General features: G+C 47.5%; 2 protein-coding genes across 3 annotated transcripts; one reads left to right on the forward strand and one right to left on the reverse strand.

The window, feature by feature from the left end:
* The first annotated feature begins 16,021 nt into the window (after window positions 1–16,021).
* upb1 (ureidopropionase, beta) lies at window positions 16,022–203,774 on the forward strand. Of its 2 annotated transcripts, XM_072242792.1 has the most exons (10): window positions 16,022–16,235; window positions 44,733–44,904; window positions 60,008–60,095; window positions 68,229–68,323; window positions 118,468–118,629; window positions 138,531–138,700; window positions 149,398–149,479; window positions 197,658–197,700; window positions 198,219–198,373; window positions 203,366–203,774. In XM_072242792.1, the coding sequence occupies exons 1-10, from the start codon at window positions 16,129–16,131 to the stop codon at window positions 203,450–203,452; spliced, it is 1,161 nt and encodes a 386-aa protein (XP_072098893.1). In that variant the 5' UTR covers window positions 16,022–16,128; the 3' UTR covers window positions 203,453–203,774. The 2 variants fall into 2 exon arrangements, with proteins under 2 accessions (XP_072098893.1, XP_072098894.1); XM_072242793.1 differs by lacking the exon at window positions 198,219–198,373.
* Window positions 203,775–231,706: 27,932 nt separating this feature from the next.
* On the reverse strand, window positions 231,707–252,936 carry gucd1 (guanylyl cyclase domain containing 1). Its single transcript, XM_072242794.1, has 6 exons — window positions 252,638–252,936; window positions 247,674–247,758; window positions 241,124–241,289; window positions 234,586–234,677; window positions 233,688–233,929; window positions 231,707–232,892 (listed from the first exon to the last, which is right to left on the reverse strand). Exons 1-6 carry the CDS (start codon window positions 252,927–252,929, stop codon window positions 232,801–232,803), a joined length of 969 nt encoding a protein of 322 aa, XP_072098895.1. The 5' UTR covers window positions 252,930–252,936; the 3' UTR covers window positions 231,707–232,800.
* Window positions 252,937–288,358: the final 35,422 nt, after the last annotated feature.

Genomic DNA, 288,358 nt, shown 5'->3' on the forward strand with positions numbered 1-288,358 from the left:
CTCACAATCTGAGCTGCATCCGTCACTAAGGACTCTGACAATCTGAGCTGCGTCCATCACTAAGGACCCTCACAATCTGAGCTGCATCCAAACCTAAGGACCCTCAGTATCTGAGCTGCATCCATCACTAAGGACTCTGACAATCTGAGCTTCATCCATCACTAAGGACTCTGACAATCTGAGCTGCGTCCATCACTAAGGACTCTCACAATCTGAGCTGCATCCGTCACTAAGGACCCTCACAATCTGAGCTGCATCCGTCACTAAGGACTCTGACAATCTGAGCTGCATCCATCACTAAGGACCCTCACAATCTGAGCTGCGTCCATCACTAAGGACTCTGACAATCTGAGCTGCGTCCATCTCTAAGGACCCTCACAATCTGAGCTGCGTCCATCACTAAGGACCCTCACAATCTGAGCTGCGTCCATCACTAAGGACCCTCACAATCTGAGCTGCGTCAATCACTAAGGACCCTCACAATCTGAGCTGCGTCGATCACAAAGGACCCTCACAATCTGAGCTGATTCCATCACTAAGGACCCTCACAATCTGAGCTGCGTCCATCACTAAGCTCTCTGACAATCTGAGCTTCGTCCATCACTATGGACCCTCACAATCTGAGCTGCGTCCATCACTAAGTACCCTCACAATCTGAGCTGCATCCGTCACTAAGGACTCTGACAATCTGAGCTGCGTCCATTACTAAGCTCTCTGACAATCTGAGCTGCGTCCATTACTAAGGACTCTCACAATCTGAGCTGCATTAATCACTAAGGACCCTCACAATCTGAGCTGCATCCATCACTAAGGACCCTCACAATCTGAGCTGCGTCCATCACTAAGAACCCTCACAATCTGAGCTGCTTCCATCACTAAGGACTCTGACAATCTGAGCTGCGTCCATCACTAAGCTCTCTGACAATCTGAGCTGCGTCCATCACTATGGACCCTCACGATCTGAGCTGCAGCCGTCACTAAGGACTCTCACAATCTGAGCTGCGTCCATCAGTAAGGACCCTCACAATCTGAGCTGCTTCCATCACTAAGGACCCTCACAATCTGAGCTGCTTCCATCACTAAGGACCCTCACAATCTGAGCTGTGTCCATCACTAAGGACCCTCACAATCTGAGCTGCGTCCATCACTAAGGACTCTCACAATCTGAGCTGCATGTGTCACTAAGGACCCTCACAATCTGAGCTGCATCCGTCACTAAGGACTCTGACAATCTGAGCTGCGTCCATCACTAAGGAACCTCACAATCTGAGCTGCATCCGTCACTAAGGACCCTCAGAATCTGGACTTGCCCTCTTCTTCTTAATACTATCAGAGTGGAGGTACACGAGTCTGAAGACCGACAATTCAGTGCTTCAGGAACAGCTGCTTCCTCTCCGTCATTAGATGTCTGAATGGTCCACGGGCACTACCTTTATTCCTTTATTGTTGCACTATTTATTTATTTTGTAATACATATTGGTCTGATGGCACAAAACAACAACATTTATCATCTGAGAAAAAGATTCTGATGTTGAAGGAAGAGCAGCCCTGTGACTGTTAGCCAAGTCTTCTCTCAGGCCTGGGAGTTCCCACTTCTGCTGGCAGTGCTGGGAAGGATACTGTGGACATCACTAGATGTACAGCACTTTCAGAGGGCAGATGTCCGCTCGACTTGAAATTTTCAGCTTTTGTAAGTCAGCCTGGACCTAGTGAAACAGTCCGAGCCCATGATGCAGTTTCTAGGCGCTTGTTTCTCTTGGACGTGCTGACCATAAGAGACTGGATAGGACTGAGGAGTCTCTCTCTGCACAAGAAATGAGAGTCTGGGTCAGGTGTGTCTGCCCTGGCCCTTTGATGGAGCTGTCCCATCCGTTCCATTCCCCAAAACCAGGTAAATTTAAGTGCACAACATTTCCAATCTCCTTTCAGAAGTTCCTGCCGCATTTGCTCCTCTCCTTGAGGGAGAGAACTCCAGGTATGAACAACTCACTGGGATAGAAATATATCTTCATGTGACTGCTGATTATTCTGGCCAGCACCCATCTCTGTGTCTGGTGACTGACCTTTTTGCAGCTTACCAACTCTCTCAACACCCATTTATGATTTTAAGCTCCTCTGTTAAACTCTGCCCTGAGGAGAATAACTCTTACTTCTCTCATGTCTCCATAACGGAAGACCTGTAACTCCTTTTGCCCTCTATAAATCTTTCAGTGTCTGCTTCTGGAAGTTGGTGCCTTGCTGAGATGCTGACAGTACTGAATAGGGTGCTCTAGCTGAGGTCAAACTTACTTTATAAGCCTTCAACCACTTAGTCAATGATGGGAAATAGAGAAGGCAGCACAGGTTCACAGTGTTCTTGACCCGAAATGTCGACTATCCATTTCACTCCATAAATGCTGCCTGACCTGCTGAGTTCCTCCGTCACTTTGTGTGTGTTTTGCACCAAATTACACTGGAACCTTCCTCCTCTACCTTTCAAAATGTTCAATATTTGCTCAAACCATTGCCTGCTGCTTATTTTTGCCAAAATTACCTCCTGATTAACAAATTTAATGCACGCCTTTGGCCCCTGTCCATAAGAGATGCGTATGGTTTACCCCGTCCTCACATCCCTGTTTACAGACCTGCAGCCCTGTCAGTCTGCAGTCCTTACCACTCCTCCGTCTGATCTCCACTGGCTCAAGGCTCCTTGGCCTTTCTCTCCATGGGTTTCCCACGTCAGCAGAGTTGACACACCCAGAAAGGAAATTCTAGAACAACAGGAATTCTGCAGATGCTGGAAATTCAAGCAACACACATCAAAGTTGCTGGTGAACGCAGCAGGCCAGGCAGCATCTCTAGGAAGAGGTACAGTCGACGTTTCAGGCCGAGACCCTTCGTCAGGACTCACTGAAGGAAGAGTTAGTAAGAGATTTGAAAGTGGGAGGGGGAGGGGGAGATCCAAAATGATAGGAGAAGACAGGAGGGGGAGGGATGGAGCCAAGAGCTGGACAGGTGATTGGCAAAAGGGGATACGAGAGGATCATGGGACAGGAGGTCCAGGGAGAAAGATGGGGGTGGGGGGGAAAGATGGGCAAGGGGTATAGTCAGAGGGACAGAGGGAGAAAAAGGAGAGTGAGAGAAAGAATGTGTGTATAAAAATAAATAACGGATGGGGTACGAGGGGGAGGTGGGGCTTTAGCGGAAGTTAGAGAAGTCGATGTTCATGCCATCAGGTTGGAGGCTACCCAGACGGAATATAAGGTGTTGTTCCTCCAACCTGAGTGTGGCTTCATCTTTACAGTAGAGGAGGCTGTGGACAGACATGTCAGAATGGGAATGGGATGTGGAATTAAAGTGTGTGGCCACTGGGAGATACTGCTTCTCCCAGTGGAAATTCTAGACATTGTTGGAGGTTATTGGAGAGCAGGTTGGGTAAGGTGCAAAATCAAACTGACTCTGCCCGTTTTCCACTAGGCACCATGACTGCTTTAAGAGCACCAGGAAACCTTTCCCACGTGTTTTTGATCCTGACTCTTGGCTGAGCACAATAGCCCTTCTCACTGAGCAGCCCAATGAAAACAAGATATATATTTTTAAAGGTTACATTTATGAGATTAGGCCAAAATAGATAACACATGTGGATTAGATGAGCAAAACAGGAAAAAAGCTGTGTTTAAAAATATAAAGGCTCTTGGGAAGATAGCTGAGATACCAGTTGGCACATCTGTTTAATTATTCTGACAATTGCAGAAATAGAATTATTTGAATTTAATATAATTTTTACTGTCTCAGCGGGTCCTGACGAACTCTGCACCCTGCAGAGTTGTTGTCACATTGAGGAGAAAAGCTGCCCTGAAAATTAACTGTAGCGAACAACTAACCTCTCCTAAAATTCCACCTGGTGCTCTGAATACCTTCAAAATCATGAGGAAGCCAATGGGCTCTCAGAAAGCTGGGGGACCAGGAACGTTAGGATTCACTTTCTTGGCAAAAGCCTTGCAAGTAGACAATGTTCTTACAGTGGGGTCCAAAGCGCACAACTATTCTTGGATCTGAGATACTGACACTACATGTGAAATTAGGTTATCATCTGTTTGATTATCTGTGAAATTGGCAACAGTAGCATCAAAGCGGCATATGATGGCATCACCATTTCCAAGACAGGAGGAGGATGGGAGTGGGGCATTAAATCATAAACAGGAGAAACTCTGCAGAGGCTGGAAATCCAAAGCAACAAACACAAGGTGCTGGAGGAACTCAGCAGGTCAGACAGCATCTATTCAAATGAATAAAAATTTCCACAGATGGGAATGGGATTTCAGCAATGTCAAACCTCTCTCCTTTCTCTAACAATCTCTCAGGAAGCAGCTGTGTCTGTCCAGTACATCAAACAGACACCACTGTCGGGGGGGGGTCACATCAAACACACACCGCTGTCGCGGGGGGGGGGTCACATCAAACACACACCGCTGTCAGCGGGGGGCCACATCACACAGACACCACTGTCAGGGGGGGGGTCACATCAAACAGACACCACTGTCGGGGGGGTCACATCAAACACACACCGCTGTCGGGGGGGGGTCACATCAAACACACACCGCTGTCAGCGGGGGGCCACATCACACAGACACCACTGTCGGGGGGGGGTCACATCATACAGATGCCACTGTCAGCGGGGGGGGGGTCAAATCAGACAGACACCACTGTCAAGGGGGGGCCACATCACACAGACACCACTGTCGGGGGGGGGTCACATCAAATGGATGCCACTGTCAGGGGGGTCACATCATACAGACACCACTGTCAAGGGGGGGCCACATCACACAGACACCACTGTCGGGGGGGGTCACATCAAACCGACGCCACTGTCAGGGGGGGTCACATCAGACAGACACCACTGTCGGGGGGGGGGGTCACATCAGACAGACACCACTGTCAGGGGGGGGGTCACATCAGACAGACACCACTGTCGGGGGGGGGGGTCACATCAGACAGACACCACTGTCGGGGGGGGGTCACATCAGACAGACGCCACTGTCAGGGGGAGGTCACATCAGACAGACACCACTGTCGGGGGGGGTCACATCAGACAGACGCCACTGTCAGGGGTGGTCACATCAGACAGACACCACTGTCAGGGGTGGTCACATCAAACAGATGCCACTGTCGGGGGGGGGTCACATCAGACAGACACCACTGTCAGGGGTGGTCACATCAAACAGATGCCACTGTCGGGGGGGGGTCACATCAGACAGACACCACTGTCAGGGGTGGTCACATCAGACAGACACCACTGTCAGGGGTGGTCACATCAAACAGATGCCACTGACGGGGGCGGGGTCACATCAGACATACACCACTGTCAGGGGGGGGTCACATCAGACAGACGCCACTGTCAGGGGGGGTCACATCAGACAGACACCACTGTCAGGGGTGGTCACATCAGACAGACACCACTGTTGGGGGGGGTCACATCAAACAGACGCCACTGTCGGGGGGGGGTCACATCAGACAGACGCCACTGTCAGGGGGAGGTCACATCAAACAGACACCACTGGCGGGGGGGAGTCACATCAGACGGATACCACTGTCAGCGGGGGGGGGTCACATCAGACAGACGCCACTATCAGGGGGGTCACATCAGACAGACACCACTGTCGGGGGGGGGGTCACATCAGATGGATACCACTGTCAGCTGGGGGGGGGGTCACATCAAACAGACACCACTGTCAGGGGGGTCACATCAAACAGACATTTATTCTATCTATACTCCTGATAATGTTGTATTCCTTTATCAAATCTCTTCTCGTTCTCCTGCACTCCAGGGAATAAAGTCCGAACCTGTTTAACCTTCCCTGTAACTCAGGTCTCAAGTCCTGACAACTTTGATTTTTGAAGGACACTGGTGCCCAAAAGCCCTCTTTATGACCCATCTACTTGTGACATCACTTTCAAAGGATTATGGATCTGTGTTACCAAATCACCCTGTTCTACATTTGCCCTCAATCTTGGGGTTCTCTGCAAATTTTCTGACCCAGTTTACTACGTTATCATCCAGGTCCTTGAAAAGCAACAACGGAGCCAGCACAGATCCCTGCGGCATATCATTGGTCATTGGCCTCCAGTCAGAGAGGGAATCATTTACTACCTGTTACCAGGTTCGGATGTGGCCCAAGTGTGGAGTGAGAGACACTGAAGAGGTCCATAGTTCACAAACTTTAACGCAAACAGTGTTAAAGAGAAAAGAAAACAATAAACGCTAGGCCAAACAGAGCCGTTAACTAAAACTCTCAAATGGAAAATGAAGCCTACACCTGCAGCTGAAAAGAACAACTAAGAATAAAACGAATTCCGCAAGTCTTCAGAGTCAGTTGACTTGACAGTCCAATTTCTCAAGAAATGCGTAATGCAAACAGGCAGCAAAGCATTGCTGTGTCCAAGTCTCAACAAATACTATGAAGGAATGAATGGAGTTAAATACTATCAAAATGAAATAAACTGACACATGCATATTGACGAGCACAGTTGCCGTATCTGCCACGCTACCGAATCTGTGGTTGTGACAGGGCCCCCCTCTGTAGGTGCCACGGACCTGTGTCCAAATGAGGGACTTGTCCAAGATGTCCTTCAGTGATGCTGGTAGACAAGTGCCATGGTGTACACTGCCAATAACGGAGCCAAAGACTTCCATGTAGAGACAGAAACAAGGGTTTTTACAGAGGTACCTCGACCAAGTGAAACCATGAGACGGATCATTCTCAAAATGAGGACTCTCCGATTGGAGCTAATCGGGCATCTGTTTCAACAATAAAACTAACACAGAATCCCTGAGCCTAACAAAATAAACTTAACCAACTTAAACAGAAAGCACCAGGAAACCGCATTAGAAAGAGTGAATCGCTCGAGAACAGCACAAGGAACTCTTAAACCATTAATACCTTTTGTTAAGTACCAATTAAACAATTCAGGTGCTTTAAAAACTTCAGCGCCCAGTGCTCTCTGATGCCCTGCACAGGCTTGAGGAAGTCACTACAGGACCCATCTCCCTTTAGCTGGCCCCTGATGGCCCAGGAAGGCCTGAAAACTCAAGGTCCAGGGACAACTCGAGAGACCTGGGGAACTCGAGAAGCAGGGAGATTGGGGGATCCAGAGAGACTGAGAGTCCTGGGAACCCCAACAGACTGAGAGACCAGGGAAACTTGAGTGAGATCAAGGCACCTTGGGCGGGGCCGAGAGGGAGGCTTGGGAGTCCTCGAGATGGGGAGGACATTGAAAAACCCTAAACCCTCTCTCACTGCTCCCCCTCTGTGATCTCCGCCTCTCTCTGGCTCTTCGACCACAACCTGACTCAGACCCGCTACCACAGCCACATCTCCTTCCTGGGAACGTGTCTCCACCACCATCTTGTACTGCAGGGATTCCAGCTCCGGTTCCAGGCCTCCCGGTTCAGGCCCAGCGAGGGTCCCAGGTACCTCCGTTTTATTGACGGCTGCTCCCTCCGCTGCTCCCTCTGGATTTTCCGCGCCACGCTCGCTGCTATGCGGAGATACCTACGGGCCCTGTCCCTCTGTCTGCCACCACTCCGTGCCTCGCTCTCCACTGTCTGCCATAGACCTCTCCTACACTTCATTCTCCACCCGATTCACGCCTCCAACCATCGTTTCTTCTTCTTCCTTGCATCCAAGAAGGACCACAAGCTCTCCTGCCCGGAACCAATGATGACAACAGCCTCCAGCCCAGACCTCGACCTCTCAGGCCTTCTGCAGGCCGAAGACCCATTTGCCTCTGACTCTGACCCCGACTGGAACCCAGGTCTCCTGGACATGGACACCAGCCCCCGGCGGGCCATGGACTCACTCGTCTCCGACTTGGACCTCAGTTCTGGAGCCCTGCAGGCCACAGGCTCCGCCACCCCCAGCTCCAGGTCCAGCTCGGACCATGGTCCCGACCCTCTCTAGACTGGGACCGCTCTAACTGCTGCTGGGTCCTACCACCCGTCTTATTCTCCCACTACCCTCTTCCCTCCCTGCGACTCCCAACCTTCCCTCTACCCCTCATCCCCCTTCCATTCCTCTGATCCCTCATCTTCCCCTAACCCTACTCTCCCTGAACATCCCTGCCCCCTTGCCCTCCTAAGACCTCCCTCTCTTCACCCTCCTCCGACCCCAGCCCCAACCCTTGCCGTGTCTTCACCATCCCCTCTGAGGCAGAACGCTTTGTCCTTAGCAAGGGCCTCACTTTTGTCCCCCTCCGTCCACACCTCAGTGAGTTCCGTGCCCGCCATGACGCTGAACTCTTCTTCCGTCGCCTATGTCTCCGAGCCTACTTCTTTGGCAAGGATTCCCCTCCCCCTACTGATGACCCCTTCTCCCGTCTTCAACCCCCCTCCTCCTCCTGGACACCCCGCCCGGGCCTTCTACCTGCACTCCATCTTTTCATCTTCAACTGTCGCCGAGACATCAATCGTCTCAGCTTCACCACTCCTCTCTCCTGTTCCAACCTCACTCCCTCTGAACGCACTACCCTCCACTCTCTCCGCACTAATCCCAACCTCACCATCAAACCCGCTGACAAAGGTGGTGCCGTAGTAGTCTGGCGGATGGACCTCTACCTCACTGAGGCCAAAGGCAGCCCTCTGACACCTCCTCTTACTTACCCCTGGAACAGAACCCCACCAAGAAACATCAAACCATTGTCTCCCGTACCATCACCGCCCTTATCAGCTCCAGAGACCTTCCATCCTCAGCCACTAAACTCATTATTCCCACACCCCGTACCGCTCGGTTTTACCTCCTCCCGAAGATCCACAAGCCTGACTGTCCCGGTGGACCCATAGTTTCTGCCTGCTCCTGTCCCACCGAACTTTTATCTGCCTACCTGGACTCCATTTTGTCACCCATAGTTCAGTCCCGCCCCACCTACATCGGGATACATCCCATGCCCTCCACCTCTTCAATAACTTCCAGTTCCCCCGTCCCGAGTGCTTCCAGTTTTACTATGGATGTCCAATCCTTATACACCTCCATTCCCCATCAAGAAGGCCTCAAAGCCCTCTGCTACTTTCTGGATAATAGACCTCACCAGTTCCCCACCACCACTACCCTCCTCCGGTTGGTGGAACTGGTTCTCACACTTAATAACTTCTCTTTTGGCTCTTCCCACTTTTTTCAGACCAAAGGTATAGCTATGGGCACTCATATGGGCCCCAGCTATGCCTGCCTCTTTGTTGGTTATGTGGAACAGTCTGTGCTCCAAACCTATTCTGGTACTGCTCCCCAACTTTTCCTTCGGTACATTGACGACTACATTGGTGCTGCTTCCTGCACCCATGCTGAGCTCGTCAATTTCATCGACTTTACTTCAAACTTCCACCCAGCCCTCAAATTCACTTGGTCCATTTCGGACACTTCTCTCCCCTTTCTCGATCTCTTGGTCTCCATCTCTGGAGACAGACTGTCCACTGACATCTTCTACAAGCCCACTGACTCTCATAACTACCTCGACTATACCCTTCCCACCCCGACACATGCAAAAATGCCATTCCCTATTTCCAGTTCCTCCGTCGTCGCCGCATCTGCTCCCAGGATGAGGCTTTCTGTTCCAGGACATCTCAAATGTCCTCTTTCTTTAAGGATCATGGTTTCCCTTCTGCTGTCATCAATGATGCCCTCACCCGCATCTCCTCCATTTCCCACACTTCGGCCCTCACCCCATCCTCCCCTCACCACAACAGGGACAGAGTTCCCCTCGTCCTCACCTACCACCCCACCAGCCTCCGGATCCAGCACATTATCATTCCCTCTGCGACTCCCTGATCCACACGTCCCTCCCCACGGATCTATCACCCGGCACTTATCCCTGTAAGCGTAAGTGCTACACCTGTCCCTACATCTCCTCTCTTGCTGCCATTCAGGGCCCCAAACAGTCCTTCCAGGTGAGGCAACATAGAACCATAGAACCATAGAAACTACAGCACAGAAACAGGCCCTTTGGCCCTTCTTGGCTGTGTCGAACCATTTTCTGCCTTGTCCCACTGACCTGCACATGGACCATATCCCTCCATACACCTCCCATCCATGTATCTGTCCAATTTATTCTTAAATGTTAAAAAAGAACCCGCATTTACCACCTCGTCTGGCAGCTCATTCCATACTCCCACCACTCTCTGTGTGAAGAAGCCCCCCCTAATGTTCCCTTTAAACTTTTCCCCCCTCACCCTTAACCCATGTCCTCTGTTTTTTTTTTCTCCCCTTGCCTCAGTGGAAAAAGCCTGCTTGCATTCACTCTATCTATACCCATCATAATTTTATATACCTCTATCAAATCTCTCCTCATTCTTCTACACTTCACTTGTGAGTCTGTTGGGGTCATCTATTGCATCAGGTGCTCCCGGTGTGGCCTCTACATCAGTGAAACCCGACGCAGATTGGGGGACAGGATCTCCCGGTTGCCACCCACTTCAACTCTGCTTCACATTCCCATTCGGATATGTCCGTACATGGCCTCCTCTACTGCCATGATGAGGCTAAACTCAGGTTGGAGGAGCAACACCTCATATACCGTCTGGGTAGTCTCCAGCCCCTTGGTAAGAACATTGAATTCTCCAACTTCCAGTAATTCCTTCCCCCTCCCTTCCCCCATCCCAGTTTCACTCTGCCCCCTCCCCCAGCTGCCTATCACCTCCCTCATGGTTCCGCCTCCTTCTACTACCCATGGTGTTTTCCCCTATTCCTTCTTCACCTTTCCTGCCTATCCCCTCCCTGCTTCCCCTCCCCCACCCCTTTATCTTTCCCCTTACTGGTTTTTCACCTGGAACCTACCAGCCTTCTCCTTCCCACCCTCCCCCCACGTTCTTTATAGGGCCTCTGCCCCTTCCCTCTTCAGTCCTGACGAAGGGTTCCGGCCCGAAACGTCGACTGATCATTTCCACGGATGCTGCCCGACCTGCTGAGTTCCTCCAGCGTGTTGTGAGTGTTGCTTTGACCCCAGCATCTGCAGAGTATTTTGTGTTTCCGAAACACATTGAATAAGCCTTGGAAACCATCAGAAAAATAAAAAAACCTTAGGAACATAGAGAAAAGTCCTTGAGAAACCTTGAAAACATGAAACTTGAAACCTAGAGAAGGAACCTTTTCAAATCTTGCTCACAGTTTTATCTTCCACATTTTTTCCAGAGGCATTTAGGATATAGTCTCAATTTTACATATAAAGACAGCATAAACAGGTTTCTTTCATCACTAAGCTAGTTGGTTTTCTGTAGATCTGTTTAATTTGCTACATGAAAGTTCAATTTTCCCAGCCTGCACTATGACTTTCGTCAAGAGGTTAAAAATATTCTTGATAGGGTTACTTTACTTGTGTACTTGTACACTCCAGCCAGGGATCAGCTTTTGGAGTAGGGCTCTACCAGAATTTACACTATTGACTTGAATGATGATTTGTTGAATCAATTGATAAGCTTGCTTGAAGCGCTCATTTGTTGTGCAGACCTGAGTCACGGGACCACAAAGCTGGGAGCCTGGGTACTTGCGACTTGAAAAGCGTGGAATGGATACCGGAGAAACTCAATGTAGACTAGAGAATCTCAGTATGTCGACTGAGGATTCTCGGAATGTAGAGTCAGGACATGCACTGAGAATAAAGGCACCCTCTCCTCAAGCCACCAATGTCAAAACATCACTGTTCAAACTTTGCTGGGTCCATTACTTGGCAAGATTCTTCTGTCACGCTGGAGACAGAAACAAGAGTTCATACATCGGAATTTCAACGGAACATTGTTGCCTGGACGAATCACTCTGACCGATGAATCGCGTGGCCAAGGTCAGCTGCTCTCTCTCTCTCTCCGCTGGATCCATCTTTGTGTGGTCGAGACTTGCTGTCACTAGATTTGGACATGGCCCAAGTGTGGAGTGAGAGACACTGAAGCAGGTCGATAGTTCACAGACTTTCATGTGAACAGTATTAAAGGGAAAAGAAAACAATAGATGCTAGGCCAAACAGGGCCATTAACTAAAAATGGAAAATGAAGCCTACACTGTGGCTGAAAAGAACAACTAAGAATAAAATGAATACCACTAGTCTTCAGAGACAGTTGACTCGACAGGCCAATTTCTCAGGCAAGGCAGAATTCAAGCAGGCAGCGAAGCGTTGGTGTGTCCAAGTCTCAACAAGTACTACGATGGAATGAATGGAGTTAAGTACTATCAAAATGAAATAATAATTAGCAGATATGTGCATATTCATGAGCGCAATTGCCGTATCTGCTGCGCTACTGAATCCATGGTTGTGACACTTCCACATTCTAGCTTCTCCCATGAAGTCAATGAGAAGGAGGGAGGAGAAGATGGCGGCGTGACGCAGCGTGCGCAGCCATTCCGAATTGATATCGATATGTGTTAACAAGGGGGCTGTGCACAATCCAGATTTGATGGAGACAGCCGTGAGAAGCACGGAGGAACATCTGGAGTAACTTCTGAAATGCCCGCTTTGCTGCCGCTGCTACTGCGCGATCGAGAATCTCCGGAGGTGAAGGCCCCAAATCCTCAGCTTTGCATATCGCCTGTTGCTGGGGTCGGAGTTGAAACGCTTGGCAGAGATGGCGCTCAGTGCTCGGTGTCGAAGAGGTGGTCGGAGGCTCGGAGTTTTCGGACGGACTCAGAGTCGGACTGTGGTCGGGTGCTTCCAGGATGCTGCATCGGCAAGTTGGCGGCGCTGGAGGTTCACCGTCTGCGTGAGATGATGGGACTTTCGAGAGACTTTGAGACTTTTACTGTGCCATGGTCTGTTCTTATCAAATTATGGTATTGCTTTGCACTGTTGTAACTATATGTTATAATTATGTGGTTTTTGTTAGTTTTTAAGTCGGTTTGTCATGTGTTTTCGTGATATCGTTCTGGAAAAACATTTTATCATTTCTTAATGCATGCATTACTAAATGACAATAAAAAGGGGACTGCGTGTCCTCATAATCATAATCATAATCCAATTTACTGCCTTATCTTGAATGCCAAGCGACTGAACCTTCCTGACCAACCTCCCATGCAAGACTTTGTCAAAGGACTTGCTAAAGTCCATGTTGACAACATCCACTACCTTCATTAAATTTCCTGGTAATTTCCCTGGAAAACCCAACAAGATTGGTCCAATCTACCACAACCTAGCAGTCACAAGGCCATGTTGACTATCCCTAATCAGTTCCTGTCTATCCAAATACTTATATATCTGGTCCCTTAGAAAACCTTCCAATAACTTACACACTACTGATGTTAGGCTCACAGGCCTATAACTCCCTGGCTTATTCCTACGGCTTTTCTTAAACAGTGGACAACATCAGCTATGCTCAAATCCTTCGGCACCTCACCTGTGACTAAGGACGTCTTATACATCTCTGCTAGGGCCTCTCTGCGCTAGCATCCCACAAGTTCGAGGGAACACCTTGTCAGGTCCTGGGGATTTATGTACCCTAATTTGCCTCAAGACAAGAAGCACCTCCTCATCTCTAAGCTGTAAATGGCCCATGACCTATCTGCTTTCTGGCCTCAGTTGTGTTGATGCTATGCTGTTTCCTAAGCCAATACACATGCAAAAATATACTTTTATGATCTCCCCCATTTCTTTCAACTCCTGGCATAGATGACCACTCTGATTTTCAAGTTGTCCCTTGCAATCATTTGCTTTTAGTGTATCTGTAGAAGCCCTTGGGATTCTCCTTCACCTTGTCTGCTAGAGCAACCTCATTCCTTCTTTTAGCCTTCCTGATTTCTTTCTTAAGTATTCTCTCGCATTTGTTTTATTCATCAAGTACCTCACACAACTGATCGACAGACCACATACCATCCTTATACATCTAGAAAAGAGGGATGCTTCTGTGAGAATGCTGTTCTTGGACTACAGTTCAGCATTCAACACCATAATTCCCTCCAGGCTTGACAAGAAGCTCAGAGCCCTCGGCCTTGACCCTACCTTGTGTATCTGGATCCTAGACTTCCCGTCAGATTGCCGGCAGGTGGTAAGAGTGGGCTTCCTCACCTCTGCCCCTCTGACTCTCAACACAGGTGTCCCTTAGGGCTGTGTCGTAAGCCCCCTCCTTTACTCTCTGTATATCAGATCTTGTCAAAATATGGCTGCTATGGTGCCTTCTTTGTAATTGTATCAATATGTTGGGCCCAGGGTAGATCTACAGAGATGTTGACACTTAGGAACTTGAACTTTTGAAGGCTTCCCACTTACCAAGCACACCTTTGCTCCTCAATTACCTATGATTCTTTGCCCTCCCACTTAACGAAACCAACTCTAAATACATAGTGCAAAAGGTGAATAATGAGGTCCATGGACTGTTCAGAAATCTGATGACAATGGGGAAGAAGTTGTTCTTAAAACATTGATTGAGGGTCTTCAGGGTCCTGTAGCTCCTCTCTAAATGCAGTAATGAGAAAAGGGCATACTCCAAATGGTAACCGTCTTTAATGATGGATGCTGCATTTTTGAGGCACTGCCTTTTGAAGATGTCCTCCGGTGCGGAGGGCTCTGCCTGTGAGGGAACCGGCTGAGGCCACAGCCCTCTGCAGCCTCTTGCAGCTAATGCATTGGAGGCTCTACACCAGGCTGTGATGCAACCAGTCAGAACGCTCGTCACCACTTTGGTGACATACCAAGTCTTGCCAAACTCTTAATAAAGTAGAACCATTTATGTGCCTTCTTCATGATTGCATCAATGTGTTGGACCCAGAGACTCGAAGTTGCTCACCCCTAGAGACATAGGAAAGTACAGCACAGAAACAGGTCTTTTGGACCATCTCCTCCAGTTTAACCATTTAAATTTCCTACTCCCATCTAGCTGCACCAGGATCATAACCCTCTATACCCCTACCATCCATGTACCTATCCAAACTTCTCTTAAATGTTGAAATTGAGGTTGCATGCACCACTTACACTTGCAGTTCTTTCCACACTCTCATGACCCTCGGAGTCAAGAAATTTCCACTCATGTTCCCCTTAAACTTTTCTCCTTCACTCTTAATCCATGACCTCCAGTTATAGTCCCACCCAACCTCAGTGGAAAATGCCCTGTTTGCATTTACCCTATTTATACCCCTCATAATTTAGTATACCTCTATCACTATTGTGGTCACTATTCCTACTTCTGCTCATATATCTTATGGTCTTATCCTGTCTCTTCTGGTGTTGAATTCTGAGGTTGTGATGTATCCATTTGGAATATGAGTTATTGTTCCTCATGAACAATATAGGGTCTTATTGGACTAGCACACAAGGCCACAGAAAGAGCATGGAATAGGGAATTAAAGTGGTGGGCGAACAGAATCCCATGGTCACTGCATATTGCAGATCTGTGAGCTAGGTCCGTCTGTGTTGTGCTAAGAGTCATAAAGAGAAACAACACAGAAACAGGCAACACACACACAAATGCTGGAGGAATTCAGCAGTCCAGGTAGCATCTATGGAAAAGAGTAAACAGTCAACGTTTCCGTACGGTGGGGTGTCTCAGTCCGAAATGTCAATGGTTCACTCTTTTCCATAGATTCTGCCTGGCCTGCTGAGTTCCTCCAACATTTGTGTATGTTGCTTGGATTTCCAGCATCTGCAGATTTTCTACAGCACAGACAACGGCTACTGAGTCCTTCCTGACCATCAACCTTTCATGCACACTAATTCTCCACCCATCCTCAATTCCACCCAGATTTGGGGGAATTTACTGTGGCCAGTTAACCCAACACCTCACACGTTGGAGAAAACCAGAGAATTCAAAGACAACCTATGGAGTCACACGGACGAGGTGTCACATCCAGAGAGGTGGTAATGGAGGTCAGGACTGAGCTTTGAGTTGTGCGGCAATGTTTTATCAATTTCATACTGTGGATGGAGAGATCACATGGTGAATACTGGATGCAGGAGCTATGATTGTGAGAATCCTGGATGACGGGAAGAATTGATGGGAAACGATGCTAAATCCGGCAGATCAAGGCCTCAGCCTGCTGGGGGCTCCGGTGGCCTCGCCCCCCTCTACCCACCTCCATTCCTGCACCAATCAGGAGCAGGAGGCAGGGCTGCCGGTGCCGGTTCCAGCGGAGCCCGGACCGGAGAGGAGTGGGCGCCGCCAGGGAGTGAGTGAGGGGCAGCTGCTGTGAAATGTCAGCGGAGAAGCCGAGTCAAGCGGCCGCCGGCCCAGATCTGGGCCCCGACTGCGGCCTCAGCGCCGAGCAGCTTTGCAGGCTCCTCTATGGCAAGGAGATCAGGTGAGCCGAGCGGCGCCGCCGGCTGCTGCTGGGAAATGTAGTTCCTTTCGGAACGGAACGCCGGAAGGGCAAGGTCGAACGACGCCAGCGGACTGCGCCGTCTGGGGGTGGGCCGGCTAGCCTTGAGGCCATTCCCCGGTGTAGGGTGAAGGGGTTACCTGACGTCGCCCCCATCCACTCCCGGGGGTCACCTCACGGACCTATCCCCCTCAAACCCGCGTGGCTCTTATCTTCTTGCCGAGCTCCTGAGGGTCACCCCCTCCCCTCTTGATGGCCGCCCACCCTCCACGTGTTCCACCCACCCCTTTTCTGCGGAATTTAGTGACCGGGGTGATCTGTGGACAGCGAGTGTCACAGGGGGATGTGCCAGATTGCAGTGCCTGGACAGGCTGAATGTTGACTCCAAAGGACCCTAACGTGACGAAAACAGGAGGAGTGGGGTGGCTTCCCGAGCAGATGCATGGTTTTATTGAAAGATTGTCGGATGCCAGAGAGGTTGAATGAAAGTTAAAGCAATGGCCAACTAGTAGGTCGGTCTGGATCACCACGACAGACTGAACTCCAGTGCTGCAAGCTGGCCATCCACTATATTTAGATCAGAAGAGTACTGCCACAGTTTGGCTCACAATTATGTGCTAAACTAATTAAGGTAATGATGACATACCCTTGTCACTCCTGTCTGCACATGGTCCTATATTCCTCAACGCAAACACGAGGAAATCTGCAGATGCTGGAAATGCAAGCAACACACATAAAAGTTGCTGCCTGGCCTGCTGCGTTCACCAGCAACTTTTGTGTGTCCTATATCCCTTATGTTTCTGCATATTCATGTGCCTATTTAAGAGCTTCATAAACAGCTTTATCATACCTACCTCCATCACCACCCCAAGCAGTGCACTCCAGGCACCCATCTCTCTGTCTGGTGTGTGTATATGTGAAGTAAAAACAACAGCCTTACTGTAATCATCTCCTTTGAACCTTATTCCCTCTCCTTAGATGTGTGTCCTGTAGTAATAGACATTTTGACCTGGAGAAATAGTATTGGATGTATCATTACTTTATGAAATTCTCTTGGAGAGGAAACATTTCTAGCTTGTCCAGTGTTTCCTTATAGCACATGACCTCTAGTCCAGGCAATCTAGTAAACTTCTCCAAGGTCTTGACATCCTTCCTTTAGTGGAGCAACTAGAATTGAATGCAGTACCCTAGTTGTGGCCTAACCAGAGTTTTATAAAGCTACAACATAATTTTCTGATTACTGAATTCAATGCCCTGAAAAGTGATAAGGGATTTCTTAGAGAAGCACACAGGAGATTCTTTGAACATGAAAGGTACACCAGGGTATATGCTGTCCTCGAGGTGCCAGTGTCGGAAACACCGAAGAGAAACTGTGGCAGTACTTTTCTGAAGCAAATATAGAGTGGATAGCTTGCTTGCAGAACACCCAAAACAGGGTCCAAAAATTCTAAAGAGGGAGAGTGAACAGCTGGAGTTAGTGGTATATATAGAGAAAATATAGAGAATTAGGTAGAAAAGCTGAAAAGCTGGGCCTCAAAGGCAGTAATCTCTGGATTGCCGTCCTTGCCACATGCCAGTGAAGGTAAGAATAGGATGATTTGGTACATGAATGCATGGCGAGGAATTGGTGCAGGGGGCAGGGCAGGGTTTCAAATTTCTAGATCAATGGGATCTCTTCTGGGCAAGATATGACATGTACAAAAAGGACGGGTTACACCTGAACTCGAGGGGGACCAATATCCTTGTGTGCAGATTTGCTAGAGCTTTCGGGGAGAGTTTTAACTAATTTGGCAGAGGATGGGAACTGGAGTAATGGGGCTGAGGAGGGGGCAGTTGTTATACAAGTAGATGCAGTGTGTAGTGAGTCTGTGAGGAAGGACAGGTAGATGATAGAGCAAAATTGCTGTCAGTGGGACGAGTTGAAGTGTAACAGGGCAAAATCGAAAAGGATGATGAAAACATGATTGAAGGTGTTTCATATGAATGTTCATCTTGTACGGAGTAATTTAGATGATCTTTTAGCACAATTAGAGATTGGCAGGTATGACATTGTGGGCATCACTGAGTCATGGCCAGAAAAGAAAGATCTTAGTTGGGATCTTCACATCCAACTGTACACATTGTATCAAAAGGGGAGTAGGGTGGTTCTGTTGGTAAAAAATAAAATCATCCTTAGAAAGAGGTGACGTAAGATCAGAAGATGTAGAATCTTTGTGGGTGAAAAGACCCTGATGGGAGTTACATACGAGCCTGTGAACAGTAGCCCAGGATATGGGGAAAAAGGCAAATAAAAAGAGCAATGTTATGATAATCCTGGGGGATTTCAATATGGCAAAAATCAGATTGGGAAAATCGGGTCGGTGCTGGATCCCAAGGAAGGAATTTGTAGAATGCTTACGAGATGGCTTTTTAGAGCAGCTGGTGGGTGAGCCCACGAGTGATAAGGAAATTCTGGATTGGGTGTTGTGTAATGAACCAGATTTTATTAGGGAGTGTAAGGAACCCTTAGGAGGCAGTGATCATAATAAGGCAGAATTCGCCCTGCAATTTGAGAGGGAGAAGTTGACCGGAACTGTACCTAATACACCAAATTTAGCCTCAACTAATTCAGCATAACATCTGAACTTCTGTACTCAGTACTCTGATTTATGAAGATCAATATGTCAAAAGCTCCCTTTTCGACTGTACCTGTGATGCCACTTTCAAGGAATTATGGGTCTGTATTCCCACTTCCCTTTGTCTAACTGCACCCCTCAGTGCCCTACCATTCACTGTGTAAGACCTACCCTGCTTTGTCCTCCCAAAGTGCAATACTTGTCTATATTAAATACCATTTGCCATTTTTTCAGGTGGTTCAGATCTTTGACAGCCTTCCTCGATGTCTGATACTCAGTCCCGTGTCTGCAAATTTACTGAACCAATTTACCATATCAGAATCAGAATCAGGTTTATTATCACTGGCATGTGACGTGAAATTTGTTAACTTAGCAGCAGCAGTTCAATGCAATACATAATCTAGCAGAGAGAAAAAAATAATAAATAAAATAAAAATAATAATAATAAATAAACAAGTCATCGCTGTCGTGTCTATCCCTCAAGGTCGAGGATGATGGTCTTCGTTCTGTTGATCTACTTATGGGCTCTCAAGTGGCTTATGAGTCCAATCTTGGCTTTGAAAGTTCTTCCACATTCAGGACAGGTAGTTCCAGATGGCAGATCGGACTTTGGTTGTTGCTGCCTCTCTTTCCGTTTTCTTCTCTTTTCTTCTAATTCTGCACATCTGTTGGCTTTGAAAGTTGCTGTTCCTTCTCGGATGATGGCTTGCCAGAGTTTCCTGTCCTTGGCATTGGTTTCCCAATTGTTGATGTCGATGTTACATTTCTTCATGTTGGCTTTTAAGTCGTCTTTGAATCTCTTCTGTTGTCCGCCTCTTTTACGTTTGCCTTCTTTAAGCTGGGAGTAGAAGATTTGTTTCAGCAGATGTTCATCTTTCATCCGAACAACATGACCACTCCATCTTAGTTGGTTCTTGATGACGTAGGCTTCAATGCTTATTGTTTTTGCTTCATTGAGCACACTGATGAAATAAACAAGTAAATCAATTATCTATATTGAATAGATTTTAAAAAGTGCAAAAACAGAAATACTGTATATTATCATCCAAGTCATTGATGTGCTGTACAAGAGTCTTAAGCCTAATTTACACTTCTGCGTCGAATCTATGCCGTAGGTACCGGGTCCCCACGCCGTAGGGTGACGTGCACCTCCCCAAAAAAGTAACTCGCGCGTCGCGGCCACGCAGACCACAACAACTGTGATTGGTCTGCTTGGTAGCATCGCATTTCCGGTTGCTTCTTCTCTGCCATGTCTGTAGGCATACTGTGCGTACACCGATGAGAAATTAATGGTTGGAGATGATGAACCAAATCGTCAAATCTACCTACCGACATCGGAAAATATTTGAAATGCATTTCCTCATCCATGTCTCTCATGAAGAAACTCAACACAGTGGCATAGAAACCCCACCGCCAACTAACGTATTGGCGGTGAATTGCAGATCGACGCAGACACACTCACACATGCTCGCTAGGGCGTAGGCTACGGCGTAGAGCCTACACAGATGTATAAATCAGCCCTAGGGCGTAGCCTGTACACAGAAGTAAAATCAGCCTTTAGGCACTCTAGATTTTTATTGTTTTCTGTATTACTGTGTCAGTAGAAAAGAGCAAATTTTAGATTTTCAAACATTAATTTTCCAAACAATTAAATGTTACAGAGACATTTTTGTTTGTCATTGAAGTAAATTAATTAATAGACCACTTTTCAAATAAAAGCATTTTTACTTTGTAGGTATATAGCCCAGTGCATGATTAAACAAAGATAACAGGTTGCTAATAATGATCATAAGAAATAGGAGCAGGAGTCGGCCATCTGGCCCATCAAGCCTGCTCCGCTGTTCAATAATATCATGGCTGATCTGGCCATGGACTCATCTCCACCTACCTGCCTTTTCACCATAACCCTTAATTCCCCTACTATGCAAAAATCTATCCAACCTTTTCTTAAATATATTTACTGAGGTTGTTTCCACTGCTTCATTGGGTATTCCACAGATTCACCAGGCTCTCAGAAAAGCAGTTCCTCCTCATCTCCGTCCTAAATCTACTCCCCCGAATCTTGAGGCTACTTTCCCTAGTTCTAGTCTCACCTACCAGTGGAAACAACTTTCCTGCCTCGATCTTATCTATCCCCTTCATAATTTTATATGTTTCTATAAGATCTCTTCTCATTCTTCTGAATTCCAGCGAGTACAGTCCCAGGTGACTCAATCTCACCTCATAGTCTATCCCCCTCGTCTCCGGAATCAACTTGGTGAACTTCCTCTGCACTGCTTCCAAAGCCAGTATATCTTTCCTCAAGTAAGGAGACCAGAATTGCACACAGTACTCCAGGTGCAGTCTCACCAATACCCTGTACAGTTGCAACATAACCTTCCTGCTCTTAAATTCAATCCCTCTAGCAATGAAGGCCACCATTCCATTTGCCTTCTTGATAGCCTGCTGCACCTGCAAACTAACCTTTTGTGATTCATGCACAAGCACTCCCAAGTCCCTCTGCACAGCAGCATGCTGCAATTATTTTTACCATTTAAGTAATAAATCTGCTTTTCTATTTTTTCTTCTAAAGTGGATGACCTTGAATTTACCAACATTTTATTCCATCTGCCAGACCCTTGCCCACTCACTTAACCTATTTATATCTCTCTGCAGACTCTCCAATCTTTTGCACAATTTGCTTTTCCACTCAATTTAGTATCATCAACAAACTTGGATACACTACGCTCGGACCCCTCTTCCGTATTGTTAATATATATTGTGAACATTTGCAGGCCCAGCACTGACCCCTGCGGCACACCGCTCACCACTGTTTGCCAACCAAAGTAACACCAATGTACCCCAACTCTCGGCTTTCTATTAATTAACCAATCCTCTATCCATGCTAATACATCACCATATGCATCATTATCTTACGGATAAGTCTTTTACGTGGCACCTTAATGAATGCCTTCTGGAAATCCAACTAAATAACGTCCATCTGTTCCCCTCTATCCACTGCACTCATTATATCCTCAAAGGACTCTAGTAAATTTGTCAAACAGGACCTGCCTTTACTGAATCCATGCTGCATCTGCCTGATGAATCCATTTCTTTCCAGATGCCTCGCAATTTCTTCTTTCATGATAGCTTCAAACATTTTCCCAAATACAGATGTTAAACTAATTGGCCTACAGTTACCTGCCTTTTGCCTACATCCTTTTTTGTACAGTGGCGTGACATTCACCGTCTTCCAATCTGCCAGGACCTGCCCAGAGTCCAGAGAACTTTGGTAAATTATCACCAAAGCCACTACTGTAACTTCAGCCATTTCTTTCAGTACCCTGGGATGCATTCCATCAAGACTAGGAGACTTATCTATCTTCAGTCCCACAGGTTTGCTCAGCACTACCTCTTTAGTGATAGCTATTGTATCGAGGTCCTCACCTCCCATCACATCCATAACATCTCTCTGGCACGTTAGACGTGTCCTCCACTGTGAAGGCTGACGCAAAATAGTCATTCAAAACTTCTGACATTTCCTCATTACCCAATATCAATTCCTCTTTACGTCCTCCAAGGGATCTACGTTCACTTTAGCCAAGCTTTTCCACTTTATGTAATCTTAAAATCTTTTACTATCTGTTTTTATATTTTGTGCTGGTTTATTTTCATAATCTAGCTTCCCTTCCTTTATTGCTTTGTTGCTTTTGAAAGTTTTCTCAATTGTCCAGTTTCCCATTATTCTTGGTGACTTTGTATGCACGAGCTTTTAGTTTGATACATTCTTTTATTTCCTTAGTTATCCAAGGCTGGCTCTCCCCACCCTTACTGTCCTTGCTTTTAACTGGAATATATTGGAGCACCGCGAAAAATCTCTTTGAAAGTCTTCCACTGTTCCTCAACCATCCCACCATATGGCCTGTGTTCCCAATCTACACTAGCCAAATCCTCCCTCATCCCATTGTAGTCTCCATTGTTTAGGCATAATACACTGGTTTTAGATTGAACTACTGCACCCTCCATTTGTATCAGAAACTCAATCATATTGTGATCACTCTTTCCAAGAGGATCCCTAACTACTAGATCACTAATTTTACGTGTCTCATTACACAGGACCAGATCTAAGGTAGCACATTCCCATGTAGGTTCAGTAACATGCTGTTCAAGAAAGCCATCATGGATGCATTCTATGAAGTCCTCCTGAAGACAGCCTCGACCAACATGATTCTGCGAATCTATGTGCAAGTTAAAGTTCCCCGTGATAACTGCCTTTCCATTCTTACATGCCTCTGATAATTCTCTGTTTATTGCCTGTACCACTGTAGTGTTAATATTCGATGGCCGATAGACAACTCCCACCATTGATTTTTTTCCCTTTACTATTCCTAATCTCTACCCAGATGGATTCAATATTCTGCTCCTTAGATCTTATATCATCTCTCACTATTGCCCTGATCTCAACTTTAATTAAGAGCACTACCCCACCTCCCTTACCTTCCTGCCTGTCTTTCTGTATTACCTGATATCTGGATATTTAATTCCCAATCCTCTCCACCCTGCAACCGTACTTTTTTTAATGGCCACTAAATGATACCCCTTTTTGCTGATTTGTGCCACAAGTTTGAATACTATGGGCATTCAAATAAAGTGCTCTTACACTCATTGTGCTCTTAAAATCTTGTAATCTTTGTACACTTGACTTTTCTTCACTCCACTATTACTTTTCTCTTTTTTTATCTTTTGCTTTTTCTTTATCTTTATCCACACTTTTTTTTTACTTCTCCAATCTGTTGAAGCCACCCCCCTACTATTTAGTTTGAAGCCCTATCCACAGCCCTAGTTGTGCGATTTGCTGGGATCCAGGTTCCATCACGGTCCAGGTGAAGCCTGTCCCATTGGAACAGCTGCCCCCTTCCCCAATACTGGTGCCAATTTCCTATGAAATCAAACCCACTTCACCCACAGCAGGACTTGAACCATGCGTTTAAATCTAATCTTGACCCTATGCCAATTTGCACATGGCTCAAGTAGTAATCCAGAGATGACCTTTTTGGTTCTGCTTTTCAGTTTAGTCCCTAGCAGCTCAAATTCCCTCAGCAGAACCTCTTACCTGTTCTACCTATGTTGTTGGTACCCACATGGACCACAGCAACTGGATTTTTCCCCTCCCACTGCAAATTCCTTGGAGGGTCAGATAAGATGTCCCGAATCCAGACATCAGGCAGGCACCACAGCCTTTGGGATGTTCTATCCCTGCGACAGAGTACTCTGTCTATTCCCCTGACTATACTATCCCTAATTACCACTACATTTCTCTTCTTTCCCCCCTCTTGAATAGCTCCCTGAACTACAGTGCCAGAGTTAGCTTTCTCATTCTTCCTGCAGCCCCCATAATGAGTTGAATATACTAATCTGATTGACTGAAACAGAAAGGGATGGAGAAAGAATCAGACTGGGTGAGGGACAACCAAACCAAAAGTAAGTGAAGCTGACCAGAGTAACAACTGAGTGACCAGTGCAAACTGACATACCTTTTAAATCAGAAAAAGTCTCGCACTGCAGTCAACTCTGAACACGTAGAAACCACTGAAACCCAAGTATCCCTGTCTACAGTCTGGAGAAGTCTTGGCAGAAGTGGTCTTCATGGAAGAGTTGAGCCAAAAAGCCATTCCTCCTAAGTGGAAACAAACTACACACAAACACAAGGACTGGGGTGCTGAACAATGACAGTAAGTGCTCTGATGTCAACATTCAAAGTTCTTGGCTCAAACAGGAGTCAGTTTGTCTATAAACGAATATCAGAATCTGGTTTAATATCACTGGCATATGTCATGAAGTTTATTGTTTTGTGGCAGCAGTACTTTGCAATTCATAATGAAAGCTGTAAATTACAATTAGAAGTATATATATAAAAAAAATTATAAATTGAATAAGTAAAGCAAAAAGAGAGGACAAAAACATGCGTAGTGTTCATGGGTTCATTGACCATTCAGAAATCTGATGGCGGAGGGAAAGAAGCTGTTCTGGGAACGTTGAGTGTGTGCCCTCAGGCTCCTGTACCACCACCTTGTTGGTAGTAATGAAAAGAGAACACGTCCTGGGTGATGGGTGTCAAAAGTTTTCCTGAACACATTTGACAAACTCTATTCCATCCAGTCTTTTAACACTATGGAGTCCCAGTCAATAAGTGCAATGTTAACATCACCTACTATCACAACCTTATTTTTATTGCAACTATCTGCTTTCTCTCTGAACTTGCTCCTCTAAATCCCACTGTCTGTTGGGAGTTCTATAATATTAATATAGTCATTCCTTACTTAATCCTCAGTTCCAGCCATGTAGCCTCAATATATGAACCCTCTAATTTGTCCTGTCTGAGCACTACTATGACATTTTCCTTGGTGACTAATGCCACCTTTTCCTCTTTAAGACCTGCATGTCTTAAACAGTGGATTCGCTGAATACTGAGCTGTCAGTCCCACCCCTCCTGTAACCCAGTCCCACCCCTCCTGTAAACCAGTCCCACCCCTCCTGTAACCCAGTCTCACCCCTCCTGTAACCCAGTCTCACCCCTCCTGTAAACCAGTCCCACCCCTCCTGTAACCCAGTCCCACCCCTCCTGTAACCCAGTCTCACCCCTCCTGTAAACCAATCCCACCCCTCCTGTAACCCAGTCCCACCCCTCCTGTAAGCCAGTCTCACCCCTCCTGTAAGCCAGTCTCACCCCTCCTGTAAACCAGTCCCACCCCTCCTGTAACCCAGTCCCACCCCTCCTGTAAACCAGTCCCACCCCTCCTGTAACCCAGTCTCACCCTTCCTGTAACCCAGTCCCACCCCTCCTGTAACCCAGTCCCACCCCTCCTGTAACCCAGTCTCACCCCTCCTGTAACCCAGTCTCACCCCTCCTGTAAACCAGTCCCACCCCTCCTGTAAACCAGTCTCACCCCTCCTGTAAACCAGTCTCACCCCTCCTGTAAGCCAGTCTCACTGATGGCTACAATATCATAATTGCATTGGCTGTTTCATGCTCTAAGCTCATCTACTTGACCTCCAGTGCTCATTGTACTGAATATATACAACACAGAACATGTTCAACCTTTCAGTTCCTATCCTTATAGATAGATTTAACATTTACTTTTCCCACAATTCCTCCCCCAGCTGCACCCGGCACTGGCAGTTTAAAAACCCCAGAGCAGCATTAACAAACCTTCCTGTAAGGATATTGGTCCCCTCCAGTTCAGGTGCAAGCTGCCCCTTTTGTATAGGTCCCACCTTCCTTGGAAGCGAGCCCAATGATCCAAAAATCTGAAGTCGTCCCTCCTGCACACCTTCTAATTTTTAGCCTCACTAGCACGTGGCATGGGTAGCAATCCTGAGATCACAACACGGGAGGTCCTGTCTTTAAGTTAGCCCCTAACTCCCTGGATTCAGTTTGCAAAACCTCGTTACCGTTCCTAGCTAAATCATTGATACCAATGTGGACTATGGCTGCTCATCCTTCCCCTTATCAAGCAATTAAAATCCCTGTTGACAACATCCTCAGTTCTAGAAAGATAGATAGATACGTTATTGATTTCAAAGGAAAATACAGTGTCACAGTAGAATTACAGATATACAAATATTAACAGAGAAGTAAGAAAGAATAAAAACCAAGTTAACTCAAACAGTCTAACAGGAAAGGAGGAACACACATCAAAGTTGCTGGTGAACGCAGCAGTCCAGGCAGCATCTCTAGGAAGAGGTACAGTTTACGTTTCAGGCCGAGACCCTTCGTCAGGACTAACTGAAAGAAGAACTAGTAAGAGTTAGTCCTGATGAAGGGTCTCGGCCTGAAACGTCGACTGTACCTCTTCCTAGAGATGCTGCCTGGCCTGCTGCATTCACCAGCAACTTTGATGTGTGTTGCTTGAATTTCCAGCATCTGCAGAATTCCTGTTGTTAACAGGAGAGGAGTCATCATTTCCCTGGCTATAGGTTGACTCATTATAGAGCCTAATGGCTGAGGGTAATCTACCTTCCATCACCCCCTTAAGTAATATAAGCTGAATCGAGTTAGTAACGCATGATCTGCCCAAACACAAAACTTTGGTGACAAGTGTGAGGTGTTGACCTTTGGGAGGACAAATCAGGGTCGGACTTGCACAGTGAACTGTGGGCGACTGAGGAGTGTGGTAGAACAAAGGGGTCTGGGAATACAGATCCATTCCTGAAAGTGGCATCATAGGTGGATCAGGCTGTACTTAACTCAAAGCACTGAGCACTGGAGTTAGGATGTTATGTTGAAGTTGTATAAGATGATGGTGAGGCCAAATTTAGAATATCGTATGTAGTCCTACCTACAAATATCAGTAAGATTGATATCTGTGATCAATAAGATAGCAATACAATTGTAAGAGTATAAAGAAAATGTACAAGGATGTTGCTGGAACTTGAAAACCTGAATTGTAGGGAAAGGCTGAACAGGTTCGGACTTTATTCCCTGGAGTGTACGAGAATGAGAGGAGATCTGATAAAGATATACAACATTCTGAGGGCTATAAATAGGGTTAATGTAATCCTAATGCAGGACTTTTTCATTGTGGTTGGGTAAGACTAGAACTTGAGTTTATAGCTTATGGGTGAAAAGTGAACTATTTAAGGGCAATCTGTGGGAGATTTAGAGGGTGGTGAGGGTATGGAACAAGCCGCCAGCGTAAGTGATGGATATGAGTTCAATTTCAACATTTAAGAGAAGTTTGGATAAATACATGGATGGCAGGGGTATGGAGAGCTATGGAGCAGGTCAGATGGACTAGGGAAAGTAAATTATGAAGGGTCTGTTCCTGTGTTGTAGCACTCAATGACTCTTAAATCCTAATCCTAAGAATCTTGTCCATTCCACAGTGTAGAGAAACACAAAATGCTAGAGGATCTCAGCAGGTCAGGCCGCGTTTATGGAGGGGAATAAGTACTCAACGTTTTGGCAGACTGGAAAGGAAGGGCACATAAGTCAGAATTAAAACCTGGGGGAAGGGGAAGAAGTGCAAGCTGGCAGGTGAAACAAAGTGTGAGGGGGAAGGCAAGAAGCCAGGAGGTGATAGGTGGAAGAGATTTCGAGTATCTGTAGTATGTCTTGTTTCTCTACATTGAGGTACAAGAGATTCATCTGCAGACTCGTGTCCCACTGTAGAGAAAACCACATTGTGAATACTGAATGCAGGTCAGCAGATTGGAAGAAATACAAGTGAATTGTTGACTCTCCCTGAATAATGAGAGGAGACTTATTTGAGTGTAACATCTCCTATAATTGCATGGGGAAGTGCCATGAGATGGGGAGTTGATAGTGGAGATGCAGAAGTGAACCAGCACAGACACAGCCTTTGGCCCACCATGTGGACACTGGTTATGAAGTACCTGTCTATACTAATCCAATTTACTAATGTTTGGTGTGTCATCGTCTATACCTTGGTGATTCAAATGTTTGATACTTGTGTGCTGTGAGCGTCTCTGCCTTCACCAGCCTGTGCATGAAATTATTCCTTTAAACCCCCTACCTCTTATTCAAACCACATGCCTCTTGTTTGAGACCCCTCTGGTACAGGGATAAGTTCCATACTCTAAATTTGGCTGTGAGGGTGCCTCTGGAAGGCAGAGGGTGGTTGTAAATGGAGTGTATTCTGCCTGGAGATCAGTGACCAGTGGTGTTCTCCAAGGATCTGTTTATTTATTGTGATTCAGTGTGGAAAGGCCCTTCTGGCCCTCTGAACTGTGCTGCCAAACAGCCTACTGATTTTAACCCTGGCATAATGGGCCATTTTACAATGACCAAACCTCTCACTGCTATGAGCAGAAGTTCCCACTTGCTTCAAAAAGGCAACAGTTATACTAGTGCCTAAGAAGAATAATGTGGGCTGCCTTAATGACTCAGCACTCACATCGACAGTGATGAAGTGCTTTGAGAGGTTGGTCATGACTAGACTGAGCTCCTGCCTCAGCAAGGACCTGGACCCATTGCATTTTGCCTATCATCACAATAGGTCAATGGCAGACACAATCTCAATGGCTCTTCACATGGCCTTAGACAACCTGGACAACACAAACACCTATGTCAGGATGCTGTTCACCGCCTATAGCTCAGCATTTAACACACATCATTCCCACCATCTTGATTGAGAAGTTGCAGAACCTGGGCCTCTGTACCTCCCTCTGCAATTGGATCCTCAACTTCCTAACCGGAAGACCACAATCTGTGTGGATTGGTGATAATATATCCTCCTCACTGACGATCAACACTGGCGCACCTCAGGGGTGTATGCTTAGCCCACTGCTCTACTGTCTATATACACATGACTGTGTGGCTAGGCATAGCTCAAATACCATCTGTAAATTTGCTGACGATACAACCATTGTTGGTAGAATCTCAGGTGGTGACGAGAGGGCATACTGGAGCAAGATATGCCAACTAGTGGAGTGGTGTCGCAGCAATAACCTGGCACTCAACGTCAGTAAGACAAAAGAGCTGATTGTGGACTTCAGGAAGGGTAAGATGAACGAACACATACCAATCCTCATAGAGGGATCAGAAGTGGAGAGAGTGAGCAGCTTCAAGTTCCTGGGTGTCAAGGACTCTGAGGACCTAACCTGGTTCCAACATATTGATGTAGTTATAAAGAAGGCAAGACAGCGCTCTACTTTATTAGGAGTTTGACGAGATTTGGTATGTCAACAAATGCACTCAAAAACTTCTATAGTTGTACCGTGGAGAGCATTCTGACAGGCTGCATCACTGTCTGGTATGGAGGGGCTGCTACACAGCACCGAAAGAAGCTGCAGAAGGTTGTAAATCTAGTCAGCTCCATCTTGGGTACTAGCCTACAAAGTACCCAGGACATCTTTAGGGAGCGGTGTCTCAGAAAGGCAGCGTCCATTATTAAAGACCTCCAGCACCCAGGGCATGCCCTTTTCTCACTGTTACCATCAGGTAGGAGGTACAGAAGCCTGAAGGCACACACTCAGCGATTCAGAAACAGCTTCTTCCCCTCTGCCATCCAATTCCTAAACGGACATTGAATCTGTGAACACTACCTCACTTTTTTAATATATATTCTGCATTTTGCATGATTTTTAATCTATTCAATATATATATCCTGTAACTGATTTACTACTTATTATTATTATTTTCTTCTATATTATGGATTGCATTGAATTGCTGCTGCTAAGTTAACAAATTTCACGACACATGCCAGTGATAATGAACCTGATTCTGATTCCAATTCTGACCTACGAACTGTGGGAGTAAACTGGAGCTCCCGGAGAGAACCCATGCATTCCATGGGGAGGATGTATTGAATCCTTATAGATGATATCGGAATTGAACTCTGAATCCCGACATTCCAAGTAGCGTCGTGTTAACTGTTGTGCTACTGTGATGCCCCAATTGTAGCACTCCTGCTCTTTGTGATTTTTGTAAATGACTTGGTGAGGAAGTGGAAGGCTGAGTTAGTAAGTCTGCAGATGAGTCAAAAGTTGGTGGAGTTGTGGATAGTGTGGAGGGTTGTCATAGGTTGCAACAGGATATTAACAGATGAAAAGTTGGGCTGAGTAGTGGCAGTTGGAGTTCAGCCTGGAGAAGTGTGAAGTGATGCACTTTAGAAGGTGAAACAAAGGCAGAATACAGAGTTAATGGCAGGATTGGTAAAAGTGTCGAGGAACAGAGGGATCTTGGGGTTCACATCTAGAGTTGCAGTACAAGTTGACAGGATTGTTAAGAAGCCATAAGGTGTGTTGGCCTTCATTAGTTACGAGACTTAGGTCAAGAGGTGTGAGGTAATGTTGGAGCTCTATAAAACCCCAGGTAGACCATACTTGGAATGTTCTGTTCAATTCTAGTCACAAGGAAAAATCATCCTGTGGGAGGCTGCAGAGGAGACTTGCCAGGATGCTGCCTGGATTCGAGAGTAAATCATATGAAGATAGGTTGAGCTTTTCTCTTTGGAGAGAAGGAAGATGAGAGGTGACTTGTTAGAGGTGTACGAGATGGAAGCATAGAAACCTAGAAAACCTACACCACAATACAGGCCCTTTGGCCCACAAAGCTGTGCTGAACATGTCCTTGCCTTAGAAATTACCTAGAGTTACCCATAGCCCTCTATTTTTCTGAGCTCCATGTACCTGTCCAGGAGTCTCGTAAAAGACCCTATCGTATCCACCTCCACCACTATCGCTGGCAGCCCATTCCACACACTCACCACTCTCTGCGTAAAAAAACTTACCCCTGACATCTCCTCTGTACCTACTTCCAAACACCTTGAAACTGTGTTCTCTCGTGCTGGCCATTTCAGCCCTGGGAAAAAGTCTCTGACTATCCACGCGATCAGTGCCTCTCATCATCTTGTACACCTCCATCAGGTGTATAAGATGATGAGGTATATACTGAGTGACCTGTACAGCTTGTTGATGCAAATATTTAATCAGCCCATCATGTGGCAGCAGCTCAGTGCATTACAGACATGGTCAAGGGGTTCAGTTGTTTCTCAGATCAGATGTCAGAATGGGGAAGAAATGTGATCTCAGTGACTTCGACTGTGGAATGATTGATGGTGCCAGATGGGGCGCTTTGAATATCTCAGGAACCGCTGATGTTCTGGGATTTTCAGACAGAACATTCTCTGGAGCTTACAAAGAATGGTGCGAGAAACAAAAATCATCCAATAAGCGGCAGCTCTGTGGGCAAGAACGCTTTGTTTCTGAGAGAGGACAGACGAGAATGACCAGACTGATTCAAGCTGACAGGAAGGCAACATTAATTCAGGTAATCATATGTTACAACAGTGGTGTGCAGAAGAGAATTTCTGAAGGCACACCAGGCCAGACCTTAAAGTGGATGGGCAACAGCAGCAGAAGACTATGAACATACATCCAATTGCTTTTTATTAGGGAGCTCCGGTAGGTGAAGTGGAGACTGAGAGACTTTTTCCCAGGGCGAAAGTGGCTAATACGAGGGGCATAATTTTTATGTGATTGGAGGAGAGTATAGGGGAATGCTAAAGGTGTTGTTTTACACAGAGTGGATTGGATGCAATGCCTGGGGTGGTGGTAGAGGCAGATACATAAGGGACATTTAAGAAACTCTTAGGTAGGTACATGAGTGATAGAAACATGAAGGGAAATGTTAGATTGACTTAGAGTTGCTCAGGCCTTTCAATCTTCAAAAAGTTTCATCCTTCTAAATTCCAGTGAGTACAGACCCAGAGCTATCAAACATACCTTGTATGATAACCCTCAACGACAAACTGCTCTAAAAAGCTGTCTCGTAGGCCTTTAAACAAACACTCTCTTGAGATCCATTTCCAACCTGATTTTCCCAATCAACATTTATGTTGAAAACTCTCATGGCTATCATAACGTTGCCCTTTTGACACGCCTTTTCATTTCCTGTTGTAATCTGTGGTTCACATCCCAGCTACTGTTGGGTGGACTGTATATAACTGTCATCAGGGTCCATTTACCTTTGCAGTTTCTTAACTTAACCCACAAGGATTCAACATCTTCTGATCCTTTCTAATGATCTGATGTCATTCTTTACCAGCAGAGCCACCCCACCCCATCTGCCAACCTTCCTATCCCGCTGAAACAAGTGTAACCTTGGACATTCAGCTCCCAACTACAACCATCCTTCAGCCATGATCCAGTGATGGCTGCAGCATCATACCTGATAATCTGTAAAAGTACAACAGGATCCTCCATGTATTGAGATATAACACTTTGAGTACTGTATTTGCTACCGTTTTTGATTCTGCATCCCGAATGCACTAATACTTACCCTGCTGACTGCAATTATTTCCTATCATCTGCCTGCCCTTCCTGACAATCTGACAGTCCTGAGTCCCTCACTCCAGTTCCCAATCTATCTGGTCCAGGTCATTTATCTACCTTCAGACCTTTCGGTTTCCCAAGAACATTCTCCCTAGTAATGGCAACTTCACTCACCTCTGCCCACTGACACTCTTGATCTTCCACCATACTGCTAGTGTCTTCCATAGTGAAGACTGATGGAAAGTACTTACTCAATTTATTCGCCATTTCCTTTTTCCCCCAGTACTACTTATCCAGCTGCATTTTCCAGCGGTCTGATGTCTTTTACTCTTTATATATCTGAAGAAATGTTTGGTACCCTCTTTAATATTATTGGCTAGCTTAACTTCGTATGCCATCTTCTCTGTCTTTATTATTTTTCTTTAGTTGCCTTCTGTCAGTTTTTAAAAGCTTCCCAATCCTCTAACTTCCCGCTAATTTTTGCTCTATTATATGCCATCTCTTTGCCCTTTATGTTTGCTTTGACTTCCCTCGTCAGCCACATTACATCATCCTGCCTTTAGAATACTTCGTCATCTTTGGGACTTATCTATCCTGCACCTTCCAAATTGCTCCCAGAAACACCATCTATTGCTGCTGTGCCATCAACCCTGCTAGTGTTCTCTTCCAATCAACTTTGGCCTGCTACACTCTCATGCCTGTGTAATGCCCTTTCCTCTACAGTAAAACTGATACATCTGACTTTAGCTTCTCCCTCTCAAATTGCAGGGTAAATTTAATCATATGATCACTGGCCCCTACAGGTTCCTTTGCCGTAAGTACTCATATCAATTCCAGTTCATTGTACAGCACCCAGTCCAGGATAGCTGTTCCCCTAGTGTGCTCAACCACAAGTTGCTCTAAAAAGCCATCTTGTAGGTGAAACCCCTTTTTCTGAGTGTCTCTGGAAATGTGGCTCATTAGCCTCTCACTAACGGCCACTGGACTCTGCGGCGAGAAACCCACCTTTCTTGGGCTTTGTACATCTAGGTGTTTATGACTTTGATCCTGCGAAATCCAAGAGGTTGGGATGTCTCGCCCACCCAAACTATGGTTTGTGTGAACGCAGTGTGATTTACTGCCCCCTGCAATCACCCATTGGCAAGAAGTAACAGATTGTACACTGATAAAGCAGTATATTTTAGAATGTTAACTTAAGCAAACAGTTAGATTAGATGAGATTATGAGGACATGCAGTCCTCTTTTATTAAAGGAAAGAAAGAAAAAAGGAAAAGGAGTCGCCGTTAGGCACTGTAGTCTCTGTATCTCAGCTCAAACCCATACAGGCTGAAAGCAGAACAGATTTCTCTTACAGAACTGTTAAAATTCAATAACTACAACATAGCAGTAAAAATCTTAACCAGAGCATTATGTAGGCATTCTACAAATTACCCCTCTTTGGATCCAGCACCAACTTGATTTTCCCAATCTGCCTGCGTATTGAAATCCCTCATGACCATCATAATTTTTCCCTTTTGACAAGTTTTCTATGTCACTTTGTAATTTGTAGCCCACATCCTGGCTACTGTCCAAGGCCTGTATATAACTCCCTTGCAGTTTCTTAGCCGAACTCACAAGGATTCTATACCTTCTGATCCTATGTCACCTCTTTGAAAGGATTCAATTTCATTTTTTACCAACAGAGCCACACCACTCCCTCTGTAACCTTGGTTGTTAAGCTCACAGCTATAATCTTCCCTTAGCCACGACTCAGTGATGCCTACAATGTTATACCAGCCAATCTCTAACCGTGCTACAAGTTCATCTACCTTATTCCATATATTGTGTGCATTCAAGTATAACATCTTCAGTCCTGTATTCATCACCCTTTTTGATTTTGTCTCCCTTTTACATTGCAATTCATCCTGCTGATTGCAATTTTGCCGTATCATCAGCCTGTTCCTGCTGGCAGTCTCAGTACACACTGCCAACCAACTGTCCCATCCTCAACCCTATCACTCCAGTTCCCATCCCCTTGCCAAGTTGTTTAAACCCTTCCGAACAGTGCCAGCAAACCTGCCTGTGAGGATATTGATCCCCTTCGGCTTTGAGATTGAACTGCGGCAGTCATTGAATGGGAGGATGAGAAGAAGAGGCGTCTTCACACGGGTCTGTGATTGAAGATTTTAAAAGGAGCACTTCGCGGCAGTTTTCGGAGTTTGATTGGGATTCATCAGTAAGGGTGAATTAAAATCAGACAGGGGCAAGCGGAGCAGCCATTGTTGGAGTGGTGAGGTAAGTAACTGGTGAGTTTCTGCTTTTCCTTTCTGTTAGGGCATAGTTAGAGCAGTTAGAATGATTCCAGGTTTCAGTGTTACTTTCTTTGTGTAAGGTGTGGGAAGTCTGGGAGACCTGCAGCCTCACAGATAGATGGATGCTGCCTTTTTGAGATATCTTCTTTTGACAATGTCCTCGATGGTGGCAAAGCTGATGCCCATGATGAAACGGGCTGAGTTTACAATGCTCTGCAGCTTTCTCTGAACGTGTGCAGTGGCCCCTCCATACCGGGTGATGTTGCAACCAGTCTGAATACTCTCTACTGTAGAAACATTTTTTAGAGTCTTTGGTGACATACCAATTTTCCTCAAACTTCCAATGAAGTACAGCTGCCAGTTTGCCTTCTTTGTAATTGCATCAATACGTTGGGCCTCGGATAGATCTTCAGAGATGTTCATAGCAAGGAACTTGAAACTGCTGGCTGTTTTCACTGTTGATCCCTTAATGAGGCCCTTTGTGTGCTCCCTCAACTTCCTCTTCCTGAATGCTTTCAAACAAAGTCCACGTGGCTTCAAGAAAGGAAAATTGTTTGAATATTTTTGAGAGTTTAAGACTGTAAGATATAGGAGCAGAATTAGGCCATTTGGCCCATCAAGTCTGCTCCGCTTTTTCATCATGGCTAATCCAGTTTTCCTCACAGTCCCAATCTTGCCTTCTCCCCATGTCCCTTCATGCCCTGACCAATCAAGAATCTATCAACCTCTGCCTTAAGTATACATAAAGATTTGGCCTCCACAGCTGCCTGTGGGAAATAATTCTACAGATTCATCACTCTCTGGCTAAAGAAAATCCTCCTCATCTTTGTTTTGGAGGATTGGAGAGCGGCTAATGTAACCCCTCTTTTTAAAAAAGGAGGGAGAGAGAAACCGGGGAATTATAGACCGGTTAGGCTAACGTCGGTGGTGGGGAAACTGCTGGAGTCAGTTATCAAAGATGTGATAACAGCACATTTGGAAAGCAGTGAAATCATCGGACAAAGTCAGCATGGATTTGTGAAAGGAAAATCATGTCTGACGAATCTCATAGAATTTTTTGAGGATGTAACTAGTAGAGTGGATAGGGGAGAACCAGTGGATGTGGTATATTTGGATTTTCAAAAGGCTTTTGACAAGGTCCCACACAGGAGATTAGTGTGCAAACTTAAAGCACACGGTATTCGGGGTAAGGTATTGATGTGGATAGAGAATTGGTTAGCAGACAGGAAGCAAAGAGTGGGAATAAATGGGACCTTTTCAGAATGGCAGGCAGTGACTAGTGGGGTACCGCAAGGCTCAGTGCTGGGACCCCAGTTGTTTACAATATATATTAATGACTTGGATGAGGAAATTAAATGCAGCATCTCCAAGTTTGCGGATGACACGAAGCTGGGTGGCAGTGTTAGCTGTGAGGAGGATGCTAAGAGGATGCAGGGTGACTTGGATAGGTTGGATGAGTGGGCAAATTCATAGTAGATGCAATTTAATGTGGATAAATGTGAAGTTACCCACTTTGGTGGCAAAAATAGATAAACAGATTATTATCTGAATGGTGGCCGATTAGGAAAAGGGGAGGTGCAACGAGACCTGGGTGTCATTATACACCAGTCATTGAAAGTGGGCATGCAGGTACAGCAGGTGGTGAAAAAGGCGAATGGTATGCTGGCATTTATAGCGAGAGGATTGGAGTACAGGAGCAGGGAGGTACTACTGCAGTTGTACAAGGCCTTGGTGAGGCCACACCTGGAGTATTGTGTGCAGTTTTGGTCCCCTAATCTGAGGAAAGACATCCTTGCCATAGAGGGAGTACAAAGAAGGTTCACCAGATTGATTCCTGGGATGGCAGGACTTTCATATGAAGAAAGACTGGATGAACTAGGCTTGTACTCGTTGGAATTTAGAAGATTGAGGGGGGATCTGATTGAAACGTATAAAATCCTAAAGGGATTGGACAGGCTAGATGCAGGAAGATTGTTCCCGATGTTGGGGAAGTCCAGAACGAGGGGTCACAGTTTGAGGATAAGGGGGAAGCCTTTTAGGACTGAGATTAGGAAAAACTTCTTCACACAGAGAGTGGTGAATCTGTGGAATTCTCTGCCACAGGATACAGTTGAGGCCAGTTTATTGGCTATATTTAAGAGGGAGTTAGATATGGCCCTTGTGGCTAAAGGGATCAGGGGGTATGGAGGGAAGGCTGGTGCAGGGTTCTGAGTTGGATGATCAGCCATGATCATAATAAATGGCGGTGCAGGCTCGAAGGGCCGAATGGCCTACTCCTGCACCTATTTTCTATGTTTCTATGATGCCATCTGTTCTGAGGCTGTGAACTCTGAACTTGGACTATCCCACCTTAGGAAACATCCTCCCCACATCCAGTCTATCAAGGCCTTTCACCATTTGTTAGGTTTCAAAGAGGTCACCCCTTCTTCTTCTGAATTCAAATGCTGGCTGTTGTAAATCTAGTCAAGAAGAAAAGAAGAGCTTACGAAAGGTTCAATAAACTTGGTAATGATAGAGATCTAGAAGATTATATAGCTAGCGGGAAGGAGTTTAAGAATGAAATTAGGAGAGCCGGAAGTGGCCATGAGAAGGCCTTGGTGGACAGGATTAAGGAAGACCCCAAGGCATTCTACAAGTATGTGAAGAGCAAGAGGATAAGACGTGAGAGAATAGGACCAATCAAGTGTGACAGTGGAAAAGTGTATATGGAACCTGAGGAGATAGCAGAGGTACTTAATGAATACTTTGCTTCAGTATTCACTATGGAAAAGGATCTTGGCAATTGTAAAGATGACTTGCAGCAGACTGGAAAGCTTGAGCATGTAGATATTAAGAAAGAGGATGTGCAGGAGATTTTGGAAAGCATCAAGTTGGATAAGTCACTGGGACCAAATGGGATGTACCCCAGGCTACTGTGGGAAGCGAGGGAGGAGATTACTGAGCCTCTGGTGATGATCTTTGCATCATCAATGAGGACGGGAGCGGTTCCGGAGGATTGGAGGGTTGCAGTTGTTGTTCCCTTAATCAAGAAAGGGAGTAGAGATAGCCCAGGAAATTATAGGCCAGTGAGTCTTAATTCACTGGTTGTTAAGTTGATGGAGAAGATCCTGAGAGGCAAGATTTGTGAACATTTGGAGAGGCATAATATGATTAGGAATAGTCAGCAGGGCTTTGTCAAAGGCAGGTCGTGCCTTACAAGCCTGAGTGAATTTTATGAGGATGCGACTAAACACATTGATGAAGGGTAGGGCTGTAGATGTGGCGATGTAGCATTGGATTTCAGCAAGGCATTTGATAAGGTACCCCATGCAAGGCTTATTGAGAAAGTAAGGAGGCATGGGATCCAAGGGGACATTGCTTTGTGGATCCAGGACTGGCATGACCACAGAAGGCAAAGGGATCTGTTCTGGGACCCCTACTCTTTGTGATTTTTATAAATGACCTGGATGAGGAGGTGGAGGGATGGGTTAGTACATTTGCTGATGATGCAAAGGTTGGGTGTGTTGTGGATAGTGGGGAGGGCTGTCAGAGGTTACAGTAGAACATTGATAGGGTGCAAAACTGGGCTGAGAAGTGGCAGATGGAGTTCAACTCAGATAAGTGTGAGGTAGTTCATTTTGGTAGGTCAAATATGATGGAAGAATATAGCATTAATGGTAAGACTCTTGGCAGTGTGAAGGATCAGAGGGATCTTGGGGTCCGAGTCCATAGGACACTCAAAGCTGCTGTGCAGGTTGACTCTGTGGTTAAGAAGGCATACGGTGCATTGGCCTTCATCAATCGTGGGATGGAGTTTAAGAGCTGAGAGGTAATGTTGCAGCTATATAGGACCCTGGTCAGACCCCACTTGGAGTATTATGCTCAATTCTGGTCACCTCACTACAGGAAGGACGTGGAAACCATAGAAAGGGTGCAGAGGAGATTTACCAGGATTTTGCCTGGATTGGGGAGCATGCCTTATGGGAATAGGTAGAGTGAATACACCCTTTTCTCCTTGGAGCGACGGAGGATGAGAGATGACCTGATAGAGGTGTATAAGATGATGAGAGGCATTGATCATGTGGATAGTCAGAGGCTTTTTCCCAGGGCTGAAATGGCTAGCACGAGAGGGCACAGTTTTAAGGTACTTGGAAGTAGGTACAGTGGAGAAGTTTTTTACGCAGAGAGTGATGAGTGCATGGAATAGGCTGCCAGTGGCAGTGGTGGAGGCGGAAACGACAGGGTCTTTTAAGAGACTCCTGGATATGTACATGGAGCTTCGAAATATAGAGGGCTATGGGTAAGCCGAGGTAGTTCGAAGGTATGGACATGTTCGGCACAGCTTTGTGGGCTGAAGGGCCTGTATTGTGCTGGAGGTTTTTTATGAAATGTTTCTATGAATACAGCCCAGAACCATCAAACGCTCTTCATATGACAAGCCACTCAATCCCGGAATCAGTTTTGTGAGTCTCCTTTGAACTGTCTCTAGTTTCAGTGCACCCTTTCTAAGATAAGGAGCACAAAGCTGCTCACAATACTCCAAGTGAGTCCTCACCAGTGCTTTATAAAGTCTCAACATTACATCCTTACTTTATATTCTTGTCCTCTTGAAATGAATGCTAACATTGCATTTGCCTTCCTCACCACAGATTCAACCTGCAAATCAGCCTTCAGGGAACCCTGCACAAGGATTCCCAAATCCCTTTGCATCTCAGTTTTTTGTATTTTTTTCTCCATTTAGAAAATAGTCAATCCTTTCATTTTTTTCTACCAAAGTACATGACCACGTACTTCCCAACACTGTAGTCCATCTGCCACTTCTTTGTCTATTTTCCTAATCTGTCAAAGTCCTTCTGTAGCCTCTATTTTTCCTCAGAAGTACATGCCCCTCCATCTATCGTCATATTGTCTGCAAACTTTGTAACAAAGACATCAATTGCCTCATCCAAATCATTGACATATAATGTAAAAAAAATCTGTCCTAACACAGACCTCTGTGGAACACCACTATTCACTGGCAGCCAGTCAGAAAAGGCTCCCTGTATTCTTACTCTTTGCCTCCTGCCAATTACCCACTGCTTTATCCACGCTTGAATCTTTCTTGTAATACCATGGGCTCGTAGCTTGTTAATCAGCCTCATGTGTGGCACCTTGTCAAAGGCCTTCTGAAAATCCAATACACATCAGCTGATTCTCCTTTGTCTATCCTGTTGTTATTTTTTCAAAGAATTCCAATAGATTTGTCAAGCAAGATTTTCCCTTGAGGAAACTCAGGCCTATTTTATCATGTGCCTCCAAGTACCATGAGGCCGCATCCTTAATAATCAACTCCAACATCTTCCCAACTACTAAAGTCACATTAACTGGTCTATAGTTTCCTTTCTTCTGCCTCTTTGCCTTTTTGAAGAGAGGAGTGACATTTGCAATTTTCCAGTCTTGCGGAACCAGTCAAGGCTCCAGTGATTCTTCAAGATCATTACTAATTTCCCCACAATGTCTTCAGCCATCTCTTTCAGAACTCTGGGGTGTACACCATCTGGTTCAGGTGATTTATCTATCTTAAGACTTTTCAGTTTCCCAAGAATCTTCTCTCTAGTTACAGTAACTTCGCACACCTGGAACTTCCACCATACTGCTAGTGTTTTCCACAGTGAAGATTGATGCAAAATACTTATTCAGTTCATCCACTATGTCCCTCATTACTATCTCTCCAGCATCATTTTCCAGCAGTCCAATATCCACACTCACCTCTCTTTTACACTTTATGTATCTGAAGAAACTTTCGGTATCCTCTTTAATATTATTGGCTAGTTTACTTTCGTATTCCATCATTACCTTTTTAATAACTTTTATGGTTGCCCTCTGTTGGTTTTGAAAAGCTTCCCAAACCTCTAACTTCCCATATGCCCTCTCTTTGGTTTTATGTTGGCTTTGACTTCTCTTGTCAGCCACCTTTCCCTTAGAATACTTGTTCCTCTTTGGGATGTACATATCCTGTGCCTTTCAAATTGCTCCCAGAAACTCCAGCTATTGCTCTCTGTGTCATCCCTGCCAATGTTCTTTTCCAATCAATTCTGACCAACTCCTCTCTTATGCCTCTGTAATTCCCTTTATTCCACTGTAATACTGATACATCTGACTTTAGCTTCTCTTTCTCAAATTTCAGGGTGAATTTGATCATATTATGATCACTTGCTCCTAAGGTTTCTTCTACCTTAAGCTCTCTAATCAATTTTGGTTCATTGCACAACACCCAATCCAGAATAGCAGATCCTCTGGTGAGCTCAACTCTGAGCTTCTTCAAAAAGACACCTCAAAGGCACTCTAGAATTCTCCCTCCTGTAAGCCAGCACCAACCTGATTTTCCCAGTGTTCCTGCATATTAAAGTCCCCCATGACTATTGTAACATTGCCATTTTGATATCTATTTTCTATCTTCCATTGTAGTTTGTAGGTCATATCCTTACTACTGTTTGAGGGTGTGTATACAAATCCCATCAGGGTCTTTTTACCCTTGCAGTTCCTTAACATTCCCTAATTGGGGATAAAGGGTGCCTTTTCTGGTTGCCTGCCAGTGACTAGTGGTGTTCCTCAGGGGTCAGTATGAGGACCGCTACTTTTCACATTGTTTGTCAATGATTTAGATAATGGAATTGATGGCTTTGTGGCAAAGTTTGTGGATGATACAAAGATAAGTGGAGGGATAGGTCGTGCTGAGGCAATGCAATTGCAGTTGGACTTAGAAGAATGGGCAAAAAAATGGCAGAAGGAATCCAATGTTAGGAAATGTATGATGATGTATTTTGGTAAAAGGAACAATGGTGCAGACTATTATCTAAATGAGGTCAAAGTACAAACACCAGAAGAGCAGAGGAACTTGGGAGTCCTTGTGCAAGACTCCTGGAAGGTTAATTTACAGGTTGAGTCTGTGGTAAAGAAGGCAAGTACAATGTTGGCATTTATTTCAAGGGGAATAGAATATAAAAGCAAGGAGATAAGATACTGGTCAGTTCGCTTTTGGAGTAGTGTCAACAGTTTTGGGCTCCATATCTCAGAAGGAAAGTGTTGCCATTGGAGAGAGTCCAGAGGAGGTTCGTGAGTATGATTCTAGGAATGAAGGGGTTAACATATGAGGAGCATTTGGCAGCTTTGGGCCTGTACTCACTGGAATTTAGAAGAATGCGGTGGAGGGGGGATCTCATTGAAACCTATGGATGTTGAAAGGACTAGATAGGGTGGATGAGGAGAGGATGTTTCCTATGGTGGGGGTATCCAGAACTAGAGGGCACAGCCTCAAAATTGATGCAAGAGGAATTTTTTTAGCCAAAGAGTAGTAAATCTGTGGAATGCTGTGCCACAGACTGTGGTGGAGGCCGAGTTCGTGGGTGTATTTAAAGTGGATGTTGATGGTTTCCTGATCGGTCAGGGCATCAAAGGATATGGTGAGAAGGCAGGTGTGTGGGGTTGAGTGGGATCTGGGATCAGCCAGGATGGAATGGCACAGCAGACTCGATGGGCCTAATGGCCTAGTCCTGCTCCTACGTCTTAGTTCTTATGGTCTTAGTTCTATCCACAGTGGTTGAACACCTTCCCACCCTATGTCACCTCTTTCTAATGATTTGACTACAGAGCAACGTTGTCTGCTCTGCCTTCCTTCCTATTCTTTCGATACAGTGTGTATCCTTGGACATTAAGCTTCCAACTATAATCCATCAGCCATGATTCAGTGATGCCTACACCATCATACCTGCCAGTCTGCAACTGTGCTCCAAGTACATCTACCTTGTATACTGTGCGCATTCAGATACAACACCTTCTGTCCTGTATCTTTTCAATTTTGTCCCCCTTTTACATTGCAACTTATTGTATTGACTGCAGTTTTGCCCTATCAGCAGAGTGCCTCTGCTTGTAAACCAGCTCTCTCATCTCCAGCACTATTAACCACCTTTCCTACAAATCTTCTTGCATTGAAATATAGGCAGCTCAGGTCACTCGTTGCACCATGCTCAATCTTTTCATTCCTGACTTTGAGGTCTTAGCAACATCTGCCTCCACAACCTCTCCACGAACTGTTCTGGCACTCTGGTTCCCATCCCCCTGAAAATCTAATTTAAACCCCACTGTGCAGCATTAACAGACCTCCCGCTAGGGTATTAGTCCGCCTCCAGTTCAGGTGCATTCCACCCCTTCTGTACAGGTCCCACCTTCCTTGGAAGAGAGCCCAGTGATCCAGAAATCTTATGCCCTCCCTCCTACACCAACCCCTTTGCCACATCTCCTGCCTCTCTATAATCTTCCTAGTTCTGGTGTCACTAGCATGTGGCAAGGGTAGCAATCCTGAGATCACAACCCTAGAGGTCCTGCTCTTTAAATTAGCACCTAACTCCCTGACTCCCTAAGTGGAACTTTGTCACTCGTCCTGCCCATGTCATTGGTACCCACGTGGATCACGACCTCTGGCTGTTCACCCTCCCACTGAAGAATTCTGAGGACTCGATCCAAGATATTCTGGACCCTGGCACCTGGGAGGCAACATACCATTCAGGAGTCCACAGATGCACTTGCCTGTTCTCCTAACTAATGAATCCCCCATCATCACAGTGTGCCTCCTCTCCCCCATCTTCCCTTCTGAGTCACAGAGCCAGGCTCAGTAGCAGAGACACAATCACTGTGACTTTCTTCTGTTAGGTCATCCCCCTGACAGTATCCAAAGTGATATACCTCTTGTTGAAGGGGATGACCACAGGGGTGCTCTGCAATGGCTCCTTCATTCCTTTCCCCTTCCGGGCTGTCATCCACTTTCCTGTGTATTGCACCTTGGGTGTAACTATCTCTCTATCAACCCTTCAGCCTCCTGAATGTTCCAGATTTTATCCAGTTTCAGCTCCAACTCCTTAATGCAGTTCGTTAGAAGCTGCAGCTGGATGCACTTCTCACAATTGTAGTAGTCAGGGACACCAGAAGATCTCCCTGCCTTCCCAAATCTCGCAAGAGGAGCATTCAACTACCCTGCCTGGCATCTCTACTGTCCTAGCTGTGCAGATAAAAAGACCAGTTTTTCTTTCCTTTGCTTTCTCCGAGTGAAGCCTCTCTTTACTGAAGCCTTGAAGAGCTAAAGCCTTATGATTACCACTCTGACGATGGTCGCTGCGCTTGCCCCATCTTCCTTTAGTTTGCTGTTACTAATGAATCCTAAACACTGACTGGTGGCATGTCAAAGCTCCTTCTCGCTGCCGCCACCCACTGCTGCCTTTCATCTTCAATCAGTGGACCTCCCCTGCTCTTCAAACTCCCAATGTCCAGATTGGCCTTCGGTCAAACTCTTAAGGAAGTAAGAAGCAGAGGTGATAGAGAGGACAAACTGTGAATGCAGTATGTTTAGATTTCCAAAAGGATGCCACAAAATATAAACTAAAACTTAAGGGGAGTGTGAGGTATCATGGATAGAAGATGGATTATCACATAGAGGACAGAAAGTTGGAATGAATGATTCTTTGTTTCAGGCTGTAAAGATGTAACTAGTACAGTGCTCGAAGGATTAGTTCTTGGCTCTGAATTATCTACAGTTGATATTAATGACTTGGAAGAGAGGGTTCGGTTGCTGATGTCACAGAGGTAGCTGGGAAGGCATGCTGCCCTGACGATATTCATACAGGGAAGGACAAGGTGCTGGGGGGAGAGGTATCTGAAATGTGATTAAATCATTTGATCAAAGTAATGCAGGAAATGAAGCTGAAGCAAGATATTCTTCTACATCTTCATTAAATAAATCTCGAGCTTTTGGCATTTGATAAACGTTTGCTTTGGGTTTCTTTCAGGAAGCTGGATTTGCTGGAGCAAGCTGTGGCAGCATCCCGGGAGAGGGATGCTGAACTGCAGGGTTTCCGGTTTGACGCGGCCGCAGAGCAACTCCGACAGCCACGCACTGTGAGAGTGGGACTTGTTCAGAACAAGATCGTCCTTCCCACTGACTCACCAGTGTCTGAGCAGGTGTGCCTGTTAACATTTAAACTGAGCCAACTGGTGCCCCATTTGTGATAAAGGGTGTGGTATTTCCAACTCTGTTGATATCAAGTTAGGCAGCACATCAGTCTTCTCCCATCATAACACGTTTCACCCGATTAGCCCAACCTATGCTTCTTTAATGACACTCACAGCACGCTGGAGGAACTCAGCAGGTCGGGCAGCATCCGTGGAAAAGATCGGTCAACGTTTCGGGCCGGAACCCTTCGTCAGGACTGTAGAGGGAGGGGGCAGAGGCCCCATAAAGAAGGTGGGGGGAGGGTGGGAAGGAGAAGGCTGGTAGGTGCCAGGGGAAAGATAAAGGGGTGGGGGAAGGGGAGCAGGGAGGTGATAGGCAGGAAAGGTGAAGAAGGAATAGGGGAAAACACAATGGGTAGTAGAAGGAGGCGGAACCATGAGGGAGGTGATACGCAGCTGGGGAGGGGGCAGAGTGGGATAGGGGAAGGGAGGGGGAGGGAATTACCGGAAGTTCGAGAATTCAATGTTCACACCAAGGGGCTGGAGACTACCTAGACGGTATATGAGGTGTTGCTCCTCCAACCTGAGTTTAGCCTCATCGTGGCAGTAGAGGAGGGCCATGTATGGACATATCTGAATGGAAATGTGAAGCAGAGTTGAAGTGGGTGGCAACCGGGAGATCCTGTATGTTGTGGCGGACAGAGTAGAGGTGCTCGACAAAGCGGTCCCCCAATCTGCGTCGGGTCTCACCAATGTAGAGGAGGCCGCACTGGATGCAACAGATGACCCCAACAGACTCACAGGTGAGGTGTTGCCTCACCTGGAAGGTCTGTTTGGGGCCCCGAATGGTGGTGAGAGAGGAGGTGTAGGGACAGGTGTAGCACTTACGCTTGCAGGGATAAGTGCCGGGTGGGAGATCCGTGGGGAGGGACATGTGGACCAGGGAGTCGCAGAGGGACCGATGCCTGCGGAAAGCGGAGAGGGAAAGATGTGCTTAGTGATGGGGTCCTGTTGAAGGTGGTGGAAGTTGCGGAGGATAATGTGCTGGATCCGGAGGCTGGTGAGGTGGCAGGTGAGGACAAGGGGAACTCTGTCCCTGTTGTGGTGACGGGAGCATTTCTTTCCTTGTGTCATAGTCGGTCTTGTTTAGGGGCCTTGAATGTCTTTGAGATCCATCTGTGGAGAGGAGCTTGATGATGGTTTTAACTTCTCCGTTCTGCAATCAACCTTGTAAACCTCTTCCCTGGTGCTGCTTTCCCAGTGTGGAGACCAGACCTTGTGCAGTATTTCCAATGTAGACAAACTAAAGTTTATCACAAACTTGATGAAATATACGTCTGTTTCTCAATGAATACCACTACCCGCTTTCTGTGTTTTATACGCCTGTTAGTCTGTGTCCTAATGATTTGTAAATCTATTATGTACACTGACAAAACACTGTGAGATCATCTTAGGTGATTTCCTCCCTTTGTTCAACAAATGGGGAAGTTATAATTATTTTCATTTTATCTGATGGTTGAGTTTATGGAGCTGCAGGCACAGCTGTTGGTAATCAGCAGAGGAGCTCCGAGGAGAAGATAAATTGTTGGGTAGAAATTCAAGTGGTTGATTAGTACCAGAGAATATGTTATAGCATTATCAGTGGAAATGAGGAATAGGAAAGGTATGACCACTCAACAGTCTGCAGGATTTAGAGGAGCAAATCTATTGAGAGCCCAGACTATTACAAGAAACAAAGTTGTGATAACAGACGATTTTAACTTTCCACATATTGACTGGAACTCCCATACTGTAAAAGGGCTTGATGGGATAGAGTTTGTCAAATATGTTCAGGAAAGTTTCCTTAATCAGTACATAAAGTCCCGACGAGAGAGTGCAATACTTGATCTCCTAGTAGGTCATAATGTCATTAGTTTCAAGGTAATTATGGGAAGTTATAGGTCTGGTCCACAGGTTGAGGAACTAAATTGGAGAAAGGCCAATTTTGATGGTATCAGAAAGGATCTGGCAAGTATGGATAGGGACAGGCTGTTTTCTGGCAAAAGTATACTTGGTAAGTGGGAGGCCTTCTAAGGTGAACCTTGGAGAGTACAAAACATGTATATTCCAGTCAGAATGAAAGGCAAGGATAACAGGTTTAGTTTTTGAGAGATATCGAGGTCCTGGTTAAGAAAAAGAAGGTGGTGCGTAACAGCATTAGGCAGGTAGGAATAAATGAGGTGCTTGAGGAATATAAGAAATGCAAGGGAACACTTAAGAAAGAAATCAGGAGGGATGTGGTGAGGAGCTTTAAGTACCTGGGTGCACTTGGGTGACAGACGAGTGGAGCACCAACACAGAGGCTCTGTACAAGAAGGGATAGAGTTGTCTCTACTTCCTGAGGAGACCGAGGTCCTTTAGAGTATGCAGGCCTCCCCTTCACACGTCCTACCAGTCTGTTGTCGCCAGTACAATCGTCTATGCGGTGGTGTTCTGGGGAAATGGCATCAACTTGGGTGATGCCAACAGGCTCAATAAACTGATTAGAACGGCTGGCTCTGTTATAGGAGTCAAACTGGGCACATTGGAGGCTGTGGTAGAACAAAGGACCCTTCTAAAAATCCTACTAATTCCTTACAGTGTTTCTCACACTCTACATGCCTCCTTAGCTGAACTGACTAAGACAACTGCACTGCTCCAAAGAGCTCTACATGAGGACATTCTTACCCTCGGCTATTAGACTCTATAATGAGTCAACTTATAGCTGGGGAAGTGATGCCTTCTTCTGTTAGACTGTTTTTGACTTATTTTTCATTCTTTCTTACTTATCTTCCTGTGTTTGTATATCTGTGTACTTGTAATGCTGCCATGACACTGTAATTTCCTTTGGGATCAGTAAAGCATCTATCTATCTAAAAGCAGGTGTGAGGTTGCTCTAGTAGACAAGGTGAAGGAGAATCCCAAGGGCTTCTACAGATACAGTAAAAACAAAAGGGACAAAGTTGGACTTCTGGAAGATTGAGAATGGTCATCTGCGTGTGGAGCCAAAAGAGATGGGGGAGATCTTAATTGGCATTTTTGCATCTGTATTTGCTCGGGAGACGGACGGAGAGTATAGAAGTGAGGCAAAGCAGCAGCAAGGTCATGGGCCCTATCCAGATTGCAGAGCAGGAGATGCTTGCTGTCTTGAGGCAAATTAGGGTGGACAAATCTCCAGGGACTGACAAGGTGTTCCCCCGGACCCTATGGGGGGGGGGGCACTTGTACAAATTGCAGAGGCCCTAGCAGAGCTATTTAAATCATTCTTAGTGACAGGTGAGGTACCAGAGGACTGGAGGATAGCTAATGTTGTTCCGCTGTTTAAAATAAACCAGGATTTTTTGCTCTAAAAATAAACCAGGATTTTTTTGGCTAGTGAGCCTGACATCAGTAGTAGCAAATTTATTGGAAAGTATATGGATGTGTCGCAGGTTTACTTATTTAACGATATAGGACGGAGTTGGCCCTTCTGACTCTTTAAGACACACCACCCTATTAACCCCCAATTAACCTAATCTAATCATGGGATAAGAGTATTTGGTGAGACAGTGACTGATTAGGGATAGTCAGCATGGCTTTGATGTGGTAAGTCATGTCTAACCAATCTTAAAGAGTTTTTCAAGGAAGTTACCAGGAAGGTGGATGAAGGCAAGGCAGTGGATGTTGTCTACATAGACTTTAGCAAGGCACTTGACACGGTCCCACATGAGGGGTTGGTCAAGAAGTTTCAGTTGCTTAGAATTTAAGTTAGGGTAGTAAATTGGAGTAGACATTGGCTTTATGGGAGAAGCCAGAGAGTGGTAGTAGATGGTTGCCTATCTGACTGGAGACCTGTGACTAGTGGTGTGCCACAGGGATCGTTGCTGGGTCCATTGTTGTTTGTCATCTATATCAATGATCTGGATGATAACATGGTTGGATGGATCAGCAAATTTGCAGATGACACCAAGATTGGGGGTGTAGTGGACAGTGAGGGAGGCTATCATGGCTTGCAGAGGGAACTGGATCAGCTGGACAAATAGGCTGAAAGATGGCTGTCGGAATTTGATGCAGACAAGTGTGAGGTGTTGCACTTTGAGGACAGGCCAGGGTAGGACTTGCATGTTGAGTGGTAGGGCACTCCATTGTGGTGGTAGTACAGTGGGACCAAAGTTGCTGGTTTATTTATTTTGCGGTACAAGATGGAGTACCTTTGAGCCACACTGCCCCAGCAACCACGATTAATCCTAACCCAATCATAGGACAGTTTACAGTGACCAACTAAACCACCCAGTTCACTTTGGATTGTGGGAGAAAACCAGAGGACCCAGGGAAACCCACATGTTTCATGGGGAGGATGTACAGAGACTCCATGCAGAACAGCACTGGAATTGAACTCCAAGCTCCAGAATGCTCTGAGCTGTAGTAACGTTGCATTAACTGCTACACTACCATGGCTTAAGGTCAATGGGTTGTAAAGAGGGCTTTTGCCATGTTGGCTTTCATAAATCAAAGTACAGAAGGTGGGATGTTGTGTTGAAGTTTTGAAAGATGTTAATGAGATCATAATATTGTTCTGTAATCCTTGAAGGATATTGCTGGGACTGGAGGACCTGAGATATAAGGAAAGATTGAATAAGTAAATAACATTGTTCCCCAGAACTTAGAAGATTGAGGGGAGATTTGATAGAGGTATACAAAATCATGAGAGGTATAGATAGAGTTAATGCAAGTAAGCTTTTTCCATTTAGGTTGGCTAAGACTACAACTAGAGATAATGGGTTAAGTGTGAAAGGTGAAATGTTTAAGGGGAAACAAGGGAGAATTCTTCACTCAGACAGTGGAACAAGTAGCCAACGCAAGTGGTAGATGCGATTTTGATTTCAATGTTTAAGAGCAGTTTGGATAGATACATGGATAGGTTGGGTATGGAAGGCGATGGTCCCAGTGCAGGTCAATGGAACAAGGAAATTAAATGGTTCAGCATGGGCTAGATGGGCCGAATGGCATGTTTCTGTGACTCTATGATTGACTAAATCACTGAGCATTTGTTTAAAATGTAATAAAAATGGTTATAAACACAAGATACTGGATATGATGGATAGAATGTTTATGCTTGGCTTCTGTGAGAGTCAATTTATTAGATTAATGAGTTTGATTCTGTGTGTGTGTGTGTGTGTGTGCGCGTGCGCTTGTGTGAGAGAGAGAGAGAGGGGGGGGGAGAGAGAGAAGTCAGTCTTGAAGCGATGAACTTGTTATGTTTTGTAACTCCAAAACATAAAACTAATTGGAAGAACCAGAAAGGAGATGAGAGATAACTTGTGTATGTTTGATAATTTTTTTTAAGCCAGGCACGCATGTATCACCTGGTTGCATGATGACATATGCCTTTTGCATGCTTTTACATATAACATGCAATGCATTATGTAAACAACAAAGAATGCCTAAACGAAATAGAAACATAGAAAACCTAGAGCACAGTACAGGCCCTTCAGTCCACAATACTGTGCCGAACATGTACTTACTTAGAAATTACCTAGGGTTACCCATAGCCCTCTATTTTTCTAAGCTCCATGTACCTATCCAGGAGTCTCTTAGAAGACCCTAACATATCCGCCTCCACCACCGTCACCGGCAGCCCATTCTACTCTCTGCAGTTACAAAAAAAACTTATCCCTGACACCTCCTCTGTACCTGCTTCCACGCACCTTAAATCTGCCCTCTCGTGTTAGCCATTTCAGCCCGGGGGAAAAAGCCTCTGACTATCCACATGATCAATGCCTCTCATTATCTTATACACCTCAATCAGGTCACCTCTCATCCTTCGTTGCTCCAAGGAGAAAAGGCTGAGTTCACTCCACCTATTCTCATAAGGCATGCTCCCCAATCCAGGCAACATCCATATCCTTGTAAATCTCCTCTGCACCCTTTCTATGGTTACCACATCCTTCCTGTAGTGAGGTGACCAGAACTGGGCACTATCCTCCAAGTGGGGTTTGACCGGGGTCCTATAAAGCTGTAACGTTACCTCTCGGCTCTTGAACTCAATCCCACGGTTGATGAAGGCCAATGCACCATATGCTTTGTTAACCACAGAGTCAACCTGCACAGCTGCTTTGAGTGTCCTATGGACTCAGACCCCAAGATCCCTCTGATCCTCCACAATACCAAGAGTCTTACCATTAATACTATATTCTGCCATCTGTTTGACCTACCAAAATGAACCACCTCACACTTACCTGGGTTGAACTCCATCTGCCACTTCTCAGCCCAGTTGTGCATCCCGTCAATGTCCCACTGTAACCTCTGACAGCCCTCCACACTATCCACAACACCCCCAACCTTTGTGTCATCAGCAAATTTAATAACCACTTCCTCATCCAGGTCATTTATAAAAATCACAAAGAGAAGGGGTCCCACAACATATCCCTGAGGCACACCACTGGTCACCGACCTCAATGCAGAATATGACCCATCTACAACCATTCTTTACCTTCTCTGGGCAAGCCAGTTCTGGATCCAAAAAACAATGTCCCCTTGGATCCCATGCCTCCTTACTTTCTCAATAAGCCTGGCATGGGGTACCTTATCAAATGCCTTGCTGAAATCCATATACACTACATCTATGGCTCTACCTTCATCAATGTGTTTAGTCATATCCTCAAAAAGTTCAATCAGGCTCGTAAGGCATGACCTGCCCTTGACAAAGCCATGCTGACTATTCCTAATCATATTATTTACAAATATTTACAATATTACTGAAATATTAAATACACAACAGAACTGTTCTCGGAAGTTGAAGTCTAGAGAATGTCACTGGTGAGGCTGATTTATTGATTGATTGATTGAGATACAGTGCAGAATAGGCTCTATGGCCTTACAAGCCACGCTGCTGAGCAATCCCCTGATTTAATCCTAGCGTAATCACAGGATAATTTACAGTGACCAATTAACCTATCAACCAGAATGTCATTGGATTGTGGAAGGAAAATGGAGCACCCGGAGGAAACCTACACGGTCATGGGGGACGTGCAGACTCCAGACGGCGGTGGGTGATGAAATGTAGGTGGCGTGATGGTCTGAAGAGTGGATGTTTGCTGACTGCACAATGTTCAGTTCCATTTACTGTCCCAGCAAATGAAGCAGCCAGAACCCAGACAACAGATGAGTAATCGCTAATGAGTAGAAAGTCACATTTGTGTCACAGACGTTAATCAGAATTAGGTTTATTATTGCTGACATACAGCTATGTCATGAAATTTGTTTGGTGGCAGCAATACAGTGCAATACATATACTATAAATGATCATAAGAAATATATATAAAATAAAATTAAGGAGGTAGTGCAAAAATAGTGAGGTAGTATTCATAGGTTCACCATCTGTTCAGAAATCTGATGGTGGAGGGGAAGAGGCTGTTTCTAAAATGTTGAGTGTGTGTCTTTAGGCTCCTGTACCACCTCCCTGATGGTAGCAATGAGAAGAGGGCATGTCCTGGATGGTGGATATCATTAATGATTGATGGCACCTTTTTGAGACATTGCCTTTTGAAGATGTCCTCAGTGAAAGAGAGGTTAGTGCTCATGGAGTGCCAAGCAGCTACCATGTTCAACAGAGTATAAACATGGTATTCAAGAGTCGCCACAGTAGCGTAGTGATTAGTGCAACACTATTATGGCGAGGGGCATTGGAGTTCAGAGTTCAATTCTGGTGCCGTCTGTAAGGAGTCTGTACATACTCCCTGTGATCAAGTGGTTTCTTTCCAGACGTACTGGTTAGTATGTTAATTGGTCATTGTAAATTGACCTGTGATAAGGCTCGGGTTAAAGCAGTGGCTTGCTGGGTGGTGTGGCTCGTTGGACTGGAAGGACCTGTTCCACTAAATAAATAAAAATAAACACCAGCCAGTCTCCATGTTCTGTATTATTATCTTCACCAAGTCCCCCATCATCATTGCTGACCAGGACCTAACTGGTGGCCACATAAATACTCTGGTTACAAGAGCAGGTTTGCTGTCCTGTGGTGAATGATTCATCTCCTGATATCTCCAGGGCCTTTCTGCCATCTACGTGGTACAAAATAGGACTGTGCTGGAGTAATCCTGGTTAAGTACAGCAGTAACAAATCTGAAGAATTCCAAACCACCCAGGGTAAAACAGAGCAGTGACACAGTGAGCAGAGTTGTTGTCTTGTAGCACTAAAGGTCCCGATCATTCCTGACCTTGGCGGAATTTGCCCATTGTCTATGTGACCAAGTGAGCTTCCCCCCAGGTACTCTTGTTTTAGTCATAGTTATAGTTATAGTCATACTTTATTGATCCCGGGGGAAATTGGTTTTCGTTACAGTTGCACCATAAATAATAAATAGTAATAAAACCATAAATAGTTAAATAGTAATATGTAAATTATGCCAGGAAATAAGTCCAGGACCAGCCTATCAGCTCAGGATGTCTGACCCTCCAAGGGAGGAGTTGTAAAGTTTGATGGCCGCAGGCAGGAATGACTTCCTATGACGCTCTGTGTTGCATCTCGGTGGAATGAGTCTCTGGCTGAAAGTACTCCTGTGCCCACCCAGTACATTATGTAGTGGACGGGAGACATTGTCCAAGATGGCGTGCAACTTGGACAGCATCCTCTTTTCAGACACCACCGTCAGAGAGTCCAGTTCCATCCCCACAACATCACTGGCCTTACGAATGAGTTTGTTGACTCTGTTGGTGTCTGCAACCCTCAGCCTGCTGCCCCAGCACACCACAGCAAACATGATAGCACTGGCCACCACAGACTCATAGAACATCCTCAGCATCGTCCGGCAGATGTTAAAGGACCTCAGTCTCCTCAGGAAATAGAGACGACTCTGACCTTTCTTGTAGACAGCCTCAGTGTTCTTTGACCAGTCCAGTTTATTGTCAATTCGTATCCCCAGGTATTTGTAACCCTCCACCATGTCCACACTGACCCCCTGGATGGAAATAGGGGTCACCAGGCTTTTCTCCCACATCACAAAGGTGTGCAGGTAGCTAAGTGAATTGGTGGCTGTAAATTGCCTCAGGTGTGTGGGTAATTGGTAAGATCTTGGGGGGAGTTGACTGAGGAATCTGTCTCCATGTTGTGTGACTGACTCAAAGCAGCTTGTTGGCAATCCAACCATTTTAACCATTCATTCCCCACACAACCAGCACACAGTGGCTGCAATATGTCACAGGCTTCTGCACCTCCTGCCTGATAGAAGAAGTGAGAAGAGGTTATGGCCTGGATGGTGGGGAGGGGTGAGTGGTGCCTCTTTGATAATGGACGGTGCTTGCTTGTGGCGCCTCCACACTTAAATGTGCTCAGTGGTGCGGAGAGCTTTGCCTGTGATGGATCCACTACTCCCTGTAGCCTTTTCTGTTCTGGCCATTGGTTTTTCTGCACTCTTATTATTTTACCTTGCTGATATTTCTAGGAGTTAGTATAGCCCTCAGTGTGTACATGTCAAGGTGAGTGTGGGACAATCAGTCTAATGGGAAGATTCAAGATAGTTTGATGTTGTTTTCAGTACACAAGTGAAAAGGAGAATGAAATAATTGTTCCTGTGGACCTGATACGTACAGCACAAAAAACACAAAAGGTAAATAACCCAATAATAATAAAAAACATTGTAAATTTAAATACATATGATAGTTTATATACAAGGTTTGATTGTTTGTCCATTGAGTGACGCCAGACTGTACGTAAGGTGAGTGACAGGAAATAATAAAGTGGTGGTTGAGTTTGTGAGTGAAGGTGTATTCAGGCTTCCTGCTTGGGCACAATTGGTTTTGAATTTGGTGCTTCTGATATGGACGCTACGTAGCTTCTTCCCTGATGGGAGTGTGACAAGCAGTCCCTGAGCCGAGTGGGTGGGATCCTTCATCCAGCAGCCTTCTGTGCATATCTCTTTGATAGTGGGTTGACTGATGCCTGTGATACTTTGGGCAAGTTTGTCTGCCCATCGTAGAGCCTTTCTGTCTGCTGCAGTGGAGTTTCTGTACCAAGCAGTGATGCAGCTTGTCAGGATACTCTGTACTATACAATGACCTGAGCAAAGCTTCTAATTGTTCAGCTTCTATGTAACACTCGCATGTTCATCCTTCAACTAATTTCTGCCTTCTCCTGTATTTCTAAACGTCTGAGCTGCCTCTGACACCATGAAACCAACAGTGAGAAAGAACATAGAACAGGGGAACATTGCTGAGTCAGCTGGTATCTGCAGGAGGCATGTGTTCTTTCTGCAGGGTGCCAAGGATAAGTCCTCACCCGGACTGTAGCAAGCTGCCCTAACGTGAAACTGCCAGAGAGATTTCTAAGAACATGAGTGCTGGTACTTTAGTAAAGTCCAAAGTCGAGGCAAGTGTTTGCAGGCACTCAGTCTGCTGTGTGGAGATGAAGTCTCCTTGAGAATAGAACATAGAACAGTACAGGCCCTTCGGCCCACAATGTTGTGCCGACCCTCAAACCCTGTCTCCCATATAAGCCCCCACCTTAGATTCCTCCATATACCTGTCTAGTAGTCTCTTAAACTTCACGAGTGTATCTGCCTCCACCATTGACTCAGGCAGTGCATTCCACGCACCAACCACTCTCTGAGTAAAAAACCTTCCTCTAATATCCCCCTTGAACTTCCCACCCCTTACCTTAAAGCTATGTCCTCTTGTATTGAGCAGTTGTGCCCTGGGGAAGAGGTGCTGGCTATCCACTCTATCTATTCCTCTTATTATCTTGTACACCTCTATCATGTCTCCTCTCATCCTCCTTCTCTCCAAAGAGTAAAGCCCTAGCTCCCTTAATCTCTGATCATAATGCATACTCTCTAAACCAGGCAGCATCCTGGTAAATCTCCTCTGTACCCTTTCCAATGCTTCCACATCCTTCCTATAGTGAGGTGACCAGAACCGGACACAGTACTCCAAGTGTGGCCTAACCAGAGTTTTATAGAGCTGCATCATTACATCGCGACTCTTAAACTCTATCCCTCGACTTATGAAAGCTAATACCCCATAAGCTTTCTTAACTACCCTATCCACCTGTGAGGCAACTTTCAGGGATCTATGGACATGTACCCTGAGATCCCTCTGCTCCTCCACACTACCAAGTATCCTGCCATTTACTTTGTACTCTGCCTTGGAGTTTGTCCTTCCAAAGTGTACCACCTCACACTTCTCTGGATTGAACTCCATCTGCCACTTCTCAGCCCACTTCTGCATCCTATCAATGTCTCTCTGCAATCTTTGACAATCCTCTACACTATCTACAACACCACCAACCTTTGTGTCGTCTGCAAACTTGCCAACCCACCCTTCTACCCCCACATCCAGGTCGTTAATAAAAATCACGAGAAATAGAGGTCCCAGAACAGATCCTTGTGGGACACCACTAGTCACAATCCTCCAATCTGAATATACTCCCACCACCACCACCCTCTGCCTTCTGCAGGCAAGCCAATTCTGAATCCACCTGGCCAAACTTCCCTGGATCCCATGCCTTCTAACTTTCTGAATAAGCCTACTGTGTGGAACCTTGTCAAATGTCTTACTAAAATCCATATAGATCACATCCACTGCACTACCATCATCCATATGCCTGGTCACCTCCTCAAAGAACTCTATCAGGCTTGTTAGACACGATCTGCCCTTCACAAAGCCATGCTGACTGTCCCTGATCAGACCATGATTCTCTACATGCCTATAGATCCTATCTCTAAGAATCTTTTCCAACAGCTTTCCCACCACAGACGTAAGACTCACTGGTCTATAATTACCCGGACTATCCCTACTACCTTTTTTGAACAAGGGGACAACATTCGCCTCCCTCCAATCCTCCGGTACCATTCCCGTGGACAACGAGGACGTAAAGATCCTAGCCAGAGGCTCAGCAATCTCTTCTCTCGCCTCGTGGAGCAGCCTGGGGAATATTCCGTCAGGCCCCGGGGACTTATCTGTCCTAATGTATTTTAACAACTCCAAGAGCTGCTCTCCCTTAATATCAACATGCCCCAGAACATCAACCTCACTCATATTGTCCTCACCATTATCAAGTTCCCTCTCATTGGTGAATACCGAAGAGAAGTATTCGTTGAGGACCTCGCTCACTTCCACAGCCTCCAGGCACATCTTCCCACCTTTATCTCTAATCGGTCCTACCTTCACTCCTGTCATCCTTTTTTTCTTTACATAATTGAAGAATGCCGTGGGGTTTTCCTTTACCCTACTCGCCAAGGCCTTCTCATGCCCCCTTCTTGCTCTTCTCAGCCCCTTCTTAAGCTCCTTTCTTGCTTCCCTATATTCCTCAATAGACCCATCTGATCCTTGCTTCCTAAACCTCACGTATGCTGCCTTCTTCCACCTGACTAGATTTTCCACCTCACTTGTTACCCATGGTTCCTTCACCCTACCATTCTTTATCTTCCTCACCGGGACAAATTTATCCCTAACATCCCGCAAGAGATCTCTAAACATCGACCACACGTCCATAGTACATTTCCCTGCAAAAACATCATCCCAATTCACCCCCACAAGTTCTAGCCTTATAGCCTCATAATTTGCCCTTCCCCAATTAAAAATTTTCCTGTGCTCTCTGATTCTATCCTTTTCCATGATAATGCTAAAGGCCAGGGAGCGGTGGTCACTGTCCCCCAGATGCTCACCCACTGAGAGATCTGTGACCTGACCGGGTTCATTACCTAGTACTGGATCTAGAAGAAAGTGATTTTAAACAGCACTAACAGTCTGCCTATTCATTTATACTGTGTGCCCAAGGAGTTGGGGCTGAACGGACCAAACTGAAATACTGAGTCACTATGACACAGGGAAGGCTTTCAGTCTTGGAGATAATGAAGCAGAGCATATTCATGTCATTGCGAATTTCTTTCTCTTATGCCTCAAAATCTGTCTCCAGTTAATGTTACTGAACCATAAAGAACCTGAAGGCACATTGCTGTGACTTGAGGAGCTGAGAAAGCTTCAACTTTGTTCCGTGAAGTGTAGCAGAAAGAGGGGAGGTTTGATAGAGGAGTATAGATTGGGTAGTAGATGGTTGGCGCTCGGCCTGGAGGCATGCGGCTAGCGGTGTGCTGCTGGGTCCATTGCTGTTCATCATCTGGATGGCAGTGTGGTCAACTGCATCAGCACGTTTGAAGATGACACCAAGATCGAGGGTGTAGTGGACAGCGAGGAAAGCTATCATAACCTGCAGGGGGAGCTTGACCAGCTGGAAAAATTGGTAGAAAAGTGGTAGATGGAATTTAATACAGACAAGTTTTGCACTTTGTTGACAAGTGCTGAGGAGTTGCACATTGTGAGGACAAACCAGGGTAGAACTTGCGCGGTGAGCAGTCGGGCACCAAGGAGTGTGGTGGAGCAGACTCGATGGGCCAACTTCTGCTCCTTTGTCTTATGGTCTTATGGAACAGAGGGATCCGGGAATACAGGTCCATCATTCCTTGAATGTGGTGTCACAGGTAGATTGGGTTGTAAAGGAATGATTTGGCACATTGGCCTTAATAAATCAAAGTGTTGAGTTGAGATTTGGACTATTGTGTGTGCAGTTTTGGTCGCCTACCTGCAAGAAAGATGTCAATAAAGTTGAAGGAATACAGAGAAAATTTACAAAGATGTTGCTGAGACTTGTGAACCTGAATTGTAGGGAATGTGTAAAGAGGTTAGGACTTTATCGCCTAAAGCACAGGACAATGAGGGGAGATTTGATAGGAGTGTACAAAGTTATGAGGGGTATAGAAAGGGTAAATACAAGCAGGCTTCTTCAGTGAGACCTCACCTGACTGAGACTAGAACTAAAGGTCATGGGTAAAGGGTGAAAGGTGAACTGCCTAAGGGGAGCACGAGGGTGAATTTACTCACTCAGAGTAGTGAAAGTATGCAACAAGCTGCTAGTGCAGATGGTGGATGTAGGGTCGATTTTAACATTTAAGAGAAATTTGGATCGTATATGATGGGAGGGATATAGAGTTTGGGTGCAGGTCGATGGGAATAAGCAGAATAATATTTCAGCACGGACTAGATGGATCTAAAGTCTCCACTGTGGATTTCCATGACTGTGACAAAAAGAGACGAGGTAAAGTTTTAAAGATGAGGCTGTTGAGGTTTAAGGATGGAATCCAGGTTTGTGACTGAGGCATCTGAAGGCCTGTCCAGCAGTGGTGGGATGATTCACATTGGAGCTTTCCAAAAGCTGCATTTGGATACCTGACTACATGCTAGCTTTTGTTTATAACCAGCTCATTATCTCTGTCCTCCTCGCTGACTTCCATCTGCATCTTGTGCTGTCCTCGATTTTTGATTGCAAGCAAGAGAAAATCTGTAGATGTTGGAAATCCTCAGGTTGGAGGAACAACACCTTATATTGCGTCTGGGTAGCCTCCAACCTGATGGCATGAACATCGACTTCTCTAACTTCTGGTAATGCCCCCTCCCCCAACATTCCCCATCCCCCTTTTCCTCTCTGACCTTATCTCCTTGTTTGCCCATCGCCTTCCCTTGATGCTCCTCCCCCCTTTTCTTTCTTCCATGTTCTTCTGTCTTTTCCAGTTGGATTCCACCTTCTCCAGCCCTGTATCTCTTTCACCAATCAACTTCCCAGCTCTACTTCACCTCACCGCGCCCCCCCCCCCCCCCCGGTTTCACCCATCACCTTGTGTTTCTCTCCCCACCCCCACCTTTTAACTCTACTCATCTTTTTTTCTCTGGTCCTGCCGAAGGGTTTCAGCCCAATGCGTTGAATGTGCTCTTTTCTATAGATGCTGCCTGGCCTGCTAAGTTCCTCCAGCATTTTGTGTGTTTTGCTCAACCTTTGATGCCGGAGCTTTAGTCTATTAAGAAAGGAACAGAGAGATTACCTTGTGTGGAGGAATTATGCTTCTATTTGTCGATAGACATTTGTCAAGTGTGCATGTGCAGGTTTGAGGTGGTACCGTAGCGAATGTAGACAGGAATGAGATGGAGACAGGCCCTCTGTTGTAAAAGTGAGAGGCATAACAGTCCAGAAAAGTTACTGAGGCCACCACTCCAGATTTGCTCAAAGTGGAAATGTGTTTCGTGCAAACCAGCTTCTGTGCTTACATTGTAACATTCTTTTCCCCAGGTTGCAGCTCTCCATAAGCGAATTGGAGACCTTGTGGAAGTGGCTGCCATGTGTGGAGTTAACATAATCTGCTTCCAGGAAGCTTGGAGTAAGTGACCACATCATTGGAAATGCCGTGTAACGTTACTGGCAAAGCCCGTACCTGGTTAGCCAGCACAACAACTCCTTCCCCACTTGCTTAACATTCAGCCTTATGCCCAAACGTGGATAGGAGGTGAATGTGGAAACCAGAAACCCTAGTAAAACCGATGTCCACGGGCATCAAAGGAAAAACTCTTCTCTGACTAGAATGAAACGTAGCAAAGTCATGACAATGTTATTATTGTCCACAGGACTTCACTACAGGAGTTCCACCAACTAGTGTCCTGAGCCCAAACCCTTAGAAACATAGAAAACCTACAGCACAATACAGGCCCTTTGGCCCACAATACTGTGCTGAACATGTACTTACTTAGAAATTACCTAGGGTTACCCATAGCCCTCAATATTTTTCTAAGCTCCTTGTTCCTATCCAGAAGTCTATTAAAAGACCCTATCGTATCCACCTCCACCACTGTCGCCGGCAGCCTATTCCACACACTCACCACTCTCTGCATAAAAAAATTTACCTCTGACATCCCCTGTGTACCTACTTCCAAGCACCTTAAAACTGTGCCCTCTCGTGCTAGCCATTTCAGCCCTGGGAAAATGCCTCTGACTATCCACATGATCAATGCCTCTCATCATCTTGTACACCTCTATCAGGTCACCCCTCATCGTCCGCTGTTCCAAGGAGAAAAGGCCGAGTTCACTCCACCTATTCTCATCCAGGCAACATTCTTGTAAATCCCCTCTACACCCTTTCTGTAGTTTCCATATTCTTCCTGTAGTGAGGTGACCAGAACTGAGCACAGTACTGACCAAGGTCCTATATAGCTGTAACATTACCTCTTGGCTGTTAAACTCAATCTCACAGTTGATGAAAGCCAATGCATATGCCTTCTTAACCACACAGTCAACCTGCGCTGCAGCTTTGAGTGTCCCAAGATCTCTCTGATCCTCCACACTGCCAAGAGTCTTACCATTAATACCATATTCTGCCATCATAGTTGACCTACCAAAATGAACCACCTCACACTTATCTGGGTTTAACTCCATCTGCCACTTCTCAGCCCAGTTTTGCATCCTATCAATGTCCCACTGTAACCTCTGAGCAGCCCTCTACACTATCCACAACACCCCTAACCTTTGTGTCATCAGCAAATTTAATAACCCATCCCTCCACTTCCTCATCCAGGTCGTTTATAAAAATCACGAAGAGTAGGAGTTCCAGGACAGATCCCTGAGGCACATCACTGGTCACTGACCTCCATGCAGAATATGACCCATCTACAACCACTCTTTGTCTTCTGTGGATAATCCAATTCTGGATCCACAAAGCAAGGTCCCCTTGGATCCCATGCCTCCTTACTTTCTCAATAAACCTTGCATGGGGTACCTTATCAAATGCCTTGCTGAAATCCATATACTGCTGTATTGTCTACAGCCTTCCTCAGTTACTTCCATCATGAGCTTTCCCTCCATTCAGAAGGCCATTAGTGGAGATGTTTATTGTTCTCGTCCATTTGTGTTGTCTCGTAACAAATCAGGCCAAGCAGTAGGATACAGACAATATTTAGGCTCGGGCAATTCATATTTGCACCAGAAAATTAACTTTTGTTTTTCTCTCTCCACAGATTCTTTCTGACCTGCTGAGTGTTTCCTACAGTTGTTTCAGATCTCCAGCATCTGCAGTGCTTTGGTTTTTAATTTTTGAAATTTTTGATTTCTAAATGACAATAAAAGAGGACTGAGTGTTCTCATAATCTAATCTAATCTAATTACTGTGGATACTCAGCAAATCAGGCAGTATCTGTAGAAGAAGAAACATCTGACATTTCACAGTCATGAATTTTGTTAGTCTTTCTACAAATGTTGCCCGAATTTATGAACGTTTCCATCATTTCCTGTTTTCATTTCTGCTGTTATATTCCTGCTATTTCACTGGGAGATGGTGTTGATTCAGTAATTGACTAAAGCTATTGATATCACCCACCCAATATAGGACCAGTATGTCTTCTCTTGCACTTCCAGGTGATGGGGCGAGGGGATCTGCAGCTCCTTTTCTTGGGAAAGCATTTCATTCACCTTGTGGATTTTTGAGCCGCTCCTATCGTTTCTAGCCTGGCATCAGTTCTGCAGCATTTTTGCAATACTCAGAAACCGTCGGCCATTGTACATTTAACTGAGCTTGTTATTCTGTTTGTCTCCCGCAAACCCAGCACTTGAAATGTTTGGTTGATTGTTCTAATTATCTTTGCAACCCATTCATAATCCTGCCTTTTGCAATAGCAGGTGGTTTAAAGGCGTGGGCAGCTGGATGATAAATATCTTCTTCTTGTCCATGTGTATCTTACTTATCACATCACTCTAAGATAAGTGTTTATTTTTTGATGCCTGTAACTTTGAAAGCTATTATTGCTTGTGGTGTTTCCAGAATTCGTACGTTCTCCCTTGTGACTGTATGGATTTTGTCTGAGTGCTCCGATTTCCTTTCACAGTCCAAGGATATACTGGCTAGTTGGTTACCTGGTCATTGTAAATTGTCCTATGATTCAGCTAGGGTTAAATAAGTGGGTTGCTGGGATTGCTTTGAGTTGGTGGACTGGGACGTGTTCAAGAACTCATCAGAGGATCTGAACAACTACACCACGGTTGTCATGGACTTTAGTAGTCCTCACAAAGTCATTCAGTCTTTCCCGATCAGAAGCCCTGGATGAACCAGATCACTGGCATTCAAGTCTGGCAATGAAGTAAGGTACAGGAGGTCCAGGTATGACCTCCGGAAAGCCATTCCATGTGCGATGTAGCAATTCTGTGCCAAGCCTGAATCACTGAAGGGCACTCGATAGCTGTGACAGGGCTTGCATACATACCGTCACCTCCTACAAACTGAAATAGGTGACAACAAGGCTTTGCTCCCGGATGAGTTTTGACCATCAAAACATGGAGGAACCCTCATGAATTCCCACAGCCCCCAACGACCCTGTAATTTCAGTCTCTGAGGTTGACGTGAGAGCATCGTACGGAAGGGTGAACCCACAGAAACAATAGACAATAGGTGCAGGAGTAGGCCATTTGGCCCTTCGAGCCAGCACCACCATTCACTGTGTTCATGGCTGATCATCCACAATCAGTACCCTTTTCCTGCCTTCTCCCCATATCCCTTCACTCCGCTATCTTTAAGAGCTCTATCTAACTCTTTCTTGAAAGAATCCAGAGAATTGACCTCCACTGCCTTCTGAGGCAGAGCATTCCAGAGAACCACAACCCTCTCTGTGAAAAAGTTTTTCCTCAACTCCGTTCTAAATTGTCTACCCCTTATTAAACTGTGGCCTCTGGTTCTGGACTCCCCCAACATGTTTCCTGCCTCTAGTGTGTCCAATCCCTTAATAATCTTATGTGTTTCAATCAGGTCCCCTCTCATCCTTCTAAATTCCAGTGTATACGACCCCAGTCGCTCCAATCTTTCAACATATGACAGTCCTGCCATCCCGGGAATTAACCTCGTGAACCTACGCTGCACTCCCTCAATAGCTAGAATGTCCTTCCTCAAATTTGGAGATGAAAACTGTACAGAATATTCCAGGCGTGGTCTCACCAGGGCCCTGTACAACTGCAGAAGGACCTCTTTGCTCCTATACTCAATTCCCCTTGTTATGAAGGCCAGCATGCCATTAGCTTTCCTCACTGCCTGCTGTACCTGCATGCTTACTTTCAGTGACTGATGAACAAGGACACCTAGATCTCGTTGTACTTCCCCTTTTCCTAACTTGACACCATTCAGATAGTAATCTGCCTTCCTGTTCTTGCTATCAAAGTGGATAACCTCACATTTATCTACATTAAAGTGCATCTGCCATGCATCTGCCTACTCACCCAACCTGTCCAAACCATCCGGCCCAGATGAGGTAAGTGGCTCAGTATTAAGACCTGTGCTGGAGTGTTCACCAATAACTTTAACCTGTCATTTCGGCAGTCTGAGGTACCCTCCTGCTTCAAGCAGGCTTCAATTATACCGGTGCCTAAGAAGATTATGGTAACCTGCCTCAATTACTATTGCCAGTAGCACTTGTGTCCACTGTGATGAAATATTTCGAGAGGTTGGTGATGAAACATATCAAATCTTGCCTGGGAAACTACTTGGATCCACTGCAATTTGCCTACGGTCACAACAGGTCAACAGCAGGTGCCATTTAATTGGCTGCTCACTCATCGCTGGAACATCTGGCCAATGAAGAGGTATATAGCACGTGTTTGGGCTGAAACATTGACTGTACTTTTTTCCATAGATGCTGTCTGGCCTGCTGACTTCCTCCAGCATTTTGTGTGTGTTGCTCAGATTTCCAGCATCTCCAGATTTTCTCTTGTTTGTGTACTGAAAATGCATATGTCAGGATGCTCTTCACTGACTCAAGCTTGGCATTCAGTACTATTACCCCTCAAAACTAATCAATGAGCTTCAAGACATTGGCCTCAGTACTTCCTTGTGTGATTGGATCCTCGATTTCCTCACTTGCAGACCCCAGTCAGTTCAGATTGGCAACAGCATCTTCTCCACAATCTCCATTAGCACAGGTGCGCATCAAGGCTATGTGCTTAGCCCAGTGTTTTACTTGCTTTATACTGATGTCTGTGAGGCTAAGCACAACTCCAATGCTATATTGAAGTTTGCTGATAACGTCACTGTAAAGGAGGGAGATTGAAAATCTGGCTGAGTGGTGCCACAGCAACAACTTGTTACTTAATGTCAGTGAGACCAAGGAGCTGATTATTGACTTCAAGGGGAGGAAAACAGATACTGTAAGCCAGTGGTCCCCAACCACCGGGCCACGAGCATGTGCCACCGGGCCATAAGGAAACGGTATAATTTGGCGATATGAACCGATATGAGTCAGCTGCACCTTTCCTCATTCCCTGTCACGCCCACTGCTGAACTTGAACGCACGCGAGGTCCGCAAGAATATTGTCAATAATACACGGGTCCGCGGTGCGCAGAAGGTTGGGGACCCCTACCACAAGCCAGTCATCATCGGGGATCAGTTACAGAGAGGACCAGCAACTTTAAATTCCTGGGTGTTATTTCAGAGGATCTACCCTGGGTCCAGCACGTAAGTGCGACTATGGAGAAATCCCGACAGCACCTTTACTTTCTTCGAAGCTTGCGAAGATTCAGCATGACATCTTAAACTTTGAAAAACTTCTGTGGGTGCGCGGTAGAGAGTATATCGACAGGTTACACCACAGTCTGGTATGGGAACAGTAAAGCCCTTGAATGGAAAAGCCTACAAAATGTCGTGAATACAGCCCAGCCCATCACAAGTAAAGCCCTTCCCGACATTGAGCACATCTAAGTGGAGCACTGTTGAAGGAAAGCAGCATCCATCATCAAAGACCCCCACCACCCAGGCCATGTTCTCTTCTCACTGCTACGATCAGGAAGGTGGTGAAGGAGCCTCAGCACCAGATTCAGAAACAGTTATTACCCCTCAACCATCAGGCTCTTCAACGAGAGGGGATATCTTCACTCAACTTCACGTACCCCAGTACTGAACCGTTCCCACAGCCTATGGGCTCTCTTTCATCTCATGTTCTCGATATTTATTGTTCATTTGTTTTTTTTTGTATTTGCAGTTTGTTGTCATTGTTTGTTTGTGTGTCCCATTGGGTATGGGCTATTATGTTTCTTGTAATTACTATGAATGCCGCAAAAAAAAACAGATCTCCCCATTTGTATATGATGACACGTATGTACTTTGATACTAAGTTTACTTTGAACTTTGAGCTTACTTTATTGTCCATTCCCTATTGCCCCTGAACCCATCTGGAGTTGCAAAAGAAAGGCAGGAGAATGGGGTTGAGAGGGAAGAAGGAATCATCCGTGATCGAATGGCAGAACAAACTCAACAGGCTGAATGACCTCATCCCAATAACTTGTGCGCATTTCAGATGGAATGGACAATGCATTCCATTCATCAGTCACTCGTGGCTTTGTTTAGCAGCTCTCTAGTTACGGATTGTAACTGAGACTGGCTTGTTTGTAAGATTCTGCTTTTAATCTAAAATCACCAGCTGTTGTTGGAGTGAAACTTGTGTCTCTGTATCGTTGTTCAGGAACTCTGATTATACTGGTTTGATGACATTTTCACTATCCCACTGTCCCACAGGTAGATTGGAGGCATTTTTTTGCTTGTGACAACCAGATTCAAAGATGAAATAACCAGATCAGGTGGCACAACACTTCAAAGAAGTTGTTTCTTTTAAATGTATTTATTTTTACATTCCATTTCCCACAAGGGTGCTGGCCTGTGCTAAGGCTGAGAACTGGAGCACATCAAATCGATTCTTAAATTTAAACTTCCCTTGGGTGCTGACAAAGTACTGTATGGTTGCATGTGCTGCCTTTTTTTAATGGGTTATTAATCTGTCCTACAATTACTGAACAAGATATTGCAATGTTTCCTGCAGCAGAACAAGTTGCCAGAAATGCCAAGGTGCAAGTTTTCCATTACCTTGCTGAGTGTACTCAGTGTACACTGCTTTGAAATGTGCTGTAAGTAGCTATTGGGTGGCTGTGTCGTCATGTGTACACTTGGGAGGTAATGGTTGGCTGAGCTCATTCTGTTCCTTTCCCCGTCCATTTTGGTTGCTGCCACTTGGAGTGTGACTTGGAAACACAAAATACTCTGCAGATGCTGGGGTCAAAGCAACCCTGCTCTACTGCCATGATGAGGCTAAACTCAGGTTGGAGGAGCAACACCTCATATACCGTCTAGATAGTCTCCAGCCCCTTGGTATGAACATAGAATTCTCCAACTTCCGGTAATTCCCTCCCCCTCCCTTCCCCTATCCCTATGTCACTCTGCCCCCTCCCCCAGCTGCCTATCACCTCCCTCATGGTTCCGTCTCCTTCTACTACCCATTGTGTTTTCCCCTATTCCTTCTTCACCTTTCCTGCCTATCCCCTCCCTGCTTCCCCTCCCCCACCCCTTGATCTTTCCCCTTACTGGTTTTTCACCTGGAACCTACCAGCCTTGTCCTTCCCACCCTCCCCCCACCTTCTTTATAGGGTCTCTGCCCCCTCCCTCTTCAGTCCTGATGAAGGGTTCCGGCCCGAAACGTTGACCGATCGTTTCCACGGATGCTGCCTGACCTGCTGAGTTCCTGCAGCGAGTTAGGAGTGTGACTTGGGGCAGGTGTGACCAGAGATCCAAAGTGACAGCTGGGGAAATGGGCAGAGACCCTCTCGGTTTGTGTTGGGCTTCTCAATTGATTTCAGTGAGGTTGGCCACCCTGATACTCTCATTTGGTTGTACTTGAAGATCAGAATGCTCCTATTTTTGTACTGGCACCGAAGCCAACTCCTTCAAAGGCAAGGTTCACAAATGCTTGCTGAGGTGAGGAACTTATAACATAGAGTAGCATTTGGTCCCATCGAGTCTGCTCTGCCATTCCATCATGTCTGATTTACTGTATTACCCTTCTGAACCCCATTCTCCTGTCTTCCTCCTGTAATCTTTGACGCCCTTATTAATCAAAACCTATCAACCTCTGCTTTAAAGATACCCAATGACTTGGCCTCCACGGGCCAATTAACTCTTTAGATTCTCCACCCTCTGATGAAGAAATGTCTTCCTTATCTCTTGTAAAGGGGCATCCTTGTATTCTGAGTCCTTCTGGTCCTAGACTCTCCCAGTATTGGAAAGGTCTTCTCCATGTCTTCTCTATCCAGGCCTTTCAGTCTGATAACGGTAGGATAGAAGCCGTCCTTAAGTCTGGTGACACATTTTCTCAAGCTTCTGTATCTTCTGCCCAGTGGGAGGGGAGAAAATAAAAACCCACCCTCGTGGGGGGTGTTGGCTGCTTTGCCGAGACAGTGAGAGGTGTAGAGAGTCGATGGAGGGGGGGCTGGTTTCTGTGATATGAGTGGAATTGTGAGCCAGCTTCCGGTACTGCTCCAGAGCGGCCCTTGCACTCTTCCCAAGAATGTGTGTGACGGAGGCCAGCTTTGCATTCACTGGCTTTCCTTCTGAGTCTCGACTCACTGAAATCCCCAGGAACACACCAACTCTTGTTTCTGAGCGTACCTGGGAATGGTGTTCTGTTTCAGTGCTAGAGCTCAACACAGTGTTTTCTTTTGTAGCTATGCCCTTTGCGTTTTGCACCAGAGAGAAGATGCCATGGACAGAGTTCGCTGAATCTGCAGAGGAAGGGCCAACAACTAGGTTTTGTCAGGAGGTGAGTCATCATCTGAACCAGATTACCAGTGGGTCAGCGAGTGAATTTATCAGCTTTTTATGGTAAATAGTGTGTCTACAAGCAGATTAAAGGTTATGTATCCTGTTACGAGTGACTTGGCTGCTAACCCCACTAAGCCTTTTCACCATCTATAATTACTGGGAGTGTGAGGGAAGCCATTCCACTTACTTGGGTGAGTGTTGTTACAATATCACACAGCCTTGCACAATTCAGAGCCGAGCAGCTCTGGGATAAGCAACCCTTAAATTTCCCTGAATGTTCATTCTCTCCACCACTAGTGTAAGGTGGCTGCAGGGTGACCCACTTACACTGCAATTTCTCACTCCGTTTACACCGCTTCCACCATGGGTTATGAGGGCAGCAGATTCAGGGGCACGTCATCACCTGGAGGTTCCCCTCTGTTGTAGCCCAGTGCAAAGGCATAAAATTACTATGAATTAGTGCAGAAAAAGTGGATATTGAGGTTCATCGTTCATAGTTCAGAAAACTGATGAAGTGGGAGAACCTGTTCTTGAATCATTGAATGTGGGTCTTCCAGCTCCTGTAATTCCTCCCTAATGGTAGTAACGAGAAGATTGCATGTCATGGATGGGGAGAGTCCTTCATGATGGGCACTGCCTCCTGAAGATTCCTCGATGATTGGGCTGATTGAACTTACAAATCTCTGCCGCCTCTTGTCATCATGTGCATTAAAATCTCTGTAACGCAGCTAGTCGGAGTGCTGTCCACTGTGGGTGACATAGCTTGCACGCTCAGCTCTGGACTCTGCAAGCAGTATCTCTACTCTGAGTGTCTTGCGAAGGAAGTCCCAGGAACGACAGAGCAAAGGATTCATGGTTCAATCTCCACATAGCCTTTGGTGGGTTAGGTAGGAGACTAACTCTCTTTCCAGTTAAGGCGTGAAATTTGTTGTTTTCCAGCAGCAGTACAGTTCAATACATAAAATACACTATAATTAGCGCAGTATGTACGATGTGACATAGTATGTCAGAATGCTCTCAATTGTGCCCCTACAGAAAGTTCTTAGGATTTGGGGACTCATTCTTCAACTATCTGCAATGAAAGAGGCACTGTTGTGCCTTTTTCACAACACAGCCGGTAAGTGAATGCTCTCCAAGGTACATCTTGCGGCAGAAATTTGTGAGAATCTTTGGTCACTTACCAGCTCTCCTGAAAATATGTTGGGCCCAGGGTAGATCTACAGAGATGTTGACACTCAGGAACTTGAAACCACAGCCCCCCCCCCACCCCAGGTTTGTGTCCTAAGCCTCCACCTTTACCCGCTGCAAACCCATGACTGTGTCGCCACCCACAGCTCCAATCTGATAATTAAATTTGCAGACGAGACTACATTGATTGGCCTTATCTCAAATGATAACAAGGCAGCCTACAGGGAAGAAGACATCTCTCTGACACAGTGGTGTCAAGAAAACAACCTTTCCCTCAATGTCGCAAAAACAAAGGAGCTAGTTGTGGACTACAGGAGGAATGGAGACGGGCTAACCCCTATTGACATCAGTGGATCCGGGGTTGAGAGGGTGAACAGCTTTACAAACCTCTGCAGCCTCAGCATACATATCACCGAGGATCTCGTGGTTTGTACATACCGGCTGTGTTGTGAAAAAGGCACAACAGTGCCTCTTTCATTGCAGATAGTTGAAGAATGAGTCCCCAGATCCTAAGAACTTTCTGCAGGGGCACAATTGAGAGCATTCTGACTGCCTGTATAGCTGCCTGGTACGGGAACTCCTCTTCCCCTAATCACAGGACTCTGCAGAGAGTGATGTGGACAGCCTAGCGCATCTGTAGATGTGAACTTCCCACTATTCAGGACATTTGCGGTGACAGGTATGTAAAAAGGGCCCAGAGGATCATTGGGGACCTGAGTCACCCCAACCACAAACTGTTCCAGCTGCTACCATCCGGGAAACAGTACCACAGTATAAAAGCCAGGACCAACAGGCTCCGGGACAGCTTCTTCCACCAGGCCATCAGACTGATTAATTCATGCTGGCACAATCAGTTCCGTGGTCTTATTGACATTGGGTCTGTGGCGTTTGCATGTTCTCCCAGTGACTCTGGTTTCCCTTGTTTGATCTGGTTTCCTTCCATGTCCCAAGGATATGTTGGTTGTCACATTGCATTCTATACTCATAAGTTCACTAGTGTAGGTGTGTGACAGGGAAATTATGACGAATTGTTATAGTTGAGAAAGTGCAGTCATTAAGTCTCTCTTTCCTGTCGTATCACGTCCCTGGAGTTTCCTGTTTCTGCATGCTGATATTTAAAGCTGAATGTGGACCACCTTCTGTCGTACACTGCAACTGCTTCCTGGTGGCCAAGTTAATTCTTCAGTAAGCATCACACTTACTCGCCTTTGCACCCAGAACATTTTGTGAGCTTTGCTCTGTGAATATCAGCCCAAAAAGATTCATGAGCTACAGCATGTTGAGAATGTCTTTTTTTTAATCCAATCAAATGTGAGTCCTTTTAAAAATATATCTAAACTATAAGGAGCATGTAATGCCTTGTTAAGATTTTACTGCTAAGCATTTACTGATAATGCTGTGGAATATTTGATTTAATAGTTTTCTGTAGAAGCAGTGTGCTCCACTGGTTGTGTTTGGGTTTCAGTTAAAGATAAGGGGTTGTGATGCTCAGCTTAGGAATGTTAGGTCAGCCAATCAGGTTGGTGGAGATGGGAGAAGCTTCTAGAGAAAGCTCGGTGGAGAGGTTTTGTGATGGACATTGAAGGGGTTGAGGCCCTTTTTCAGTGGGAGATGGAGAGAGAAGATCGAGAGAACCGGTAGTAGGATTCGGTCCAACTGGATTGTGCGATTCGATGGAGTCCAAGGTGGAAAGTTCTGTCGGTGTTTGGGGAATAGAAGTTGGTGCTGTGAGTACATGGACACCTCCAGCTTTCGGAAGATCTGAGCTCCACCTTTGTGTACACTTGACTGTTTCAATTATAATTGTCTCTTTTATTTTTTCCTTTTTCCTTTTCTGCTTTAATAACTTTGAATAAGTGACATTGATAACTATACCTCTTGTAATTGTATGCAGTGTATGATCTGTTATTTCTTGTCGAGGGGTAATTGCAAATGGGTAGCATTTACACAGTGTCCTGCTTTCCCATCTGGTGGGACCCAAGTCATATCGACCCTAGACGTATGGAGTTCGAGAAAGGTGGTTTTCTCACTGCTGAGCCCATTGGCTTATTCGTGAGGGGCTAACTAGCCATGTTTCTAGAGACGCTTGGTAATACGTGATCTGATTTGCTAATTTGTGTATTTGCTGTAAAAATTTATGAAGTGGGCTGTGAAGTGGTTGTGAGTTTAAGCCTGTGTTTAATCGTGCCCGGGAAAGGATTAGATACTTGATTATAGGCGCTGCAGAAATTGAATTTTGGGCGATTCAAAGGGATTACCCACAATAAACGCTTGTGTTTTGAGTGTGTTGGATATCCGCAGTCCAGTTGTTGATCAGGGTTTTAAGTACCGTTAAGGTATTAGGGTAAGTTACTGTGTTTTGATCAGTTGGCTGGTAAAGATGTTGTGTTAGTCCAGACTAGCAAGTACATGACAGAAGTAAATCTGCCTGGTACGACTGGGGCACCTGGAGAAGCGGGGCCATGGGCTGTCCATACTTCTCGAGTGTAGCCGAGGGTGAAGAATTTGGAGACAAATTTCCCACAGCTGAGGGTGGGCGGAGACTTTGAAGACAAGTTGTTCTCGTTTCTGCAGAAGGAGAGGAAGGATGATATGGAAGGTCTAGTGGGTCCTTCAGTGGGTGATGGAAATTCTGAGTTGGTATCGGCAATTACGTCCCTGGTGGATTATTGGCAAAGTGCCCCGGCAGAGAGTCCAAGTTATCAGAGGCTGAGAATGTTCTGGGGAGTGAAGCCCACCCCCCGAGGGGGAGGGGGAATGTGAGACTTGGGCAGAATGAACACCTCAGTTACTGGGTGAGTGGCTGTGCTCAGATAGTATGAAAAGACAGCGGCGGGTAGAGAGTCTAAGGCTGCTGAGGTGGTGGGGTCCTTAAAGGCAGAGAACTCATTGGTTACATCTGTGGACTGCATGGAAGCACTGGAAAGTGTTTTTGGCACGACAGGAAGCTCAGCGGAGCGTATGACATGGTTTAGGCGCCTGTTTCAGGCGGAAGGGGAAAAACTTTCTGCCTACATTTTTCCACTGGAGACACGGCTGCTTTGCTTGCGCTGTAAAGGGGCCATTCAGCTGGCTGATGTGAATCAATTAAGGATGGATCAAGTGGCAAAGGGCGCACAGTCACATGACATGATTGCTTTAAGCCTCCCAATGTCTCGTAAGTTGCATCCTCCTCCCTCGTTTGTCAAGCTGATCAGGGAAGCCAGAGAGGAGGAAAACACGATGGAGGAGCGAAAGGCCTCCGTCAGTAAGGCACAGTCCTCGGCAGTAGCCCCTGTTGCTGGAGCGACCCCTGATGTCACACAGGCAGGGGTTTTGCAGGATGCAGTGAAAGATTTGAAAGCTCAGTTGAGATTGGCTGGTGCTGGCACCAAGCACGACAAAGCCGATAGGGAGCCGGACCCATTGATGGGATGCACTAAGCAGAGGGCTGCTACTGAGCGGGGTCCCTTGACCAGGGAGCGACTGGTATTTTCTGTTACAACTGTGGTAGGGATGGACATTCCAAGTAGGAATATGAAGGATGGGAAAACCTTTGGAAACCAACACTTACCTAAACAGAAGGGGAAGTCGGGACCCCTCGGAGAGACCCAGTGAGGGAATGGCCTGGCGACTCAGGAGAAGCACACTTCAATCAGTGTGACAAGGGGCACGCCCAAGTACAAAACCCTATTCCTGAAGGCTTAGCAGGGCCAAGCTCTGGTGTATCCGTACAGATTGAGGTATTTATACAGATGAATTGAACACACTGATGAGGGAGAGGGAGAAGTGGAGAGTCCGTCATCATGCCGACGCTGGCCCCCTAGGCCTGAGTCGACCTAGTAGTAGTAGTAGCATACTCGACACAGGTTCTCAGGTTACTCTGCAGTACAGATAGATAGATAGATAGATTGATAGATATACTTTATTGATCCCAAGGGAAACTGGGTTTCGTTACAGCCGCACCAACCAAGATTAGAGCGTAAATATAGCAATACAAAAACCACAAACAATCAAACAACAAAATGCAAACCATGCCAGATGGAAATAAGTCCAGGACCAGCCTATTGGCTCAGGGTGTCTGACCCTCCACGGGAGGAGCTGCAAAGTTCGATGGCCACAGGCAGGCACAACTTCCCATTACGCCCAGTGTTGTATCTCGGTGGAATATGGCCGGAGTCCAACAGCAAAAAAGTTCAATATCCGGTCTACAAACACGTTCCTCGATCGTAATATGACCAGGATTGTACCATCTGTTGTCAACCGGAACAGCAAGCCCCCACCTCCTTTACGCTTACTGCTCTCAGTGCAGTTCCAGTCAGCCCGAACGGTCTGGAAGCCGTCCATGGAAAAGATTTGATCGAGTATGTCCTCGTGCAGCCCTGTTCCAGTAAAACACATAACACTGCACTCCCGGAATGTTCTCTGACGCCTGGCTAGCACCGTCAACGCGTCCATTTTATTACCCACCGAACTCCTCTTCTCCATAAGTCTCTGTTGTCTTGACCCGGTCCTCTTTCCTCGACTTTGTGATCCCCCTCTGCATCCTCTGTGTGTTTTCCTCCAGATTTCAGCAGGGGTGTCCGCCACTCTGTTCGCTAAACCGGCCGGCATAAAATCCTTCTACAACTGGTATTTGACACATTTACCATTGACTCCACTGTGTGCCCTAGTGCCCTGTCGTTGAAGCTGGAGTTTTCGGAGGCCGATGTTGGAGTAGCTGAGACCCTTGATATGTTTGTGTTGGTCTGGTTGGACGCGGTTGAGAAGAGTGAAACCTCCATTCTTGTGGGAACAAATGCTCCTACTGTGGGAAGGCTAGTGAGAGCCTGTAAGGAGAGAATTGGAGAGAGCTTCCTGAAAACCTGGTCTATTCACCTGGTGTTCAGAGCCGTGTGAAACTGCAAGCCCATCCTAGGCCACACTGCAAGTCAAGTCAAGTCACTTTTTATTGTCATTTCGACCATAACTGCTGGTACAGTACACAGTAAAAATGAGACAACGTTTTTCAGGACCATGGTGCTACATGAAACAATACAAAAACTACACTGAACTGTGTAAAACAACACAAAACTACACTAGACTACAGACCTACCCAGGACTGCATAAAGTACACAAAACAGTGCAGGCATTACAATAAATAATAAACAAGACAATAGGCACAGTAGAGGGCAGTAGGTTGGTGTCAGTCCAGGCTCTGGGTATTGAGGAGTCTGATGACTTGGGGGAAGAAACTGTTACACAGTCTGGTCGTGAGAGCCCGAATACTTCGGTGCCTTTTGCCAGATGGCAGGAGGGAGAAGAGTTTGTATGAGGGGTGCGTGGGGTCCTTCACAATGCTGTTTGCTTTACGGATGCAGCGTGTAGTGTAAGCGTCTGTAATGGCGGGAAGAGAGACCCTGATGATCTTCTCAGCTGACCTCACTATCCGCTGCAGGGTCTTGTGATCCGAGATGGTGCAAATGATGAGTGCAAATGAGGAACTATGTGGTACACCCAGTCCAAATCTGCCCTGTTACAGCCTGGGGAAGTAGCTAGTGTTTCAGCAAACCCCAAATTTCCAGGAATGCCTGATGCCTATGTCCTCCTGGTGGATGCACTGGAAAATGATTTTTCTCGGCGGTTGATCAGGACAGGACTGTGCAAGTGCGTGTGCATCGGTCCGTGAGGCAGCGGGAGTATTTAAAAGAGAGCAGTCTGACGGAGTAGAGGGAGACAGAGTAGAAAGCCTTTGTCTCGAGAGGCTTCAGCGAGCAAAGGCTGAGGACGAACTTCACTCCAAGGTAAGGCCGGGTAAGTTCCTTCAAAAGGAGAACGGTCGGCAGCGGTATTTTATTTGAAGCAAGGAAGGCAGCGAGGCTGTAGTGTATTGGATAGGTCATGACAGCTGTGATCAGCCCCGTGGTTTGTTCCTCCTGCAGCATGTGGGAAATCAGGGATACTTCCAGTGTGTGTGCAGGAAATGTGTCCAGCTGCAGCTTCTAACAGTCCGCATTGAGCGCTGGAGCTGCGACTGGATTCATACTGGAGCATCCGCGATGCTGAGAAAGCGGTGAATAGCACGTTCAGTGAGTTGGCCACACCGCAGGTAAAGGCTACACACGCAGAAAGGGAATGGGTGGCTACTAAACAGCGTAGCAGTAGGCAGGTAGTGCAGGAGTCCCCTGAGGTCATCTCCCTCCTAAACAGATATACTGTTTTGGATACTGTTGGGGGAGATGTCTCATCAGGGGAAGGCAGCAGCAGCCGAGTTCATGGCACCATGAGTGGCTCTGCGACACAGGAGGGAAGGAAAAGGAGTGGGAGAGCTATAGTGATAGGGGATTCGATTCTAAGGGGAATAGATAGGCGTTTCTGCGGCCGCAAATGAGACTCCAGGAGGGTACGTTGCCTCCCTGGTGCAAGGGTCAAGGATGTCTCTGAGCAGCTGCAGGACATTCTGGAGTGGGAGGGTGAACAGCCAGTGGTCGTGGTGCACATAGGTACCAACGATATAGGTACAAAACGGGATGAGGTCCCACAAGGTGAATTTAGGGAGTTAGGAGATAAACTAAAAAGTAGGACCACAAAGGCGATAATCTCTGGATTACTACCAGTGCCACATGCTAGTCAGAGTAGAAATGGGAGGATATTTCAGATGAATACGTGGCTTGAAAAATGGTGCAAGAGGGAGGGATTCAAATTTCTGGGGTACTGGAACCAGTTCTGGAGGAGGTGGGACCGGTACAAACAGGACGGTCTGCACCTGGGCTGGACTGGAACCAAAGTCGTAGGGGGAGCATTTGCTACTGTTGTTTAGGAGGATTTAAACTAATGTGGCAGGGGGATGGGAACAAGTGCGGAGAGACAAAGGGGTGTAAAATGAGGGTAGAAGCAAAAAGTAGTAAGGTGAAAAGTAAAAGTGGCAGGCAGGCAAATCCAGGGCAAAAATCAAAAAGGGCCACTTTTCAACATAATTGCATAAGGGCTAAGAGTGTTGTAAAAGCAAGCCTGAAGGCTTTGTGTGTCAATGCAAGGAGCATTCGTAACAAGATGGATGAATTGAATGTGCAGATAGTTATTAATGAATATGATATAGTTGGGATCACAGAGACATGGCTCCAGGGTGACCAAGGATGGGAGCTCAACATTTAGGAATATTCAATATTCAGGAGGGATAGACATGAAAGAAAAAGAGGTGGGGTAGCATTGCTAGTTAGAGAGAAGATTAATGCAATAGAAAGGAAGGACATTAGCCAGGAGGATGTGGAATCGATATGGGTAGAGCTGCATAACACTAACGGGGAGAAAACGCTGGTGGGAGTTGTGTACAGGCCACCTAACAGTAGTAGTGAGGTTGGGGATGGCATTAAACAGGAAATTAGAAATGTGTGCAATAAAGGAACAGCAGTTATAATGGGTGACTTAAATCTACATATAGATTGGGTGAACCAAATTGGTAAGGGTGCTGAGGAGTATTTCTTGGAATGTATGCGGGATGGTTTTCTGAACCAACATGTCGAGGAACCAACTAGAGAGCAGGCTATTCTAGACTGGGTATTGAGCAATGAGGAAGGGTTAATTAGCAATCTTGTCGTGAGAGGCCCCTTGGGTAAGAGTGACCATAATATGGTGGAATTCTTCATTAAGATGGAGAGTGACATAGTTCAGAAACAAAGGTTCTGAACTTAAAGAAGCGTAACTTTGAAGGTATGAGATGTGAATTAGCTACGATAGACTGGCAAATGATACTTAAAGGGTTGACGGTGGATATGCAATGGCAAGCATTTATAGATTGCATGGATGAACTACAACAATTTTTCATCCCACTTTGGCAAAAGAATAAACTAGGGAAGGTAGTGCACCCGTGGCTGACAAGGGAAATTAGGGATAGTATCAATTCCAAAGAAGAAACATACAAATTAGCCAGAAAAAGCGCCACACCTGAGGTCTGGGAGAAATTCAGAGTCCGGAAGAGGAGGACAAAGGGCTAAATTAGGAAAGGGAAAAAAGATTATGAGAGAAAACTGGCAGGGAACATAAAAACTGACTGTAAAATCTTTTATAGATATGTGAAAAGAAAAAGATTGGTTAAGACAAATGTAGGTCCCTTACAGTCAGAAACAGGTGAATTGATCATGGGGAACAAGACATGGCGGACCAATTGAATAACTACTTTGGTCCTGTCTTCACTAAGGAGGACATAAATAATCTTCCGGAAATAGTAGGGGACCGAGGGTCTAGTGAGATGGAGGAACTGAGGGAAATGCATGTTCGTAGGGAAGTGGTGTTAGGTAAGTTGAAGGGATTAAAGGCAGATAAATCCCCAGGGCCAGATGGTCTGCATCCCAGAGCGCTTAAGGAAGTAGCCCAAGAAATAGTGGATGCATTAGTGATAATTTTTCAAAACTCTTTAGATTCTGGACTAGTTCCTGAGGATTGGAGGGTGGCTAATGTAACCCCGCTTTTTAAAAAAGGAGGGAGAGAGAAACCGGGGAATTTTTGACCAGATAGCCTAACATCGGTGGTGGGGAAAATGCTAGAGTCAGTTATCAAAGATGTGATAACAGCACATTTGGAAAGCAGGGAAATCATCGGACAAAGTCAGCATGGATTTGTGAAAGGAAAATCATGTCTGACGATTCTCATAGAATTTTTTGAGGATGTAACTAGTAGAGTGGATAGGGGAGAACCAGTAGATGTGGTATATTTGGATTTTCAAAAGGCTTTTGGCAAGGTCCCAAACAGGAGATTAGTGTGCAAACTTAAAGCACACGGTATTGGGGGTAAGGTATTGATGTTGATGGAGAATTGGTTGGCAGACAGGAAGCAAAGAGTGGGAATAAATGGGACCTTTTCAGAATGGCAGGCAGTGACTAGTGGGGTACCGCAAGGCTCAGTGCTGGGACCCTAGTTGTTTACAATATATATTAATGACTTAGATGAGGGAATTGAATGCAGCATCTCCAAGTTTGCGGATGACATGAAGCTGGGCGGCAGTGTTAGCTGTGAGGAGGATGCTAAGAGGATGCAGGGTGACTTGGATAGGTTAGGTGAGTGGGCAAATTCATGGCAGATGCAATTTAATGTGGATAAATGTGAGGTTATCCACTTTGGTGGCAAAAACAGGAAAACAGATTATCATCTGAATGGTGGCAGATTAGGAAAAGGGGAGGTGCAACGAGACCTGGGTGTCATTGTACACCAGTCATTGAAAGTGGGCATGCAGGTACAGCAGGCGGTGAAAAAGGCGAATGGTATGTTGGCATTCCAGCATTCCAATGGTAGGTCAGTGATGTTGTGGGGATGGAACTGGACTCTCTCACGGTGGTGTCTGAAAAGAGGATGCTGTCTAAGTTGCACGCCATCTTGGACAATGTCTCCCATCCACTACATAATGTACTGGGTGGGAACAGGAGTACATTCAGCCAGAGACTCATTCCACCGAGATGCAACATAGAGCGTCATAGGAAGCCATTCCTGCCTGTGGCCATCAAATTTTACAACTCCTCCTTTGGAGGGTCAGACACCCTGAGCCAATAGGCTGGTCGTGGACTTATTTCATAATTTACTGGCATAGTTTACATATTACTATTTAACTATTTATGGTTCTATTACTATTTATTATTTATGGAGCAACTGTAACGAAAAACCAATTTCCCCCGGGACTAATAAAGTATGACTATTCATAGCAAAAGGATTCGAGTACAGGAGCAGGGAGGTACTACTGCAGTTGTACAAGGCCTTGGTGAGACCACACCTGGAGTATTGTGTGCAGTTTTGGTCCCCTAATCTGAGGAAAGACATTCTTGCCACAGAGGGAGTACAAAGAAGGTTCACCAGATTGATTCCTGGGATGGCAGGACTTTCATATGATGAAAGACTGGATCGACTAGGCCTTTACTCACTGGAATTTAGAAGATTGAGGGGGGATCTTATTGAAATGTATAAGATCCTAAAGGGATTGGACAGGCTGGATGCAGGAAGATTGTTCCCGATGTTGGGGAAGTCCAGAATGAGGAGTCACAGTTTAAGGATAAAGGGGAAGCCTTTCAGGACCGAGATTAAGAAAAACACAGGAAACAGTTGAGGCCAGTTCATTGGCTATATTTAAGAGGGAGTTAGATATGGCCCTTGTGGCTAACGGGATCAGGGGGTATGGAGGGAAGGCTTGTACAGGGTTCTGAGTTGGATGATCAGCCATGATCATACTGAGTGGTGGTGCAGGCTCGAAGGGCCAAATGGCCTACTCCTGCACCTATTTTCTATGTTTCTGTGTTAATAACTGTTTGAATAAGTGGCATTCATTAATACACCTGTCTTACAATTGTATGCAGTGTACGATCTGTTATTTCTTGCTGATGGGTAATTGCAAGTGGGCAGCATTTACACTCAGATTGAGGTGCAGTTGGCTGAAACATCACGGCCCTCCCAATCTGGTGGAGCCCAAGTCATATCGACCCTAGATGTACGGAGTTTGAGAAAGGTGGTTTCTCACTTCTGAGTCCATTGGCTTGTTAGCGAGGGGCTAAATAGCCATGTTTCTAGAGACGCCCGGTAAAAAGCGGTTTCAAGTGGAATACCAGGGGTGTTTTGTGTACAAAAACTAAGTTTTAGAACGGTTGAGCTGAGTAGTTTGAGTTTATACCATCCTGCTAAATGACGTCTACCAAAGATAAGGCCCTTCTGCCCAACTTGTTTTTGATCACACAAGGTAGATGTTGCCAATCAGTTGTTGTCCTAGATAATGCCCCGGAATAGAGTGTCTACAGGGCTGATTCAGTGGACAGTTTGGACCAGATTGTATATATATGGTACACTCCTAAGTACTGCACTGTGTCGGCCTACAAATACTGAACCACTGTGGGCTGATAAAGGAGCAGCAGTGATGAACATTGAGAAGTTGCTTAATTCCTGTGACAGTTTATTGCAATTCACTGTGGGTAACCAAGTCAACGAGATTCTGTAATCATTGAAAGAATGTTACTGGCACAGCAGGGTTTGCATTGATCTACTAACACCGTGTCTATTTTGATAGACTCGTGTAATCTGGTTTAGTTGCTGTGAGATTAGAATTTGTTCTCTGGTTCTCTGCCTGGTCCTCCACTGTCATGACCACATCAGCACTTGTGGTGTTGGAACAGTCAGGCAAGTGTTTTAGCAAGCGAGGCCGAGAGTAGTGCTACCAGCTTCCTTCCTGTCAGAGAGTACTCATTCCAAACTTCTCCATTCTCCTTGCTGTCTCATTACAGCTTTTGACTATACCAAGTGATGCCTTGGCGATTCTCACAAACACAAATTGCAGACTTCATCTGTGGGCCACTGTGTGTCAGATTGTTAGGTGACACCTGGGAACAGGTATAATCTTTGCCTTTGGATGTTGTTTGTCCACTCACTCTGGAAATGATGGAGCTTGTTCTTGGGAGTGTCCATTTCAGTGATGGTCTTTTTCTAGAGTGGAATCACAGGAGATGTCGAGGTGTCTATTGGGAGCACCTGTACACCTGAATGGATAAAGCAAAAGGAAAGGAAGATATAAAACAGATTTGGTAAATGCATTTAACTGCCATGTGATGGAAAAGTATAGTGATTATACTCACATTTATACGGATGGTGCGAAGGAACCTGAAGCAGGAGTGACAGGGTTTGGGGTGGTAATACCAGCAAAAGAAATTGGAATCAGCAGAAGAACATCTAATAAGTTAGGAGTGTTTACAGTGGAGATGCTGGCAGTGTTGGTTGTGTTGTAATGGGTGCAGAAAGCCAGACAAGTCAAAGCATTGATATGTTCAGACTCATCCTCAGTTCTAGCAAATTTAAGGTCTTTTCACACAAACAGTCGGCAAGATATACTTTATGAAGTCCTTCAGTTAGTTACAAGAATTGCAAATCAGGGAGGTCAGGTAAAATTTCTATGGGTTCCAGCACATGTAGGGGTGAAGGGGAATGAGAGGGTGGATGAGTTGGCAAAGAGGGCGTTAAAGAAAGAAAATGTGGAAATGCTCATTAGTATCAGTAAAGCAGAGGTTAAGTGTGTAATCTGGGAAAAAGTCAACCAAATGTGGCAAGAAAGATGGGACAGGGAGGGGAAAGGGAGACATTTATATCAAATACAAAAGAGTGTTGCAGTTACTAGGGTAGGTAATGGAAACAGAAGAGAGGAAATTGTGTGGACTAGATTAAGGCTGGGGCACTGTGCATTAAACAAAACATTGAAAATGATCGGGAAACACCAGACAAGATTGTGTGAGGAATGTCAGGAAGAGGAGTCAGTAGAACATGAAATTCTGTGTTGCAGGAAGTATGGGATACAGAGGGAGATGATGAGAATTAAACTAAGGGAGTTGGGGGTGCAGGAATTCACATTAAAAGGGTTGCTGGGCATGGGTGACAGAGCACAAGTCTGGGTATTTTTAGCGTTTTTAAGGGGTACAGGGGTTTTTTTATAGAATATGACGGATAAATAAGAATAGGGTACTAGGATGGTCAAAGGTGGGAGGGTAAAGTGTAGGTTTGTGTGTGTGTGTGTTTATTTGTGTGTGCGCGCGTGAGCGAGATTGGGTGAAGGGATTTAGAATGTATGTCTAGTGCACATTCTGGAGCAGAGGGTGGCGGTAATGCACCATTAAGCTGGATGCCGACCGCCGTAAAACAAGATACAGACAGACAGACGGACAGGCATGAGGATACAGACAGAGACACAAACTGGCAGAGTGAGGTTACTGGGTCAAGTGACCATCCACGTAGAGGCCACTTTTTTGTCAAGTCACGTACTGTATCACGTTTGAAACAGATAGGGTAGGTCATGGACATAATTTGAAGGAGATTAGAGGAGAGTATGGGGGGACGTTAGGGGCAGGGTTTTTCACACAGTTGTGGGAGCATGGAATGCTGTACTAGGGCTGGTGGTACATGCACTTGCATTAGGGGTGTTTAGGATGTGTACATGGACGGAAGAAAATGGAGAGCTGTGTAGGAGGGAAGTGGTGGATTGATTAGTTGAAAGGTCAGCACAATATGCTGAGCCCAAGGGCCTGTTCTATGTGAGGCTAGCAGTATTGTGCACAGAAGAGCTGTCAGTAGTTTGAATGAACAAATAAGACTGTGGCAAATGGGTTTCAGCCTGCAAATATGAGGTCATGACCTGAGCCAAAAACGATAAAGCTGGAAATCTCAGCTTTCTGAATGGCAAAAAGCTGGAAACATTGATAGTACTGAGATCTGAGAGTCTATGTTATGAAATCAGTAAAATGCCCTGGGCAAGTGCAGAAAACGAGGGAAGAATGTTAATGGAATAACAGTGCCAGAGAAACTCAGCATCAATGGAGGGAAATGGACAGGTGACGTCTCAGGTCGAGGACCTTCATCTGGACTGAAAAGAAAGAGGGAGATTGCCAGTGTAAAGAGGCGGATGAAGGAAGGAAACAAGAGTTAGATTATGAGGACACTCAGTCCTCGTTTATTGTCATTTAGAAATGCATGCATTAAAAAGTAATACAGCGTTCCTCCAGAATGATATCACAGGAAAAACACAGGACAAACCAAGTCTAAAACTGACAAAACCACATAATTATAACATATAGTTACAACAGTGCAAAGCAATACCATAATTCGATAAAGAGTAGACCATGGGCACAGTAAAAAAAAGTCTCAAAGTCCCGATAGACTCATCATCATACCCAGACGGTAGAAGGGAGAAACTCTCCCTGCCATGAACCTCCAAGCGCTGCCAACTCGCCGATGCAGCACCATTGGAAGCACCCGACCACAGCGGACTCTGAGTCCGTCCGAAAACTTCGAGCCTCCAACCAGCCCTCCAACACCGAGCACCGAGCACCATCCTCTGCCGAGTGCTTCGACCCCGCCCCAGCCGCTGAGCAACAAGCAAAGCCGAGGACTCGGGGCCTTCTCCTCCGGAGATTCTGGATCACACAGTAGCAGCAGCAGCGAAGCAGGCATTTCAGAAGTTTCACCAGATGTTCCTCTGTGTTGGGGTATGGACAGCAATAGTCCAGGTGCAGGTTGATAGGACAAGGCAAAATAACAGTTCAGCATGACCAGTTTGGCTGAAGAACCTGTTTCTGTGCTCTGTGACTCAATAAGAGCTGGTAGTTGGATACTCAAATTCAAGTTTAATTGTCATCAGTACAACATTCCTCTGAGGCCAAGGTACAAAACATAATACCAACAGGCATATATATCACATGTAGTTATGATGGCAGAAAATAATTGTATTAACTTTATTTCTTCCATCCTTCTCATACATGAGCAATAAAATTCTTTATCTTATGTCTCAGTCTAAATGTGCAATGTGAAATCATAGTAATTTAAAATAATTTATAATAAATTATAATAAATAGAACAGTCAATGTAATATATACTCAAATCAGCATGAGTTAAGCAATCTGATAGCCTGGTGGAAGAAGCTGTTCCAGAGACTGCTGGTCCTGGCCTTTATGCTGTAGTACTGTTTCCCAGATGGTAGCAGCTGGAACAGTTTGTGGTTGGGGTGACTCAGGTCCCAATGATCCTTCGAGCCCTTTTTTCACACCTGTTCTTGTAAATGTCCTGAATCATGGAAACAAGAAGGGTGGTTATGGAAAGTATGACAATTAAAGAAGAGGAAGTACTGGGCTTTTAAGGAATATGAAAGTGGATAAGTTTCCAAGTCTAGACAAGATATCCCCTAGGACCTTGAGGGAAGTTAGTGTGGAAATAGCAGGGGCACTGACAGGAATATTTCAAATGTCATTAGAAACGGGGATGGCGCTGGAGGATTGGCGTATTGCTCATGTGGCTCCATTGTTTAAAAAGGGTTCTAAGAGTAAACCTAGCAATTATCGGCCTGTGAGTTTGACGTCAGTGATGGTTAAATTGATGGAAGGTATTCTTAGAGATGGTATATGTAATTATCTGGATAGACAGGGTCTGATTAGGAACAGTCAACATGAATTTGTGCGTGGAAGGTCATGTTTAACAAATCTTATTGAATTTTTTGATGACGTTACTAAGAAAGTTGACGAGGGTAAAGCGGTGGATGTTGTCTATACGGACTTCAGTCAGGCCTTTGACAAGGTTCCACACGGAAGGTTAGTTAGGAAGGTTCAATCGTTAGGCATTAATATGGAAGTAGTAAAATAGATTCAGCAGTGGCTAGATGGGAGACACCAGAGAGTAGTGGTGGATAACTGTGTGTCAGATTGGAGGAGGGTATGTAACGGTGTGCCTCAGGGATCTGTACTGGGTCCAATGTTGTTTGTCATTTATATTAATGATCTGGATGATGGGGTGGTAAATTGGATTAGTAAGTATGCAGATGATACTAAGATAGGTGGTGTTGTGGATAATGAAGTAGGTTTTCAAAGCTTGCAGAGAGATTTAGGCCAGTTAGAAGAGTGGGCTGAAAAATGGCAGTTGGAGTTTAATGCTGAAAACTTTGAGGTGCTACATTTTGGTAGGACTAATCAAAATAGGACATACATGGTAAATGGTAGGGCAATGAAGAATGCAGTAGAACAGAGGGATCTAGGAATAATGGTGCATAGTTCCCTGAAGGTGGAATCTCATGTGGATAGGGTGGTGAAGAAACCTTTGGTCTGCTGGCCTTTATTAATCAGAGCATTGAGTATAGGAGTTGGGATGTAATGTTGAAATTGTATAAGGCATTGGTGAGGCCAAATTTGGAGTATTGTGTGCAGTTCTGGTCACCGAATTATAGGAAAGATGTCAATAAAGTTGAGAGAGTACAGAGGAGATTTACTAAAATGTTGCCTGGGTTTCATCTCCTAAGTTACAGAGAAAGGTTGAACAAGTTGGGTCTTTATTCTTTGCAGCGTAGGAGGTTGAGGGGGGACTTGATAGAGGTGTTTAAAATTATGAGGGGGATAGATAGAGCTGACATGGATAGGCTTTTTCCATTGAGAACGGGGGAGATTCAAACAAGAGGACATGAGTTGAGAAATAAAGGGCAAAAGTTTAGGGGTAACATGAGGGGGAACTTCTTTACTCAGAGAGTGGTAGCTGTGTGGAACGAGCTTCCAGCAGAAGTGGTTGAGGCAGGTTCGATGTTGTCGTTTAAAGTTAAATTGGATAGATATATGGACAGGAAAGGAATGGAGGGTTATGGGCTGAGTGCAGGTCAGTGGGACTAGGTGAGAGTAAGAGTTCGGCACGGACCAGAAGGGCTGAGATGGCCTGTTTCTGTGCTGTAATTGTTATATGGTTAAGTTCACAACTACAGATGCACTGGGCTGTCTGCACCTCTCTCTGCAGAGACCTGCGATTAAGGGAGGTACAGTTCACATACCAGACAGTGAATGCTCTCAATTGTGCCCCTATAGAAAGTTCTTAGGATTTGGGGCCCATACCAAACTTCCTCAATGATCTGAGGTGAAAGAGGCACTGTTGTGCGTTTGTCACCATACAGCTGGTGTGCACAGACCACGTGAGGTCCTTGGTGATGTGGATGCCGGGGAACTCAAAGCTGTTCACCCTCTCAACCCCAGATCCACTGATGCCAATAGGGGTTAGCCCGTCTCCATCCCTCCTGTAGTCCACAACCAGCTCCTTTGTTTTTGCGACATTGAGGGAGAGGTTGTTTTCTTGACACCACTGTGTCAGAGAGATGACTTCTTCCCTTGTAGGCCACCTCGTTATTGTTTGAGATTAGGTCAATCAATGTAGTGTTGTCGGCAAATTGGAGCTGTGAGTGGCGATACAGTCATGGGTATACAGGGAGTAAAGGAGGGGACTCAGTACACAGCCCTGAGGGGCTCCTGTATTGAGAGTCAGAGGGTTAGAGGTGAGGGACCCACTCTTACAACCTGCTGGTGATCTGACAGGAAGTCCAGGATCCAGCTGCACAAGGAAGGGTCAAGGTCGAGGTCTCTGAGCTTCTTGTCGAGCCTGGATGGAACTACAGTGTTGAATGCTGATCTGTAGTCCAAGAACAGCATTCTCACATAAACATCCTTCTCCAGATGTGTAAGGACGATATTTAGAGCAGTGGCTATTGCGTCAACTGTCGACCGGTTGAGTCAGAAGGCGAATTGTGGAGATCCAGTTTAGGTGATAGCAAGCTGCAGGTGTAATCCTTGGCCAGCCTTTCAAAACATTTTCTTATTTTTGAGGTGAGTGCAACAGGACGCCAATCGCTCAGGCATGTTACCTTGGTCTTTTTTGATAGGGGTGGATAAGTATATAGTTACAAAAAAAATCTACCCAAGACCCTGAGTGTTATGGCCTGTAGATTGATGATGCATGAGGAGATGTTCTGGAGCCTTGTTTCTGCAAGAACAAACATCCGCTGCCAATTCATCACACGTTATACAGCTGCGGCGAGGCTGAGTGACGCTGCGGCAATGCTGAACGGACGCTGAGTGACGCTGAGTGATGCTGCGGCGAGGCTGAGTGATGCTGAGTGACGCTGCGGCGAGGCTGAGTGACGCTGCGGCGAGGCTGAGCAGTACTGAGTGACACTGCAGCGAGGCTGAGTGATGTTGAGTGACGCGGCGAGGCTGAGTGATGCTGAGTGATGCTGCGGCGAGGCTGAGTGATGCTGCGGCGAGGCTGAGTGATGCTGAGTGACGCTGCGGCGAGGCTGAGTGATGCTGAGTGACGCTGCGGCGAGGCTGAGTGATGTTGAGTGACGCTGCGGCGAGGCTGAGCGGTGCTGAGTGACGCTGCGGCGAGGCTGAGTGATGCTGAGTGACGCTGCGGCGAGGCTGAGCGGTGTTGAGTGACGCTGCAGCGAGGCTGAGTAATGCTGAGTGACGCTGCGGCGAGGCTGAGCGGTGTTGAGTGACGCTGCGGCGAGGCTGAGTTACGCTGCGGCGAGGCTGAGTGATGCTGAGTTACGCTGCGGCGAGGCTGAGTGATGCTGAGTTACGCTGCGGCGAGGCTGAGTGATGCTGAGTGACGCTGCGGCGAGGCTGAGTGATGCTGAGTGACGCTGCGGCGAGGCTGAGCGGTGTTGAGTGACGCTGCGGCGAGGCTGAGTTACGCTGCGGCGAGGCTGAGTGATGCTGCGGCGAGGCTGAGCGGATGTTAAGTTACGCTGCGGCGAGGCTGAGTGATGCTGCGGCGAGGCTGAGCGGTGTTGAGTGACGCTGCGGCGAGGCTGAGTTACGCTGCGGCGAGGCTGAGTGACGCTGCGGTGAGACTGAGTGATGTTGAGTGACGCAGCGGTGAGGCTGAGTGATGCTGCGGCGAGGCTGAGTGACGTTGAGTGATGCTGCAGCGAGGCTGAGTGATGTTGAGTGACGCTGCGGCGAGGCTGAGTGAAGTTGAGTGACGCTGCGGCGAGGCTGAGCGGTGTTGAGTGACGCTGCGGCGAGGCTGAATGACTCTGCGACGAGACTGAGTTACGCTGCGGCGAGGCTGAGTGATGCTGCGGCGAGGCTGAGCGGATGTTGAGTTACGCTGCGGCGAGGCTGAGTGATGCTGCGGCGAGGCTGAGCGGTGTTGAGTGACGCTGCGGCGAGGCTGAGTTACGCTGCGGCGAGGCTGAGTGACGCTGCGGTGAGACTGAGTGATGTTGAGTGACGCAGCGGTGAGGCTGAGTGATGCTGCGGCGAGGCTGAGTGACGTTGAGTGATGCTGCAGCGAGGCTGAGTGATGTTGAGTGACGCTGCGGCGAGGCTGAGTGAAGTTGAGTGACGCTGCGGCGAGGCTGAGCGGTGTTGAGTGACGCTGCGGCGAGGCTGAATGACTCTGCGACGAGACTGAGTGATGCTGCGGCAAGGCTGAGTGATGCTGAGTGACGCTGCGGCGAGGCTGAGTGATGCTGAGTGACGCTGCGGCGAGGCTGAGTGATGCTGAGTGACGCTGCGGCGAGGCTGAGTGATGCTGAGTGACGCTGCGGCGAGGCTGAGTGATGTTGAGTGACGCTGCGGCGAGGCTGAGTGATGAGTGATGCTGCGGCGAGGCTGAGTGATGCTGAGTGACGCTGCGGCGAGGCTGAGTGATGCTGAGTGACGCTGCGGCGAGGCTGAGTGATGTTGAGTGACGCTGCGGCGAGGCTGAGTGATGCTGAGTGACGCTGCGGCGAGGCTGAGCGGTGTTGAGTGACGCTTTGGCGAGACTGAGTGATGTTGAGTGACGCTGCGGCGAGACTGAGTGATGTTGAGTGACACTGCGGCGAGGCTGAGCGGTGTTGAGTGACGCTTTGGCGAGGCTGAGTGATGTTGAGTGACGCTGCGGCGAGACTGAGTGATGTTGAGTGACGCTGCGGCGAGGCTGAGCGGTGTTGAGTGAGGCTGCGGTGAGGCTGAGTGATGTTGAGTGATGCTGAGTGAGGCTGCGGTGAGGCTGAGTGATGTTGAGTGACGCTGCGGCGAGGCCGAGTGATGCTGAGTGACGCTGCGGCGAGGCTGAGTGATGCTGAGTGATGCTGCGGCGAGACTGAGTGATGCTGAGTGATGCTGCGGCGAGACTGAGTGATACTGAGTGATGCTTCGGCGAGGCTGAGTGATGCTGCGGTGAGGCTGAGTGATGCTGCGGCGAGGCTGAGTGATGCTGAGTGACGCTGCGGTGAGACTGAGTGACGCTGCGGCGAGGCTGAGCGGTGTTGAGTGACGCCGCGGTGAGGCTGAGCGGTGCTGAGTGATGCTGCGGCGAGGCTGAGTGATGCTGCGGCGAGGCTGAGTGATGCTGCGGCGAGGCTGAGTGACGCTGCGGCGAGGCTGAGCGGTGTTGAGTGACGCTGCGGCGAGGCTGAGTGATGCTAAGTGATGTTGAGTGACACTGCGACGAGGCTGAGCGGTGTTGAGTGATGCTGCGGCGAGGCTGAGCGATGGTGAGTGACGCTGCGGCGAGGCTGAGCGGTGCTGAGTGACGCTGCGGCGAGGCTGAGCGGTGCTGAGTGACGCTGCGGCGAGGCTGAGCGGTGCTGAGTGACGCTGCGGCGAGGCTGAGCGGTGCTGAGTGACGCTGCGGCGAGGCTGAGCGGTGCTGAGTGACGCTGCGGCGAGGCTGAGCGGTGTTGAGTGACGCTGCGGCGAGGCTGAATGACTCTGCGACGAGACTGAGTGACGCTGCGGCGAGGCTGAGCGGTGCTGAGTGACGCTGCGGCGAGGCTGAGCGGTGTTGAGTGACGCCGCGGTGAGGCTGAGCGGTGCTGAGTGATGCTGCGGCGAGGCTGAGTGATGCTGCGGCGAGGCTGAGTGATGCTGCGGCGAGGCTGAGTGACGCTGCGGCGAGGCTGAGCGGTGTTGAGTGACGCTGCGGCGAGGCTGAGTGATGCTAAGTGATGTTGAGTGACACTGCGACGAGGCTGAGCGGTGTTGAGTGATGCTGCGGCGAGGCTGAGCGATGGTGAGTGACGCTGCGGCGAGGCTGAGCGGTGCTGAGTGACGCTGCGGCGAGGCTGAGCGGTGCTGAGTGACGCTGCGGCGAGGCTGAGCGGTGCTGAGTGACGCTGCGGCGAGGCTGAGCGGTGCTGAGTGACGCTGCGGCGAGGCTGAGCGGTGCTGAGTGACGCTGCGGCGAGGCTGAGCGGTGTTGAGTGACGCTGCGGCGAGGCTGAATGACTCTGCGACGAGACTGAGTGACGCTGCGGCGAGGCTGAGCGGTGCTGAGTGACGCTGCGGCGAGGCTGAGCGGTGCTGAGTGACGCTGCGGTGAGGCTGAGCGCTGCTGAGTGACGCTGCGGCGAGGCTGAGCGCTGCTGAGTGACGCTGCGGCGAGGCTGAGCGACGCTGCGGCGAGGCTGCGCGAGGCTGAGCGACGCTGCGGCGAGGCTGAGCGCTGCTGAGGCACGGCTGAGCGACGCTGCGGCGAGGCTGAGCGCTGCTGAGCGACGCTGCGGCGAGGCTGAGCAGTGTTGAGTGACGCTGCGGCGAGGCTGAGTGATGTTGAGTGACGCGGCGAGGCTGAGCGGACGCTGGAGGGCAGCACCAACAGCAGGAACTCAGCCCCCAACTGGGCACAGGCACCCACCTGCCATGCCACACCGCCTTTGGCATCTTTTCCCCGGATGACTGCATGAGGATCTAGTCCACAGAACAACCGCCATCGGTCTCGCTGGACTTGCAGTATTCTACGCTGTCTTGCAATCACAAGGACAAAGTCCAGGACAACCATTTGCATGGTTTGTTGGACTGTGCATCCCTGTGTGAGTGGCTGTAGCAGGTAGCAACGTGGTACATGGGTACAGCTGTGCCATTGTTGCCAACTCACTGATGGACTTGATGTTCTTAATATCCTACAGTGACTTGCCATCATGAAAAAGACATAAAGCAGGTGTTCCCAACCCTTTTTATGCCATGGAGCCTTAGCATTAGCCGAGGGGTTTGTGGACCCCAGTCATGGCTTAAATGACAAACAGTGAAAAGGTGGCCTGTAGAGGGCTGGAGTGTCAGGTGGTTGGTTACACTAAACCTTGGAGGACTGTGAGTTCAGCATGCAGTATTGGTCCAGAGACAGGATAGGAAATCAGTCTACCAGGCTAGCTGCAAGTGCCACACCAGGGTATATTCCCTGAACCCAGGGTATGTCACACTCGGGTATGTTCCCCGAACCCAGGGTATGTCACACTCACGTATATTCCCCGAACCCAGGGTATGTCACACTCGGGTATGTTCCCCGAACCCAGGGTATGTCACACTCGGATATCTCCCCGAACCCAGGGTATGTCACGCTCAGGTATGTTCCCCGAACCCAGGGTATGTCACGCTCGGGTATGTTCCCCGAACCCAGGGTATGTCACGCTCGGGTATGTTCCCCGAACCCAGGGTATGTCACGCTCGGGTATGTTCCCCGAACCCAGGGTATGTCACACTCGGGTATCTCCCGGAACCCGGGGTATGTCACACTCGGGTATATTCCCTGAACCCAGGGTATGTCACACTAAGGTTTACTCCCTGAACCCAGGGTATGTTCCCTGGATTCTGGAAGTTAAAAGTTATTGGTTGAAACTTCCTGATGATCTCTGTGTACTGAAAGTTACTGAGAGAAATCTTTTCTGGGTTTGTTGTGTCTGAAAGATAAAATGATCTGGGAGTTATGTTTCTGTGCAGGGTGTGGTGAGCCCTCGCCAAAATACATACATTGATTTCAGTTCTGAGATTGATCACTTTTTAAGCAGAACTAGTGATGGATTGAGAGGGAGGGCAGTTACAAGTGGTCTGGCTGCAATGAACTGAACAGCTGGGTACCATTGCTGTTTGAGAAGTACCCCGGTCTCTCTGTGGAGAGGGGTAGGAACAATGAGGGAAGGTGGCTAAGGGCAGTGTTGTAGGAATGGTGTGGGTGGGTAAGAATGTGGGACAGTGAGAAAGGAAGGTGCAGGGGGAGGGTGTGGGGAAGGGTCGGGTATGTGAGAGGAACTTTGAACCAAACTGAGTTATCAGACAGAAGTGATTGTGGGTGATGGGATGTTTAAGGACTGATTTGATGTGAATGCTTACATGTGTTGGGATCAGGCCTTGGAGTTCAAGATTAGAAACCTCTTTCCTCTAACTCAGGCACCCCTCCAGTCTGTTGCAAAACGAAGAGATGGAGATAGTGACTGAAGTTCACTGCCAGTGGGAGGTGAGGGCTCGGTGTGTATATTATTGTAGTTCAAGACCTGTTACACAGGAGGTGTGGGCTCAGAATATATTTTTGTAGTTCATGTCCTGTTACACGGAGGGGGGTGAGGGGACAGTATAGACTGTAGTTCATGTCCTGTTATACGGGGGGGGGGGGGTGAGGGGACAGAATAGACTGTAGTTCATGTCCTGTTACACGGGAGGTGAGGGCTCGGTATATAGACTGTAGTTCATGTCTTGTTACACGGGGGGTGAGGGGTCGGTATAGACTGTAGTTCATGTCCTGTTATACGGGGGGGGGTGAGGGGACAGAATAGACTGTAGTTCATGTCCTGTTATACGGGGGGGGGTGAGGGGTCGGTATAGACTGTAGTTCATGTCTTGTTACACGGGGGGTGAGGGGACAGTATAGACTGTAGTTCATGTCCTGTTATACGGGGGGGGGTGAGGGGACAGAATAGACTGTAGTTCATGTCCTGTTATACGGGGGGGGTGAGGGGTCGGTATAGACTGTAGTTCATGTCCTGTTATATGGGGGGGGTGAGGGGTCGGTATAGACTGTAGTTCATGTCCTGTTATACGGAGGGGGTGAGGGGACAGTATAGACTGTAGTTCATGTCCTGTTATACGGGGGGGGTGAGGGGACAGAATAGACTGTAGTTCATGTCCTGTTATACGGGGGGGGTGAGGGGTCGGTATAGACTGTAGTTCATGTCCTGTTATACGGTGGGGGGTGAGGGGTCGGTATAGACTGTAGTTCATGTCCTGTTATACGGAGGGGGTGAGGGGACAGTATAGACTGTAGTTCATGTCCTGTTATACGGAGGGGGGTGAGGGGACAGAATAGACTGTAGTTCATGTCCTGTTATACGGGGGGGGTGAGGGGTCGGTATAGACTGTAGTTCATGTCCTGTTATACGGTGGGGGGTGAGGGGTCGGTATAGACTGTAGTTCATGTCCTGTTATACGGAGGGGGGTGAGGGGACAGAATAGACTGTAGTTCATGTCCTGTTATACGGAGGGGGGTGAGGGGACAGAATAGACTGTAGTTCATGTGCTGTTACACGGGGGGGGGGTGAGGGGTCGGTATAGACTGTAGTTTGTGTCCTTTTATACAGGATTGATAGGTGAAGCTATCCCTGAATTTCCTGATGGTGACTCCTATCCATTGCGTGAGCTGTTGGTTTTGCTGGAATTTGTCAGAATCAGAACACGTTTATTATCACTTATATGTGACATGAAATATGTTAACTTTTCAGCACCAGTTCATGATACAGAAGGAAAAAAAATTTTTTTAAATAATAAATAAATAAATAAGTCAGTCTATTAAAACATATGTATATTGAATAGGTTTTTAATTGTACATAAAATAGAAATAATATATGTTTTAAAAAGAGAGGTAGTGTCCAAGGGTTTCAATGTCCATTGTCCATGTCCATTTTGGAATTGGATGGCAGAGGGGAAGAAGCTGTTCCTGAATCACTGAGTGTGTGCCTTCAGGCTTCTGTACCTCCTACCTGATGGTAACAGTGAGAAAAGGGCATGCCCTGGGTGCTGGAGGTCATTAATAATAGTGCTGCCTTTCTGAGACACTGTTCCTTGAAGATGTCCTGGGTACTTTGTAGCCAAGATAGAGCCGACTAAATTTACAACCCTCTGCAGCTTTTTCAGTGTTGTGCAGTAGCGCCCCCCCCCCACCTCCCATACCAGACAGTGATGCAGCCTGTCAGAATGCTCTTCACGGTACAACTATAGAAGTTTTTGAGTGAATTTGTTGACGTGCCAAATCTCCTCAAACTCCAATGAATTATAGCCACTGTCTTGCCTTCTATATAACTGCATCGATATGTTGGGACCAGGTTAGATCCTCAGAGATCTTGACATCCAAGAACTTGAAACTGCTCACTCTCTCCACTTCTGATCCCTCTATGAGGATTGGTGTGTGTTCCTTCATCTTACCCTTCCTGAAGTCCACGATCAGCTCTTTTGTCTTACTGATGTTGAGTGCCAGGCTGTTGCTGCGTCACCACTCCACTAGTTGGCATATCTCCCTCCTATATGTCCTTTCGTCACCACCTGCGATTCTACCAACAATGGTGTATCAGCAAATTTGTAGATGGTATTTGAGCTATGCCTAGCCACACAGTCATGTGTATATAGAGAGTAGAGCAGTGGGCTAAGCACACACCCCTGAGGTGCGCCAGTGTTAATCGTCAGTGAGGAGGATATATTATCACCAATCCACACAGATTGTGGTCTTCCGGTTAGGAAGTCGAGGATCCAATTGCAGAGGGAGTTACAGAGGCCCAGGTTCTGCAACTTCTCAATCAGGATTGTGGGAATGATGGTATTAAATGCTGAGCTATAGTCGACAAACAACATCCTGACCTTGGTGTTTGTGTTTGGTCTAAAGCCATGTGGAGAGCCATTGAGATTGCATCTGCCATTGACCTATTGTGGCGATAGGTAAATTGCAATGGGTCCAGGTCCTTGCTGAGGCAGGAGTTCAGTCTAGTCATGACCAACCTCTCAAAGCATTTCATCACTGTAGATGTGAGTGCTCCTGGGCGATAGTCATTAAGGCAGCTCACACTATTCTTCTTAGGTACTAGTATAATTGAAACAAGTGGAAACCTTACCGGCTACTTCATCAGGAGCTTCCACCTTGCCGGGGTTGACTCTCGTTAAAGACAGCCAAACATCGGCCTCTGAGACACACAGATCACAGGGTCACCGGGTGCATCAGGGATCTTCACAGCTGTAGCTGCATTCTCCCTTTCAAAGCAGGCAAAGGTGTTGAGTTCATCTGGTAGTGAAGCATTGCTGCCATTCATGCTATTGGGTTTCCCCTTGTAGGAAGTAATGTCTTGAAAACCCTGTCAGAATTGTCATACATTTGATGTCGCCTCCATCCTCATTCAAAATAGTCTTTTCACCCTTGAAATAGCCCTCTGCAAATCATACCTGACAGGCCTGGGTCATCAGACTTGAATGCCACAGATCTAGCCTTCAGCAGACGACGTACCTCCTGGTTCATCCACGGCTTTTGGTTTGGGAATGTACATTAAGTCTTTGTAGACACACACTCATCCACACAGGTTTTAATGAAGTCGGTAATAATTGCAGCATACTCATCCGGGTTCGAAGATGAATCCCTGAATACAGTCCAGTCCACCGATTCAAAGCAGTCCTGTAGGCGCTCCCGTGCTTCCCTTGTCCAAACCTTCTTGGTCCTCTCTGCTGGTGAAATGAGGGTGTGGAATAGCACAGTAGGCATTCTTGATAGTGGTGTAACAATGGTCCAGTGTGTTGTTTCCTCTGGTATTTTAAGTGATTTGTTGATGGTAATTGCTTAGTGAGTTTTTTCAGACTGACCTGGTTAAAATCTCCCAAAATGATGGTGAAAGTGTTTGGGTGCGCCGTTTTGTGCATGTTGATCCCATTGCTCAGATCATCTAAAACCTGATTGACTTTGGCCTGAGGTGGAATGTAAACTGCTATGAAAATGACCCCAGAGAACTCCCGTGGTAGGTAAAAAGGATGGCACTTAACTGCTAGAGATTCCAGATCTGGTGAACAGAATTGGGACAGCACTGATATATTTGTGCACAAAGAAGAGTTGATCGTGAGGCATACTCCTCCACCTCTGCTTTTGGGAGACTCTGTAGATCTATCCTGACGGTGTACAGTAAACTCGTCCATTTGAATCGCTGTATCCAGTACGGAAGGGGTTAACCAGGATCCTGTGAAACAAAGGACACATGCAGACCTAATGTCCCTCTGATTCAGCACCCTGGCTCTGAGATCATCGATTTTATTCGCCAGAGACTGCATGTTTGCCAGCAAGATAGTCAGTATTGGAAGTTTAAAACCCCGTTTCCTTAAACGCCCTTGTAACCCCGATCTACAGCCACGCTTCCTCCGTGGCTGCTTCTGTCTGCAGTCAGCTTTGTTTCCATTGCTTTGAGCAGTGATTGTTTGCTTAAACACATTAAGACATCTTTGTTGACTGTACTGACCTTGGAAGCAGTTGTGCTTTTTAGCTGTAGGAGGCTGAAATGAGAATATTTAATCGTGTCCATTGAGAGTTCTGTTGCTACCCGAGTCACCCCTAGGCTAGGTGCCCCAGAACTTGTAACTCAGTCCGCACTGACTGACTGCTGTGGCACCATTCTGCACTCTCAATCAGCTAATTTTCCTCTGCACGTTGATGTTCACATGGGTAGGAGCAGAGAGACTAAAGCTGACTATTTGTATACTTGTTTCTTGTGTCGAACTCAACTAGTGTTGGAAATCTGAAAAGTGAAATGGTAATTGTTGGGAATGCTCGTCAAATCAGGCAGTGCCTGTGGGAACCGGATAAACAAACCATTTCTCTGTCTCCACGGATGCTGCCTGGCCCAGCATTTTGCTGGGAAAAAATGATGTGGGACTTGCAGTGAGTCTCTCACTGCCGTGCCCATTTGATCTCCAGTAACACCAAGGTGGCTGCTCTGCTGTGACCAGGCGCGGCACACGCTGTGTCCCATCACTCCTGAAGATTCTTTGCATCTATGTGCGAGGTATCCCTGTACTAGAGTGGCTTTCCCACAATCTTGAGGAGAGAGAGTACTGTGGCTGGCTGGGGAGCTTCTGATGGATAAATGGGAAGGGCTGGGCGATAGGACAGAGCAACAGGGGGAGTGAGGGGCTGAAACTGGGCATATGAGGGGCCTGGGGTCAGGGGGAGTGAAAGGCCAGTCCGGTGAGCCAGTGGTTGTAGAATCTACAGTCTCGCTACGTGTGGCTGTTGGTTTTAAGGAAAGATTTTCTTTGTACACAAGGCCACTGGATCTGTGGATGTAGTTCAAAGCATCAATCCTCTTCACGGCTGCCTTTATCATCCTGCGTACAGGGTGTGATTTATTGTGAGGGGGGAAGAGAATGAATCTGATTCAGCTGTGAGGATCAGTCATCGAACTGTGCTTCACACTGCAATCTGTGGATTGGTATTCTACTGTCCTTGTGTCTTTGGCCACTCTGCACTTCTGTTTAGTTCTGGAATATTTTAAGTTTCTATTTGATATTATCAGCCTGATTTATTTTTTGGTCAAATTATTTAATTTCTTCCTTTTAAACTGGTAAAACCACCCCCTTGATGAAGCCCTGACTCTATGTTTCCGGCATGGGTTCGGAGAGAGGGCAGCCACAGTCCTGTGTAGAATACTTCCAACCGCTCCCCAGTCTCGATGTCTCCCAGGTCCCTCCCCTACCATTACCCCTCACCTCCCCTCCCCCACCATTACCTCTCCCCTCCCCTCCCCTACCATTACCCCTCACCACCCCTCCCCACCATTCCACATCGCCTCCCCTCCCCTACCATTCCACATCACCTCCCCTCCCCCACCATTACCCCTCACCTCCCCCTCCCCTACCATTACCCCTCACCTCCCCTCCCCCACCATTACCCCTCACCTCCCCTCCTGATTACCCCTCACCTTCCCACCCCCCACCATTACCCCTCACCTCCCCTCCCCCACCATTACCTCTCCCCTCCCCTCCCCTACAATTACCCCTCACCACCCCTTCCCCACCATTACCCCTCACCACCATTCCACATCGCCTCCCCTCCCCTACCATTACCCCTCATCTCCCCTCCCCTTCCTCCCCTACCATTACCCCTCACCACCCCTTCCCACCATTCCACATCGCCTCCCCTCCCCCACCATTACCCCTCACCTCCCCTCCCCTCCCCCCACCATTACCCCTCACCTCCCCTCCCCTCCCCCCACCATTACCCCTCATCTCCCCTCCCCTCCCCCACCATTACCCCTCACTTCCCCTCCCCTCCATTACCCCTCCCCTCCCCCACCATTACCCCTCACCTCCCCAACATTATCCCTCCCCTCCCCTCCATTACCCCTCCCCTCCCCTCCATTACCCCTCCCCTCCCATCCCCCACCATTACCTCCCCATCATTCACCCTCCCCCACCATTCCCCTTCCCACCCCTCCCCTTCCCCTCCTCTCCCCTCTCCGCCCCTCTCCTCTCCTCTGCTCCCCACCACTCCCTTCCCTCCCCATTACTCCCCCCACTCCACCTCCTTCCCTCTATACCCCTTTTTGTCCCATCCCCCTCCTCCCCTACCCCATCCCCCCTCCCATCCCCTTCTCCTCTCGTTTCCCCTCTATTCCTCTCCCCTTCCCTCTAATTCATATCATCTCCCCTCTCTTCCACTCCACTCCATCCCACCCCCTCCCCTCCCCATTTCTCCTGCACCCCTCTCCTCCTCTCCAGTCGCTCCCGTCCCGTCGCCCTCCCCTCCCCTACATGATCCTCTGCTCCCCTCCCCTCCCTTTCCTCCCCCTCTCCCCCTCCTTCCCTCTACTCCCCTCCCACCTTCCCTCTACTCCAATGTCCTCCCCCCATTTCGTCTCCCTTCCCCTCCCCTCGTTTTCCCTCCCTTCTCCTCCCCTCCCCTTGTTTCTCCTCCCTTCCCCACCCCCTCCCCTCTACTCCCCTCCCCTTCCCTCCAATCCACATCATCTCCCCTCCACTCCACCCCTCTCCACTCTACCCCCACCCCTCAATTCCCCTCCCTTCCCCTCCCCTCCACTCCCCACTTCCCTCTACTCCCCTTCACTCACTTCCCCTCTGCCCGCTCTCTTTTCCTCCCCTCCTCACCACTCTCTCCTTCCCTCCCCACCCTTCCCTCCTTTTCCCCACCCCTCCCCTCCCCTCATTCTCCCTCCCTAACCCTCCCCTCATTTTCCCTCCCTACCCCTCCCCTCATTTCCCCTCCCTTCCCTTCTGCTCTACTCCCCTCTCCTCTTCTCCCCTCTACTCCCCCCACTCTCTGCCCCCTTCCCTCTACTCCCCCCACTCTCTGCCCCCTTCCCTCTACTCCACTCTCCTCCCCTTCCCTTACCTCTCCCACCCCTCCCCTCCCCTCATTCTCCCTCCCTACCCCTCCCCTCATTTCCCCTCCCTTCCCTTCTGCTCTACTCCCCTCTCCTCTTCTCCCCTCTACTTCCCCCACTCTCCGCCCCCTTCCCTCTACTCCACTCTCCTCCCCTTCCCTTACCTCTCCCTCTCCTCCCCTCCCCTCTACTCCGCCTTTTGAACTACTGGAGTCCTCGTAGTTTCAGTGTCACCAGGGAGCGAATGAGCCCGAAAGATGGAGCAGTGATTATGAAAACATGTCAAGACAACACACGACAGGGACAGGAATCTACAGATGGTGCTGTCCTTGCCCTGTTTGGTGGTAGAGATCGTGGGCTTGTCAGTGAGTGACTTCAGTATATTTAGACAGTGCTTATGGTATTCACTGCACTGCTAAGAGGGAATTAATGTTTAGGATTGTGGATGTTGTGGTGGACCCTAATGTATTCAGTCTCATTCCTGACTAGTGTCTTGTGGATGGCGGAAAGGCCTTGGAGTTACATAGAAAACCTACAGCACAATACAGGCCCTTCGGCCCACAATGCTGTGCTGAACATGTACTTACTTTAGAAATTACCTAGGGTTTCCCATAGCCCTCTAGTTTTCTAAGCTCCATGTACCTATCCAGGAGTCTCTTTAAAGCCCCTATCATATCCGCCTCCACCACTGTCGCTGGCAGCCCATTCCACACACTCCGCACTCTGCGTAATGACATGCTAGAGCATGGGGTTACAGGTAGTGGTGGTGAGCATTGCTGCTGCTGCTGGTTCATTTAGCTGTGGGGTTGGCAGGTCTGTTCAAAGTCTACCATTGAGCACGCACCACAGTGAATGGATTGTTTGGCCTGAAGATAAGAATTTTATCTTCACAAGCATGTATGCTGGTCACCTCTGCCAGAGCTGTGAAGGCAGATGCTCCTGCCAGTGGTGGATTGGTGAGATTGAGGTTGTAGGTTTACCCCTGGCGTTGGTTCACTCACTACCTGGTGCTCTGGTTCCCTCCACGTTTCAAAGGTGTACCGGTTGGTGGGTTAATTGGCGATTGGAAACTGTCCCATGTTTAGGCTGGGGTTAAATTCGGGAGTTGCTGGGTGGAGTGACTCAAAGGGCTGGAAGGGCCTATTCGCACTTTATCTCATTGATCGATCGATCGATCGATAGATAGATAAATGGGGGACATTGGTATTCTAATAAAATTCACACTGTGTATTAAAATGACCAAATTAATTGTCTGTTGCCAGTGTTCAACTATCGCTCTTCTTGTTTTATCGTGGCCAATTGAATAATTAGAGGATATGCAGTCATTTTGATGTCGTTGATGGAAATAATTGAGACGAATAATTTACTTTTCTGAAAGAAGTTTTAATTAGTCATGCATCAATTTGAAGGTATTAGACCGTTTCCTCATACAAGGCCATCCGACTATTCAGCAAATTCACTTGAATGTTTCTAATGGAGGTTATAAAGTGGGGCCTTAAGCAACAGTCTCCTTGGAATATCTGGTTTATTGGCGCTGGCCATGATTATAGCAATTAATAACAACGTGCCATCTTGTGCCAGAACTTTCCACACAACAAGTGGTTGGCTCCCGCTGTGTGAGATGATAGATAGACAATGAGTCAGCCACCTCAAGGTCAACTCATTATCACCTCTAACCTGTGACAGAGGGAACCATATTGCAAAGCTGACACTTAATGTATCAGTTTTGAGATACTGTAGTCTAGGAAAGATGCACTGCAGTCCAAACAACACACTGATACAGAGCGTGGTGTCACTGTCACCAGTTCATGCTGGTCTTCCTGCTTGACGTGAGAAGCTGGACACCGAGGGCTGTTGGCCACTGGTCTTATTCCACAGCAGAAACCATGAGTGGAGTGTGAATACTCCCTGATACACTTGTAAATGTTCAGTTAGAACTTTCCATCTGCCTCTCAGCAGGAAGAGTGTTTCAGATTTCAAGTTAACCAGTCGCAATTCATACTCAAGCACATATGAAAATTGACAATCTCACAGCCCTCCCAAGGGCCCTGTCTTACTGTTCCTTCATCGTTGTTGGTCTACATCGTGGAACACCCTATAAATGTTCTTGCTGTAACCTCGGGGGTTTCCTCTGCAGGGATCTGACTTCCTCACACGTCATAAGTGGGTTGGTAAGTTATGAATGTGAGTGCTAGAATCTGAGGGGAGTTGGATGGAATAGGGGGAAAAATTTTTTTTGACCATGGCTAAAGTTCAAAGCAAATTTATTATCAAATTACAAACAGTTGCAAGAAAAAGTTTGTGAACCCTTTACAATTACCTGCTTTTCTGCATTAATTACTCATAAAATGTGGTCCGATCTTCATCGGAGTCACAATAATAGACAAACAGAATCTGCTTAAACTATAACAAACAAACAATTGTACTACTTCCTGTCAATACTGAGTGCGCCATTTAAACAATCACAGTCAGGTTCAAAAATGTATGTGAACCTCTGGGGTAATGCCTTCTACAAAAGCTATTTGGAGTCAGGTGTTCCAGTCAATGAGATGAGATTGGAAGTGTGAGTTGTAGAGGTGCCCTGCCCTAAGAAGACACACAAAGTCAGGTTACTGACAGAGTCTGTTCTTCTCAAGAAATGTGTTTATGTGCACCATGACTTGATCAAAACAACTTTCAGAGGACCTTAGAAGAAGAACTGTGGCGATGCATGAAGCTGGAAAAGACTACAGAAGCATTTCTAAAGGCCTGACTGTTTCACAATAAGACAAATTGTCTACAAATACAGAAAACTCAGTACTGTTGCCACTCTGCCTAGGGGTGGGTATCCTGCAAAGATCACACCAACAGCACATCGTGCAGTGCTGAAGGAGGTGAAAAAGAACCCAAGGGTAACGGCAAAAGACCTGCAGAAATCTCTAGAACTTGCTAAAGCCTCTGTTCAAGTATCCACCATAAGAAGAACATTGTAAAAGAATGGTATTCATGGAAGACCACTGCTCTTCAAAAACCACTGCTGCACATCTCAAGTTTGCAAAAGACCACCTGAATGTTCCACAGCACTTCTGGGCTAATGTTCTGTGGACAGATTAGATTAGATTGTGAGGACACGCAGTCCTCTTTTATCGTCATTTAGTAATGCATGCATTAAGAAATGATACAATATTCCTCTGGTGTGATATCACAGAAACACAGGACAGACCAAGACTGAAAAACTAACAAAAACCACATAATTATAACATATAGTTACAACAGTGCAACAATACCATAACTTGATGAAGAACAGTCCATGGCACAGTAAAAAAGTTCAAAGTCTCTCGAAAGTTCCACATCTCACGCAGACGGGAGAAGGAAGAAAACTCTCCCTGCCATGCCCGACCACAGTCTGACTGTGAGTCGTCCGAAAGCTTCGAGCTCTGATCAGCCCTCCGACACCGAGTACCGAGCACCATCACTGCTGAACGCTTTGACCCCAGCCTCAGTCACCAGCAGCAGGCAAAGCTGGGGATTTTGGGCCTTCCCTCCGGAGATTCTCGATTGCACAGTAACAGCGGCAGCTGACCGGGCATTTCAGAAATTTCTCCGGATGTTCCTCTGTGCTTCTCACATCTGTCTCCATCAAATCAGAATTGTGCACGGCATCCTACTTACAAATACGATATTTCACCGGAGAGCTGCACGCGCTGCGTCGCGCTGCCATCTTCTCCTCCCGCCTGTTAGATGAGACAGAAGTTGAACTTTTTGACAGAAATGCACACCACTGTTTGGAGTGTGACGAAAAACCAAGTTATCAGAAGATTGATGCTAATGAGAGAGATAAGTGAGACAATGGAGAAACATTCACAATGTTAATGAGAGAAGAGAGAGAGATAACAGAACGAGACACCAGTCGGAGTATTGACAGACCAATTGCTTTGAACCTGAACTGTTTGAAGTTTGATGGACAGGCGATACCCCAGCAGGGGGATAAAAAGAACAGGCAAGAGACACCACGAGATCACGAGATAACGAGACCCTGGAAAAGCGGTGTGCCCCCACAAGTTGGTGGGCGTTTGGAGGTCTGGTCGCGGGAACCGACCATAGACGCACAAGGTGAAAAGGGTATGATCGGTGGGAACCTGGTGTGTGCGTCCGCCCTTGCCTGGATGCCGGGTTCACCGCGGAAGAACGGTCGTATCCGGAATGGAGGGGTCACAGTCGGTGACCACAGAAGACATTAAAAGGGTTCGCCCAAAAGCTAACTGCGAAGAACAGAGGTCTGTCTGAATCAGATTTGCATATTATCTCTCTCTCTCTCCAATGGCACAACAGTGATTACTGCGAACTGTACTCAGCTGAACTGAACTCTGCATCACTTGAGACTGATCATTTTACCCCTAGACTGCGATAGAGCTTGTTTGATTCCTATTACCCTAGTTCTGTGTACATGTGTGTTTCATCATTGCTAACCTGTTGCATTTATATCCTTACGATTAGAGTACTGTGTTACTTATTTCTTTAATAAAACTTTCTTAGTTCCAGTAATCTAGACTCCAACTAAGTGGTCCATTTCTGCTGGTTTGGCAACCCAGTTACGGGGTACGTAACAGGAGGAAAAAAGGCACAGCACACCAACACCAAAACCTCCCAACTGTGAAGGATGGTGGAGGGAACATCATGGTTTGGAGCTGCTTTGCTTCCTCAGGGTCTGGACAGCTTGCAAATGAATTTACAATCATATCAAGACATTTTACAGCAGAATGTCAGAGGATTGCTGTATCACCTGAAGCTTAATAGAAGTTGGATAATGCAACAAGACAGTGATTCGGAACATGAGTAAATCAACAACAGAATGGTTTAAAAAGAAGAAAATTTGTGCTTGGAATGGCCAAGTCAGAATCCAGACCTTGACCCATTGAGATGCTGTGGCATGACTTGAAGAGGATGAGTGAAGTTAGACCATTGGACGTGGAGCAGAATTAGGCCATTTGACCTTTTGAGTCTGCTCCGCCATTTCATTATGGCTGATCCATTTCTACCTTCTTCCTGTAACTTTTCACATCCTGACTAACCAAGAACCTATCATCCTCCACTTTAAATGCACCCAATCTCCACAACTGTCTGTGGCAACAAATCCCACAGCTACACCATGCTGTAGCTGAAGAAAGACCTCCTCATCTCTGTTCTAAATGAATGTCCCTCTAATCTGAAACTGTGTCCCCGGTTCTAGATTACCCCACCACAGTAAGCATCAACTCTACCTAAGGCTATCAACTTTCAAAGGTGTCTATGAGAAAGCCTCCCCCTATCATTCTTCTACATTCCAGTGAATAAAGGCCCAGAGCCATCAAGTGCTCCTCATACGATAAACCTTTCATTCTTGTGAACTTCCTCTGAATCCTCTCCAATGTCAGCATGTCCTTCTGTAAATAAGGGGCCAGAACTGCTCACAATACACCAATGCTTTATAAAGCCTAAGCATTACATCCTTGCCTTTATATTTCAGTCCTCTCAAAATGAATGCTAATATTGTATTTGCCTTCATCACCACAAACTCAACCTGCAAATGTACCTTTAGGAAATCTTGCACAAGGGTTCCTAGGTCCCTTTGCACTGGGATTTTAAAATTTTCTTCCAGTTTAGAAAATAGTCTATACTTTTATTCCTTCTACCAAAGTGCATGAGCATACACTTCCCATCACTGTATTCCATTTGCGATACTCCCAATCTGTCCAAATCCTTCTGCAGCCCCCGCTTCCTCAACACTACATGCCCCTTCATCCATCTTCATATCGTCTGCAAACATGGCCAGAAATCTATCAATTCCATCATCCAAACTATTGACATACAACATAAAAAGAAGCAAAACATCACTAGTCACCAGCAGCCAATCAGAAAAGGTTCCCTTTACTCCCACTATTTGCCTTCTGCCAGTCAGTCAGTGCTCCATCCATGCTAGTATCTTTCCTGTACTACCATGGGCTCTTGTCTTGTTAATCAACCTCATGTTCAGCACTTTGTCAAAGGCCTCCTGAAAATCCAAGTACACAACATCCATCAATCCTCCTTTGTCTATCCTGCTTGTTATTTCCTCAAAGAATTCCAACAGATTTGTCAGGCGAGATTTTCCCTTAAGGAAACTATGCTGACTATGACCTATTTTATCATGTACCTCCAAGTACCCTGAAACCCCAATCAACAATCAACTCCAGCATCTTCTCAGGCTAACTGGCCTATAACTTTGTTTCTTCTGCCTCTCTTCTTTTTGAAGTGTGGAGTGACATTTTCAATTTTCTAATGCTCCGGAACTATGCCAGAATGTATTGATTCTTGATAGATCATTACTAATGTCTTCACAATCTCTTCAGCTGCCTCTTGCAAGCCCTAGTATGTAGTCCATCTGGTCCAGGTGATTTATCTACCTTCAGACCTTTCACCTTCTCCCTTTTAATAGCAATTGAACTGACTATTGTCCTCTAACACGAATTTCTGGCATATTGCTAATGTCTTCCACGGTGAAGACTGATGCAAAATACTTGGTCAGTTCTTTTGCCATTTCCTTGTCCCCCATTACTACCTCTCCAGCATTATTTTCCAGTGGTCTGATGTCTACTCTCAACTCTCTTTTACACTTTAGGTATGTGGAAAAACTTCTGGTATCCCTTAATATTATTGGCTAGCTTACCTTCACATTTCAACTTTTACTCCATTATGGTTTATTCAGTGGCCTTCTGTTGGTTTTTAAAAGTTCAACAATCCTCTAACTTCCCACTGATTTTGCTCTGTGAGAGACCATAACACCATAAGACATAGGAGCAGAATTAGGCCATTCAGCCCATCAAGTCCACATAATATGATTGAATTCGTACTGCAATTTGAGATGGAGAAGCATAACTCATATGTGTCAGTATCACAATGGAATAAAGGGAATTACAGAGGCTTGAGAGAGGAGCTTGCCCAGGTGGATTGGAGGATGTTACTGGAGGGGGGGGGGTGGATGATGGCAGAGAGAGATGGCTGAAGTTTCTGGGAATAGTTCACAAGGCGCAGGATAGACATGTCCCACAGGGGAAGAAGTTCTCAAATGACAGGGGTAGGCAACCGTGGCTGACAAAGGACTGCATAAAAGCCAAGGAAAGGGCATATTAGGTAGCAAAAGTGAGTGGGAAGTTGGATGATTGGGAAGCTTTAAAAATCCAACAAAAGGCAACTGAAAAAGCTATAAGAAGGGAAAGATAAAATATGAAGGCAAACTAGCAAATAATATAAAGCAGGATTCTAAGTTTTTTTTAGTTATATAAAGAGTAAAAGAGTTGATAATCGGACGATTGAAAAATAATGCTGATGAAGTAATGGGGGACAAAGAAATGGCAGATGAACTTACTGAGTACTTTGCATCAGTCTTCACTGTGGAAGACACTAGCCATTGCTATTACAAAGGAAAAAGTGCTAGGCAAACTCAAAAGGTCTTAAGGTGGATAAGTCACCTGGACCAGATGAACTACATCCCAGAGTCCTGAGAGAGGTTGCTGAAGAGATAATGAATGCATTGGTCATGATCTTTCAAAATTCACTTGATTCTGGCATGGTCCCGCAGGACTGGAAGATTGCAAATGTCACTCCACTCTTTAAGAAAGGAGGAAGGCAAAAGAAAGGAAATTATGGGCCAGTTAGCCTGACCTCAGTGGTTGGAAAAGTGTTAGAGTCCATTATTAAGGACGAAGTTTTGGGGTACTTGGAGACTAATGATAAAATAAATCAAAATCAGCATGGTTTCTGTAAAGGGGAATCTTGCCTGACAAATCTGTTAGAGTTCTTCGAGGAAGTAACAAGCAGGGTGGACAAAGGAGAAGCAGTGGATGTCAGTTACTTGGAATTCCAGAAGGTGTTTGATAAGGTGCCACACCTGCAGCTGCTTAACAAGATAAAATCCTGTGGCGTTACAGGAAAGATACTGGCATGGGTCGAGGAATGGCTGACAGGCAGGAGGCAGTGAGTGGGAATAAAGAGGCCTTTTCTGTTTGGCTGGCGGTGACTAGTGGTGTTCCTCAGAGGTCAGTATTGGGACCGCTGCTTTACACGTTGTTCGTCGATGATTTGGATAATGGAATTGATGACTTTGTGGCAAAGTTTACGGATGATAAAGATAGGTGGAGGGGTAGGTAGTGCTGAGGAAGCAATGCGACTGCAGCAGATCTTAGACAAATTGGAAGAATGGGCAAAAAAGTGGCAGATGGAATACAGTGTTGGGAAATGTATGATAATGCATTTTGGTCAGAGGAACAATAGTGCAGACTATTATCTAAATGGGGAGAAGGTTCAAACATCAGAGGTGCAGAGGGACTTAGGAGTTCTCATGCAAGACTCCCAGAAGGTTAATTTACAGGCTGAGTCTGTGGTAAAGAAGGCAAATGTAATGTTGACACTTATTTCAAGGGGGAATAGAACATAAAAGCAATGAGATAATGCTGAGTCTTTATAAGACTCTAGTCAGGCTGCACTTAAAGTATTGTCAACAGTTTTGGGCCCTATATCTCAGAAAGGATGTGTTGTTATTGGAGAGAGTCCAGAGGAGGTTCATGAGTATGATTCTGGGAATGAAGGGGTTAATAGATGAGGAGCATTTGGCAGCTTCGGGCCTGTCCTCACTGGAATTTATAAGAATGCGGTGGGGAGGGGGGGATCTCATTGAAACCTACTGAATGTTGAAAGGACTAGATAGGGTGGATGTGGAGAAGATGTTTCCTACAGTGGGGGTATCCAGAACTAGAAGGCACAGCCTCAAAATTGAGGGGTGACCCTTTAGAACAGAAGTAAGGAGGAATTTTTTTAGCCAGAGAGTAGTTAATCTCTGGAATGCTGTGCCACAGACTGTGGTGGAGGCCAAGTCAGGGTGTATATTTAAGGCGGAAGTTGATAGTTTCCTGATCGGTCAGGGCATCAAAGGATATGGTGAGAAGGGAAGTGTATGGGGTTGAGAGTGGGATCCGGGATCAGCCATAATGGAATACAACAGCAGACTCTGGGCTGAATGGCCTCATTCTGCTCCAATGTCTTATGGTCTTATCGTCTTACAAGTGAGCAAGTGCAGGATCCAGTTGCACAAGGGAGTATGGAAGCCCAGGTCTTGGAGTTTACTGAATAGTTTTGAGGGGATGATGGTGTTAAATGCCGAATTGTAATCGATAAAGAGCATCTTTGCAGTCGAGATGTTCCAGGGTTGTGTGAAGATGTTCCAGATGTTCCAGGGTTGTGTGAAGATGTTCCAGGGTTGAATGAAGGGCCAACTTGGCTCCTCTTCCTCGTTTCAAACAAAAGTTGCAGCCATGGGTCCCAGCTTTGCCTGCCTTTTTGTTGGCTATGTTCTATGTTGGGCATCTGTCCGCCACTGTCCTACAGAACATCGATGCTACTTCCTACACCCATGACGAACTCATTGACTTCATCAACTTTGCCTTCAACTTCCACCTTGCTCTCAATTTTATCTGATCCATTTCCGACACCTCCCTTCCCTTCCCAATCTCCCTGTCTCAATCTCTGGAGACAGCTTATCTACTGATGTCTATTATAAACCCATGGACTCCCACAGATACCTGGATGATACCTCTTCCCACCCTGTTACTTGTAAAAGCGCCATCCTCTTCTCTCAATTTCTACATCTCCATGTATCTGCTCTCATGATGAGGCTTTTCATTCTAGAACGAAGGAGATGTCCTCCTTTTTCAAAGAAAGGAGCTTCCCTTCTTCTACCATCAACGCTGCTCTCAACCACATTTCTTCCGGTTCATGCACATCTGCTCTTACCCCATCCTCCTGCCACCCTACCAGGGACAGGGTTCCTCTTATTCTCACCTACCACCCCACTAGCCTCCTCGTCCAGCACATAATTCTCAGGAAGTTCAGCCATTTCCAATGGGATCCTGCCACTCCTGATGGGATCGCACCACCAAGCACGTGTTTCTCTTCTCCTCCCCCCACAACTTTCTGCTTTCCGCAAGGATCACTCCCTACACAACTCCCTTGTCCATTCGTCCCTCCTGCCGTTTATCCTTGCAAGTGGAACAAGTACTTCACCTGCCCCTACACCTCCTCCCTCATGACCATTCGGGGTCCCAAACAGTCCTTCCAGGGGAGGCGACACTTCACCTGGGAGTCTGTTGGGGATATCTACTGTATCTGGTAGTCCTGTTGTGGCCTCCTGCATATTGGTGAGACCCAATGTAGATCCGCTGAGTGAGATCTCCCGGTGGCCACCCATGTTAATTCCACTTCCCATTCCTATTCCGATATGTGGTCATGAGGCCACACTCAAGTTGGAGGAGCAGCTCCTTATATTCCGTCTGGGTAGCCTGCCACCTGATGGCATGAACATTGATTTCTCGAACTTCTGGTAATGTCCCCCCACCTTCACCATTCCCTCTCTTACCTAATCTCCTTGTTTGCCCATCGCCTCCCTCTGGTGCTCCTCCCCCCCATTTCTTTCTTCCATGGCCTTCTGTTCTCTGCTATTGGACTCCCCCTTCTCCAGCCCTGTATCTGCTTCATCAGTCAATTTCCCAGCTCTTTACTTCATCCCTCCCCTCCTGGTTTTACCTGTCACCTTATGTTTCTCTCTCCCCTCCTCACCTTTTAAATCTAATCCTCAGCTTTTTTTCCTCCAGTCCTGCTGAACGGTCTCAGCCTGAAACATCAGCTGTAGTTTTTCCCATAGATGCTGAGTCCCTCCAGAGCTCAGTGTGTGCTGACAGCATCTGCCGTAGACCTTCTGCTTCGGTAGGTGAATTAGACCCGATCCAGGTCACCACTCAGACAGGAGCTGATATGCTTCAACACCAGCCTCTCAGAACAGTTCATCAGAGTGGATGTGAGTGCCGTTTCGACAGGTTACCACGCTCTTCCTGGGTACCAGTACGATTGAAGTCTGCTTGGAGCAGGTGGATACAACACACTGCCGGATGGAAGGTTGAAGATATCCGCGAACATACCAGCAAGTTGGTCAGCGTAGGTCAAGTGCTCTGTCCGGACTGGTTGCTTTTCTTGGATTCACTCTCTTGAACACAGCCTGCACGTCATTTTCAGATGCTGTGACCAAAGGAACTGGGAGACGTGGAGGTGCATAATGGTTCCTCCCTCTTCTGGTAGTCAAAGTGAGCATTGAAGGCACTGTGGTCGTCTGAAAGCAAAGCTCTGCTGGCCCCTATGTCACAAGATTTAACTCTGTGGGAGGTTATGGCATTCAAACCCTGCCACAGCTGTCGAACATCCCTCACTGATTCCAGTCAAGTCCAGAGTCTCCACTTCACCTGATAGATGGCCTTCCAGAGATCATACCTGTACCTCTTGTTGCATTCTTGATCTCCAGACTTGAATGCCTCTGACCTGGCTCTCAGAAGATTCTGGATTCCATTGTCCATTCAGGGTTTCTGATTGGGGAAAACCATGAATGATTTGGTGGGACACACTCGTCCACAGCTGTTTTAATAAAGTCTGTAGCAACCCTGGTGTAGTCATGCAGGTCCTCAGATGAGTCCTTGAACACAGCTCAGTTCACTGACTCAAGGCAATCCTGCGTAATGACCTGGTTCATATTTTTACTGCCATGCTGTATGTATTTCATTTAACAGTCCTGTAAGAGCAGACTGGTCATTTTCAGCTTGTTTGGATTATTGTTGAAGATAAGGGATGAGGAGAAATGTGGGCCATCCAATTAGGATGGTAGAACTGAGGGGATGTTTATTTGGTGAGGGACACTAAGGTTGGGCTTGGGGCTTTTGTTCGGCGGGTGATGAAGGGAGAAGGCGCTGGGGAGAACTGGTCGTAGGATATGACCTGGTGGGAGATGTGTTTGTTGGAGATGGACTGCGAGCGACGTTCGGAAGGTGGTGTGCGCTTTCACGCAGACCGAGGGCCCAGCGTGCGAGTGAGAGAGACGTTCAAGATGATCTCCAACTTGTGCACATTTGGCTGTTTAATTAGAATAGGCCCTTTTCTTTGTGCTGTTCTTTACTGACCCTTTAGTTAAGATTCATAAATATAATTCCTTTAGTCACATGCAGTGTACTATCTGTTATTTCTTGGCACTGAATTGTAACAGGATAGCAAATTACACTAGAAGCAACACACACAAAAGTTGCTGCAGCACCTCTAGGAAGAGGTACAGTCGACGGTTCAGGCCGAGACCCTTGGTCAGGACCCTTCATGTCGTCCTGATGAGGGTCTCGGCCTGAAACGTCGACTGTACCTCTTCCTAGAGATGCTGCCTGGCCTGCTGCGTTCACCAGCAACTTTTATGTGTGTTGCTTGAAATTCCAACATCTGCAGATTTCCCCGTGTTTGCGTAGCAAATTACACTACTGGGGTTTGAGGTGGGAGAGCCATCTCAGTCTCACGAGTTTGGCGTGATCGGGGAGTGTTTTCCCTAGACTGACTCAGCCAGGCAAGCCAGAGTGTTTCACCTGTAACCAATCCTCAGTCTCCAGTGACCACCTCTTGTTGTCTTGATCTCTGGAGCCTTTCTCTTTAGGCTTTGTCTATATGCAGGTAGTAGGAGTACAGCCAAAAGATCCAACTTGCCAAAATACAGAACTGGGAAGAAATGATAGGCATTCCTTATCAAAGTGTAGCAGAGGTCTAGTGTGTTGGGACCTCTGGTGCAACAGGTTAAGTGCTGGTGATAATTGGGCAGAGTTTTCTCCAAACAGGCCTGGTTAAAGTCACCGACTACAATTTGAAATGCATTGGGATGGGCTGTTTCTTGTTTACAGACAGCATCATGCAGTTTTGCAAGTGCTTGCTTATAATCAGCTGGTGGTGGTATGTATGCTGCGGTCAGGATTGCAGGTGAGAAATCCTGAGGCAGATGGAATGGTCTACATTTAATGATTAGTTGTTCTAAGTCAAGGAAACAAGAAGTTGACGTAACCCTAATGCCCATGCACCAACGAGAATTGACTAGAAAGTATATGCCACCACCTTTTCCTTACCACAAATTGAGATTCGATCCATTCTTGGTTTCTCCATGTTTTGATGGCCAGAATAAACGTGGAAGACATTAAGCACATCTGGAACAAAGCCTTGTTGTCACCTCTGTCACTTGGTTTCACTTTGTAAGAGATAATGACGTTCAAACCCTGCCACAGGTGTTCACTCTTTGCTGATTCATGTTTAGGTTCATTTTGCCACTTCGCTGGTGAGATGGCTTTCCAGAGATCGTACCTGGACCTCGTGTGTCTGACCCTCAGCAGATTGCTGATCTCATGGTTCTTCCAGAGCTTCTGGTTGGCGAAGACTCTGAATGATTTTGTGGGAACTGTCATAATGTAAGTGAGTGGTTGATTGTGCTAACTCAGTGAGCCGAAGGGCCTGTTTCTGTGTTGTATCTTGGTAAGATCAAGTCTGAGACTGGGTGTCTTGCAGCTAGTAAACCCCCCTTTCTACCTATAAGGCACAAATAGGGTACCTGGTGGAATACCCTCCACTTGCCAGGGTGAGAGCTGCTGGAACAAGATTCAAAGCTCGAAGCCAGCCTGCCCTTCACTCCGTCTTCCATACACAGTGTCCATCTACACTTGCACTGCACTAACTTAGCCAGGCTACTCTGACAAGCTCAATCTCTACCACTGAGGACAAGAGCAGAAGGTGCAGGAGAATGTCATAATCTGCAGGTACCTCTCCAAGGTACAGAAAACAGTTACTTGAAAATAACTTGCTAAATCCTGGAACTACCTTCTCAACAGCACTGTGGGAGCACCTTTACCAGAAGGACTTGTTGGATTGAGGAGTAGAATTGTTATTTTTCTTGTAGTTTAACTTTCCTAAGCTTGTTTGTAATTTTATAATCACCAGTACACCTGTTGTGCATATGGGTGATCATAGTCCATAATGAGAATGGTTAGTTTTACCCTGCTGATTATATGTTGTTGCAACAGTGATTTTTCCATTAAACATTTTAAAGTTGTATCTGTATTTTTCTAGAAACATAGGTGTCATGCCACTTGAGAATAGCCATTTATAAGTTAATGATTATCACTGTAATGTTTGGTTATCTTTAGCCTGAGTATGAAATGACCACATTACTCTTTCCTTTGTCTTTTCTTTGTTCTCTGGGCTCCTCTTTGTGTGTTCATGAAGCACTTAATAAAATCTCCCATCCACTGTCACCAAACTCATAGTTCCTCACCTCGCACCTCCCGGTTCTACCTCCAACCCAAGATCTACAAACCCAACTGTCCAGGTAGACCCATTGTTTCTGCCTGCTCCTGCCCCACAGAAATTGTGTCAGCATATCTCAACTCTGCTTTTCCTCTCTGGTTCAGTCCCTTCCTACCTACATCCGCGACACTTCACACGCACTTGATCTTTTTAATGACTTCGAGTTCCCTGATCATCTCATTTTCAATATGGGTGTCTAGTCCCTATACACTTCCATCCCCCATCAAGAGGGTCTTAAAGCTCTCTGCTTCTTTCTGGACAACAGACCCAACCAGTTCCCCTCCACCACCACTCTCCTCCATCTGGCGGAACTGGTTCTCACTCTCAATAATTTCTCCTTCGGCTCCTCTCACTTCTTTCAAGCCCAAGGTGTAGCACTTGGATGGGTCCCAGCTATGCCTGCCTTTTCGTTGGCTGCATAGAACAGCACATGTTCCAAGCCTACACCAGCATTACTCCCCAGCTCTTCCTATCCGACATTGACAGCTGCATTGGTGCTGTTTCCTGCTCACTTGCTTCAACTTTGCCTCCAACTTCCACCCTGTCCTCAAATTTACTTGGACTGTTTCTGACACCTCTCTCCCTTTCGTGATCTCTCTGTCTCCATCTCTGGAGACAGATATCAGCTGAATCTTCAATAAGCCCACGGACTCTCACAGCTACCTGGTCTATTCCCCTTCCCTGTTACTTGTAAAAATGCCATTCTCTTTTCTCAGTTCCTCCATCTCTGCTGCATCTGTTCTTAGGATGGGGCTTTTCATTCCAGAACAACTGAGATGTCCTCCTTCAAAGAAAGGGGCTTCCCTTCCTCCACCATCAACGCCGCCCTCATCTGCATCTCTTCCATTTCGCGCATGTCTGCCCTCACCCCATCCTCCTGGACCCCCCCCCCACCAATCTGGGATAGGGTTCCTCTTGTCCTCACCTACCACCCCACAAGCCTCCAGATCCAGCACATAATTCTCTGTAACTTCTGCCATCTCCAATGGGGTCCCAGCATCAAGCACTTTTTGCTTTCCACAGGGATTGCTCCTTTCATGACTCCGTTGTCCAATCATCCCTCCCCACTGATCTTCCTCCTGGCACTTATCCTTGTAAGCAGAACAACTGCTACACCTGCCCCTACACCTCCTCCTTCACTACAGTCCCAAACAGTCCTTCCAGGTGAGGTGACACTTCACCTGAGAGTCTGTATCCGGTACCCCCAGTGTGGCCTCCTGTATATCTCTGAGACCCAACGTAGATTGGGAGATGGCTTCGTCGAGCGCCTTCACGCTGACCACCATAAAAAGCGGACTTTCCCGGTGGCCACCCATTTCAGTTCTAAATCCCATTCCAATTCCGACATGTCTCCTCTACTGCCAGGATGAGGCCACACTCAGGTTGGAGGAGCAACACCTTATATTCCATCTGCGTAGCCTCCAACCTGATGGCATGAACATCAGTTTCTTGAACTTCCAGTAACTGTCTCCCCTCCTTTCCTTCACCATTCCCTATTCCTGTTTCCCTCTCTCTTTTTCCTCACCTGCCCATCACCTCCCTCTGGTGCTCCTCCCCCTTCTCTTCCTTTTGTGGTCTTTTGTCCTCTCCTATCAGATTCCCACTTCTCCAGCCCAGTATCTCTTTCATCTTACAACTTCCAAGCTCTTTCCTTCACCCCTCCCCCTCCCTCTCCCAGTTTCACCAATTACCTACCACCTTGCACTTCTTCCTCCCATCCCTCCAACCTCTTCCTCCCATCCCTCCAACCTCTTCCTCCTATCCCTCCAACCTCTTCCTCCCATCCCTCCAACTTCTTCCTCCCATCCTTCCAACCTCTTCCTCCCATCCGTCCAACTTCTTCCTCCCATCCCTCCAACCTCTTATTCTGACTTCTCCCCTTCCGTTCCAGTCCCAGTGAAGGGTCTCAGCCTGAAACATCAACTGTTAACTCTTTTCCATAGATGCTACCTGGCCTGCTGAGTTCCTCCAGCATTTTGTGTGTGTTGCTTTGGATTTCCAGCATCTGCAGATATTCTCATGTTTGTGACTTAATAAAACTGTGGGTAATAAGTTTTATACCTCATTCTCAACTTCTGAAGATGTTTTGGGTGACAAAAGCATCAGGATATAACAGACTGTGGTGGCTGAACCCCCCCACCTTCTGAAGTATTGATGGATGGGCAAAGAATGTTTGTTTCCCACCTCCGCTCAGAGGCAAACGCACACACACGCAGGTTGCTTTTTCAGTAAATGAGAACTTTGTGTGATTACAGCTTGATCTCTTGGCTATAAAGGAGATTAGAAACTACTCAAGTTAAATCTAAACTAGCTGCTGCAGTTTTGTAGATGCAGGTGGAACTGGGTTTGTTTTTATTGCTGTACTAATTGCACATTTTGTCCACAATGCACTCTGGTATTGATTTTCCAGCTCCTGTAACAGCTCAGTTACAGTACAAATCCTTTTACCTGTAGCAGTTCAAGGACGTAAATTCATGGTCAAACACAAACAGAAAGTGTTGAAATAGGCAATTAACTGCTGAGTTTCCGGATATGGAAAAGGCAGGTGACTGTTTTGAAAAGATTGTGCATGTTTTATCTTTCTGTTTCATATTTTGGGATCTGAGATCATAATTTATGTTTTTGTCAGTTTTTCTCTCAGCATTCAGCTCACGACAGAAAACAATCCAAATTTGCCCAACCTCTCTTTATAGCAACTATCCACCATTCCAGGCAACGTCCTGCTGAACCAGTTCCTGCCTATTCCCTAAAGTCTCCACATCCTACTTTTAACTGGGTGACCAGAACTGCACATAACACTCCAAATGTGGCCTGATCAAATTTTTGTTGACTTTATTTTTATCTAGTTTGATATAACACGGTAACAGGGCCTTCTGACCCAGCCAGCCTGCACTGCCCAGCTACAAACAGGACCAATGAAACTACTAGCCTCTAGGAAACTGGAGCACCCAGAGGAAACCCACGCAGTCACAGAGACAACATACCAACTCCTTGCAGACACTGTAATCGCTATGCTACCATGTTTTCTACAGCAGCAACATCTTCCCAACTATTATGCTCAGTGGCCTGACTAAAGAAGGCAAGTATGTTATATGCCTTCTTTGTCACCTTCTCCACTTGTGTTGTCTCTTCTGTGGAGCTGTGTGCTTACACCCCAAGATCTCTCAGTGTATGAATGCTTTAAAGGGTCCTGCCATTTACCATGTATGCTCCTGTCATATTTGACCTCCAAAGTGCCCACACCTAACATTAGTCTGGATGAATCTCCATCTGCAATTTATCCGACGACTTTTCTGACTGGATGGGAGGGTTTGGAGGGCTATAGTCCATTACAGGTTGATCTGACTAGGCAGAATAACAGTTTAACATGGACTAGATAGGCCGACGGGCCTTTCTGTGCTGTAGTTCTGTATGACTCTATGTGAGACGCAGACTAAACTCACATTTCAGGGGTGAGAGGTGATCACCTTCACGAGAGTGGCGAGGATCTGGACTGGAGAAAGTGGTGGAAGCAGAGTCACTGACAGCATTTAACAAGCGCCTGGATCACTCAGGCGTGGCAGGTTATGGGCCAAGTGCTAGAAGACGGATGGGTTGGTGGAGAGGTGATGGGCTGAGTGGCCTGATTTCACATTTTGTGATGCTATGCTTGTCTGTTTGGTTGTAGAAGGACAACCAGAGGTAGGCATTAAATGCAAACCATTCTGGCAATGTCCATAACCCTAGAATCATGTTTTTTTCTGAAAACAGCAAGGGTACTTCTCCAGTGTGACGTATTCTGCAGTTCAGTCTGACAGAATTAGTGGAGTGGCGGTGGCGGGGTGTTGTCACTAGCATCTGGAAGGGTACGTTACACCTGCTAGGAACTTCAGGATAAGGAGACAGGAAGTGGAAGACAGTGAGAGCAGTGCAAGGTTCATTGTCTTTTCAATGACTTCCTGTTTCCAAACATTGACATGTTTTGCCCCAGTGGGGGCTATTAAGTTGGTTGCTAGGAAGTTGGTTTACAATAGTCGTGGTCCGTTTTGCACCTGCCCTCCATTCCTGTCTCTGCATGGTGCTTGAACATTGACTTTGAGTTTTCTTTGCCAGCTGGATTCAGATTCTGCCTCTTCAACAGGAAACTCTGGGTCACGGTGGATTTGTAGTACGCTTCACACAAGTGCTAATGGAATCATGAGAAAAGAGCACTGACTTTTAATTGGCTAGAAAATTAAGTTTACATGAACAGTTTGATCTTCCAAACTAAACTGTGAAACGTGCATTCGATAAACATGCTCCTCAGATTCAGGGTACCAGCCAAGTCCGGAGCCTGCAGCCACGTTGGGTTCCAGCACAGGCTGGTATTTACTGAGCCCTGAGGGAGCTGACACCTTGGAACTTTGGATGTGTATTCTGTGAATGGCTTTAACTTGGAAAGCTATTAGGATGAGCTGGGGCATGTGCAGTCTGTTTTCTGTAGGCCGTTTCAGCATACCTGACACACCTGTGGGACCGAGTTATTTGCTGCCACCTCATAGGTGCTCAGCTCAGACTGAGAGCTCCCTGTGGTGGGTGGTCATAGTCTACATGTAGCCCCCACTGGGGCAGAGTGTCCTGTGATTCCCTGGTCCACAACATCATCTTGTTACCTTGCAGAATGTCCTCTGCTGTCTCTGCCTATTACACAGCACCACCCCACCCCCATTATCTGTGGCAGAGCTGACGGTGTCCTGCCTTGTCCACAACATTCCCACGTCAAATATGGGTGTCAAAGGTCAAGTTCAAAGTATTTGTTGTCAAAGTATGTATACTGTATACAACCTTGAGATTCATCTTCTTACGGGCAGCCACAAAAATACACAATAGAGCCCATTAAAAACACACACACATACCAAAGACTGTCCAATATTTGAAATAAAGAACAAATTGTGCAAATAATAAGAAAGTAAACAAATATCACACAGAACGTGAAACACAAGAAGTCCACAGCCACTGAGGCAAGTGCCAATGGCCGCAGGCCATAGCTACAGAAGTGAGTAAACGTCACGGAGTAGTGAGCTGAACACTGCTTTGTCCTTCTCCCTCAGCCTTGATCAAATCACAGACATAGTCATCAGAAAAGGCTGAATAGGCCAATGTTTCTGCTCAGTTTACTGGTTTACCTCTGAATATTTGTCAGTACTTGGGAGATTCAAACCTTGAATAATACCTAGTATGTTAAAAATCAGAAATATCAACATCTACAGCAAAAGAAACAGAATTAACTTTGCACTGGCCTTTCGTCAGCAACAACCCTGGTTCTCATCACATTCTTGATTTTCCTTCTACCTTTCTTTCCTGCCTTCTTCTCGTCCCACCAACCCCCCCCACCCCCACCCCGGCTTTTTTTCCTGCAGCTTGCAAGAAAATACAACCTGGTCGTGGTGTCCCCAATCTTGGAGCGAGATGAGCTTCATGGGGACACTTTGTGGAACACTGCAGTGGTGATTTCAAACTCCGGCAAGATTCTCGGCAAGACCAGAAAAAACCACATTCCCAGGATTGGAGATTTTAACGAGGTAAGAACGGTGAAATGTTAAGCCCTTCACTGTGTGAGCATGATGATGGCAGGAGTATACAGCTGTGTGAATGAATGTACTCCAGTCTCTTTGGCTACTCAATGGCAGCTGTGATTCTGTGGGGTATGATGTACTGAACTGACTAAGTCAGGTTAGGGAGCTCCTGCTCAGTGTTGAGCAGATTGCCTGTGTTCTGGAGAGTTGCAGACATAACCACTGTCCCTGATTCCTGCAGCAGTTTGAAGGTTGAAGGGAACCTCTGGGAATTATGCAGCACTCTTCACATCCCCTAGAAATTTACTCAAATATCTCAAAAGTATTCAGCTCCTTGGCGTTTATTGTCATCTGGGGTAGAACTCCCAGAGATTCAACACCCTTATTGGAATAAGGAGCAGTAATAAACCAAGACAACTGGACTTGCTCTGTTGTCTCGAAGACGTTTCACCACTTCTCCGAGAGGCTTCAGTTCTGATCCACGGTGGGTAGTCTTCCGGCTGATAAACTCTGTGAGTTGTTTAAAGGTAGAGCAATTACATGAGGGTCGTTAGGAGTTGCAGAGGTAATGAGAGGGTCATTAATCTGATGTTTGCATGAATGGAGGGGTGAACGGTTGTGGAGACGCAGGGGTAGAGATGTTGGGACTGCTTTGTAAGTAGCTGATAGGTGGTGTCGTACCCCACCCCCTCTGTTCAGGGATGGGTTTTCCAGTTTGACAAAGATGGCTTCTTTAAACCCTCTTTCAAACCACCTGTCCTCCCTGTCCAAGATGTGCACATTGTTGTCTTCAAAGGAGTGTCCCTTGTCCTTTAGGTGTAGACATACAGCTGTGTCTTGACCTGAGGTGTTAGCCCTCCTATGCTGGGCCATCTGTCTCTGAAGTGGTTGTTTTATCTTGCTGGTGTACAGATCTGTGCCATTCTCATTGTATTGGATAACATATACAATATTGCTCTGTTTATGATTGGGTGTAGGATCCTTGGAGTGGATGAATTTCTGTCTGAGGGTGTTTGTAGGCTTGATCTACAGTGCCAATTGTTTAGGTGCTGGAGCCGTACGAGGGGTGATTGATAAGTTCGTGGCCTAAGGTTATACAGCTCTCGTTACATGCACGTGCAGTTCAACTCTTTTGAGTGATTATGCAGAAAGTTTGAAGTTAATAACTTTTGTGGTATTTCTGTTTCAGATAATTGAAAATTGCTAGGTTTTCTTAAATTGACTCTTTCCACCTTAGACCATGAACTTATCAATCACCCCTCGTATGTCACACACAATTTGTGTACCTGCTCATTTCATGTACTGGGCAACTTCCTTGCCCCATTCATGTAATGAGCAGGTACACAAATTGGGTGTGACATATATACTGTATATTAATAGGGCTTCTTATAATGTCAAGCACTAAACCAAGATGAAAGAAATATATGAATTCCAGAGCTCCACACAAATATAGTGATAGTTAAGACATTAACAAGATTATAGCCTATCACTACATTTCAGTGTATAACTGGTACAATAAAACATATAATACTTAATTTAATAATATGACAGAGTATTGCACGGTTGCACTCACTAATTATCAAGCAACTAAAGAAAAATACGGTAATCATGTATTTTACCAATTTAAAATTAATTACCTACTTACCAAATGCCACCAATGAGAAGTTTCACGATAATTTCCACAAAGGGTCAGGCGTAATATGTGTTCAGGGGTCTGAAGCATCTCTTGACCTGGTGTCATCTGCTGATCTGTGGTACCGCAGCCATGTTGTGACATACAACTCAGGGTTCCACTGAACTGGAGGAGGTCCATGGAGTTTATCAAACATAAGTGCTGATACATGATCTATGAGAATCCTTGTGCGAGTTGTTGTTATTGTCAAGTTCATGTGACTAAATCCTCTCTCACACTCAGCAGTTACTAATAGGAATAACTTGTAAACAGCTCAGTAATGGGCGTAAATCTTGGGGGATGCGACGTCCACGATCCTCCACATAATCTCTGAAGGCATTTATTACAGAGGAAGAAAAAAGCTTAAACCTCTACAGAGAGATGATATTGCAGCTTCTCCATAATTAGGCGGTATTTCAGCAGGCCAGTTATCTTTATCAAGGACATACATTTCATTTAGCAGGGATTTATACATACTTTGAGGTTTAGAAGTTTGAGAACCTTTCAAGTATGTTGCCGTGAACATACAGTGCTGCAAATTGTTTGTAAGACTAGTAAGAAACTGTAGATAATTAATGGAGACAATTTCATTGTTGCTTGTTAAGGTAATTTCTCCAAATTTCCCCTTTTCAACTGCCTCTTGAGCTTCTAGAGTTTTTGTACCAGGTTGCTCTTTCAGTCCATGCAGTGATCTTATGCTCCGTTGGATCAGTTTGTCTGCATAAACAATCATAATAGTACGTTTCTGTAAACACTCTGAAAGTAAACCAAGTTCATGCAACGTGTCATACATTAGAGCTAAGTCCAGTAGAAACTGTTCTGAAGAGAGTCCTAATGTTAATAGTGGTATTTTCCCCACCAGCCACCACCCCGTCTCCCCAACCTCCGCTTCCGTAAAATTCCCTCTATTTAATATGCGGCGGCTGTTAAATTCCCTGCTTGTTTATTTTGACTTTTTTTTACAGAGGTACCGGAGCAGTGCTCCGGTGAGCTCTGGCAGCACTGCACCCCTGACAGTGACCTGGATGACTGAGAACCTTCATAGACATACTCATCTCAATTATTAATCTCTTGCCTGGACATTCCATCCAGACGGAACATTTTCCACAGTCAGCGTGTCTGGTCCTGTCAGAATTCCTCTTTAAATTCTAGTGACTTCCTAGTCAACTCAATCTCTCTTCCAGTCTCCTTGAGTCAGTCTGCACTCCCTCTTGGGCAATTGTACCCTTTCTCAGGCGGGAGACCAGAATTGCACACAGTACTCTATGGTCTTACTAAAGTGATGTATAATTGTAGCAGGACATTCCTCCCAGCATTTTTCTTTTCCCAAGTTACACTGCATCCATAATATTCTTGTGCACTCATTCAATCTGCCAATTGCCTTAAAGCCTCTTTCAATGCTCCTCCAAAACTTTCGATCCCAGTTTTCTGTTGTAAGTTTCCTTAAGAGCCAGGGAAGGCGAAGTGGGGGTGGGGGGAGGGGGGTAGTGGGGATAAACTCCAACTACCTATTAAGTGCTCCAAATAGCCTTTGACAACCAAGTTCAACACCTGGCCTTCACGTCTGGCTTAGCTACTAAGCCTATGGAACTATTTCTGCTGACAGGAGAAAGATCAAAGATGGGTTACTGGCTCCTTAAAACCAGTCACTCCATGTGGAAGGGACTCATCAGCCGTGGTTTGCAGCTCATGTAGGAGAAGGAAAACTCAAATCAAACCTCCACTGCCTTGTGGCTGTATCCACTCAATGGAATAACTGCTGACTGGCAATTACTGGGGCTCCACAGGGGACTGTCTTGTCTCCCTTTCTCTTCACCATCTACACCTCAGACTTCAACTTCTGCACAGAGTCTTGCCATCTTCAGAAGTTTTCGGATGACTCTACCATAGTTGGATGCATCAGCAAGGGAGATGAGGCTGAGTACAGGACTGCGGTGGGAAACTTTGTCACATGGTATGAGCAGAATTATCTGCAGCTTAATGTGAAAAAGACTAAGGAGCTGGTGGTAGACCTGAGGAGAGCTAAGGCACCGGTGACCCCTGTTTCCATCCAGGGGGTCAGTGTGGACATGGTGGAGGATTACAAATACCTGGGGATATGAATTGACAATAAACTGGACTGGTCAAAGAACACTGAGGCTGTCTACAAGAAGGGTCAGAGTCGTCTCTATTTCCTGAGGAGACTGAGGTCCTTTAACATCTGCCGGACGATGCTGAGGATGTTCTATGAGTCTGTGGTGGCCAGTGCTATCATGTTTGCTGTTGTGTGCTGGGGCAGCAGGCTGAGGGTAGCAGACACCAACAGAATCAACAAACTGATTCGTAAGGCCAGTGATGTTGTGGGGATGGAACTGGACTCTCTGACGGTGGTGTCTGAAAAGAGGATGCTGTCTAAGTTGCGTGCCATCTTGGACAATGTCTCCCATCCACTACATAATGTACTGGGTGGGCACAGGAGTACATTCAGCCAGAGACTCATTCCACCGAGATGCAACACAGAGCGTCATAGGAAGTCATTCCTGCCTGTGGCTATCAAACTTTACAACTCCCCCCTTGGAGGGTCAGACACCCTGAGCCAATAGGCTGGTCCTGGCCTTATTTCCATCTGGTATAATTTACATATTATTATTTAATTATCTATAGTTTTATATTGCTATATTTATACTCTATTCTTGGTTGGTGCAACTGTAACGAAACCCAATTTCCCTCGGGATCAATAAAGTATGTCTATCTATCTATCTATCTACTACGACACTACTGATGCCAAACCATGCCGTTCCTTTGGATTCATCAATTGTATGTAAGACCATAAGACATAGGAGCAGAATGAGGCCATTCAGCCCATCGAGTCTGCTCCACCATTCCATCATGGCTGATCCTGGATCCCACTCAATACCATACACCTGTCTTCTCACCATGTCCTTTGATGCCCTGACCGATTAGGAAACTATCAACTTCCACTTTAAATAGGCTCAGCATTATCCCCTTACTTTTATATGCTACTCCCCTTGAAATAAATGCCAACATTGCAATTGTCTTCTTTACCACAGACTCAACCTGTAAATTAACCTTCTGGGAGTCTTGCACGAGGACTCCAAAGTCCCTCTGCACCTCTGATGTTTGAACCTTCTCTCCATTTAGATAATAGTTCACACTATTGTTCCTTTTACCAAAATGCATTTCACAACACTGTATTCCATTTACCACTTTTTTTGTCCATTCTTCCAATTTGTGCCTGCTGCAATCACATCCCCCTATGTTTACACCATCTGCAAGCTTCACCATAAAGCCATCAATTCCATTATCCAAATCACTGACAAACAATGTGAAAAGTAATACTGGTCCCAGAGGAACACCACTAGACATTGACAGCCAACCAGAAAAGGCCTCTTTTATTCCCACTCGCTGCCTCCTGCCTGTCAATCATTCCGCTATCCCTGCCAGTATCTTTCCTGCAACACCACAGGATTTTATCTTGTTAAGCAGCCTCATTTGTGACACCTTATCAAACACCACCTGAAAATCCAAGTAAATGACATCCACTGCCTCTCCTTTGTCCACCCTGCTTGTTACTTCCTCAAAGAACTCTAACAGATTTGTCGGGCAAGATTTCCCTTTACAGGAACCATGCTGAGTTTGACTTATCATTAGTCTCCAAGCACCCCGAAACCTCATCCTTAATAACGGTTCCAACACCTGCCCAACCACTGAGGTTAGGCTAACCGGCCTATAATTTCCTTTCTTTTGCTTTCTTTGCTTCTTAAAGTGTGGAGTGATATTTGCAATCTTCCAGTCCTCCAGGACCATGCCAGAATCAAGTGATTCTTGAAAGATCATGACCAATGCATCCACTATCTCTTCAGCAACCTCTCTCAGGACTCTGGGATGTAGTTCATCTGGGGCAGGTGACTTATCCACCTTATGACCTTTCAGTTTGCCTGGCACTTTTCCTTTGTAATAGCAATGGCACTCACTCCTGCTCCCTGATACTCATGGACCTCTGGCACACTGCTAGTGTCTTCCACAGTGAGGATTGATATTAAGTTCATCTGCCATTTCTTTGTCCCCCAGACCTCACTTGGAGTGCTGTGGGCAGTTTTGGTCTCCTTATTTAAGAAAGGATGTGCTGACGTTGGAGAGGGTCCAGAGAAGATTCACTAGAATGATTCCAGGAATGAGAGGGTTAACATATGAGGAACGTTTGTCTGCTCTTGGACTGTATTCCTTGGAGTTTAGAAGAATGAGGGGAGACCTCATAGAAACATTTCGAATGTTAGAAGGCATGGACAGAGTGGATGAGGCAAAGTTGTTTCCCATGATGAGGGAGTCTAGTACGAGAGGGCATGACGTAAGGATTGAAGGGCGCCCATTCAGAACAGAAATGTGAAGAAATTTTTTTAGCCAGAGGGTGGTGAATCTATGGAATTTGTTGCCACGGGCAGCAGTGGAGGCCAAGTCATTGGGTGTATTTAAGGCAGAGATTGATAGGTATCTGAGTAGCCAGGGCATCAAAGGTTATGGTGAGAAGGTGGGGGAGTGGGACTAAATGGGAGAATGGATCAGCTCATGATAAAATGGCGGAGCAGACTCAATGGGCCGAATGGCTGACTTCTGCTCCTTTGTCTTATGGTCTTATGGTCTTATTACTACATCACCAGCATCATTTTCCAGTGGTCCAATTTCAACTCTCACCTCCCTTTTACTCTTTATATAACTGAAAAAAACTTTTAGTATCCTGCTTTATATTATTGGCTAGTCTGCCCTCATATTTCATCTTTTCCCTTCTTATAGCTGTTTTAGTTGCCTTTTGTTGAATTTTAAACACTTCCCAATCATCCAACTTCCCACTCACTTTTGCTACCTTATATGCTCTTTCTTTGGCTTTTATGCAGTCCTTAACTTCCTTTGTCAGCCACAGTTGCCTACTCCTGCCATTTGAGAACTTCTTATTCTGTGGGACATATCTATCCTGTGCCTTGTGAACGATTCCCAGAAACTTCAGCCATCTCTGCTCTGCCGTCATCCCCCCCAGTATTCTCCTCCAATCCACCTGGGCAAGTTCCTCTCTCATACCTCTGTAGTTCTCTTTATTCCATTGCGATACTGATACACGTGAGTTATGCTTCTCCCTTTCAAACTGCAGTGTGAATTCACTCATACTCATGTAGAGGGGAGCCTGCTGCATAGGCAACAGCTTGCCCTCTGTATCATACTGCCCTGTCTTGTGTATGGCTCTGCATACTTTCACGCTAATTGATACCTTTCCTGTAGCAGGTGAACAGAACTGCACACAGTACCCCAACTGCTTACACTACTTCAGCATAAATTTCCAACTCTTTTACTCAGTTCTTTGATTTTATGAAGGCCAATGTGTCAAAGGTTCTCTTTATGACCCTATTACGTGCCACGGTAATCTTACATCTTAGTGTGTCGGAGTTCTGAGTTCAATTCAGGCACAGTCTGTGAGGAATCTGTATGTTCAACCCGTAATTGCGTAGGTTTCCTCCGAGTATTACGGTTTCCTCCCACAGACCAAAGATGTACTGACTAGTAGGTTAATTAGTCATTGTAGATTGTCCTTTGATTAGGCCAGGGTTAAATGGGTGGGTTGAGGGGCACAGCTCGAAGGACCGGAAGGATCTATTCCGCACTGTATCTCTGAATAAAATTAAATAATTGTGACGCCCCTTTCAAGGAATTCTGGAACTGTATTCCCAGATCGCTCAGCACCCAACTGTTCCCACTCTGGTTTGTCGTCCCGAAGTGCAACACCTCACACTTTTCAGCATTAAATTCCAAGCACCATTAGCCTACTCGTATCTGCCCATGAGTTTGATTAATAAACAAACTTCCGGAGGAATTTGGGAACTCACATTGTGTTGACATCTGTGATTTTGCACTATCAGCAGACAAATTACAGTAAAATGGAAACTGCACATTGATTCCCATAGAAAGCACGGATGGTATCTAGAACTGCCATTAAAGGCAGTGAGGCCATAATATACAACAGGAACTGGCAATAGTTTTAAGATCCCTGTTGTTACATTTTATTAACACTGAGAATTGGGTGGCTGTCGAATTTGTTTTATTTATGTGATGCACATCTTTCCTATGAGCCATTAAGGATCAACCCAGATATGTGCAGTAGACATTAAGTGAGGCAGAAAAGGGTAATATGATAACAGTGTTTGATTCCAAAGATGAGGGAGAAATAGTCTGTACATAATATAATTTACGGTAAATATAATTTATTTTTCATTATGCCGAACTATTTCAGACTCCCCACATCAAATGTGCTCTAATAATTTAATATTCTTTCATAGTTTTCCCCTTGTCTGATATCATAATTCGAGATAAACTGTGCTCCCATTCACAATGTATTCATGTACATCAGCAAATACTTCTCATGTTTCCTGCCGAATCACAATTTGTTCATAAACCTTGAGCAGTACTCTGATTCTTGCCATGAAAATGATAACTGGCCTCCACCTTCACTCCATCTGGTCCAGGCTGAACAACGACAGCATTTCTGTGCACCACAGTATAACATGTATCCTCTCATCTGGTCGTAGAAGGGTTTAACCGAACGCTTCTCTTTGATCAAAGCCCCCCATTGCTCTGGGACCATCAGGGAGAGCGGAACATCTCAGCTCTTTTTCTGTGTGACCAACTATATCCCGTGGCCTTGCCCCTTCCACTCTCGTCTCTCGGCCTGGTCGAAGCTTTGTTACTAATACAGGTGTGTCACCAGCCCACTGGCCAGCAGGCCCTGGCTGGTTGGTCTCTGGCTTTCTGTGGGGAGGGGTAGAGGAGTGAAGTGTGCCAAGATTCTTCCTGATATTCCAATAGGGGATATGGACAGATAGAATGTTAAAAATGCCTGCTCTCTGCGTTCAAATAATCCAGGCAGCATCTGTCTTGTGCATGTAATACCGGCTGGGTCGAGGAACCAGCAGTGCTGGGGATGTGCTAGTCCAGTTCTCGCTACATAGAACATGGAACAGTACAGGTATTGTGGTCCATGATGTTGTGCTGTCCTTATAACCTACTCCAGGGTCAATCTAATCTTTTCCTCTTATATAGACCTTCATTTGTCTTTCATTCATGTGCCTGTCTGAGAGTCTTTTAAAAAAAAAAGTCCCTAATAAAAATGACACTTGCAGTATGGTGGAATTCCAGGTGTCAGGGGGCAGGAAGTGTGTGAAGTTATCATTACTAGGGAGAAGGTTCTTGGGAAGCTGAAAGGTCTGAAGGTAGATAAGTCACCTGGACCAGATGGTGTAGATCCCAGGGTTCTGAAAGAAGAGATGAAGGCATTAGTAATGATTTTTTAAGAATCACTGCATTCTGGAATGGTTCTGGAGGACTGGAGAATTGCAAATGTCACTCCAAGAAGGGAGAGGGGCAGCGGAAAGGAAACTGTTGGCCAGTTAGTCTGAGGAAATTTTCCCCTTAATCATCCTTAATAATTAGCTCCAACATCTTCCCAACCTGTTTACATAAGACCCGCCCTCTAGTTCCGGCAGCATCCTGATAAATCTCCTCGTCACCCTCGCTAAAGCTTCCACATCCTTCTCACAATGAGGTGAACAGAACTGAATGCAATATTCCAAGTGTCTTCCTGTAGCTGCAGGAATGAAATGGACTGAAGATCCTCAGGGAATATGCTTTACACACCACCACCTTCTTGTGTAGCAGTGGATGAGGGGAGGACTGCCGGCCCCCAATGCTGTTTGAGCTCGTAAACTTGTAGTTATTGCAGTGTTGTTTATTCTGATGGTTAAGTGCGTGCCATTGAATGGTAGAATCAGTTGCTAATGACGTCACAGAGTGGTAGAGTGTGGAAACAGGCTTTTCAGCCCTCTGAACATACACCAACCATCAGCCACACATCTCCGCTGTCCTAAAGGCAGTCCCCCCACATCCTCGTCACCTGCTGCTCACCCCAGCCAGGTTCTGTGGCTGAGCACCAGACCAGGGGCACAGTGGCCAATCCACATGTCATTGGGATGTAGGAAGAATATGGAGAACCCAGGGAATACTCTCACAACCACACAGAATGTGCAAACTCCACTCAGACAGCAGCAGAGGTCAGGGGTCGCTGGAGCTGTGAGACTGTGGTTGTGCCCACAACTCCGCCAAAAGTTCGCTGGCAGCTGCTCTGGGAAAATCTCAGGACATTTGGCCAGTTCTCCCTTGATCCTGTCTTCTCCCTCCTGCAGGGCAGTGACCGATTGCTGCGTAATACTTTATTACAATTCACACAGAGCTCACCACACCCTGGCTCACTCACCATTATTTTCAGGAAAGTGCGTGGCATGCTATCATTCTGCAGACCACAGCTGCATCCCAGTACTGTGTAAAGCAATCTGCCAATGATAACCAAAATTATAAGCTTTGTTTTCAAAAGGGTTCACATGTATATTTTATGAAACTAGATTGCTGAGTAAATATTACAAGATCAGTCTTGATATAAGGATGAAGATTTTTGCTTCCAGTTTCTCTCCAAAGAAAGCTAATAACTTCATGGATTCGATTTGTTTTCGAACAGCAGATGCAAGCTGTCCTATGGTTGTGGCTAGAACTCTCGTGCAATCACTATATCCTGAAAAATCACCCTGATTTTATGTTTGTTTTTGAAATTTGAAGACATTAAAGCAGTTAATTTATATTTTCTGGGCTATCATTTAAAATGACTGGGAGTGCTTTGATTTACGATGAGAAGTTTGTAACTCCATTAAACTGTGTAATCGTTGCAGTATGAGCTCTCTGAGTGAGTCTGAAAGGCATTGCTACTTCTGCACAGAGTAACCACTCCAGTATTGTAGATTTGTTTTCACCAAGGTGCCTGCAGAAAATGATTTTGACATTTTTTTTCTCTTTAGTATACCTTTTGATCTGTCTGAAAAACTATCACAACTGGTAAATATCACTCCACCAGCAAAGAACATTGTTGGTTGGGGCGGGAGAGGAACCAGCATGTTGTGAGCTCATTGTTTGCTAAACATCCTGTATGGTTTTCCCAAGTGTGCCATTTCATTTGTACAACCAAAGCAAAGTTACATTACCCTGTCACATGTTAACTGCTGAGAAAGTTTTACCCAGCCTGATTCCATCTTCCAGAGCACCCCCATACTGACAAACCCTGTGTTACAGAAGTGTTCCTGGAATCCACTTTGTTATTACAAAATTTCATTCTGTATTTATACACAAGAACCACATACAATTGAACCAATTGACAATAAACTGGACTGGTCAAAGGACACTGAGGCTGTCTACAAGAAGGGTCAGAGCCATCTCTATTTCCTGAGGAGACTGAGGTCCTTTAACATCTGTCGGACGATGCTGAGGATGTTTTACGAGTCTGTGGTGGCCAGTGCTATCATGTTTGCTGTTGTGTGCTGGGGCAGCAGGCTGAGGGTAGCAGACACCAACAGAATCAACAAACTCACTCGTAAGGCCAGTGATGTTGTGGGGATGGAACTGCACTCTCTGACAGTGGTGTATGAAAAGAGGATGCTGTCCAAGTTGCACGCCATCTTGGACCATGTCTCCCATCCACTACATAATGTACTGGGTGGGCACAGGAGTACATTCAGCCAGAGACTCATTCCACCGAGATGCAGCACAGAGTGTCATAGGAAGTCATTCCTGCCTGTGGCCATCAAACTTTACAACTCCTCCCTTGGAGGGTCAGACACTCTGAGCCAATAGGTTGGTCCTGGACTTATTTCCTGGCATAAATTACATATTACTATTTAACTATTTATGGTTTTATTACTATTTAATCATTTATGGTGCAACTGTAACAAAAACCAATTTCCCCCAGGATCAATAAAGTATGACTATGACTATGAAGTACACAACTGTCAACACAGTTAAATCAGCACACAAATATTTATTCAGGAGACAAAATAATTTGATTAGAAGCTCCAGAGCAAGCTTCACTATGAAGATTTCTCATAATATGAAACATTACTGTATGTGTTATCAAGGATTCTACCTCAACCATCTTTGTCAGAAAGTAACTTCTGGATCTCTATAACTTGTTTTTCTCGTCTTCTCAAATTCTTTACTGATTAAGTCTTTGACCGCTGAGTCAAGGGATATTGTTGTTCTAGCCACATCATGATTTAAAATCCCTCAATCTATTCCAAAGGAAACAATCCCGGCCTATCTAACCTTCGTTATAGCTAGCATTCACCCTCTCTCCAGCAATCACATCATCTCTGAGCAGAACTACGCAGTGCTCAAGCTCTGATCTGAGTAATGTTTTGTACAATTCAAGCATTGCCTCCTTGCCGTTGCCTTCCTTCCCTTGACTGATAAAGGAGCGTACCTGTATTTGTTTTTAATCAACCTTTTTACTTCGCCTTGCACTGCTGACTGTAATAATCTGTGGACATGCATGCTAAAGCCTCTGTGTATTTACACCACACAGTGTCCTGCCATATACACCCTTCACTATGCTGTATCACCCCAAAAGTATAATTTTACACTTTGTGGATTCAATTCACAACATGCCACTTTGCACAATCCAACTGACCAGACTGTCTGTAACTTGCCGTACCTCCTCCCTTGTTAAACCAGCCACATGGCCAGACTTTGTGTATCTGCAAATTTCTTTCTCATGCCCCAACATTAAGATTGAAATCCTTGGTAAATCTTGTACACAGCACCTGCTGTGTGTTTCCAGTATTCTGATGTACTGCATTCATAGTTTTCTGCTTTTGATCCTTGTTGGCTATCTCCAGTGAGTATAAATGAAAGCTGCTATTGTCTCCAGTAACTTACTTTACTGTCTGTGATGAATGTTCCTATAACCACTGTAAAACTGGCCCGCTGGTCATTAAAAAGCAGAATACCGTAGGTGCCAGAAATCTGGAAAGAAAGCAGGGAAGCACTGCAGATGGCCAGCAGGTCAGACAGGGTGGTGCATTGACCTTTACTTGGGTTTGGCTTCAGGAGGAAAGGGAATACGGTGAGATCTTGTGCAAAGTCTGTGTCACAAACAAGAGAAACCCTTCAGTCCTGCTGAAGGGTCTCGGGCCGAAACGTGGACTGTACTCTCTGCTGCCTGGCCTGCTGAGTTTGTGTGTGTTGCAGAGGCTGTGTGCAGTTTTGGTCCCTATATTTGTGAAGGATGTTGTGTAGATTCACTGGATCAGAGCAGATGTTCGTTACCAACTCTCAGACCTGCCCACGTATCAAAAATATTATCAGTAATATGTATTATTAAAGTCCATATACAACCCTGAGGTCCATTTCCTTGCGGGCACACTCAATAAATCCATAATAGAATAATAACCATCACAGAATGGAAGACCACATTCACTTGGGTGTCCAACCAGTGTGAAAAAGACAACGAACTCTGCAAATACAAAAACAGAAATAAATAAATAAGCAGTAAATATCAAGAACATGAGATGAAGAGTCCTTGAAAGCGAGTCCATAGGTTGTGGAAACATTTCAATGATGGACGAGTGAAGTTGAGTGAAGCTATCCCCTTTGGTTCAAGAACCTGATGGTAGAGGGGTAGTAACTGTTCCCGAACCTGATGTCAGGCCAAATCTTCACAAACTCATGAGGAAGCAGGGGTGTTGCCGTGCTGTCTTTGTAATTGCTGGGCTCAGAACATAAACTGATTCCTAAGCTCCAGAACCTGGGCCTTAGCACTCAGATCTGCAGCTGGATCTTCACTTCCTCACAGACAGGACCCAGGCTGTAAAAATAGGGGACAAGCTCTCCTCTACAATCACTCTGAGCACCGGTGCCCCACAAGGCTGTGTACTCAGCCCCCTGCTGTACTCACTGTACACCCATGATTGTGTAGCCAAGTTTCCATCGAACTCAATATATAAGTTTGCTGATGACACCACAATTGTAGGCCGTATCTCGGGTAATGATGAGTTTGAATACAGAGAGGAAATTAAGAATCTGGTGGCATGGTGCGAAGACAATAACCTATCCCTCAACGTTAGCAAGACGAAGGAATTGGTTGTTGACTTCAGAAGGAATAGCGGACTGCACAACTCAACTTACATCAGTGGTGCGCAAGTGGAACAGGTCAAAAGCTTTAAGTTCCTCGGGGTCAATATCACAAATGACCTGACTTGGTCCAACCAAGCAGAGTCCACTGCCAAGAGGGCCCACCAGTGCCTTTACTTCCTGAGAAAGCTAAAGAAATTTGGTCTGTCCCCTAAAACCCTCACTAATTTTTATAGATGCACCATAGAAAGCATTCTTCTAGGGTGCATCACAACCTGGTATGGAAGTTGTCCTGTCCAAGACCGGAAGAAGCTGCAGAAGATCATGAACACAGCCCAGCACATCACACAAACCAATCTTCCGTCCGTGGACTCACTTTACACCACACGCTGTCGGAGCAGTGCTGCCAGGATAATCAAGGACACTACCCACCCAGCCAACAGACTTTTCGTCCGTCTTCCCTCCAAGAGAAGGCTCAGGAGCTTGAAGACTCGTATGGCCAGATTTGGGAACAGCTTCTTTCCAACTGTGATAAGACTGCTGAATGGATCCTGACCCGGATCTGGGCCGTACCCTCCAAATATCCGGACCTACCTCTCGGTTTTTTGCACTACCTTACTTTCCCTTTTCATTTTTCTATTTATGATTTATAATTTAAATTTTTACTATTTACTATCAATTTGTACTCCAGGGAGTGGGAAGCGCAGAATCGAGTATCACTGTGATGATTGTACGTTCTACTATCAGTTTTTTGGCGATGATAAAGTAAGGTAAAGGACAGGACAGGTCCTCCAAAAATAGTAACACCAAGTAATTTAAAGTTGCTGACCCTATCCACCTTTGATCCTCTGATGAGGACTGGCTTATGGACTTTTGGTTTCTTCCTCCTGAAGTTAATAATCAGCTCCTTGGTCTTGCTGACATTGAGTGAGAGGTTGTTGTTACGGCACCTCTCAGCCGATTTTCAATCTCCCTCCTATAGGCCGATTCATCACCACATTTGATTTGGTCTATGACAGTGGTGTCATCAGAAAACTGGAAGATGAGATTGGCCCGGTACTTAGCCACACAGCCGTAAGTGTAAAGAGGGTAGAGCAGGAGGCTATGCTCACAGCCTTGTGGTGCAGCTGTGCTGATGGAGATTGTGAAGGAGATCTGTTGCCAGTTCAAACTGACTGGGGTCTGCAGGTGAGGAAATCGAGGATCAAATTGCACAAGGAGGTATTGAGGTGAAGATTCTGAAGTTTATTGATTAGTTTTGAAGGATGATAGCATTGAATTCTGAGCTGTGGTCGATAAAGAGCATCCTGATGTCAGCATCTTTGCTGTCCAGTTGTTCCAGGGTTGAGTGAAGAGGCAATGAGATGGCATCTGCTGAGGACCTGTTGTGCCAGTAGGCAAATTGGAGCAGATCCAATTCATATGTTCATCACCATCCTCTCCAAGCCTTCCATCGTTGTGCTACTGGACATCCCCACAGTTGTGGCAGTTTCCAGTGCTGACATCAGTGATCCTGTGTTGACTGGTGCTTCCCCGCAGAGTCCTGGAAACTGCCCCTCGCCGCTCATCGACCCACGCCAAGTCTGTGCTGGGCTAAACCCAGTTCACCGTGGACCCTCCCCTGCGCAGTGAGGAGAGAGATCAACCCCTCGAGGGGCCAGGTTATTTTATTGGTTTAAATTGATTTTCAATGTGTTGGTAGCCGTTTTAAAGATGTTAGAACATGTTTTCCATTTTCTAACTACCTCTTAATTTTTTTGGCATATCTTGAGGCTCCAGCCTCAGCCCAGTGAAATGTTGCACACAGAAACATAGAAAATAGGTGCAGGAGTAGGCCATTTGGCCCTTCGAGCCTGCACCACCACTCAGTATGATCATGGCTGATCATCCAACTCAGAACCCTGTACAAGCCTTCCCTCCATACCCCCTGATCCCTTTAGCCATAAGGGCCATATCTAACTCCCTCTTAAATATAGCCAGTGAACTGGCCTCAACTGTTTCCTGTGATAGAGAATTCCACAGATTCACCACTCTCTGTGTGAAGAAGTTTTTCCTAATCTCGGTCCTAAAAGGCTTCCCCTTTATCCTCAAACTGTGACCCCTCGTTCTGGACTTCCCCAACATCAGGAACAATCTTCCTGCATCTAGCCTGTCCAATCCCTTTAGAATTTTGTACGTTTCAATAAGATCCCCCCTCCATCTTCTAAATTCCAATGAGTATAAGCCTAGTCGATCCAGTCTTAAATCATATGAAAGTCCTGCCATCCCAGGAATCAATCTGGTGAACCTTCTTTGTACTCCCTCTATGGCAAGAATGCCTTTCCTCAGATTAGGGGACCAAAACTGCACACAATACTCCAGGTGTAGTCTCACCAAGGCCTTGTACAACTGCAGTAGTACCTCCCTGCTCCTGTACTCGAATCCTCTCGCTATAAATGCCAGCATACCATTCGCCTTTTTCACTGCCTGCTGTACCTGCATGCCCACTTTCAATGACTGGTGTATAATGACACCCAGGTCTCGTTGCATCTCCCCTTTGGAAGAGTTCCTGTCCTTGCAATCCCCATCACCCTTCCCTGGGGTGAAGAATGACTCTATGTGCTGAGAAGGAGCTGCCATTACTGTAAGATGTGGGAGTGCAGCCGTGCTCCAGCAGTCTATGGTGTACCCTAACCTTGACCTGTCAGGGCTGGGTGTAATGGCCATTCCTGCCACATAAGTCTGGACACTACCTTGCAGTGCTCCCTCAGGTATCAGGCAGGTGTCTCCCCAGTGTACAGCACGTCAGCTTCCACTGCATTGCCCTGGGGTCTCCTTGCTGCCCTGCTGTGTATCCGTTTCGATAACATCAAGCGATGTGTGCTGTTATGGGCACATCTGGTTTCAGTGCACCAGACCTAATGCCATATAAGGCAAGACCAGTTCTGTCAGTACACAGGATTTGTTTGGTAGCAAATGCCTGGTGTGCAGTAACAGAAAATTACTACACTGTAGACAGAGAAGGAGAGACGAGTGTACTCCTAGAACACTGTACAAATCCCTCGAGCAGGAGAGACAAGTGTACTAGAAAATCACTATACTGTAGACAGGGAGCAGGAGAGACAAGTGTACTAGAACACTGTGGAAAGCCCTCAAGAGCAGGAGAGACGAGTGTACTAGAACACTGTGGAAAACCCTCAAGAGCAGAAGAGATGAGTGTACTAGAACACTGGAAAGCCCTCAAGAGCAGGAGAGACGACTGTACTAGAACACTGTGGAAAGCCCTCAAGAGCAGGAGAGACGAGTGTACTAGAACACTGTGGAACTCCCTCAAGAGCAGGAGAGACGAGTGTACTAGAACACTGGAAAGCCCTCAAGAGCAGGAGAGATGAGTGTACTAGAACACTGTGGAAAGCCCTCAAGAGCAGGAGAGACAAGTGTACTAGAACACTGTGGAAAGCCCTCAAGAGCAGGAGAGACGAGTGTACTAGAACACTGTGGATAGCCCTCAAGAGCAGGAGAGACGAGTGTACTAGAACACTGTGGAAAGCCCTCAAGAGCAGGAGAGATGAATGTACTAGAACACTGTGGAAAGTCCTCAAGAGCAGGAGAGACGAGTGTACTAGAACACTGGAAAGCCCTCAAGAGCAGGAGAGACGAGTGTACTAGAACACTGTGGAAAGCCCTCAAGAGCAGGAGAGACGAGTGTACTAGAACACTGTGGAAAGCCCTCAAGAGCAGGAGAGACGAGTGTACTAGAACACTGTGGAAAGCCCTCAAGAGCAGGAGAGACGAGTGTACTAGGACACTGGAAAGCCCTCAAGAGCAGGAGAGACGACTGTACTAGAACACTGTGGAAAGCCCTCAAGAGCAGGAGAGACGAGTGTACTAGAACACTGTGGAACTCCCTCAAGAGCAGGAGAGATGAGTGTACTAGAATACTGTACAAATCTCTCAAGAGCGGGAGAGACGAGTGTACTAGAACACTGTGGAAAGCCCTCAAGAGCAGGAGAGACGAGTGAACTAGAACACTGGAAAGCCCTCAAGAGCAGGAGAGACGAGTGTACTAGAACACTAGAAAGCCCTCAAGAGCAAGAGAGACGAGTGTACTAGAACACTGGAAAGCCCTCAAGAGCAGGAGAGACGAGTGTACTAGAACACTGTGGAAAGCCCTCAAGAGCAGGAGAGACGAGTGTACTAGAACACTGTGGAAAGCCCTCAAGAGCAGGAGAGACGAGTGTACTAGAACACTGGAAAGCCCTCAAGAGCAGGAGAGACGAGTGTACTAGGACACTGTGGAAAGCCCTCAAGGCTCCTCAGCACCACTTTACAGCACTTATCTCAGGACTGGCAAGTTCTTGCCCCTTAAACCTGAACTCTTGCCATTTGGTTATTGGAGATTTAAATTTGTCGATGGCAGTGGCCATGCATTTATTGTCCATTGCTAATTACCCCTGAACGACAGGAGTGGTGGAAGTTGGCCACCTTGGTGGCTCTGAAGTCTAAGTAAGAATGACAGGTTCCCACCCCTGTAGGACATGAGTGTGCCAGATTGGTTGCTACAACAATCAAGTGGTTATGTGCGTGGCTGTGGCTGTCATTGGATGGCCTCTCTGATTGTCAATGTGTTGTTGTTGACCAAATGCCAGTGTCTGGAAGGGACCTCAGACACCCGTGCACCCAAGCTGAGCCTGTAACCTCCATCCTGCCCTGAATTCGCTCAGGCCATTTCTGACACCTCCATTGGCTTTCTAGATCTCTCAGTCTCCATCCCTGGAGACAAACTGTCAACCAACATCTTTTATAAACCTATTGATTCCAGCATTATCTTCACTATACTCCTCCCACCCTGTCTCCTGTAAAAATGGTAATTTCCCTTTTCTCAGTTTCTTCACCCCTGCCACATCTGCGGTTTTCCTTTCCAGGACATCAGCGATGTCCTCCTGCTTTAAAGTACAAGGTTTCCCACCCTCCACTATTAATGCTGCCCTCACCTGTATCTTGTCCATTTCCCATACATCTACGCTAACCCCATCTTCCTGCCATTGTAATAGTGATAGAGTCCCCCATTAGCCTCCACGTCCATCACATTATTCTCTGCAATTTTCACCATCTCCAAAGGGACCTTGCTACTAAATGTATCTTTACCATAAGACATCGGAGCAGAATTAGGTCATTTGCCCATCGAGTCTGCTCCATACTCATCTCCCCAACCCCCTCCGCTTTCCGCAGGGATTTCTCCCTCTGCGATTACCTGCTCCATTTGTCTTTCCCTGCGGATCTCTCACCTGTGCAAGTGGCCAAAGTACTACACCTGCCCACTCACCTGCTTCCCCTCTATTCAGGGCCCCAAACAGTCCTTCCAGGTGAGGCAACACTTCGCCTGCAAACCTGCTGGTGTTGTCTATTGTGTCTGGTGCTCCCAATGCAGCCTGCTCTACATTGGTGAGACCGTTTCATCAAACACCTCCGCGCCATCTGCCACAAGCGGGGCTTCCCAGTGGCCAAACATTTTACCCACCACTCTCGGAGGAAAAGCCCTACCTCTAACATCCTCCCTATACTTCCCTCCAATCATCCTAAGATTATGCCCCTCATGGTAGCCCTGGGAAAAAGTCTCTGGCTCTCCACTCAATTTATTCGTCTTATCATCTTGTACACCTCTATCAAATTACCTCTCTTCCTTCTTTGGTCCAAAGAGCTTACTCAACCTTTCTTCCTTAGACATGCCTCACCAGAGCTGAACACAACATTCTAAGTGTGGTCTAACTGGGGTTTTATAGAGCTGTAACACTACCTGGTGGTTCTTGAACTCAGTTGCCCAACTAATGAAGGCCAACACACCATATGCCTTGTTAACAACCCTATCAACTTGCATGGCAAATTTGAGGATCTATAATCATGGACCCCAAGATACCTCTGTTCCTCCCCTCTGCTAACAATTCTGACCTTCAAAATGAATCACTTCACACTTTTCTGGGTTGAACTCCCATCTGCCAATTCTCAGCCCAGCTCTGCATCCTGATAATACCCAGTTGTAACAAGAACCTGTTGGGCCAGGTTTCCACTCAGTCCTGCTGACCCAAAATGGATTGGTTAACAAGATTGATAAGATTGCCATCTCAGGCCCTCTTTGGTAACGTGGTGTTGGGTCTTGTGCTGAGCATGTTGAAGGATTTCTCCCAGTGACGGTGTAGAAGTGGCCAGGAACTAGTTCATTTGTAATTTGTATGCATGACCTGTGACAGTTTTATTTCTCCGTTTACAGTCTACATATTACATGGAAGGAAACACTGGGCACACAGTGTTTCAGACTCAATTTGGACGGATTGCTGTAAATATCTGCTACGGTCGACACCACCCTTTGAATTGGTTAATGTACAGCATTAATGGAGCTGAAATTATCTTCAATCCTTGTGCTACCGTGGGGGAGCTGAGGTAAGGTTTCAATAGATACATTTAACATCAGAGAAATGTATACAATATACATCCTGAAATTCTTTTTCTTCGCAAACATCCATGAAAACAGAGTGCCCCCAAAGAATGAATGACAGTTAAACGTTAGAACCCCAAAGCCCCCCTCCCCCAGCTCCCCCAGTTCTAAGGGAACATAATAATTTAATTTAATGATAACCTTTGACAGCTATTCAGAATTTAGCCAGCGCCCTAAACTCTGTCAGCCAAGTAGTATAAAGGGTAGTTTGTTGTGTTATTAACATCTATGAGCTGGCACTGGGCAAAATATACGGAACATCTTTTAATTGTGGTGAAACCACACCAGACAAGTAACTTGATGGTGAAAGTTTTGTTTTCGAAGAGCTCTTGCCCCAGGCTTCCGGTTGAGAACAAGAAAAGGGAAGGGTGAGGTGGTTGCAGGAAGGAAAACACTTCACGTTAATGCAAAGCTTTGAATTACGTTGGATATGTAGACTAACAAATCTCCAATGCAAACCCAATTAAGCAGTATCTGGAAAGCTATACAAGGGACTGACAAAAGTTGTCTTCACCAGATGGAACCTTTCTAATTCAATCTGAGCATGCTGTCATATGTAAATACAGCACTCATGCGTACATTTACTTCTCAGCTTCCGTTCCGGAGCTGGGAGAGCAGTCTCATCACTGGCAGCAAATCGTTTGGAACTCTGAGTTCTCACCAGGGCAGGTTCTGATTGGGAGGGTGAGCTATGCTTTGTGACAGCAAATTTCTTTCATTGGGATAATAGTTGGAACTGTTCCTGTGAAAGGGAACATTGCTGGGGAAGAACAGTGGCTTGTCGTTGCTATTCCCAAAGGGAGGAGTTCAAACACAGAGCTTGGGACTCGTACCTGTCGACTGGCAGTTGCACTGAGCTGAGCCAGAAGGCACACCTTAACCAGATGCACTGCTATTTGGTACGCCATCTGCTCTGCTTGAGCCTACAAGATGCTGCAGAGAGGTGTGGACACAGCTCATTGTCGCCTCTGTCTACACTTCTCACCACCTTGGCAAAGCAGCCAACATAATCAGTGATGCACCCACCCCAGACATTCTCTCTTCTCCCCCCACCCACTGGGCAGAAAATACGAAAGCCTGAAAGCATGTACAGCACCACTAAGCTCAAGGACCAGTTCTACTCTGCTCTAACAAGACTGTCGAATGGTTTCCTAATATGATAAAATGGATTCTTGACCTCATAATGACCTTTTGCCTTGATGTTCTGCCTGTACTGCACTTCCTCTGTAACTGTAATATTTTATTAAAGTCATCGAAAAGTACAGCACAGAAACAGGCCCCTCGACCCATCTAGTCCATGCCAAAGCATTTAAACTGCCTACTCCATTGACCTGCCCTGGGACCATAGTTCTCCATACTCTTACCATACAGATACCTATTTAAACTTCACAAACGTTGAAATTCAAATCATATGCACCACTTGTTCCACATTCTCATGACCCTCTAAGTGAAGAAGTTTCCCCTCATTCCCCTTAAAGTTTTCACCTTTCACCCTTAACCCATGACCTCTAGTTGTAGTCCCACACAATCCCAGTGGAAAAGCCTGTTTACATCTACCCTATCTATACACTCATTATTTTGTATACCTCTATATCCTCTCAATATTCTATGTTCTCAAGAATAAAGTCCTAATCTATTCAATCTTCCTTGTAACTCAAGTCCACCAGACCTGGCAACATCCTTGTAAATTTTCACTGTACTCTTTCAATCTTATTTCTATTTTTCTGTGGGAGGTGACCAAAACTGCACACAATACTCCAGATTAGTCCTCACCAACTTCAGCATAACATCCCATCTCCTGTATTCAGTACTTTGATTTATGAAGGCCCATGTGGCAAAAGCTTTCTTTATGACCCTATCTACCTGTGACGCCACTTTCAATGGATTATGGACCTGTATTTACAGATCCCTTTGCTCTAGCTCACTCCTCAGTGTAAGACCTACCCTGAGACTCTCCTGTAGTCACCTACCCAAAGTGTAACACCTCACACTTGACTGCATTAAATTCCATCTGCCATTTTTCCAGCTGATCCAGATCCCCCTGCAAGCCATGATAGCTTTCCTCACTGTCCACCACACCCTCAGACTTGGTGTCATCTGCAGATTTGCTGATTCAGTTGACCGCATTATCATCCAGATCATTGATGTAGATGACAAGCAACACCGGATGCAGCAGCGATCCCTGAGACTCTCTAGTCGCAGGCCTCCAGTCAGGGAAGTAACGTATTACTACTTTGTAGCTTCTCCTACAAAGCCAATATCTAATCCAATTTACTACCTCATCTTGAATGCTGAGCAACTGAACCTTCTTGACCAGCCTCCCCTGTGGGACCTTGTCAAATGCCTTGCTGAAGACCTTGCCTTCATCAGCTTTCCAGGTTACTTCCACGAAAAGCTCTATAAGATAGGTTAGACATGACCTACCACACACATGCAGAGTATTCTTAAGCAATCCATATCTATCCAAATACTCATATATCTGGTCCCTTAGAACAGGGGTCCCCAACCTTTTTTGCACCACGGACCAGTTTAATATTGACGATATTCTTGCGGACCGACCGATGGGGGTGGGGGGGGGCAGTGTTCAAGTTCAACAGTGGGCGTGACAGAGAATGAGGAAAGGTGCAGCTGACTCATATCGTTTCATATCGCCAAATCATATCGTTTTTCTCGCGGCCTGGTGGTTGGGGACCACTGCCTTAGAATACCTTTCAATAATTTTCCCACTACCGATGTCAGGCTCACCAGGTTTATATTAGAGCCTTTCTTAAAGAGCAGAACAACTGTGGCTATCCTCCAATCCTCTGGTACCTCTCCTGTCACGAAGGATGATTTAAATATCTTTGCTAGGGCCCCAGCAATTTCTGCACACCTCCCACAGGGTCCAAGGGAACACCTTCTCAAGCCCAGGGGATTTATCCACCCAAATTTGCCTTAAGACAGCAAATATCTTCTTCCGTAATCTGTATAGGACCCATGAAGTTGATGCTGCTTTGCTGCAGTTCTTTCAGACTCTGTGTTCATCTCCTCAGTAAATACAGATACAAAAAAAATTTAAGATCTCCCCCCATCTCTTTTGACTCCATCTATGGATCACCATTCTTATCTTCCAGAGGACCAATTTTGTCCCTTGCAATCCTTTTGCTCTTAATGTATCTGTCTGCTAGAACAACTTCCTGCCGTCTTTTAGCCCTTCTGATTTCTTTCTTAATGTTCTCTTGCATTTCTTATACTCCATAAGCACCTCATTTGTTCTTACCTGCTATGCACCTCTTTTTTCTTAGCTGGAGCCTCACTATCTCTTGAAAACCAAGGTTTTCTTGAGCTGGTGTCTTCATTTTTTATTCTGACAGGCACATACGAGCTTTGTACTCCCAAAATTTCACTTTTGAAGGCCTCTTGCTTTCCAAGTACACCTTTGCCAGAAAACAGCCGGTCCCAGTCAGTCCAACTTGCTACATCCTTTCTAATACCATCTCCAATTTGGAATCCCAACCCTTACACCAGACCTATCTTTTGTATACTTACTTTGAAACTGATGGCACTGTGATCAATAGACGCAAAGTGTTCCCCTACACAAACTTCTGATTTCTTTCCCTGTCTCGTTCCCTAATCATAGTTCCAGTATCGCACACTCTCTCATTGAGACTTCTACGTACTGATGAAGGAAACTTTCCTGAACATATTTGACAAACTCCATCCCATCTAGTCCTTTCACAGTACGGGAGTCCCAGTCAATGCGTGGAAAGTTGAGATCACCTACTGTAACAACCTCATGTTTATTGCAACAGTCTGCAATCTCGCGACAAACTTGTTTCTCTAAATCCCTTGGACTGTTGGGCGGTCTGTAATATGGCCCCATTAACGTGAACATACCTTTCTTATTACTTATTTCCACCCAAGTTCTCCAGTCTGTTGTGACTGAGCACTGCTGTGATATTTTCGCTGACTAGTATTTCCTTTACTCCCTCCCGCTCTGCCCCATCTAAAACAAATGAACCCCGGAACGCTGAGCTGTCAGTCCTGCCCCTCGTGCAACCAGTTCTCACTCGTAGCTACAATACCATAATTCGAGGTGTTGATCCAATTCCTAAGTTCATTTGTCTTTCCTATGAGACTTCTTGCATTGAAATATACGCATCTCAGGACATTAGTCATGCCATGCTCAACCTTTGGATTCCTGACTTTGTCTGAAGTCTCAACAACATCTGTCTCCACAATCTCACACTATCTGTTATGGTACTCTGGTTCCCAACCCCTGTCTCCATCTGTCTCCACAATCTCACCACTATCTGTTATGGTACTCTGGTTCCCATCCCCTGTCTCCATCTGTCTCCACAATCTCACCACTATCTGTTATGGTACTCTGGTTCCCAACCCCTGTCTCCATCTGTCTCCACAATCTCACCACTATCTGTTATGGTACTCTGGTTCCCATCCCCTGTCTCCATCTGTCTCCACAATCTCACCACTATCTGTTATGGTACTCTGGTTCCCATCCCCTGTCTCCATCTGTCTCCACAATCTCACCACTATCTGTTATGGTACTCTGGTTCCCATCCCCTGTCTCCATCTGTCTCCACAATCTCACCACTATCTGTTATGGTACTCTGGTTCCCATCCCCTGTCTCCATCTGTCTCCACAATCTCACCACTATCTGTTATGGTACTTTGGTTCCCATCCCCTGTCTCCATCTGTCTCCACAATCTCACCACTATCTGTTATGGTACTTTGGTTTCCATCCCCTGCAACTCTGGTTTAACCCCCCCCCCCCACCCCGTGTAGCATTAGCAAACCTTCCTGCTAGGATATTAGTCCCTTTCCAATTCAGGCACAAATCATCCCTTCTGTACAGGTCCTACCTTCCCTAGAAGAGAGCCCAATGATCCAAAAATCTTATACCCTCCCTTCTACACATCTTCTTAGCCATCTATTAAACTGTATGATCTTCCTAGTTCTAGCCTCACTAGCATGTGCCACAGGAAGCAAACCTGAGATCACAACCCTGGATGTCCTGCCCTTTAACTTAGCACCTAACTCCCTGAACATACTTTGCAGAACCTCATCACTCTTCCTACCTATGTCAAGGTAATCTTTAAAATGCTGGACTGTTTTCTGAGGACCCTGTGGAGATCTCCAAGGATGTTTTATCTCCCTTGTATATATTTTACCAAGCTGTACCTTCGCGGTTAGCTGGGGTCTGTTGTGTGTCAGTTGGCAGATTATCAGGGTAGGTCCCGGTACTTCTGGATGTATCAGGATCAAATACAAAACGTATACCCATAGCTTTCAGACTGTTCTGACTTCGTTCAGCTAAGGTGATGCCTTAGTATCAACATCATCTCGCCAAGATGCCAGAACTAACCTGTAATAACTGTTGGGTTTTGTCTAAGATTTGAACAACACTGCCCTCTACAGCACCGATCCTGTATCAGACTGGGAGTGTGATCTTATAGTAACAGTCAGGGCACCATTCCAAACAAGTCCATCACTTAAACTGTGGGATTGTATTTACTTTCTAAAAGCACCAGATGGCTTTGATAAAGATGCAGCTGCTGCACGAAGCTCCCGCTGGGAAAAAATACTTAATAGTATGAAGGAGCAGAATTTTATGATTCATGTTGCATTCAAGAACAAAATGTTTGGTAGGTTCACCTTTTAGAATGTGAAACATAGCACAGTACAGGGCTCTTCAGCCTACGATGTCATGCCAACCTTTTATCCTACTCCAAGATCACTCTAACTCTATCTGCCTCTACCACCACCCCTGCTAGCATGGTCCACATCTGTGTGTGCAAAAATTTAACCTCTGACACTTACCCCCCATACTTTCCTTCAATTATGCCCTCTCATATCAGTCATTTCTGCCCTGGGAAAAAATCTTTGGCTGTCCTCAATCTATGCCTCTCAACATCTTCTATACCGCTAACAAATCACCTCTCAGCCTCCTCCTCTTCAAAGAGAAAAATGTCAGCACACTGAATCTATTCTCATGAGATAAACTCACTAATCCGGGCAGCATCCTGGTAAATCTCCTCTGCACCTTCTCTAAAGCTCCCATATCCTCCCTATTATGGCGTAACTAGAATTGAACACAATACTCCCAGTGTGGTCTAGCCAGAGTTTTATAGAGCTGCAACATTTCTTTATGGCTCTTGAGTTAATGAAGGTCAACAAACCACCCTATCAACCTTCTAAAGTGAATCACTTCACCTTCCCCAGATTGAACTCCACATGCCACTTCTCAGCCCAGCTCTGCATCCTAACACTGTTCCACTGTCACCTACAACAACCTTCTGCACTATCCACAACTCCACCAAGCTTTGTGCCATCTGCAAACTTACTAACCCACCCTTCCCATTAGACCATAAGACATAGGAGCAGAAATAGGACACTCAACCCCGTACATCTGCCTTATCGCCATAACCTTTGATGCCCTGACCAATCAGGAAACAATCAACTTCCGCTTTAAATATACACGCGGTCTTGGCCTCCACCGCAGTCTGTGGCAGAGCATTCCACAGATTCACTACTCCCTAGCTAAAAGAATTCCTCCTTACCACTTTTCTAAAAGGTCGCCCCTCAATTTTGAGACTGTGCCCTGTAGTTCTGGATGCCTCCACCATAGGAAACATCCTCTCCACATTAACACTATCTAGTCCTTTCAATATTTGGTAGGCTACAGTGAGATCCCCCACCCCCACATTCTTCTAAATTCCAGTGAGTACAGGCCCAAAGCTGCCAAACGCTCCTCATATGTTAACCCCTTCATTCCTGGAATCGTCCTCGTGAACCGCTTCTGGACTTTCGATGCATCCTTTCTAAGATACAGGGCCCAAAACTATTGACAATACTCGAAGTGCGGACTGACTAGTGTCTTATAAAGCCTCAGCATTATCTCATTGTTTTTATATTCTATTCCTGTAGAAATGAATACCAACATTGCATTTGCCTTCTTTACTATAGACTCAACCTGTAAATTAACCTTCTGGGAGTCTTGCACAAGGACTCCCAAGTCCCTCTGCACCTCTGATATTTGAATTTTCTCCCCAATAGTCTATACTATTGTACCTTTTGCCAAAATGCATTATCATACATTTCCCGACACTGTATTCCATCTGCCACTTTTTTGCCCATTCTAAGTCCTTCTGCAATCACATTGCTTCCTCAGCACAACCTACCCCTCCACCTATCTTCGTATCATCCGCAAACTTTACCACAAAGCCTTCAGTTCCATTATCAGAATCATTGACAAACAATGTGAAAAGTAGTGGTCCCAATACTGATCCCTGATGAAATATGAGGGGAAACTAACCAATAACATGAAGCAGGACACCAAAACTTTTTTTGCATTGTATCTCATTTACCATAGCTTTACCTGTTCGCTTAGCCTACCCAAATTTCCTCGAGTCTGTTAACTTGCAATGCCACCCATGTTATATTCATCATCTACTTGTAAACCTGCTGGCTCATACTGGTTCCCATCCCCCTGCCATATTAATTTAAACCACTCCCAAAAGTTCTAGTCAACCTGCCCGCAAGCGATATTGGCCCCCTCAGATTCAAATGCAATCCATCCCATTTGTACAGGTCACACCTGCCCCAGAAGAGGTCCCAATTATCCAGAAATTTGAATCTCTGCCCCCTGCTCCAATTCTTCAGCCGCACATTTATCTGCCAGCTCATTCTATTCCTGTCCTCACTGTCGCGTGGCAAGGCAGCAATCCGAGATTACTACCCTTGAGGTCTAGCTTTTCAACGTCTTCCCAACTCTCTGCATTCTGTTTTCAGGAGAGCCCGTTCTCTCCCTATGTCATTGGTATCAATATGTACGATGACCCTCCCTTTTCAGGATATTGTGGACGCGTCCAGAAACATCGCGAACCATGTCACCTGGGAAGCAAGCTACCATCGCGTCCACAGAATCGCTGATCTGTCCCCGTAACTATAGAGTCCCCTATTACCACTGCCCCTTCTTTAGTTCCCTACCTTTCTGAGCCACAGGGCCAGAGTCACTGCCAGAGGCACGGTTACTGTTGCTTCGTCCAGGTAGGTCATCCCCACAACAGTACTCAAAATGGGGTACTTATTGTTGAAGGGGACAGCCACTGTCTGACGTTTTCCCTTCTCTCTCTTAACAATCACCATTTATCTGTCTCCTGTGGCCTTGGGGTGACTACCTCCCTGTAGCTCCTGTCTATCACCTCCTCACTTTCCCTAACAAGCCGAAGGTCATCAAGCTGCAGCTCCAGTTCCCTAACATGGTCTCTAAGGAGCTGCATCTCAATGCACCTGGTGCAGGTGGCTACCGGGCGGCTGGAAATCTCCTGGAAATCCCACATCTGACACTCAGAACAAAACCCTGGCCCTGCAGACATACCCCCTATTCGTTCGAGGGTTGGGTAAGAAAAAGAAATAAGAAATAAACTTACCTACTTACCTCACCTCCACCTGTTCTCGCCAAAGACTGTTGAGCCAAAGCCTTATCACTCTGACAATGACCACTCCACTACATGATACCTCTCTTTTATGGAGACTAGGTTTCTCAAGCTCTGCTCTGGACCTGCACAGGTACGCAAGCGCTTCTTCTGTGGGGCATCTCGTCAAATGCCTTACTGAACTCCATATACAGTGGGAGAGCATTTTGGAGATAGTGATCACAATTCTATCTCCTTTACCATACATTGGAGAGAGATAGGAACAGACAAGTTAGGAAAGCATTTAATTAGAATAAGGGGAAATATGAGGCTATCAGGCAGGAACTTGGAAGCATAAATTGGAAACAGATGTTCTCAGGGAAACGTACGGAAGAAACGTGGCAAATGTTCAGGGGATATTTGCATGGAGTTCTGCATAGGTACGTTCCAATGAGACAGGGAAAGGATGGATGGAACCGTGGTGTACAAAGGCTGTTGTAAACCTAGTCAATAAGAAAAGAAGAGCTTATGAAAGGTTCAAAAAACTAGGTAATGATAGAGATCTAGAAAATTATAAGGCTAGCAGAAGGGAGCTTAAGAATGAAATCAGGAGAGCCAGAAGGGGCCATGAGAAGGCCTTGGTGGACAGGATTAAGGAAAACCCCAAGGCATTCTACAAGTATGTGAAAAGCAAGAGGATAAGATGTGAGAGAATAGGACCTATCAAGTGTGACAATGGAAAAGTGTGTATGGAACCAGAGGAGACAGCAGAGGTACTTAATGAATACTTTTATTCACTACGGAAAAGGATCTTGGCAATTGTAGGGGTGACTTACAGTGGACATGATCTGCCCCTCACAAAGCCATGTTGTCTATCTATAATCAGACTATGCTTCTCCAAATGCTGCTGTCTCTAAGAATCCTCTCCATAGATTTAACCTCCACTGAAGTAAGACTCACTGGTCTGTAACTCCTAGGGTTATTGCTGCTCCCTTTCTTGAACAAAGGAATAACATTTGCCACCCTCCAATAATCCTGTGGCCAGTGAGGATGCAAAGATTATCACCAAAGATGTAGCAATCTCTTCCCTCATTTCCCATAGTAACCTAGGGTATATCCCATCTGTCCCCAGGGATCTATCTATAATATTGCTTTTCAAAAGTCCAGCACATCCTCTTTCTTAACATCCATGTACTCCGACATATCAGCCTGTTCTACGCTGACTTCATATATCTCAAGGTTTCTCTCACTGGTGAATAGTGAAGCAAAGTAGTCATTAAGGTCCCCACCTCCTCTGATTCCAAGCACATCTTCCCTTTTCTATTCCTAATCCATCTTACCCTCACTCTAGTCATCTGTTGTTCTTCACACATGCCCTTGGGTTTTCCTTAACCCTGCCCACCAAGGTCTTTTTGCTGCTAGCTGTCCATTCTTCATCTCCTTCCTGGCTCTAAATTTGTCTCTGTTACTGACCATCTATGTGTCTGCTTAAGCCCGGGATCTGTCTGTCTTCCTTGCTTCAGACTGACCAGCCAGTTATGGAGGAAAAGGGGCCTGAACACTCCTATGGGAGTGAAGCTGCTCTTTCAGTTGCCTGTACTGGCTCTGTTATAGCATGTTATTAGATACAAGTTAAGATAACTTGCACCAAACTGCTTTACATATCCACTTTTACTTTGTTGACACTAGACCCAGCCCCCAGCTTATGCCAGTTCAGTTCCCAAGCACCGTCTGCAAGTGGGAAATGAACAGAGTGTGGGAGAAGGCCACAGAAACAGTGGTGACAGGACAGTGAGCAGGCACAGGAAGGACGGCTACCAGTGAGCAAATCCCACCTCTGCCCGGCTCCACCTAACCCCTGATTGGTGCAGCTCGGGTGTGGAAATGCCCTGTTCCTGTCTGTCAGAAGATGCCCAAAACCTTGCAACAGCCAACAAATCCCTCCCCATCCCTTTCCATCCCACCATCCTTCCGAATGCTTTTGGCATGTGGGAGCTGGCTGTAGGTCAGGAGCTGGTAGCTCCACCCAGGGAAGGTGTTGTGAGACTCGACTGTTCTCTCTGTGCCACTGATGCAATCCCAGAGGGATTCCTGGGTTGCTGTTTACACCACTTCTGCGGTTCCTGCCAAGGATATGGAATGTTAGCATATATCACTGATGGGAGGTTTTATTGAATGCAATTGTCCCAGTGCTTTGTTAAGTTAACTTCTGTAAATGTTGCAGTGAACCGTTGTGGCCCATTGAAGCTAGGAACGCAGCAATTGCCAACAGTTGCTTCACCTGCGCCATCAACCGAGTGGGAACAGTGAGTACTCTGTGGTCTAACCGAGTGGGAACAGTGAGTACTCTGTGGTCTAACCGAGTGGGAACAGTGAGTACTCTGTGGGCTAACCGAGTGGGAACAGTGAGTACTCTGTGGGCTAACCGAGTGGGAACAGTGAGTACTCTGTGGTCTAACTGAGTGGGAACAGTGAGTACTCTGTGGTCTAACTGAGTGGGAACAGTGAGTACTCTGTGGGCTAACCGAGTGGGAACAGTGAGTACTCTGTGGTCTAACCGAGTGGGAACAGTGAGTACTCTGTGGGCTAACCGAGTGGGAACAGTGAGTACTCTGTGGGCTAACTGTGGTCTAACCAAGTGGGAACAGTGAGTACTCTGTGGTCTAACCAAGTGGGAACAGTTAGTACTCTGTGATGTAACCGAGTGGGAAAAGTGAGTACTCTGTGGTCTAACCGAGTGGGAACAGTTAGTACTCTGTGATGTAACCGAGTGAGAACAGGGAGTACTCTGTGGTCTAACCGAGCGGGAACAGTTAGTACTCTGTGGTGTAACCGAGTGGGAACAGTGAGCACTCTGTGGTCTAACCAAGTGGGAACAGTTAGTACTCTGTGGTGTAACCGAGTGGGAACAGTGAGTACTCTGTGGTGTAACCGAGTGGGAACAGTGAGCACTCTGTGGGCTAACTGTGGTCTAACCAAGTGGGAACAGTGAGTACTCTGTGGTCTAACTAAGTGGGAACAGTGAGTACTTTGTGGTCTAACTGAGTACTCTGTGGTCTAACCGAGTGGGAACAGTGAGTACTCTGTGGTCTAATCGAGTGGGAACAGTGAGTACTCTGTGGTCTAACTAAGTGGGAACAGTGAGTACTCTGTGGTCTAACTTTGCTGGCTGAGTCTGCATCCCTGAAACTGATGGAGGAACTGGGACCGAGAGGGTGTGTGCATCACCTGCATGGTGACATCCTCTCCCATGTCACTGAGTCACTGTGGGGAGAGTCAGCATCTAGTAAAAGACTGGGACCTTGGGAGCATTGATAATATAGAAGGGCTGGGTGCAGAGGGTGATACCGGTAGGCTGAGTAATACTTAGAGGGAGGGATTGAGTATACGAGTTGAGACATCATGTTGCAGCTGTTGGACTGCACTTGGAGTATTGTGTCCAGTCTTGTCACCACACTGCTAGGGTGTAGAAAAGATTCACAGGAAGTTGCCGACTGGAGGCCTGAGGTTCTAACGAGGTTTTGGAATGACTGGATTTATTATCACTGCTCCAAAGGAGGCTGAGGGAAGACTTATGGAAGTTTATAAAATGATGAGGGGCATTGTTGGGAGTCTGCTTTTCATTCCCCAAGGTAGGGGAGTCCAGAAGTAGAGGCCATAAGGTGAGGTGGGTTGGTGGGGAGAAGTGCTCTAACAGAGAGTGGTTCTCGTCTGGAGCTGTAAGAGGAGGTGTTACAGGCAGATACAGTGACAACATGTGAAAGTTGTTTGGACAGGCGCTTGGGTAGGAAGGGATCAGAGGGATACAGCATGACTGCAGACAAATGGGGTTAATGGTACGGATGAGTATCAGGTTAGATGGCTTGGCTCTGTACTGAATCCTCTCAAACTCATGGGTAATGGTTAAATGCCAACGTGCTAGCAGACTCTATTGCCAGGGTGAGTCTAGTTAAATGCCCCCTGGACCCAGGTGAGAATGACAGCAACCGGGTCGGCAGGCAGCCGGGTAAAACCACAGCCGTAGGTATAACCGGGTCGGCAGGCAGCTGGGTAAAGCCACAGCCGTAGGTACAACCGGGTCGGCAGGCAGCCGGGTAGACAGTGACTGCTGCTTCTCATGCCAGCCCTTGCCTTGGATACAGCTGCCCACTAGGCTGCTCCCCCTGGGTGTGGGGTGGCCAGGGCACCCTGAGTCTGGACTGAAGCAGCTGCTGGCTAGACACACCCAGCCACAGTGAAAGTGGAGCAGATAGCACCAGGGAGGATAGCTGCTTCGTTCTCCATGGAGCCATTGCCGTATTTCAGAGGATTTACGGTGATCTTTGGAATGTCTGATCATAGTCCTTGCGTCCTGGATCGCTGTTGTCTGCTGCTGGGGAATGTTAGATGGATTCAGTGAGTGCCAGCACCCTTTCTGCCAGCATCCAGCCTTCGTCAGTGTACTGCTGGTGTTTGGTGTGTGTGAGAGCTGCGCAAGAGTGTCATTCTGTGTTTCTGCTGCCGCCAGGAGAGGACGTATGCTGTCACTGTGTGAGTGTTGGGGTGCCGCTGATTAACTACATATGATGGAACTGGGAGGTGAGATGTCTGAGGCCAGTGTTCACTGATCCTGTGAACCACATTCCAGCAAAGTATCAAGATGGTAGTACTTAGTTCCTGAGATGGATCTCCTTGGCCACACCTTCCTACCATCTCTTTTTAAGGCATGGAGGAGTTCCCTCCTCCTCATCTTTCTCATGACATAGAAGCAGGCCATAGAAACGTTGAGCCTATGCCCGCTCTCAGAGCAATCCCCTTGGTCCTATTAGTTCCCAGTTACCTACTCTCTTCTCAGATGCTCAGTACCTTCCCCTCTCCACAATTCTCCTACCAGCCTGTACTCAGGGGTGATTTACATCACCTAGTGAAACTCCCAGCCAGTACTTCAGGTACCCACAGAGAGACCAAAGAATTTGGACCAACTCACAAAACATTGGTCTGGCAGCACCTATGGAAGGGAATGGACAACACTTGTCTTGGGTTGAGCTGGAGGCTCTCAACCTGAAATGTTGACTGTCCATTTCCCTCCAGAGATGCTCCCACACTGAGTTCCTCCAATCCTCTGTGTGTTACAGCAAGTTTCCGCAGCTCATCGGTCTAAGCTTTGACTTGGCTTTCTGAAGTTGGTAAGCAGGGGTGGAGGAGAGGAGCTTTTCTCTCTCGAGGTGCAGCTGTGCTTTTAGCTGGCCTCTGTTCAGGCTCTATAAGTCTTGGGGACTTGTTTCCTGTTACTGCACACTAGTGCCAGAAGCACAGTAATTGTTGTTGACCACACACTGCAGTCCTCGTAATGATTGTATGCATCTGAGTTGCGTCAGATCAAACTGGTAATACTCTGTCAGCGTTTCGCGATTTCTGTGCAGTTGAATTTCATGGCTGGTGTCTGGTTACATTGCTGCTGTGCACAATGGCTTGTTTTTCCTACGTATATCAGTGACTGAACTTAAAGATTCATCACTGGCTGTAAAGTGCTTTGGGAATTCCTGAGATTGTAAAAGGCATTTTTTCATTTCTACAGAACATCATAAGCATTCTTTGGAACAAGATCAATGAGTTATTTCTAAGAGAAACAACAGAAGAACTCCCCAGGGCTGAGGATTCTATTTATTTCCTCAGCATTTCATAAGTGTGGGAAGTTTAAAACTACTTTTTGACCCCAAGAATTTATATTCTGATGATATTTTTGGTTAGTTTCCCATTCTAACGACCTTCTGAGATCTTTCCACAAGTGAAAAATATCCTTCCTGTGGGACACAGGCTGCTTGTGGTAAGCATGGGAACAAGATATAGTAAGTCTGTCACAGAAGAGATTTGCAACAGAAGTGCATTATTAAAGCAGCTGCTGTATACTTTTCTAAGGTGATAACACTAAAGTTATGGAAGTTGTTTTATAACTACTTTGATTTTTTTCCAAGTTACAACCTCGTTCATAATAAAACTTAAATAGAAAACCAATCCTCATCGTGTACAACTACACAGAAAAGTAATCTCTGTCATCTTGCCCCAATGGATATTCCCACGTAGAAGCCTGGAGGGTGAAAGTACTCGGGATTCTGTGAAAGGGGACCATTCTGCATCTTGAGCCTCTCCTGTCATTCTGTTCAACCATAACTGAAAGGGATCTGAAATCTTCATCTGCTCTTGCTCCAGATCCACTGATACCCTCACCCAGTACAGGTCCACCATCCACATCTCAGAAGCTTCAGCCAACTCATGTGAATCCTCAGCTTTTTAAGGCAGAGTTCTGGATTTTTGCCATCCTCCGTGTAACAAATGGTTTCTAGGTTCCAGACATGCAAAGGCACATCACCCCTTGGATCCTGAGATCTAGAGCCACTGAATGATCCGCATTGTCCGTGACAAAGACCAGAACGAATGCAGGAAGGGTGGATTTGTCCTGGCAGATTGGACTTGTGCGAGAGCCCTGTGAAGATCAGTTCTTTTGGGTAAGGCAGTTCTCGGGATGATGATAAATTATTGGACTGCCTTTAGGAAACCTTGTCCTTTTTCTGGCTTCACCAGTCATTTGTAATTCGTGATACTGCTGGGTCTACAAACATTTACAGCTTCAGGGTACCAAGCACAGGACTGATCAGGTGCACCGTATATTGCAGATTCCTGTCACGTTGTAAGAGTCACAGTACTTTGGCCCATCTACTCCATGCTGAACCACTTATCCTGCCTAGTCCTATCGACCATACCCATCCTATCCAAACTTGTCTTAAACATTGAAATCAAAATCACATTCACCATTTGCACTGGCAGCTTGTTCCATGCTGTCAGCAGTGAGAGTGAAGAAGTTTCTCCTTAAACATTTTATCTGTCACCTTAACCCATGACCCCTGGTTGTAGTCTCACCCAAGCTCAGTGGTAAAAGCCTGCTTGCATTTACTGTATCTATTTTGTATGCCTCTGTCAAATTTCCTCTCAATCTTCTACGTTCTGCGGAATGAAGTCCTAATCTATTCAATATTCCTTATAGTTCAGGTCCACCGGACCCGGCAACATCCTTGTAAATTTTCTCTGTACTCTTTCGATCTTATTTACATCTTTCCTGTAGGTAGGTGACCAGAACTGCACACAATACTCCAAATTAGGCCTCACTAAATTCAACATAATATCGCAAATCTCGTAGTCAAAATTTTGATTTATGAAGGTCAGTGTACCAAAAGCTTTCTTTACAACCCCATCTGCCTGTGATGTCACTTTCAATGAATTATGTACCTGTATTCCCAGATCCCTCTGTCCTATCACACTCTTAAGTGCCCTACTGTTTAGTGTGTAAGACCTACGCTGGTTGGCGCTCCCAAAGTGCCACACCTCACACTTATCTACATTGAATACTATCTCCAATTTTTCTAGCTGCTGCAGATCGTTCTGCAAGCTTTGATAATCTTCCTCACTGTCCACTACACCCCCAGTCTTGGTGTAATCTGCAAATTTGCTGATCAAGTTAACCACATTATCATACAGATCATTGATCAAGATGACATACAGCAATGGACCCAGCTCCATTCCACTAGTCACTGGCCATGTCAGAGAGGTAACCATTTACTTCCGCTCTTTGGCTTCTCCCGCAAAGCCAATGTCTAATCCAATTACTACCTCATCTTGAATGCCATTCGACTGAACCTTCTTGACCAAACTCCTATGCAGGACCTTGTCAAATGCCTTGCCTTCATCAACTTTCTTTGAAAAGCTGTATAAGATTGGTTAGGCACGACCTACCATGCACAAAGCCATGCTGTCTCTCCCTAATCAGTCCCTGTCTATCCAAATACTCATTTATCTGGTCCCTTATAATACTTTCCAATAACTTGCCCACTATTGATGTCAGGCTCACCAGCCTATAATATCCTAGCTTATTCTTAGAGCCTTTTTTTAATTCAGGAGAACAATCTTAGCCAATCCTTTGGTACCTCACTGGTCGCTAAGGATGATTTAAATATATCTGCCAGGGCCCCTGTAGTTTCTGCATTTGCCTCCCACAGGGTCCAAGGAAACACCTCAACAGTCCCGGGAGATTTGTCCACCCTAATTTGTTTCAAGACAGGAAGCATCTCCTCCTCTGCAATCTGGATAGGGCCCATGACCTTGCTGCTGTTTTGCCTCACTTCTATAGTCTCCGTCCATCTCCCGAGTAAATACAGATGCAAAACATCCATTTAAGATCTCCCCCATCTCTTTTGGCTCCACACATAGATTACCATTCTGATCTTCCAGAGGAACGATTTTGTCCCTTGCAGTCCTTTTGCCCTCAACATATCTGTAGAATCCCTTGTGATTCTCCTTCATCTTGTTTCTAGAACAGCTTCATGCCTTCCTTTAGCCCTCCTGATTTCTTTCCTTCTTTCATTTCTTGTACTCCTCAAGTACCTCATTTGTTCCTTCTTTCATATACCTGCTGTGCATCTCCTTTTTTGTTCTTCACCACCACTACTACTGCGACGTCGACTCAGGCCTTGGGGGCCGGCATTGGGCACGATGACGGATTCCCCACTTCTCCCTCTCCCTCATCAGTGTGTTCAGTTCATCTACATTAGCCACACCGCTGTCTTCTAGGAGCGTGTTGACCATAGTCTTGGGAGGTTCATCCTCCCGTGCTTGGGCTCCCATGTGATGACTAGGCTGGCAGGTCGCTCAGGGTGGCATAGACAGTGCCCCGCTAGTTGCAGTCTTCTCGCCTGTTCTTCACCAGGCCCTGAATATCTTGGAAAGCAAGGTTTCTGCTATCCTTGCTTTTTATTCTGACAGGCACATACAGGCTTTATACTCTCAAATTTTCACTTTTGAAGGCCTCCCACTTACCAAGCACACCTTTGCCAGAAGACAGCCTGTTCCGGTCAGTCCGACTTGCTAGATGATTTCTGATATCATCAAAATTGGCCTTTCTGGAACTTCTGGGTTGAGCATGGAGTGACTAGGTGCGTGTGAGTGTGGCTCCCAATTTTTATTGAAAATCTACCTGTTTATCTTTGCTGTACGCTCGAGATAACTGAATATTTAACATTGTGAACAACCCGGGATGTTGCTGAACACTGAAATGGCAAATAAAATGTACCTTCGAAGTAAAACTGGGGAAGACAGCGAAGCCTCGAGCAAGAAAGCTGATGTTATGGTTATGGCGCCGTTGCACGGTGCTGGGCCTGCGCTACCTGGTGACCCGGAGAGGCTTTGTTTAGTACTTCTTACTGACATGATGCAAGCAGTGCATTCTGCCCCAAAGAAAGAACTTGAAGATGCATTGTCACCAGTGAATGCTACCGTGGAACAAATTTTGTCTTATTATGAGTCGCACGATGAACGCATTCGTGAGGTTGAAGACGGCCTGAATGATTACAGTGACCGACTGGTGAGCGCCGAAGCCACCATTGCAGCGTTGCAGAGCGAAAATGCATTTCTGAAGGGGTATTCAACCATTTCAACCAGCAAAATGTAAATATTTGGGATTTGCATCTGTGGCGTTTAGTTTCTTGTTTTTAATGTTTTGCTTGGCCTGTGTTATCTTTAGCCTATATATATTAAAGGTAGAATAAGTGAGTGTATAAATCTTAAGGAGGATTAGATTAGATTGAAATTTGGTTGTATGGGGAACACTTTGGAAGTTTTTTGTTCGGTAATGCCTGCGATCATCCTCAGTTGGGGAGGTAGATCTAGGTTTCGGGGGTTTGTTTGTGTAAAAGGGTGGGGGAGTGTTTTGGGGGATCACCATGGCAGCTTATTCTTTTGTGTATTACGGATTGGCCAGACTTTCTTTACATTGTGCGTTATTGTGTGCAGCTTGTACCCTCGCACTGTTTGGGATTGTAGGCCCTGTGTGCCTTTTGATATGGTTAACGTGAGTGCTGCTGATGGAGGCCACCCTGTGGGGTTTATTTCTTGGAATGTAAAGGGGCTCAATGGTCCGGTTAAAAGAGCTAAAGCTTTCTCTCATCTGAAACAATTAAAAGCAGATATTCTAGTTCTACAAGAGACACATTTAAGAGTGGAGGGCCATAATAGACTTCGTAAAGCATGGATTAGTCAGGTTTAATAGTAGGTTCAGGGGGGTGGCAATATTAATCACCAAAAGAATGCAGTTCACACCATCTGATGTAATCAGTGACCCTAATGGTTGCTTTATTATAGTCTCTGGATCTTTTTTTCAGATACCTGCCATTTTGGTAGCTGTTTATGCCCCTAATTGGGACGATGTCCTCTTTGCAAATAAGGTTTTGTCATTAATACCTAACCTGAACACACACCAGCTAATCTTTTCAGGAGATTTGAACTGCGCTATGGTATGGCAAAGGCCTTCTCGATGTTTATGCAACAAAATGGTTATATGGATCCTTGGAGATTTTTGAATCCATCAGTTAGGCAATTCTCTTTCTTTTCTCATGTTCACCACTCCTATTCCAGGCTAGACTATTTCTTTATAGATAGCTCCTAGATACCAGTGATTAGACAAATTGAGTACACTGTTATAGTTATATCTGATCACTCGCCTGTGAAACTGGACCTATGTTTTCCTTTAAACATTAGAGAACGGCCTCTGTGGAGACTTAACCTCTTTTGCTTTCCAGTGAGAAATTTTGTAGTTATTTATCGGCTAACATTGACACATTCTTCGAGACTAACAAAACTGAGTCGGTATCGTATTCTTTACTTTGGGAAACTTTAAAAGCTTACTTGAGGGGTCAAATACTATCTTATACTTCGCATGCCTATAAAGAGCGTAGGAAAGAAATGCAAGTTTTATCGCAATCTATTTTGGACCTGGATAGGCAATATTCTGAGGCACCCACGGGCTGATTTGCAAGCAAAGTTTAATTTTCTATCTACAAACCTATCAGAACAATTAATTCTTAAGACACGTGGCCTCTATTATGAATATGGTGACAAGGCGAGCCGGCTTATGGCTCGTCAGTTGAAACGTCAAGCTGCATCACGGCTTATTCCCCAGATAAGAGACACGCACTAAAACTTGACAAGCAATCCAAAAGAGATTAATAACATCTTTGCAGCTTTTTATTCCTTTCTGTATGCCTCAGAGTTTCCCTCAGATTAAACAAATATGGAAAGTTTTTTAGATAATTTGGAAATACCAACTCTTGAACCAGAGGAGGTGGAGAATTTAGGTCGGGCTCTTGGGCAGGAAGAGATTAATAATACCATTATGGCTATGCAGAGTAGTAAGTCCCCAGGCCCGATATCCGATAAAATTTTATAAGAAATTTAAGGATAAGCTCATACCGGTCCTTCTAGAAGTGTTCCAGGAATCTTTGGAGAACAGTTCCTTACCCCCTACTCTTTCACAGGTATCTATTTCAGTACTTCTTAAAAAGGATAAGGATCCGACTCAATGTGGATCATATTGCCCCATCTCACTTTTGAATGTAGATGTGAAAATTTTGGCTAAAGTGCTTGTGTGCTGTTTAGAATGCCTCCTTCCCAAGATAATCTCAGATGATCAAACAGGTTTTATTAAAAATCGTCATTCTTTTTTTAATATCCGTTGACTAGCTGATATGGTTTATTCACCCAGTGATTCTCTGAGTCCGGAGGTTGTTATCTCCTTGGACACGGAGAAGGCGTTTGATAGAGTGAAGTGGGTATTCTTGTTTAGTGTTTCGGAGAAATTTGGATTTGGCAGAATATTTGTAGCCTGCATTAAGCTATTATATCACTCGCCTTTAGCGTGTATACAGACAAATTATTTTCGATCTGACTATTTCTCATTAACACGTGGCACTCGCCAAGACTGCCCATTGTCCCCTCTTCTTTTTGCAATTGCAATTGAGCCTCCTTCTATTGCACTTAAGTCAACTACATTATTTCAGGGTGTTAGAAGAGGGGACATGGAACACCGTGTTTCCCTATATGCTGATGACCTCTTACTTTATGTTAGCGACCCTGTAGGTAGTAGTCCTGCTATTGTGTCATTATTAGGTCAATTTGGAGCCTTCTCTGGCTATAAACTGAACCTTCAAAAAAGCAAATGCTTTCCCATTAATAATTTGGCCCTACAGATCTGACAGGAATCTTTGCCTTTTTCTTTATCTCAAGATGGATCTGTATACCTAGGAATACGCATTACTCGCTCTTTTACATCTCTGTTTGAAGTTAACTACAGGCCTCAGGTTAGCCAAATGAAGGCTGATTTTGAGAGATGGCGCAGTTTCGATCAGTGGAAATGACTATACTTCCTAGATTTCTTTATTTGTTCCAGTGCTTGCCAGTTTTCTTATCTAAGTCATTTTTCAAGTCAGTCGACCAAGTTATAACCTCCTTTATTTGGGAAAATAAGGTCCCAAGGGTTAATAAGCGCATTCTCCATAGAGGTTGTGACATAGGTGGAATGGGCCTTCCTAGCTTTATTCATTATTATTGCGCATCCAACATTCAAAAGGTATTATTTTGGCTCCACCGGCCAGATATAAACTGGCGCCTGCTTGAGACACGGTCTTGCCACTCCTCGTCTCTCCCAGCTTTAGTGTATTCTTCCTTGTCATTGAAATTCTCTCAATTCACATCTAACCTGGTCGTGCTCTCCACCCTTAAAATTTTTAATCAATTTCGCTGCAACTGTAAGTTCACATCAGCTTCAGTTTTGGGATCCATTCATAGAAACCATCTATTTCCCCCCTCTACACTCGATTCAGTTTTTAGACAAAAGGGTTTGAATGGTCTTATGTGCATTAAGGATTTGTACACTGATAACATATTTGATAGTTTTGATAACCTGCGCGGTAAGTATGGCCTTCCGCATAATCATTTTTTTAAATACCTGCAGATTCGCCACTTTGTCAAGGAAAAATTTCCCTCTTTTCCTGATCTACCACCTGCTATGTTATGGGAAAAACTCACTCTTAGCTTTAATGATAAAGGGCTGATCTCTGTACTATAGTCTCAGCTGATGTCTTTGGGAGTTCAAGATCTAAACAAAACTAAGAGTAGGTGGGAGGACGACCTCAGTATGGATCTGGCGGAGGAATATTGGGCAAAAGTATTGAATAGGGTTCATTTCTCGTCATCATGTGCTAGACTGGGGCTCATACAATTTAAAGTTTTACACAGGGTACAGTTAAGTAAAGCCAGACTTGCTGACATATATCCTGGGACAGACGCTGGCTGTGACAGGTGTTCCTTCTCTCCGGCTGGTTTAGTACATGCATTTTGGTCTTGCTCTCGGCTTGATGGCTATTGGGCAGTGGTTGTTAAAATTATCAGTGAGGTTTTGGGGTTGACAGTGAGACCTTGCCCGCTTACAGCTGTATTTGGTGTGGCAGATGATGTTTTGGGTTTAAATGCAAGCCAGTAGGATATCATTGCACTTACATCGCTTTTGGCCCGTAGGAGAATCTTGCTGGTCTGGAAATCTGCCACTCCCCATCTGCTGCTGTTTGGTTAGAGGACGTAATGTTTTTTCTGAAACTAGAAAAGATTAAATTCACTTTGAGGGGGTCTGTGAAAAAGTTTGATTTGAAATGGGGACCTTTCTTTACATATTTTGAGAGTCTCAAGGAATTACCTACCAGCTGAGGGCATTTGATTTTACTTGGGGATTTGCCCCCTTTTAACGTGCATATGGTTTACCTCCTATGGTGGTTGATGTATTATAATTTGAGTGTATTCTGGATCATCTGACGTGTTGTGGATGTGTGTGGGCCTTTGTCTTGAAGGAACGTGGGAGTATGGCTGTGAAATGTCTGTACTTGTAGTTGTGAAGTGTTGTATTGTAAATATATTAGCTGCCATGGTATGTTCGGGGAGGGCGAGTGAGGGGGAGTTTTGTTCAGGGGCAAGAAATAAAAGCAAAATGGAGGAAAGTGTAATGCATTATGTATCCGGTATTGTGTCATTCCTTTAATAAAAATTTTTTTAAAATGAAAATTGGCCTTTCTCCAATTTAGACTCTCAGCACAAGGACCAAGCCTATCCTTTTCCATAATTACACTGAAATTAATGGCATTATAATCACTAGAAGCAAAAGTGTTCCCCTACACAAACTTCTGTCACCTGCCCTGTGTCACTCCCCAACAGGAGATCAAGACCTGACTCAGTGGGACTTCTATGTACTAATTAAGGAAACTTTTCTGAACACATTTGACAAACTATCCCATCTGGTCCTTTTACAGTATGGAAGTCCCAGTCAATATGTGGAAAGTTAAAATCATCTACTATTGCAACCTTATGTTTCTTGCAACAGTTTACGATCTCTCTAAAAAAATTATTCCTCTAAATCCCGTGGACTGTTGGGTGGTTTATAATATAGACCCATTGACGTGGACTTCCTTTTCTTATTCCTCGTGAAACCAAATCTCATTAATGGTTACAATATGTGTTTATCCATGCCCTGGGGAAGCTATGTGATTGCAGCAGGACTTAGACAAATTGGAATAATGGGCAAAAGAGTGGCGGATGGAATATAGTGTTGGGAAATGTATGGTAATGCATTTTGGTAAAAGGAACAATATTGCAAACTATTATCTAAATATGGAGAAGCTTCAAACATCAGAGGTGCAGAGGGACTTTGAGTCCTTGTTGCCAGCAGGCGGCGCGGCACAGCGGCCTTTCGGATCTGGTGTTACTTTAATTTAATTTTAAGACACAATTTTTGATTAGGGCACATGGATACCATCACCAGATACTGCTACAATATAGAGATCGCCCAAAAACAAACCTTTATCAAGATCTGCTGGTTAAATTACGTGACCTCGGCTTGCTGAGAGGATCGGGCCTACAGACCTCGCAGTCGCCTGATGCCGGTGGCTGGAGGTGGGGATGTTGTAAGCAGTGTGCGAGGAAGCGGAAGTGAGGCAAGCGGGCAGGATTCCGTGCCAGGCAAAAAGCAAACCCTAGCCGGCCGGCTGTCCCATCCATTCTGCTCTCCAATGTCCGCTCCTGGACAATAAGTTGGACTACATCCGACTCCAACGAAATACTCGGCGGGAGTACAGAGTCTGCTGTGCGTGTGTTTTCACGGAAACGTGCCTCACCGACAGAATCCCGGACGCCGCCATTCAGCTGGACGGGCTCGTCTTGTTTCAAGCGGACAGAGATGCAGCTCTCTCTGGTAAGACTCGTGGTGGGGGCTTGTGTGTTTACGTCAATACGGAATGGTGCAAGAGCTCTGTGCTGGTTTCCAGATACTGCTCATCGCTAATGGAGTTTGTGACTGTTAGATGCAGACCATTTTATTTACCACGGGAATTCACCACTGTCCTTACTGTCGGTGTCTACATTCCCTCCAGGACTAATGCTAAGGAGGCGCTCTGTGAGCTGTATGGGGCTATTAGCGAACTGCAGAACGCACACCCTGATGCACTGTTTATTGTCGCCAGAGATTTTAACCACATGAACCTGAAGTCAGTGCTCCCCAAATTCCATCAGTATGTGGACTTTGCAACCAGAGGGGCGAAAGCATTGGACCTTGTTTACACAAACATCTCCGACGCGTACCGGGCGAAGCCCTGCCCCCACCTCGGCTACTCAGACCACACCTTTATTATGCTAATCCCAGCATACAGACCGCTGGTCAGACGCTCCAGACAAGTTCAGACGCAGGTGAAAACCTGGCCAGCAGGAGCCATCTCTGCTCTTCAAGACTGCTTTGAGCACACTGACTGGCACATGTTCAGGGAGGCTGCAACCGATGGCAACTCTACCAACTTAGAGGAGCACACAGCATCAGTGACTAGCTACATCAGCAACTGCATTGGTGACGTCACTGTGTCCAAGACCATCACTACATGCTCTAACCAGAAGCCATGGATGACCGTGGAAGTGCGTACGCTGCTGAGGACCCGTGACTCCACCTTCAGAGCAGGCGACAAGGCAGCCCTAACAACAGCAGGGCCAAACTGTCCCGGGCCATCAGAGAGGCAATGTGTGCGCACGCCCAGCGAATCCACAGCCACTTCCAGGACAGTGGCGACACGCGGCGCATGTGGAAGGGCATTCAGGACATCACCAACTACAAGACACCACCACCTGCCTGTGCTGGTGATGTCTCCCTCCCAGATGCGTTGAACAACTTCTACGCTGGTTTTGAGGTGGAAAATGATGTGGCGGCGAGGAAGACCACCCCTCCTCCAAATGACCAGGTGCTGTGTCTTACCGCGGCCGATGTGAGGAGAACCCTGTGCAGGGTCAACCCACAAGGCTGCTGGACCAGACAATATTCCTGGCAGAGTGCTTAGAGGATGTGCAGACCAGCTAGCTGAGATTCTCACTGACATCTTCAACATCTCCCTGAGCAGCGCCGTCGTTCCTACATGCTTCAAGGCCGCCACCATCATCCCCGTGCCGAAGAAGTCTTCAGTGCCTCAACGACTACCATCTCATTTGTGATAGTGTCCTAAATTACCCCTATAAACTGTGCTCAATGACCCCTATGAACTGTGCTTTTGAAAAGAGAGGGAGAAAGAAAGAGAGAGAGAGATGAAGAATAACTTTTGGATTTCTGCTGAGTTCGGAGAGAGACAGCACCAAGCAGCTCGTAAGTCGCTATGGTGACCGAGGGTGGCATTATTTGATGGACAATCGATGTTATAGTTTCTCCGGAGCATGTTTATACTTTCTCCAAGGACATTTGCCTGCTAGTACACTCTTACACAGACAAAGAAAGGAGGAGTTATTTGAATGATAGTTGGTACTCAGTACGGTGAGGTCAGATGATAGACCTGCAGCACATGTTTTTGGACACTGAATGAGCTTTGTTGTGCCCACAGGAAAAGTGGGTTTTTGGAGGATTGATCAGGCGGATCGATCAGTGGCTCTTGCAGTGAGAAAAGGGAGTGACCGGTGGGGAATTGTCCATGTGTTCAACCCTTGGCTGGGTTGATAGCAGCACCAAAGAGAAACGGTCCCCTTTGTTGAAGTCACAGTCGGTGACTTTTAAAGGATTTCGGAGGACAACGGGAAGATTGACGGTGTCAGCTCACCTGAAGACTCAAACTTCTCCCTCTGTCTCTCTCTCTCCATCACTACTCAACTCAATACCACGAACAGAACTGAACTTTGCTCATCATCGTATGACTATCTATTTACCCTGAGACTTGAAGAAGCTTGGTTTTCCTATATATTCCACACTTACTTATATATAATCATTGCTAACCTGTTTTATATATCTGATTTTATATTACTATATTGCGTAGTTACTAATAAATATTATTAGTTAATAGCAATACTGGACTCCAAAGTGTTTTCCTTCTCTGCTGGTTCTTTAATCCGTCACGGGGTACGTGACACGTTGCACTCACATCCATCATCATGAAGTGTTTTGAGAGGCTCGTCATGAGGCACATCAAGACCCTGCTGCCCCCCTCACTGGACTCCCCTGCAGTTCGTGTACCGTCCCAACCGTTCAACAGACGACGCCATTGCCATCACCCTCCACCTGGCCCTAACCCACCTGGACAAAAAGACATGTACGTTCAAATGCTGTTCATAGACTTCAGTTCAGCATCAACACAATCATTCCTCAGAAACTGATTGGAAAACTGAGCCTACTGGGCCTGAACACCTCCCTCTGCAACAGGATCCTGGACTTCCTGACTGGGAGACCTCAGTCAGTCCGGATTGGAAGCAGCATCTCCAACACCATCACACTGAGCACGGGGGCCCCCAGGGCTGTGTGCTCAGTCCACTGCTGTTCACTCTGCTGACCCACGACTGTGCTGCAACACACAGCTCGAACCACATCATCAAGTTCGCCGATGACACGACCGTGGTGGGTCTCATCAGCAAGAACGATGAGTCAGCATACAGAGAGGAGGTGCAGCGGCTAACGGACTGGTGCAGAGCCAACAACCTGTCTCTGAATGTGAATAAAACAAAAGAGATGGTTGTTGACTTCAGGAGGACACGGAACGACCACTCTCCGCTGAACATTGACGGCTCCTCCGTAGAGAAGGTTAAGAGCACCAAATTTCTTGGTATTCACCTGGCGGAGAATCTCACCTGGTCCCTCAACACCAGCTCCATAGCAAAGAAAGCCCAGCAGCGTCTCTACTTTCTGCGAAGGCTGAGAAAAGTCCATCTCCCACCACCCATCCTCACCACATTCTACAGAGGTTGTATTGAGAGTATCCTGAGCAGCTGCATTACTGCCTGGTTCGGAAATTGCACCATCTCAGATCGCAAGACCCTGCAGCGGATAGTGAGGTCAGCTGAGAGGATCATCAGGGTCTCTCTTCCCGCCATTACAGACATTTACACCACACGCTGCATCCGTAAAGCAAACAGCATTATGAAGGATCCCACGCACCCCTCATACAAACTCTTCTCCCTCTTGCCATCTGGCAAAAGGCACCGAAGTATTCGGGCTCTCACGACCAGAATATGTAACAGTTTCTTCCCCCAAGCCATCAGACTCCTCAATACCCAGAGCCTGGACTGACACCAACCTACTGCCCTCTACTGTGCCTATTGTCTTGTTTATTATTTATTGTAATGCCTGCACTGTTTTGTGCACTTTATGCAGTCCTGGGTAGGTCTGTAGTCTAGTGTAGTTTTGTGTTGTTTTATGTAGTTCAGTGTAGTTTTTGTATTGTTTCATGTAGCACCATGGTCCTGAAAAATATTGTCTCATTTTTACTGTGCACTGTACCAGCAGTTATGGTCAAAATGACAATAAAAAGTGGCTTGACTTGAAAACTCCCGGGTTAATATACAAGTTGAGTCTGTGGTAAAGAAGACTAAATGCAATGTTGGCATTTATTTCAAGGGGAATAGAATATAAAAGCAAGGAGATAATGCTGAGGCTTTATAAGACACTAGTCAGGCCACACTTGGAGTATTGTCAACAGCTTTGGGCCCCATACCTCTGAAAGGATGTGTTGTCCAGAGGAGGTTTATGAGGATGATTCTGGGAATGAAGGGGTTAACATATGAGGAGCATTTGGCAGCTTTGGGCCTGTACTCACTGGAATTTAGAAGAATGTGGGGGGGATCTCATTGAAACCTACCAAAAGTTGAAAGGACTAGATAAGGTGGCTGTGGAGAGGATGTTTCCTCTGGTGGGGGTATCCAGAACTAGAGGGCATAGCCTCAAAATTGAGGGGTGACCTTTTAGAACAGAGGTAAGGAGGAATTTTTTTTTAGCCAGACAGTAGTGAATCTGTGGAATGCTCTGCCACAAACTGCGGTGGAGGCCAAATCTGTGGGTATATGTAAAGTGGAAGATGGTAATTTCCTGATTGGTCAGGGCGTCAAAGGATATGGTGAGAAGGCAGGTGTATGGGATTGAGTGAGATCTGGGATCAGTCATGATGAAATGATGGAACAGACTTGATGGGCTGAATGGCCTGATTCTACTCCTATGTCTTATGGTTTTACGGCCATATGCCTTTCCTGCAATACTTCTTGCATGGAAATATACGCAATTCAGAACATCAGTCCCACTATGCTGACCCTTTCGATTCCTGAATTGGAGGCCTCCACAACCTCTCCACAATCTGGTTCCCATCCCCTTGCAACCCCTCCCCATGCAGCACTGGCAAACCTTCCTGCTAGGATATTAGTTCCCTTCCAGTTCAGGTACAAACCGTCCTGTCTGTACAGGTCCCACCTTCCCTGGAAGAGAGCCCAATGATCCAAAAATGATGCCCTCCCTCCTGCACCAACGCCTTAGCCACATGTTAAACTGTATGATTTTCCTCGTTCTGGTCTCTCTAGCATGTGGCAAGGGTAGCAATTCTGAGATCACAACCCTGGAGGTCCAGACCTTTAAGTTAGCACTTAACTCTTTGAACTCCCTTTGCAGAACCTCATCATTCTTCCTACCTAGGTCATTGGTACCTACATGGACCACGACCTCTGGCTGTTTACCCTTCCACTAAAGAATGCTGAGGATTCGATCTGAGATGTCCCAGACCCTGGCACCCATGAGGCGTACCATCTGAGAATCTCGTTCTCATCCATAGAGTCACCACAGCTCATCTTTCTGCCCCCTTCTAGGCCACAGAGCCAGATTTAGTGCTGAAGACCTGACTGCTGTGATTTTTCTCTGCTGGGTCATTTTCATCCCCCCCGCCACAGGGAGTTGGCCACAGGAATACGCTGCACCTTGGGTGTAACTACTTTCTATATGTCAATCTATCAGCCCCTCAGCCTCCCGAATGATCTGGAGATTATCCAGTTGCTCCAACTCCTTCCCACAGACTGTTAGAAGCTTCAGCTGGATCAGGAACACTGGATATCTGTCTGCCTCCCACAAGAAGTGCATTTAACTATATTGCCTGGCAATATAGTTAACTGTTTTAACTGTGCAATTATGAAGGGAACAATAAGTAAACAGAAAAAAAGAATCTACCTGCAGCGTTTCACCTTCTCTCACTCAAACTGGTGTCTCAAATCCCTACTCTAACACTGTCCACTCCAACAACGGCTTGCCCCTGCCTTATGTTTATTGGCCCTTGCTAATGAATCCCAATCTCTGATTGGCTGTTGTTCAAATACTGAAACTCCCACAAAGCATTGCTCTTTAATGCACACTGGCTGACCTGCGTGAGTCACTTCCTCCCTCACTTCCGATCTGTGATTGGCCAATGTTAAAACAATGGTTAAAATGTTAAACAATGGTCTTGGAATTCGCTTTAACGTCACTGAAACACCACTATCAGTCACACTAAAGCTTGTTGTCAAACTGCCATAATGCTCTGGAGCTTCATTGACATTCACAGAACAATATCACCGGGTTTCTCTGCTGCGGGAGTCTCAGACAGTGTAACACTTTTTAGATTATGAGAACACTCAGTCCCCCTTTATTGTCATTTAGAAATGCATACATGCATTAAGAAATGATACAATGTTTCTCTGGAGTGTTATCACAGAAAACAAGACAGACCAAAGACTAACACTGACAGAACCACATAATTATAACATATAGTTACAGCAGTGCAAAACAATACCATAATTTGATAAAGAACAGACCACAGGCACAGTAAAAAAAAATCTCAGATTCCCGAGTCGATCGACTCCCGAGTCCCTGATAGCAGGCGGCAAAAGGGAGAAACTCCCTGCCATAAACCTCCAGGCACCGTCAACTTGCCGATACCTTGGAAACAGCCGACACTGAGTCCATCCATCTGAAAACTTCGAGCTTCCGACTAGCCTCTCCGATACAGCCCTGGCCGCTGAAACACGCAAAGCCGAGGATTTCAGGGCCTTCAGCTCCGGAGATTCCGGTTACCACACAGTAGCAGTGGCAGCGAAGCGGACATTTCAGAAGTTTTCCAGATGTTCCTCCGTACTCTCACGTCCGTCTCCATCAAATCAGAATTGTGCACAGTCCCCTATTTGACAGATAACAGGTATTCATCACTGGAGAGGCCGTGCGTGCTGCCATCTTCTCCTCCTCCAATTTTCTGTTGATTCTGTTTTTTGGAGTAGCCAGAACCTGGAACTTGGAACTGTATTAATACAGTAACAAGCTCTTCAGCCCACAATGTCTGTGATGCCAAATTCAGCTCATCCTGTCTGTCTGCACATGGTTTATATAGCTCCCTTCCCTGCCACCAGATCTACTTCCACCATCCATTCCCTCGTGATAGGCTGAAATCACAAAGGTGTCCAGTACAGGGGAACATTGCTGAGTCAGCTGGTATCTGCAGGAGGCATGTGTTCTTTCTGCAGGGTGCCAAGGATAAGTCCTCACCCGGACTGTAGCAAGCTGCCCTAACGTGAAACTGCCAGAGAGATTTCTAAGAACATGAGTGCTGGTACTTTAGTAAAGTCCAAAGTCGAGGCAAGTGTTTGCAGGCACTCAGTCTGCTGTGTGGAGATGAAGTCTCCTTGAGAATAGAACATAGAACAGTACAGCACAGTACAGGCCCTTCGGCCCACAATGTTGTGCCAACCCTCAAACCCTGCCTCCCATATAACCCCCCACCTTAAATTCCTCCATATACCTGTCTAGTAGTCTCTTAAACTTCACTAGTGTATCTGCCTCCACCACTGACTCAGGCAGTGCATTCCACGCACCAACCACTCTCTGAGTAAAAAACCTTTCTCTAATATCCCCCTTGAACTTCCCACCCCTTACCTTAAAGCCATGTCCTCTTGTATTGAGCAGTGGTGCCCTGGGGAAGAGGCGCCGGCTATCCACTCTATCTATTCCTCTTATTATCTTGTACACCTCTATCATGTCTCTTCTCATCCTCCTTCTCTCCAAAGAGTAAAGCCCTAGCTCCCTTGATCTCTGATCATAATGCATACTTTCTAAACCAGGCAACATCCTGGTAAATCTCCTCTGTACCCTTTCCAATGCTTCCACATCCTTCCTATAGTGAGGCGACCAGAACTGGACACAGTACTCCAAGTGTGGCCTAACCAGAGTTTTATAGAGCTGCATCATTACATCACGACTCTTAAACTCTATCCCTCGACTTATGAAAGCTAACACCCCATAAGCTTTCTTAACTACTCTATCCACCTGTGAGGCAACTTTCAGGGATCTGTGGACATGTACTCCCAGATCCCTCTGCTCCTCCACACTACCAAGTATCCTACCAATTACTTTGTACTCTGCCTTGGAGTTTGTCCTTCCTAAGTGTACCACCTCACACTTCTCCGGGTTGAACTCCATCTGCCACTTTTCAGCCCACTTCTGCATCCTATCAATGTCTCTCTGCAATCTTTGACAATCCTCTACACTATCTACAACACCACCAACCTTTGTGTCATCTGCAAACTTGCCAACCCACCCTTCTACCCCCACATCCAGGTCATTAATAAAAATCACGAAAAGTAGAGGTCCCAGAACAGATCCTTGTGGGACACCACTAGTCACAACTCTCTAATCCGAATGTACTCCCTCCAGCACGACCCTCTGCCTTCTGCAGGCAAGCCAATTCTGAATCCACCTGGCCAAACTTCCATGGATCCCATGCCTTCTGACCTTCTGAATAAGCCGACTGTGTGGAACCTTATCAAATGCCTTACTAAAATCCATATAGATCACATCCACTGCACTACTCTCATCACCTCCTCAAAGAACTCTATCAGGCCTGTTAGACACGATCTGCCCTTCACAAAGCCATGCTGACTGTCCCTGATCAGACCATTAGGGTGATTTCTAATGTAGTCGAACGGGAGGTGCAGCAGAAAGCAGCCTGACCGATTTGTGACTCAAACACAGCTGAGGCTATGTTGGAGGTTGCAGGAACTCTTGGCGAGGATGAGGCAGTCGTTTAAATGTTGCTGCCGTCAAAAGATGTGGTCTTGAGGAATGTGATTGGCTGTTGTATGTGTAAGAGCTGTCCCCTTCAGATCATTTCAGAGGTGAGCTTTGGGCACTGCACTACTACCGGAGTTTTCTGAGACAGGTTTATGCTGGAGAGAGATGTCCAGGCAAACAGGTATTCCCCAGAAAGGCCAAGGCTTGAGCTCTCTGCCTCGCACTGTATCTCTGTGCTGCAGGTTAAGTTGGATTTCAGCTGAACAGAAAGGGAGAAAGACTATAGGGATAATCCTGGGAATAAGAGAACAGTGGGATGCCAGTTTTAGGCAAATTATTGGAAAAGATTGTTAGAGATAATATTTATGAGCATTTGGAGAGGTATAATCTGATTAGGGATAGTCAGCATGGCTTTGTGAAGGGCACCTCACACCTCCTCAGCCTGACTGAATTATTTGACAATGTGACAAAGCACATTGATGAAGGTAGAGCAGTGGATGGGATGTACATGGATTTTAGTAAGGTGTTTGATATGGTCAGCTCATTCAGAAAGTCAGGAGGCGTGGGATCCTGAGGAACTTGGCTGTATGGATGAAGAGCCAACAGAATTGGCTTCCCCATAGAAGCCAAAAGGTGGGAATATTCTGTCTGGAGGTCAGTGCAGTGGTATTCTGCAGGCACCTGTTCTGGGATCCCTATTCATTGCGATTTTTATAAATGACCTGGATGAGGAAATAGAAGGGTTGGTTAGTAAGTTTGCAGATGGTTGCAGGTTGTTGTAAGTTACGATGATAGGAGCAGCTGAGGTGATGATAAATGGAGTTTAACCAGGAAAGGGGTGAAGTAATTCACTTTCGAAGATTGAATTTGAAGGCAGAATACCAAGGATAGGTTCAGCGAGTTAGGTTTTTTTCCCTTTTGAACCAACACGAGAGGTGACTTGACAGGACAAGATGTTCGGGGTCATAGATCAAGTAGATCGCCAGAGATCTTATTCCAGGGCTGAAATGGCTAATGCCCACACCAATACCAGAGGACATAATTTTAAAGTAGTTGGAGTATAGGAGAGATGTCAGAGGTAAGTTTTTCCGCAGGGAGTGGTGGATGTGTGCAATACCCTGCAAGGGCTGATGGCAGAGGTGGTAGATTAGGCAAATTTAAGAAACTCTTAGATAGGCACATGAATGTTAGAAAACTGGAGGGCACTTCTCACAGGCCACGAAGTGTTCTCCACTTTCTACTCTAAACTGTATTTCTCAGTTAACTAATTGCCAACTGGTGAACAACATCCGTGGGATAAGAGACTTGGAGATCAGCTTCAAGGTTTTCTCCCCCCGCCCCACTCCCCGCCCACTCCGAACTTTATTTTGTTTTCCATCAATCTGATGGCCAGCTTTCCACTGCCCTCATGACCTGCCCATCACCTCCTCTGGTTCCAGTTCAAGTTTAATTGTTCAACCGCGCATGAATATAGCCAAATGAAGCAACGTTCCACAGGAGCCAAAGTGTGAAACAGCAAACCAACAGTCTCAGCACACCGACAATCTCAGCAAACCAACAGTCTCAGCACACCGACAATCTCAGCAAACCAACAGTCTCAGCACGCCGACGGTCTCACCACACCGACGGTCTCAGCACGTCGACGGTCTCAGCAAACGAACAGTCTCAGCACGCCAACTGTCTCAGCGAACCGACAGTCTCAGCAAACCGACAGTCTCAGCAAACCAACAGTCTCAGCAAACCAACAGTCTCCGCACGCTGACGGTCTCAGCACACCGACAGTCTCAGCAAACCAACGGTCTCAGCACACCGACGGTCTCAGCACACCGACGGTCTCAGCAAACCGACGGTCTCAGCACGCCGACAGTCTGAGCAAACCAACCATCTCAGCACGCCAACGGTCTCAGCAAACCGACAGTCTCAGCAAACCAACGGTCTCAGCAAACCAACAGACTCAGCACGCCGACAGTCTCAGCGGACCAACAGTCTCAGCAAACCAACAGTCTCAGCACACCGACGGTCTCAGCACGTCGATGGTCTCAGCACACCGACGGTCTCAGCGAACCAACAGTCTCAGCATGTCGACAGTCTCAGCAAAGCAACAGTCTCAGCACGCCGACAGTCTCAGCAAACCAACAGTTTCAGCACGCCGACGGTCTCAGCAAACCAGCAGTCTCAGCACACCGACAGTCTCAACACGTCGACGGTCTCAGCACACCGACGGCCTCAGCAAACTAACAGTCTCAGCACGCCGACGGTCTCAGGAAACCGATAGTCTCAACACGCCGACGGTCTCAGCATGCCGACAGTCTCAGCAAACCAACAGTCTCAGCACGCCGACTGTCTCAGCAAACCAACAGTCTCAGCACGCCGACAGTCTCATTACGCCAATGTTCTCAGGAAACCAACAATCTCAGCACGCCGACTGTCTCAGCACGCCAACAGTCTTAGCAAACCAACGGTCTTAGCAACCAACGGTCTCAGCACGCCGACAGTCTCAGCACGCCGACTGTCTCGGCATGCCGACAGTCTCAGCAAACCGATAGTCTCAGCAAACCAACGGTCTCAGCACGCCGACGGTCTCTGCAAACCAACAGTCTCAGCAGGCCGACGGTCTCAGGAAACCAACAGTCTAAGCAAACCGACAGTCTCAGCAAACCAACAGTCTCAGCAAACCAACGGTCTCAGCAAACCAACAGTCTCAGCAAACCAACAGTCTCAGCACGCCGACGGTCTCTGCAAACCAACAGTCTCAGCACGCCGACGGTCTCAGCAAATCGACGGTCTCAGCAAATGGACGGTCTCAGCAAACTGACAGTCTCAGCACACCGACGGTCTCAGCAAACCGACAGTCTCAACATGTCGACAGTCTCAGCACGTCGACAGTCTCAGCAACCCAACAGTCTCAGCACGTCAGCAGTCTCAGCACGCCGACGGTCTCAGCAAACCAACAGTCTCAGCAAACCAACAGTCTCAGCACGCCGACGGTCTCAGGAAACCGACAGTCTCAGCACACCGACGGTCTCAGCACGCCGACTGTCTCAGCAAACCAACAGTCTCAGCACACCGACTGTCTCAGCACGCCGACTGTCTCAGCACACCGACAGTCTCAGCACGCCGACTGTCTCAGCACGCCGACAGTCTCATTACGCCGATGTTCTCAGGAAACCAACAGTCTCAGCACGCCGACAGTCTCAGCAAACCAACAGTCTCAGCAACCAAAAGTCTCAGCACGTCGACAATCTCAGCACACCGCCAGTCTCAGCAAACCGATGGTCTCAGCAAACTAACCGTCTCAGCAAACCAACATTCTCAGCACACCAACAGTCCCAGCAAACCAACGGTCTCACCACGCCGACAGTCTCAGCAAACCGACGGTCTCAGCCAACCAACAGTCTCAGCACGCCGATGGTCTCAGCCAACCAACAGTCTCAGCACACCAACGGTCTCAGCACACAGATGGTCTCAGCACGCCCACAGTCTCAGCACACCGACGGTCTCAGCAAACCAACAGTCACAGCACACCGACGGTCTCAGCCAACCAACAGTCTCAGCACACCAACGGTCTCAGCACGCCGACAGTCTCAGCATGCCGACGGTCTCAGCAAACTAACAGTTTCAGCACGCCGACTGTCTCAGCACGCTGACGGTCTCAACAAACCAACAGTCTCAGCACACCGACGGTCTCAGCACGCCGACAGTAGCAGCAAACCAACGGTCTCAGCATGCCGACAGTCTCAGCAAACCAGCAGTCTCAGCACGCCGACTGTCTCAGCACGCCAACAGTCTCAGCACACCAACGGTCTCAGCATGCCGACAGTCTCAGCAAACCAGCAGTCTCAGCACGCCGACTGTCTCAGCACGCCGACGGTCTCAGCAAACCAACAGTCTCAGCAAACCGACGGTCTCACCACGCCGACGGTCTCAGCAAACTGATGGTCTCAGCACGCCAACAGTCTCAGCAAACCAACAGCTTCAGCAAACCAACGGTCTCAGAACCCCGACGGTCTCAGCAAACCGACGGTCTCAGCACGCCAACGGTCTCAGCAAACCGATGGTCTCAGCAAACCAACCGTCTCAGCACACCGACAGTCTCAGCACATCGACAGTCTCAGCAAACCAACAGTCTCAGCACGCCGACGGTCTCAGCAAACCAACGGTCACAGCACGCCGAGAGTCTCAGCAAACCAATGGTCTCAGCAAACCAACGGTCTCAGCACACCGACAGTCTCAGCAAACCGACGGTCTCAGCACGCCGACGGTCTCAGCAAACCAACGGTCTCAGCTAACTAACAGTCTCAGCAAACCAACAATCTCAGCAAACCAACGGTCTCACCACACCGACAGTCTCAGCAAACCAACAGTCTCAGCAAACTAACGGTCTCAGCACACCAACAGTCTCAGCACACCAGCAGTCTCAACACACCAACAGTCTCAGCACGCCGACAGTCTCAGCAAACCAACAGTCTCAGCAGACCAACAGTCTCAGCAACCAACGGTCTCAGCAAACCAACAGTCTCAGCAAACCAATGGTCTCAGCACGTCAACAGTCTCAGCAAACCAACATTCTCAGCACGCCGACGGTCTCTGCAAACCAACAGTCTGAGCACGCCGACCGTCTCAGCAAACCGACGGTCTCAGCAAACCAACAGTCTCAGCAAATGGACGGTCTCAGCAAACGGACGATCTCAGCAAACCGACGGTCTTAGCACGCCGACAGTCTCAGCACGTCGACAGTCTCAGCAAACCAACAGTCTCAGCAAACCAACAGTCTCAGCACGCCGACGGTCTCAGCAAACCAACAGTCTCAGCAAACCAACGGTCTCAGCATGCCGACGGTCTCAGGAAACCGACGGTCTCAGGAAACCGACAGTCTCAGCACACCGACGGTCTCAGCAAACCAACAGTCTCAGCACGCCGACTGTCTCAGCACGCCGACTGTCTCAGCAAACCGACAGTCTCAGTACGTCGATAGTCTCAGCACGTCGACAGTCTCAGCACGCCGACAGTCTCAGCACGCCGACAGTCTCAGCAAACCGACAGTCTCAGCAAACCGACAGTCTCAGCACGCCGACAGTCTCAGCAAACCGAAGGTCCCAGCAAACCAACGGTCTCAGCAAACTAACAGTCTCAGCAAACTAACAGTCTCAGCAAACCAATATTCTCAGCACACCAACGGTCTCAGCAGACCAACGGTCTCAGCATGCCGACAGTCTCAACAAACCAACAGTCTCAGCAAACCAACGGTCTCATCACGCCAACAGTCTCAGCAAACCGACAGTCTCAGCAAACCAACGGTTTCAGCACACCGACGGTCTCAGCACACAGACGGTCTCAGCAAACCAACAGTCTCAGCAAACCAACGGTCTCGGAACGCCGATGCTCTCAGCAAACCGACAGTCTCAGCACGCCGACTGTCTCAGCAGCCAACGGTCTCAGCAAACCAACGGTCTCAGCAAACCAACGGTCTCAGCACGCCGACGGTCTCAGCAAACCAACAGTCTCATCACGCCGACGGTCTCAACAAACCAACAGTCTCAGCACACCGACGGTCTCAGCACACCGACAGTCTCAGCACGCCGACTGTCTCAGCACACCGACAGTCTCAATAAGCCGATGTTCTCAGGAAACCAACAGTCTCAGCACGCCGACTGTCTCAGCACGCCGACAGTCTCAGCAAACCGACAGTCTCAGCAAACCAACAGTCTCAGCAACCAAAAGTCTCAGCACGTCGACAATCTCAGCACACCGCCAGTCTCAGCAAACTAACCGTCTCAGCAAACCAACATTCTCAGCACACCAACAGTCCCAGCAAACCAACGGTCTCACCACGCCGACAGTCTCAGCAAACCGACGGTCTCAGCCAACCAACAGTCTCAGCACGCCGACGGTCTCAGCCAACCAACAGTCTCAGCACACCAACGGTCTCAGCACACAGATGGTCTCAGCACGCCCACAGTCTCAGCACGCCGACGGTCTCAGCAAACCAACAGTCTCAGCACACCGACGGTCTCAGCAAACCAACGGTCTCGGAACGCCGACGGTCTCAGCAGATCGACGGTCTCAGCATGCCGACGGTCTCAGCACGCCGATGGTCTCAGCAAATGGACGGTCTCAGCACGCCGACTGTCTCAGCACGCCGATAGTCTCAGCAGCCAACGGTCTCAGCAAACCAACGGTCTCAGCACGCCGACGGTCTCAGCACGCCGACGGTCTCAACAAACCAACAGTCTCAGCACACCGACGGTCTCAGCAAACTAACAGTTTCAGCACGCCGACTGTCTCAGCACGCCAACAGTCTCACCACGCTGACGGTCTCAACAAACCAACAGTCTCAGCACACCAACGGTCTCAGCATGCCGACAGTCTCAGCAAACCAGCAGTCTCAGCACGCCGACGGTCTCAGCAAACCAACAGTCTCAGCAAACCGACGGTCTCACCACGCCGACGGTCTCAGCAAACCGATGGTCTCTGCACGCCAACAGTCTCAGCAAACCAACAGCTTCAGCAAACCAACGGTCTCAGAACCCCGACGGTCTCAGCAAACCAACGGTCTCAGCACGCCAACGGTCTCAGCAAACCGATGGTCTCAGCAAACCAACCGTCACAGCACATCGACAGTCTCAGCACATCGACAGTCTCAGCACGCCAACAGTCTCAGCACATCGACAGTCTCAGCACGCCAACAGTCTCAGCACACCGACGGTCTCAGCAAACCAACAGTCTCAGCACGCCGACGGTCTCAGCAAACCAACGGTCACAGCACGCCGAGAGTCTCAGCAAACCAATGGTCTCAGCAAACCAACGGTCTCAGCAAAACAACAGTCTCAGAACGCCGACGGTCTCAGTACACCGACCGTCTCAGCACACCGACGGTCTCAGCAACCAATAGTCTCAGCACGTCGACAGTCTCAGCACGCCGACAGTCTCAGCACGCCGACAGTCTCAGCAAACCGACAGTCTCAGCACGCCGACAGTCTCAGCAAACTAACGGTCTCAGCTCACCAACAGTCTCAGCACGCCAACAGTCTCAGCAAACCAACAGTCTCAGCACGCCGACAGTCTCACCACGCCGACGGTCTCAGCACGTCGACGGTCTCAGCAAACCGACAGTCTCAGCACACCGACGGTCTCAGCACGCCGACGGTCTTAGCAAACCGATGGTCTCAGCAAACCAACAGTCTCAGCACGTCGACAGTCTCAGCACGCCAACAGTCTCAGCACGTCGACGGTCTCAGCAAACTGAAGGTCTCAGCAAACCGACAGTCTCAGCATGTCGACAGTTTCAGCACGCCGACGGTCTCAGCAAACCAACGGTCTCAGCAAACCAACAGTCTCAACAAACCAACTGTCTCACCATGCCGACAGTCTCAGCAAACTAACGGTCTCAGCTCACCAACAGTCTCAGCACACCGACAGTCTCAGCACGCCGACAGTCTCAGCACGTCGACAGTCTCAGAAAACCAATGGTCTCAACACGCCGACGGTCTCAGCAAACCAACAGTCTCAGCACGTCGACAGTCTCAGTACGCCGACAGTCTCAGCAAACCGACAGTCTCAGTACGCCGACAGTCTCAGCAAACCAACAGTCTCAGCACGTCGACAGTCTCAGCGCGCCAACAGTCTCAGCAAACCAACAGTCTCAGCACGTCGACGGTCTCAGCACACCGACTGTCTCAGCAAACCGACAGTCTCAGCACGTCGACGGTCTCAGCAAACCAACAGTCTCAGCACGCCTATGGTCTCAGCAAACCAACAGTCTCAGCACACCGACAGTCTCAGCAAACCAACAGTCTCAGCAAACTAACAGTCTCAGCACGCCGACAGTCTCAGCACACCGACAGTCTCAGAAAGCCAACAGTCTCAGCAAACTAACAGTCTCAGCACGCTGACGGTCTCAGGAAACCAATGGTCTTAACACGCCGACGGTCTCAGCACGCCGACAGTCTCAGCAAACCAACGGTCTCAGCACACCAACGGTCTCAGCACACCAACAGTCTCAGCACACCGATGGTCTCAGCACACAGACGGTCTTAGCACGCCGACAGTCTCAGCAAACCAACAGTCTCAGCACGCCGACTGTCTCAGCAAACCAACAGCGTCAGCACACCGACAGTCTCAGCACGTCGACAGTCTCAGCACGTCGACAGTCTCAGCACGTCGACGGTCTCAGCAAACCAACAGTCTCAGCACACCGATGGTCTCAGCACGCTGATGGTCTCAGGAAACCGACTGTCTCAGTAAACCAACAATCTCAGCACGTCGACAGTCTCAGCACGTCGACGGTCTCAGCAAACCAACAGTCTCAGCAAACCAACAGTCTCACCACGCCGACGGTCTCAGCACGTCGACAGTCTCAGGAAACCAACGGTCTCAGCACACCAACAGTCTCAGCACACCAGCAGTCTCAACACACCGACGGTCTCAGCACACAGACGGTCTTAGCATGCCGACAGTCTCAGCAAACCAACAGTCTCAGCAAACCAACAGTCTCAGCACACCGACTGTCTCAGCACGCTGACGGTCTCAGCAAACCAACAGTCTCACCACGCCGACGGTCTCAGCACGTCGACAGTCTCAGGAAACCAACGGTCTCAGCACACCAACAGTCTCAGCACACCAGCAGTCTCAACACACCGACGGTCTCAGCACACAGACGGTCTTAGCATGCCGACAGTCTCAGCAAACCAACAGTCTCAGCAAACCAACAGTCTCAGCACACCGACTGTCTCAGCACGCTGACGGTCTCAGCAAACCAACAGTCTCAGCAAACCAACAGTCTCAGCACGCCGACGGTCTCAGCAAACGGACAGTCTCAGCAAACCAACGGTCTCAGCAAACCAACGGTCTCAGCAAACCAACAGTCTCAGCCGCCGACGGTCTCAGCAAACCAACAGTCTCAGCAAACCCAACGTTCTCAGCACGTCGACAGCTTCAGCACGCTGTCAGTCTCAGCAAACCAACAGTCTCAGCACACCGACGGTCTCAGCAAACCAACAGTCTCAGCACGTCGACAGTCTCAGCACGCCGACTGTCTCAGCAAACCAATAGTCTCAGCACACTGACAGTCTCAGCAAACCAACAGTCTCAGCACATCGACAGTCTCAGCACGCCGACAGTCTCAGCACGCCAACAGTCTCAGCAAACCAACAGTCTCAGCACACCGACAGTCTCAGCACGTCGACAGTCTCAGCACGCCGACAGTCTCAGCACGCCGACAGTTTCAGCAAACCAACAGTCTCAGCAAACCAGCAGTCTCAGCACGCCGACAGTCTCAGCAAGCTGATGGTCTCAGCAAACCGACAGTCTCAGCACGTCGACAGTCTCAGCACGCCAACAGTCTCAGCAAACCAACAGTCTCAGCACACCGACAGTCTCAGCACGTCGACAGTCTCAGCACGTCGACAGTCTCAGCACGCCGATGGTCTCAGCAAACCAACAATCTCAGCATGCCGGCAGTCTCAGCAAACCAACAGTCTCAGCAAACCAACGGTCTCAGCAAATCAACGGTCTCAGGACGCCAACGGTCTCAGCAAACCAACAGTCTCAGCACGTCGACAGTCTCAGCACGCCGACGGTCTCAGCAATCCAACAGTCTCAGCACGCTGACAGTCTCAGCACGCTGACAGTCTCAGCAAACCAACAGTCTCAGCAAACCAACGGTCTCACCACGCCGACAGTCTCAGCAAACCAACAGTCTCAGCACACCGACGGTCACAGCAAACCAACGGTCTCAGGACGCTGACGGTCTCAGCAAACCAACAGTCTCAGCACACCGACAGTCTCAGCAAGCCAACAGTCTCAGCACGTCGACAGTCTCAGCACGCCGACAGTCTCAGCAAACCGACAGTCTCAGCACGTCGACAGTCTCAGCACGCCGACGGTCTCAGCAAACCAACAGTCTCAGCACACTGACGGTCTCAGCAAACCAACAGTCTCAGCACGTTGACAGTCTCAGCACGTCGACAGTCTCAGCACGCCAACAGTCTCAGCACGCCAACAGTCTCAGCACGCCAACAGTCTCAGCAAACCAACAGTCTCAGCACACCGACAGTCTCAGCACGTCGACAGTCTCAGTACGCCAACAGTCTCAGCAAACCAACAGTCTCAGCACACCGATGGTCTCAGCAAACCAACGGTCTCAGGACACTGATGGTCTCAGCAAACCAGCAGTCTCAGCACACCGACAGTCTCAGCAAGCCAACAGTTTCAGCACGTCGACAGTCTCAGCACGCCGACAGTCTCAGCAAACCAACAGTCTCAGAACGTCGACAGTCTCAGCACGCCGACAGTCTCAGCAAACCAACAGTCTCAGAACGTCGACAGTCTCAGCACGCCGACAGTCTCAGCAAACCAACAGTCTCAGAACGTCGACAGTCTCAGCACGCCGACAGTCTCAGCAAATCAACAGTCTCAGCACGTCGACAGTCTCAGCACGCCTATGGTCTCAGCAAACCAACAGTCTCAGCACACCAACAGTCTCAGCACACCGACAGTCTCAGCAAACCAACAGTCTCAGCAAACTAACAGTCTCAGCATGCCGACAGTCTCAGCACACCGACAGTCTCAGAAAACCAACAGTCTCAGCAAACTAACAGTCTCAGCACGCTGACGGTCTCAGGAAACCAATGGTCTCAACACGCCGACGGTCTCAGCAAACCAACAGTCTCAGCACACCGACAGTCTCAGCAAACCAACAGTCTCAGCATGCCGACTGTCTCAGCACGCCGACAGTCTCAGCAAACCAACGGTCTCAGCACGCCGACTGTCTCAGCAAACCAACAGTGTCAGCACACCGACAGTCTCAGCACGTCGACAGTCTCAGCACGTCGACGGTCTCAGCAAACCAACAGTCTCAGCACACCGACGGTCTCAGCACACCGACAGTCTCAGCAAACCAACAGTCTCAGCAAACTAACAGTCTCAGCATGCCGACAGTCTCAGCACACCGACAGTCTCAGAAAACCAACAGTCTCAGCAAACTAACAGTCTCAGCACGCTGACGGTCTCAGGAAACCAATGGTCTCAACACGCCGACGGTCTCAGCAAACCAACAGTCTCAGCACGTCGACAGTCTCAGCACGCCGACAGTCTCAGCAAACCAACAGTCTCAGAACGTCGACAGTCTCAGCAAACCAACAGTCTCAGCAAACTAACAGTCTCAGCATGCCGACAGTCTCAGCACACCGACAGTCTCAGAAAACCAACAGTCTCAGCAAACTAACAGTCTCAGCAAGCTGACGGTCTCAGGAAACCAATGGTCTCAACACGCCGACGGTCTCAGCAAACCAACAGTCTCAGCACACCGACAGTCTCAGCAAACCAACAGTCTCAGCATACCGACTGTCTCAGCACGCCGACAGTCTCAGCAAACCAACGGTCTCAGCACACCAACAGTCTCAGCACACCAACAGTCTCAGCACACAGACGGTCTTAGCACGCCGACAGTCTCAGCAAACCAACAGTCTCAGCACGCCGACTGTCTCAGCAAACCAACAGTGTCAGCACACCGACAGTCTCAGCACGTCGACAGTCTCAGCACGTCGACGGTCTCAGCAAACCAACAGTCTCAGCACACCGACGGTCTCAGCACGCTGATGGTCTCAGGAAACCGACTGTCTCAGTAAACCGACAGTCTCAGCACGTCGACGGTCTCAGCAAACCAACAGACTCAGCACACCGACGGTCTCAGCACGCCGACTGTCTCAGCACACTGACGGTCTCAGCAAACCAACGGTCTCAGCACACAGTACAAACAGCACATATCATAAAAACATACTGTCTCAATAAAAAGATGTCGCCCAAGTCCCTGAGTGACATGGTCCAGCCTGTCTGAACACTGGAGGCCACTGTGGGACTGAAGGATTTCACCCTCTGCCTCTCGCACTCCAACTCGGCACCTCCTCCCGCGGGCGACTGCGACAGCTGACACCACAACCTCCGTGCAGCGGCTGTGAGGCAATGCAGCTCCCCGCCGTTGCTCTTGTTATTCCACCACTCAACGGACTTGCAATGTTTTACATTACCAGGGTCTAACAGGGTCTTGCCATCACAAGAAAAATGTCCAAGGCAATCATTTTCACCGTGTGTTGGACCCAGTAGTGCCTCAGCACAACAATCTGGCGACAATACGGTGCACAGCTGCACCGCAGGCGAGCAGCTCGCTGATGGCAGAGTCCTACAGTACTCGATGTTCTTAATATCCCGCATCTTAATATCCAGCAGTGTCCTGTGATCATAAAATGAACAATTTTACCTTTGTTTGGATCTGGAGAGACCATGCACAGCACCATCCAACTGGAAAGTGGTTCTCCACCTCCCTCCCTTTACTCCATGGTCCACCGTCTGATCTTCTCAGACTCCTTGTTCTTCAGTCCTGTCCCTCTTCCACCCATGTCCTCCTAGCTTCTCGTATCATTCTACCTTCTCCCTAACTTGGTCTCAAGCCAATCATCTACCTGCTTGTAGTCCCCCTCTCCCCCACCCCCTTCTGAGTCTACCATCTGTCTTTCCAGTCATGATGAAAGATCACAGCTGAAACGTCAACTGCTTATTCCCCTCCACGGATACAGCTTGTCCTGCTGAGTTCCTCCAACAGTGTTTGTGATTTCTTCAGAGCTGTGCTCGCTTTAAGGAGAATTTGTGTATCACAGAGATGCTAGCTGAGCTTGTGGTCATAGTGTTGTTGGTCCACCGCTGTCTCAACACTGTGGACCTTCCCTCTCAACTCTCTACGACTGGGACCTCCCTCTCAACTCTCTACGACCAGGAAATCCCTCTCAACTCTCTACCACCGGGACCTCCCTCTCAACTCTCTAACACCGGGACCCTTGTCCCTCTCAACTCTCTACGACCGGGACCTCCCTCTCAACTCTCTACACCGGGACCTCCATCTCAACTCTCTACCACTGGGACCTCCCTCTCAACTCTCTACCACTGGGACCTCCCTCTCAACTCTCTACGACCGGGACCTCCCTCTCAACTCTCTACAACCGGGACTTCCCTCTCAACTCTCTATCACCGGGACCTCCCTCTCAACTCTCTATCACCGGGACCTCCCTCTCAACTCTCTACGACCAGGACCTCCCTCTCAACTCCCTACCACCAGGACCTCCCTCTCAACTCTCTACCACCGGGACCTCCCTCTCAACTCTCCACCACCGGGTCCTCCCTCTCAACTCTCTACCACCAGGACCTCCCTCTCAACTCTCTACGACCGGGACCTCCCTCTCAACTCTCAACCACCGGGACCTCCCTCTCAACTCTCTAACACTGGGACCCTTGTCCCTCTCAACTCTCTACGACCGGGACCTCCCTCTCAACTCTCTACGACCGGGACGTCCCTCTCAACTCTCTACGACCGGGACCTCCCTCTCAACTCTCTACGACCGGGACCTCCCTCTCAACTCTCTACGACCGGGACGTCCCTCTCAACTCTCTACGACCGAGACCTCCCTCTCAACTCTCTACGACCGGGACCTCCCTCTCAACTCTCTACGACCGGGACGTCCCTCTCAACTCTCTACCACCGGGACGTCCCTCTCAACTCTCTACCACCGGGACCTCCCTCTCAACTCTCTACCACCGGGACCTCCCTCTCAACTCTCTACGACCGGGACGTCCCTCTCAACTCTCTACGACCGGGACCTCCCTCTCAACTCTCTACGACCAGGAAATCCTTCTCAACTCTCTACCACCAGGACGTCCCTCTCAATCTCTACAACTGGGACGTCCCTCTCAACTCTCTACGACCGGGACGTCCCTCTCAACTCTCTACCACCGGGACGTCCCTCTCAATCTCTGCAACCGGGACCTCCCTCTCAACTCCCTCTCAACTCTCTACAACCGGGAACTCACTCTCAACTCTCTGCGACCTGGACGTCCCTCTCAACTCTCTACGACCGGGACCTCCCTCTCAACTCTCTACAACTGGGACCTCCCTCTCAACTCTCTACGACCGAGATCTCCCTCTCAACTCTCTACCACCGGGACCTCCCTCTCAACTCTCTACCACCGGGACCTCCCTCTCAACTCTCTGCAACCTGGACGTCCCTCTTAACGCTCTACCACCTGGACGTCCCTCTCAACTCTCTACGACCGGGACCTCCCTCTCAACTCTCTACGACCGGGACCTCCCTCTCAACTCTCAACGACCGGGACCTCCCTCTCAACTCTCTACGACCTGGACGTCCCTCTCAACTCTCTACCACCGCGACCTCCCTCTCAACTCTCTACGACCGGGACCTCCCTCTCAACTCTCTATGACCTGGACGTCCCTCTCAACTCTCTACGACCCAGACCTCCCTCTCCACTCTATACGATTAGGACCTCCCTCTCAACTCTCTACCACCGGGAACTCCCTCTCAACTCTCTACGACCGGGTTGTCCCTCTCAACTCTCTACGACCAGGACTTCCCTCTCACCTCTCTACGACCGGGACCTCCCTCTCAACTCTCTACGACTGCGACCTCCCTCTCAACTCTCTACCACCGGGACCTTCCTCTCAACTCTCTACGACCGGGACCTCCCTCTTAACTCTCTACGACCGGGATCTCCCTCTCAACTCTGTACCACTGGGACCTCTCTCTCAACTCTCTACGACCGGGACCTCCCTCTCAACTCTCTATGACCTGGACGTCCCTCTCAACTCTCTACGACCGAGACCTCCCTCTACACTCTTTACGACCGGGACCTCCCTCTCAACTCTCTACGACCGGGACCTCCCTCTCAACTCTCTATGACCTGGACGTCCCTCTCAACTCTCTACGACCGAGACCTCCCTCTCCACTCTCTACGACCGGGACCTCCCTCTCAACTCTCTACGACCGGGACCTCCCTCTCAACTCTCTACGACCGGGACGTCCCTCTCAACTCTCTACGACCGGGACGTCCCTCTCAACTCTCTACCACCGGGACCTCCCTCTCAACTCTCTACGACCGGGACGTCCCTCTCAATTCTCTACGACCGGGACGTCCCTCTCAACTCTCTACCACCGGGACCTCCCTCTCAACTCTCTATGACCGGGACCTCCCTCTCAACTCTCTACGACCAGGAAATCCTTCTCAACTCTCTACCACCAGGACGTCCCTCTCAATCTCTACAACTGGGACGTCCCTCTCAACTCTCTACGACCGGGACGTCCCTCTCAACTCTCTACCACCGGGATGTCCCTCTCAATCTCTACAACCGGGACCTCCCTCTCAACTCCCTCTCAACTCTCTACGACCGGGAACTCCCTCTCAACTCTCTGCGACCTGGACGTCCCTCTCAACTCTCTACGACCGGGACCTCCCTCTCAACTCTCTACCACTGGGACCTCCCTCTCAACTCTCTACGACCGAGACCTTCCTCTCCACTCTCTACGACCGGGACCTCCCTCTCAACTCTCTACGACTGGGACCTCCCTCTCAACCCTCTACCACCGGGACCTCCCTCTCAACTCTCTACGACCGGGACCTCCCTCTCAACTCTCAACGACCGGGACCTCCCTCTCACCTCTCTATGACCGGGACCTCCCTCTCAACTCTCTACAACTGCGACCTCCCTCTCAACTCTCTACGACCGGGACCTCCCTCTCAACTCTCTACGACCGGGACCTCCCTCTCAACTCTGTACCACTGGGACCTCCCTCTCAACTCTCTACGACCGGGACCTCCCTCTCACCTCTCTACGACTGCGACCTCCCTCTAAACTCTCTATGACCAAGACGTCCCTCTCAACTCTCTACGACCGAGACTTCCCTCTCCACTCTCTACGACCGGGACCTCCCTCTCAACTCTCTACGACCGGGACCTCCCTCTCAACTCTCTATGACCTGGACGTCCCTCTCAACTCTCTACGACCGAGACCTCCCTCTCCACTCTCTACGACCGGGACCTCCCTCTCAACTCTCTACGACTGGGACCTCCCTCTCAACTCTCTACGACCTGGACGTCCCTATCAACTCTCTACGACCGGGACCTCCCTCTCAACTCTCTACGACCGGGACCTCCCTCTCAACTCTCAACGACCGGGACCTCCCTCTCAACTCTCTACGACCTGGACGTCCCTCTCAACTGTCTACCACCGCGACCTCCCTCTCAACTCTCTACGACCGGGACCTCCCTCTCAACTCTCTATGACCTGGACGTCCCTCTCAACTCTCTACGACCGAGACCTCCCTCTCCATTCTGTACGATTAGGACCTCCCTCTAAACTCTCTACCACCGGGAACTCCCTCTCAACTCTCTACGACCGGGTTGTCCCTCTCAACTCTCTACGACCAGGACTTCCCTCTCACCTCTCTACCACCTGGACGTCCCTCTCAACTCTCTACGACCGGGACCTCTCTCTCAACTCTCTACGACCGGGACCTCCCTCTCAACTCTCTACGACCAGGACCTCCCTCTCAACTCTCTACGACCGGGACCTCCCTCTCAACTCTCTACGACTGCGACGTCCCTCTCAACTCTCTACCACCGGGACCTTCCTCTCAACTCTCTACGACCGGGACCTCCCTCTCAACTCTCTACGACCTGGACGTCCCTCTCAACTCTCTACGACCGGGATCTCCCTCTCAACTCTGTACCACTGGGACCTCCCTCTCAACTCTCTACGACCGGGACCTCCCTCTCAACTCTCTACGACCGGGACCTCCCTCTCAACTCTCTAACACTGGGACCCTTGTCCCTCTCAACTCTCTACGACCGAGACCTCCCTCTCCACTCTCTACGACCGGGACATCCCTCTCAACTCTCTACGACTGGGACCTCCCTCTCAATTCTCTACGACCGGGAACTCCCTCTCAACTCTCTACGACCGGGTTGTCCCTCTCAACTCTCTAAGACCAGGACTTCCCTCTCACCTCTCTACGACCGGGACCTCCCTCTCAACTCTCTACGACTGCGACCTCCCTCTCAACTCTCTACGACCGGGATCCCCCTCTCAACTCTGTACCACTGGGATCTCCCTCTCAACTCTCTACGACCGGGACCTCCCTCTCAACTCTCTATGACCTGGACGTCCCTCTCAACTCTCTACGACCGAGACCTCCCTCTCCACTCTCTACGACCGGGACCTCCCTCTCAACTCTCTACGACCGGGACGTCCCTCTCAACTCTCTACCACCGGGACGTCCCTCTCAATCTCTACAACCGGGACCTCCCTCTCAACTCCCTCTCAACTCTCTACGACCGGGAACTCCCTCTCAACTCTCTGCGACCTGGACGTCCCTCTCAACTCTCTACGACCGGGACCTCCCTCTCAACTCTCTACCACTGGGACCTCCCTCTCAACTCTCTACGACCGAGACCTTCCTCTCCACTCTCTACGACCGGGACCTCCCTCTCAACTCTCTACGACTGGGACCTCCCTCTCAACTCTCTACCACCGGGACCTCCCTCTCAACTCTCAACGACCGGGACCTCCCTCTCAACTCTCTACGACCTGGACGTCCCTCTCAACTCTCTACCACCGCGACCTCCCTCTCAACTCTCTACGACCGGGACCTCCCTCTCAACTCTCTATGACCTGGACGTCCCTCTCAACTCTCTATGACCGAGACCTCCCTCTCCACTCTCTACGATTAGGACCTCCCTCTCAACTCTCTACCACCGGGAACTCCCTCTCAACTCTCTACGACTGGGTTGTCCCTCTCAACTCTCTACGACCAGGACTTCCCTCTCACCTCTCTACGACCGGGACCTCCCTCTCAACTCTCTTCGACTGCGATCTCCCTCTCAACTCTCTACGACCGGGACCTCCCTCTCAACTCTCTACGACCAGGATCTCCCTCTCAACTCTGTACCACTGGGACCTCCCTCTCAACTCTCTACGACCGGGACCTCCCTCTCACCTCTCTACGACCGGGACCTCCCTCTCAACTCTCTATGACCTGGACGTCCCTCTCAACTCTCTACGACCCAGACCTCCCTCTCCACTCTCTACGACCGGGACCTCCCTCTCAACTCTCTACGACCGGGACCTCCCTCTCAACTCTCTATGACCTGGACGTCCCTCTCAACTCTCTACAACCGAGACCTCCCTCTCCACTCTCTACGACCGGGACCTCCCTCTCAACTCTCTACGACTGGGACCTCCCTCTCAATTCTCTACGACCGGGAACTCCCTCTCAACTCTCTACGACCGGGTTGTCCCTCTCAACTCTCTACGACCAGGACTTCCCTCTCACCTCTCTACCACCGGGATCTCCTTCTCAACTCTCTACCACCGGGACCCTTCCCTCTCAACTCTCTACGACCTGGACGTCCCTCTCAACTCTCTATCACCGGGACGTCCCTCTCAGCTCTCTACCACCGGGACCTCCCTCTCAACTCTCAATGACCGGGACCTCCCTCTCAACTCTCTACGACCGGGACCTCCCTCTCAACTCTCTACCACTGGGACCTCCCTCTCAACTCTCTACAACCGAGACCTCCCTCTCCACTCTCTACGACCGGGACCTCCCTCTCAACTCTCTACGACTGGGACCTCCCTCTCAACTCTTTACGACCTGGACGTCCCTCTCAACTCTCTACGACCGGGACCTCCCTCTCAACTCTCTACGACCGGGACCTCCCTCTCAACTCTCAACGACCGGGACCTCCCTCTCAACTCTCTACGACCTGGACGTCCCTCTCAACTCTCTACCACCGCGACCTCCCTCTCAACTCTCTACGACCGGGACCTCCCTCTCAACTCTCTATGACCTGGACGTCCCTCTCAACTCTCTACGACCGAGACCTCCCTCTCCATTCTCTACGATTAGGACCTCCCTCTCAACTCTCTATCACCGGGACGTCCCTCTCAGCTCTCTACCACCGGGACCTCCCTCTCAACTCTCAATGACCTGGACGTCCCTCTCAACTCTCTACGACCGGGACCTCCCTCTCAACTCTCTACGACCGGGACCTCCCTCTCAACTCTCAACGACCGGGACCTCCCTCTCAACTCTCTACGACCTGGACGTCCCTCTCAACTCTCTACCACCGCGACCTCCCTCTCAACTCTCTATGACCAGGACTTCCCTCTCACCTCTCTACCACCTGGACGTCCCTCTCAACTCTCTACGACCGGGACCTCTCTCTCAACTCTCTACGACCGGGACCTCCCTCTCAACTCTCTACGACCGGGACCTCCCTCTCAACTCTCTACGACCGGGACCTCCCTCTCAACTCTCTACCACCGGGACCTTCCTCTCAACTCTCTACCACCGGGACCTTCCTCTCAACTCTCTACGACTGGGACCTCCCTCTCAACTCTCTACGACCTGGACGTCCCTCTCAACTCTCTACGACCGGGATCTCCCTCTCAACTCTGTACCACTGGGACCTCCCTCTCAACTCTCTACGACCGGGACCTCCCTCTCAACTCTCTACGACTGGGACCTCCCTCTCAACTCTCTAACACTGGGACCCTTGTCCCTCTCAACTCTCTACGACCGAGACCTCCCTCTCCACTCTCTACGACCGGGACCTCCCTCTCAACTCTCTACGACTGGGACCTCCCTCTCAATTCTCTACGACCGGGAACTCCCTCTCAACTCTCTACGACCGGGTTGTCCCTCTCAACTCTCTACGACCAGGACTTCCCTCTCACCTCTCTACCACCGGGATCTCCTTCTCAACTCTCTACCACCGGGACCCTTCCCTCTCAACTCTCTACGACCTGGACGTCCCTCTCAACTTTCTACCACCGGGACCTCCCTCTCAACTCTCAACGACCGGGACCTCCCTTTCAACTCTCTACGACCGGGACCTCCCTCTCAACTCTCTACGACCGGGACGTCCCTCTCAACTCTCTACCAGCGGGACCTCCCTCTCAACTCTCTACGACCGGGACCTCCCTCTCAACTCTCTACGACCGAGACCTCCCTCTCCACTCTCTACGACCGGGACCTCCCTCTCACCTCTCTACCACCGGGATCTCCTTCTCAACTCTCTACCACCAGGACCCTTCCCTCTCAACTCTCTACGACCTGGACGTCCCTCTCAACTTTCTACCACCGGGACCTCCCTTTCAACTCTCAACGACCGGGACCTCCCTTTCAACTCTCTACGACCGGGACCTCCCTCTCAACTCTCTACGACCAGGACCCCCCTCTGAACTCTCTACCAGCCCTTCATGCCCTGACCTCCCTCTCAACTCTCTACGACCAGGACCCCCCTCTGAACTCTCTACCAGCGGGACCTCCCTCTCAACTCTCTACGACCGGGACGTCCCTCTCAACTCTCTACCAGCGGGACCTCCCTCTGAACTCTGATGCATGGGTGTCAGGCTGATTGGTTGAGCTGGGGAGATCGTTGTGGCACAGCAAGGATGCAGCTTCGTTATGGCTGCTGTCCTCCTGTCGTTTCTGTTGATGGGGTTTTTTTATTTGGAACCTTTTAGTCATGATGTTCGATGACCAACATGAGCAAGCTTACAGCGTAGGGGGTGTTACTGGAGGATGCGAGGCATTGTCGAGACGCTGTGAAAGTGGGGGCTGAGCTCAGGAGAGAGAGTTCCAGTTGACAACAGAAATGACCCTTGCATTTATGTGGCAGCACACAGAAACCTTATCAATGTCTGGGTGTGCCCCCAGGACTCTTTCCTGAGGAAGTACTGAAGCTATGTCCTGGCACCATTAGATAAAGGAGCAGAGTTAGGCCATTTGGCCCATCGAGTCTGCTGTACCATTTCATCATGGCTGATCCAATTTTCCTCTCAGCCGCAATCTCCTGCCGTCTCCCCGTATCCCTTCATGCCCTGACCAATCAAGAATCTATCAACCTCTGCCTTAAATATATGTAAAGACTTGGCCTCCAGAGCTGCCTGTGGCAAAGAATTTCACCATTCTCTAGCTAAAGAAATTACTCCTCATCTCCATTCTGAAAGGACGCTCCTCTATTCTGAGGTTGTGTTCTCTGCCACCACAGGAAACTTCCTCTCCACATCAAGGACTTCCACCATTCAATAGGTTTCCTTGAGGTCGCCCCCCATTCTTCTGAATCCTCGTGAAATCAGGCCCAGGGCCACCAAACACTGTTCATTCAGCAAGCCTTTCAATCCTGGAATCATTTTTGTGAACCTTCTTTGAACCCTGTCCAGTTTCAGCACATCCTTTCTAAGATCAGGGGCCCAAACCTGCTCACAGTACTCCAAGTGAGGCCTCACCAGTGCTTTATAAAGTTTCAACATTACAAACAGGAGAGAATCTGCAGATGCTGGAAATCCGAGCAACACACACAAAATTCTGGAGGAACTCAGCAGGCCAGGCAGCTTCTACGGATAAAAGTACAGTCAACATTTCGGGTCAAGACCCTTCAGCAGGACCTTCCTAATAATAATTTTAACTTTCCTAATATTTATTGGTATCTCCTTAGCGCAAGGGGTTTAGATGGGGTGAAGTTTGTTAGGTGTGTTCAGGAAGGTTTCCTGATGCAATATGTAGATAAGCCAATGAGAGGAGAGGCTGTACTTGATCTGTGTTGGGAAATGAACCTGGTCAGGTGTCAGACCTCTCAGTGGAAAAGCATTTTGGAGATAGTGATCACAACTCAATCTCCTTCACCATAGCGCTGGAGAGGGATAGGAGCAGACAATTTGGGAAAACATTTAATGGGGTGGGGGGAACTATGATGCTATTAGGCAGGAACTTGGGAGCAGATGTTCTCAGGGAAGTGTGTTAAATGTTCAGGGAACATTTGGTTGGAGTTCTGCAGGGGTATGTTCCATTGAGGCAGGGAAAGGATGGTAGGGTTAAAGAACCATGGTTCCAAAGGATGTCGAAAATCTAGTTAAGAAGGAAAGAAAAGCTGACAAAAGGTTCAGGAAACTAGGTGCTGTTAGAGCTCTAGAAAATTACAAGGGTGCCAGGAAAGAGCTTAAGAATGGAATTAGGAGAGCCAGAAGGGGCCATGAGAAGGCCTTGGCAGACAGGTTTAAGGAAAACCCTAAGGCATTCTACAAGTATGTGAAGACCGAGAGGATAAGACACGAGAGAATAGGACCAATCAGGAGCAAGAGTGGAAACATGTGCATGGAGTTGGAAGAGGTAGTGGAGGTATTGAATAAATACTTTGCTTCAGTATTCACCAGGGAAAAGGACCTTGGCAATTGTGGGGAAGACTGAAAAGCTTGAGCATATAGACAGTAAGAAAGAGGATGTGCTGGAGCTTTTGAAAAGCATCAAGTTAGATAAGTCACCGGGACCGGATGAGATATACCCCAGGCTACTGTGGGAAGTGAGGATGGAGATTGCTGAGCCTCTGGCGATGACCTTAGCATCATCAATAGGGATGGGAGAGGTTCTAGAGGACTGGAGGGTTTGCATACATTGTTCCCTTGTTCAAGAAAGGGAGTAGAGGTAACCCAGGAAATGATAGACCAGTGAGTCTTACTTCAGTGGTGGGCAGGTTGTTGGAGAAGATCCTGAGAGGCAGGATTCATGGAGCATTTGGAGAGACATCATCTGATTAGGGATAGTCAGCACGGCTTTGTCAAGGGCAGGTCGTGCCTTACAAGTCTGACTGAGTTCTTTGATAAAGTTCCCCATGCAAGGCTCCTTCAGAAAGTAAGAAGGCATGGGATCCAAGGGAACATTGCTTTGTGGATTCAGAATTGGCTTGCCCACAGAAGGCAAAGGGTGGTTGTAAATGGTTCGTATTCTACACGGAGGTCAGGGACCAGTGGGGTTCCATGGGGATCTGTTCTGGGACCCCTCCTCTTTGTGACTTTTCTAAATCACCTGGATGAAGAAGGAAACACGAGGAATTCTGCAGATGCTGGAAATTCAAGCAACACTCATCAAAGTTGCTGGTGAACACAGCAGGCCAGGCAGCATCTCTAGGAAGAGGTACAGTCGACGTTTCGGGCCGAGACCCTTCGTCAGGACTAACTGGAGGAAGAGCTAGTAAGAGATTTGAAAGTGGGAGGGGGAGGGGGAGATCCGAAATGATAGGAGAAGACAGGAGGGGGAGGGATGGAGCCAAGAGCTGGACAGGTGATTGGCAAAGGGGATATGAGAGGATCATGGGACAGGAGGCCCAGGGAGAAAGAAAAGGGAGAGGGGGGGAAAACCCAGAGGATGGGCAAGGGGTATAGTGAGAGGGACAGAGGGAGAAAAAGGAGAGAGAGAGAAAGAATGTGTGTATACAAATAAATAACGGATGGGGTACGAGGGGGAGGTGGGGCATTAGCGGAAGTTAGAGATGTCAATGTTCATGCCATCAGGTTGGAGGCTCCCCAGACAGGATATAAGGTGTTGTTCCTCCAACCTGAGTGTGGCTTCATCTTTACAGTAGAGGAGGCCGTGGACAGACATGTCTGAATGGGAATGGGTCGAGGAATTAAAATGTGTGGCCGCTGGGAGATCCTGCTTTCTCTGGCGGACAGAGCGTAGGTGTTCAGCAAAACAATCTCCCAGTCTGCATCGGGTCTCACCAATATATCGGGAGCACCAGACGCAGTATATCACCCCAGCCGACTCACAGGTGAAGTGTCGCCTCACCTGGAAGGACTGTCTGGGGCCCTGAATGGTGGTAAGGGAGGAAGTGTAAGGGCATGTGTAGCACTTGTTCTACTAACAAGGATAAGTGCCAGGAGGGAGATTGGTGGGGAGGGATGGGGGGGACGAATGGACAAGGGAGTCGCATAGGGAGCGATCCCTGCAGAAAGCAGAGAGAGTGGGGAGGGAAAGATGTGCTTAGTGGTGGGATCCCGTTGGAGGGGGTGGAAGTTATGGAGAATGAAGAAGGATACGTTTTTTATGCAGAGGGTGGTGGGTGCTTGGAATGGGCTGCCAGCGGTGGTGGTGGAAGTGGATGCAATAGGATCTTTTGAGAGCCTCTTAGTTAGGTACATGGAGCTTAGAAAAATAGAGGGCTATGTACTAGGGAAACTCTAGGCAGTCTCTAGAGTAGGTGACAAGGTCGGTACAACATTGTGGGCCGAAGGGCCTGTAATGTGCTGTAGATTTTTCTGTTCTATGACCACATTACCTTTGGGAGTCAGTGATCACAATATGATTGAGTTCAATTTGAAATTTGATAGGGAGAAAATAAAGTCTGATGTAGCAGTATTTCAGTGGAGTAAAGAAAATTACAGTGGTATGAGAGAGGTGTTGGCCAAAGTAAATTGGAATGACCTCATATAGGGCTCTTTGGAGCGGTGTAGTTGTTACTAAAAGTGCTCCTCTGTTCATCCGAGGTGGCATACAGAGAGTGAGAAACATTGTCCAGAATTGCCAGGAATTTTAGAAGGGTCCTTTGTTCTACCACAGTCTCCTGTGTGTCCATTCTGACTCCTATAACAGAGCCAGCCTTTCTAATCAGTTTATTGAGCCTGTTGGCATCACCCGTGTTGATGCCATTGCCCCAGCACACCACAGCATAGACGATTGTACTGGCGACAACAGACTGGTAGGACGTGTGAAGGGGAGGCCTGCATACTCCAAAGGACTCGGTCTCCTCAGGAAGTAGAGATGACTCTGGCCCTTCTTGTACACAGCCTCTGTGTTGGTGCTTCACTCGTCTGTCACCCAGGTGCAACCCAGGTACTTATAGGTCCTCACCACATCCCTCCTGATTTCTTTCTTAAGTGTTCCCTTGCATTTCTTATATTCCTCAAGCACCTCATTTATTCCTACCTGCCTAATGCTGTTACGCACCACCTTCTTTTTCTTAACCAGGACCTCGATATCTCTCAAAAACTAAACCTGTTATCCTTGCCTTTTATACATGTCATACGTCAACATGAAGCAGCCACTGGCAGCTTTATGACCAGAGCCTGAGCTTGTCCTGGGCCTCTCCTGGCATTCTGCTTGTCCGTGTTCCCTGGCAGAGCACAAGCACAGCAGGAGCCTTGTGCTCCTGTGAAAGACCAGTCCCACACACTAGTGACCTACCAGGAGTCCAGAGATCTTCGCAGAAATGCTCATCCATTCTTCAGGTCCACGGGGAGATGAGATTATGCAAAGCTAATCTTGATATCCTGATTCTGAAGAGGCATGGGGAATGGTGTGTGTGTTCGTGTGTTCTTCATCTAGTGGGAGAAGCACCCTACTGCACAACCTTCACCCCACAAGTCAGGAGCCATAAACTTGAATTAGGTACTCTGTGGCAGTAATCAAAGTCAGATTCAGGCCACAAAATGCAGCTGCAATCCAAAGTGTTTCTGATTTACCACATCCCCTGACCAAGCAAGATGGGCACAATTGGCAGCCGAAACCCCCAGGAGTGATGGGTCTGCACCAGGTGGACCAACCTGTAATGTGGAAAGCGGCTGAGGTTGAATTGTGTGAGTCAGCACAGTGCTCAGGCACGGAGACGTGCCTGTAGTCATTACATAGAGTGGTGTGCTGTATCAGTGAGCACACAGTTTCTGGGTGGCCCCCATCATAGTCCTGATCTTGTGATGTTCTCCCTGTGATTGTGTGGGCTTCTCTGATCCTAAAGTCTCCTTCCACATCTCGAAGGTTAACTAGCTGCTGTAAAATACTCCCAGAGTAGGTGGAAGGCAAAAGATCAAAGGGGAATTGGTGGGTGCATGTGAAAGAGAGAGAGTAAGTACAGGGAAAGAAAGAGGGAAACAACTGTTGAACTTGAGATGGTTAATAGGGATGTTTGAGTAGAGTCTTCGGTAAAGCAAAGGGGTGCTGTCGTAAAGTGTAAAAATGTAGATAAATCTCCAAGGCCTGATCGGGTGTATCCAAGACCACCATGGGAATCTGGAGAAGAGACTGCAGGAGCTCTGACTGAGATACATTATCAGTGATAGATGAGCTTCCAGGAGACTGGAGGGTGGATAATATTGTACCTTTATTTAGGAAGGGCTGCAAAAAAATCCTGGGAACTGTAAGATCAGTAAGCCTAACAGCTGTAGTAGATAGGATCAGGGGGATTTTGAGGGAGAAGATGTATATCCATTTGGAAAGAGAGGGTTGAGTAGAGATATTCAGCACAGATTTGTGTGTGGGAGATCATGTCTCATGAATTTGGTTGAGTTTTGTTGAGAGACCAAGAAGGTCAGTGAGGGCAGCATAGTGGATGTGGTCCTTATGACCTTCAGTAAGATAGGGTTCCCCAAGGCAGGCGACCATGGAAAGTTAGATCACAGAGGACTGACTAATTGGATACACAATTGGTTAGCTGGTAGGTAGGAGAGAGTGTGGGTGGAAGATTGTTTTCCTGACCCAGAGTCTCATGATTAGCAGCATTCCCCAGGGATCAATGCTAGGGTTTATTATCTTGATCAATGACTTGGATGAAAATGGATGTGGTCCTTATGACCTTCATCATGTTATCTTGATCAATGATTTGGATGAAAATGTACAAGGTATGGTTAGTATGCAGATGACACTAAAATAGCTGGTTTTGTAAACCGTGAAGATGTTTATCAGGATTTACTGACCATTTATTTAGGAAGGGCTGCAAAAAAAAACCTGGACAAATGAACTGAGGAATGGAAATAGAATTTAATTTGGATAAATGTGAGATGTTGCATTTTCAAAAGACAAATGAGGTTAGGACTTTCGCAGGGCCCTGGTTCAGAGTATAACTACACGGCTTCCTGCAAGTGATATTGTGGCTAGAGAGGTTGGTGAGGACACACTGGCCCTCATCAGTCAGGACTCTGGGTATAGCAGTGGGGAGGTTACGTTGCAGTTCTACAAGATGTTACTGATGTTGCATTTGGAATGTCGTGTTCAGTTCTGGTCACTCTGTTATAGGAAAGATGCCATTATGCTGGAAAGAGTGCAGAAAAGTTTTATGAGGATGTTGTCAAGGACTGAGTTATAGGGAGAGGTTGACTTCATCTTCTGGAACATAGCAGACTAGGGGAACATCTTACAGAAGTGTATCAGACCATGAGGTGCACAGAAAAGAATGCAGTCTTTTCCCTGCCAGGAACTAGAATGTAGTCTTTTCCCCAACATTGGGAAATCAGGAACTAGAGAGATTTAATAGGACCCTGAAGGGTAGCTTCTTCACCCAGTGGTCAGTTATGGAATGAGCAACCAGGTGAAGTAGTTGAGGCAAGTGCTTGACAACACTTAAAAGGTACTTGGATAGGAAATATTTAGAGGAATTGTAGGTTAAACACAGGAAAACAAAACTGCCTTGGTCAACATGGTCAGCAAGCTTAGAACCTTGCTCAGCATGAACTAGTCAGGCTGAGGGGCCTGTTTGCATGTGGAGCAGGTGGATTGGGTGCAGAAACCAGGGAAACAGCGCACCCTGAGCCAGGGAAGGAGCTTTGTGTGAGGGACACCAGGCTTCTGGCTGTTCATCCACTCAGTTTATCTGTTGCCTTTGCCTCCTAGGAGTACTTCAAGAATGAGTTCACCTCCGGCGATGGAAAGAAGGGTAAGCAGGAACTCTCCAGCCTGGTCCTTACATTTGTAATGTGACGTCTTTGTTATTCCACCTCTTGTCCTGGTAAGACTTCTTTTCCAGTCTGCACGTGTAAATTTAGCATTATTATGAAGGGGCTGAATGCAGGTTCTTTCACTACTTGTCCAAGCAAAGGGTCTTGCACCTTCTTGGCCTGGCTGTTTGTCCTCCATTACTGATTGTTGGGCATTGCTGCAGTCAGCTACCCCAAGCCACAGACTCAGCCTGGTCTTTGGGATCCCTCAGCCAGGAACTAACCCTGACTGAAGGAGGGTCACACCAAAAAGGGACAAGGGTGCACGACTCTCCCTCAGTGCATTGGTCAGGAGTATACCGTGGCATGAGGACAATATCTATTAACATTTCAACCTCAGATAGAAAGTCAGTGATGATATTTGAGGCTGGGCTCCTGTTGTAGGACTGTCACTACCGGTGTCCAGACAGATGTTCCGTATTTGTACTAAACTGATTTCCTCTGTCTCTTCCTGAAGCTCACAACAGTTTTGGCCATTTCTATGGCTCCAGCTATGTTGCTGCTCCTGATGGCAGTCAGACTCCTGGTCTGTCTCGTACCAGGGATGGGTTGCTGATTGCTGAGATGGATCTTAATCTGTGCCGACAGATGAGTGACAAATGGGGCTTCAAGGTAACTCAGAGCACAGCTGATTCTCCCGGCTCCATTTCTGATCCTCCCTCCATTCCTTGGATGCCTCTGCTTCCACTACCACCCTCGGTAAATGTTTCATGCGCCCTCCACTCTACAAGAAAAAAACTCTTGCCCCACACATCTCCTTTAAACTTTCCTATGACCCCAGACACTTCAAACTGCTAATTGCGTGTCCTGTAGCTCCAGCTCCAGCCTGGACTTTGACTTCCAGCACCCCCAGGCCAAGACTTTATACACGACCACTGAACCTCCAGTCTCCCCTTCACCTGCCCCCTGCACCACTCCCCACCTTCCCTGAACACTCCAACCCTCTGATCCCAGCTTTCATCGGTGCTGGGTCTTCACAATTCCCTCCAACCTTCCCTTCTCTGAGGAAGAACATTCTGTCCTCGGTAAGGGCCTCACCTTTGTCCCCTTTCGCCTGCACCTCAGCGAGTTCCGCGCCCTCCCCCTTGACTCTGAGCTCTTCTTCCGTCACCTCTGTGTCTGTGCTTACTTCCTTGATAAGGATCCCACAGCCCATGCTAATGACCCCTTCTTCCATCTCCAGCGCTCCCCCTCTTCTTGTTCCAGTTCTGCCCGCTCTGGATCTTTTCATCTCAAATTGCCGATGAGACATCTCGATGTCAACACTCCTCTCTCATCTAACCTGACCTCTTCGGAAAGCACTGCCCTGCACTCTCTCCATACCAATCCCAACCTTACCACTGACCTCTACCTTGCAACAACCCTCAGACACCTCCTCATACCTACCCCTCGAGGAGGACCCCACTCCACACTATCAGAAACCCGTCTCCGGCACCATCAGTGACCTCATCTACTCTGGAGAACTCCATCCACTGCCACCAAACTCATAGTTCCCTTACCTCACACTGCTCGCTTCTACCTCCTACCGGACTGTCTGGGTAGGCCTGATGTCTCTGCCTGCTCCTGCCCCACTGAACCTGTGTCCTGATATCTTGATACCATTCTGTCCCCTTGGTTCGGCCCCTTCCCACACTCTTCATGCCCTTGATCTTCAATTCCCTGGCCCTGACTGCCTCACCTTCACCGTGGATGTCTATCCCCCTCAAATCTCTCCACTTCTTTCTTGACAAAAGAACCAACCAGTCCCCTCCACCACCACCCTCCCCCATCTGGCAGAACTGGTCCTCACCCTCAACAATATTTCCTTCGGCTCCTCTGACTTTCTCCAAACCCGAGGGGTAGCCACGGGCCTGAGATCTGTCTGCTTCTTCATCGGCTGTATAAAACAGTCTATTTTCGAAGCCTCCCAACTTTCCCTCCGCTACATTGACACAGAGCCTGTCAATTTCATCAATTTTGCCTCCAAGTCCCATCCTGCCCTTAAATTCACTTGGGCCATCTCTGACACCTCCCTCCACTCTCTGGATCTCTGGGTCTCCAGACAAACTGTCAATCAATACATTTTATAAACCTACTGATTCACGAAGTTGCCTCTGCCACCCCGTCCCCTGTAAAAACGCTGTTCCCTTTTCTCAGTTTCTTTGCCTCCACCACATCTGTTTTCAGGATGCAGCTTAACGTTCCAGGACATTAGAGGTATCCTTCTCCTTTAGAGAATAAGAGTTTCCCTTTCTGCCCTCACCTGCATCTAGTCCATTTTCCATACGTCTGCACTAACCCCATCTTCCTGTCATTGTAATAGTGATAGAGTCCCCCATCAGCCTCCGCATCCAACACATTATCCTCTGCCCCCTCCAAAGGGACCTCACCACTGAACGTAACTAAACAAACCTCCCACCCGGCTGGGTAGGGATCGCGATTCATTTGTTCATTCGTCCCTGCCGGCAAGCAGCTAAGATGCTACATCTGCCCAGTCAGCTCCTTCCTATTAGAACCCCAAACAAGTGAGGCCACACTTCAGCTGTGAATCTGCTGCGGACGTCTGTTGTGTCCGGTGCTCCCGATTCGGCTTCTATGTTAGTGAGATGCTTCGTGACTGCTTCGTTCAGCTCCACTGTACCATCCACCACAAGTGGACTTTCCAGTGGCCAAACATTTTAATTCCAATTCCCAATCCATTCTGCCGTGCTTATCCATGGCCAAGATGAGGCCACCCTCAAGGTGGAGGAGCAACACCTTGTATTCTCCAAGGTAGCCTCCGGGTAGCCTCCAACCTGATGGCATGAATATTGATTTCTCCTTCTGAAAAACCAAAAATCTTCACCCCTTCCTCTATTCCTGATTCGAACCTTTCACTTCTTCTTACCTTCCTATTACTTGCCCCGGACCCCTCCTTCCCTGTCAGATTCTTTCCTCTCTGGACCTAGGCCTTTGCCACCCACCTATCACCTTCCAGCCAGCCTCCTTCCCCACCCCTCACCTTTGTATTCAGGCATCTTCCCCCTTCCCTTTCAGTCCTGCTGAAGGTCTCGGCCTGAAAAGTCAACTGTTTATTCTTTTCCATAGATGCTGCCTGACCTACTGAGTTCCTCCAGCATTTTGTGTGTGTTTTGCTTTAAAATTTGCCCCTCTTACTTTGAGCTATGACCATATTAGACCATATTGGTCCCCTAATCTGAGGAAAGACATTCTTGCCATAGAGGGAGTACAAAGAAGGTTCACCAGATTGATTCCTGGGATGGCAGGACTTTCATATGATGAAAGACTGGATCGACTAGGCTTATACTCATTGGAATTTAGAAGATCGAGGGGGGATCTTATTGAAACGTATAAAATCCTAAAGGAATTGGACAGGCTAGATGCAGGAAGATTGTTCCCAATGTTGGGGAAGTCCAGAACAAGGGGTCACAGTTTGAGGATAAAGGGGAAGCCTTTTAGGACCAAGATTAGGAGAAACTTCTTCACGCAGAGGGTGGTAAATCTGTGGAATTCTTTGCCACAGGAAACAGTTGAGGCCAGTTCATTGGCTATATTTAAGAGGGAGTTAGATATGGCCCTTGTGGCTAAAGGGATCAGGGGATATGGAGGGAAGGCAGGTACAGGGTTCTGAGTTGGATGATCAGCCATGATCATACTGAATGACGGTGCAGGCTTGAAGGGCCGAATGGCCTACTCCTGCACCTATTTTCTATGTTTCTAGACATTCATACCATGGGAAAAAGATTCTGACTCTGTCTATGCCTCTCATAATCTTATTAACTTACATCAGATGTTCCCTCAGCCTTTGCCAGCCCCGAGAAGGCAATCCAAGTTTGTCCAGCCTTTGCTTAGAGGACACGCCCTCTAATGCAGGCAGCGTTATGGTGAACCCCTTCAGCTGAAACTCTGAACCTCGGCCCACTGAGCGGTCACTCCTGCCCTTCTGTCAACCGTGATTGTAAGAGAATCTCAAGTGCTGATGACTGACCTGTGGGGCTGCGTATGCTGAAGAAAATATAGTTAATCTTGCCAACCCTCTCGCATGACCTTACCAATCTCTGACCAATCTGCTCTGTTTACAACAAACATCTCGCCTTCTCCTGCTTGCACTGTCTTCAGCTCGCCCCTTCCACTCTCAGCTCTCAGCCTGTGGCTTCTTCAACAGCTAAAACGGACCCAACACAAGGCTGAGGAAGAGCTCTCAGTTTCTGCCAGGTAAATTTTGCTGACATCCACCTGTGACACTGCCTCAGGTTTTCCCCCTCCGCTGTCATCCCCTGCTTTGTTACCCTCTGACTGCCCCATCAACAACCCTTCTTCAAACCCATTTCGGTCTTGCCCTGCCAGAGATATTCACTCCGCCCTATCCATCCTACCGTCCTTTTCATCTGGCAGCTCTCTGCAAATTAAAACTGTTTTCTCTCTCCCAGTTCCTCTCCACAGACACTGCCCGACCTACCCCTTGAGCTCCCTGTACTCTCTGTTATTTCAGGTTTTCAGATCTCATTTCCTGCTCCGTCCTCCACATTAAAAAACCGCACCCGTGTTCTCTGGCAGGAGCTACCCGGACCAGCTGAGGGAAGGTTTGCAGTGCTCCTTTCACAGCGTGTTGGTGTAGAGCCAAAGAACACTTCAGCCTGTTGAGACCTGACTATCTGCGCATTCAGATCTGGTTATTGTCACTGTCTGATACGATGTGAAATTTGTTTAGTGGCAGCATTACAGTTGTGAAAATGTAAAACTCACCTTAAATCACAAAATAATAGTGTAGAAAAGGAGTAATGAATCGCCAGTTCATTCCGCCCTCCCCCACCCACTTTTGTTTTCACCGGGTCTCACCTGTCATCCGCAGGTTGCTTTCCAGCCCCCGCCTTCTCATTCCGGCTTCTGCCCCCGCTTTTCCAGTCCTAATGGAGGGTCTCGGCCCAAAACATCGACTATTTATTCCCCTCCATAGATGCTGCCTGACCTGCTGAGTTCCCCAGCATTTTGAGTGTGTTTATAATGCAGACCCTTCAGAATGTGATGGCAGAGAGGACACAGTTTCTAAGATGTTGAGTGAGTGCCTTCAGGGTGCTGTGCCTCCTCCCTGATGGTAGGAATGAGCAGAGGGCATGGCGAGCATCCTGCCTCCTTGAGGTTCTCAGTACTGGGGAGGGCTGTGCCCGTGGTGAAAGTCGCTGAGTCTACAGCCCTCGGTAGTCTCCATACCAGGCAGCGATGCAGTCAGTCAGAACACAGGTCGAACCTGCATGCAGCATTGTAAACAGAATCTTCTCCAAACGAAGGTGCTCTGAGCAGGCTCACCAAAGCACTCGGCCCAGTGGAGTAGGGAGCAGCTGCTGAAGTTGTGAGGTGCAGCCTGATGCTCAGACGGCTCCGGTGGAACAGGGCCTCATCCCAGGACTACCAGCAGCCACTGAACCTGCTACTGCCCCAGGCAGCCCAGGGCGCAAAGGCTGACACTCCAATACCGCAAGGTGTAGAGGGTGAGGGTGTCTCTCGTTGGCAGTGTGAAGTGCATTGGTAATTTGAGATTGCCTTTGCCTTTGGGTGAGCTTGCCAGTGGGGCCCATGTCTCCACTGGGGGGTAACTAATGGTTCCTGTTGAATTTTCTTCTGCAGATGACAGCCAGGCTGGAGATGTACGAGGAGGAACTGTATCGGGCCATGCAGTACGACTTCCTGCCCAACATCATCACCGAGCAGTGACGTGAGCTGCAGGCCTGTTTTACAGTGAAGGGGGCAGTCCACTGCCTTCCCTCTCCATGGGTTCACACAGGGCATTCTTTCCCATTCTACAGCTGCAATATTACCCAGCTGTTCACTCTGTCACCCAGGCTGCAGTATCACAGCACCAATTGTCCTGTACACTTCACTTCCCAGCCCATCAGGCCATCACCTCATCAACCCAACAGAGATATCACACTGCCTGTACCTGCTCTTGTCTCAAATGGCTGGGTTTACGGAGATCATTGTATCCCTTGTCATTATGATGTGATAACATTAGATTTTAATTAAATAATCAGCATTATGGTTGTGTTCATACTCTCTTCAATCAAAGTCTCACAATTTGCTCTTTAATATAGTGTGTTGTCACGTGACCGGCAACAATGAATATAGAATTGAGTCTGGTTTTATAAAAACAAACAAACATTTATTAAACTTTGCTCAATATTAGTAAAAGATAAACAAATGAAAACTTTAACCGGAAGTTAACTGCTATACGGCAACTCTGGAACAGTTCTTAAAAGGGTAAAGGCGAAACAGTTCTTAAAGTGGTAAATTCGAACACAGTTCTTAGTATGGTAAATTCAAAAGTCCAATAGATTTATACAGTCAATTAGGAGAGACTTTCCTGAAGTAAAGAATTCCTCAAAGACGTGTCGTTACTGCTGATCCCAGCCAGAACCTGCCTTGTCCGCAGGATTCACGACGCCGGAAATACACGGCTTAAAAGGAACTGACCTTTTTCCTGGTGAGCAAACCTTGCACAAACTTCCTTGCACTTTTGGCAGGTGCTGTCTCAGATACAGGTCACTATCTCTTGACCAAAGAATCAATAAGGTTGATCCTTTACGAAACTGCCGAACGACACCAACTTTACTGGACTCAGTGGATTCCCGAATTTCGGTAAAGTCTTCACTCTCCAATACTACTCATTAATAGAAAGTAGAACTGCACTTTAAAACAAAAACTGCGCCATCAGCCGAATACGCAGCAAAAATGGAGTATCTAACACAAAACTAAACTGAAACTAACTGCATCACCAGGGGTCTACCCTTGTATACCTGGTGAGAACAGGTCGTCACGTGACCTCGCATTGGCAGAAAAATTACATCATGTGACCTCCGCAAGACTATTACATCATCCTCACAAGACAGTTACAAGATATCCATGAGGTATGTAACAGTGGGCACGTGGCCAAGTGGTTAAGGCATTGGACTAGCGATCTGAAGGTCGTGAGTTCGAGCCCCAGCCAAGGCAGCACATTGTGTCCTTGAGCAAGGCACTTAACCACACAGTGCTCTGCGACGGCACCGGTGCCAAGCTGTATCGGCCCTTGCCCTTCCCTTGGACAACGTCGGTGTCGTGGAGAGGGGAGACTTGCAGCATGGGTAACTGCTGGTCTTCCATACAACCTTGCCCAGGCCTGCGCCCTGAGAGTGAAGACTTTCCAGGCGCAGGTCCATGGTCTCGCAAGACTAACGGATGCCTTTTTATATAGTGTGTTCTATAAGGTATAGGATATAGGCCATTTGGCCCATCGAGTCTCCTCCGCCATTTCATCATGGCTGATTCAATTTTCCTCTCAGCCCCAATCTCCTGTCTTCTCCCCGTATCCCTTCATGCCCTGACCAATCAAGAATCTATAAACTTCTGCCTTAAATATACATAAAGACTTGGCCTCCACAGCTGTCCGTGGCAAAGAATTCCACAGATTCATCACTCCCTGGCTAAAGAAATTTCTCCTCATCCGTTCTAAAAGGACGCCCCTCTATTCTGAGGTTGTGCCATCTTGTTTTAGACTCTCCCACCATGGGAAACATCCTCACCACATCTACTCTACCAAGGCTTTTCACCATGTGATACGTTTCAATGAGGTCACACCTCATTCTTCTGAATTCCAGTGAATAACCATATAACAATTACAGCATGGAAACAGGCCATCTCGGCCCTTCTAGTCCATGCCGAACTCTTACTCCCACCTAGTCCCACCGAACTGCACTCAGCCCATAACCCTCCATTCCTTTCCTGTCCATATATCTATCCAATTTAACTTTAAACGACAACATCGAACCTGCCTCAACCACTTCTGCTGGAAGCTCGTTCCACACAGCTACCTCTCTCTGAGTAAAGAAGTTCCCCCTCATGTTACCCCTAAACTTTTGCCCTTTAACTCTCAACTCATGTCCTCTTGTTTGGATCTCCCCTACTCTCAATGGAAAAAGCCTATCCACGTCAACTCTATCAATCCCCCTCATAATTTTAAATACCTCTATCAAGTCCCCCCTCAATCTTCTACGTTCCAAAGAATAAAGACCTAACTTGTTCAACCTTTCTCTGTAACTTAGGTGACGAAACCCAGGTAACATTCTAGTAAATCTTCTCTGTACTCTCTCAATTTTGTTGACATTTTTCCTATAATTCGGTGACCAGAACTGCACACAATACTCCAAATTTGACCTCACCAGTGCCTTGTACAATTTCAACATTACATCCCAACTCCTATACTCAATGCTCTGACTTATAAAGGCCAGCAGACCAAAAGTTTTCTTCACCACCCTATCCACATGAGATTCCACCTTCAGGGAACTATGCACCATTATTCCTAGATCCCTCTGTTCTACTGCATTCTTCATTGCCCTACCATGTATGTCCTATTTTGATTAGTCCTACCAAAATGTAGCACCACAAAGTTTTCAGCATTAAACTCCAACTGCCATTTTTCAGCCCACTCTTCTAACTGGCCTAAATCTCTCTGCAAGCTTTGAAAACCTACTTCATTATCCACAACACCACCTATCTTAGTATCATCTGCATACTTACTAATCCAATTTACCACACCATCATCCAGATCATTAATATAAATGACAAACAACATTGGACCCAGTACAGATCCCTGAGGCACACCGCTACACACCCTCCTCCAATCTGACACACAGTTATCCACCACTACTCTCTGGCGTCTCCCATCCAGCCACTGCTGAATCAATTTTACTACTTCGATATTAATACCTAATGATTGAACCTTCCTAACTAACCTTCCGTGTGGAACCTTGTCAAAGGCCTTACTGAAGTCCATATAGACAACATCCACCGCTTTACCCTCGTCAACTTTCCTAGTAACCCCTTCAAAAAATGCAATAAGATTTGTCAAACATGACCTTCCACGCACAAATCCATGTTGACTGTTCCTAATCAGACCCTGTCTATCCAAATAATTATATATACCATCTCTAAGAATACTTTCCATCAATTTACCCACCTCTGACATCAAACTCACAGGCCGATAATTGCTAGGTTTACTCTTAGAACCCTTTTTAAACAATGGAACAACATGAGCAATACGCCAATCCTCCGGCACCATCCCTATTTCTAATGACATTTAAAATATTTCTGTCAGAGCCCCTGCTATTTCCACACTAACTTCCCTCAAGGTCCTAGGGAATATCCTGTCAGGACCCGGAGACTTATCTACTTTTATATTCCTTAAAAGTGCCAGTACTTCCTCTTCTATAATTGTCATACTTTCCATAACTACCCTTCTTGTTTCCTTTACACAATTCAATATCCTCCTTAGTGAATACCGAAGAAAAGAAATTGTTCAAAATCTCCCCCATTTCTTTTGGCTCCGCACATAGCTGTCCACTCTGATTCTCTAAGGGACCAATTTTATCCCTCACTTTCCTTTCTGCTATTAATGTAACTGTAGAAACCCTTTGGATTTATTTTCACCTTACTTGCCAAAGCAACCTCATATCTTCTTTTAGCTTTTCTAATTTCTTTCTTAAGATTCTTCTTACATTCTTTATGTTCCTCAAGCACCTCATTTACTCCAAGCTGCCTATATTTATTGTAGATCTCTCTCTTTTTCCAAACCAAGTTTCCAATATCCCTTGAAAACCATGGCTCTCTCAAACTTTTAACCTTTCCTTTCAACCTAACAGGAACATAAAGATTCTGTACCCTCAAAATTTCACCTTTAAATGACCTCCATTTCTCTATTACATCCTTCCCATAAAACAAATTGTCCCAATCCACTCCTTCTAAATCCTTCCGTATCTCCTCAAAGTTAGCCTTTCTCCAATCAAAAATCTCAATTCTGGGTCCAGTCCTGTCCTTCTCCATAATTGAAACTAATGGCATTGTGATCATTGGACTTGAAGTGCTCCCCAACACATACCTCACTCACCTGCCCGATCTTATTCCCTAACAGGAGATCCAACACTGCCCCTTCTCTAGTTGGTACCTCTATGTATTGCTGCAAAAAAACTATCTTGCATATATTTTACAAACTCCAAACCATCCAGCCCTTTTACACAATGGGTTTCCCAGTCTATGTGTGGAAAATTTAAATCTCCCACAATCACAACCTTGTGCTTACTAATATCTGCTATCTCCTTACAAATTTGCTCCTCCAATTTTCGCTCCCCATTAGGTGGTCTATAATACACCCCTACAAGCGTTACTACACCTTTCCCATTCCTCAATTCCACCCAAATAGCCTCCCTAGACGAGTCCTCTAATCTATCCTGAATGCAACACCTCCCCCTCTTGCCCCTCCAATTCTATCACACCTGAAGCAATGAAATCCACGAATATTTAGTTGCCAATCATACCCCTCCTGCAACCATGTTTCACTAATGGCTACAACATCATATTTCCAGGTATCAATCCATGCTCTAAGCTCATCCACCTCTTACTCTCTGTTTATCCCTAATGCTGCAAACAACTTTGTTATCTTTTTCTTTCTTCTCCCCTACATCTTCGGTCTGAGTGCTCCTGATCTCTGTCCCCTGCCTATCCTCCCTCACACACTGTCTACCAGCTTTCTCTATTTGTGAACTAACCACCTCTCTCCTAGTCTCTTCAATTTGATTCCCATCCCCCAACTATTCTAGTTTAAAGTCTCCCCAGTAGCCTTTGCAAATCTCCCCACCAGAATATTGGTCCCCCTAGGATTCAAGTGTAACCCGTCCTTTTTGTACAGGTCACACCTGCACCAAAGTGGTTCCAATGATCCAGAAACTTGAATCCCTGCCCCCTCAAACAGGCCAAGAGTCTCAAACACTCTGCTTATGACCAGCCACTCAATCCTGGAATCATTTTCACCAACCTTCTTTGAACCCTCTCCATTTTCAGTACATCCTTTCTAAGACAAGGGGCCCAAAACTGCTCACAATGCCCTCCGTCCTACACCAATTCCTTAGCCACATATTAAACTCTGTAATTGTCCAAGTGCTGGCCTCATTAAGCATGTGGCATCGGTAGCTATCCTGGGATCCCTCCTCTCAGTCCTTCCAAAATCTGGAGCGGCCACTGGTCAAAGCCCTGGTCGGTTCGAGCAGCACAAAACACAGCAGTACCCAGAGACATCCACGCGAGCATGTTGGTATCTTGCTTTATTATTGTTACATGTATCGAGGTACAGTGAAAATGTTGTTTTACACACAGATCATTTCATTTCAAGAGTGCATTGAGGTACTTGAAGGAAAAACAATAACCCTCATGCAGAATAAAGTGTGACAGTTACAGGAAACCCCCCGGCTTTCTTGGCTGCATAAAAAGGTGAACCAGGACATTACATACATATAAAGTGCAGGTACAAACGTTGTAGATTGTGAAGTTAGTGGTCCATCTTTTCGTAATACGGGTCCCTTCAATAGTGTGATAACGGGATAGAATCTGCCCTGGTGCACGTGCTTTTTGTATCTTTCAGACATTTCTTTCATCTGTCTGATGCAAGGGGCAGATGGGGGACTGTCAAGGGTTCACTGATTCTGGTGACTGCTTTAGCGGATCAGTGAGAAGGTTGGTTTCCGTGTCAACGACACCTCGCTGTAACACCCAGAAGAGTCGCCATACCAAGCTGAGACGGATGCGGATAGAATATTCATAGTCATAGTCATACTTTATTGATCCCGAGGGAAATTGGTTTTCATTACAGTTGCACCATAAATAATTAAATAGTAATAAAACCATAAATAATTAAATAGTAATATGTAAATTATGCCAGTGAATTATGAAATAAGTCCAGGACTAGCCTATTGGCTCAGGGTGTCTGACCCTCCAAGGGAGGAGCTGTAAAGTTTGATAGCCGCAGGCAGGAATGACTTCCTATGACGCTCTGTGTTGCATCTCGGTGGAATGAGTCTCTGGCTGAATGTACTCCTGTGCCCACCCAGTACATTATGTAGTGGATGGGAGACATTGTCCAAGATGGCATCTTTGATACAGATCATCCTGAGGGTCAAGAAAGACTTCACAAATTCCTTTAGTCACCTGAGGAAGACAAGAAACTGGTAAACTTTCTATTCAAGGTGGCATCTATGCAGTACCTACATATTCACACTATCAGGTAGAGTTTTAATTCTGTGGTTACAAAGGATTAGCATAAATCTCTGGCCAGCACTCATCTATCCCTCTGCTTACATATGGTGCCTGCTCCCCCTTGTGCCGACACAGAGCAGTTCCCACAGACTGCATTCTGGGGATCTCGAATCTCTCCCGAGTCAGAATGTAACATGTAGATTGCCTATCTATTCACTTCGTGCCACTCACTAACTGATTCATAGGGACAGAGAACACTGCAGTCTGTCACTAATTCACACAGACATAGAACACTGCAGCCCATCACTAATTCACACAGACATAGAACAATGCAGCCTGTCACCAATTTAAAGAGACATGGAACATTGCAGCATGTCACTAATTTACACACATAGAACACTGCTGCCTGTCACTAACTTACACAGATACTGAAAATTACAAACTGTCACTAATTTACACAGACATTAAACCCAGCAGTACGTCACTAATTTACACAGACGTTGAACACAGGAGCCTGTCAGTAATTTACACAATTGAAGATTCAGCTAATTATGACATTGTGAAACAGGCTGTGCTTAAAGCCTATGAATTGGTTCCAGAAGCCTATAGGCAAAAGTTTAGAAATGTGAGGAAATCTATGAATCCGGATTTATGTGGAATTTGCTTATGAGAAGTTTGTGTGTTTTGACTGGTGGTGCACATCTAAAATTGTGAGTGATAATTTTAACAGCTTGTAAGAGTTGGTTTTAATTGAAGAATTTAAAAGGTGCATCCCTAGTGACATAAAGGTATATTTAGATGAAAAGGATGCTGCCACTTTGCAGGAGTCTGCTAGATTAGCAGACGAATTTGCTTTAACCCACAAGGTTAAGTTCACCCTGAGTAAGAGCTTCCAAAAATGTAGAATGGATAGTCAGGGCAAACAAGAAATTAAATCTGGTAGTAGTGACAAAAGTAAGGATGAAGGGAAGCAAGTGAAGGAGAAATATTCTGGTTTTATTTGTCACTATTGTAGGAAAACTGGTCAGATTATGGCTAATTGTTCCATTCTGCAGAAGAAGAAGGAAAAGGAGGTGGTCCCAAATGCTTGTACTCAGTGTTGTGAAACACCTATAAACCCATAGGGTTCTGCACATTCTGACTAGGTTTCGCTAAGGACTGAGAGGTCTGACTGAGTTAAGAAGGGATTTGATCACTTTACGTCAGATGGGTTTGTGTCTGTGAATGAAGGGTCAACCCCGGTACCCGTGAAAATTCTTCAAGATACTGGGGCTTCTGTCACTTATATTAGACAGTGTTTGAAAGTTTGGTGCTGAGACTGATAGTGGGGAGGTAAATCTTATTAAAGGCATTGAGAGTGGTGTTGTTCCTGTACAATCAGGGCTGGTTTCAGGACCTGTTAAGATAGGACTATGCTCCAGTTTACCAGTGGAAGATGTTACTCTGCTCTTAGGGAATGACCTGGCAGATGGTAAAGTTGTTCCTGCAGTGCAGCTGACAACTAAGCCAACCTCTGACGACCCGCAGATGGATTCTGACATTTATCCCTCCTGCACAGTAATGGTTAAGAAGTCAGCCAATGCAGATACTTCTGTGCAGCGTGACTCTGCTACCCATGATAGCCAAAATCGGGATTCAGGTTGTGATGACTTATCAGGGACTTTTCTGCTTTCATTATTTCACCAGGATTCAAGTATTAAACCTGACCAGAAAAATTTATCTCTGTCTAGGAAGGAGTTTATAGCAGAACAGAACAGAGACCCAGAGATTGAAGCTTTAAAAAGAAAAGGGATTCTCAGATGATGAGATTAAGAAAGTGCCAGTTGGGTATTATATTAAAGATGGAGTGTTAATGAGGAAGTGGAGACAACCTTCTATACCTGCGAGTGAGGAACGGGCAACTGTTCACCAAGTTGTAGTTTCTAAAGTCTATAGGAACGAGATTTTAACTTTGGCCCACAATATGCCCTTAAGTGGCCATCTTGGTGTGAATAAAACTGTAAACAAGGTTATGAAAGAATTTTACTGGCCTAATTGGAGAAGAGATGTTGTGACCTCTTGCAGGACTTGGCACACTTGTCAAGTTGTGGGTAAACCTAATCAGCTTACTCCAGTGGCCCCACTGCAGCCTATACCTGCATTCGGTGAACCATATAACAATTACAGCACGGAAACAGGCCATCTCGACTCTTCTAATCCATGCCAAACTCTTACTCTCACCTAGTCTCACTGACCTGCACTCAGCCCATAACCCTCCATTCCTTTCCTGCCCATATAGCTACCCAATTTAACTTTAAACGACAACATCGATCCTGCCTCAAACACTTCTGCTGGAAGCTCGTTCCACACAGCTACCACTCTCTGAGTAAAGAAGTTCCCCCTCATGTTACCCCTAAACTTTTACCCTTTAACTCTCAACTCATACCCTCTTGTTTGAATCTCCCCCACTCTCAATGGAAAAAGCCTATCCCCTTCAACTCTATCTATCCCCCTCATAATTTTAAATACCTCTATCAAGTCCCCCCTCAACCTTCTAAGCTCCAAAGAATAAAGACCTAACTTTTTCAACCTTTCTCTGTAACTTAGGAGATGAAACCCTGGCAACATTTTAGTAAACCTCCTCTGTACTCTCTCAATTTTATTGACATCTTTCCTATAATTCAATGACCAGAACTGTACACAATACTCCAAACTTGGCCTCACCAATGCCTCATACAATTTCAACATTACATCCCAACTCCTATACTCAATGCTCTGATTTACAAAGGCCAGCATACCAAAAGCTTTCTTCAACACTCTATCCACATGAGATTCCACCTTCAGGGAACTATGCACCATTATTCCTAGATCCCTCTGTTCTACTGCATTCTTCAAAGCCCTGCCATTTACCATGTATGTCCTATTTTGATTAGTCCTACCAAAATGTAGCAGCTCACATTTATCAGCATTAAACTCCATTTGCCATCTTTCAGCCTATTCTTCTAACTGGCCTAAATCTCTCTGCAAGCTTTGAAAACCTACTTCATTATCCACAACTCCACCCATCTTAGTATCATCTGCATACTTACTCATCCAATTACCACCTCATCATCCAGATCATTAATATAAATGACAAACAACATTGGACCCAGTACAGATCCCTAAGGCACACCACTAGACACCGGCCTCCAATCTGACACACAGTTATCCACCACTACTCTCTGGCATCTCCCATCCAGCCACTGCTGAATCCATTTTACTACTTCGATATTAATACCTTACGATGGAACCTTCTTAACTAACCTTCCGTGTGGAAACTTGTCAAAGGCCTTACTGAAGTCCATATAGACAACATCCACCGCTTTACCCTCGTCAACTTTCCTAGTAACCTCGTTAAAAAATTCGATAAGATTTGTCAAACATGACCTTCCACGCACAAATCCATGTTGACTGTTCCTAATCAGACCCTGTCTATCCAGATAATTATATATACCATCTCTAAGAATACTTTCCATCAATTTACCCACCACTGACGTCACTGACCCTTTTCCAAAGTTATTGTGGATTGTGTTGGCCCATTGCCAAAGACTAAAGCTGGTTATCAGTATTTGCTAATTATCATGTGTGTGACATTCAGATTCCCCGAGGCAATACCTCTCAGAAATATCAAGGTTAAAACTGTGGCCAAGGCTCTCATAAAGTTTTTTACTTTATTAGTTTGCCTAAAGAAATCCAGTCTGATCAAGGAAGTAATTTTACATCTGGATTATTCCAGCAGGTAGTTTATGAATTGGGAGCCAAAAAAAATTACATCATCTGTGTACCATCCAGAATCACAAGGGACTTTAGAGAGATTCCATTCTACCCTCAAAACAATGATTAAGACATACTGTGTTGAAAATGAGAAAGATTGGGATGAGGGAGTTCCTTTGCTTTTATTTGCAGTAAGAGAATCAGTACAGGAATCACTGGGGTTTAGTCTGTTTGAACTTGTATTTGGTCATAGAGTTCGGGGACCTTTGACCTTGTTAAAGGAACAGTGGATTGGATTAATGAGGACATGCATGTTAATTTGCTGGACTATGCTTTGTAATTTAAGAACAGGCTGTACGAAGTTTGCAAGTTAGCCAGACAAAACTTAAAAACGACTCAGAACAGAATGAAAGCATATTTTGACAAACAGGCTCATGAAAGAAAGTTTCAAGTGGGAGATAAGGTGCTTGTTTTATTTCTAATATTGACAAACTCACTTCAGGTGAAGTTCCACGAGCCGTATGAAATAATATCTCAAGTTAATGATATAAATTTTGCAGTCAAAGCACCTGATCGACGAAAATCAACACAGGTGGTACATGTAAATATGATGAAGCCATATTTTGACGAGCAGGCACCATCTGTGAGTGCTGTTGTCGAAACAAATGAATCTGGCAACCCTGGGAATGATTTAATTGACTCGTCTGAGGTTTATTCTAAACCAAACATTGTCTCCGTCAGACTAATAAATTCTGCTATTCTAGAAAACATTGATAACAAGTTAGCCCATTTGCAGCCCCAGCAACAACAGCAAATGATTGAATTAATATTGAAGTTTAAAAATTTATTTCCTGATGTTCCAAACTGAACCACAGTTGCATCACATGACGTTGATGTTGGGAATGCCCAGCCAATTAAACAACACCCCTATCGCATGAACATAGAAAAATGTAAATTAGCTGAACAAGAGATTATGTGTTAACCCTTGCCTGGGTATGTTGTGTGGTCATCACTTGAAGACAATATCCTTGTGACAAGTCACTTCCAGTGATAACTCGTATGTGGATTTGGAACAAAACGAAGGACAAGATCTTTGACAACGATACTTTCGCTTACCTGTGGAATTCGACGTAACCACCTTTTCTCTACATTTCAGCCTGGATTACAAATATCTTTCTCCTGTCATTCATTCTGTGGATGACTGAACTTTTCCTACTTTACCATCTCAAGACTTTAAGCCTTGTTTCCCCAAGCTCAGTATAGTTTGGGAGCTATATTTACACATATATACACATAACACTGTTAACATTTGATTATCTTGGTTAAGTTACGATATTATATGTAGATACTAATAAAGATAATGGTTTTAACATTAAAACCCAACTCAGTGTGAAATCTCTTGCTGCTGGTTTATTTCTAAAACATTACAGTTTGTAACACAAAGAACAATGCAGCCCATCTCTAATTTACAGACATAGAAGACTGCAGCCCATCACTAATTTACACAGACACAGAACACTGCAGCCTGTCACTAATTTACAGGAAGGTAGTATACTGCAGTTTGTCACTAATTTCAATGAATCTATCACATTTCCACCTGTCACTATTTTCCAGAAACGTAGAACACTGCAGCCAGTCACTATTTTACACAAACAAAAAACACCACAGCCCATCACTAATTTAACCAAGCATAGAACACTGCAGCCCATCACAAATTTACACTGACATAGAACATTGCAGCCTATCACTATTTTACACAAACAAAAAACACCACAGCCCATCACTAATTTAACCAAGCATAGAACACTGCAGCCCATCACAAATTTACACTGACATAGAACATTGCAGCCTATCACTAATTTACACAAACAAAGAATACTACAGCCTATCACTGAGCCTATCACCTGCTGCGTTCGTACCAACTTCGATGCGTGTTACAGCCTATCACTGATGGTCCACGGTGTTCTGTTTGTGTAAATTAACCTTTAGGTAATCCTGCACAAGGACTCCCAAATCCCTTTGCGCCTCAGATTTTTGTATTTTCTCTCCATTTAGAAAGTAGTCAACCCTTTCATTTCTTCTGCCAAACTGCATGACCACACACTTCTTAACACTAGTCCATCAGCCACTTCTTTGCCCATTCTCCTAATCAAGGTCTTTCTGTGACCTCTCTACTTCCTCAAAACTATCTTCCCCTTCACTTATCTTCATATTGTCTGCAAACAACAGGAATTCTGCAGATGCTGGAAGTTCAAGCAACACACATCAAAGTTGCTTGTGAACACAGCAGGCCAGGCAGCATCTCTTCCTTCAGTTAGTCCTGACGAAGGGTCTCAGCCTGAAACGTCAACTGTACCTCTTCCTAGAGACACTGCCTGGCCTGCTGCATTCACCAGCAACTTATATGTGTGTTGTTCATATTGTCTGCAAACTTTGCAACAAAGCCATCAACTCAATCACCCAAATCATTGACATACAGCATAAAATGAATTGTCAGAACGCAAACCCCTGTGGAACACCACTAGTCACCGGTAGCCAGCCAGAAAAGGCTCCCTTTATTCATGCTCTTTGCCTCCTGCCAATCAACCACTACTTTATCCATGCCAGAATCTTTCCTGTAATACCATGGGCTCTTAGTTTGTTAAGCAGCCTCATGTGGCCTTCTGAAAATCCAGGTAAACAACATCAACGATTCTCCTTTGTCTATCCTGCTTGTTATTTTGTCAAAGAATTCCAACAGATTTGTCAGGAAAGATTTCCCCTTGAGGAAATCATGCTCTCTATGGTCTATTTTATCATGTGCCTCCAAGTACCTGAGAACTCATCCATAATAATTGAGTCCAACATCTTCCCAACCACTGATGTCAGACTAACTGGCCTATAGTTTCCTTTCTCCTGCCTCTCTCCCTTCTTGAAGTGTAGAGTGTCATTTGCAATTTTCCCGTCTTCTAGAACCATTCCAGAATCTCATGATTCTTGAACGATCATTACTAATACCACAATCGCCTCAGCCACCTCTTTCAGAACCCTGGGGGGTACACCATCTGCTCCAGGTGAATTATCTACCTTCAGACCTTTCAGTTTCCCAAGAACCTTCTCTCTAGAAATGGTAACTTCACGCACTTCATAATCCCTGACACCAGGAACCTCTAGCAGACTGCTAGTGTTTTCCGTAGTGAAGACTGATGCAAAGCATTTATTCAGCCCGCTATTCCATTGCCCCTCATTACAACTTCTTTTAGTTGCATTCTTTCTGTCGATTTTTGAAAGCTTCCCAATCCTCTAACTTCCCACTAATTTTTGGTCTCTTTTGGCTTTTATGTTGACTTTGACTTCTCTTGTTAGCCATGGCTATGTCATCTTGCCTTTAAAATATTTCTTCCTTTTTGGGATGTACGTATGTATCCTGTGCCATCCGAATTGCTTCCAGAAATTCCAGCCATTGCTGCTCTGCCGTCATCCCTGACAGTGATCTTTTCCAATCAATTCTGGCCAACTTTCCTCTCATGCCTCTGTAACTCTGAGACATCTGACTTTAGCTTCTCCTTCTTAAACTTCTGTCACAATGGCGGGGCATTGGGAGCAAGGGTGGACCCAAATGCAAGACACATCTTGTGAGGTTACCTAGATTTAGTTTATTGTTCGATACCAGGAGAGCTAGGCAGGAGCAGGAGTAGCGAACTGGACAAGGACTCAGGACTACTACTAGGCTGGGACTAGGGGTCTGGGCTAGGACTTGGAATTGGATCCCAGAACTAGAGGAGACATGAAGTGGCTAGGGTATGGACTCCGAGCCCGAGACTGGGCAAGGACCCAGTACCTGGGTCTTGCCTCTGGCTCGGACCCCAGAACCAGGCAAGGACATGACATGGGCTAGGGAGAGGAGGAACATGGAAAACAGAGCCACGGTCTCGGGAGAGCAGGTACACTGAACCATGGAGACCCCTCCTTGGGTACAGGACATAGGGCCGGGACTCGCACACAGAACAGAGAGCCGGGACCCCTCCTTGGGTACAGAACATAGGGCCGGGACTCATGACCCTCCGCGGGGCAATGGCAAGATGGCCTGACTTACCCCACGGGGGCGAGAACAAGACAAGACAAGACCAACATGAATGAACACCAGACAGTACCTATCTAGCTCCAGCGATGGAACTAGACCTAAGTGCAGGCGGGGGCTGCAGACGAGGGCTAGAGGTGAGAGTGGCAGAGAAGGGATTCAGACAAGGGGTAGGACTTGACTCAGAACTGGGAAGCTGCCAGAGCCAGAACTTGACTTGGTGCTTGAATGCCGCCGAAGCCAGAACTTGACTTGGTACTTGAATGCTGCCAGGACCAGGACTTGACTTGGTGCTTGAATGCTGATGGGGACAGGACTTGACTTCGTGCTTGAATGCTGCCAGGGACAGGACTTGACTTCGTGCTTGAATGCCACCGGAGCCAGGACTTGACTTGGAGCCTCCGGGTAGTGGCGAGCTCTCGACTCGGCCCGGGAACAGTAGACAGTGGTTCTTGATTCCCTCTGGCGGGCTAACTGCCTTGGTGAGGAAACTTAGCAGGCTCGCTTTGGCAAGGTAACTGGACAAGGTTGCTCCGGTGAGGAAGGGCGAATTACCGGCACTCGCTTCGGCAGAGACTAGGCTTGCTCCGGCCAGATGACATCGGCACATCGTACCTTAGATGACTTTGCAGATGCTCCCGCGCCAAACGGCTGAAAACCAAAGACTATAAACTATCGGTTCAGCCGAGTGTTAATTTCCTCTAATCACCAAAGTCAAGGGACACAGGAAAACAGGGAATCAACGGTCCGGATCGTAACATAAACAAGGTAAATTTAAAGGGACCCCAATCCAGACCATGACAACTTCAGGGTGAATTCAATCATATTATGATCACTTTCCCCTTAGGGTTCTTTTACCTTAAGTTCTCTGATCAATTCTGGTTCATTGCACTACACCCAATCCAGAATAGTTGATCCCCTAGAGGGCTCAACCACAAGCTGCTCTAAAAAGCCATCTCGCAGGCTTTCTAGAAATTTCCCATTTTGGAATCCAGCACCAACCTGATTTTCCCAATCTACCTGCATATTTAAAATCCCCCATGACTATTGTAACATTGCCCTTTTGGTAAGCATTTTCTATCTCCCATTGTAGTTTGTCGGCCACAACCTTACTACTGTTTGGGTGTCTGACTATAATCAGGGTCTTTTTACCCTTGCAGTTCCTTAGCTCTATCCACAATGACTCAACATCTTCTGACCAATTGTCACCTCTTTCTAAAAATGTTATTTTATTTTTTTACCAACAGAGCAATGCCACCCCCTCTGCATTCCTGCCTATCCATTTGATACAATGGGTATCCTTGGACAGTACCTCCCCAGCTATAATCTTCTTTCAGTCATGTGTTTGCAACATCATGCTGCCAATCTGTAACTGTACTGCAAGTTCACCTACCCTATTCTGTACACTGTGTGCATTCAGATACAACTCCTTCAGTCCCGTATTCACCTTCATGATTTTCTCTGCCCTTTATGTTGTAACTCATCCTGTTGACTGCAAGTTTGCCCTACCAACAACCTCTCCTCACTACACATTGCCTCTGTTTGCAAACCTCATCTCCAGCACTATTATCCACCCTTCCTATATACTTCTTCCACTGAAATATAGGCAGCTCAGGTCACTCGTTGCACCATGCTCCATCTTTTCATTCCTGACTTTGAGGTCTTACCAGCATCTGCCTCCACAACCTCTCCACGAACTGTTCTGGCACTCTGGTTCCCATCCCCCTGCAACTCTAGTTTAAACCCCACCGTGCAGCATTAACAAACTTCCTGCTAGGATATTAGTCCGCCTCCAGTTCAGGTGCAAACTCTCCCTTCTGGACAGATCCCACCTTCCCTGGAAGAGAGCCCAGTGATCCAAAACTCTTATGCCCTCCCTCCTGCACCAAATCCTTAGCCACATATTACACTGTATAACATCCTCCTACATCAATTCTTTAGCCAAATATTAAACTTTTTTCTATCTTCCTAGTTCTGACCTCATTAGAATGCAGCACAGGTAGCAATCCTGAGATCACAACCCTGGAGGTCCTGCCCTTTAACTTAGCACCGAACTCCCAGAATTCACTTTGCAGAACCTCGTCACTCGTTCTACCCATGTCATTGGTACCTACATGGACCACGATCTCCGGCTGTTCACACTCCCACTGAAGAATGCTGAGGACTCGATCCGAGATGCCCTGGGTCCTTGCTCACGTGAGACAACAATCCATGTGGGAATCTTATTCATATCCATAAAATCTCCTGTCCATTCCCCTCACTAACAAATCCCCCGTCACCACAACACGCTTCTCCACTCCCACTTTCCCTTCTGAGTCACAGAGCCAGACTTAGTGCCAGAGACGTGACCACTGAGACATTCTACTGTCAGGTCAACCACCCCAGCAGTATCCAGTGATGTACCTATTGTCGTGGGGGATGGCCACAGGGACACTCTGTACTGGCTCCTTAACCCCTTTCCCCTTCCTGACTATTACCCAGTCTCCTGTGTCCTGCACCCTGAGTGTAACTACCTCTCTGTCTGTTTCAACCATCACTCTTTCAGCCTCCTGAATGATCTGGAGTTTACCCAGTTCTGCTTCCAACTCCTTAAAGTGGATTGTTGGATGCTGCAGTTGGTTCCACTTAGACCATAAGAGAAAGGAGCAGAATTAGGCCATTCAGCCCATCAACTCTGCTTCACCATTCCACCATGGCCAATCCCAGATCCCACTCAATCCCATACACCTGCCTTCTCACCTTTTGGTTGATGCCCTGACCGATCAGGAAACGATCAACCTCCACTTTAAATATACCTATGGACTTGGCCTCCACCGCAGTCTGTGGCAGAGTATTCCACAGACTCACTACTCTCTGGCTAAAAAAATTCTTCATTACCTCTCATCTAAAAGGATGCTCCTCGATTATGAGGGTATGCCCTCTAGTTCTGGATACCCCACAATAAAAAAGTCCTTTCCACATCCACCCTATCTAGTCCTTTCAACATTTGGTAGGTTTCAATGAAATTCCCCCGCTTTCTTCTAAATTCCAGTGAGCACCAAAGCTGTCAAATGCTCCTTATATGTTAACCCCTTCATTCTTGGACTATTTCCTGTGAATTTCCTCTGCACTCTCTTCTGAGATATGGGGCCCAAAACTGTTGACAATACTCCAGGTGTGGCCTGACTAGTGTCTTATAAAGTCTCAGCATTATCTCCTTGCTTTTATATTCTATTCCCCTTGAAATAAATGCCAACATTGCATTTGCCTTCTTTACCACAGACTCAACCTGTAAATTAACCTTCTGGGAGTCTTGCACAAGGACTCTGCACCTCTAATGTTTGAACCTTCTCCCCATTTAGATAATAGTCTGCACTATTGTTCCTCTGACCAAAATGCATTATCATACATTTCCCAACACTGTATTCCATCTGCCATTTTTTTGCCCATTCTTTCAATTTGTCTAAGTCCTGCTGCAATCACATTGCTTCCTCAGCACCAACTACTTCTCTTTGTATCAAATATAAACTTCACCACAAAGCCATCAATTCCATTATCCAAATCAATGACAAACAATGTGAAAAGTAGCAGTCACAATACTGACCCCTGAGGAACATCATTAGTCACTGGCAGCCAACCAGAAAAGGTCCCTTTTATTCCCACTCGCTGCCTCCTGCCTGTCAGCCATTCCTCTATCCATCCAGTATCTTTCCTGTAACACCATAGGATTCTATCTTGTTAAGCAGCCTCGTGTGTTGCACCTTATCAAAAGCCTTCTGAAAATCCAAATAAATGACATCGACTGCCTCTCCTCTCCACCCTGCTTGTTACCTCCTCAATGAACTCTAACAGATTTGTCAGGCAAGATTTCCATTTGCTGACTTTGACTTATTTCATCATTAGTCTCCAAGTACCCCGATACCTCATCCTTAATAATAGATTCCAACACTTTCTCAGCCACTGAGGTTAGGCTAACTGGTCTATAATTTCCTTTTTTTTGCCTTCCTCCTTTCTTAAAGAGTGGAGTGACATTTGCAGTTTTCCAGTCCTCCAGGACCATGCCAGAGTCAAGTGATTGTTGAAAGATCATGACCAATGCATCCGTTGTCTATTCAGCAAACTTTCTCAGGACTCTTGCTTTATATTATTGGTTAGTTTGCGCTCATAGTTCATCTTTTCCCTTCTTATAGCTTTTTTTGTTGGCTTTCGTTGGATTTTAAAAGCTTCCCAATCAGCTAACTTTCCAATCACTTTTGCTACCTTATATGCCCTTCCCTTGTTTTATGCAATCCTTAACTTCCTTTGTCACCCATGGCTGCCTACCCCTGACATTTGAGAACTTCTTCCACAGTGGGACATATCTACCCGGCACCTTGTGAACTATTAGGGACTTTGAAGAGCAGATAGGAAAACAGATTCTGGAAAGGTGTAATAATAAGAGGGTTCTGTGGTGGGAGATTTTACTTTCCCAAATACTGATTGGAATCTGCATAGAGTGAGGGGTTTAGATGGGGTGGAGTTTGTTAGGTGTGTTCAGGAAGGTTTCTTGGCAGAAACCTACAAGGGGAGAGCTGTACTTAGATTAGATTTGATTATTAGATTATGAGGACACGCAGTCCTCTTTTATTGTCATTTAGTAATACATGCATTAAGAAATGATACAATGTTCTTCCAGAATGATATCACAGAAACACATGACAAACCGACTTAAAAACTGACAAAAACCACATAATTATAACATATAGTTACAACAGTGCAAAGCAATACCGTAATTTGATAAAGAACAGACCATGGGCACGGTAAAAGTCTCAAAGTCTCTCGAAAGTCCCGTCATCTCACGCAGACGGTGAACCTCCAGCACCGCAAACTTGCCAATGCAGCATACTGGAAGCATCCAACTGCAGTCCAACTCAGAGTCCATCCCAAAACTCCGAGCCTTCGACCAGCTCTCTGACACCGAGCACAATCTCTGCCGAGCCCTTCAACCCCGGCCCCGGCAACAGGCAATAGGCAAAGTCGAGGATTTGGGGCCTTCCCCTCCGGAGATTCTCGGTCGCAGAGAAGCAGGCATTTCAGAAGTTTCTCCAGGTGTTCCTCCGTGCTTCTCACGGCTGTCTCCATCAAACCTGGATTGTGCACAGCCCCCTAGTTAACACATATTGATATTATTCGGAACGGCCGCGTGCGCTGCGTCGTGCCACGATCTTCTCCTCCCTCCTAATTTCCCAAATACCAATTGGCATCTGCTTGAACTGGTGTTGGGAAATGAACCTGGTCAGGTGTCAGATCTCTCAGTGGGAAAACATTTTGGAGATAGTGATAACAATTCTATCTCCTTTACCATAGCATTGGAGAGGGATAGGAACAGACAAGTTAGGAAAGCATTTAATTGGAGTAAGGGGAAATATGAGGCTATCAGGCAGGAACTTGGAAGCATAAATTGGAAACAGATATTCTCAGGGAGGCGTATGGAAGAAATGTGGCAAATGTTCAGGGGATATTTGCGTGGAGTTCTGCATAGGTATGTCCAATGAGACAGGGAAAGGATGGTAGGGTACAGGAACCTTGGTGTAGAAAGGCTGTTGTAAATCTAGTCAAGAAGAAAAGCTTACGAGATGAGAGGTTAAAAAAACTAGGTAATGATAGAGATCTAGAAGATGATAAGGCTAGCAGGAAGGAGCTTAAGAATGAAATTAGGAGAGCCAGAAGGGGCCATGAGAAGGCCTTGACAGACAAGATTAAGGAAAACCCCAAATCATTCTACAAGTATGTGAAGAGCAAGAGGATAAGACGTGAGAGAATAGGACCAATGAAGTGTGACAGTGGAAAACTGCGTATGGAACCGGAGCAGATAGTAGAGGTACTTAATGAATACTTTGCTTCAGTATTCACTACGGAAAAGGATCTTGGTGATTGTAGGGATAACTTACAGTGGACTGAAAAGGTTGACCATGTAGATATTAAGAAAGAGGATGTGCTGGAGCTTTTGGAAAGCATCAAGTTGGACAAGTCTCCGGGACTGGGTGAGATGTACACCAGGCTACTGCGGGAGGTGAGGGAGCAGATTGCTGAGCCTCAGGCAATGATCTTTGCATCATCAATGGGGATTGGAGAGGTTCCAGAGGATTGGAGGGTTGCAGATCTTGTTCCCTTATTCAAAAAAGAAAGTAGAGATAGCACAGGAAATTATAGACCAATGAGTCTTACTTCAATGGTTGGTAAGTTGATGGAGAAGATCCTGAGAGGCAGGATTTATGAACATCTGGAGAGGCATAATATGATTAGGAATAGTCAGCATGGTTTTGTCAAGGGCAGGTCTTTTCTGAGAATATGAGTAAACACATTGATGAAAGTAGAGCAGTGGATGTAGTGTATATAGAATTCAGCAAGGCAGTTGATAAGGTACTCCATGCAAGGCTTATGGAGAAAGTAAGGAGGCATGGGATCCAAGGGGACATTGCTTTGTGGATCCAGAACTGGCTTGCCCACAGGAGGCAAAGAGTGGTTGTAGACGGGTCATATTCTGCATGGAGGCCGGTGACTAGTGGTATGCCTCAGGGATCTGTTCTGGGACCCCCTTCTCTTTGTGATTTTTATAAATGACCTGGATGAGGAAGTGAAGGGATGGGTTAGCAAATTTGCTGATGACACAAAGGTTGGGGGTGTTGTAGATAGTGTGGAGGACTGTCAGAGGCTACAGCAGGACATTGATAGGATGCAAAACTGGGCTGAGAAATGGCAGATGGAGTTCAACCCAGATAAGTGTGAGGTGGTTCATTTTGATAGGTCAAATATGATGGTAGAATATAGTATTAATGGTAAGCTTCTTGGCAGTGTGGAGGATCAGAGGGATCTTGGGGTCTGAGTCTATAGGACACTCAAAGCTGCTACGCAGGTTGACTCTGTGGATAAGAAGGCATACGGTGTATTAGCCTTCATCAATCATGGGATTGAGTTTAAGAGCTGAGAGGTAATGTTGCAGCTATCTCAGACCCTGGTCAGACCCCACTTGGAGTACTGTGCTCAGTTCTGGTCACTTCACTACAGGAAGGATGTGGAAGCCATAGAAAGGGTGCAGAGGAGATTTACAAGGATGTTGCCTGGATTGGGGAGCATGCCTTATGAGAATAGGTTGAGTGAACTTGGCCTTTTCTCCTTGGAGAGGATGAGAGGTGACCTGATAGAGGTGTATAAGATGATGACAGGAATTGATTGTGCAGATAGTCAGAGGCTTTTTCCCAGGGCTGAGATGGCTAGCACGAGAGGGCACAGTTTTAAGGTGCTTGGAAGTAGGTACAGAGGAGATGTCAGGGGTAAGTTTTTTTTTAACGCAGAGTGTGGTGAGTGTGTGGAATGGGCTGCTGGCGACAGTGGTGGAGACAGATACAATATGGTCTTATAAGGGACTCCTGGATAGGTACATGGAGCTTAGAAAAATAGAGGGCTATGGACTAGGTAATTTTTAAGGTAAGGACATGCTTGGCACAGCTTTGTGGGCTGAAGGGCCTGTATTGTGCTATAGGTTTTCTATGTTTCTATTCCCAGAAAATTCAGTCATCTCTGCTCTGTCAGTTTCCTCCTCCAATTCACCTGGGTAAGCTCCTCTCTCATGCCTCTGTAATTCTCTTTATTCCATTGTGATACTGATACTGATACTTGTGAGTTGTTCTTCTCCATCTCAAATTGCAGTACAAATCCAATCATGTTATGAATTCAATCCTCCTAAGGGTTCCTTTACATTAAGCTTCCTCATAAGATCTGGGTTATTACACAATACCCAATCTAAGATGGCCTTTCCCCGAGTAGGCTCAAGCACAAACTGCTCCAAACAGCCATCTCGTAGACATTCAACAAATTCCCTCTCTTGTGATCTGACGCTAACCTGATTTTCCCAAACCCCTTGCCTATTGAAGTTCCCCATTACAATTGTGACAGCACCCTTATTACATGCTTTCCCAGCTCCCTTTGCAATCTCAACCCCACACCTTGGCTAATATTTGGAGGCCTATACAGTGACATGCAAAAGTTTGGGCACCCCGGTCAAAACTTCTGTTACTGTGAATAGCTAAGCGAGTAAAAGATGAACTGATTTCCAAAAGGCATGAAATTAAAGATGACACATTTCTTTAATATTTTAAGCAAGATTACCTTTTTTACTTCTATCTTTTACAGTTTCAAAATAACAAAAAAAAGGAAAAGGGCCCGAAGCAAAGATTTGGGCACCCTGCATGGTCAGTACTTAGTAACACCCCCTTTGGCAAGTATCACAGCTTGTAAACACTTTCTGTAGCCAGCAAAGAGTCTTTCAATTCCTGTTTGGGGGATTTTTGCCCATTCTTCCTTGCAAAAGGCTTCAAGTTCTGTGAAATTCTTGGAGCATCTTGCATGCACTGTTCTTTTGAGGTCTATCCACAGATTTTCGATGATGTTTAGGTCGGGGGACTGTGAGGGCCATGGCAAAACCTTCAGCTTGTGCTTCTTGATGTAGGCCATTGTGGATTTTGAGGTGTGTTTAGGATCATTATCCTGTTGTAGAAGCCATCCTCTTTTCATCTTCAGCTTTTTTACAGACGGTGTGATGTTTGCTTCCAGAATTTGCTGGTATTTAATTGAATTCATTCTTCCCTTTACCAGTGAAATATTCCCCGTGCCACTGGCTGCAACACAAGCCCATGCATGATCGATCCACCCCCGTGCTTAACAGTTGGAGAGGAGTTCTTTTCATGAAATTCTGCACCCTTTTTTCTCCAAACATACCTTTGCTCATTGTGGCCAAAAAGTTCTATTTTAACTTCATCAGTCCACAGGACTTGTTTCCAAAATGCATCAGGCTTGTTTAGATAACACACAAAAAAAATGCTGGTGAACGCAGCAGGCCAGGCAGCATCTATAGGAAGAGGTACAGTAAACGTTTCGGGCCAAGACCCGAAACGTCGACTGTACCTCTTCCTATCGATGCTGCCTGGCCTGCTGCGTTCACCAGCACTTTCTGTGTGTGTTGCTTGAATTTCCAGCATCTGCAGATTTCTTCATGTTAGGCTTGTTTAGATATTCCTTTGCAAACTTCTGATGACTCTTCCATGAAGGTCATATTTGTGCATTTGTTGCTGCACAGTAGAACAGTGCACCACCACTCCAGGGTCTGCTATTTCTTCCTGAAGGTCTTTTGCAGTCAAACGGGGGTTTTGATTTGCCTTTCTATCATCCTACAAGCAGTTCTCTCAGAAAGTTTTCTTGGTCTTCCAGATCTCAACTTGACCTCCACCGTTCCTGTTAACTGCCACTTCTTAATTACATTACCAACTGAGGAAACGGCTACCTGAAAACGCTTTGCTATCTTCTTATAGCCTTCTCCTGCTTTGTGGGCATCATTTATTTTAATTTTCAGAGTGCTAGGCAGCTGCTTAGAGGAGTCCATGGCTGCTGATTGTTGGGACAAGGTTTGAGGAGTCAGGGTATTTATGAAGATTTGAAATTTGCATCACCTGGCCTTTCCTAATGATGACTGTGAACAAGCCATCGCCCTAACAAGCTATTTAAGGTCTGAGACCTTGGTAAAAGTTATCTGAGAGCTCAAATCTCTTGGGGTGCCCAAACTCTTGCACGGTGCTCTTTTCCTTTTTTTCCTTACTCTAAAATTGTACAAAACAAAAAATAATACACTAATCTTGCTTAAAAGAAAGTTTCATAACTTTGTGACTTTTGGAGATCAGTTCATCTTCTACTCACTTAACTATTCACAGTCACAGAAATTTTGACCGGGTGCCCAAACTTTTACATGCCACTGTATATGATTCCCATAATGGTTTTTTTTAAAACCCTTGCAGTTTCTCATCTCCACCCACAAAGATTCAACATTCTCTGACCCACGTCATGTCTTTCTAAAGACATAATTCCATCTCTCACCAACAGAGCCAAGGCATTGCCTATGCCTGCTGCTTGTCCCTTTGACATGAGGTATGTCCTTTGATGCTAAGCTCCCAACTACGGCCTTCTTTTAGTCACAACTCAGTAATGCCCACATTGTCATATCGACCAATCTCTAATTGTGCCATGAGTTCGTTCACCTTATTCTGAATGCCACGCACATTTAGGTACAGCATCTTCAGTACTGCATTCTTCACCTTTTTGAATTTTGCCTCTGTGGTACAATTTAACTCTTTGCTCTGTCTGTAGTTGTACCCAATCATTGGCTCGTCCTTCCTTACATTCATGTCACACCCATCATCTACTTGTAAACCTGCTGGCTCACCCTCAGCTCTATCATACTGGTTCCCATCCACAGCCATTTTACAAAAGAACATAAGAAAGAGGAGCAGGAGTCGGCCATCTGGCCCGTCGAGCCTGCTCCATCATTCAATAAGATCATGGCTGATCTGGCCATGAACTCATCTCCACTTCTCTGCAAAGATCTATCCAACCTTGTCTTACATATATTTACCAAGGTGAAACGGGGACACCTTTTTTTTCCTTATTAGGGGGAGAGCGAGCCTGTGGTGCGTCAAATTACCGGGTGAATGAGTCGTCTCTGGGGTACAGCGAGTTTGTGTCTTTATTGATGCTTTGCTGCACCCTCGAGTGCTTGGTGGGGGGTGCTGATGCCTTTTGCTGGGGGGGGGTCATTGAATTGCTGCTGCTTGTGTATGGGAGGGGGAGCTGGGGGGGCTTTGGGGTTCTAACATTTAACTCATTCATTCTTTGGGACACTCCTATTTTTGTGAATGGTTGAAAAGAAAAAGAATTTATATTGTATACATTTCTCCGGCATGAAATGTATCTATTGCTTTGTTGGGTAGAGAATTCCATAGATTCACCACTCTCTGGGAAAAGCAGTTCCTCCTCATCTCCGTCCTAAATCTACTCCCCCAAATCTTGAGGCTATGTCTGCTAGTTCTAGTCTCACCTACAAGTGGAAACAACTTTCCTGCCTCTATCTTGTCTATCCCTTTCATAATTTTATATGTTTCTATAAGATCTCCTCTCATCCTGAATTCCAGCGAGTACAGTCCCAGACGACTCAATCTCACCTCGTAGTCTAACCCCCTCATCTCTGGAATCAACCTGGTGAACCTCCTCTGCACCTCCTCCAAAGCCAGTATATCCTTCCTCAAGTAAGGAGACCAGAACTGCACGCAGTACTCCAGGTGTGGCCTCACAGGTACCCTGTATAGTTGCAGCATCACCTCTCTGCTCTTAAATTCAAGCCCTCTAGCAATGAAGGCCAACATTTCATTTGCCTTCCTGATAGCCTGCTGCACCTGTAAACCAACCTTTTGTGATTCATGCACAAGCACTCCCACGTCCCTCTGCACAGCAGCATGCTGAAATTTTTTACCATTTAAATAATAATCTGCTTTTCCATTTTTCCTTCCAAAGTGGAGGACCTCACATTGTATTCCATCTGCCAGACCCTTGCCCACTCACTTAACCTATCTATATCTCTCTGCAGACTCTCCACTAGTTAGTTAGTTTAAACCACTCCCAACAGCTCTAGTAAACCTGCCCACAAGAATAGTGGACCCCTCAGATGCAAGTGTAACCCCTCCCTTTCGTACAGATGACACCTGCCCCAGAAGAGGTCGCAGTGATTCTGAAATCTGGATCCCTGCTCCAATTCTTTAGCCACATATTTATCTGTTACCTCACTCTATTCCTATCCTCACTGTTGCATGGCACAGGCAGCAATCCCGAGATTACTACCTTTGAGGCCCTGCTTCTCAGCTTCCTGTATTCTGTTTTCAGGACCCGCTTCTTTTTTTATGTCCCATGACTTCTAGCTGCTCACCCTCTCTTTTCAGGATATTGTGGACGCGTTCAGAAACACTGCAGACCCTGGTACCTGAGAGACAAACTACCATTTGTGTTTCTTTCTCATGTCCACAGAATTGCCTATCTGACCCCCGTCTATAGAGACCCCTATTTCTGCTGCCATTCTCTTCGGTTCCCTACCCGTCTGAGCCAGAGACATGGCTACTGTTGCTTTCCCCAGGTAGGTTCCACCCTCCCCCCCCACAATACTCAAAAATCACCGCCTCACTTTCCCTAACAAGCCGAAGGTCATCGAGCCACAGCTCCAGTGCCCTAACACGGTCTCCAAGGAGCTGCATCTCGATGCAGCTGGTGCAGATGTGGTCATCAGGGAGGCTGGTAATCTCCTGGAAATCTGACATCCAGAACAGAACACTGGTTCTGTAGACATACCCACTATTCTCTCAAGAGTTAAAGAAGAAGAAATAAGAAATTAGGAATGAACCTCTAGTGACCCTACCTCTGCCTGTTCTCAATGAAGCCATGTTGTGTCAATGCCTTACCACTCTGACTCAGACCACTCCCACGATCATCGCTCTGCTAGATGGTACCCTTCTTTTATGGAGACCAGGTTTTTAAAGCTCCTCACTGGACTTGGATGGAGACACTGCGACTACATCCGTGCAGAACTCCAATCAAAGGCTGCAGTGGTCTGCCGGAGGACACCAGAGGTCTCCTTGCCTTCCCACATCCTGCAAGAGGAGTACTCCACTATCCTACCTGGCATCTCTACTGTCCTAATTGAGCAGATATAAAGAAGGGCCGGGGAAAAAACTGAACCTAGAGCTTCTGTTTTGTTTTCTCTAACTGAAGCCTCGACGAGCTAAAGCCTCACTCTCTGTCCACTCAGATGACTGCCGCTGCGACGACAGAACCACAGCCTGTCGTTGATTTACATGAACACAGAACACTGCATAAACAGGAGAAATTCTGCACATGCTGGAAATCCAAAGCAACACACACAAAATGCAGGAGAAAGTCACCATATCAGGAATTGAATAAACAGTCAACTTTTTGGGCTGAAGACCCTTCTTCAGGACTGGAAAGGAAGGGGGAAGATGCCAGAAGATGGGGAGGGGAAGGAAGATAGGTGGGTAGGAAAGGTCACGGGCTGGAGAGGAAGGAACCTGATAGGAGAGGGGAGTGGAGCGCAGGGGAAAGGAAGGAGGAGGCGATAGGCAGGAGAGAAGAAGCTAAGAGGCCAGACTGGAGAATAGAAGAGGGGAGGGGGAGGGAATTTTTTTTTAACCAGAAGGAGAAATCGGTATTAATGCCATCAGGTTGGAGGCTACCCAGACGGAATATAAGGTGTTGCTTCTCCATCCTGAGGGTGACCTCTTTGTGGCACAAGAGGAGGCCATGGACAGACATTTCAAAATGCGAATGTGAATTGGAATTAAATTGTCTGACCACTGGGTAATTCCACTTTGGGGGATGTAGCAGAGGCGCTCGGCAACGTGGCCCTCCAGTTTACAAGGGGTCTCAGCAATGCAGAGGGGCTGCATCAGGAGCACTGGACACAATAGACAACCCCAGCAGTTCAGCGGGTGAAGTGTTGCCTCGCCTGAAAGGACTGTTTACGAGGCTGAATGGAGGTCAAGGGGCAGGAGTAGCCCTCTGGCCACTTGCAGGGCTACGTGCCGGGAGTAAAATTGGTGGGGAGGGACTAACGGACAAGGCTGGACAACGTTAGAAAGGGGGAGCAGGCGTATCTGAGGGGATGTGCTGATGGAACTACCAGGGTTGTGAGTGGTCCAGCTCAGTCCGAGTCTGGGGTTAAGGGGAGGAAGCTGGCGGATGGAAATGAGAACTGTGCTGTTGTAAGTACCTGGGTGGCGGCTGGGACGGTTCAGTATGGGGTTGAATGGGGATGAATCAAATGGCCAGAGAGAACTGTGCTGGGTGCTTGACTTTTGCAATTCTCTGTAAGTGGTGAAAATCCCAACTCGTCCAAAGCACCCTAGACACAGGAGGATGTGCAGTTGGCTATCACCTGTCCACAGTCCAGCTGAGTGGGACTGCCTACACCCAGTGTATAGTTGGAGCCAAGCACCCCGGAGTCCTGATAACAGCAATGTGCAAACAGCTTCACCACATGGCAGTTCACCGTTTCAGGGCAAGAATGAACGGCCATCAACGAAAGAAAAGGTGAGGCAGGTACTGCACAAGTCACAGGGGTAGGGAAGGAATGCAATAAATAATAGAACTTGTTTCGTCAGAGGACATCCGTGGGGTTGAAGGCAATCCTGGCTGGGCGGGGGGAGAGCTCTGTACAAACGAGCAACATTCTTCCCCCACCTGCTGAGAAAAAGACTGAGGAGATATCCAACCTGTCATTAGCAAATCACCTTTTAATTCAACCCATAACAGTGAAACTAATGTACAATAAACTGAAAAGCTTCGCAAACAGAGAGAACTGTTTCCAGACAAATGGCATCGAGAGCCACAGAACCAAATCTGAAAGAAATTCACAGGCGTATCCATCATCATCCTAATCACAATGTGTTCAATATCTCTTTTGCCATCACTCAAGTCCAGTTAGTGGTTAGACAGGGCCCGCCAAACTGAAACAAGGTGAGAATCAAGGCAGAGTCAACAATGGTGGTGAGACAGGTCTAGGGTACATGTCCTCTGTAAAAGGACAGACACATTGTCTAAACAGATCTGACACATCAGGAAAGGTGAAAGACCCATGGCATTGTGTGCTGGGGCAACTTGAGAATGTTTCCCCTTCCCTCACTCGTGGCTTGGGATGGACAATGCTCCATAGTGTGCCCGGAGCCGTGGAGGGGCAGCCGGTGCCATCAGGGTCCTGTCACTCCAGCTCTCCACCATGCAGGCACAAGGTTTCCCTGGTGCCTGGGCCTGTGAGTCAGGCAGACCTCAGCCATGTCACTAACTAGACACCAGCCCAACCAAAGATCCCACAGGAAGTACAACAGCAGCAGACAGAGTCAGCAACAGATTCTGAGTTGGACCACATCAATTCCGTATCAACAATCCCTCTCTTCCCTACGACTCCACCAAAATTCCAACAGCAGCATTCTGAGCGTGCAAAACCAAAGTGTTCACTGGATCTCAACTGATTTCCTTCTCAGAACAGTAGATTGTGGAACGAGCTTGACTCTTTTTAAACCAGTTTAGCTCAGTGTTGTGTAGCAGCAGGGCAGAGGATCACTGCAGAGGAGATGAGCAGCAGGAGCTGATGCATTACTGTTTCTCTCGGGCCCATTTCCTACAGGTTCTTTGGCACATTTCAAACAGAAGGGAAGGAACTCCCATAGGCAGTGGCGCAAAGATCCTTTCCAATTTATGGGAAAGAGGGGTGAGTTTGCGGGTACCATGCAGCTCTGGGGATTGGGCGCTCGCACAGCCATCATTAGAATGTCCTCGGAGCGGAGAGAGGGTCCTGTGGGCAGTGCTGCTGTCAGCTGTCCTTGTAAACAAACAGAATGTCTTCGTCTGTTCCATAGCTCATACGCGCCTCGTTGAAGTTACTCGTGGATGTGCAGCAGACCCCTATGAAACACAAGTTTGAAGTTAGATATTGCCCATGTTTAGCTCGTTCTAATCATCGTGGGGTGGGGGGGGGGGTCACAGTGACAGCAGAAACCTCGGATCTTTGCCAGGTCAGAAACGGATGAGCCTAACTCAGGAGCAGGAGGCAATGACCCGCACACAGGTCTCAACCCTGAACGTTCACCAAAAGCATCCACTAAAAATTAAAAGCAGCCTTGTTATCCACTTGTTATATTTAATGTCCAGCATCTCAGTGTGTGTAGAAAGCATGTATCACCAGGCTCAAGTACAGCCTTTATAAGACTACTGAATGGTCCCCGGGATGATAAGATGGACCTCTTGACCTCACAATCTACCTTGTCAAGACCTTGTACTTTCCTGTCTCCCTGCACACACAGCCATGCGTCTTGTACCTTTCTGGAATGTGTAAAGTGCAAAGCGAATGCAACACATCTGTTCAGAGTAACTCTGTAACTGTTACACTTCATTCTGCATCATTATTGCTTTTACCTGTACTACCTCAATGTAGAGTGGAATGATTTGAATGGGTGAACAGAATGCAAGACTGTGTGACAATAACAATAGATGCTGACTGTTCTGGTTGTTCTACGTGCCGCCACGATAAACAACTCCAAGATGTTTCTTCCCGTTCAACACTTCCACAGCACAGGAAGTAAAACTCCATCCATCGCTACATCTTTTTCACTGCAATCTGCGTGTGTGACCTGCTTATAAATGGTTCCCACACATCATGTACCACTAAGCTCCCTCAGTGAGAGTCTGGGCTCCACTTACTGTCAGCGTAGGCTGGGTTGTTGTAGAAGATGCAGCCCGAGTTCCTGTTGTAACCACACACCACAATGAAATGTCCTTGATAGTCCGGTTTCCGGCAGAAGCACTTCTGCCCAATGGGAAGGAGGCAGCAAAACTTGAGTGGGGCTGAGCAGAGGTCACAGATGAGCAGCACAGCGTTGACCAGGACCACCACCACGTGACCCTGGGCCAGGTGCTCCTCGATCTCCTGAATGGTGACAGACCTATCGTGGAGCAGAGAGAAATCAGGTCAGTCAGCACTGAGGTACCACAATACCCAGAATCCCAAGTCCAGGCCAGACTGTGAGCAGCACAGACAGAATGCCCTGCAGTTCGGTGCTCTGCGTCCCACCAAAGGGTGCTGATCACCTCTCCCCAGAGTCTGGCCGGCCGACAGCAGCTCCAGCACCTTGGCCGGAACAGCAAAGGTCTCTGCTTCAGACAGAGACTCCCCGTGCTCTGGCATCTTCTGTGATCTGCAGGCAGTCCATCCTGAGGACCACACCCCTTCAAAGTAAAATAAATACGTGTCCAGTTGAACTCTGGAGTGAACAGGCTGTCCCCAGAGCATCGTGGATGCCAAAATAAGTCGATTCAGAGAGAGGCAGATTCTGGTGAGTTCCCATTTTACCAGGAACCTCCTTTGATGCTACACTGTGAACTTCCCCGAGGCCTCAGCAGTGGAGTTAGTTTAAGACGGGTAAGCAGACTGGAGAAGTCAGGAGAGCCATACAGGTGACAGGGGCCATTAGTGTATGTGTGCTCAGACAAGCCGTGAAATTCTGAGGTGGGGAATGAGCAGAAACATCTCCGAGCCCCACCACGGGACTTGTAAAACAAACCAGCCTGGATTCAGCCTGTCAACCTGTGCACCACATACCTTTTCTCTACTTTAACACAGTTTGCTGCAGCGCCAGCAAACAGCTGATTTACCCGGTCCTCCTCGGTATCGAAATGCTTCCGATAGAAAGACTTGGAAAAGAAAAGGCCAGGGTCAGCACAATAAGGACAAGGGCAAGGCATTTAATCAAAAATAAAAACTAAAAATGCTGTAAACACACAACAGGTCAAAGGAACAAAGATCACATTTCATGTGGAAGAGATTTCACAGCATTTTCTGTTCTATGTTGTTAATGCTTGCTCACTGGCCAGGCATCCTGCGGAGAGAAACAATCACTGATCAGACAAGTCACACCAAACGGCAACAAATCCCCTGCCCAACCCCAGAAATGGAGAGGGCATGCAGTGGGAAAATGCTCCTCAATTAGACACAAATGTAAATAGCTAGGTGCTGGGAGATCAGAGTGCAGACCCCCTGGAAGACAAAGTACAAAGGCAAACTGCAGTCTGGGTGAACAGGAGCAGAGATTGACAGGAGCTGTGCTCCTGTGTTCACAGGCATCATTCAGAAACCAGCAACCATTCACAGTATGAAATAGAGTTAAAACTGAACCTCCCAAATAGTTGGCTCTTTCAGAAGACATGGGTTCCACCGTGACTTGGTCATATGGATTCTGAATGAGTTTGCCCACAGCAGACAGATGATAGTGGTGGGTGAGATTTATTCTGTCTGGAGGTCTGTAACGAGTAGCATTACTGAGGATTCACAACAGGACTTCTGCTGTTTGTGATACAATATACGTGTAAATGGCTCGGTTGAAAACATGAGTGGATTCGTAAATTTGCAGATAATCCAAAGACTGGTGCCGGTGTGGGTAGTGTAGAAGACTGCCAAAGGATATAAATCAGTTGCAGAAATGGCAGATGGAGTTTATTCTGGCCAAGCATTTTGGGAGGTCAAATGTACACAGTTAATGACAGTGCTGATGTACGAGGCCCTTGTTCCCTGAAGATAGCTCCACCAGTTGGTCGGGTGGTAAAGAAGGTGCAGGGCATGCCTGCCTTTATTAATCAAGGGATCCGTTCAACAATTGGGAAATAAGTTAGAGCTTTATTTAACTGGTTGGACTGCATCTGCAGTATGGTCTTCAATCCTGCTCACATACTACAGGAAGGATTGGGGGCTCAGGAGAGGGTGCAGAAGAGGTTCACTGGGGCGATGCCTGGAAGTGCAATCAGCAGAAGTTACAGACTTGGGTTGTTTGCTTCATGAGCAGCAGAGGCTGTATGAAATCTATAAGTTTATGACAGGCAAATATCCAGTTGACAGCTGTAATGTTTTTCCACGACAAAAATGTCTCATACAAGAGGGCATTTTAAGGTGAGAGGGGATAAGTTCAAAGGTGATATGTGGGCACGAAGTTTTTACACAGAGAGGTGCGTGCCTGCCAGGGATGCGGAAGTCAAATATAAAAGAGGTGTTTGAGGCTCCAGGATAGGCACGTGGATATGGAGACTGGAGCAACATGTATTTTGTGATTAGTTAGGCATTTAATTACTGCTTCAGTTAGCTTGCCACAACTTTGTAGACCAAAAGAACCTGTCCCTGTGTTGGATTGTTCCATGTTCCTTGTCCCACATGGGAGGCTGATCCACAAGTTGGATCACACAGGATCCATGTGAGCTGGTCACGAGATACGACTTTGGTATGGTGCAGCAGTCAGACCAGGGATCAGTCCTGTCTCCACTGTGGTGTGTCATCTCTAATAACAGTACTGATGAGGACGTAGGTGGCAAGACAAGTAAGTTTGCCGATGACACTGAAAATGGTGGTGTGGTGGACAGGGTTATCTGAATCCACTGTGAAAGTGGGTGAAGGGACTTCACTTGGACAAATGTGAATTGTTGCATTTTGGCTAGTGAAAAGAGGGAAGAACTTGCTTAGTCCTGGAGAGGGTTGTACCTGAATATATAGAGCCAACCACACCAAGATCTGGAGGAGCTCAGCAGGTCAGGCAGCATCTATGGATGGCAATAAACCGGCCACAAAGATACAGGAGCATACAGCTGTTATTGAATGGGACAGCACAGGTAGACAGAGCAGTGAAGGAGGAATTTAGCACACAGGCCTTCATCAATCAGAGCACCGAGTACAGGAGTTAGATGTCATGTTCCACCGAGTACAGGGGTCGGGACGGGGCGTTACACCGAGCGCAGGGGTCGCGACGGGGCGTTACACCGAGTGCAGGGGTCGCGACGGGGCGTTACACCGAGCGCAGGGGTCGGGACGGGGCGTTACACCGAGCGCAGGGGTCGGGACGGGGCGTTACACCGAGTGCAGGGGTCGCGACGGGGCGTTACACCGAGCGCAGGGGTCGGGACGGGGCGTTACACCGAGTGCAGGGGTCGCGACGGGGCGTTACACCGAGTACAGGGGTCGCGACGGGGCGTTACACCGAGTGCAGGGGTCGCGACGGGGCGTTACACCGAGCGCAGGGGTCGCGACGGGGCGTTACATCGAGCGCAGGGGTCGCGACGGGGCGTCACACCGAGCGCAGGGGTCGCGACGGGGCGTTACACCGAGCGCAGGGGTCGAGACGTGGTGTTACACGGAGTACAGGGGTCGGGACGTGGTGTTACACCGAGTACAGGGGTCGAGACGTGATGTTACACCGAGTACAGGAGTTGAGACGTGGTGTTACACCGAGTACAGGAGTGGAGACGTGATGTGACACTGAGTACGGGAGTTGAGACGTGATGTTACACTGAGTACAGGGGTCGGGACGTGATGTTACACTGACTATAGGAGTTGTGACATGGTGTTACACCCCGTACAGGAGCTGAGATTTGATGTTACACCCCGTACAGGAGTTGAAGATATTGGTGAGACCACATCTAGAGCACTGTGCACAGTCCTGGTCACCCAGCTAGAGAGGACATGATTAATCTGGAAAGGGTGCAGGAAAGATTCATGACTTGGAAACGGGTTGTATGGAGAGACTGGATAGGCTGGGGCTTTTTCACTGAAGCGAAGAAGACTGACAGGTAACCTTACAGAGGTGGCAAATACAACAGACGCAACGAAGAGGCTCTTAGATGAATGTGCAGAAAATGGAGGGAATTGGACTGTGTGTAGGCAGAAGGGAAGTGGTTTGTTTCATTCGTTTGGCGTGACATCGTGAGCAGAAGGTACTGTTCCCCAACTGTACTGTTCCGTGTTCTATATTGTCGTGATTCGCATTTGGTTATCAACTCAGCATTTATGCTGAATCAAGCCCCCATCAGTTACACTAGGGTTGTTACTGTATTGTCGTGGTTCACCAGCCGGAAACAGTGGGTATGGAGTGAGCTCAGACCCTTGTGTGGGTAGGGCTGCCCCTGCTGGAAATGACATGGAAATGCACCTCAGGACTGGGCAATCAGCAGAGGACGGTGTTACACTGTCGACGGGCACAGCGTCCAGCAAGGAGGGTGTTGCAGTGTCTACGTACACACCGTCCAGCAGGGGACAGACTTACAGTGTCGATGGGCACAGCGTCCAGCAGCGGAGGGACTTACAGTGTCGACGGGCACAGCGCCCAGCAGGGGAGGGAGTTACAGTGTCGACGGGCACAGCGTCCAGCAGGGGAGGGACTTACAGTGTCGACGGGCACAGCGCCCAGCAGGGGAGGGAGTTACAGTGTCGACGGGCACAGCGCCCAGCAGGGGAGGGAGTTACAGTGTCGACGGGCACAGCGTCCAGCAGGGGAGGGAGTTACAGTGTCGACGGGCACAGCGCCCAGCAGCGGAGGGACTTACAGTGTCGACGGGCACAGCGCCCAGCAGCGGAGGGACTTACAGTGTCGACGGGCACAGCGCCCAGCAGGGGACGGAGTTACAGTGTCTACGGGCACAGCGCCCAGCAGGGGATGGTGTTACAGTGTCTACGGGCACAGCGTCCAGCAGGGGAGGGTGTTACAGTGTCGACGGGCACAGCGTCCAGCAGGGGAGGGAGTTACAGTGTCGACGGGCACAGCGTCCAGCAGGGGACGGTGTTACAGTGTCGACGGGCACAGCGCCCAGCAGGGGAGGGTGTTACAGTGTCGACGGGCACAGCGTCCAGCAGGGGACGGTGTTACAGTGTCGACGGGCACAGCGCCCAGCAGGGGAGGGTGTTACAGTGTCGACGGGCACAGCGTCCAGCAGGGGAGGGAGTTACAGTGTCGACGGGCACAGCGCCCAGCAGGGGACGGAGTTACAGTGTCTACGGGCACAGCGTCCAGCAGGGGAGGGTGTTACAGTGTCGACGGGCACAGCGTCCAGCAGGGGAGGGAGTTACAGTGTCGACGGGCACAGCGTCCAGCAGGGGAGGGAGTTACAGTGTCGACGGGCACAGCGTCCAGCAGGGGAGGGAGTTACAGTGTCGACGGGCACAGCGCCCAGCAGGGGACGGAGTTACAGTGTCTACCGGCACAGCGCCCAGCAGGGGACGGTGTTACAGTGTCTACGGGCACAGCGTCCAGCAGGGGAGGGAGTTACAGTGTCGACGGGCACAGCGTCCAGCAGGGGAGAGAGTTACAGTGTCGACGGGCACAGCGTCCAGCAGGGGACGGTGTTACAGTGTCGACGGGCACAGCGCCCAGCAGGGGAGGGTGTTACAGTGTCGACGGGCACAGCGTCCAGCAGGAGATGGTGTTACAGTGTCGACGGGCACAGCGCCCAGCAGGGGAGGGTGTTACAGTGTCGACGGGCACAGCGTCCAGCAGGGGAGGGAGTTACAGTGTCGACGGGCACAGCGCCCAGCAGGGGACGGAGTTACAGTGTCTACGGGCACAGCGTCCAGCAGGGGAGGGAGTTACAGTGTCGACGGGCACAGCGCCCAGCAGGGGACGGAGTTACAGTGTCTACGGGCACAGCGTCCAGCAGGGGAGGGTGTTACAGTGTCGACGGGCACAGCGTCCAGCAGGGGAGGGAGTTACAGTGTCGACGGGCACAGCGTCCAGCAGGGGAGGGAGTTACAGTGTCGACGGGCACAGCGTCCAGCAGGGGAGGGAGTTACAGTGTCGACGGGCACAGCGCCCAGCAGGGGACGGAGTTACAGTGTCTACGGGCACAGCGCCCAGCAGGGGACGGTGTTACAGTGTCTACGGGCACAGCGTCCAGCAGGGGAGGGAGTTACAGTGTCGACGGGCACAGCGTCCAGCAGGGGAGAGAGTTACAGTGTCGACGGGCACAGCGTCCAGCAGGGGACGGTGTTACAGTGTCGACGGGCACAGCGCCCAGCAGGGGAGGGTGTTACAGTGTCGACGGGCACAGCGTCCAGCAGGAGATGGTGTTACAGTGTCGACGGGCACAGCGCCCAGCAGGGGAGGGTGTTACAGTGTCGACGGGCACAGCGTCCAGCAGGGGAGGGAGTTACAGTGTCGACGGGCACAGCGCCCAGCAGGGGACGGAGTTACAGTGTCTACGGGCACAGCGTCCAGCAGGGGAGGGTGTTACAGTGTCGACGGGCACAGCGTCCAGCAGGGGAGGGAGTTACAGTGTCGACGGGCACAGCGCCCAGCAGGGGACGGAGTTACAGTGTCTACGGGCACAGCGCCCAGCAGGGGACGGTGTTACAGTGTCTACGGGCACAGCGTCCAGCAGGGGAGGGAGTTACAGTGTCGACGGGCACAGCGTCCAGCAGGGGAGAGAGTTACAGTGTCGACGGGCACAGCGTCCAGCAGGGGACGGTGTTACAGTGTCGACGGGCACAGCGCCCAGCAGGGGAGGGTGTTACAGTGTCGACGGGCACAGCGTCCAGCAGGGGACGGTGTTACAGTGTCGACGGGCACAGCGCCCAGCAGGGGAGGGTGTTACAGTGTCGACGGGCACAGCGTCCAGCAGGGGAGGGAGTTACAGTGTCGACGGGCACAGCGCCCAGCAGGGGACGGAGTTACAGTGTCTACGGGCACAGCGTCCAGCAGGGGAGGGTGTTACAGTGTCGACGGGCACAGCGTCCAGCAGGGGAGGGAGTTACAGTGTCGACGGGCACAGCGCCCAGCAGGGGACGGAGTTACAGTGTCTACGGGCACAGCGTCCAGCAGGGGAGGGTGTTACAGTGTCGACGGGCACAGCGTCCAGCAGGGGAGGGGAGTTACAGTGTCGACGGGCACAGCGCCCAGCAGGGGATGGAGTTACAGTGTTGACGGGCACAGCGTCCAGCAGGGGAGGGTGTTACAGTGTCGACGGGCACAGCGTCCAGCAGGGGACGGTGTTACAGTGTCGACGGGCACAGCGTCCAGCAGGGGAGGGAGTTACAGTGTCGACGGGCACAGCGTCCAGCAGGGGACGGTGTTACAGTGTCGACGGGCACAGCGTCCAGCAGGGGACGGTGTTACAGTGTCAATGGAAACATCGTCCAGCAGGGGACGGTGTTACAGTGTCTATGGACACAGCGCCCAGCAGGGGACGGTGTTGCAGTGTCAATGGAAACATCGTCCAGCAGGGCAGCGTGACCTCTGGCCAAAGGAAAACCGGAGGCACCGCAGGGAAAGGCAGCAATATCGTGCAGAAGGAAGCGCTGGGATGCACCCGACTTCGAGCAAAGTGGAGCTCACCTGGTATCGATAGCCCTTGTCAACGCCCAGTGTCTGTGTGCAGAACCTGTGTGTGACACCGAACTGCTGCATCAGGTAGGCCAGGTCAATGGTCCAGACACTCTCACCCAACTGTAGTCTCCAGCAGGCGGTCTGAAACTCCTCATCGCTCACCGGGTGCAGGTACCTTCAGAAAGGGCATCAGAGGCTGGGGTTTACCAGTACGCCTCGCGCGCAGAGTTACCAACCAGACACCCAGCTTGCATGACCACCAACACAATGATTGAATGTGCTAAAAAAAACCATGCCTTAGGAATGGATCTCCTTCCAACGAGAGAAGGGGGTCATGCTACAGAAAATCACAAAACAGACACCGTAATGTAGGAATCACCTGTGAGTTTGTCTCAGGGAGAAGGAAGGATGAATTTGCAAAACAAACTACACAAATGCAGGAACACTACAGCAGTCACATCTGGAGAGCTTAACTGAGGTACAGTCTGTGTAGAAGACCCCTGCTTTTATAAATGAGGAAGTGGAAGGCTGAGTTAGTAATTTTGCAGATGACGCAATGGCTGGTGGAGTTGAGGGTAGTGTAAAAGGTGACGAAGGGATATTGGTAGGATGCAGAGCCAGCTGACAAGTGACATATAGTGTTCAATCTTCAGGTTTACTTCATTGATCCTTCAAAGTTGCCATGCAAGTTGATAGGGTTGTTAAGAAGGGGTGTAGTGTGTTGGCTGTAAGGTCATGTTACAGCTCTATAAAACCTTGGTTAAATGATATTTGGACTATTGTGCTCAGTTCTCATCCCCTCGTTATAGGAAGGATCTGGAAGCTTTAGAGAGGGTGCAGAGCAGGCTTACCAGGATGCTGCCTGGATTGACCAGCATGTCCTAATGAGGACTGGTTTATCTAGTTTATCAAGCCAGGGCTTTTCACTTTGGGCAAAGGAGGATGAGAGGTGACTTGATAGACGTGTACGAAATAATAAGAGGCAGAGATTGAGTGGACAGCCAGAGACACTTCATCAGGGGAGGAATTTACTTAGAGATACAGCACGGAATGGGTCCTTCCAGCCCTTTGAGCCGCACAGTCCAGAACCCCCCGAAAACCCCGATTGAACCCTGACCCAATCACAGAGACTAGGAGAGAGCAGGTTAGTTCACAACAGGGGGACGGGAACAAGTGCAGAGAGACAGAGGGGTGTAAAACGAGGGTAGAAGCAAAAAGTAGTAAGGTGAAAAGTAAAAGTGGCAGGCCGGCAAATCCAGGCAAAAATCAAAAAGGGCCACTTTTCAACATAATTGTATAAGGGCTAAGAGTGTTGTAAAAGCAAGCCTGAAGGCTTTGTGTGTCAATGCAAGGAGCATTCGTAACAAGGTGGATGAATTAAAAGTGCAGATTGTTATTAATGAATATGATATAGTTGGGATCACAGAGACATAGCTCCAGGGTGACCAAGGATGGGAGCTCAACATTCAGGGATATTCAATATTCAGGAGGGATAGACATGAAAGAAAAGGAGGTGGGGTAGCATTGCTGGTTAGAGAGGAGATTAATGCAATAGAAAGGAAGGACATTAGCCGGGAGGATGTGGAATCGATATGGGTAGAGCTGCATAACACTAAGGGGCAGAAAACGCTGGTGGGAGTTGTGTACAGGCTACCTAACAATAGTAGTGAGGTTGGGGATGGTATTAAACAGGAAATTAGAAATGTGTGCAATAAAGGAACAGCAGTTATAATGGGTGACTTAAATCTACATATAGATTGGGTGAACCAAATTGGTAAGGGTGCTGAGGAAGAGGATTTCTTGGAATGTATGTGGGATGGTTTTTTGAACCAACATGTCGAGGAACCGACTAGAGAGCAGGCTATTCTGGACTGGGTATTGAGCAATGAGGAAGGGTTAATTAGCAATCTTGTCGTGAGAGGCCCCTTGGGTAAGAGTGACCATAATATGGTGGAATTCTTCATTAAGATGGAGAGTGACATAGTTAATTCAGCAACAAAGGTTCTGAACTTAAAGAAGGGTAACTTTGAAGGTATGAGACGTGAATTAGCTAAGATAGACTGGCAAATGACACCTAAACGGTTGACGGTTGATGGCAAGCATTTAAAGAATGCATGGATGAACTACAACAATTGTTCATCCCAGTTTGGCAAAAGAATAAATCAAGGAAGGTAGTGCCCCGTGGCTGACAAGGGAAATTAGGGATAGTATCAATTCCAAAGAAGAAGCATACAAATTAGCCAGAAAAAGTGGCTCACCTGAGGACTGGGAGAAATTCAGAGTCCAGCAGAGGAGGACAAAGGGCTTAATTAGGAAAGGGAAAAAAGATTATGAGAGAAAACTGGCAGGGAACATGAAAACTGACTTTAAAAGCTTTTATAGATATGTGAAAAGAAAAAGATTGGTTAAGACAAATGTAGGTCCCCTACAGACAGAAACAGGTGAATTGATTATGGGGAGCAAGGACATGGCAGACCAATTGAATAACTACTTTGGTTCTGTCTTCACTAACGAGGACATAAATAATCTTCCAGAAATAGTAGGGGACAGAGGGTCCAGTGAGATGGAGGAACTGAGCGAAATACATGTTAGTAGGGAAATGGTGTTAGGTAAATTGAAGGGATTAAAGGCAGATAAATCCCCAGGGCTAGATGATCTGCATCCCAGAGTGCTTAAGGAAGTAGCCCAAGAAATAGTGGACACATTAGTGATAATTTTTCAAAACTTTTTAGATTCTGGACTAGTTCCTGAGGATTGGAGGGTGGCTAATGTAACCCTGCTTTTTAAAAAAGGAGGGAGAGAGAAACTGGGGAATTATAGACCGGTTAGCCTAACATCGGTGGTGGGGAAAATGCTAGAGTCAGTTATCAAAGATGTGATAACAGCACATTTGGAAAGCGGTGAAATCATCGGACAAAGTCAGCATGGATTTGTGAAAGGAAAATCATGTCTGACGAATCTCATAGAATTTTTTGAGGATGTAACTAGTAGAGTGGATAGGGGAGAACCAGTGGATGTGGTATATTTGGATTTTCAAAAGGCTTTTGACAAGGTCCCACACAGGAGGTTAGTGTGCAAACTTAAAGCACATGGTATTGGGGGTAAGGTATTGATGTGGATAGAGAATTGTTTGGCATACAGGAAACAAAGAGTGGGAATAAACGGGACCTTTTCAGAATGGCAGGCAGTGACTAGTGGGGTACCGCAAGGCTCAGTGCTGGGACCCCAGTTGTTTACAATATATATTAATGACTTGGATGAGGGAATGCAGCATCTTCAAGTTTGCGGATGACACGAAGCTGGGCAGCAGTGTTAGCTGTGAGGAGGATGCTAAGAGGATGCAGGGTGACTTGGATAGGTTAGGTGAGTGGGCAAATTCATGGCAGTTGCAATTTAATGTGGATAAATGTGAGGTTATCCACTTTGGTGGCAAAAACAGAAAAACAGATTATTATCTGAATGGTGGCCGATTAGGAAAAGGGGAGGTGTAACGAGACCTGGGTGCCATTGTACACCAGTCATTGAAAGTGGGCATGCAGGTACAGCAGGCGGTGAAAAAGGCGAATGGTATGCTGGCATTCATAGCAAAAGGATTCCAGTACAGGAGCAGGGAGATACTACTGCAGTTGTACAAGGCCTTGGTGAGACCACACCTGGAGTATTGTGTGCAGTTTTGGTCCCCTAATCTGAGGAAAGACATCCTTGCCATGGAGGGAGTACAAAGAAGGTTCACCAGATTGATCCCTGGGATGGCAGGACTTTCATATGATGAAAGACTGGATCAACTAGGCTTATACTCGTTGGAATTTAGAAGATTGAAGGGGAATCTTATTGAAACGTATAAAATCCTAAAGGGATTGGACAGGCTAGATGCAGGAAGATTGTTCCCGATGTTGGGGAAGTCCAGAACGAGGGGTCACAGTTTGAGGATAAAGGGGAAGCCTTTTAGGACCGAGATGAGGAAAAACTTCTTCACACAGAGAGTGGTGAATCTGTGGAATTCTCTGCCACAGGAAACAGTTGAGGCCAGTTCATTGGCTATATCTAAGAGGGAGTTAGATATGGCCCTTGTGGCTAAAGGGATCAGGGGGTATGGAGAGAAGACAGGTACAGGGTTCTGAGTTGGATGATCAGCCATGATCATACTGAATGGCGGTGCAGGCTCGAAGGGCCAAATGGCCTACTGCACCTATTTTCTATGTTCTATGGATCTATAATTTACAATGACCAATAACCCTCAGACTGTGGGAGGAGTGGAACGCCCGGGGAAAGCCCACAAGTTCTGCGGGAAGAACGTACAAACTCCTTACCAACACTAGGGCTCTGAACTCCATTGCCCCGACCCGTTAAGAGTGTCGTGCTGGCTAATCAAGAGGTCAAGAGGATTGGAGGGAAGTATAAAGGACATGTCAGAGTGGAGGGTAACTGGAACACCCTGCCAGGGTGGTGGCAGGTGCTGACACAACAGGGGCTTTTAAAACTCTTAAATGGGCACACTTCAACTCAATCTTTGTTTCTGACCTGCACTTTGTTTTCCATTTTACTTATGTAAGGGGGTTTCGTCTTTTATGTTACTGTGTAGGCTAATTAAAATGGCTTCTTTGTTATGTTGTTATACTTGGGAATGCTTCTTTGTTCTGTTAAACGCTGAGAAAGTCCTTCCCGCCAGCTGTTTGTTTTGTATTATCTATTGGAATGAGGACGAATGAACCAATTGGGATAGTTGTTATGACTTTGGTGTATCTGGAAGATTTGTATGCGCGGGGTTTTGGGGCAGAAAGCGGGAGAGAGAGAGAGAGAGAGAGAGAGAGAGAGACAGAGGATGGAGCAGGTGCTGTGAGTCCGCTAACGAGGTCAGACCCCGAGGAGGGTGTTCGGCGAGGAGACGGAGACTCGTGTGGGGCGTCTGGTTGACCACCGTTGGTGGTCCCAGGCGGCCAGTCGAGGTGATCCAAGGGATCGCAGGGTGAAGAAGATGGGTCCTGAGCTCCAACTGTTTGTGCACGAAGAGATTGAACTTTGATAAGTGTGGCACCTTTTATTTTCCTTTTATATTTTATTCTCTCTTAATTATATAGTTCCAGTAATATCTATAAACTGTAAGTCATTTAATCGTATCTGGTGTATTGTCTGTTATTTGGGTGGGGTGGGGTACATCACACAGCATCCACACAAACTAATTATCCAGTTTGGCAGGGCCGAGGGCTATTTCCCTAGACGACAGTGAGCCGAGTGACCCTCAGGCTGACCTGGGGGGGCTACACTTATTATATTATTTATTTTTAATTTTATTTCGAGATAAGCATGGTAATAGGCACAAAGGGCCGACACGGCCCAATTACACCCACCTGACTGACTAACTGGACATTCTTGGATTGTGGCAGGAAACGAGAGCCACTGGAGGAAACCCACACGGTCACAGACAGCGACGGGTCGCTGGAGCTGGGGGCAGCATCAAGCTTACATGCGCCTAAATATTTTAATATTCCATTAACTGTTTAGTCCATTCCTCCTTCCAAAACGTATCTGCACACACCTGTGATCTGAAAACTTTATCTTGTGTCCAATATACCTAGGTCATTAACAACTTTTTAAAGGAGGAAACAGCACAGTCCCCACACTATCACTCTAATAAAAACAGAGATGGTCTCTGATACTCCCTGAGCCAGGTCACATCCGTGGACGAGGAGCAGAGTTAACATTCTGACAGAGGGTGTTTGATATTCCCAATACTTTGTTTTTATTTTAGATCTCCAGTACATGAAACTTATTTTTAATTTACAAACTACCATTTACACACTGTTGCCAACTTTCTTTTCAGACAGGAAGCTCTTCCCCCCCCCCACCCACTTCTGAAATGCTTTACTTCCTGAAAGGTGGCAAATGTTTGCAAAGCAATTAGGACACATCAAGTATAGTCACTATATTCTGTGAATATAAAGAGCCAAAGAACACTACAGCAAAGAAGCTGGCCCTTCGGCCCATCTCGTACGTGCTGGACAGTTAATCCATCCAGTCCCACCGACCTGCACCTGGGCCATACTCCTCCCATCCATACCTGTGCAAACTTGTCAAACATTGAAACCAGTCTCACACCCAGCACCTGCACCGGCAGCTCGTTGCGCACTCCTGTCACCCTCTGAGTGAAGAGGCTCCCCCTCATGCTCCTCTTAAAACAATTCACCTTTCACCCTTAATCCATGACCTCTAGTTGTAGTCTCACACAACCTCAGCGGAAAAAGCCTGCTTGTTTATAAACAGTGGACATTTTGGGTCGAGACTTCATGAAGGGTCTCAGCCCGAACAGTCGATTGTTTATCCCCTTTCCTCGGTGCAGACTCGTGCTCAGTTCCTCCGGTATAGTGAATGTCTTCGTCAGAGCTCGAGGGGAAGGACGTGGAAATGGAAATGGGTGAAAAACAGCATGGGTTTGCAGTGTGGTTGGAGCCTGGGACCGGGGAGGTGCTGCCGGGGGATGCGATGGGAGACCTGGGCAGGGTGGGATCAGAGAGTTAACACCATGAGCCGAGTGCTGAAACCCCTCACCGATTCTACTTACTGCAGCACCATTCTGGAGCAGGCAAGTCCACAATCCCAGTGAAAGGACTGCTGAATGACAGGCACGTTCAACCGAACCAGGTCACCTGCGGGGCACAGGAGAAGGCAGAAGCTCAGGAAAGCCACAACATCCGACTGACTGCTCAGCTGCAGCCAGGACGAGCACCACCATTCCACAGGTTGTGACGCTGCTCACCCACTCTCGGCCTTCGGCCCCACAGCACACCCCACCCCAAGCCCACTAAATGTACACCCAAGAGAACTTAAAACCCAAGTGTTGCCGTGGAAACAAAGAAAGGATCAGCAAAAGTTAATTATCAAGAGTGTGTGTTGCTTGGATTTCCATCATCTGCAGATTTTCTCCTGTTTGTGACTGGATTACCACACTGCGAAGTCCCTTCCATGCATGCTTACCCCGAAGACGTTGAAATCTTCCCTTCGATGGGAATTCAGTGAAACCCTCCCTCACTGCTCACCCCGACCCGCTACCACAGCCACGTATCCTTCCTGGGAACACGTCTCCGCTGCCAGCTTGTACCGCACGGTTTCCAAATCCGTTCTCACTCCTCTTGATTCAGACCTCCTGAGGACCCCAGGTACTCACACCCCATTGACTGCTTCTCCCACCGCGTTCTACACACCACGCTTTCCGCCATGAGGAGGTACGCGGTGTCCCTACCCCAGACACTTCCACAACTCGGGGATTCTCTCTCCGCCGCCTGTAATGTAATCTTCATCCCCCGCCGGATCTGCGCTTTCAATCGCCGGTTCTTTAACTTTCTCACGTCCGACAAGGATCAGAAGATCGGCGTCTACAGACTGCGGAACCTGCTGACTGCCAACGCCTGCAGGCCTGGATGCCCAGACCTCAATCCCTGCTGCTGATCTCAACGGTTCCAACAATCCAGAGCATTCGAAACCCGGACTCCGTCGCCAACAACGCAGGTTCCAATGACCTCGGACATCGCCAAAGTGCCGATTGCGCAACCTCCAACTCCGACCCTGGCCTTGACCTCCAGGCTGGGTCTTCACGTGCTGCCGCTGAAACCCCCCCGTCTCCCCTTCCCCCACGCCACTCCACAATCCCGTCTCTCTCAGCCCCTACCTTGGGTCCTCAGAGACTCCATCTCCTTCTCACCCCACCTTCCCTGCACACCCTGAACTTCCCCTCTCCTCAAGACACTACCAACCCCTCCTGCCCTCTCCGATCCCAGTTCTCACCCACGCTGGGTCTTCATCGTTCCCCCCGACCTCCTCCTCTCTGAGTCAGAACGGTCCGTCCTCCGTAAGGGGCCGAGCGCCCACAACTCACTCAGTTCAGTGCCCGCCACAACGCCCAGCTCTTCTTCTGTAGCCTCTGTCTCCAAGTGTACTTCTTTGGCAAGGACTCTCCACCCTGCACTGATGACCCCATCTCCAGCCCTCCTCCTCTTCCCAGACACCCCGCTCTGGTCTGGATCTTTTCATTGCTAACTGTCAGCCAGATATCAACCGTCTCCACCTCACCACTTCTCTCTCCACACTCAGCTGTCCACTCTCTCCACACTCAGCTGTCCACTCTCTCCACACTTACCCAAGCATCAGCAAACCCACAGGTCGGGGGGGGGGGCGCGGTGCTGTAGTAGCCTGGTGACAACCGTCAGACACCTCCTCTTACTTGCCCCTCCATCAGGATCCCACTAAGGAGTACCAGACCATTGTCTCCCACACAGTCAACAAACCCACAGGCTCTCACAGCTACCCGGACTAAACCTGTAAGCTTATCTACTGACGTATATCATAAACCCACTGATTCTCACAGCTACCTGGACTATACCTCTTCCCACCCTGTTACTTGTAAAATGTCATCCCCTTCTCTCAATTCCTCTGTCTCCGCTGCATCTGCTCTCAGGATGGGGCTTTTCATTCCAGGACGAGGGAGATGTCCTCCTTTTTTAAAGAAAGGGGCTTCCCTTCCTCCACTATCAACTCTGCTCTCAAACATCTCTCCTCCATTTCACGCACATCTGCTCTCACCCCATCCTCCCGCCACCCCACTAGGAATAGGGTTCCCTTGGTCCTCACCTACCACCCCACCAGCCTCCGGGTCCAACATATTATCCTCCGTAACTTCCGCCACCTCCAACGGGATCCCACCACTAAGCACATCTTTCCCTCCCCCCCTCTCTCTGCATTCCGCAGGGATCGCTCCCTACACAACTCCCTTGTCCATCCCTCCCCACTGATCTCCCTCCTGGCACTTATCCGTGTAAGCGGAACAAGTGCTACACATGCCCCAACACCTCCTCCTCCCTGTCTGGGGCCCTGAATGGTGGTGAGGGAGGGAGTGTAAGGGCATGTGTAGCACTTGTTCCGCTTACAAGGATAAGTGCCAGGAGGGAGATCGGTGGGGAGGGATGGGGGGGACGAATGGACAAGGGAGTCACATAGGGAGCGATCCCTGCAGAAAGCAGAAGCGGGGGGGAGGGAAAGATGTGCTTAGTGGTGGGATCCCATTGGAGGTGGCAGAAGTTACGGAGAATAATATGTTGGACCCGGAGGCTGGTGGGGTGGTAGGTGAGGACCAGGGGAACCCTATTCCTGGTGGGGTGGCGGGAGGATGGAGTGAGAGCAGATGTACGTGAAATGGGGGAGATGCGTTTGAGAGCAGAGTTGATAGTGGAGGAAGGGAAGCCCCTTTCTTTAAAAAAGGAAGACATCTCCTTCATCCTGAAATGAAAAGCCTCATCCTGAAATGAAAAGCCTCATCCTGAGAGCAGATGCAGCGGAGACAGAGGAATTGAGAGAAGGGGATGGCATTTTTGCAAGAGACAGGATGAGAAGAGGAATAGTCCAGATAGCTGTGAGAGTCAGTAGGCTTATAGTAGACATCAGTAGATAAGCTGTCTCCAGAGACAGAGACAGAAAGATCAAGAAAGGGGAGGGAGGTGTCGGAAATGGACCAGGTAAACTTGAGGGCAGGGTGAAAGTTGGAGGCAAAGTTAATAAAGTCAACGAGCTCAGTATGCGTGCAGGAATCAGCGCCAATGCAGTCGTCAATGTAGTGAAGGAAAAGTGGGGGACGAATACCAGAATAGGCACGGAACATGGATTGTTCCACAAAGCCAACAAAAAGGCAGGCATAGCTAGGACCCATACGGGTGCCCATAGCTACACCTTTAGTTTGGAGGAAGTGGGAGGAGCCAAAGAAGAAATTACCAAGAGTAGGGACTAATTCTGCTGGACGGAGCAGAGTGGTGGTAGAGGGGAATTGGTTAGGTCTTCACCAGTGAGTCTGTTGGGGTCACCTACTGTATCCGGTGCTCTCAGTATGGCCTCTTGTATATCGGTGAGATCTGACACAGACTGGGAGACCGCTTTGCTGAGCACCTACGCTTCGTCCGCCAGAAGAAGCAGGATCTCCCAGTGGCCACACATTTTAATTCCACTTCCCATTCCCAGATATCAATCCCTGGCCTCCTCTACTGTCACGATGAGGCCACACTCAGGTTGGAGGAACTGCACCTTATATTCCATCTGGGTAGCTTCCAACCTGATGGCATGAACATCGATTTCTCGAACTTCCGGTAGTGCCCCACCTCCCCTTTCACCACTCCCATTTCCCTCTCTCACCTCATCTCTGGTGATCCTCACTCTTTTTTCTTTCCTCCACGGCCTTCTGTTCTCTCCTATGAGATTCCCCCTTCTCCAGCCCTGTATCTCTTTCACCAATCAACTTCCCAGCTCTTTACTTCACCCGTTTCCCCCCCCCAACCCCCGGTTTCACCTATCATCTTGTGTTTCTTCCTTCCCTCCCTCCCCTCCTAACTGACTCTTCATCTTTTTTTTTCCCCAGTCCTGCTGAAAGTTCTCAGCCTGAAATACTCTTTTCCATGGATGCTGCCTGGCCTGCTGAGTTCCTCCAGCATTTTGTGTTTGTTGCTTGGATTTCCAGCATCTCAGGTTTTCTCTTGTGCGCAAAAGTCAATGCAATATCCTTACAGACAGTCAGAGAAATTAAATACTTTTATGACTCCCCGGAGCAAACCACTCAGCAAAGTATGAGACGGAACGTGTAGGTAAATAAAAGGAAAGAAACTATGCCAGAAACTTTAAAACCCATGAATCGCAATCTCTCACACTCAGGGTCTTGAAGGAGGAGGAAGTGGATGCACTGGACGGGAGTTTTTTTAAAAAACCATGTCTCAAACAGCTGCACGGATCAGAAAGTAGCCACTCTAACAATAATTTAAGAATGAGAAGGAAAGTAGGGAACTACATACTAGAAGTACAGTAAATGTTAAAGATGTTATTTTTTTAATGTTTCTTAATTGTACCCATGATTTTTTTTGTGTTCTATGGCTGAGCAGCAGTGAACCATCTGACTGGCTTGTCAGAGTTCTCTTTGGGAACTCGCTGACTTGATCAGCATTTCTGATCTGGCTATTGTTCACGATGGCATTTAATTAAAAAAAAGTGGTGAAAGGGGTTTAGAATTGAGTGAAGCCAGCAAAGATGTGTTGTGAAGTTACAACTAGAAGAGGGAGGACTAATGATTAAACCTGATAGCGGTTGGGCGTGCAGAGACTGTGATCAGCGAGGTGGCAGCGCAGCTTATGAGGAGGACAGGGGTGGAGGTGTTCTGGTCAGCACTGCGGGCGTGCTATGTTGCTACCAGAGTGCGGGCTGCCCCCAGCTAACGCAAACGATGCAATTCACTGTGTGCTCCGGTGCAACAGGACAGCCAAGTGCCCGGACATGGAAAGCGGCTGTGGGGGTACGGTGAGACCACGCCCTGCAGAGATCCCCCGGTCACGGGGGAACTGCCCCAGCGGCGACGGTAAACACTCGGGCCTGCGCTCTCTGCCATTTGAAAGAGCGAGAGTCAGATTGCGATCGGGACCCAGCGGCTTCCTGCCGCTCCCATGTTTGAACCGATTCCGGGTCCCCGCCCCGCCGTTCCCCGGGGTCGGACCTCCAACTCACTGGATAGGATGTTGGGTTCACTCGGCTTCATGGCTGCCGCCGCCACAGCAGCCCGCCCGCCCGCCCGCCCGCGGGAAGATCCTCCGCCTGGCACCGGATCGGGGGAAGGTCGCGCCGGCGGACCGCCGGACGTGACGCGCGGCGCCGCGCTGCAGTCTGGGAGCCAGGAGCGCGCAATGTCGATCGGGGTGCCCATCAAGGTGCTCCACGAGGCCGAGGGCCATGTGGTGACTTGCGAGACCAACACCGGAGAGGTGTACCGGGGCAAGCTGATCGAGGCCGAGGACAACATGAACTGCCAGGTGCGTGGTGCTGCGCGGGCGGATCTCGGGGCCGCTCCGGCAGCCGCTGCAGGAGCTGGCTGAACCTTCAGCGTTGCATGCAGTTCTATAATGGTCGCTCCGTCACCGGAGGGTGCAGAAGGGCTGCAGGGAAAGGTTGCACAAGCCTGTGTTGGTTACTCTGCAGTGGTGGAGGCTGAGGGCAAACCTCTTCCGTTTAGAGGATTATGAGGGGTAGATATAGACAGCTGGTGCCTTTTTTCCTGCGGTTAATGTATGGGAGGCTGTGCATTTGGGGTGAATGGGGATAAGTTGAAAGGAGATGTGACCAGGTAGTACCACAGAGATGTTTCAGAGGCGCTTGGATACGCACGTTAATGTGAAGCGAATGGAGGGACGTTGTGTAGTCAGAGGGATTACTTTAGCTCATCGAACATTATGGGCTCAAGGGCCAGTTTTGCTGTATTGTTTCGTGTTTGATTGAAGCGTAAGTCAGATGTACCTGCATCACAGTGAAATAAAGGGAACTGCAGACGCATGAGAGAGGAGCTTGCCCGGGTGGATTGGAGGAGGATACTGGCGGGGATGGCAGCACAGCAGAGATGGCTGATGTTTCTGGGAATAGTTCGCAAATGCAGGATAGAGATATTTTACAGAGGAAGAAGTTCTCAAATGGCAGGGGTAGGCAACTGAAGCACTGTATAAAGGCCAAGGAAAGGGCATATTAGGTATCAAAAGTGAGTGGGAAGTTGGATAATTGGGAAGCTTTTAAAATCGAACAAAACGCAACTAAAAAAGCTATAAGAAGGGAAAAGATAAAATATGAGGGCAGACTAGCCGATAATATAAAGCAGGATACTAAAAGTTTTTTCAGTTATATGAAGGGTAAAAGGGAGGTGAGAGTTGATATCGGACCACTGGAAAATGATGCTGGTGAGGTAATAATGGGGGACAAAGAAATGGCTAATGAACTTAATGGGTACTTTGCATCAGTCTTCACTGTGGAAGACATGAGCAGCCTGCCAGAGGTCCATGAGTGTCAGGGAGCAGGAGTGAGTGTCATTGCTATTGCAAAGGAAAAAGTGCCAGGCAAACTGAAAGGTCTTAAGGCAGTGGTCCCCAACCACCGGGCCGTGAGGAAACGATATGAAACTATATGAGTCAGCTGCACCTTTCCTCATTCCCTGTCACGCACTGTGGAACTTGAAATAACCTACCAAATAACACATAAAACCTAAAATAACACTAACGTACAGTAAAAGCAGGAATGATATAAATACACAGCCTATATAAAGTAGAAACAATCTACAGTGTAGTTTCACTTAACAGAATTGGGAAGATTAAGTCAAAACCGATTTGTAGAAAAAAAAATCGGCACGTACACGCATGCGCACACCGGTGCCCGTGCAAGGCTTCATGGTCATGGTAGTCTTTCTTGGGGTAAACACAAGTGTCCCGTACTTGACTACTACTTTTGTCTCTTATGTGGGAGTGAGAAAGTTGGCAACCCTACTTGAACACCCCCTGCCCGCCCCCCCCGTCGACCGGTCCGCAAGAATATTGTCAATATTAAACCGGTCCGCGGTGCAGAAACGTTGGGGACCCCTGATTTAAGGTGGGTAAGTAACTTGGACCAGATGGACGACATCCCAGAGTCCTGAGAGAGGTTGCTGAAGAGATAACAGATACATTGGTCATGATCTTTCAAGAATCACCTGACTCTGGCATAGTCCCTGAGGTCCAGAAGATTGCAGGTGTCACTCCATTCTTTAAGAAGGGAGGAAGGCAAAAGAGGAAATTGTACGCCAGTTATCCTAACCTTAGTGGTTGGGAAAGTGTTGGAGTCTATTACTAAGGATGAGGTTTCGGGGTACTTGGAGATAAAATAAGTCAAAGTCAGCATGATTTTTTTGAAAGGAAATCTTGCCTGGCAAATCTGGTAGAATTCTCTGAGGAAGTAACCAGCAGGGTGGACAAAGGAGAGGCAGTGGATGTCATTTATTTAGATTTTTCAGAAGGCGTTTGATAAGGTGCTGCATATGAGGCTGCTTAACAAGATAAAACCCTGTGGTGTTATATGAAAGATACTGGATGGATAAAGGAATGACTGACAGGCAGGAGGCAGCGAGTGGGAATAAAGGGGGCCTTTTCTGTTTGGCTGCCGGTGACTAGTGGTGTTCCTTAGAGGTCAGTATTGGGACTGCTGCTTTTCACATTGTTTGTCAGTGATTTAGATAATGGAACCGATGGCTTTGTGGCAAAGTTTGCAGATGATACGAAGATAGATGGAGGGGTAGGTTGTGCTGAGGAAGCAATGCGATTGCAGCAGGACTTTGACAAATTGGAAGAATGGAGAAAAGAGTATCAGATGGAATACAGTGGGAAATGTATGATATTGCAATTTGGTAAAAGGAACAATAGTGCAGACTATTATCTAAATGGGGAGTCCTTGTGCAAGACTCCCAGAAGGTTAATTTACAGGTTGAGTCTGTGGTAAAGAAGGCAAATGCAATGTTGGCCTTTATTTCAAGGGGAATAGAATATAAAAACAAGGCGATAATGCTGAGGCTTTATAAGACACTTGTCAGGCCACATTTGGAGTATTGCCAGCAGTTCTGGGCCCCATATCTCAGAAAGGATGTGCTGTCATTGGACAGAGTCCAAGAGGAGGTTCACGGGGATGATTCTGGGAATGAAGGGTTTGACATACGAGGAGCATCTGGAAGTTTTGGGCCTGTACTCCCTAGAATGGGTTGGGTTCTCGTTGAAAGGACTAGATAGGCTGGATGTGGAGAGGATGTTTCCTATAGTGGGGGTATCCAGAACTAGAGAGCACAGCCTCAAAATTAAGGGGCGACCTTTTAGAACAGAGGTAAGGAGGAATATCTTTAGCCAGAGAGTAGTGAATCTGTGGAATACGCTGCCACAGACTGTGGTGGAGGCCAAGTCCGTGGGTATATTTAAAGTGGAAGGTGATCATTCCCTGATTAGTCAGGGCATCAAAGAAGTGGCAAGAAGGCGGGTGTATGGGGTCGAGTGGGATCCAGGATCAGTCACGGTGGAATGTCGGAGCAGGAGTGATGGGCTGAATGGCCTAATTCTGCTCCTATGTCTTACGGAGCTATACTGCCCAGATCCCTTCCCACCGCATTTTCACCCCTCTCCTCATGACTATTGAGCTGTCCAGCATGGGCCCCTCAGCTCCTCCTTTTTACTGATATCTCTGCAAGGTTACTTCTGTTCCCTTTTGAGATCAAACCAAAGCATTTCTTCATTTGATCTATAGTTCCATCTGTTCCCACTTCAGACTACAAGGATTTGCACTTGTCTTCATTAATTTTTTGCTGTATCAGGCAGCTAGTGTGTTCTCTACCCTTTCCCACAGCTAATGCATCCCAGTGTTCCTTTGCTTTTCCTAGTCTTTGGGTTTCTTGCTCTTGTATATGTCTCCTTGTTCCTCTCTGCGCCATGTGGCCTTTGGCTGGTATTTTTTGCCGTTTTTTTTTTTAGCATTTGTCTTGTTTTTTATGAGGCACAACCCAGCACAGACGGGAACGTCAAACCCAAGGCCACTGGCCTCGAAGTCCAGTGCGGATTCCACTACACCACGGCCAGCTTTGGATGTGGTAGTTTCCCTGATTTTCCTTGTTAGACACTGCGCCCCCACTCCCCCGTGTTTTAATTTTGTACTGAACAGAATGAGCAATTGTTGTCGTTCATCCGTGTGATCCTTAAATGTTCACATTGCTGATCCACTCAACCTCGTAAGAGATGATCTTCCAAATTACATTTGCTTTTTATTTGGATTTGCCATCCTGTTCTTGAATCAACTGTGTCAATCTCTGTTTTACAAAGAATTCTGAAGTTTTATGTTGCTCCTCTCCAAGATACTTTGCATAACAAAATTAACAAATAATTCTTTCTCATCACCCAGTTTGCTCTCCAGTTACATAGAAAATAGGTGCAGGAGTAGGCCATTCGGCCCTTCGAGCCTGCACCACCATTCAGTATGATCATGGCTGATCATCCAACTCAGAACTCTGTACCTGCCTTCCCTCCATACCCCCTGATCCCTTTAGCCACAACAGCCATATGCCATATCTAACTCCCTCTTAAATATAGCCAATGAACTGGCCTCAACTGTTTCCTGTGGCAGAGAATTCCACAGATTCACCACTCTGTGTGTGAAGAAGTTTTTCCTCATCTCGGTCCTAAAAGGCTTCCCCTCTATCCTCAAACTGTGACCCCTCGTTCTGGACTTCCCCAACATCGGGAACAATCTTCCTGCATCTAGCCTGTCCAATCCCTTTAGGATTTTATACATTTCAATCAGATCCCCCCTCAATCTTCTAAATCCGGCGAGTATAAGCCTAGTCGATCCAGTCCTTCATGATATGATATAGTTCCTGGATATAGTTGTTCAGAAAACCAGTCGAACACACTCTGGGAATTTCTGCTGAAACCGGTGTTTTAGTGTCATACTCCTGTTGCAGATGCTTCTACTCCATTGTCAATGTCACCGCAGCTTTCAAATCCAACCACTGTTTTCTGATCCTTCATATCTTACCGATTCCACATTACCTGAGCCAGTATCCTCCCTCACTTCTGTGTTAATCTTATCCTTAACCAACATTGCTAAAGGGCCTGGGGGGGAGAGAGGTAGTGAGTGCAGAGAGTGGGAAGTGTGGTGAGGAAGAGTTGGGGGGACAAGGACTGACAGAACAGCAGTGGGTTTCAAGTTCATTCCCGCTGCTGTCCTCCTGTCGTCTGGAACTGCAGTTTGGCCTGGTCGGGCTGCAGAGGCTCTGCGCAGTGTTTGTCTGTTTACAGAATGGGGCCTGTCACTTAGCCGGGCTGAGCTGCCACGTGAGGGGGGAAATAAGAGTTAATACTGCAGGCCACATTGCTTGCCCATTCATCTTTGGTCAGTGTGCATAAAGTTCACTGGCTGTCCTTCAGAGCTGTCTCACTGCGAACCGTAGCATTCTTACCGACTTTTACAGAAACTGCCTGACCTGCTTTCTGTTATAGTTTCTCGAATCTGCAACTCTGCTGGTTTTTGGTTGCCTGCTTTCACCTGTCATTGCTGTCATTTACCGGGCCTGGTCTTTCTCGGTCTTTTCGGGCTAGTTGTGCCAGGATCAGACTTCAGTGCAGGATGGAAAAACCACTGCGTGTTTCAAGTGCTTCAGAAACTGATCCATTTTCAGTTTGGGGGCAGAGATTGTTCCCAGTTCTGCTCAGTATACAAGGTCCATGAAAACACTACAGCCGCCTTCCCCTTCTGTTTATTGTTCATCCCATCAGGGTACCATCTCATCTCTGCATGCTCAGCTGGCTGGATATTCTGCTGCATTACTCTGGACCTCATGAACAAAGTCATTATTAGCCCAGAGAGATTTCTGGTGTGTGAATTGCCTAGATCCATACTGACCACAGCTGAGGGGTCTGCAGAACCAGCATTCACTGGGTTTGCCTCTCAACACTGACTGTCTTTATCTTTACCCTAATCCTGCCCTGAATATGTCCTCAACTCTGAAGAGTTGGAGTTGTTCTACAGAAGCACTTGCCTTTTGACTCCGTTTCCGCGATGTGGCACTGGGGCCGTGGGGGGAGGTTCGGGAGTCATCCTGCACCCGAGCCTCTGCAGGCTGATTCACAAGCTGCCAGTGGCCATTACCTTCTCAACCTCCAGTGTCCCGTTCTTCCAATGATGGCTGCTGACGCTGATTCCATGTGGGGTTTCAGATCTGGCTGCCCATGTGGGTGATGCTATGACCTCATTGCCTATACTGACCCACTGCTGTCCTCTCGTCCCCTCCCAGATGTCCAACATCACCGTCACGTACAGGGACGGCCGTGTGGCGCAGTTGGAGCAAGTCTACATCCGTGGCAGCAAGATCCGCTTCCTGATCTTACCAGACATGCTGAAGAACGCTCCAATGTTAAAGAGTATGAAGAACAAAAACCAGGGCACAGGGGCTGGCCGAGGGAAGGCTGCTATTCTCAAAGCTCAAGGTGGGTGAACCTGCCCTCTCCGGCCAGGCTGACAGAATTGATGTCATTTGCTATTTGCGTCCCTGGCGGCACTGTGTTCCACCAGCAGATTCACTCCAAACCTGGCGGGCCATCGACTTGTACATTAACAGCTTCTCTTTCCACAGACATTTCCTGCGGTTCTCCAGCACGCTTTTTAATTTCACATTTTCAGCATCTGCAGAAAGTTTGGGCTTTGGATCATGATGAAATGTAACCTGGAAATGTGGAATCTGGAGTAATCAGGCAGCTGGAGGGGCTCTGGGTTGGGCAGTATCCAAGGTGTCGGCGGTGGAAACACTGCATCAGGACTGAGAGGAGAGGGGATGGCTGAGATGGACCTGTAGATGGACTGAGAGAGGAGAGGAGATGGCTGAGACAGGGGCCTGCATCAGGACTGAGAGGAGAGGGGATGGCTGAGACAGGGACCTGTAGATGGACTGAGAGGAGAAGGGATGGCTGAGACAGGGACCTGCATCAGGACTGAGAGGAGAGGGGATGGCTGAGACAGGGACTTGTAGATGGGCTGAGAGGAGAGGGGATGGCTGAGACAGGGACCTGTAGATGGACTGAGAGGAGAGGGGATGGCTGAGACGGACCTGTAGATAGACTGAGAGGAGAGAGGATGGCTGAGACGGGGACCTGCATCAGGGCTGAGAGGAGAGGGGATGGCTGAGACAGGGACCTGTAGATGGGCTGAGAGGAGAGGGGATGGCTGAGACAGGGACCTGCATCAGGACTGAGAGGAGAGGGGATGGCTGAGACAGGGACCTGCATCAGAACTGAGAGGAGAGGGGATGGCTGAGACAGGGACCTGTAGATGGACTGAGAGGAGAGGGGGATGGCTGAGACGGGGACCTGTAGATGGGCTGATAGAGCAGATAGGTGGAGGCAGGTGAAGCTAGGTGGTGGAAGAGAGGAGAAGGTGGAGAGAGGAACATGTCGGTAGCTGATGAAAGGAGGGTCATGGGGGGGGGGGCGGTGAAAGGCAGGTGGAACTAGCAGCCTCAAGTCTTAGTGCACATTTAGTGATACTGACAGATGCTTGTGTTCATTAGTATCTGGCCATTGTACAGGCATAGTTAATGTGTGCTTTAGCAAGCAGCAGGGTAGGGAAACAGTATTTAGGGAAGGATTTGAGAACAAGCAGAGGCAGTGAGACCCTGGCAACCTGCCCAAAGAATGAAGTGCTTTCAGTGGAGGGAGTTTTGTGAGGGGTCATCGCTGGGTGGGGTGGGGGGGGTGAAAGTTTATGCAAGGGGGCCTGATCTGAATTCTAGAGAATGACAACTGAAAATTGTCATGGCTTGACAGGAGATGCTGGGATGAGAACTTCCCTGGCTGAGCTGTCTCAGCATAGTGGGTCTGCCATTCAGGATAGAGGTGAGGAGAACGTGGGCATAGTGAGTCTCTGGAAGCACGTGGAGACTCCCAGGACTCACAGGAGTGCAGGATCTGAGACAAAATGGGACAGGTAGGTCTGCTTGTTTTAGCTCCTGTGTCAGTGCTGGGCTTTTCAGCTCAGACCAGCAGCAGAGTCACTACTGTTGTTGATTGCGGAGCAGCGTTAGGAAGGACATCAGCTGCCCCGTGATCCATGCTGATAGTTGGGAGTCTGAGAGATGTGGGCCTTGGTTCGACAACTGTGGGAAGAGGGCTCAAGACGTGCCTGATAGAAAGGAAAGTTGTGGATCCTGATGTTTGTTTCTCTCCATAGTGGCTGCACGAGGAAGAGGCCGTGGTATGGGCCGAGGGAACATCTTCCAGAAGAGGAGGTGAGGTCCTTCCAGCCACCTGGCGGAAGCGTTTCCAGGACCATGCGACACATTTGTTATATAATTCTGTACTCTGAGTCTGTTATGTTGTGTCTGGTTGATAATAAACATTTTCCATAAACTCTGCTTGGTCTCACATTGTTGGTGAAGTATCAGCAACTGTTTCTGCGCAATACATGGGGCACACCACACTGGGGTAGATGCCAGTGCTCTGACTGTTCCGGCACCACGCGGCTGGAGGCACAGCCAGTTCTGGAGCGTCAAGTCTCCAGCGCTGTCCAGTGCCCTTCGGGTCACAAGGACTTGGCTGCAGACAGCGTCTGAGGTCCTGCGGACCTTGGGACGAGGCTGAGCTGGGACTATCTACACTTCCAGCTGAACATCGAGCACTGGCATGCCGGGTGCCATCATTGAGAATGGGGATGGCCTTGCAGCACCTGGTGACTTCCTGGTTGCCCTGCACCATTTAAACAATCCCTCGGGATGGAAAATGGTTTTCTTCCACTCCAGGTTTGTTGGATTTAGGTCCTATGTCTTATGGGTGGAGTGCCTGAAGAGTACTGAGCATGGGAGGAACAGAGCCAACTCGAAGCAACTGGGGCATGTTGGCCTGGGAGAGAGCGCTGATTCTGCCTAGGGAAATTGGAGGATTTGTGGAGACACCTGCTGTAGCTGGTCCAAGTCTCAGGAGCAGAAAGGACAGCTAGCATCACTGCTGCCTGGTGGGCTGACCTTTGCACCAGCTTCTGAGATGAACATCCTGAAACACTCCTGAATTGGTCAAAACCTGCACTGGCGGCAATGGTGAACGTCATCCATGACTTCCTTCGTCAGATGCGGAATGGCACTCGTTTCCCAGCAGGCAGTGACTGGTGGCACTCGTTTCCCAGCAGGCAGTGACTAGTGGGGTACCGCAAGGCTCAGTGCTGGGACCCCAGTTGTTTACAATATATATTAATGACTTAGATGAGGGAATTAAATGCAGCATCTCCAAGTTTGCGGATGACACAAAGCTGGGCAGCAGTGTTAGCTGTGAGGAGGATGCTAAGAGGATGCAGGGTGACTTGGATAGGTTAGGTGAGTGGGCAAATTCATGGCAGATGCAACTTATGTGGATAAATGTGAAGTTATCCACTCTGGTGGCAAGAACAGGAAAACAGATTATTATCTGAATGGTGGCCGATTAGGAAAAGGGGAGGTGCAACGAGACCTGGGTGTCATTGTACACCAGTCTTTGAAAGTGGGCATGAAGGTACAGCAGGCAGTGAAAAAGGCGAATGGTATGCTGGCATTTATAGCAAGAGGATTGGAGTACAGGAGCAGGGAGGTACTACTGCAGTTGTACAAGGCCTTGGTGAGACCACATCTAGAGTATTGTGTGCAGTTTTGGTCCTCTAATCTGAGGAAAGACATCCTTGCCATAGAGGGAGTAAAAAGAAGGTTCACCAGATTGATTCCTGGGACGGCAGGACTTTCATATGATGAAAGACTGGATCGACTAGGCTTATACTCGCTGGAATTTAGAAGATTGAGGGGTGATCTTATTGAAATGTACAAAATTCTAAAGGGATTGGACAGGCTAGATGCAGGAAGATTGTTCCCGGTGTTGGGGAAGTCCAGAACGAGGGGTCACAGTTTGAGGATAAAGGGCAAACCTTTTAGGACCGAGATGAGGAAAAACTTCTTCACACAGAGAGTGGTGAATCTGTGGAATTCTCTGCCACAGGAAACAGTTGAGACCAGTTCATTGGCTATATTTAAGAGGGAGTTAGATATGGCCCTTGTGGCTAAAGGGATCGAGGGGTATGGAGAGAAGACAGGTACAGGGTTCAGAGTTGGATGATCAGCCATTATCATACTGAATGGCGGTGCAGGCTCAAAGGGCCAAATAGCCTATTTTCTATGTTTCTATGTTTGCTTTCAACCTTTATTGCCAGAGGGCAGTGTGGGGTCCAGTGGGGAGAGGTTGTTGGAGGACCCTTGACTTGCAGATCTTCAATGTGAGACCCATTCTGTTGTGTCTGGTGAACGAGTTGATGTCTTGGAGCTCACCCTCTGGGTATGCAGCATTTTTTGCATCACCGCCTGAAATGGTGGATCAAAACCTGCAGAGGGTTGACTCAGCATAGGTACCAGCTCAGCAGCATCGAGTACATCTCCAAAAGGCGATGCCTCAGGAAGGCAACATAAATCATTTAGGGACCCTCACCGCCCAGGACATGCCCTCTTATTATTGCGACCATCAGGGATAAGGTACAGGAGTTTGAAGTAACACGCTTGGTCTTTAGGAACAGCTTCTTCCTGCTGCCATTAGATTTTGGAATAGTCTATGAACACGGTCTCACTATTCTGCTCTCTTACTTATTTATATTTCTTGTAACTTAAACAACAAGTATAATTATAACGTGATAGCAGGTCGGCAGCACTAATTTAAAAAGGGAGCTTCATGGGCATTTGTCCATTGTACAGGGCCTATCAACTGCATCAGCAGCTCTACAAATTAAATAAAAATACAGACGGGATAAGTGGACCAGCCATTGTCGGGAGTAGGTCAGGCCTTGGTTCGGAAGAGGCATCGGCTCTGTGTAAAGCATCTGTTCAGGTTTCCTTATTGTTTTTTCCCCTCTCTCTTACCGTACCATTTAAATGGCTGTGCTATACTCGTTGTGCTGGATGTTGGAGAACTTGGAGACCCAAAGTCTCCCAGTGAACTACATCTAACACAGAAAACCTACAGCACAATGCAGGCCTTTCAGCCCACAACGCTGTGCCAAAGATGTCCTTACCTTAGAAATCACTAGGGTTACCCATAGCCCTCTATTTTTCTAAGCTCCATGTACCTATCCAGGTGTCTCTTAGAAGACCCTATCGTATCCACCTCCACCACCGTCACCGGCAGCCCATCCCACACACTCACCACTTACCCCTGACATCCCCTCTGTACCTGCTTCCAAGCACCTTAGACCTGTGCCCTCTAGTGTTAGCCATTTCAGCTCTGGGAAAAAGCCTCTCACTATCCACACGATCAATGCTACTGATCATCTTATACTCTGTCGCTCCAAGGAGAAAAGGCCAAGTTCACTTAACCTATTCTCATAAGGCATGTTCCCCAATCCAAGAAACATCCTTGTAAATCTCTGCACCCTTTCTATGGTTTCCACATCCTTCCTATGGTGAGGCAAACAGAACTGAGCACAGTACTCCAAGTGAGGTCTGACCAGGGTCCTATATAGCTGTAACATTACCTCTCGGCTCTTAAACTCAATCCGAAGGTTGATGAAAGCTAATGCACCGTATGCCTTCTTAACCACAGAGTCAAACAGCACAGTAGCTTTGAATGTCCTATGGACTTGGACCCCAAGATCCCTCTGATCTTCCACACTGCCAAGAGTCTTACCATTAATACTATATTCTGCCATCATATTTGACCTACCAAAATGAACCACCTCACATTTATCTGGGTTGAACTCCATCTGCCACTTCCCAGCTAAGTTTTGCATCCTATCAATGCCCCACTGTCGCCTCTGACAGCCCTCCACACTATCCACAACACCTCCAACCTTTGTGTCATCAGCAAATTTACTAACCCATCCCTCCACCTCTTCATCCAGGTCATTTATAAAAATCACAAAGAGTAAGGGTCCCAGAACAGATCCCTGAGGCACACCACTGGTCACCAGCCTCCATGCCGAATATGACCCGTCTACAACCACTCTTTGCCTTCTGTGGGCAAGCCAGTTCTGGATCCAAAAAGCAATGTCCCCTTGGATCCCATGCCTCCTTACTTTCTCAATAAGCCTTACATAGGGTACCTTATAAAATTCCTTGCTGAAATCCATATACACTATATCTACAGCTCCACCTTCATCAATGTGTTTAGTCACATCCTCAAAAAATTCAATCAGGCTCATAAGGCACGACTTGCCTTTAACAAAGCCATGCTGACTATTCCTAATCATATTATGCCTCTCCAAATGTTCATAAATCCTGTCTCTCAGGATCTTCTCCATTGACTTACGAACCACTGAAGTAAGACTCACTGGTCTATAATTTCCTGGGCTATCTCTGCTCCTTTTCTTGAATAATGGAGCAAAATCTGCAACCCTCCAGAACCTCCCCCGTCACCGTTGCTAATGCAAAGATCATTGCCAGAGGCTCAGCAATCTCCCTTCCCTCCCACAGTAGCCTGGGGTACACCTCGTCCGGTCCTGGTGACTTATCCAACTTGATGCTTTCCAAAAGCTCCTGTACATCCTCTTTCTTAATATCTATATGCTCAAGCTTTTCAGTCCACTGTAAGTCATCCCTGTATTCGCCAAGATCTTTTTCCGTAGTGAATACTGAAGCAAAGTATTCATTAAGTACCTCTGCTATCTCCTCCGGTTCCATACACACTTTTCCACTGTCACACTTGATGGGTCCTATTCTTTCACGTCTTATCCTCTTGCTCTTCATATACTTGTAGAATGCCTTGGGGTTTTCTTTAATCCTGTCTGCCAAGGCCTTCTCATGGCTCCTTCTGGCTCTCCTAATTTCTTTTTTAAACTCCTTCCTGCTAGCCTTATAATCTTCTGGATCTCTATCATTACCTAGTTTTTTGAACCTTTCGTAAGCTCTTCTTTTCTTCTTGATTAGATATACAACAGCCTTTGTACCCCACCATCCTTTCCCTGTCTCATTGGAACGTACCTATGCAGAACTCCATGCAGATATCCCCCGAACATTTGCCACATTTCTTCCATACATTTCCCTGAGAACATCTGTTCCCAATTTATGCTTCCAAATTCCTGCCCAATAGCCTCATATTTCCCCTTACTCCAATTAAACGCTTTCCTAACTTGGCCATTCCTATTCCTCTCCAATGCCATGGAGATAGAATTGTGATCACTATCTTCAAAGTGCTCTCCCACTGAGAGATCTGACACCTGACCAGGTTCATTTCCCAATACCAGACCAAGTACAGCATCTCCTCATGTAGGCTTATCTACATATTGTGTCAAGAAACCTTCTTGAACACACCTAACAAACTCCACCCCATCTAAACCCCTCACTCTAGGGAGATGTCAATCGATATTTGGGAAATTAAAATCTCCCACCATGACAACCCTGTTATTATTACACCCTTCCAGAATCTGTATCCCTATCTGCTGCTCGATGTCCCTGTTACTATTGGGTGGTCTATAAAAAAACACCCAGTAGAGTTATTGACTCCTTCCTGATCCTAATCTCCACCCACAGCGACTCCGCAGACAATCCCTCCATGTCTTCCTCCTTTTCTGCAGCCGTGACACCATCTCTGATCAACAGTGCCACACCCCCACCTTTTTTGCCTCCCTCCCTGTCCTTTCTGAAACATCTAAAGCCTGGCACTCTGAGTAACCATTCCTGCCCCTGGGACATCCAAGTCTCTGTAATGGCCACAACATCATAGCTCCAAGTTCTGATCTATGCTCTAAGCTCATCCGCTTTGTTCAAAATATTGCTCGCATTAAAATAGACACAACTCAAGCCATCGGTCTGAGCGCATCCCTTCTCGATCACCTGCCTATCCTCCCTCTCGCACTGTCTCCAAGTTTTCTCTATTTGTGAGCCTACTGCCCCTTCCTCCGTCTCTTCAGTTTGGTTCCCACCCCCCCCCCCCAAGCAATCCTTGCTTGAACTCTTCCCAGTAGCCTTAGCAAACCTCCTCGTCAGGATATTGGTCCCCCTGGGACTCACATGCAACCCGTCTTTTTTGTACAGGTCATTCCTGCCCCAAAAGAGGTTCCAATGCTCAGAAATCTGAATCTCTGCCCCCTGCTCCAATCCCTCAGCCACACATTTATCCTCCACCTCATTGCATTCCTACTCTCACTGTCACGTGGCACAGGCAGTAATCCCGAGATTACTACCCTTGTGGTCCTGCTTCTCAACTTCCTTCCTAACTCCCTGTAGTCTGCTTTCAGGACCTCCTTTTTCCTACCTATGTCGTTGGTACCAATATGTACCACGACCTCTGCCTGTTCTCCTTCCCACTTCAGGAAACTGTGGGCACGATCTGAAACATCCTGGACCCTGGCACCTGGGAGGCAAACTATCACCCGAGTTTCTTTCCTGTGTCCACAGAATCGCCTGTCTGACCCCCTAACTATCGAGTCCCCTATCACTACTGCCTTCCTCTTCCTTTCCCTACCCTTCTGAGCCACAGGGCCAAACTGTGCCAGAAGCACAGCCACTGTTGCTTCCCCAAGGTAGGCTGTTCCCCCCCCAACAGTACTCAAACAGGAGTACTTATTGTCAAGGGGTACAGCCACAGGGGTACTCTCCAGTATCTGATTCCTGCCCTTCCCTCTCCTGACTTACCAACTTGTCTATCTGTCCCAGACTTCCTCCATCTGACACTGAGCACAGAACACCGGCCTCACACACAGTCTTCCTGTCCGTATTCTGCACAAGTTCACCTGCCTCGCCTCGACCCGTTATCGCTGAAGCACCCTGAAGTTGCAGGAGGAGAGTAGCTGGGTGTCCGTCAGGAGAAATGGAAATAGGCAGTCAGAGCAGAGCACCCCTGTGGCCATTCCCCTCAAAAACAACTGTACCACTTTGGATAGTTTTGTGGGGGATGACCTCCCGGGAGAATGCCACGGTGACCGGGTTACAGACACTGACCGTGGGTCTGTGGTACAGAAGGGAAAGAGGGAGAAGAAGGGAGAGGGCGTTAATTTAATGTCAGAGAAATGTATACAATATACATCCTGAGTAACACACATCAAAGTTGCTGGTGAACGCAGCAGTCCAGGCAGCATCTGTAAGAAGAGGTACAGTCGACGTTTCAGGCCGAGACCCTTCGTCAGGACTAACTGAAGGAAGAGTGAGTAAGGGATTCGAAAGTTGGAGGGGGAGGGGTGATCCAAAATGATAGGAGAAGACAGGAGGGGGAGGGATGGAGCCAAGAGCTGGACAGGTGATTGGCAAAAGGGATACGAGAGGATCATGGGACAGGAGGTCCGGGAAGAAAGACAAGGAGGTGGGGGGGAACCCAGAGGATGGGCAAGAGGTATATTCAGAGGGACAGAGGGAGAAAAAGGAGAGTGAGAGAAAGAATGTGTGCATAAAAATAAGTAACAGATGGGGTACGAGGGGGAGGTGGGAAAGCCCAGAGGATGGGCAAGGGGTACAGGGAGAGGGAGAGGGAGAGGGAGAGGGAGAGTAGGCCTCAAAATCCCCGGACTTGCCTGCTTTCGGTGACCGAGAAGGAGATCGAATCGTTCGGACAGAAATGGCACTCAGTACTCGGTGTCAGAGAGCTGATCAGAGCTCGAAGTTTTTGGATAACTCAGAGTCGGATTGTGGTCGGCATGGCAGGGAGAGTTTTTCTTCCTTCTCCCGTCTACGTGAGATGTGGGACATTTGAGAAACTTTGAACTTTACTGTGCTCACGGGCTTCTGCATCAAGTTATGGTATTGTTGCACTGTTGTAACTAGATGTATAATTATGTGGTTTTGTCAGTTTTTCAGTCTTGGATTGTCCTGTGTTTTGTGATATCACACCGGAGGAAATATTGTATCATTTTAATCATAATCATAGAATGCATGTATATAAATAAATAACAGATGGGGTACGAGGCGGAGGTGGGGCATTAGCGGAAGTTAGAGAAGTCGATGTGCATGCCATCAGGTTGGAGGCTACCCAGACGGAATATAAGGTGTTGTTCCTCCAACCTGAGTGTGGCTTCATCTTTACAGTAGAGGAGGCCGTGGATAGACATGTCAGAATGGGAATGGGATGTGGAATTAAAATGTGTGGCCACCGGGAGATCCTGCTTTCTCTGGCGGACAGAGCGTAGGTGTTCAGCAAAGCGGTCTCCCAGTCTGCGTCGGGTCTCGCCAATATATAGAAGGCCACATCAGGAGCACCAGACGCAGTATATCACCCCAGCCGACTCACAGGTGAAGTGTCGCCTCACCTGGAAGGACTGTTTGGGGCCCTGAATGGTGGTAAGGGAGGAAGTGTAAGGGCATGTGTAGCACTTGTTCCACTTACAAGGGTAAGTGCCAGGAGGGAGATCGGTGGGGAGGGATGGGGGGGACGAATGGAGTCACGTAGGGAGCAATCCCTGCAGAAAGCGGGGGGGGGGGGGAGGGAAAAATGTGCCTCATGTTGGGATCCCGTTGGAGGTGGCGGAAGTTACGGAGAATAACATGTTGGACCCTGAGGCTGGTGGGGTGGTAGGTGAGAACCAGGGGAACCCTATTCCTAGTGGGGTGGCGGGAGGATGGAGTGAGAGCAGATGTGCGTGAAATGGGAGAGATGCGTTTGAGAGCAGAGTTGATGGTGGAGGAAGGGAAGCCCCTTTCTTTAAAAAAGGAGGACATCTCCCTTGTCCTGGAATGAAAAGTCTCATCCTGAGAGCAGATGCGGCGGACACGGAGGAATTGCGAGAAGGGAATGGCATTTTTGCAAGAGACAGGGTGAGAAGAGGAACAGTCCAGATAGCTGTGAGAGTCAGTAGGCGTATAGTAGACATCAATAGATAAGCTGTCTCCAGAGATAGACAGAAAGATCTAGAAAGGGGAGTGAGGTGTCGGAAATGGACCAGGTAAACTTGAGGGCAGGATGAAAGTTGGAGGCAAAGTTAATGAAGTCAACGAGCTCAGTATGCGTGCAGGAAGCAGCACCAGTGCAGTCGTCGATGTAGTGAAGGAAAAGCGGGGGACAGATACCAGAATAGGTTTGGAACACCTACGCTCTGTCCGCTAGAGAAAGCAGGATCTCCCAGTGGCCACGCATTTTAATTCCACATCCCATTCCCATTCTCATATGTCTATCTACGGCCTCCTCTACTGTAAAGATGAAGCCACACTCAGGTTGGAGGAACAACACCTTATATTCCATCTGGGTAGCCTGATGGCATGAACATTGACTTCTCAAACTTCCGCTAATGCCCCACCTCCCCCTCGTACCCCATCTGTTACTTATTTTTATGCACACATTCTTTCTCTCACTCTTTTTCTCCTTCTGTCCCGCTGAATATACCTCTTGCCCATCCTCTGGGTCCCCGTCCCCCCCCGCCTTGTCTTTCTTCCCGGACCTCCTGTCCCATGATCCTCTCATATCCCCTTTGCCAATCACCTGTCCAGCTCTTGGCTCCATCCCTCCCCCTCCTGTCTTCTCCTATCATTTTGGATCTCCCCCTCCCCCTCCCCCTTTCAAATCTCTTACTAACTCTTCCTTCAGTTAGTCCTGACGAAGGGTCTCGGCCCGAAATGTCAACTGTACCTCTTCCTGGAGATGCTGCCTGGCCTGCTGCGTTCACCAGCAACTTTGATGAGTGTTGCTTGAATTTCCAGCATCTGCAGAATTCCTTGTGTTTGTGAATATACATCCTGCAATGCTTTTTCTTCGCAAACATCCACGAAAAACAGAGGAGTGCCCCAAAGAATGAACGACAGTTAAACATGAGAACCCCAAAGTCCCCCCCAGCTCCCCTCTCGCGCGTAAGCAGCAGCGATCAACGATCCCCCCTCCCCCCACCGGCAAAAAAAACGTACATTGGTACAGTCACCAAGCCTAAGCGTGTGCTAAGCGATAGCAAAGACACAGACCAAAGTTACCCCAAAGGCTTCGCATTTCATCCGACATTCGATGACCCAGAGGTTTTCTCTCTCCCTGGGAAAGGAGAGGGAGGTGTCCCCGATTTTCACAGCGAGCGGGAGACAGAACAACAACCCACCGGTTTACAAACTTAACAGACTGTTTTGTCACCTTTTTCAAGTTCTGTGTCCAAAGATTGCAAAGATATCGGGTCTTTGGGCCCACAGCGAAAGATTTTCCGGCCTCCCTGACAACACACGAATCTCCTGCCGTGACACCAACCCTCAGTCCGCCCGTCTCCAGAGCCCCGAGATCTTCTGCTTCCGAACACAGTCGAGATTCTCAGGCCAAACCCTTGGCATGTTGAATAGCGACCAGTCGTGGAACCCCGAGAACGGGACCCATTCCCGCAAAGAACTGAAGCCTGTGTGTAACTCCAGGTCAGGATCTTCAAAAGAACCCTGAAAGGGAAAGATAAAGATGTTAAAGGTAGAAATAGAGCTGTTTCCGAAGATGCAAGGAAAGGAGTCGCCGTTAGGAGCCATTAACCCTCCTAAGCTCTGCCTTCTTATTGATGGGGGACTCAATGGTGAGGGGAACAGACAGGAGATTCTGTGGATGTGAATGGGACACCCGGGTGGTATGTTGCCTCCCAGGTATCAGGGTCAGGAACATCTCAGGTCGCATCACAACATTTTGGAGAGGGAGAGAGAGCAGCCAGATGTCTTGGTACATATTGGTACCAACAACATAGAAAGGAAAAGCAATGGAGTCCTGAAAAGAGATTTTAGAGAGCTAGGTAGAAAGCTGAGAAGCAGGACCTATAGGGTAGTGATTTCTGGATTGCTGCCTGTGCCACGTGCTAGTGAGGGTAGAAACAGGATGATCTGGCAGACTAACGTGTGGCTGAGAAGCTGGTGCAGGGGGCAGGGCTTCAGGTTCTTGGATCATTGGGATCTCTTCTGGGGGAGGTATTGACAGGTTGCACCTGAACCCGAGGAGGACCAATATTCTTGTGGGCAGGTTTGCTGGAGCTATTGGGGAGGGTTTAAACTAACTTGGCAGGGGGATGGGAACCACAGTGAAGGGACTTAGGATAGGACAGATGGTAAAAAAGTAAAGATAGCGTGCAGTCAGACTGTCAGGAAGGGCAGGCAGGTGATGGGACTTAGTTGCAGCCAACAGGCTGAGTATCAAAACATTAGGGATGCAGAATCAGAAAGGAGAGCAAATACGATACTCAAGGTGTTGTATCTAAATGCACGTAGTATAAAAATTAAGGTAAATGATCTTGTTCCAATATTACAGATTGCCGGGTATGATGTTGTGGCCATCACTGAATTGTGACTGAAGGGTGGTTGTAGTCGGGAGCTGAATGTCCAAGGTTACATGTTGTATCGGAGGGATAGGAAGGTAGGCAGAGGGGGTGGTATGGCTCTACTGGTAAAGAATGACATCAAATCAGTAGAAAGATGTGACATAGGATCGGAAGATGTTGAATCCTTGTGGGTTGAGTGAAGAAACCGCAAGGGTAAAAGGACGTTGATGGCAGTTATATACAGGCTTCCCAACAGTGGCTGGGAGGTGGACCACAGAGTACAACAGGAAATAGATAAAGGTGTGTCACAAGGGCAATGTTATGGGAGTCATGGGAGATTTTAACATGCAGGTCAATTGGGAAAATCAGGTTGGTAATTGATCTCAAGAGAGAGAGTTTGTTGAACGCCTACAAGATAGCTTTTTAGAGCTGCTTGTCATTGAGCCAATGAGGGGATCAGCTATACTGGATTGGGTGTTGTGGTAATAAACTGCAGGTGATTTGGGAATTAAAGGTACAACAACCCTTAAGAACCAGTGTTCACAATGTGATTGAGTTCAACTTGAAATTTGATAGGGAGAAAGCAAAGTCTGATGTAGCAGTATGTCAGTGGAATAAGGGAAATTACAGGGTATAAGAGAGGAGTTGGCCAAAGTAAACTGGAAGGAGCTGCTGGCAGGGATGTCAGCAGAGCAGCAATGGTGTGAGTTTCTGCAAAAATGAGGAAGGAGCAGGACAGATGTACTCTGAAATTGAAGAAATACTCAAATGGCAAAATAGTACAACCGTGGCTGACAAGGGAAGTCAAAGCTACTGTAAAAGCAAAAGAAAGGGCATACAACAAGGCAAAAAGTAGTGGGAAGATAGAGTATTGGGAAGTTTTTAAACACCTACTTAGAGCAACTAAAAAAAAATTGGAAGGGAAAAGATGAAATATGAAAGCAAGCTAGCAAATAATATCAAAGTGGATAGTGAGAGTTTTTTCAAGTATTGTAGCGGTGTGCTACACACAGCGCTAGAATAACCACACGGAGTTGGGGAGTTGGAGTTGCGATAAAAGAGATTTATTCAAACTTCGCGGCCTGCTTTAAAGCCTTCCCATTCCCGCCCTCCCTGGGTGGGACAGCTGTGGGGAATGCATAATCGCAGACCCTTTCCGTGCTGGTGAAGATGGCCCGGCGCCCTTTTTGGGGCCGGCCTCTCTGTCAGCGCGCGCTGGTTCGTGTGTGCTAGAAAGTGAGTCGCCACATAACCCCCCTCCCCCCGCAGAACCGGCGATACATCCCCCAATGTCCACCGTTTGGATCGGCCTCTGTTTGGGAGGTCTGCCCCTGCGCCGCGGTGCCTGAGCCTGGACTAGCTGCGTCAAGTCCACATGGGCCGGTTTGAGTCGATCCACCGTGAAAACCTCCTCTCTCCCCCCAATGTCCAGCACGAACGTGGAGCCGTTGTTCCTGATCACCTTAAACGGCCCCTCGTAGGGCCGCTGTTGCGGTGCCTGGTGTCCGCCCCATCGTACAAAAAGAAACTTACAGTTCTGCAGGTCTTTGGGTACGCAGGTCGGGCTCTGTCCGTGCTGTGAAGTGGGGATGGGGGCCAGGTTACCGAGCCTCTCCCGTAGTCTGTCCAGGACTGCTGTGGGTTCTTCCTCTTGCCCCCTTGGGGCTGGTATGAACTCTCCTGGGACTACCAGGGGTGCGCCGTACACCAACTCGGCCGACGAGGTGTGCAAATCCTCTTTGGGCGCCGTGCGGATTCCGAGCAGGACCCAGGGAAGCTCATCCACCCAGTTAGGCCCCTCCAGGCGGGCCATGAGAGCCGATTTCAGGTGACGGTGGAAACTCTCCACTAGTCCGTTCGACTGTGGGTGGTAGGCAGTTCTGTGGTGTAGCTGCGATCCTGAAAGGCTGGCCATTGCCGACCACAGGCTGGAGGTGAACTGGGCGCCCCTGTCGGAGGTAATGTGGGCCGGTACCCTGAAGCGGGCTACCCAGGTTGCGATCAGTGCTCGGGCGCAGGATTCGGAGGTGGTGTCAGTGCGCGGGACCGCCTCTGGCCATCTGGGAACTGGTCTATCGTAGTTAGGAGGTACCGCGCTCCTCGTGACACTGGCAGGGGCCCCACGATATCCACATGGATGTGGTCGAACCTCCGGCGGGTGGGTTCGAACCGCTGCGGCGGAGCCTTGGTGTGCCGCTGCACCTTGGCCGTTTGGCACTGCATGCGCATTTTGGCCCATTCACTGACCTGTTTACGCAGCCCATGCCACACAAACCTGTTGGCGACCAGCCGGACGGTTGTCCTGATGGAAGGGTGCGCTAAGTTGTGAATGGATTCGAAAACCCACCGGCGCCAGGCTGCTGGGACGACGGGGCGGGGTGGGCCGGTAGCTACATCACACAGTAGGGTCCTCTCACCTGGGTCTATGGGGAGGCCTTGGAGCTGCAAACTGGAGACTGCAGTCCTGTAACTGGGGATCTCAGCGTCTGCCTGCTGTGCCTCTGCCAGCGCTGCATAGTCCACCCCCTGGGACAGGGCCTGTATAGTAGGTCTGGATAGTGCGTCCGCCACCACGTTGTCCTTTCCAGAGACATGCCGGATGTCCGTCGTGTACTCGGAGATGTAGGACAGATGTCGCTGCTGGCGGGACGACCAGGGGTCGGACACCTTCGTGAACGCAAAGGTAAGCGGTTTGTGTTCTGTGAACGCAGTGAAGGGACTACCTTCTAAGAAGTACCTGAAATGCCGGATTGCCAGGTATAGTGCCAATAGCTCCCGGTCGAAAGCACTGTATTTGAGTTCAGGTGGTCGTAGGTGTTTACTGAAGAGCGCCAGGGGTTGCCAGCGACCCTCGATGAGTTGTTCCAGCACTCCACCGACTGCTGTGTTGGATGCGTCCACCGTGAGGGCAGTAGGAACGTCCGTTCTGGGGTGCACTAGCATCGCGGCGTTTGCTAAGGCTTCTTTGGTGTTAATGAAAGCGGCTGCGGCCTCTTCATCCCAGGTAATGTTCTTGCCCTTTCCCGACATCAGAGTGAACAGGGGGCGCATAATTCGGGCTGCTAAGGGGAGGAAACGGTGGTAGAAATTCACCATACCCACGAATTCCTGCAGGCCTTTGATTGTGTTGGGTCGGGGGAAGTGGCGGACCGCGTCTACCTTGGTGGGCAGCGGGGTTGCCCCGTCTTTAGTAATCCTGTGGCCCAAGAAGTCGATGGTGTTGAGTCCGAACTGACATTTGGCCGGGTTGATTGTAAGGCCGAATTCACTCAGGCGGAAGTAGAGCTGGCGGAGGTGGGACAGATGCTCCTGATGACTACTGCTGGCTATGAGGATGCCGTCCGAATAGATGAATGCAAAGTCCAGGTCACGTCCCATCGCGTCCATTAACCGCTGGAAAGTCTGTGCGGCATTCTTTAGACCAAATGGCATTCGGAGGAATTCGAAAAGTCCGAACGGGGTGATGAGTGCTGTTTTGGGGATGTCGTTCGGATGTACAGGGATTTGATGGTATCCCCGGACGAGGTCTACCTTGGAAAAGATCCTTGCGCCGTGTAGGTTTGTTGCAAAGTCTTGAATGTGCGGCACAGGGTAGCGGTCTGGCGTTGTAGCCTCGTTCAGTCTGCGGTAGTCACTGCATAGTCTCCAGCCCCCCGTTGCCTTGGGCACCATGTGCAGGGGGGAGGCCCATGGGCTGTCGGACCATCGTGTGATCCCCAATTCCTCCATCTTCTCGAACTCCTCCTTCGCCAGTCAGAGCTTGTCCGGGGCAAGCTTTCGAGCACGGGCGTGGAGGGGTGGTCCCTGGGTCGGGATGTGGTGCTGTACTCCGTGTCTGGACATGGCTGCCGTGAACTGCGGTGTCAGTACTGATGGGAAATTCGCCAGGACCCTGGTGAATTCGTCGTCGGACAGCGTGATGGAGTCCAGGTGTGGGGTTGGCAACTTTGCTTCACCCAGGGAGAATGTTTGAAAAGTCTTGACGTGGACTAATCGCTTCCCTTGCAGGACGACCAGCAGGCTGTGGGCTCATAGAAAATCCGCCCCCAGGAGTGGTTGGGCCACGGCGGCCAGTGTGAAGTCCCACGTGAACCGGCTGGAGCAGAACTGTAGCCGCACAGTGAGGGTGCCGTAGGTCCGTACTGTGCTGCCATTTGCGGCCCTCAGGGTGGGTCCCGGGTGTCGTAACTCGTTGGAGGTAAGACGCTGATCTCCGCTCCGGTGTTGACCAAAAAACGGTGTCCCGACTGCTTGTCCCAGATGTACAGGAGGCTGTCCTGATGGCCAGCCACCGTAGCGATCAGCAGTGGCTGGGCCTTGGCGTTTCCCAGGAATTTGCAGGGTGGTCTGTAGCGACGGGCCTCTGTGTCCCACGCTGGTGGTAGAAGCACCATTGTGCGTTGGGCTCCTCACTCCCGTCGCCGGGTTTTGTAGGCTCTGCTGCCGGGCCTGGTCCGGTCTGTCGTTGGGCACGCGGTTTGGTGATCTGTGCGACGGACGCCCCTTTCTCTTTCCTGGCATTCCACAGCACATCTGCTCGGGTCGCCACCTCCCGGGGGTCGCTGAAATCTGCGTCGGACAGCAGCAGGCGTATGTCCTCGGGCAGTTGCTCTCGGAACGCCTGCTCAAACATGAGGCAGGGTTTGTGTCCTTCAGCCAGGGCCAGCATGTCGTTCATTAATGCCGACGGCGGCCTGTCTCCCAAACCATCCAGGTGCGTTAAGCAGCGTGCTCGTTCGCGCCGTGAGAGTCCGAAAGTCCTTCTGAGCAGGGTTTTGAATGCTGTGTATTTGCCATCCTGGGGGGGGGGGGGGGGGGGGGTGGCGACTGTATAAACTCCTCAACTTGTGCAGCTGTCTCCTGGTCGAGGGAGCTCAGCACGTAGTAGTAATGAGTGGAATCAGAGGTTATCTGCCAAATGTGGAATTGTGCTTCTGCTTGTTCGAACCACAGACGGGGTCGCAGCGCCGAGAAGCTTGGCAGTTGTAACGAAACTGCGTGAACAGATGCGGCGTCGGTCGTCTCTGGCCTAAATATCGTTTGGGCCGTCGGGGTCAGTAATTGTAGCGGTGTGCTACACACAGCGCTAGAATAACCACACGAAGTCCAGGAGTTAGAGTTGCGATGAAAGAGATTCATTCAAACTTCGCGGCCTGCTTTAAAGCCTTCCCGTTCCCGCCCTCCCTGGGTGGGACTGCTGTGGGGAATGCATATTCCCAGACCCTTTCCGTGCGCGGGAATTTCCCCCTGCTGCTGAAGATGGCCTGGCGCCCTCTTTGGGGCCGGCCCTCTGCCGGTACGCGCTGTTTCGTGAGCCGGTTCGTGTGTGCTAGAAGGTGGGTCGCCATAGTAAGTTAAAAATAAAAGAGAAATGAGAGTGGATATAGGACCACTAGAAATTGAGGCAGGAGAAATAATAATGAGGGACAAGAAAATGACTGAGTGTCTTCATTGTGGAGGACACTAGCAGTGTGCCTGATGTTGTACTGTGGGAAGGAAGAGAAGTGGGTGCACTTACTGTTACAAGAGAGAAGGTCGTCAAAAAGCTGAAAGACCTAAAGGTGCATAAGTCACCCGGACCAGATGAACTGCACCCTAGGGTTCTGAAAGGGGTAGCGTTAGAGATGGTGGAGGCATTAGAAATGATCTTTCAAAAATTATTGGACTCTGGCATGGTGCTAGAGGACTGGAAAATTGCAAATGTCACTCCACTCTTTAAGAAGGCAGCAAAAAGGAAATTATAGACCGGTTAAGCGGTTGGGAAGATGTTGGAGTCAATTGCTAAGGATGAGGTTATAGAGTACTTGGTGACACAGGACAAGATTGTACAAAGACAACATGGTTTCCTTAAGAGAACCTGTTGAAATTCTTTGAGGACGTTACATGCAGGATAGATAAAGGAGATGCAGTGGACGTTGTATATTTGGACTTTTAGAAGGACGTTGACAAGGTGCCACACATGAGGCTGCTAACCAGGTTAAGAGCCCATGGTATTACAGGAAAGTTATGGTTAGAGCATTGACTGATTGGTAGGAGGCAGCGAGTGGGAATAAAAGGATCCTTTTCTGGTTGACTGCCAGTGACTAGTGGTGTTCTGCAGGGGTCAGTGTTGGGAATGCTTGTTTTTATGCTGTATGTAAATGATTTAGATGATGGAATAGATGGTTTTGTTGCCAAGTTTACAGATGATATGAAGATTGGTGGAAGGGCAGGTAGTGTTGAGGAAACAGGTAGGATGCAGAAGGACTTAGGATTAGGAGAATGGGCAAGAAAGTGGCAAATGAAATGCAATGAAGGAAAATGCATGGTCCTGCACTTTGGTAGTAGAAATAAATGTGTGGACTATTTTCTAAACTAAGATACAGAAGGACTTGGGAATCCTTGTGCAGAATACCCTGTAGGTTAAATTGCAGGTTGAGTCGGTGGTGAGGAAGGCAAATGCCATGTTAGCATTTATTTCAAGAGGTCTAGAACACTTTATGCTTTATTGTCGCCAAACAGTTGATACTAGAACGTACTATCATCACAGCGATATTTGATTCTGCGCTTCCCGCTCCCTGGATTACAAATCGATAGTAAATATTAAAAATTTAAATTATAAATCATAAATAGAAAAATTAGAAAAATGGAAAGTAAGGGAGTACAAAAAAACCGAGATGCAGGTCTGGATATTTGGAGGGTACGGCCCAGATCCTGGTCAGGATCCGTTCAGCAGTCTTATCACAGTTGGACAGAATCTGTTCCCAAATCTAAATACAAGAGCAGGGATGTGATGTTGAGGCTTTAGAAGGCACTGGTGAGGCCTCACCTTGAGTATTGTGAACAGTTTTGGGACCCTCATCTTAGAAGAGATGTGCTGGCATTGGAGATTGTCCAGAGGAGGTTCACAAGGATGATTCCAGGAATGAAAGGATTATCATATGAGGAACGTTTGATGGCTCTGGGTCTGTACTCGCTGGAATTCCAAAGGATGAGGGGGGTCTCATTGAAACCTTTCGAATGTTGAAAGGTCTAGACAGAGTAGATGTGGAAGGATGTTTCCCATGGTGGGAGAGTCTAGGACAAAAGGGCACAGCCTCAGGATAGAGGGGTGCCCTTTCAAAACAGATGCAGAGAAATTTCTTTAGCCAAAGGATGGTGAATTTGTGGAATTTGCTCCCACATGCAGCTGCGGAGGCCAGGTCGTTGGGTGTATTTAAGACACAAAGAAACATAGAAAACCTAGAGCACAATACAGGCCCTTCGGCCCACAAAGCTGTGCCGAACATGTCCTTACCGAGAAATTACTAGGGTTACCCATAGCCCTCTATTTTTCAGAGCTCCATGTACCTATCCAAAAGTCTCTTAAAAGACCCTAACGTATCCGCCTCCACCACCATTGCCGGCAGCCCATTCCATGCTCTCACCACTCTGCATAAAAAAAACTTACCCCGACATCTCCTCTGTACCTACTTCCAAGTACCTTAAAACTGAGCCCTCTCATGCTAGCCATTTCAGCCTTGGGAAAAAACCTCTAACTATCCACACAAACAATGCCTCTCATCATCTTATACACCTCTATCAGGTCACCTCTCACCAGTCCTTATATACTTCCATCCCCCATCAGGAAGGTCCAGTCCTTATATACTTCCATCCCCCATCAGGAAGGTCCAGTCCTTATATACTTCCATCCCCCATCAGGAAGGTCTCAAAGCTCTATGCTTCTTTTTGGATTCCAGACCTAATCAGTTCCCCTCTACCACCACTCTGCTCTGTCTAGCGGAATTAGTCCTTACTCTTAATAATTTCTCCTTTGGCTCCTCCCACTTTCTCCAAACTAAAGGTGTAGCTATGGGCACCCGTATGGGTCCCAGCTATGCCTGCCTTTTTATTGGGTTTGTGGAACAATCTATGTTCCGTGCCTATTCTGGTATCTGTCCCCCACTTTTCCTTCGCTACATCGACGACTGCATTGGCGCTGCTTCCTGCACGCATGCAGAACTCGTTGACTTTATTAACTTTGCCTCCAACTTTCACCCTGCCCTCAAGTTTACCTGGTCCATTTCTGACACCTCCCTCCCCTTTCTAGATCTTTCTGTCTCTGTCTCTGGAGACAGCTTATCCACTGATGTCTACTATAAGCCTACTGACTCTCACAGCTATCTGGACTATTCCTCTTCTCACCCTGTCTCTTGCAAAAACGCCATCCCCTTCTCCCAATTCCTCCGTCTCCGCCGCATCTGCTCTCAGGATGAGGCTTTTCATTCTAGGACGAGGGAGATGTCTTCATTTTTTAAAGAAAGGGGCTTCCCTTCCTCCACTATCAACTCTGCTCTTAAACGCATCTCCCCCATTTCACGTACATCTGCTCTCACTCCATCCTCCCGCCACCCCACTAGGAATAGGGTTCCCCTGGTCCTCACCTACCACCCCACCAGCCTCCGGGTCCAACATATTATTCTCCGTAACTTCCGCCACCTCCAACGGGATCCCACCACTAAGCACATCTTTCCCTCCCCCCCCTCATGCATTCCGCAGGGATCGCTCCCTACACAACTCCCTTGTCCATTCGTCCCCCCCATCCCTCCCCACTGATCTCCCTCCTGGCACTTATCCGTGTAAACGGAACAAGTGCTACACATGCCCTTACACTTCCTCCCTTAGGGCCCCAAACAGTCCTTCCAGGTGAGGCAACACTTCACCTGTGAGTCGACTGGGGTGATATACTGCGTCCGGTGCTCCCGATGTGGCCTTTTATATATTGGCGAGACCCGACGCAGACTGGGAGACCGCTTTGCTGAACATCTATGCTCTGTCTGCCAGAGAAAGCAGGATCTCCCAGTGGCCACACATTTTATTTCCACATCCCATTCCCATTCTGACATGTCTATCCACGGCCTCCTCTACTGTAAAGATGAAGCCACACTCAGGTTGGAGGAATAACACCTTATATTCCGTCTGGGTAGCCTCCAACCTGATGGCATGAACATCGACTTCTCTAACTTCCGCTAGGCCCCACCTCCCCCTCATACCCCATCTGTTACTTATTTCTATGCACACATTCTTTCTTTCACTCTCCTTTTTCTCCCTCTGTCCCTCTGAATATACCTCTTGCCCATCCTCTGGGTCCCCCCTTCCCTGTCTTTCTTCCCGGACCTCCTGTCCTATGATCCTCTCGTATCCCCTTTTGCCAATCACCTGTCCAGCTCTTGGCTCCATCCCTCCCCCTCCTGTCTTCTCCTATCATTTTGGATCTCCCCCTCCCCCTCCAACTTTCAAATCCCTTACTCACTCTTCCTTCAGTTAGTCCTGACGAAGGGTCTCGGCCTGAAACGTCGACTGCACCTCTTCCTGGAGATACTGCCTGGCCTGCTGCGTTCACCAGCAACTTTGATGTGTGTTGCTTGAATTTCCAGCATCTGCAGAATTCCTGTTGTTTACCTCTCATCCTCTGTCGCTCAAAGGAAAAACAAGGAGAAAAGGCCAAGTTCACTCAACCAATTCTCATAAGGTATACTCCCCAATCCAGGCAACGTCCTTGTAAATCTCCTCTGCACCATTTCTATGGTTTCCACATCCTTCCTATAGTGAGGCGAACAGGACAGAGCACAGTACTCCAAGTGGGGTCTGACCAGGGTCCTATATAGCTTCAACATTACCTCTCGGCTCCTACATTCAATCCCACGGTTGATGAAGGCCAATGCACCGTATGCCGTCTTAACCACAGAGTCAACCTGCACAGCAGCTTTGAGTGTCCTATGGACTCAGACCTGAAGATCCCTCTGATCCTCTACACTGCCAAGAGTCTTACCATTAATACTATATTCTACCATCATATTTGACCTACCAAAATGAACCACCTCACACTTATCTGGGTTGAACTCCATCTGCCACTTCTCAGCCCAGTTTTGCAAACTATCAATGTCCCACTGTAACCTCTGACAGCCCTTCACACTATCCACAACACCTCCAACCCTTGTGTCATCAGCAAATTTACTAACCCAACCCTTCACTTCTTCATCCAGGTCATTTATAAAAATCATGAAGAGTAGGGGTCCCAGAACAGATCCCTGAGGTCACCAGCCTCCATGCAGAACATGTCCCATCTACAACCACTCTTTGCCTTCTGTGGGCAAGCCAGTTCTGGATCCACAAAGCAATGACCCCTTGGATCTCATTTCTCCTTACTTTCTCAATAAGCCTTGCATGGGGTACCTTAACAAATGCCTTTCTGAAATCTATATACACTACATCCACTGCTCTACCATCATCAATGTGTTTAGTCACATCCTCAAAAAATTCAATCAGGCTCATAAGGCACGACCTGGCTTTGACAAAGCTATGCTGACTATTCCTAATCATATTATGCCTCTCCAAATGTTCGTAAATCCTGCCTCTCAGGATCTTCTCCATCAACTTACCAACCACTGAAGTAAGACTCACTGGTCTATAATTTCCTGGGCTATCTCTGCTCCCTTTCTTGAATAATGCAACAACATCTGCAACCCTCCAATCCTCCAGAACCTCTCCTGTCCCCATTGATGATGCAAAGATCATCCCCAGAGGCTCAGCAATCTCCTCCCCCGCCTCCCACAGTAGCCTGGGGTACATCTCATCCGGTCCCGGAGACTTATCCAACTTGATGCTTTCCAAAAGCTCCTGTACATCCTCTTTCTTAATGTCTATATGCTCAAGCTTTTCAGTCCGCTGTAAGTCATCTCTTGCCAAGATCCTTTTCCATAGTGAATACTGAAGCAAAGTATTCATTAAGTACCTCTTCTATCTCTTGTGGTTCCATACACACTTTTTCATTGTCACACTTGATTGATCCTATTCTCTCACATCTTATCCTCTTGCTCTTCACATACTTGGAGAATGCCTTGGGGTTTTCCTTAATCCTGTCTGTCAAGGCCTTCTCATGGCCCCTTCTGGCTCTCCTAATTTCATTCTTGAGCTCCTTCCTGCTAGCCTTATAATCTTCTAGATCTCTATCATTACCTAGTTTTTCGAACCTTTCGTAAGCTCTTCTTTTCTTCTTGACTATTTTTTTCAACAACCTTGGTACACCACGGTTCCTGTACCCTACCATCCTTTCCCTGTCTCATTGGAATGTACCTATGCAAAACTTCATGCAAATATCCCCTGAACATTTGCCACATTTCTGCCCTACATTTCCCTGAGAACATCTGTTCCCAATTTATGCTTCCAAGTTCCTGCCTGATAAGTTCATATTTCCCCTTGCTCCAATTAAACACTTTCCTAACTTGTCTGTTCCTATCCCTCTCCAACGCTATGGTAAAGAAGGTAGAATTATAGAAACATAGAAAACCTACAGCACAATACAGGTCCTTCGGCCCACAAATTGTGCCAAACTTGTCCCTACCTTAGAACTACCTAGGCTTACCCATAGCCCTCTATTTTGTTAAGCTCCATGTACCTATCCAAAAGTCTCTTAAAAGACCCTATCGTATCCACCTCCACCACCGTTACCGGCAGCCCATTCCACGCACTCACCACACTCTGAGTAAAAAACTTACCCCTGACATCTCCTCTGTGCCTACCTCCAAGCACCTTAAAACTATGCCCTCTTGTGCTAGCCATGATCACTATCTCTAAAATGCTCTCCCACTGAGAGACCTGACACCTGAACAGGTTCATTTCCCAATACCAGATCAAGTACAGCCTCTCCTCTTGTAGGCTTATCTACATTTGGGTCAAGAAACCTTCCGGAACACACCTAATAAATTCCACTCCATCTAAACCCCTTGCTCCAGGGAGATGATAATCGATATTTGGGAAATTAAAATCTCCCATCACAACAACTCTGTTTTTATTACACCTTTCCAGAATCTGTCTGCCTATCTGCTCCTCAATGTCCCTGTTACTATTGGGTGGTCTATAAAAAACACCCGGTAGAGTTATTGACCCTTTCCCCTTTCTAACTTCCACCCACAGAGACTCAGTAAACAATCCCTCCATGACGTCCTCCTTTTCTGCAGCTGTGACACTATCTCTGATCAGCAGTGCCACACCCCCACCTCTTTTTCTCCCCTCCCTGTCCTTTCTGAAACATCTAAAGCCTGTTACTCTAAGTAACCATTCCTGCCCCTGAGCCATCCAAGTCTCTGTAATGGCCACAACATCATAGCTCCAAGCACTGATCCATGCTCTAAACTCAACCGCTTTGTTCATTATACTCGTTGCATTAAAATAGACACATCTCAAACCATCAGTCGGAGCACATCCCTTCTCTATCACCTGTCTATCCTTTCTCTCACACTGTCTACAAGCTTTCTCTATTTGTGAGCCAATTGCCCCTTCCACTGTCTCTTCAGTTCGGTTCTCACCCCTCAGAAATTCTAGTTTAAACTCTTTCCCAAAGCCTTAGCAAACTTCCCCCTCAGGATGTTGGTCCCCCTCGGATTCAAGTGCAACCCATCCTTTTTGTACAGGTCACACCTGCCCCAAAAGAGGTCCCAATGATCCAGAAATCTGAATCCCTGCCCCCTGCTCCAATCCCTCAGCCACACATTTATCCTCCACCTCACTTTATTCCTATACTCACTGACATGTGGCACAGGCAGTAATCCTGAGATTACTACCTTTGCGGTCCTGCTTTTCAACTTCCTTCCTAACTCCCTGTAGTCTATTTTCAGGACCTCCTCCCTTTTCCTACCTATGTTGTTGGTAACAATAAGTACCACGACCTCTGGATGTTCATCTTCCCACTTCAGAATATCGTGGACGCGATCAGAAACATCCCAGAGACAGGCTGCCTGGCAAAGAGGTGACATAGGGTCAGAGAATGTTGAATCTTTGTGGGTGGAGTGAAGAAACTACAAGGGTAAAAAAGAACATCATGGGAATCATACCGGCCTCCAAATAGTATCCAAGATGTGGGGTTGAGATTGCAAAGGGAGCTGGAAAAGGCACAAAAGAGGGAATTTACTGAATGTCTACGAGATGGCTTTTTTTAGAGCAGCCTGTTGTTGAGCCTACTCGGGGAAAGGCCATCTTAGATAGGGTGTTATGATGAACCCCAGATCTTATTATGGAGCTTGGAGACAGTGATCATTATATGATTGAATTCATACTGCAATTTGAGAGGGAGAAGCATAACTCACATCTATCAGTATCCCAAGTTAAGGGAATTACAGAGGCCTGAGAGAGGAGCTTGCCCAGGTGGATTGGAGGATGATACTCGGGTACTTGGGGAGTGGGGGAATGACGGCAGAGCAGAGATGGCTGAAGTTTCTGGGAATAGTTCACAAGGCGCAGGATAAACATGTCCCACAGGGGAAGAAGTTCTCAAATGGCAGGGGTGGGCAACCGTGGCTGACAAGGGAAGTTAAGGACTGCGTAAAGGCCAAGGAAACGGCATATAAGGTAGCAAAAGTGAGTGGGAAGTTGGATGATTGGAAAGCTTTAAAAACCCAACAAAAGGCTACTAAAAAAACCTAAGAAGGGAAAGATGAAATATGTGGACAAACTGGCCAATAATATAAAGCAGGATACTAAAAGTTTTTTTTCAGTTATATAAAGAGTAAAAGGGAGGTGAGAGTTGATCTTGGACCACTGGAAAATGAAGCTGGTGAGGTAGTAATGGGGGACAAAGAAATGACAGATTAACCTATTGGGTATTTTGTGTCTGAAGCCACTAGCAGTGAGTTCGAGGTCTGTGAGTGTCAGAGAGGAGGAGTCAGTGCCATTGCTATTACAAAGGGAAAAGTGCTAAGCAAACTGAAAGGTCTTAAGGCGGATAAGTCACCTGGACCAGATGGACTACATCCCAGTGTCCTGAGAGAGGTTGCTGAAGAGATAATGGATGCATTAAACTTGATCTTTCAAGAATCACTTGATTCTGGCCTGGTCCCAGAGGACTGGAAGATTGCAAATGTCACTCCACTCTTTAAGAAGGGAGGAAGGCAAAAGAAAGGAAATTATATGCCAGTTAGCCTAATCTCAGTGGTTGGGAAAGTGTTGGAGTCTATTATTAAGGATGAGGTTTCCAGGTACATGGAGACTAATGATAAAATAAGTCAAAGTCAGCATGGTTTCTGTAAAGGGAAATCTTGCCTGTGTCATGGTCCCGTCTGGCAATCCCCCACCTTGCCATTTGCCTCAAAAATTGGGCCTCGATCACCTCATTTAGATTCCAATCATTCCCAGGTTCCACTAACTACATGCACCTGCTTCCCATCAGAAACGGTGGGGTAAAGACCCTGTGACCACAGCAAGAAGCCATTGGGATACAGAGAGAGATGATGAGAAATAAATTGAGTTGGGGATGCAGGAATTCACATTAAAAGGGTTGCTGGGCATGGGTGGGAGAGCACAAGTCTGGGTATTTTTTTTTAGCGTTTTTAAGGGGTACAGGGGTTTTTTTTATAGAATATGACGAATAAACAGGAATAGGATACTAGGATGGTCAAAGATGGGAGGGTGAAGTGTAGGTTTATATATGTGCGCGAGAGAGAGAGAGAGATTGGGTGAAGGGATTTAGAATGTATGTCTAGTGCACATTCCGGAGCAGAGGGTGGTGGTAATGCACCATTAAGCTGGATGCCAACCGCCGTAAAACAAGATACAGACAAACAAGAAGCCACCAGTTCTTTGGTCGACTCTTGTGAGAGTAAACCTTGTGTCCTATTCCTGAGAACCGTTAGTTCTAAGCTTCACATCGTCTCCTGGATATCGGCTCCCCGTTCGCGGAGGTGCTACGCTTAACGACTCTGCCTCAGCCTCTGTGTCCTGCATTTGGGTTCGTCCCCAGCCACGTCCTTGCAACAGAACGAACTGGCCAGCATAAACACAGCGGACGCGGACCCCGTGCAACAGGCCCTGGCCAGTCAGGGCTACCTACTGGGCGCCCACGACAAACTCCTTCAGGAGATCACGGAAACCCTTCGAACACTGTCCACGAATGGACAGAACGTCAGTGAACAAGCAGACCGGCTCTCCGCTTCTTTTCAGCTGTTCCCTCCAAGGACCCGGGCTGCCCAAACCGCACCGCTCGGGATGGCTTCACCCCTGGAATCAGCAACACCACCCCCTCGAGAGCCGTATGTACCCAAGCCCGAACCCTACGCCGGGGACCGAGGTAGGTGCCGGGCTTTCCTGTGACAATGCTCCCTAGTCTCTGAGCTACAGTCACGTACCTACACTTCTGATGAATTAAAGATTGCGTACATCATGGGGCTGCCTTGGTTTGGGCAACCGCGATATGGGACAGCCGACCAGAGATTTGTTCTTCCTACTCCTCCCTTGTCGCTGAAATGAAACTATTCGAGCAATCCATTCGGGGACGCCGCGAAACGGTTACTTTTCGTCAAGCTTCGCGAAGTGTGGACAAGTATTCCATTGAGTTCCGGACCTTAGCCGCATACTCCGGGTGGAATGACGAGGCTGTACGGGAGGTGTTCCGACAGGGCCTCTCGGACAAGATAAAGGATGAGTTGGCCGCGAGGGACGACCGACGGTCTGGACTCGTCGGTATCGCTAGCCATTCGATCAGATTATCGACTTCAGGAACGTCTGAGAGAAAAGCCCTGTCGCCCCGCTCCTCGGGTCAGCCCACATCCCACCTTACCATCTTCTACCAGCACTAACCTCTCTCTTCCTCCTGTTCCTCGCAGAGATCCCGCTCCTACTGTCCTGGTGAATCAAACGACCCTCCCTTCAGCAACCCAGACTTGGATGCAGATCCCGGCAACCGTGAATTACTAACAACTGTCCCTGTCCCTATCCGCTTTGGTGGATTCTGGTGCTGAGGGCAATCTGCTGGACGAAGACATAACCGCCCAGGCCGGAATACCCTGTGAGCCGCTAACCACCGTTCAGGCCCGGGCCCTGAACGGAAAACTGGCTCTGGTGATCCACTGTACGCCGCCCCTGACCTTGATCCCATCCAGCAACCATCGGGAGGAGGTACGATGCGGCCTCATTCATTCTCCGGTAGTTCTAGGGTATCCATGGCTGACCCGACACAATCGACTGGTCTATCGGGAGGATAGCAAAATGGAGCCCGTCTTGCCATGCCAACTGTCTGCGGTCGGCCGCATCCCCCAGAGGTCACCGCGGCCCCGCCTGTGTTGGAACCCCTCGACTTGTCCCGCGTCCCCACAGAGTACCGTGACTTGGGACAGGTGTTGAGTAAACAACGGGCCCTTTCCCTGCCTCCTCACCGCCCATATGATTGTGCCATCGACCTTCTCCCTGGGGCCCCGCTACCCACCAATCGCCTTTTTAACCTATCCCGACCGGAGAGGGAGGCCATGGAGAAATAAATTAGCGAGTACCTCACGGCGGGCGTTCAGGCCTTCATCCTCCCCGGTAGGCGCCGGTTTCTTTTTCGTAGAAAAGGACAGGACGTTTCGCCCTTGTATCGACTACCGAGGCTTAACATAACAGTTAAGAACAAGTACCCTCTACCACTCATTAGTTCGGCTTTTGAGCCACTATCTTTTCGAAGTTGGACTTTCGCAACGCCTACCATTTAGTCAGGATGAGGGAGGGGGACGAATGGAAGACGGCCTTCAATACACCTCTGGGTCACTTTGAATATTTAGTCATGCCGTTTGGCCTCACTAATGTTCCCGACGTTTTCCAAACCGTGATCAATGACGTACTGAGGGACTTTATCAATCGATTCGTATTTGTTTACCTTGACGACATCCGGATATTTTCTAGCAGCCCCCAAGAACACGCCCGTCAAGTCCTCCAGGGACTGGGAAAACCAGTTATTTGGAAAGGCGGAGA

Source organism: Mobula birostris, chromosome 25 (genome assembly GCF_030028105.1).
Source record: "Mobula birostris isolate sMobBir1 chromosome 25, sMobBir1.hap1, whole genome shotgun sequence".
NCBI lineage: Eukaryota > Metazoa > Chordata > Chondrichthyes > Myliobatiformes > Myliobatidae > Mobula > Mobula birostris.

Coding starts and splice junctions, on each gene's coding strand:
- upb1 (XM_072242792.1), top strand. CDS start 16,129: ATGTCAGCGGAGAAGCCGAGTCAAGCGGCCGCCGGCCCAGATCTGGGC. Junction 149,480..197,657: donor CCATCAACCGAGTGGGAACA/GTGAGTACTCTG, acceptor TTTGCCTCCTAG/GAGTACTTCAAGAATGAGTT. Junction 197,701..198,218: donor CTCCGGCGATGGAAAGAAGG/GTAAGCAGGAAC, acceptor CTCTTCCTGAAG/CTCACAACAGTTTTGGCCAT.
- gucd1 (XM_072242794.1), bottom strand. CDS start 252,929: ATGTTGTCCTCGGCCTCGATCAGCTTGCCCCGGTACACCTCTCCGGTG. Junction 241,290..247,673: donor TGCTCCAGAATGGTGCTGCA/GTAAGTAGAATC, acceptor CCCTTTCTGAAG/GTACCTGCACCCGGTGAGCG. Junction 232,893..233,687: donor CAACCCAGCCTACGCTGACA/GTAAGTGGAGCC, acceptor TGTGTTTCATAG/GGGTCTGCTGCACATCCACG.